The sequence below is a fragment of the Colius striatus genome, chromosome Z (assembly GCF_028858725.1).
Source record: "Colius striatus isolate bColStr4 chromosome Z, bColStr4.1.hap1, whole genome shotgun sequence".
NCBI lineage: Eukaryota > Metazoa > Chordata > Aves > Coliiformes > Coliidae > Colius > Colius striatus.
Window position 1 is genome coordinate 29623592 of NC_084790.1, and position 288358 is coordinate 29911949.

The 288358-nt window shown below is 38.0% G+C and overlaps 2 protein-coding genes across 15 annotated transcripts; one reads left to right on the top strand and one right to left on the bottom strand.

The window, feature by feature from the left end:
• Nucleotides 1-10655: 10655 nt before the first annotated feature.
• On the top strand, nucleotides 10656-47595 carry PJA2 (praja ring finger ubiquitin ligase 2). Of its 5 annotated transcripts, none has more exons than XM_062019275.1 (9): nucleotides 10656-10742; nucleotides 24530-24730; nucleotides 26609-27644; nucleotides 31726-31911; nucleotides 37004-37186; nucleotides 38682-38790; nucleotides 45170-45284; nucleotides 45594-45709; nucleotides 46901-47595. In XM_062019275.1, exons 2-9 carry the CDS (start codon nucleotides 24532-24534, stop codon nucleotides 47027-47029), a joined length of 2073 nt encoding a protein of 690 aa, XP_061875259.1. In that variant the 5' UTR covers nucleotides 10656-10742; nucleotides 24530-24531; the 3' UTR covers nucleotides 47030-47595. The 5 variants fall into 5 exon arrangements, with proteins under 5 accessions (XP_061875259.1, XP_061875262.1, XP_061875261.1 ...); XM_062019274.1 differs by having other exon boundaries at nucleotides 10679-11383; XM_062019276.1 differs by lacking the exon at nucleotides 10656-10742 and adding an exon at nucleotides 19556-19805.
• Nucleotides 47596-82600: 35005 nt separating this feature from the next.
• On the bottom strand, nucleotides 82601-238668 carry FER (FER tyrosine kinase). 10 transcript variants are annotated; one of them, XM_062019472.1, is made up of 21 exons: nucleotides 238590-238638; nucleotides 233230-233358; nucleotides 230661-230764; nucleotides 226021-226168; nucleotides 221785-221958; nucleotides 219132-219231; nucleotides 207106-207289; nucleotides 204561-204698; nucleotides 203562-203681; nucleotides 194580-194702; nucleotides 191699-191888; nucleotides 168975-169067; nucleotides 162990-163193; nucleotides 159234-159356; nucleotides 139684-139740; nucleotides 136188-136303; nucleotides 134587-134681; nucleotides 120434-120557; nucleotides 89295-89449; nucleotides 85947-86069; nucleotides 82601-84548 (listed from the first exon to the last, which is right to left on the bottom strand). In XM_062019472.1, the coding sequence occupies exons 4-21, from the start codon at nucleotides 226114-226116 to the stop codon at nucleotides 84406-84408; spliced, it is 2358 nt and encodes a 785-aa protein (XP_061875456.1). In that variant the 5' UTR covers nucleotides 226117-226168; nucleotides 230661-230764; nucleotides 233230-233358; nucleotides 238590-238638; the 3' UTR covers nucleotides 82601-84405. The 10 variants fall into 10 exon arrangements, with proteins under 10 accessions (XP_061875456.1, XP_061875454.1, XP_061875455.1 ...); XM_062019470.1 differs by having other exon boundaries at nucleotides 225910-226168; XM_062019471.1 differs by lacking the exon at nucleotides 233230-233358 and having other exon boundaries at nucleotides 225910-226168; nucleotides 238590-238668.
• Between the last annotated feature and the right edge of the window lie 49690 nt (nucleotides 238669-288358).

Sequence of the window (288358 nt, forward strand, 5' to 3'; positions counted from 1 at the left end):
TTACCTTTTCTTCAGCAAACAGTAATTTAGATTTAGACACTTTCAACCCTTGTAAACTCAGGAAATTAAGCAATTTAATACTTTCCTAACAGCTTCTTCATCTCTCCCTGCTAATAACAAATCATCCACATATTGAACTAAAATAGCTTATTTGCCTAACTCATAATTTCTCAATATCTGTTCTAGTGCTTGTCCAAAAATATTGGGGGACTCTGTAAACCCCTGTGGTAATACAGTCCATCTCAACTGTTGTTTTCTATGGATGTCAGGATCTTCACATTAAAAAGTAAAATAATCCCTGCACTCCTCTTTCAGGGAACATGCCCAAAATGCATCCTTAAGGTCTATCACACTATACCACTGGTACTCTGGACTCAATTGACTCAATAAGGTGTGCGGGTTAGCTACCACAGGGAACCTAGTAATAGTTCTCTTGTTTATCTCCCGGAGGACATGTACTAATCTTTAAGTCCCATCAGATTTCTTTACTGGCAATATGGGAATATTGTAAGGGGACATACAGGGCTCAAGTAGTCCCTTAGATATTAATCTTTCTATTTCTGGTTTTAATCCTTGTCTACCTTCTTGTGACAAGGGGTACTGCTTTACCCTTACTGGCAGCCCAGGGTTTTTCCTAAGTCTATAATTAAGTCTCTTCCTAATAAATTATGATCAGCCTCCAGAACTAACAAAAACGATCCTACAGCATATTTTTGCTGCTTCAGATTCTATCAGTACCTCCTTCACAAGAGGTACTTTAAATGGTTCCCCTTTTGCCCCTACTACTTGTATTTTCTCTGAAGATATCTTACACCCCTGGGGCAATCACTGGATTGTAGATCTCTCAGCCCCAGAGTCCACTAAAAATTCTACTTCCTGAAGCTGAGGACCTAACTTCAGTTTTATCAAGGGCTCAGATACTCTTGTAGTCCTCAGCAAATACAGCCCCTGACTCCCCCTATTCTTCCTTAAACATCTGTTCATCCTGGAATCTCCTTCTACCATTCCTTTTTAGGTGTCCCTTCTGTTTACAATAAAAACATTCCATCGTCCTTTGATTCCTTTTTTTTTCCTGATGAATGCACCTGTCTCCCATGCTTTTATTTCCCTTTCTAGCCCTTTTTCTTGACAATCTTCTAATTTTTCTAGTTTCTTTCGGATATCTACCCATGATTTTGCCACAAACCGGGTCTTTAATAATGCCTGTCCCACTGGAGCTGCTGGATCTACTCCAGAGTACAGTTGGAGGCTTTTACATAATCTCTCAAGCCAATCAGTTGGGGTTTCATCTTTTCTCTGTCTCTCATTGAATGCTTTGTTAATATTCTGTCCTCAGGGAACAGACTCTCTGATTCCCTGGACAATGATGGCTCGGAGGTCTGCCATATGGGCTCTGTGCTCCGCCATCTGATTATTCCAATTGGGCCTTTGCAAGGGCCATTTCACATCTGCATCTGGTCCTGCCTGGTGCTGTTGATCCCAGATTCTCATTCCTGCTCTTCGAATCATTTCCCTTTCCTCCATTGTGAATAATATAGTTCATTCCAGGTATAGAGATTCGGCCCTAAGAACTGATCTAATCTCTCAGACACACCCAGAGGATCCTCTACCAAATCTCTTCGGGTGGGCTCTTAGCTTTCTTTTCCTTAAGAGCAAACAAGGATACCTTATCAGAAGGTTGGGGTATCCAGAGACTCACATATTCAATTTCCTCTTGGGTAACGGTCTTCTTATCATTTACCCACAAACTGAGGACTGCGCATAACCAGTCCTCAAAAGACCCAAATATGGGCCAAATAATATGGGGATTTCCTATTGACTCTTCACCCCCCAAACTTCCATACAGTAATGTACCATCTTTTCCTACTCTTTTGTCTTCTATGGGGAGAATCATTCCAAAACTTTATCATCATTCCCAGAGGACTTTCTGGGGAAATATCTGGCAGCCTATCCTTATGCCACCCATGGGATCAGAGGGCTTGCTCTTCCTCTGTCCCATCTTCTAGAGTGCCCTTGACTCGTTCTCACAATCGTTCCCCTCGGTCGTGACACATGCCCTCATGGGCAATGGGAAATGCACTACTGGAGGGTCTGCACTCGCTTGGTCTCCTTGAGACCTCTCAGTCACTCGCACTCTAAGATATCCACCCCGACCGAACGGAACCACGCAAATACAGACCTAATCCAGAGTCTTTGTTCGGATCTTCGTGCACAAAAATTATGGGGTACTGGAGGTTTATTTGCTTATTTGCCAAATTTGGAAGGGGTTCAGAATACAGAGTTTGGCAAGGGAATTTCCCACACCAGGGCCATCCGCAGATGAGGCAACCCCCTAGTCCGGGAATCCAATACCAAATTTACCTGTATCCGAGTCACGGCACCAAATTGTTATAAGTTGCTGTGAAAAAGTTCACAAGCCAATTTAAGTGACTCATAGATCAAATTTATTAAGCAAGCGGCAAATAAGCAAAACAGTGCTGGGTGGCTTAAAGTTTTACAAGACTTTTACAATGACTTTAAACGGTTCCTTGTACAACTGTTCTTTCATGATTTGATTAACAAACATGATCTTTTCCATTACAATATCTCCTCTCAGCCTCCTCTTATTTAGGTTAAACATCCCGAGCTCCCTCAGTTGCTTCTCATAAGACTTGTTTTCCAGACCCTTCACCACCTTTGCTGCCCCTCTGTGTCCCTCTTGTAGTGAGGGGTCCAGAACTGGACACAGGATTCAAAGTGTGGCCTCACCAGTGCCGAATACAAGGCGATAATCACCTTTTTGGTCCTGCTGGCCAAATTATTTCTGATACAAGCTAGGATGCCATTGGCCTTCTTGGTCACTTGGGCACACTGCTGGCTCATGTTCAGATGCCAGTTGATTGACAGCCTCAGGTCTTTTTCAGCAAGACAGCTCTCAAGCCACTCGGTCCCAAGCCTGCTGCCTGGGGTTGTTGTGGCCCAAGCGCAGGACACAGTCCTTGGCCTTGCTGTATCTCATTTAATTGGCCTTGGCCCATCTATCCAGCCTGTTCAAGTTCCTCTGAAAGGCCTTCCTGTCCCCAAGCAGGTCTACACACCTGCCCAGCTTGGAGTCATCTGTGCATTTACTGCAGGTGCACTCAATCCTGTCATCCAGATCATTGATAAAGGCCCCAGTACTTAGCCCTGGGGAACACTACTGTTGACAATCTGCCAACTGAATTTAACTCCATTCACTATGACTCTCTGGGCTCTGCCATCCAGCTAGTTTTCTGCCCATTGCTGAGAAGGTCCGTTCAAGCCATGGGCAGCCAGTTTCTCCAGGAGGATGCTGTGAGAGACTGTGTAAAAGGCCATACTAAAGTCCAGGAAGACCACATCCACAGCGTTTCCCTCATCCAGTAAGTGGATTATCCTGTCATTGAAGTTGGCTGGGCCTGAACCCTTGTTTATCCTGTATATGCCTCAGAATAGTGCTCAGGATAATCTGTTCCATAACTCTCCTGTGTGTTTGAGTAAGCCCCTGTGCTGCCTCTACACCAATGCACTGGAGATGTGGGTGTGGATGTGGGGCTACAACCTCATTGCGGTCACAGAGACATGGTGGGACAGTTGCCATGACTGGAGCACAGCCATGGACGACTATGTGTTGTTCAGGAAAGACAAACTGACAAGGCATGGAGGTGGAGTTGCTCACTATGTGAGGGAGCACCAAACTGTGCCTGGATGGGGATGAGAAGCAAGTAGAGTGCTTATGGGTAAAAATTAATGGGCAGGGCAAGGCAGGTGATATTGTTGTAGGAGTTTGCTACAGGCCACCTGATCAGGAGGAGGAAGGGGATGAAGGGCCTTCTATGAACAGCAGAGAGCTGCCTCACGATCATAGTCCTTGGTCCTCATGGGGGACTTCAAACTCCCTGATATTTGCAGGGATGGCCACACAGCCAAACACACGCAGCCCAGGAGGTTCCTACAGATTGTTGATGACAACTTCCTGTCGCAGATGATCGAGGAACCAACAAGGCGGGGTGTGCTGCTGGACCTGGTACTGATGAATAAGGAGGGCCTGGCTGGGGATCTGAAGGTTGGAGGCAACTTCAGTTGCAGTGACCATGAGATGGTAGAGTTCAAGATCCTGTGTGGAAGAGGCAGGACACAAAGCAGGACCATGACCCTGGATTTCAGGCGAGCTGACTTTGACTTCTTCAAAGATCTACTTGGAAAGATCTCATGGGATAAGATTCTAGAAGCCAGAAGTGCCCATGAGAGCTAGTCAATCTTCAAGCACCACTTCCTTCAAGTCCAGAATCAGTGTGTCCCAATGCACAAGAAAGGAGGAAAAAGGAGGTAGGAGGCCTCCATGGATGAACAAGGATCTGCTGGGACAACTCAGGCAGAAAGCAGCCATCTATGAGAGGTGGAAACAGGGGCTAGCTTCTTGGGAAGAGTATAGGAACATTGCCAGGGCATGTAGGGGTGCAACTGGGAAGGCTAGAGCCCTTCTAGAATTAAATTTAGCCAGGGATGTTAAGGACAGTAATAAGGCATTTTTCAAGTACATCAGCAGCAGAAGGATGGCGAGGCAGGGTGTGGGCCTGCTGCTAAACTGTGAGGGTGCCCTGGTGTCTGAGGAGGCAGAGAAGGCTGAAGTACTGAATGCCTTCTTTGCTTCAGTTTTTACAGCCAAGGCTGACCCTCGGTAAGCCCAGTCCAGCAAGGATAATAGGATGGCCAGGACAGCAGAGGACTCACCCTGGGTGGAAGAGGTTAAAGACTTTTTGGCCAAGCTTAAGGCTCATAAGCCAATGGGTCCTGATGGGATGCAGCCTAGACTGCTAAGGGAGTTGGCTGATGTAATTTCTAAGCCTCTCTCCATCATTTTTGAACAATCATGGAGGACAGGTGAAGTGCCTGAGGACTGGAGAAAGGCCAATATCATGCCAGTCTTCAAAAAGGGCAAGAAGGATGACCCAGGAAACTACAGGCCAGTCAGCCTCACCTCAACCCTGGAAAAGTGACGGAACAGTTCATCCTCGATGTCATCACTAAACATCTGAAGGGAAAGGCGGTTATTGGGAGAGTCAACATGGATTCAGCAAGGGGAAATCCTGTTCGACCAACCTGATAGCCTTCTGTGAGGGCAAAATTGGCTGGCTAGATGAGGGAAGAGCAGCAGATGTCATCTACCTTACCTTCAGCAAGGCTTTTGACACTGTCTGCCATAACATCGTCGTCAGAAAGCTCAAGTGGTGTGGCTTGGATGAGTGGACAGTGAGGTGGATGGAGAGCTGGCTGAATGACAGAGCCCAGAGGGTGGTGATCAATGGCACAGAATCGAGTTGGAGGCCTGTGGCCAGTGGAGTTCCAGAGGGATGGGTTCTGGGGCCAGTCTTGTTCAACATGTTCATCAACGACCTGGATGAGGGAACAGAGTGTATCCTCAGCAAGTTAGCTGATGACATCAAACTGGGATGACTGGCTGATTCCCCAGAAGGCTGTGCTGCCATTCAGCGGGATCTTGACCAGCTTGAGAGTTGGGCAGAGAGGCATACAATGAGGTTCAACAAGGACAAGTGCAGAGTACTGCATCTGTGAAGGAACAATCCCATGCACCAGTACAAGCTGGGGATTGACCTGCTGGAGAGCAGCTCTTTGGAGAGAGACCTGGGAGTCCTGATTGATAATAAACTGAACATGAGCCAGCAATGTGCCTTTATGGCCAAGAAGGCCAATGGCATTCTGGGATGCATCAAGAAGAGTGTGGCCAGCAGGTCAAGGGAGGTTCTCCCCCTCTACTCTGCCCTGGTGAGGCCTCATCTGGAGTCCTATGTCCAGTTCTGGGCTCCCCAGCTCAAGAGGGACAGAAAACATCTGGAGAGAGTCCAGTGCAGGGATACCATGATCAGGGGACTGGATCATGTTTCATATGAGGAAAGGCTGTGGGAACTGGGGCTGTTTAGTCTGGAGGAGATTGAGAGGAGATCTTAGTAACATTTATAAATATTTAAAGGGTGGGTGTCAGGAGGTTGGGACATCCTTGTTTTTTACATAGTAGCTAGCAACGGGACAAGGGGTAGTGGGATGAAGCTGGAACACAAAAAGTTCCACTTAAACATAAGAAAATACTATTTCACTGTGAGGATGACAGAGCAGTGGCACAGGCTGCCCAGGGGGGTTGTGGAGTCTCCTTCCTTGGAGGTCTTCAAGATCCGCCTGGACATGTTCCTATGCGATGTAATCTAGGTGACCCTGCTTGTGCAGGGTGTTTGGACTAGATGATCTCTGAAGGTCCCTTCCAACCCCTACCATTCTATGATTCTATGATTCTATGATTCTATGAAACGTTTTGTTACGTAGAAATTGCCATACTGAGTCAAGACAAAGCTTAAATCTGTTTGAATCTTGTCTGCAAGTGACGGCAAGCAGAGGACCTTGGGGAAGCACTGTGAATTAACAGGGTAAGGAATAATCCAGTCATGCTGAAATCATCTTCTTAATTAAAAATACTTTACAGTCTCAAATTCTGAACACAGATATTTAATCACTCTTACCATAATTGTTGGTATGCACTTATTACTTACACTATTGTAAACCTAGATGTAGACATAATCTAAATAAACTGCGAAGTATTTCTTATATCCTGCTAAACACTTGTTCTTAATGATAGCTACAAATAATACTACTTATAAGTAATGCTGCTTTGCAGAAAAACCCTTAGGTCATTTTACAATGTGTCAGCAAAATTATTTTAACTGATTTAAATTTTTCTGCCTTCATTTTGTTAAAGTGAATGTTTTCATGTTCTTGAGTGGCAAGTGAACTTTATGTACAATGGAATTAAATTAACATCATCTGTGTTTTAAATTGGGACATACCATGCTTTCCTGGATTTATGGCCATCTGATTTTTTGTGAAAGGAGCTATAATTTGTAGTTCTGTGTTGCGAGTGATGTTTTTATATCTGGTTGTGTTTTAATTTTTGAGTTGTGAGGATGCATCTGAATAACTATAGTTGAACAAATCATTGGTAGAGTATATATACGATAATTCTTGTGCTGCTAAGAAAGTTTTGCTCTACTGTGAAATACACATAATAGATTATTTGCTCATAAAAATCCAGAAACAACTAAATGTACAACATTCCTAACATAGAACCCTAACTCAAGTTGAAGTTACCATTCATGCACAATGTTGGACTACCAGATATCTGAGAAAAAAAGAAAATTCTTGAAATCTCCTGGACAAAATGCCTGGATAGAAAATGGGATGTAGACAAAAACACATTCAGGCATGACAGTTTATGGTTTGCAGTAGAATTTTGTTACAGGAATGATCATATTGTTTTTCATGTCTGCCTTTCAGTATTCTGTCATAATTTTCTTTGAATATCTCTATGTAAGAGAATCAACTTTATAATCAAAAAAGTCTTCTCTTGTTATAAAACCTAATAATCTAGAATTGTAGAAAGGGGTAGCACTCCTCAACAATGTTATTCTGTATATCCTTACTGAGAGCATCATCAGTATCTGCAGCTGCAGTTTACTTCCTGACAAAAAATTTGGTCTGAATACTATGAATATTTCAAATGTTACAAAATTTTAACTGCTCAGATGTAGCTCTCACACACACAAGTCTATTTATCTGTTTATTTAGTCTTTTGAATACAATATAAATGATAGCACAAATGCATCAGTGACATGGAGGTGTCTTATGCAACCACTAGAATTCATTAGAAAGAAAGTGCTAGACTTCATGGACTTTTTGATTATATCTTTACTGGAGTATAATCATCAATCAGCAATGCAAGTCTTCAGGAAGAACTCACTTTTGCTTCCCAGATGAGAATATACATTATAATATACATAATAATAATACACAGTATTATTATTATTCTTCTTTTATTTAGACTGACATTTTCTGCCAAAACTTTTGTGTTTCCATGGAGCTATGGGTTGATGCACCACAAAAAGAATTCACAGGAGCAAACTTTAACTTTTGGTGCCTAAGCTCTCCTGTTCTCTTCTATGCCAATCCATAGGTGTCTAGAGTGGATTCCTTACAAGCATGATTTTCAGTATGAGCCTAACTCTAAGAGCTATATTTCCTGCTGCTGAGCTCTACTGATTGTAGAGGTAATCTATACTATCCTATCTTGATCTTTCTGAATTACTCACATCATGTTCCTATGCAACCTGATCTAGGTTGACCTGCTTTTGCAGGGGTGGTGGACTAGATGATCTCTAAAGGTCCCTTCCAACCCTACTATTCTATGATTGCCTCAAAGTATCTGAGTTTGGCTTGTCTGCCCATCAGTCTGTCTGCATACATGTCTATCAGTATTCCCTCCTGGTGTTTTTGAATAATTAGCTATACTTAGCACAAAATTGACAGAAGAAAGGAACTTCCATGGAATGGAATGGAATGGAATGGAATGGAATGGAATGGAATGGAATAGAATAGAATAGAATAGAATAGAATAGAATAGAATAGAATAGAATAGAATAGAATAGAATATTTCATTTGGAAGGGATCTCTACAATGACCATTAAGTCCAACTGCCTGGCTACTTTGAGACTGATCAAAAGTTAAAGTATTCTATGAAGGGCAATGTCCAAATGCCTCCTAAGCATTGTCAGGCTTGGGGCATCACCTGCCTCTCTAGGAAGCCTGCTCCTGTGTTTCACCACCCTCTCGGTAAAGAAATGTTCCCTAGTGTCTGGTCTGAATGTCCCCAGGACAACTTTGAGCCATTCCCATGTGTCCTGTCACTGGATATAAGGGAGATGACCTGTCACTGGATACTAGGGAGAAGAGATAGAACTACAGAATGGCTTGGGTTGGAAGTAACTTCAAAGATCACCTAGTTCCAACCCCCTTAACATGGGCAGGGACACCTTCCATGATCAGCATGCAGTCATGGTCCTCTGACTTAGAGAACTGGGCAGTCAAAGGTCTGTCAGTTTTATTAAAGAGTGAGTCAAAAAAGCATTGAATACCTTCACTTTTCTTCATCTGTATTAGTGAAGTGACCATCTTCAATATGCCTAGATTTATGTAAGCTCTGCAAAATTTATCAGCTATGTTGAGGAGAAAGCAAACAAAATCAGTACTTTACTGAGCATGAACTCTACAGTCAGCCATGTACATTTTTCCTGGCTAGCCGTCAGCATGCACATATTGCCTAAACTACTGACACATAGAAAGATACTAACCAGCCATAGTATGCCCTGTTGTTTGTCTGGATTGAAATGGAGGCACATGACAAATAATTACAGGAAACATAGAAGGGCAAATGTCCAAAGAGCAAGAACTGAACTTATGATGAGGAGGAGTTTTAAGAAAATGGATGACACGGGATTCTTGTTGCTAAGTGGTAGCAGCAGCAATGTGGGACACATTCATAGAAATCATGTTTCATTAGGTCCTATGTTCACTTTTTTTCTTATTTGAGGATTAATTTTATTCTCAATTGTCATGTTTCAACAAGTAGATATTAGTGTCCATAAGTGATTAATTCCTAACTTTAGAGTGTACCCCACAAAGTAATGCTGGATGACTTGAAAACTTGTGTTGCAGATGGAAGCAGGCTATGATACCATAATTTATTTTTTTCCCCTGCAAGGATTGAGGCTTTTTATTACTTGAATAGTGTGTAGGGATACATTGACAAGAGTGTTGAGACATGTAAATGCATGCTAGTTGAAATACTCTACATGAGGCTGTTCATGAGAGTTCTCTGAAGATAATCAACATTCAAGCTTTATAAAAACAGCAGTTGAAAACAGAGTGAAGCTTCATCACCATAGACAATGTGCAGTGTCTTCTCTTGCCTTGTTTTTGTATGGCATAGTCTGTGCTGTTGTTATCCCAAATGCTCCATGCTTCTCTTGCTTTCTGCATGCACAGAACATAGCATAGCTCATCTCATATGAAGCCATCATTTTTCTTTTCCTTTGCTCTGCCCATCTGTGAAACAGATGTCTTTTTCCTTATCTCCCTCTTTAGTACAATGTGTATCACCCTATGTTGAGCATCAATCTTTGTCCAGCCCTGCGCCACTCTCTCCCACCTCTACACAGCTGAATGTTAAACTGTTCTCTGCGTGCCTCCAAATAGCAAAATATTTAAGATAAAAGTGACCAGCTCAGAGGTGATCTCACTCTGAACGACTCAGAGGACAGGTTAAAAGGCTAACAGTAATTTGCAGTAACGGACAGCAAACAAGAAATACAAGTAGGAACACTTCTCAAGGGGAGCAACTCAGGGGCGGCTGGTGGTGATGCGACCTGCTGGCCGCCCTGGTGTCCCAGGCTGGCTGCCTCTAAGCCAGCCAGACCCTGACTCCTCCGTGGCGTCCACCCTCCCCGCAGGGCGCCCACGTCAGCAGCCCTCTTGCAGCGACAGCTTATGTCTATGGCCACGGCCATGGCCACGCTGTAGCTACACAAGCCCCACCCGCAGCAGGGCAGGTCCCGCCCTCCGAGGGCTATACAAAGGACCGCACCGCGCGCCATACCCCACCTGGCTCCACTCCCAGTCGTACAGGGGCACGCACCCCGCCCTCGTCCCGCCCCTCCATAGGCGGCAGGGGTGAGCCCGCTGACTCTGTTCGTGCTCCCCGATCGCGATTGGTCGCTGCTCTGTCGCCCGAGGGAACCATTGGCCACCGGTGGCGGGTCTCGAGTGATAAGATTGGCTGTAGTGACGGTCGCCGGCAGGCAGGGGATTGCGTCAGGAAGGCGGATGAGAGGGGCTCGGGAGGGGTGAGTGCGAGCGTCGGCGCCGCAGAGGCTGGCTAGGCACGGTCCGGCGACTGCGAGTTGAGCCCGGGACAGCGTCGACTCAAGGCCTGGGAGCTGCGTGCGGCTTCCGGCTGGGGAGGGAGAGAGGGAGGGTGGAAGCAGAGCCAGGCGAGGCCCGCGTCGCTCCCGTCTTCAGCCTTCGGGGCGGACTCTTGCGCCGGAGAACTGCGGCCTCCTCTCAGGGACAGGCTCTTGGGGCGCGCGGCTCGGCCCCGCGGGGTGGCGGTCCCTGTGGTGCAGTGGGCCAAGGGAGAGCGTGGCCGCTTCCGTCCAGCGCTGCGGACTGTGGTGGCCCGACATTGGTTTGTGCCTGCTCATGAGAGGCCGTGGTTGGACGCGGGGAAGTTGGTGGGCACGCTGCTGCAGGGCAGGCACTGGCAGGCCTTCCGTTCAGAGCTTTCTGGTTGTTTTGGTTTTATTTTCCTCACAACAACATGACGGTGACTCAGTGTCTTGAGGAGGAAGGGAGAGCCTGCAGCGCAGTGCTGAGGCCGGCGATAGCGAGCGTGGGCTCTCCGTCCTGCGCAACAAGCCTCCGAGAGCAGCCCTGCTAGCTGGGCGAGCTGGGTTCTCACCACCCTACCTCAGATGAAATAAAATGGGTATGAACAGGCTTATTCATAAAGTAAGCCCCTTAACACAGCTGAAACTCAGTTGTGAACCACTTGCACTACCTGTTTTCTGTAGGAAAGATGGTCTGAGCCAACATGTTCAGGGACAGGAGGAATGTGTCTTGGGCCCAGAATCCAGAGGAGGTTTGTTAAGGTGTATCAATAGAAAACATGCATTTTCTTGCACACGAGCTGAAATGTGTTTACCTTCAGTTAACACTGTGCAGCATGGGGTTTGTACCTAGATGAAAGCCGCCTTGAGGTTTTTTTATGTGCTTGCTTTGATGTCGCCCCTTCAGTAGGCTCACCTGAACTACTTGTCTTCAGATGTGCTGACTCTGGTGGAACTGAATTTTCTGAGTATTGTGCACTGCAGATATGCTTGTCTGGATATTGCTAGTGAATTAACACTTTATGAAGTACTGTCAGTTACATGGCACGTGAATCAGCATCATGCATAATGATGCAATACTAGCTTTTTATACTTCTTTGTGACGATTCCGTATATGTTATAGGATGCATTTGAAAGCCTAGTGATTGGCTTTTTTCTGTACTCTGACATATTCAGACACTTCTTTCTTTCAGTGTGGTTCTTGATTTGCATTTGTTTGTGTACACAGTTAAGTGATTAGAGGAATTTTTTGAGGGATTTTTGATGAAAATTCTGTTACACTATATCTAGAAGAAATAAATCATGTTCTGTAGCAATAAAGAGTGCTGTCAGACAGTTACTGTTCTTTTAATGCACAAATAATGAAGAATACATACTTTTAAAGATGTAAATTTCATTTAGAATACACATGCATATTTCAACTTCTGTAAGTAAATATATGTAATAAAAAAAGTTTGTTTGCAGTTGAGTCAAATTTGCACAGAATTGATTTCCAGCTTTCTTCCTCATTTAAGAAAGGAAAGTGTCAGAAAGAAACTTCAGAAAACAAATTATTTTGAAGTTATATTAAAATACAGGATCAAAAAACTTCTGTGAAATATTTTTTAATTTCCGTTGCCAACTGAGTGAATTGCAATGTAGTGTACATAGTGTGCTAAAGTTCTTGACAAATCAAAGCCTCATTGAAATAATGCATATTTACGAATTTTCACCTTGTTAAGCTAGCTGTTCCCGTGAAGATATTTACTTCTGCAAAAGGAGTTTAGCATAGCAAATGAAAAATACTAGTATGATATGTTGGATTAACTCAGGAAATACTGTTGTGGGTATTTGTAGTTAAGCTGGCATTGTTACCATGTTTACACAGTAATCTCCCTTGTGGTCTATAGTACTTGTGTGTGGTGCTTGTGGTTTTTTTGTTTCTTTGGGTTTTTTTTGGTCCCATGGGAAGGCTCAAATAAAACAAAATGTATTACTGTGCTTCACAGCAGTAGAGGTCAGAATCCTGTTGTACTGAGAGGAATACATTCCTAAGGCAGACAGTCCCTGGCTTGTAGTTTGCAGCCAGTAGTATTTTTGACATCCGAAGTAATTTGAGTTGAAGACATAAATGAAGTCGCAAGCATAAAGTTTCAGTTCAGTAAAGGTTTATCATAGTGTTTCTGAATAATAATTTGAATAAACAAGGTATGGGGAACAAATTTCTTCTAATTCATCTATGTTAGTGTTGTTCCTGCACTTTTAGGCATAGGGCTGTAAGTCTGACAGAGTCAACTGCAGAGTTGCAATGATGCTTCAACAGTCTATTATCTGTATGTTTATTAGTGTGTTTGGACAGGTCCAGAAGGTCTACTTTACGTTCATTTTGATGGGTAAATGTGTTTAAAAGCTTCAGTTAATGCCTCAAGACAACATTTGAGTTACAGAAACAACTTTGAATGTGGGATAGATATGGGTAAATCCAATCCACTGGAGAAAGGGAATGGTAGCTACCCTTGCTCTGTTCAGAGTGAGAAGTGATACTTTAAATTTCCTTAAGAGACATGCTAACCTGAGCATAGGATTGTACTTTCCATCAGTGTTTGGAACTGTAGCTTCTGTGTTCATGATAGCCTGAGCTTGAACAAAACACTGTTCATGATTTTTCACAAGAGTATCTTGAAATGCTTAGTGTAATGCTGGACATAAATCATACTGGGACATCTAGCAGAAAACTGAATATGAGCCAACAGTGTGCAGTTGCAGCCCAGAAGGCTGATCACATCCTGGGCTGCATCACAAGAAAGGTGGCCAGCAGGCCAAGGGAGGGTATTCTCCCCCTCTACTACATTCTTGTGATAGCCTGTATGCGGTGTTGCATTCAGCTCCAGGGCCCCCAACACAAGAAGAGCATGGACTTGTTGGAGCAAGTTTAGGGGAGGGCCACAAAGATGTTTAGAGGGCTGGAGCACCTCTCCTGTGGGGACAAGCTGAGAGAGTGGAGTTGTTGAGCATGGAGAAAGAGAAGGCTCTGGGGAGACCTCACAGGAGCTTTTCCGTACTTGAAAAGGACCTACAGGAAGGATGTGGAAGGAAAGATGTTGGACTAGATATCTTTAGAGGTCGCTACCAACCCTTACCATTCTATGACTCTCTGAGACTTGGGGAGATGCTGTGGCTCGATGACTGTACCACGGAGTGTAGTGATAGGACCAAGGGTAATGGCTGCAAACCAAATGAGGGTAGGTTTAGAAAAAATACTAGGAAGAAGCTGGTTACTGTGAGGATGGTGAGGCACTGGAACAGGATGCCCGGAGACATCGTGGATGCCTTATCCCTGGAAGGCCAGGTTGGATGGGGCTTTGAGCAATCTGATCTAGTGGAAGTTGCACTAACCCCTGGCAGAGGGTTTGAAGCTGGGTGATCTTTGAATTGCTTTCCAACCCAAACAGTTCTGTGGTTCTGATATGTGTCCTTTCGTATGTGCTTACAGTTATTACAACATGATCTGAAAAGTGTGTGGTTGTTGCTCAAATCTCCTGTAGTTTTTATGTGTTGCTGTAACATTGACAGTATCTCTCTGCTAGGTATTAAGCAGGGTAAAGAAAACCCAGGGGGATAACTGCTTTGAATATGAAATGATGCAACTAGTTGATACTATAGAAAAGTAGAACATAGAGGAATGATTGTGAATGTTCTGAGGGTGAGTTGTGAATGATTGCTCAAGAGATTAGTGATAATCAATTAACACTGAAAGTCCTACTCAATCAGCTTAGTATCAAAGGTGAAATTTCTGAAAGACTCGAGAGAAGTTTCCATAATTCAAATTATTTTAAAATGATAGCAAACCCAGCCTTCTGTTTCAATGTCTCTGTAGTTGACTTCATATTTTAAATAGGTGTTTCTTCATCACATTTTTGTTGAACAAGAGGTAGGCAAGATCTTAAAAAACGAATGTGGTGTAAGATTTTGAGGAGTTCTCAGTCAGGAATCTGCAGTAATATTTTTGAGGCCTGAAAATTGGAAGTGTTACTGATGCAATATGTAGTAGCCAAGATGGTTATAAGACGCTTTAAGTAAAGAATGGTTGTTTCTAAAAAACTTTTTAAAAACAATTAAGTATTTGTACCACACCCAGTAAAACTGGTGCAAATGTATACAGCATATCAATTATATAATTTTTCAGAATTTTTAAAGAGGAAAATGTGGAAGAAGTTGATCAGTAGAGAAATTGTGATTTGTCTGAGTTCTGTGAAAGCAGGTATGAATCGGAAGTTACATCGTAGGTCATATCTTATTCCACACACCGGTGGTTTGGAAAAAAAAAGCATACAGATTTTCCTTCTACCATAATGTAGCTGTGCATGGTTGTGACTTGAGCTGCAGGAGTAGAATAAGTATTTGAAATTCTGGAGGACTAGTTTAGGGAAATGATCATGGAGCTGTTACCCTATCAGGCTTTTCTTCTCTTCCATGCTTTCTCACACTGATTCTTCACTAGATGTTTGTTTGATGTTAGATGTTTCTCTGGGCTGTGTTGTTGATCGGTACTCCTCATTCTCTCTAGGAAATCTTGAATGATGTGGTATCTTAATATCTTCTTGATAGAAACATTTCACTGATGTTGTTTCCAGGTGTCCAAGAAATCTTCCTTGCTGCCATTTGAGTGATGTGTTTTTTCTTTTAAGTGTGGTACTTAAAACTACATGCAGAGTGCTAAATTTATTTTTAACAGCATTGGTCAGGATGGAAGATGTCTTGTAGCCTTCACTCTAATACAGTTCTATATGTTGCGATTTGGTGAAACAGAGGGAGGTATTAACTTGTGTGTAACTTGTGGTCCTCCCCTAATCTTCTTGTCCCCTTTTTCATAGGTGGGCATTGCCCACTATTCTCCCTTTAGAAATTTGCTGAGTTGTTTATTCTTACCTGACAATACTGTGTTTTGCTTTCTGAGAAAGATTATACTTCCTTCACAGATACAGTAAACTCACTTCATGTTCTGCTTCTAAAATGTGAAGGTCTTGAAGGCCTACCTGACTTGAGGTGTCTCCTGTCTGTTGGTTGGATCAGAGACTTTTGTTACCCTTGTCTCCAAGATACAGAGTTCTTCTTATGAGAAGAAAAGATAATTTAAAGCTTCTGCTGTTTTTGCTGTTTGTTTATGTAAAAAACCAAAAAAACTTTCAAAAAGTAGTTGACTCCTGATAGTCGATAAGGATTCATTGTGTGTTTTGGGTTAGCTTGTCTTTCAGCTTACATACCTGTCTTAGTAAAGCAAACAATGCTAAAATACTTTTTTTTGGGCCTGATAATTTGCAGAATTGTACATCTCTGTCATGTAAGAGCTTCAAGTACCTGAACTTCCACCTTGGTATTATTTTGTCATCTCTTGTTTGCTGTATTTATCAGGGAGGAAGGAAGTGACTGTTCTTAAAGTATCTTGAGGTCATCTGCACTGACAAAAGTAAAGGTGAATCTTGTCTGCTTTAACTGTTGAAAAGTTCTGGTATCTTGTTTAGTACTGGCTTCTTTTTGCTGTCTTTCAGTGCTAGAAAGATGCTTTCTCCTCTAAGAGGTTTCTAACTGGGACTGAAAAGCAAAATGGGAAAGTCATAGGCAAAGGAAAAAGCAAGGAGAGATACAGGGGGTTTTGGTGCTTTTTTTTTCTTAGTGGATAAGTAATTTTAATGAGAAGGCTCAGAAGAGACAGACAAGTAGTACACCTTCTATTAAAGATGGGGACTGAATTTCTACATATCTTCTGAAAAGCAGTATGTAGAAATTACTGCTTCCATGGCCTTAGTTATATACATTTAGAGTACAAAAACTGTTTATGTTGGGGAAGGAGAGAAACATGAAGGTTGAGCTGATGATTACCAGCCTGTAATAATGTTCTGTACCAACACATCACAACAGGGGCTACTGCAAAGTTAGACTTTCTATTCTTAAAGTTGCAATGCTGACTTTCTAAGGGAGGATGGGACTTGTGCTTAATTGGCTAGTACATGACACGTACACAGTCCTTATCTTTGAAAGCTTTTAGTGCTTCAGTTAATCTTCCCTCTCTTGAGTTGAGATTTAATGTGGAATTTCTGCTGAAGCAATCCATTAGGATAAAAACTGGAAAAGCAATTATTGTGGTAAGCCAGAGCTGGCAGTTGGTAGGACATATTTGCATGTCCTACCAAAACCAGGGTTGAGTCAGAGTCAAGGAAGAAAAAAGTGATGCATTCAAACTCTTTACAGGTTCCTTGTTAGATAGTAAAGAGCTGGGCTAAAAATGGAGCAAGTCAGTGCAAATAAACTGGAAATCATGCAGAAATTGAGTATAATGTTGGAACAGCCAGATAGTCAGAGGACAGCAAAAAACCAGCAGTGTAATAGTTATATGTCAGTGGCCAGCGCAGAGTAGGTAAGTGGCCCAGGGATGTAGGGACTTTAGCAGCTGTATTTGTGTAGGAATTCTTGCCTCAAGCTGCTTGTGTCTGGCTCAATTCTGCTGCCTCCACTGTTCTAATGAAATTATCTGCTGAGCTTAAAGAAAAACAAAGACAGAATTAGATAATCAAAGAAGGGGATTTGGTAAAGCTGAGTGAGTTCACGTAGTCCCATGGCATGACAGTCAGCTGTTGTAACCACAGCTGAAGCTGTATCGGAGCAAGCCCTGGCTCCTTAGCTGAAGTGAGCAGATGCCAGACATCTGTGTACTGGGATACTGTTGATTGGAACCATGCAGGATCCTTAACTCTAGGAGCATGTCTAAAGATAGAAAGGAAGTCTATGAAGACGATGGCTTGTAGCAACTCACCTCTACGTGGGAGGTGGTGAATGGGCTACACCTGTAAAAGGAGTTCTAGATTTAACAAATGTTGTGTCTCTTTTTCTTCATGACTAATGCTTTGATAGTTTAAGAAATTTTAACTACTTATATTTATATGCCTTAGTGGACTGTAATATTTCAGAACCTTAGTTTTGTATTTAGGACATAAAATATATACAGAAGTGCAATCTTTTGGGGAAATGCAAGATGGAAACTATTTGGTATTGAAGTGGAAGGAACCTGCTATCAGCTTGCTGGTGTCCGTCCCCTCTCTTTTTGTTTTTGGGAAGAAACATCTAGTAGTGTTTTGTTTATATATATTTGTGTATTACTTTTTGGGGGCAATTCTGTGATGTGTCTTACATTAACGTAGTCTAACACTGAAGCATTTGTATGCCATTGACTTCAGACAAATCAGGAAGTGTAGGAGAAAAGAGATGTGAAGCCTATTTCAAATTTATCTTCATATCTCTTCTGTGGAAATAGAAAGTTATTTTCTGAAGCTGCATTTTATGAGGTTTCTGTCCTCTAAATTATCAATTAATAACCATTTACATTTTAAGCACAAATAATATGCTTCTTACAGTAACACCAAGCAGCCTCCATTAATATACTACAAAATAACTGTTCCTTGGCTTTCTCAAGGAACAGTCTCTTCCTACCTTTTGATCTGACTTGTTCCTTGGAGAGTGGGGATTTGGCCTGTAATAAAAATTGCAGCAGCAGGGTGCTCTTAGAACTAAATCCCTCTTTGCTTTTCAGTCCAAGGAGGGCTGCACAGGAGAGAGTGCACAGCCTTCCTGTTCTCACTTGTTTCCAGAGGGCTGGCTGTGATTGACACTGTGATTGCTAGCTATGCTGCTGGAGCTGAAATCCTGTGAGGATAGCCTTGTCTAGGGATAGGGCTGCAGGTCATGAAGTATGAGTGAGGACAGTACAGAGCAGAGGAGTGAACTCTTACAGAGTGTCAGTACCTGATTTTGGTACTATATATGTTTAAAATCTCAAGACTGCCCTGTATCACTGTATTGTCACTAGCATTGATTCTGATTGTAACAAAATTGATAGGGTCAGGCTAGCAGTATAAAGATGAATAATGCTGACACCAACTGTGTGTGCACACTGTTAAGTTATTGGCTTAGTTTGAGGTGACTTAACAAGTGTAAGGAGCCCAGCAGTGTTTTTCAAATATCACAAAAGATAAATTTACTGTGATTATTATTTTCATTAGGTGTCTAAATAGCATCAGATGCAGCATTATTTTTGCCATTAAAGCAGGGAAGATGATGATGAGCATTTCTTCAGAAAGGTATTCGGATATCCTTAATTGGTTGCGCTACCTTTCCTGAGTTAGGCCCACAATGGAAAAAGCACCTGATTCATGTTTGCCAAAAGGGTACTTTATACTATTTGAGATTAGAGGTCTAAACTGGTCAGATAGAAGGTGCAGACAGCTGCTGTTGTAGTCATTAGCAAAATAATCAGTTTCTGTAATCTGAAAGGTAAGAAGAAAAGTGTTTCTATTATTTAAAGCGAATTCAGTAGTAGATTGGCCTGTTACCTTATTGAACTTGAACTGCAGGCCACTTTCAGCTTCAGGCAAAGAGAAGGATGTAGACAAAAAATCTATGTAAAAATGTAGATTTAGTGGAATCGGTAGCTCAGAGTGCAAAATGACCTGGAAGGTTATTGAGAAGATGATTAATGCCTGAAAAAAAATTCATTTTTCAGTGTATGTGTAGCTGTGCTATGGAAATAATCACTACTGTGTTCTCAAATATCCTAGTGTCAGCCTAAAGTCACTGTTAAACCAGAGACTTGGAAGAAGGAACATGTGGATTAATAAATTCGATCCTTTAGAAAGTGTTTTGGCCCAGGTAAAGTTAACTTTATAGGAATTTGGAAGAGGCTATGTTTGGGGGGATTTTTTTTGGTTTTTTTGTTTTTTTTTTTACTGGAAAGAGTTGATAACACAGGGATGTTTTGGTTCTTGCTGAGCAGTGCTTGCACAGAATCCAGACCTTGGCTTCTCATCCCACCAGTGAGCAGGCTGGGGCTGCACAAGCAGCTGGGAGGGGACACAGCCAGGACAGCTGATCCCAATTGACCAAGTTGTTCCAGGCCACTGTGATGTCACACTCAGTATATAAAGCTGGTACAGGGAAAGTTTGCCCAGACTACTGCTCCTGTGGAAACATCTGGACAATAGTGGGTTGCTGGTGAGCAGTTAGGGGTTTTTTTAATCATTGTTTTTCCTTGATTTTGTTTCTTTTCCTCTTTATTCTTTTTGTCCTTTCTCCATCATCCTGTGCAGTCCTTAGCTGCCTTCCAGGTTAGACTGACATGTGGCTTTTTGATGTTTAGATAAATTTATGATAGTCACTATAAGTTTTAACTGAATAGTCATTGAGTGTTTTTGTTTGCGAGTGTATGTATTATGAAACTCATGGGCATGATAAAATGTTTAAATAAATCCAGTGTTAATCTGCCCATACTGGCATGAGAGGGAGGTTGTGACAGTAATATGTTGATTTAAATTATTGAAGTATTTATCTTTTTTTGGGGATTACTTGATGCCTTTCTGCTATTAACTGAAAAGGAGTAATCTCTCTGTCCTAATCAATGATGCTTAGGAAACTGAAAATTCTCCATTCTAATTCAAATTTCTTTTGTCTCATCTTGGAAGCTTTCAGTACCTACAGGAAAGAAATAGATGTAGAACATGCGTTACAGATAAAGATATTGTTTGATAATACATTTTAAAAGATGAAGTGGATATTTTAATCTGCAACTCCTTTCTCAGTTGGCCACCTTTTATTATGATTCAGAATTAGTCAGGTAAGGGGAAATATGTCCAACCTGAGTTGTTTTTAAGTTTCACTTATTTTGCAGCCAAATGTATTCATATACTTCTGTGAGTAAATATAGAGTTGTTTTTTAAGATGGTAACCTACAAAAACGGTAGTTGTATCAGTACTGCATACATTCCTTTTCCAAACCTTGAGTTGTGAGATCATTTTCTTGCCTTGTGGAAGAAAATGGTTCCTATAATTCGTGAATGTAAAAGAAAGAGATCAGCTGACTATCAGGATAAAGAACAATTGTTTTTTCTTCTTTGTCAAGTGTTGTTGTTCTTCTCTTTGGGTAGAAAAGCACTTGAGACAGCTTCCCCTCCTTGCTCACTCTAATCCATCCTTCTCCTCATGCCACACAGTCCTCATTTTGTTTTCCCTCTGTGAGGCATCTAATAGGCCTAGGAGGTGACTGTGGGGGAAAGAGTGAGATCAAGCAAGTGAAACTGGACATAATAGGGTAAAAACAAGATCCAGGTAAATCTGATGGAATATTTAACTGAACTATCCTTGTGAACTTTCTAGGATTATGGCATGCATTTTGGAATGAAAGTTATGAAATTCAGTTTTCTTTCCCTTAAACTACAAAAGGTGCTATGTATGTACGTTTTCAGTATTTCAGCTCTTAAAAGTAAGGCAAGATTCTATTCAAGTCTTCAGAACTGTTTTTGATAAACTCTTATGTGTTTTCCTACTGCTTCTAGGGACTAGACCATGCTCCAACAAAATGTGCTGTTCAGATAGTCGCAGCAGTTCTGGGAGTTGCAAAGACCAGCCTTCCTGCCTCCCTCTGTAGTAGTCAACAGCATCTCATTCAGGAGTCAAGCTTGTGCCACAATAGGTCTTACATCTGCACTGATAGTAGTGATTTGTTTGAGTAGTGTTGTAGATCAGGTCATAGACTCCTTGATCCCAGAAAGCTGTGTGTGTTGCTTCTAGTGTGCAGGAAATGAGTGAAATTGAGAGGATAAAGGAGAACAAAAGATATTGAAGAAGAGAGGTGTCTATTTTTCAGTGAATAGGGACTGAGGCGTATAATTAAGCAGGAAACTCCAGTGGTCCTAAATCTCTCTAAATTAGAATGGTTTGAGATACATATGTAGGATTGTGGTCAAGGGGATGAGTCATTTCTGAAAGCTCAAGTTACAGTGCTATATTGTGAACACCTGTGTGCAATGCATCTCCAGTTAACCTTGAATGTTGTGTTACTTGTGGAAAAAGTGATGGTTTTGCAGAAGAGGACAGGGTGGTTACGTGAATCAGATAGATTGGGTCTAGGTTCTGACGCTTTCTGTGTTACAGCTTGTAGTTTGCTGTCTCTCGAGAGTGGAGCCCTTAGTGCAGTACTTGTGGAAGAGGAAGTGTGCCACTCTGTGTCAGTGATTAAGGCAGTGTGTGGGAAAGTCTGGACCTGTTAATGCACTGTACATTTTAGGAGACAGTCTCTTCCATTGTTTCTTGTTTTGGATTTAAATCTATTCTGGTAATCTAGAAAGCTTTTCAACTTTCTAATAGCTGCTGATGATCCTTTGAGGAATTCAGGTGACTATAGTACCTTTTTGAAAAGATGAAAGTACGTGCATAAACATCTTTAGCCTGAGAAGTGAATACCCACTCTGTTTACTCTACCTCCCTTAGTCACTGTGGAGTGTTTCATCTTTTAAGATAGTTTTGCAAAACTATCTTGTCAGCAGATATTGGATGTATTTTGAACAGGCCTACTAAACTGAATGTCTGAAAGAAGACAGGTTGAGTTAGCCTGGAAAAAAGACCTGAGAGAAGAGGGTATTGTGTGTTTCAGCAACTTGATTGCCTGAAGTATTTCTTAGTCATCTGAATCCAGAGATGAATTTATAAGTGACATCCCTAGAGATATTCAAAAGATGCACAGATCATGTACTGGGGGATATGGTTTAGCAATAAGCCTGGCAGTGTGAGGTGACTGGTTGGACTCGGTGATGTTAAAGGTCTTTTCCAATCATAACGGTTCTAGGATTGTTTTGCAGGTAGGCGAACAAGCGCATGATGACTTCTCTTATTTTGAGAGGTTTGGATTTATGAGTGTTGGTGTAACTGCGCTGTGGCTGGAGAGATTTCTTGGATGGGAAGAAGAGTAGAAAGAAGACATGGCTAGGATAGAAGTTTTAAGGGAGATTTAGAGCCATAGATATAGCGTGGTGAGTTATAGCACAACATTTTTTGTAGCCAGTGGCTTCTTAGAATTGGCTAAAGGTAATAAAAAGTGAAGCTGGCAGCATTAGATAAGAGATTCTTCATGTGATTTGGTTAAGTGTTGCAGTTTTAAGCAATTGGATTGTAAATAGTTGCCTTTGAATTTTAAGCACTTGCAAGTATCTTCACTATTGCTGTCAATTCACCTCTGAATGAAACAATAATATTTTAGACTCTTGTTGCAGGTGTTTTATTGTTAGTGTAACTTTCTTTGGTTTACTCCAACCTTACTTTTTCTGTGTCAGGCAGAAAGAGGTGATTATTTTTCTTTTCCTGAAACTTGCATTTTTTCTGAGGCCTAAGTTTTTCACCATCATTATATTATGTATTTGGTGGGGTTTTTTTGTTTTGTTTTTCAGTGGGGAACATGGGGCAGAAAGTGTTTGGATTTTTTCCACAAGTTTGACTGAAGTGTAGGTTGATAGGAAATGTTTTCAGAATTGCCATGCTTGCAATTGTGGACCAAATTCTTGCAAACTGTTATCTCTAAACCTTTCAAGACTAACTTCTCCTAGAAGTTATACCTTACAATGGATAGCCTTCTTCTGTTTGCATCTTTGTTGAAGCTTTTAAGGGATTATGTGACCTCTGAGAGTGTGTCCCAAGAAAAAGATTTCATTTTTTTCCTTGCAATTTTTTTTTATTATTTGTGTAGCAGCAGGCATAGTTTCTTGTGTAACAGTCCTAGCAAAATGACAGCTTAAAGTGATAGTAGTTTAAAAAATGAAAGGGAAAAAAAACCTGCTTGGACTCTTTGATAGTTGGTACATGTGTGCAGTTATGTCTTTCAGATAGTCCACATACTGAAACTACTAGTCTTCCTAGTGGCTGTTGTACTGAAGTTGCATAAAGTAACTGTTAATAAACATATAGATATTCTCTTTAAGGGTAGTGAAGCGGTTAGTTTCACAGACAGGAAAGTTCAGAAGTTCAAAACACTGTGTTAATGGTTACAAACTTTTACCTTCGTGGGTTTTAATGTCTCCTTTTCAGTTTGGTGAGTTTCAATAGCAGAAGTGGTACTTTGTTAGTTCTGTATATAGTAAAAATAGAAGGTGACTTAGACACAAAAAAGGCACTGAAAGTCTAGTGGCATTGGTATAAGCAACAGTCTTTGGACATGAATGCTTTTCATAGGTAATTTGTAGCTGATACTACTGCTGTATTAAAATCTCACTTTTGCCCCACTATCTTTCACATTTCCTTGTATTACTTATCCCATATTTTCTTGGTAATAGCATTCAGATCCATTAATATGGACTGCTGCTTTAAAAGTAGGAGCAATATGTGTGCAATTGCCTTGTATGGCCATGCCTCAACATACTATCTAGTGTAAAGAATAAAACCTTAATGGGACTCGAGACTTCTGTTTTTAAAGGTGTGATTTGATTAATTTTATTTATCCCATCATAGACATAAGCTAGCTAGAGCTGGCTGAATTATGCTGCATTACCTGAAGACTTTTCCATTATAGAGCTTAAAAACATTTTCTTGGAAGCTGACATATATTGTCAGAGGTGTGTGCAGAAGTGTATTACGTTTCAAAAAGTTGTGTGACATCTGGCCTTGTTATTAATTTTTTTTATAGAGTTCTGTTTCTTACTACACAAGGTAGAGGCAAGATCAGTGTCTATCACTGTTGTTTACGTGAAAATTCTGTTATGTACTTTCATAGCATGTGCCAAGAACTCTTCTGTTTCTTAATGATCGTACTGTTAATAAAGCTCAAGACTTCAGAGAAATGGGAAATTCCTTGCTAAAAAAATATATCAAGACGTTGGAGAAGAGGAAAATTACAGAGACGCATTGTTGTTTAATGAGTCTCTCTGTCTTTTTCTTTGCTCTATGATCTCATGTAGCAATGGGGCAAGAAGCTGGAAAACCTCCTTGGCCTAAACCAGCAGGAGGATTTCAGACTGTTAGAAGTAAAAGATACGGAAGAAGACATGCCTATGTCAGTTTCAGACCACCTTTGAACAGCCAAGACAGAGATGAACATCAACACAATGAAGTCTGCAAACAATTAGAGTTGGAGAATGTTCAGAAAGAGAATTCTTTATGTATGTGCATATCTTTGTGTATGAGCCATTTAATTGCAAACTGGGATGCTTGGTGATGAAGGAGGAGGGCACACAGAAGTGTGAAGGGAAGAAAGTAGACACTTAAATAACATATGTAGAGTACATATCATATAGCTTTATAGAATGAAACTTTGCATGAAGGCAAATCAAAGTGTAGTCTAACTTAGGCTATTTGGGGTTTTTTTTCATGATAACCATAATGTTGTACAATTACAGTTATTTAGTCTTCAAATTATAAGTTACATTTGGAAGGGAATACCTATTGTGGTTTTAGGCCCAGCTGGGCACAAGGACACACTCACTCTTCCCTCTGCCCCTCCACCTGCCCCGCCATGGCAGGATGAGAAGAGAGAAAGTTTTGAGGGTCTCATGGAAATCCACAAGGACAGAGAGAGTTTGATCACTGGTGGGGGTCCCAGGCAAAACAGACAACACTAGTCAACTTGGAAAGCAAAATTAATTTAGTCCACCACCAACCAAAAGCATAGTAAACAAAAAACATGACAGTGAAATGATAATGAAGAGTATGACCAGCCTTTTAAGACTACCGTCTCCCTTTTTTCTTCATGGGCTTGGATACCTGCTCTCTGCTTCCTCTCCCCTCAGCGGTGCAGGTGGACAAGGAATAGGATATATGGTCAGTCCTTTACCAATGGTTCCTGCCACTCATTTCTCCTCATGGGAGGAGCACTCCTTGCCATTCATCACTGCTCTAACATGGAGACCCTCATGGATTTTTCCAGACACGGATGTGTCCTGAGGGCTGTAGCTCCTCACTGACTGCTCCTGTGTGGGTCTCCTCTGCAGCTGGCAGTCATCCCAGCACAGACTCCTCCATGGCTGCCTCCCCAGAGGGTCATGTCCTCCATGCAGTCAGGTGTGGACTCCTTGTGGAGGTGCGGCACCTGTGTCACACAGACCCCATGTAACACCAGAGGCTTGGGGAACAGGGACTAGAAAGCTGCCTGGTAGAAGAGGACCTGGAGGTGTTGGTCAACAGCCAAATGAATATGAGTGATCAGTGCTAGGGAATCTCTTTAACCATGTGTGTCTCTTTGGTAGTTAAACTTCCAAATCTCTTGATGTCAGCTTAAAAATTTTAAGTACCTCTCAAGTTAAGTTAAGCAAGCCATTGTGTGCTCAAAAATAGTTTGGACTGTTGCTTTGGCTAGGAGTTTACAAATTACTTGAAATAAGTTTACAAAATAGTTGAAATAGTAGCAGAAGTGTACATGTTTTTACCTCTTTTAACTTGTGCTGCTGGGTTTGATATTTATTGTCTCTTATGCAATAACCAAACGAAATTTGTGATGATGGTAAGTGCTAATGGTAATTTCACATTCATTCTTGCTATTATTTTTTTCTTATGAGGAGTTGTACACACAGCTGCATGTACAAAATAGAGAGCTATTACTATGTAATTTATAGTAGCAATAAATGACTTTATCTGAGTGTGGCAGGAGGCACAATTTAGCCAGTTAATGAACGGTCTGATTTTTAACTTACAGAAAAAATGTTGCAGCTTTTTTAATATTCTGGTGTTCTTTTCATATTTCCTATTCTCATCTTAGAAATCCTTTTTACGTAACAATTGTTGCTTATGAACATGTTCCTTTAATACTTTTTTTTTCTGTAACAGGCTGTGCTAAAATTGTATCATTTATTTCAATAGGCTTAGTTTATATAAATGAGAATGTAAATATATTAATGAAGAATGACTGCATCTCTAGTAAATGTTTCTATCAAATTCTACTGCAGTCGTAATGAACTATCCTTTTTTTAATGAGCAATTGTAGGTGAGAATATTTCTGGTTTTGATCATGCCCAATGCATTCTTCCTCCTAACTTTCTGTAAAGGTTCCAGTCCGTTGGTTCAAGCTGCTTCTGGTTTATTCAGTGAGTCTTTAGAAAATACTGGAGTTGGAGAACCCATTTGCCGAAGTGTAACAAGCCAAGCTTTTGATATGAACACGTCACCATTGTCTCAGTTCTCGTGTGAACTGGAAGACAGCCGAATCTCAGGGAACTTTATGAATCCTCACGGAAATTCTGAGGACCTTGCAGAATACTCATCTGGAGGGCAGAGTGATTTGAATGGTCAGAATGGAATGGCTTTTGTAGACATTGACTCTTACGAGCCAGATAGCAGTGATGGAGAGGAAGATGATGCTCAAGATGAGTTCTCTTTGGCAAGAGAAGAGGCAGGTATGTTCCAGGAAACACTAGATAATGTACTTTCTGAGTTAGACAAAGGCATAGAGTCTTTTACTGATGTGCAGTCTAGACTGTCAGGTCTCAACTACAGCGTTTCCAGAGAGTGCTGTGAAGAAGTAGGACCAATGCCTTCAAAGAGCTGTTTTGGCATAGACTCAGAGTTGGCATGTCCAAACAGCAGAAGATTTAAATCTTCTGCTGCATATCAAACTGTACCAAAAAGCAGCCCAGCTGGTATCAATTATGAAAGTGAGAGTGTTGGAATGGGAACCCCTGTAGCAATTGCTAGCGAATTAGATGATGATTGGAAGACTGACGAAGGAATTCCACCTGAGCTAGTAGTGAGGCCCAAAATAAGAAAACAAAATACTTCCAACCAGTTCAATGAAGAGAAGTTTCTCCCTAATGATAATGAAGAAAGTAGTTCCTGGAGGAGAACTGGAATTGCTGAAGTCCAGCAAGGCTGTGCTGAGTATGCCATGAGAAACAGTAAAGAAGAGATGAGCTCTAGCATATTCTTTGACTCAAGAGAGTATGAAGTTCACCGACAAAACACAGAAATACATCTAAGTAAAACTGCAGCAGCTCAAGAAGAAGATATTCCAGATGATTGTACTTTTTGGGGTGATTTTGAAGACTGCAAGAGGCTCTTTGCAGTGTGCCGCCAAAATGAAAACAGGTAAAATTTCACTTCCCTACTTGTATTAGTGTTGAATCTTTTGTGTGTCTAATGTGTAAATCTGAACAATGGGACATGAAAACTGAAGTAATTTCAGAATATCATCCAATGACAAGATACTAGCTGTTAGTTTTGGTTCTCCTTTACCCTTCCTCAAATCTGTCTAAAGAAATGGTAGTATGCATTCCTCTGTTAATGTAAAAAGCCTTTCCTTATGCTTAGGGTCAAATGTCTTACTGCTAAGGAAGATTACTTATGTCTTTTACTTATTACTTATGCATACGGTGTAGAGGAAGAGAACCTTCTTCAATGTAGTTTTTGATAAATTACAGATTTTTGAAGGTTTCCTTCAATCTTGTGGTTTTCAGGGTTTGTACTTTTTTCTATAACATCTCGTGACAGCCTGTGTATGTTCTTGTCTCCAGCCTTTAATAGATTTCTTGTTCTCTTAACAGTAACTTGATAGGGTTGCTTATAATTCCTTTTCAAATGACAGGTCTTTATAGCCTAGTAGATGTTTCCAAAGTAACTGTTAAGGAATCCACAAATGGCACCATCGTGGACAACAGGAGCAGTATTCAGGCTTCTCCTGTTTTGTGTTCCTCACCTAGAAGACAGATAAATTTGGATGACCTTGTGTTGAAGACCTTTTAATTGTATAATGCTGGTTAAGAACTTTTCACTGTGAATTCGAGTTCTGCAGCTGAACTGTGTGAGGGCATAAAATCCTAACCTGCTCATTTGTGGTAAATGCTGTGGTGTAAGTGGTGGCTTTTGTTTGATTCCCCTGCCCCACTACCCCCTATTTTTCCTCTGGCTTGTGTTCATCTTGTTGTTTTTCTTCCCACTGTATTGTTTGTAAGACACATCTTCTTGATATTGATGTGACTTTTCTGCATGTGTACTTGCCATTAGGCTTCATAAGCTAAGCTGCTTGGTGGATCATTTCCACTGCTTTTGTGGAGAAAACAGCATGAGAACAGTTGATGAGACTCTTCTGTGTGTGTACTTGCCATTAGGCTTCATAAGTTAACCTGTTTGGTGGATTGTTTCCACTGCTTTTGAAGAGAGAACAGCATGAAAAATAATGTGCCCTAACTCTTGTCCTTCATATATTGCAGAGTCCCAATTAGAAGAGAAAAAAATCCTTAAGGCATTGTGAAATGGGATGGTAGACTTAATTTTGTTTTTCTCTATTAAAAGATAAAAGTGGGCCTGCAAATTAATCCTTTCTCTCCTTGTAAGGCTTACTTTTCAAAAATTTGTTTCTGTGTAATGTTTTCTACTTTCAAAGTGCTGCTCCTAGAAGATTGAAGTGCAACGGGGGCAGTGAACTGCATGTTATGACAATACCATTGGCTACCATGATGCTAAGTGATGGAAATACAGATTGCTTATCTGAAAGTGACTATGCTCATCATGATGGCAGTAACTGAACCACTAAAGGAAGCTTTTGTGTTAACTTTAAAAAAAACTGTAATTTGTTATCTATGAAGTAAATTGCCAATGGTTACTCTGTACAAAGGAGAAACAATTTTTTCCACTCTAAAAAGGTGAAGTCCTATGTTTAAATTAAGTCTTGTGTTAGATATTACATGTTTATATAACATACAGCTGCATGAAGAGGAGAATTGATATGTGTCAGACTGCATCTTGCAACTCAACTTTTACTTATTTCTCAGGGAGAAAATTAGTTTTGTTGCTTGCTGCAGTCTTGAGCCTTCATCTCACATTTTTTGCTTCAAGAGAAACACCCAGCTATTATGGTATTAGCTTACAGAAGCTGCGTGGGAAGGAGAAGTGATGTTTGTTAGAATTACTAAGTTGGAAGGGTCATTGTAGATACACAGAGGGTAAGGGTGTTAGAATGAGGATCATATCCATTACCTTGCTCCATTTAGTTTTGGATCTCATGGCAAGTACAAGCCAGTTCAGCCAGAGGAGAGGTTATTCTCAGAAAGTCCATGTTCAGATGCTAAGTTAATATGTTATGCTCTTTATAAATATCGAGTCTATAACTCTCTTAACCCTTAAGTGGTGTTTTGAATCTCTGCAGAATTGGACACCGTTAAAATCTAAGTTTTGAAATCTACACGTTAAATATTCTTCCTTTGTTCAGTGGTATATCCTCTTTTCAGGACTGAATTGATGCCTGTGTATAAATTCTAAAGAGAAAAAAATTGGTTACCATCACAACACTATTATTCTAAACTGTTGGAAATCATTCCTAGGTTGTAAAATAGAGAAAACTAGACTTAGGTATTTGAATATTTGAGCTAGTCTTACAGTATACTTAGATAACCTTTTACAAAAAACCAACATGAAACCAACCAAACAAAAAAAACCCGAACTCGAAAATCAAACAAACAAAACAAAATACTCTAAAACATTAGTAGTTAATTTTAGTTAGGGTGGCTTAGGTTTACTACTACTTAAGGTAGAGTCCAGCTGTAACCTGTCACTACCACATCCACCACTAAACAGTGTTTGAGGCCATTTAATCTCATCCTTCACTTCTTACTTAGAAGTGACCAATGCCCACCTCACTACAACCACAACTCTCAGCATTCTCTTCCCCAGACTAAACAACCCCAGTTCCTTCAGCTGCTTTTCAGACTTGTGCTCTAGACCCTTTCCCAGCTTAGTCACTGTTCTCTGGACATGTTCCAGCACCTCAGTGTCCCTCTTGTAGTGAGAGGCCCAAAACTGAACAAAGTTTGTGGAATATAAGATGCATTGGACTAGATGATCTTTCAAGGTCCTTTCCAACACTTAAGATTCTATGTGATTACACTGTGTATCGGAATTTCTTAATAGATAAGATTTCTGTTGTAAAATAGTCCTTTAAAATAGCTGAAGTTAAGGAGTATTCACATTTCCATCACTTTCTCTAGTCATCAACATTGTGACAGAAAAATAAATTGCTGTTTCAAATGAAAATGCTTCCATAGAATTTCTATCTTGATCTCCTTTATTCTTATAAATTGCCTCAGCTACAGAGGTAGGTCTGACTTAGAACCAGGGAAAGTTTTGAGCAACTAAGGAGCTGCCATTACAGCCCCTTCTCCCTTAGCAGAAATGTGTCCATGCAAACCCATGATGAACTGCAGTGTGGAATCTGCAGTTTTTGAAAAGTACTTGTAATTCATTAAGTAGCAAGTTTTATTGGTATTTACTTGTAATATTAGGGAGTTTCCTTAAAGGAGCTTTTTGGTGGGCAGATAGCATTGATACATGTGAAGATACTGGGTATAGTAAACTGAAAACAGCTGCAGGTGTTGTGAATTGCTGTGTAAGATGTGTTCCCTTAAGCATACTTCCTGTTAATGTATTAGTTTTCTGTAACTTTGAGTTGACATAGCTAGTTGACTATAGTTTGAATTTTTGTGAGCATCAACTGTTACTGTTAGTACTGATTGAACCTTTTAAGTGGCATTACCAAAGGTATCAGTAGGTAATTTCATCTTTCTTGAAATTCTAACATCACTGTTTTGTTTAAGCTGCCAACTACTTGTTGATTGCTGCTCTTTTCTTTACAGAGCAAATTCTGTTTCAAAAGCTCCATGTCATTCATCTGTTCAGGCTAGTGAATTGTGTAATTTGCAGTAGGTCATCCATTGTATCTTTATATGATTTCTAAGGACCATTTTATCTGGCTTGAAGGTTATGAGACCTTATGCTTTAAGTTTTGTTTGTCTGAGGGAGTAAGGCTCACATTACTTGTTGTTTGTTAAGTGAGCACTGGTGTTATCAGTCACAACTGCCATTCTCTCATTGTGAGTCTGGGTTTATGGGTTGTTTCACGTACTCAGCAAATGTGGAGGGGGAAGAACAAAACATTTTTGAGGAAAAAACGGGATGGGCAGAGTTGTTTCTTAGGAACTGGGTTTTTAATCAGCTCTTTATGTGTACTTGCCTTGTAATACATCTGTAAATACTACAAGATTACATTTATCCTAAAAAAAATATATAGTCCAAGCAGTGTTCATAGAAAAATAGGAAATCATAGAATAATAGTTTTATTTTCTTTCCCCTAAAGCAGTATTTAAATTCACACTTACTTGCTTTGTTAAAATTGCAGCTCAGAATGCAGTGATGGAGAATGGTCTACAGCTGTGCCTACCTATTTTACTGCTACAGAAAAAGACCAGTCCTCAAGTGATGAGAGCTGGGAGACTGTCTCAGGCAGGGAGGAACATGAACCTGAAGTGCAGAGCCGCAGCATTGATGATGAAGAGGAGAGCACAGACTTCTGTTTGCAAGGAGGGTATGGTTTTCTCTTATTAGCTAGTTTCCTCCCTTTCAGCTTCACTTCTTCTATGAAGACAGGCTGAGGGAGTGAGGGCTGTTCAGCCTGAAGAAGAGGAAGCTCCAGGGAGACCTTATAGCAGGCTTCCAGTACCTAAAGAGAGTGTACACAAAAACTGGAGAGGGGCTTTTTACAAGAAAAAGTAGTCAGAGGACAAGAGGAAATGGCTTTAAACTAAGAGAAGGTAGATCAGGATTAGGTATTAGTTATTCACTATGAGGATGGTGAGGCACTGGAACATCTTGCCCAGAGAGGTGGTGGATACCCCATCCCTGGAAGTGTTCAAGGGCAGGTTGGATGGGGCTTGGAGCAACCTGTTTTAGCAGAAGATGCATCTGCCAGTTAGTTGTAAAGACATATGTTACATACACATCACCTCATACTGCTTAGTACTCCTTGCAGAGTGGTTGTGTATCTCTTTGCTGTATTCCTCATATTAGCTGCAGCATCAGGTAAAAGAGCTGTAAGGAACCATTAGTATTAGAAGTATTAGAGGAGCAGAGCTAGAGATTGGCAGATAGTTCCAAAAACAGGCACCAGCCTCCACTGAACATGAAATGCCTTGGACCCTAGTGACACAAAAATGCAGGGCTCTGACTTGCAACCCTTCCTCCAGTGTTCCAGTCAAAAATACATTTGAAGCATTGTCAATGGAGGACATGGATGAGCAAGGCTTAGGTGGGGAAATCTTAAGGACCAATCCACCCGTTATCCACTCCACCAGCAACAGGCAATAGGCACCGTAAAAAAGGGACGGGTGCCTGTTGTGGGTAACTCACTGTTAAAGGGCTCCAAGAGCTACAATCTGTGACATAGCTGAGAGAGTGCCACGCCTTGACAAGGGACGTGGGCTACTATCCCTTATGCCTCTTTCACATGGGTATGAATGATGTAATGAGACATGACATTACCAAAATCAAGGATGATTGTGAAACCTTGGGGAAGCAAGTAAGGAGTAAGATGGGCTCAGGTTATCTTTTTGTCCCTCCTGCCTACAGAGGAAAGGGAACAGTCAATAATCAAAAGTTGTACAAGTTAATTCCTGGCTTACAGGTTGGTGCCAATGAGGTTTTGTTTTTTATGACATGACTTTCTTCAGTGATTGTAATTTGATAGGGCAGGATGGATTATGTCTGTCTCACAAGGGCACTAGAATCTTTGGGAATAGGCTGGCCAAACTGATTAAACTGAAGGACTTGGGGGGTGGGGTGTGAAATGGCAATGTGCTATCCTATCCTGAGGGAAACAGCTCAGGGCAGGAAATGCAATGATGAGTGCTCCTCAGCACTGCACCAAGATGAGAAGCAGAAGGCTGACTTCCCTGAAGGAATGTCAAATGAGAGACGATCCTCTTGCACCCATCCAGGAAAACCTGTCTGCTCAAGTAAACCCTTGAAGTACACAACACAGTCTGGGGAATAAGCAGGAGGAACTGGAAATATGGGGGAGGATGCAGGGCTGTGGCCTCATTGCAATTACAGAGACATAGTGGACAGCTCAGGTGACTGGAGCATGGCCATGCATGGCTGTTGTTAGGAAATATAGGCAAATGAGGCGAGGAGGTGGAGTTGCTCTCCATGTGAGAGAAACTAAAGTGTGTTGAACTCTGCCTAGGTGGGGATGAGGGGGAGATTAAATGATCGTGGGTGAGAGTTAAGGGCAGGGTAGTGTAGGTGATGCTCTTGTGGAAGTTTACTACAAGCCACCTGATAAGGAGGAGGAAGTGGATGAGGCTTTCTACAAACAGTTTAGAGCTGCCTCACAGTCACAATCCCTGGTCCTCATGGGGGACTTCAACCACCCTGATATTTCCTGGCAAAGCCACACAGCCAAATACACACAGTCCAGGAGGTTCCTGCAGAACATGGATGACAACTTCCTGTCACAGGTGGTTGAAGAGGCAACAAATAAGTGTGCTGCTGGTCCTTGTGCTAGCAAGTTAAAAAGATCTGATTGGGGATGTGAAAGTCAGGAGGCAACCTTGGCTGCAGTGACCATGACATGATAAGAATTTAAGATCCTGTGTGGAAAAAGCAGGACACTAAGCTGGGTTGTGACCCTGGCTTTCAAGAAGGGTAACTTTTCAAAGGCCTGCCAGGAAGAATCTCATGAGACAGGATCCTCGATGATAGGTGTGCCCAGGAAAGCTGATGGATCTTAAAGTGCCACTTCCTCCAAGCCTAAGATTGATTTGTCCGCACAAGTACAAAATCAGGAAAAGGAGCCAGAATGCCTGTATGGATGAAAAAAAAAATACTGGAACTACTCAGGGAGAAGAAAGAACTTTATGTAAAGTGGAAAAAGAGCTTGAGTTCTTGGGAAGAGTATATGAACATCGCCACAGGAGGATATTGAGAAGGTGGAGCTACTGCATGCCTTCTTTGCCTCAGACTTTACTGCCAAGGCTGTCCCTCAGGAAGTCCAGTCCCTGGAGGATAGTCAGATAATCTGGGAGCTCAAAGTCCTTCCCTTGGTGAATGAGAATGGGATTGGAGACCTCTTGGGCAAGTTTAACACCTGTAATCCATGGGACCTGATGGGCTGCATCCGAAAGTGCTGGTTGATGTGATTGCTGTGGCACTCTTCATCATGTTTCAGTGATTGTGGAAGACAGGTGAGGTGCCTGAGGACTGTTGGAAGGCCAATGTCACTCTTAAAGGGCAAGAAGGATGACCCAGGAAACTACAGGCCAGTCAGCCTCACCTCCATCCGTAGAAAGGTGATGGAACAGTTCATCCTCGATGTCATCACTAAACATCTGAAGGGAAAGGCGGTTATTGGGAGAGTCAACATGGATTCAGCAAGGGGAAATCCTGTTTGACCAACCTGATATCCTTCTGTGAGGGCATAACTGACTGGCTAGATGCAGGGAGAGCAGCAGATGTCATCTACTTTGACTTCAGCAAGGCTTTAGACACTGTCTCCTATAATATCCTCATCAGAAAGCTCAAGCGGTGTGGCTTGGAAGAGTGGACAGTGAGGTGGATGGAGAGCTGGCTGAATGACAGAACCCAGAGGGTGATGATCAATGGCACAGAATCGAGTTGGAGGCCTGTGGCCAGTGGAGTTCCAGAGGGATGGGTTCTGGGGCCAGTCTTGTTCAACATGTTCATCAACGACCTGGATGAGGGAACAGAGTGTACCCTCAGCAAGTTTGCTGATGACACCAAACTGGGAGACAGACTGATTCCCCAGAAGGCTGTGCTGCCATTCAGCGGGATCTTGATTGGCTTGAGAGTTGGGTAGAGAGGAACGTCAGAGGTTCAACAAGGACAAGTGCAGATTCCTGCATCTATGGAGGAATAATCTCATGCACCAGTACAGGCTGGGGATTGAACTGGTGAAGAGCAGCTCTTTGGAGAGAGACCTGGGAGTCCTGATTGATAATAAACTGAACATGATCCAGCAATGTGCCTTCATGGCCAAGAAGGACAATGGCATCATGGGATGCATCAAGAAGAGTGTGGCCAGCAGGTGGAGGGACTTTTTGTTCCCTCTCTCCTCTGCCCTGGTGAGGCTTCATCTGGAGTCCTATGTCCAGTTCTGGGCTCACCAGCTCAAGAGGGACAGAGAACATCTGGAGACGGTCCAGCACAGGGCCACCAAGATGATCAGGGGACTGGATCATCTTTCTTATAAGGAAAGGCTGTGGTAACTGGGGCTGTTTAGTCTAGAGAAGAGGAGTCTCTGGGGGGACCTCATTAATATTTACAAACATTTGAAAGATGTATGTCAAGGGAATGGGGCACTGCTTTTTTCTGTAGTGTCTAGTGCTAGGACCAGGGGTGACGGATGAAAGATGGAACACAAAGTTCCACTTAAGGAAAAATTTCTTTACTGTGAAGGCAAGGGGTCCCTGGCAGAGGCTACCTAGGAAGGGTGTGGAGTGTCTTCTGGAGGTTTCCAAACCCTTCTGGATGTGTTCCAATGTTACCTGATTTAGGTGGGCCTAATTTAGCAGGGAGGATGTGCTAGATGACCTCTAGAGGTCCCTTCCAGCCCTTGCTATTCTGTGATATTCCAGTGCTGCTTTGTATTTCTGCATTCCTATCAGTGTTTAAAGTAAACTTCAACTACTTGTTTGCTCAGAACTTTACTTATTTTTCTTTTTTTACCTTGTAAATTATATCTGTCTTTGTTGCAAAATTGTAGTTACAAAAATAACCAAGGCTATTTCTAAACACCTAATATTGACTTTACAGTCTTAGTTTGGTTCTTTATAAAGCAAAAAGCCCTGCCTAGGTGTTCTTTCAGCTTCTTTCACTTCTAGGTAGACAACACCTCTTACCAGACAATCCAGAGTTGTTACCTGTTTTTTTTTTTTTTAGCATTCCTGTTCCTTGAGGTTTGTAGAGTTAGTGTGGCTTTATGAAAACTAGGCTGTTTCAGAATAGCAACAATAGAGCTGTGTACTCCATCTTTCTTTGATGTAAACTGCCTGGAAATGTACACGTTCCTGACATGATTACTGTTTATTTGCCCTTTTGCTCTTTTATAAGACAAGGGGAACTCAGAGGCCTGTGGCTCTAAACATCAAGGTGACTTGTCCTCTATAAAATCAAGGAAATAGAGGAGTCATTCTTCTTATGCAAATAGTTTCTCTTGCAAATAGGATCTCTTGACATTCAAGCCAAACTTCCCCATGAAGGCTTTTCCAAGGTGTTGAGAGAGCCTTTCTCTTTAGTGGCTTTAGGAACTTGTTGATAAATAAAGAATCTCTAGTACCAAATTCAGTAGTTGTATCAGGGATAATGCCTGTGCTAGGGAAAATGCAAAGCAGCCTATTTACCGACCTGCTGGCCTTAAGCATTAGATAATAATTTTGTCGTAGAATCGTTAGTGTTACTAGATTCAAATTCTGGATCTGATACAACTGGGAATTTCTTGTTTTGGGGTTTTTTTTGCTGCAAATACTAAGTTTCTGGTTTATGATTGCAGACTGGGAGACATACATCTTTATCTCTTCTAGTATGTGTAGCTTTTGTTGCTTACATGTGTTTGTGAATTCTCCTAGCTTTTGAGTTATAACTTGACATGTATTTGTTTTAAGGGAACAGACATTGGAGGAAGGAGAAGTTCCTTGGTTACAGTATCGGGAAGAAGGAGCAAGTAGCAGTGATGAGGAAAATGATCTGACTAGTGATTTTGTGCATCCTGGTTTCTTCTTGTTGGATGGAAATAACAATCCTGAGGATGACTCCAGTGTGAGCGAAGACTTGGATGTGGAGTGGAGGTATGCCTTTAATAGTTTTCTGCATTCACTATAATAATAAAAATACTATAAATTATAGCATAGATATATCAAAAACACTGATATTTTCTCCTTGTGAAGTTACATTGTGAAAAAGCACAAAAAGGGACTAGTGAGGTACATGGTCTTACAGTGTCAAGCAGCAAGCTTCCAAAGGAATTGTATGATGTGACAAAAACCTGATTTTTAAGTGTTGGAGTTTAGCCTTGGTAAGCTTCCTAATTACCTAAAATAGGAAGGAACCAAAATAGTCTTAAGTGTCGGCTGTTGAATATACAGAGATCTGTACATGATTTTGCTTGTGTCTTTTTTAAGATTTCATGTTTGAATGTTGAAAACAGAACTTGAAACAGCTTCCAAGCTATGAACCATGACATGGTATAATCAAAATCTGAATGTCAGTTGTAAAATTACCTTAGTGGCCTACATATGAAATGTATTAGCTGAACTGTATGGCCTTTTACTCTGCAGCAGTCAACACTAAAAATTCCTGTTATATAATTCTGAAGTCTATATTGTCTTGAGTGTACTGGCAGGAGAGGCTGCAGGGCAACCTCTGTGAGGAGAGGCTGAGGCTACCCCATGTGGGCAACAGCTGGTTCCGTCTGGCTCCAGTGGATGACTGCAAGGTGGTGCCTCTGCAGAAGTTGTCAAGGGAGAGTAAAAAAATACTGCACAACAGTGTGATAGAGAACAGTGTGGAGAAACAAACCTGGAGACAGCGACATGAGAGAAGGAGGTGAAGGAGGTGCTTTGGGTGCTGGAGGAGAAGTTCCCCTGCAGCCCATGGAAGATACTATGGTGGGAACAAGTAGGTTTTTGCTAAAGGAACTGAGCCTGTGAAGCCTATGTACCACAGCAGTTGGTGAGGGAACCCACACTGGAGTTAGGCACCAGTGTAAGGAGAATGGAGTGTCAGAAAGGTACTGCCATGGACTGGGCACAAGCCCCATTCCCTCTCTCTGCACTGCTTGCAGTAGGAGGACATAGAGGTGTCAGGAATGAATGAGTGAAGTTGAACCTGGGAAGAGAGAGGCCTAAAGGGAAGATGTTTCAGTTTTTGTCTTTTTTCCTCACCATCTGAATCCATTTTTATTGGCAATAAACTCATAGAATCATAGAACAGCCTAGGTTGGAAGAGACCTCAAAAAAAATCATCTGGTTCAACATTTTGGTTAAGGTTCCCCCTCAAATTGAGTCAGCTTTGCCTGTGGTGATAATTGATGAGTTATCTCTCTGTCTATATCTCAACCCATGATGTCTTGTTTGCATGAATGTCCACTTGACGCAGTGGAGTGAAAGAGAAGTTGGGTTGGTATCTGACAGCCAGCCAAGGTCAACTCAACACAACCATCTCTTGACAGTATATGCACACAGATGTTAACAGGTGATATGAAGTAATTTTATGTACCCAGCCTTTGTGTTGTTACGATTTACTTTGAAATGAAGATAGTATTTCCTAACTTGTGTTTTTCAGACTACTTGATGAGTTTGATGACCTAGAACTGGCTCAAGCCATTCCTTATGTGAATCCTCAGTTTCTCTCATTTATGGCACTAGAGAGAAGCTTACAAGAAGCTGTGGAGGTATTAAAATATTCTTGATTATATTATATCTGTGATGTTGTGACATGTTTTTATTATTGAATCCTACTTCAGTATAATCTGACAATTGGAAGAATCCAGGAAAAAAGTTTTTTCAGTTTTAACTTGAACTTTCAAGTTTGAAAGCTTGAAAATGAGTGTTGGAAACTTATATGATTTAGTATAAGGAATTATTGACCAGTGATACTTCTTTTAGTAATTGTATATATTTCTTCTGAAAGGGAAAAGAAATTATACCAATTTATACCAGTATAAAGATATGCCGTTTTAATTGTTCTAAACAGTTTTGCCAAATTTGCTATATAACAATGCTTTTTTTTTTTTTTTGCAAACATACAATTGGGTGTCTTACTTTTATTCTTCAGTAGACCTTTCTGTGCTTGACTGTCCTGACTTCCTATGTGTTAAATTAACTAAAAAATAAAACCCAAACCAAAAAATGAACCACCCAAAAGCAAAGAAACTTTTTATCTTTACCCTATTCTGATCTTATTTAATCTGTGTAATTTTGGATAAATCATAACATCTGTTATCAAGAATCAGCACAGTTACGGTCTTTTGTCTTTTCTGTTACATGACATTGCTCACTGTCTGAGTGAACATGCAGCTATCTGATACTCAATTTGATGCAGTGCGACAATTCTTGTGTTGCCAGAAACATCCCCTGCAGGGTATTTGTCAAAATAACAGTTAAATGATGTGTAGATGTATAAAGTGATATTACAAAAATTAAACAGAATATTTTGTGTATGACATATGTCCGGGGCAGCTAAGGACAATTTGACTGCTAGCTCTGAGGTGAAAGCAGTGAACAAGGCAGTCTGTATGTCATAGTGTACTTGCAGACAGAATACCAAGGATACTTTAAAATGCTTTCTAAAGCTGACAGTCAGTGGGACAATAATAGGGGTTTTTTTCCGTTGATATGTGCAAAATCAGTGACTTTGTGAAAAAACTTCATGGGGATTTTCCAAGAGGGTAGAAGGGTTGTTCCCTAAAATTATCAGTCATTCAATTTCCAGGTATTGTGCATCTGCCAAGGTATGTGGGAAGTCAGCCGTATTCATAATCAAGTACTGTAGAGTCTTTTCCAGCTGTGTAGGTTCTTATAGCAGCACTTTTCAGGAGACACTTCAGAACCGCTTATTAATGTGTAGGAGATGTGTTGATGTTTTTACTATAAAAAGAGTGTTTTGAAGTTGTGTGGAGAATATTCCTTATGTCTTTTGTAGCTGCCAGTTCTCACTACATAAAAAAGAACAGAACTACAGAAGCAATTGACCTCATTTGCACCAAAGCAGGAGGAACTGTGTAGAAAGGGGGAACTAATCCAATTTTTTCTTTAATCTGTGTTAACACTTGAAGGGGCGACTGAGGCTATTGTTGCTGTGTAACAACATTTTCCTAGTTTTGTTGTCAGAAGAAACACATGCAGTCATGTCAGGTTGACCTATAAAAGCAATCCTAGCTGACTATGTGCCTGGCTGGCCGAGAAGATGCTGTAATTTTGTTGTCACCAGAAACAGCGTATTATTGAACACACTTGGCAAACAGGTAGATAACTACAAAGGTAGTTATTCTTTGGTACCTGTGGTGCAGGTCACTGTAGGTGTTGGACAAGAGGGAAAGACAATTCTCTTAAATAGTGTTTGTGCTTGAAATCAGCACTTAGCTGTCTGAATCTTTACCATGGTCATAGAGGTCTGGCATAATTGCAGTTACTCACCAGAAGATGGTAACTGTGTAGTAGGAACAGCTGAATTGACTGTGACAAAGCAGGTTTTGAGTAAGAATTCTAAATGTTTCCTCCAAATTTCAAGTATAATATATAGAGTACTTCTCTTTCCATTATGAAGATGGTTACTCAAATTGTTCAGAAAATAAGAGCAAGGATTCAACAGGCAGACCTGCTTCTGCAGGGGAGTTGGACTAGATAATCTCTAAAGGTCCCTTGCAACTCTACCATTCTTTGATTCTGTGATTCTGTGTCTCTTGGGCAATATTGCAAGTATTTCTGGAAGTTGAGAGAAAATGAGCAAGAAAAGGCTGTGTAATGTCTATCCAGAATTAATTTTAATTGTTTACTGAGTTCCTATCTTTTAATAACCACCATAAGATGTAGATCAGATCAGGATGTAACGTATTCTGCTTTCTAGAAAATGGCTGGTCCAGTTTAATCTCTTAATAAAATTATATGACTCTATCTCTGACTGAGTAGTGTAGACTGGGAACTTGTGTTCCTGGAAGGAAACTCAGAACAGCCTTTAAACACAGCTTTTCTCAGTGTCATACAATTCTAGATGAAGATCTAGAAGTGTGTTCCAGAAATGTAAAAATGTAAAATCTTTAATTGAAATGGTAAATATCTCTTCTTTGGTACTGTAGTCCTAGTGCTTGCTCAGACACATGAACCACAGCCTGCAGCATTTTCATGGAAGATTAAAGTATTTTCTAAAAATTGTTTTCTTTTGTGATACAAGGACCAAAGTGAACTGATTTTTCAAGTTTGAGTCATTGATGGAAATGTCTGCTGTCTACTAGAAAATGCAATTTCTGATTTTTTTTTTCTGTCTATAGAGTGTATAGAAAATGTTTCTAGTATGACAATTTTTTTTCTGTGCTTTGTTACAACTGTGTACCAAGGAACAGTTAGAGGTCACTGTGAGGGGTATCCTAGTCACTAATGTCAAAGTGATCAGTCTTGAGAGGTCTTTGAAGGAAGTGAGAATCAAAACTATTTGTCTTTCTTCCTCATGATTGGTATTTTATGCTCCTCATCTCTCTCCCAAAGAGTAAAAGGAAGGATTTCATCTGTTCTTGATGTAGTTCATCATATTATAGGGATCAGAACTTGTTATACTAGGCATTTTTCTGCAGGGTGATTAGATTTCTATTTCACCAATTACCTTTCCTGCTTATTCTACAAATTCTGTTCTCACGTTCCAGATCTTAGAGGTTTTTTGTGTGTTTTCCTTCTCTGTTTGAACAGCTATATGCCACACTGGCTTGCCACTTTGCAGTTACATATCCTATATATTTATATTCAGCTTTATAAAAGGCTACTTGTTGCTGTTTTTGCTATTTTAGTATCATTTAGATCTGACCTTATCCTATATATTTATACTCAGCTTTATAAAAGGCTACTTGTTGCTGGTTTTGCTATTTTAGTATCATTTAGATCTGACCTTAGGGAAAACAGCTATTACTTAAATCCTGCTTAGTCTGATTATACCTTATGGATACATCATACCTCTGCTTCTGCTTCAAATTTAAAAAGTAACCCATCTGATTTCTGTTAGTAAGTATATTTGCATCAGAGGCTTTGTGAAAGCCTGAGCTTTGGCTAGCTTAAGTATTTAATCTGGTTTGATGGACAGATTGAGTTGTTTCATTAAAGCATCATTAATAATCTATGTAATGACTGTAAGTCTATTCAACCTGTTACTAATTTATTTAATCAACCGCAAGTTTCCCAAAATTCTCTCATCTGAAGTAGTAGATTAAGCTGATCTTTTTCATCTATAACAATATGACTTATTACAAGAATCTTATTATAGCTTAGAAAATTATCCATCTAGCAAACTCTCCTACTGTAGCTTGAAAGGGATGTGACATCATACATCTAAAATTCAAGTGTATCTTAATTTCTTTAACTAGGGGGCTGTCATGGTTTTGTGTTGAGCTATTTCTAGTAAGGGGGAAGGGGCTGTAAAGATGGTTTCTGTAAGAAGTTACTCGTAACTCTCCCCAGCTCTGAGCCAGACCCACTTCTGGGGCTGAGCCAATTGGGCACGTCCACAATCAGTTTTTAGGAAGAAGAAGCTGGAAGAGGAGAGTGCTTCCTTTTCCTTCTTGTCGTGTCCCTCTTTCTTTTATGGCTGGTGGTGGTGCAAGGAGCTGGGAGAGAGAAAAGTGAACATGCAAACTCCAAGGTCAGCAAAGGAACAGAGGAGGAGATGTGCTAGAGCAGAGACTCCCTTGCATCCTATGGAGAAGACTGGTGAAGCAGAGATTTGTTTGCACTTGGTAAAAGACCCCGTGCCAGGGGCAGTGACTATGCCCAGAAGAGGCCCTGTCCGTTGTGAGGGGCCCTGTATTTACAGAATCTGCAGCTGTTGGGAAGAACCCACGCCAGAGAAGTTTAAGGACTGTATTCTGTGTAAGGGATCCCATGCTGGAGCAGAAGCATGCAAGGAGTCGTCCTCCTCTGAGCTCTTGTCTCAGTCCACAACATCCTTACTGGTCTTTTTTCCCTCCTATCTTGCTGGGGCCTCCACTGTCCTGAAGAAGTGGCTGTGGGGCAGTGAGCAAGAGGCTTTTATGGTGCTTCATTGCTGGCTGAGCAAAACCATGACAGGAGCTGGCAGAGATCTGTCTCAGTTATGACATTTGTACTTGACAAGTAGTGATTTTTTATTATTATTACTATTTTTTTAAAAAGCTGTGTTCTATAAGACTCTAGGATCCTAAAATGTAGCAACATGTATCTGATTCTTTTTCAATTTAGTTTTAAAAAGCTGCTTAGCAGGAGTGTTTGATTTGCTTCATTGACAATGTAGAACAGACTGAGTGTCTCTGCATCATCAGTGACTTCATGTATTAGTATTTCCTATACCAATTCACACATGTGAGGACCTCAAACCTTGGTAGTGTTCCTGTTTTTCAGTATGTGGAGCAGTAGTAACATAAGTAGTAACGTAATTAAGAGAAAGGAAATAAAGATACCTTTATAACAACTTCAAAGATATCTTATATAGAAGTTGTTAAATGGATGCTTTGTTGCTCTGCTTTTGTGGCTTTAAGTATAAAGAGTCAATGAGACATTCTTTTGTGTAACTTTCAAAAGCAAATGATACAATGCTAGGGGAAACTCTTTTCTTTGAGAGTACTAATACCAGATACAGAGGGTTTTGACACGGGTCCTTTTGTCTGCTTGGGATCTTAACTGTAGTACTTAATCTAATTGAGCTGTGTTATTTGTACCAAAAAAGTATTCTCAGACCATTGTAGCTGTAGCAAAATGCTGTTACAAATACTAAAATTATGTTAATATCAGTAAGACAGTATTGTCTGCTTTAGCAGAATCAAATGTTTTTAAGCTGTTAAATTGGAGTGTACCTGTTTTGTGGATGGACTTGCATACTTTTCTTAGGGATATTCCCTTAAATTAGTGGATTTCTAGTTGAGAAATAGTGTGGCAGTAGGAACTGTTAATATTCTGTTAACTTCTCTGCTGCCACAAGTATTTTATTGTTGGTGTAAACCTGATAGTTGGGGTCTTTGGTGGGGATTGTTGCCTGAGCTACAGTGCCAGTGGGGTTAAAGTGCAGGCATGTTTTTAGGCTGCAGCTCTAGTAACTTTTCTCCAAATTTCAAGAGGAAAGAATGCTGAAGATGCTTGTGTATAATCCACTGTTTCTCTAGTATATTGTGGGTTTTTTACTTAAGTGTACTCCCAGTATTACAAAGAATGTCAAGTTACCGTAAACTTCTAACCAAGGGAATTTTACAGCCAGTAGAATAAATGTTTTTTGTGTTGATTAGAGCAGTAAGTAGTTATACTTGAGGGGTGTGACTAATTCATTCAGGATATGAATGCAGTGCTTTTGGGTTCTTGGCTCTGCAGATTCAATTTGTTCTACTGTTCAAACAGATATTTCTAGTACATTTTGCAGCAAATACAGCCAATCTGAGTTGTGTGTTGACTTTTGTGGGTTTTTTCTCCTGGAGGTCCTTTCAGTGCCTTGCAGAGTTGAACGTATGATGTAGACATCAACTCTGCCTGGTGTAGCACTGGAGTCTTGCAAATTTTTTATGGTGAAAAAAATCAAACAAAATAGCTTCAGAGCACTGTCTTAAATCATTACACAGATGAGAAACTGTGTGTTCTGGGTACTGCGTCTTTCTGAAAACTTGCATTGGTAGTGGAGTCAAGGTACTTAATATTTTACAAATTAGAAAATTTGTACCTGAGTAATTCAGTAGGTGAAGCTGGGGAACACATTAATGAGGCTTTTATTTTCAGATAACAAAATAATGAGTTTTGTATTGTCAAGCTTTATTACTTCTTAATTTGTCAAAAGATTGTCTTTTCTGAATCTTTTGTAAAATGAAGAAATCTTCAATAGAGATTAAGCTGTGACTCTGTCCTGTACTTTAAGAAGGCTTAAAAACCAAGCTGTAAATGTCTTGACTTTCAGTTTCATCTCATTCATTACAACAGTAAGTGATGTTAGTCTGACAGATATAACTTACATTTAAGGATGTCATGCTATTAGAATTTGATTACTCGCTTTTTTCGTTTTGTATGGAATGTTATGCTTCTCAGTAAGAGAACTTGGTCTCTGTTCACCCTTTTCAGACTGCTCTGGTACAGATGGAGTCTCTTGGATTTGATTTTGAAGAGGCTCATCCACCAGCTACTAAAGAAACCATAGATAGTCTGCCACAGATTATCGTCACAGATAACCACCATGGTATGGAAAAACAATTTAGAAAATTATTTCCACAGGGTTTATAAGAACAAATTCAGCTTTTGTAATACCAGAGGCAGTATTTAGACCTTCTTACTATGCAGCTGTCAATGCTGTTCTAAGAGCTTTCAAATCTTGACTCAGACAGCTTGAGTAACTTGAGTCAGCTTGAAAAACTAATCGTTACGGGAGTAAGGGTGATTGTATTTTGTAGTCAGTGGCAATAATGTTGGTAATATATGCACTTTTAATTCTAGCTCATCTTAGATGCAGAAGAAGTTAATAATAATGTGTTTTCTTCATCGTGTGCAGGACAAGAGCTGTGTTGTGCTATCTGTTGCAGTGAATATGTGAAAGATGAAGTAATAACAGAGCTACCCTGTCACCATTTGTTTCACAAACCTTGTGTAACACTCTGGTTACAGAAAGTAAGTACTAGAGGACTGGTGGGAGTTTTGTGGGGTTTTGACAGTATTTGCATTCTGGGTAGTAAAGTTTGTAACTTTTTTAATATGTGGGATGACATAGCTGGCTGTTAATTTTATGCATTGTGGTAATGAATTCTAGTGTATGTGTGGAAAGTAATTTTTCCCTGTACTCACCTGAAGGGCAATGTCTTGAATAGAGGGGTTATATTTATGAGAAAAAAATATGGTATGCTTTAAATAAGAATGGAAGAGGTGAATGAGCTATGAGTTGATTTGGTATATAAAAAGTTTTCTTTACTGTACTCGCACCTTGAGGTAAAAGAAGATGGCTTAGTTTTCACTGAGAAGAGCTAAGGGTCTTATCTGTCTTGCCAGAGAGTGTCAGACTCGTTTATGGAGACAGCTGAGGTTGGTGGGCCAATACTTGAATGCTTGTAGATGAATAAAAAAAAATTACTTTTGATAAATCTGTGTTGTATTAGATTTTCTTTTCATAATCAGTACTTATGTGTTCTCCCAAGTGTCTTAAAAAGGTTACATCACACTGAGACTAGGCTAAAAGACCTGTAACTAGTGAACTGAGGTTTTTTTTCCCTTGCACATGCACTCTCCTTTATGCACAGTGTGAGCCTGGATTCACTAGTTCTCAGTGAGTCCACAGGGTAACACATTTCCTCAATAGGTGGAAGAGGAAGATTAAGTGATTCAGACTAGGGAGGTAGATTAGAACACTTATAGTGCGAGTTGTTGTTGGGGATATAATTTTACCTTGATAGTGTTGATTTCCATATTGATACTGCTTTTATGATGTCTGTCCTTTTCCTGTTTTCATAATTATGCTTGCTGAAAGCTAGGACAAAATACTTTCCTATTAGACGTGTGCTATACTTAGTTTCTTTTTAATCCTGTCACAAAAAAAACCCTTCACCTGTAAAATTAATACTTTGAAGAAGAGCTTGCAGAAAGCTTGATGTGTATACTGTGTCACTAGTGTAAAAGCAAAACAAAGCTTTCTTCTGAGGCTATGTTAGCTGTCTCTTAGCTCCAAGTAGCTGTCCAGTCAAATTTGACTTTGAGAGAGTGCTGTTGTCAAGACATTAAGTACTTGATAAATAATAATCCTTTGCTTTTCAGTAGAATTGAATACAGATTGTGCAAGTGACCTGAGTGTTTCTTTCTTTCTTTTTGTAGTCAGGAACATGCCCAATTTGTCGTCATGTGCTTGGACCTGTGCTTCCTGAAGCAACTGACACTATTTCCATACTATCCGATTGTGATTCGGTATCTTCCATTCAAACTAGTGCAGGAGGTTCAGACTAGGTTCTGAAATTAAAACTTTGCTACCAAAATAAAAGTGTACATTTACCTGTTTGTTTAAAATGTCAAAACAGTTATGTATAAACTGTTCTGTGTAAAATACTATCTATGTTGTATATTTTTGTTTAGAAAGAGGGTGCAGAACTTTCTAAACTCTTTAGGTTTACATAATGGTTTAAATTTCTGAACAGTAAGGTAGAAGAATGTGAAGCCTTTTTATTAGCAGAATGTTGTTGGTAAGTGTAATGCTTAAACCTTGTATTACAATTTTTTTAAAATACAATTACTGTGGCACTTTCTTCAAGTCTTTGCAGCTGCAGTGCAGTTGCAGCCTGTTAAAACTTGTGGTTATATATCTTATTTTACACAGTATAGTTGAACAATGCCTTTTTTTGTGTGCCACAGAGTGACATTTCTAGTTGATCTGTCATATTTTGTCAAATGCAACAGTGTTCTATGATGTTAGCAGAGGTAGAACTTCATTTCACTGGAAACAAATTGCATAATGGAAAAACTTTTTGTAACTAACTCTTCCATAATAAATTTCATTCTTTATGTCAGAAGCACTATTCAATATGTGGTTTTTGTGGGTTTTTTTAATACAAATGGTAGGCACCACTTTTAAGCCTGTGTCCTGATTAAGCATATGAACTATGGAGCTTCAACTCTTGAAGATACAAGCTTTGAAGGAGTTGCATCTCTAAGAGCTGAGCAGCTGATTTCTTCAGTTTGTGTTTCAATTCTGTTCTACTAATTGAGTCTCCTGCCCTGTCTGCTGCATGCATGCATGATCTCTCTTGTTAGATATTTTTATATATCAGGGCTGAGGTTGCTTTCTAATGCAGATGTAGTTAGAATGTGTTTGTTACTTGGAGGTTTAAGTTTGAGAGGTAGTTGAAACTTCACACACTTTATTGAAAAATACATATGAAACCTTGTCTATTACAGTAATTGTTTTGAAGTTATTTCAAAAATTTAAAAAATAGTAACATTTCTGATATTTACAGTGTTTGCAGTGGGTTATGCTTAATATTTTAAAGGAGAAAAGACTGCCCTCTAAAATGCAATTGTATAACTAATACTCCAGTATATGTAAAAACTTTAAGGGATGTGTAGTTAGGAATCATTACAGGACAGAAAGATGATACTGGGATGTATGTGGGTATATTAATGGCTGCAGAAAAACTTTTCTGTAGCTGTTACATATACATGTAATCCCTAAAATGGTGGTGCATGGAGATAGCATAGAGGCCCAGTCAGACCCTCTTAAAACAGTTACGGGTTTTTCCAGTAACTTTGAAATTAAATTGAATTAAGTTCTTAGAAAAGTGATAGATTAAAAATTAACAATAATAGTAATAGCCTGCTGTTATGATTATGGCTGCCATCATAGTATCTTAATTATAGAGTATATTAATACTTTACAAGTATATTAATACTTTACAATATATTAATACTTTACAAGTATTAATATATTAATTTACAAGTGTTAATAAATATTATTAAATATATTATTTACCAGTATTAATATAGTCCTTTATTAGAATATAGTAATATTCATGGTAGAGGGACATACTAAGTTGTGTGACTTACTTTACAGTGTAACTTCTGGACTGCAGCAGAACAAAGAATTGGTGGCAGTTGCCATGAGTTTACTCCTGAAGTTCTCAATTATGTAATTCCAAAACTTAAAGTGTAAGGAAGCCAAAACAATCAGATACTGGTAAAATGTGACAGATATAGCTCCTTGATGGCTTAATATTTGCTGTTCAGGTGCTCCGTGACCCCAACAGTAAAGCAGTTCTTTCTTTAAGTGGAACTTTTTGTGTTCCAGCTTCATCCCGTTACCCCTTGTCCTATTGCTAGATACAATAGAAAAAAGTGATGCCTCAGCCTCCTGACGTCCACTGTTTAGATATTTGTAAATTATTAATGAGATCTCCCCTCAGTTTCCTCTTCTCTAGACTAAGCAGCCCCTGATTGGCCTCCTACAGTGTGGGAAATAATGTGTTTCATATCTGGTGAGACTCAACCATTAAAAACAAGAACCCTAAACCTCTAAACAGCCAAAACAAAGACCCTCTCAACCTAATAGCTGCAGCATGAAGAAAGCTAACTATCTGTCTCCATTTTGAACACAAACTGTTTCTACTCTGAGCGTATCTAAAATATTTAGTGTGGCTTTTATCCTGATTGTAACTGATATGTGACTAATGAAGCTTGGTAGGTAATAAAGCTTGTAGGAACAGCCTTTAGGATGAAATCTTAAATATGTAACTATTTCTAAGATAATGTCTTTTTTGTTGCATTTTTAAAGATGTTTGCATAAAGAATTGCAAAGTTGTGCAAAAATTGGGTGTTGCAATGGCAGAATTCTTCTGAACATGAAGATACAATATGTTCTAGATATTGAAGTCATTTTCCTGCAGAGATAGTTTCAGTTTTAAATTGGAATAATGAAATACTATGTCGTGGGCACAGGGCACCACTTGTTGACATGCTTATATGATTCGATACAAATGCTCTGTTTTGCAAAGCATGGGCTTTACTTTTTTGGTGGAGTTTGGTGTGGGCTTTTTCAATATCACTGGGTTTTTTTGACAGGCTTACCCTTGTTGAGAAATAGTGCTTTAAATTTGAAGCCTTAAAACTGTGTTAATACTTTAATGGTACTGCTTGTTTTTCTGTGTAAATACTTTGTGTTGCTTACAAATTTCAATTTGTTCTTGAACAGATTATGGATACACAGTGGGGCATGCTGGGGCTGGCATTTGTCCAATACATGGCTTCTTTAAAGTTCATAGGCATTTTTGATGTCATGGCAAAATTTGGGTTAAGGGAGGAAAAAGGTAGTACTCTTGAGGCATGAGCAGATGTGTGAGATGAGAAGCAGAGCAGGAATTTGAGAATTCCGCTAGTGAAGGTGAGGATATAGGTGTCATTCACATGTCTTCTCCTACTGTGAACCTCTTCTACCAGCTTCCAGTCTCACTCCAGGATCAGCAAGTGCCCTTTCCTTCCTTGGTACAATGGCATCCCATGAGTTCATCCCATCTTCTTCATGATCCTCAGCAGTGACCGTACTTTCCTTCCTTTGGCCAGTCGGATGCTAGAAACGAGTGATAGAACGAGAGGAAATGGGCTCAGGTTGCACCAGAGGGGTTTAGATTGGACATTAGGAAGAACATTTTCACTGAGAGGGCTATTAAGCATTGGAGTGGGCTGCTTAGGAAGATGGTGGAGATGCATAGATGAGGTGCTGAGGGACATGGTTTAGTGATGGGCTTGACAGTGTGAGGTGGCTGGTTGGGCTTAATGATATTAAAGGTCTTTTCCAGATGTTACAGTTCTAATAGGGAAAAGAGGTAAAGGCTGTGGGTGCTGGTGGAGGTGAGTGGACAGGGAAAAGCTCCAGAACTCATCCTGTGTTGCTGGAGGCAGGAGCAACAAGTGGTGCTTGGAGCAGTGGATTACTGCCATACTTTCTCCATCCACACTTTTCTGTAGGGAGGCACTGAGGAGGTTGCTTCAGCTATACTCTGACTGCCCTGAACATAAACAGAGTAGGTGAACTGCCTGTTTTTGCCTATGTCTGAGCTAGCTGTAGCAGAGTAATCACAAAACCAATTCTGGCAAAGATTTTATTCCAGACCTGTGAGAAATGTTGATGTTGCTTTTGCAGAATCCGAAAGAATTAAGGAATTTTGATGGCTGTCTGCATCTGTGTAATATAAATCAGTGGACTAACCATGACTGTTATCTGCCTCTGTAGTGTAAATCAGTGGACTAACCATGAGACTGTTATCTGTTTGTTTGTAATTAGAGTTTAAATCTTAGGATTGTGGGGGAATCCACGATAAGATACAAAAAACAGACATCCTCTGAGAAGGATTTTAGGCGCCTCGAAGTTGTAAATCTTGGAGTAACTTATCAATGGGGAAACAAGGGAGGGACCTTGTGGCCGGGATAGGGAATAAAAAGCCAAATGTTATATCCATCGGGTGTGCCTACTAGCTAGGACACTCGCTCTTGCAAGAACGCTTAATAAAAGTACTTCACTGCAGAGTCTGACCTGAGTCTTTCACGAGAAAGCTTGTTTTGCTTCTCACAGACCTTCAGTGACACATAACAGTAATGGCTTGCTCACTTAATAGAAGACTCGTTAGATTTGGGGGGGGAATGTGTGTGTCACGGTTTAAATAAAAAGGGAATTAAAATATTACATTTAATACATATACATTGCTAGAAACAGTTTAGCATCTTATAGATGGAATTACACTTTGTAGGTTTTTAGTTGTTTCCTCTTTCTTGTTCAGGTCAATTTAATGACTGAGAGTAAAACACTGAGAGTATATAAAGAGCCTTCTTTAAACTGCAGGTTGATTCATTATGAAATGAAGTTCAGTTAGTGAACTGCAGGACAGCTGGTAAATAATAGGGAGTAAGGCTCCTTGTCTGCTTATACAGCAGATAAATGGGCTGATAACTCATCTCTGTATAGCCTTTTGATGTATGAACCTGATATCAATGGTTAAACCTGTGTTGAAGAGTCCTGAACTGCCCTTGACTGCTGCTACCTCACCACTTGAAACTTGTCCAAGGTGACCAGAACAACATTTGGTACTTACCAGAACCAAAGGTGCATAAGGCTTCAACATGAGCTTGTCACATTCCTCACATAAGGTGTAATAAAATAATTTTTTTACAATTCCCTTCCCTGGTTTTGAAAGCAAAATCTGTCAGATGACTTTAGGTGAAGAAAGAGGAGGATATTTTGCTGAGAAAATTATGTATTTGTTATGGATGTAATTTCAATATATGCTCCCAGAATGTATTCCCAGATGCAATATGTTTTGCTTTGAATCAAAGAAACTCACAGAATCTCAAGGGCTGGAAAGGACCTCGAAAGATCTTCTAGTCCAACCTCCCTGCAGGGCCACCTGGGAGTAGGTCACCCAGGAACTTGTCCAGGTAGGTTTTGAATGTCTCTAGAGAAGGAGACTCAACAACCCAATGAATTTACAATGGACTCAATCCTAAAAAGACCCACTGTGTTTTAATGAATTTAAGACTATCACCATGATGCACTTGGAAGCAACATCAGGGTAACATTCTTTCTTAAAACAAATGTCTGTAGCTGTAGGAATCCTGTTCCACATTCTCCTTTTAGTAGAGCAGTCTCTTCATAGCCGTGGAATAACTTTGTGTGCACATCTGCATCAGTACTGTGAATTTAGCACCAGTTGCTGTAGGTATCTGTCATGGTTTAGCAAGGAGCAGCTTTCGCTTGGTAACAGGGGCAGCAGGTTGCAGTGAAGACTCAGTAAACAGTTTTTGGACTCTCCCCCCGGCTCTTGGGTTCAGACCTACCTTCAGCCCAGCTGGGCCAATCTGGCACCTCTCTAATGACTATTTAGGGACAGGAATTTGAAGTGCAGGAGGTTTAAGAGTGATACAAGATGGAGGTGACCACATGGACTCTCACAGTCAGAGCAGGAGGAAGGAAGGAGGAGCACTAGACCAGAGACCCCTCTGCAAGCCATGGTGAGAATGCAGGCTGTACCCCTGCAACCCATGCAGGGCCATGGCAGGACTGAGAGCCACCAGCAGTTCTGAGTGCACCTGGACTGGTGAGAGACTGTGTGAGGAGACAGCCATGGCGAAGGCCATGCTGGAGGGCCTGCAGGCCACAGAACAGCCCCACACGAGAGGCAGAGAGGAGCTGCAGCCTTTGGAATAAATGCACATCGGAGCATCTCGTGCAGGGCTGCCGTGTGTGTGAGTTACCCCACGGACATGCAGGGAGGACTGGTGTGGAGCCCACCTGCCCTGAGGAGGGACAAACGGCAGAAGCTATCAGGAATAGACTGACTGAAACCCCCATTCCCTGTCCCCCTGGGTCATTCAGGGAGAAGGTAAAAACAGCGGGATCAGGACTCTGAACCCAGGAGGAGGGGAGAGGTGGGGAGAAGGTAGTCTTAAAGGGTTGATCAGATTCTTCATCATTGTACCACTCTGTGTTGTGTTACGTTTGTTATGTTTTGGGGTTCTAGGTTACGCTTTAGTTGATGTTGCATTAAATTATTTCCTGTTTTCTTCCCCAAGCTGAGTAGCCTGGTCTGTTTTGTCCTGAACCTTAAGTGGCAATTAAGCTCTCCCTGCCCTTTGGCAATTCTCAGGTCTTTGGTACTTGAGGCTAATCATGGTCTTTGTCCCCTGATGGGCCTAAACCAGTACAGTATCCTGCCCTGAAAAACATCAAAGACGAGAAAAGCACCCACACTTCATTCACTCGAACTTTCTTTTGTTCACATCTTTTTGAAATCCATGCTCTTTCCCCTGTGTTTTGTGTTGCTGAGTCCTTTAGGATATTCACAATGGAAAAAAGGTAGGAGAAAGTGTTGGTTATGTGCAATCAGACAACTTAAGATGAAAGTTATTGAGGCGAGACAACAATTATCACTATGCGGAGAGTAAGCTTTTATTCTTTATAGGCTAATAAGCAAAACCTCCATTTGCAGATATTTGTTGTACTAAAATTCTGTACAGTTGTGATTTTTTTCCAGTGTTAATCATCTCTTTAGATGGACAATTACCTTGTTCTGAGCCATATATCACAAATTATGATAGATAAAACAACTAGTGATGATTATTAATGGATTAAGTGTAAGGATTTAATGATATCTTGAGGCCAAAATGTGAAGAACATGATTCTCATCTACAGCATTGCTTTGTCCTGCTGAGGTATATGAAAAGGCTTTGAAGAAAAAGTAACAGGAGAATTAGGTAACAAAAAGGAAGGAGAGTGTAAACAGGATTATAGCCTAATGTTTCTTTGGCAAACTTTAAACCACGGTTAAAACAAGCCCTTTTTTTCAGTTTTGAAGCAGAATTGTCTTCAGCTTGTCAGACAGGAGCCTTTGAAAAGACTTCAGAGAAGTAAATTAAAATTAATATGGTGGTGTGAATTTTATTTTCCAAGTCACATTTCGTATTTTATGTCAGATTTTCTAATTGAAGAGAAAGAAGGGCTACAGTTTTAGTGTTGTAACAATGTCAGTACTGATTAATAATAGCTAAGACCTGGTGATTCCTTGATAGCTTTTTGATAAGAAAACCTGCTGAAATAAAAATCACAAGTCAAAGTATTTCTTTATTGCATATTGAGTACTGTGACCTGCTAACGTGTAAGATCATCCCTGTCAATGGGAAGAAGTACATCCCTGTGTGTAAGTGAAATTCCCTCTACTTATTAAAACCATAAATGGAAAAAACCCCTTTTCTAATGCTGCAATAGGAAGATGTCAGTTGCAGTAACACTGCCACAGATTTGAAAATGCTATTTGCATATTCCAGCCAGTTTGGTAGTCACTGAATCCTGTTTTTGAGGTGATAAATTTTGACTTGCTCTCAAGGAAGATCTTCTTGTTAGCAATACCATAAACTGTCTCCTCTCAAGCTGTTGTAGTGAAATGCATTGGAGTCTTCATGGAACCAGTTTTGTACATTCCTGAGTGCGTAGCAAGCCTTCAAAACTGAGATCACCCTTGTGCATAACCCAGTGGAATTTGTGGTTTGTGTTAAAGCCTAGGAGGTGAGTTAGAACTACTTTAAAGATTTTCATTGTCTAAATGGAAATACATCAAACTAATGAACTTCTTGAAACACTCTGATCTCTCATTGCATCATGTTAACAAAAAAATCCACTTTAAATATATATCAGCTACATGCAACTTTTGACCATCATCCTGTTTATAAATACTGTTTATAACATAGAATCATTTTGGTTGGAAAAGACCTTTAAAGACATCCAGTCCAACCACTAACCTAACACTGCCAAGCCCACTACTGAATCATGTCTCTAAATCATATTAAATTATATCTTCCTTTATCACACAAATTAAGCTTACAAGAAGACCTAATTCTTCAAAATTCGTTACACTCCTTCCAGGCATATAATTCAAATATATTTGCTGTCCACAGGCACGGAAGGTCATTGCTGTTATGTGACACACATCCTCATTCAGAGGAATTTTTTTTTTTTCTGAGATTGAGGAGTGAGAGCGCTAAAAAGTTGCTGATCCTTTGTTTCCTTAAAGGAGTGAGTCTTTTGTCCTCTGTATGAATGACAAATTGATGAATGAGGTGATGACTAATTTTGCAAAACATCAGAGTGTGACACAGAATGGCATAACTTGCTGAAAGATGTTGTGAGATTTCAGTTTGAAATCCTAAAATCCATATTCTTTGCAAAGATGCTTATATGCCTGCAAATGCTTTTGCATTCTTTTCTCTGCTACTTAAAAAAAAAAAAATGGAGCATAGAGTTAGATGCTCAAGTGTCAGCCTTTCAGCCTTTAAGTGTCTTCATCATGGATTTATTACGTTTTATTAACCATGACTAGCATTATTAGCTTTTTTTTTTTCTTCTGAGAATCTCGCTCATAGAACTGTATAGTTATTTGTAGTTGAAAGAGGGGAAGCAGGAGGAAATTAAAAAATGTCCCTCAGCATCAAAATACAGACTGCGGTGTGGAAGGGAAAAGGAAAAGCATGGTAATTTTCCAAAAATTAAAATAATGTCACCACCCTTTTTGTGGTCCCCTTTTGGCCAATACTCCCACTGAAGTCAGTGAACTGAAGTAATATTAAATGTATTTAATTTTTTTTTCACAGCACTATTATTCAATGCAGAAGCATATCAGTTCTAAAAGCATTATTTGACACTAACTGAAGGTATATGCTACTGATTTTCTTTAGCTGCTCATAAAATTTTATACTGTGGCATTTATAATTTTGATCTGGTAAATTCTACAACACTCGATAAAGCATTAGAGATCATTGTAAACAGTACTTTCAGGAAATAAAAATACTTCTCCTAAATGTTTGTGTAAACTAGTGTAAGATTACACAAAACCACACAAGAACGGTGCAGCAAGAGTGGATGGACTATGGGAGGCTGAAATGTCTGCAAAATAAACATGTTTTACATAGAAACAGGCAGTGTTTTCTTGCCAACTGTCTCGGTGTTATCAGATCAAAGACAAGGAGAGTCATCTCAGCAGTTTTCAGAAAGGATGTGAAGGGGTACAAGGCAGAGGCTTTATGGTCTTTCGCAAGTAGCATTGCAGAGGCACTGTTATACCAGACGACACCTTGATGCTGGAGACAGCAGCATCTCTGGTACTGCACACTAGTACACATATTTGCTGCTGCATTTTGTATTGACAAATACTTGATGTCAAAAATCACATTGTTTCAAATCTTAAGTCTGTTCTGGTTTAAGCCTGGTTTAAGTAATAGTTTTAAGGAGAACTGGCTGAATTGGAACTTCTGGAATAGCCCTCCTAGCACACCTCTTTTCTTAGGTATCTGGCAGCAGATGGTTTTTCATGAAGACCGTCAAAGATGGATTGCCACCGTGTGCGTCATTGTGGGATAATGTGCTCCAATGGGTAATCACAATATACTGCTTTTATACTGTCCAAACCATGCCCTGAACGTGTTTGAGAATCACAGAGTTATCACTTATTGGAGGAAACAAGGGAGAAATTATGGAGCACAGCGTGGGAGATCATATACCTACGGGTGCGGACATATGATCACATGCCATGAGGAGCACATTCACCATGGACTTTGCAGCCCTACTGCCCCTCTGCCAAGGGCCACCTGTGCAACGACACTCTAGAGGTTTGTTTGGAGATGTGTGGCCAACAAAGCCTTAGTTTGCCTTACACCTGAAGGGATGGAAGGAAGGAGAAGACTTTGCTCCCTGATGCTCAAAAAGGGATTTAAGCTGACAGTCATTTTTGGGATTTCCAGTCAAAAACATTTGTGCCCTTCAAGGAATATTAAAAGCAAAAAAAAATTGCTATTGTCTCAGTGCTATGTTGCAATATTTAGAAGGATGCTTGAATGCAATTGTCTTGGAAGTCATTAAGTAGGTGAATTAGTGTTCAGATTGTGTATTTAGAAACAAGTGCAGTTCTGTGATGGCTGTGTGGACAAGGCAATTTCAGAATAACTAAGTGCAATATGTTAATGTTTTTACAGGTGCAAGTCACAGCATCTGCTTGCACTATTACTAATGTACGATGTGTATCTGTGCATGTGTGTACACAGGAGAGAAAAGTAAAATGTAGTTACTGAGAGAGCAATGGAAACAAATGTCACATTCCCTTAAATACATACTCTTCTCAACACTTGTAGAATATTCCCCTAATAAACTTTTGTTATGTATGTGTATGTATGTGTGTATGAGAGTGCTTAGAATATATGCATTTTTTGTAATTTACTGTAGTCCTATATTTTTCACCAGTGCATATATTAAATTTTACATTTTTTAATGAAAAATTAGTGCAGTACAATTTCAGGCGGCAAATATCTTATTTGTACTAAAATCTCAAGATACAGTAGACTATGTTCTTGTTTAAACTTTTATGGCTAGAGTGAACACCTAAGTATCAGTCTACATTAATGTGCTTGTTACCAGTATATGTTAATACCTAATTGACAGTTATAACATACTTTGGGTAACTTCATCCTGCTAGATTTTTTCATTTTTTTTACATATATGTTTATTCTGCTATGCCATCACTTCCACAGTTATCACAAGGGGCTGTATTCGTTTGAGTAGCAGCAAGATCCCAAAAGCTCGGTTTATGGCACAGGGGGCAAAATCAGGTTTTTGTTTTCCTTAATTATTGGATATTTTTTTCCTGTGTATTTTCCTTAATGCTAAGTAATAGGCAACTAGTAATAGGCAACAATTACATAGGTTGTCAGAGAAACCTGCTTCTGCCTGCTCATTCTGCCTCTGAATTATGGATTCTTGTAATGCCAGCTGAATGTGTCTCAAGACTGTATTAGTCATAGAGAATTTGGAGATTTCCTCTAGGGGAAGTGACTTTGCCAATAATCTTTAAAGTATTTTAATTTCTATGATTTACCAACTCATCTAAATTAAGTAGGGAAATCAATTTCCAATGTTCATTAATCTCTGAAAAAATTGCCTCCTGCGATTTGCAGTTCTGTCAGCCAAAGACAACCACATAACAGAAAACACACAGCTATGGATAGCACAGGTAAAACTTGGTCTTCAAGAGGTAGTTCCACAGCATGCTTGTGAAGCCAGTGAACAAAACCCACTGCTGCACTGAGTTAAACAGGCACCAGAAATTAGTGCTGAATCCCCACCTGGAAAATATGCAGTGCTATGGGCTGCATTGTCACAATTCATAAACATTTATGAAAGCACAGCACCATTAGGAATAGAAAGAAACAGAGAAAAACACTTCAAAATTGTTTTGAGTATGGAAATCAGCATTTTAAACACAATGGTGTAATGTGAAAACACTTGGCAGCAGCTGCATTTTCCATCTCTCAAACTTTGAAGTTTCTGTTTTACTGCCAGAGCAACAGAGTAAGTTACTACAGCAGACCCAAAAAGGCCCTTACTGATGCTGTGGCAGTGGAAAATCCTGATCTTTTGCATGCTTTGACTGAGAAGCATGTAGTTCATAATAAATGTGTGATAAAGCATAAATTTCTGGAAGCAAGATTATAGTTGTATTTGAATGTAGGAAAATACAAGCTTGAATTTGTTACATGTAGTTCTGGCATGTTGATTACAGTATTAAGAATGGAAATATCAGAGACCTGCTCGGTAACGAGGTTTGTTGCATAGTACAGAACAGTAGTGTTTGGTGTTGATTTTAACTCATGCCACCAAAGAGTGTCCTTGCAGAAGCAGTCCATGGAGTCGGTATGTGGTCTGGTCCTCCTGCTTGCCGGTGGTCATGCCACAGTTTATGCCTCAGCTACATTCCTGTTTGACCTGGTGCATCTCCCTTCTACCCACAGTATCATTCTTGCTTGGAAGAACTAGCAAGTCCCTGTTAGCCCTCCCTTGCATTACGATTGCTTACAACAATAGGATTTTTCCATCTCTACTCTTGTATAGTTCAGCTCTTTTGTAACTCAGTTTGGACTAAATTAATTTCCTGTTAACTTTGAATTCATAGACTTTACAGCAGGGTTCACCCTAGGCTAGTGTTTGTAAATTGGATCTGCATAGACATTGGTTCTTTTCTATTTTTTTGCTTTTGTCCAGCTAAACAGCTTGATCCAGTTTCATACTGCTCTAGCTTATGTACTCCAGGCCAAGAGCTTGTGGCAGTGGACAGCTGTTGTCTGGCAGTTTGATCCTTTTACAATGTGATCCTGTTACAATGTAGGGAGATTTAAATTGATGGTGTACTTTTGTTTCCTTTTTTATTCTTTTGCACCATGGGCAATGTCATGTGCATTAACACCTTGTACAAGAGTGATGTGTTGCCAGTAAAAGAAGCTTTCTAAATGGCATGGTTTCAGTTGTCAGTGCATGAACCATTTTTGTCTACCACTTTCCATAGTTGTTTTAGAGACACTAGAATGGAAATATTTTAAGGAATTTTGACATTAGAAAATCTGCAGATATGCGGCAATTACTTTGCAAATCCACATGCAATCAAATATTCACTGCTTTGTTAGGTCAGGGGTATAAAACAAGTTGCTTGCTTTAAGCTCCTATCTTCATGCTCTAGGTCAGGGAGAGCACACAGCCCTTTCCCTCTCTTCCTGTCATGTGGGATGTAATGTTTCGTCCTCTGTTTTGTTCTCATTTGTATCACTCAAATACTGGCTATTTAACTGGTTCTGCATTTATGGAAATATTATACTGCAAGTAACATATTCTAAGAGTGACAAAACAGAAGAAAATGCAATTCTTTCTTTCCTGTTGGAAATCAATCACATTCATTATTGCTTCAAAGTAGTCTGAAGAGCAGGGATGCTGCAATGCTGCATAGCAAATGAAGTCTTTGAAACACCTTTAGCTCAAAATTACTTGAAACTAAGTTTTCCTGGGCAAATCTCATAATCTTTTGTTTTCACAACCATAAAATGAAACTAATGAGGCTTACTTTAGCATGTACAGCTCAGTGTTGGTCCTATAGGAGTTATAGTAGACTATACCAACATTTCTACAATAAATGACCAGCCATATTCATCCAGAGATTCACACAATCAAAAATACCTCTTTGTACAGGTGTATGACATTCTGTTGAAGTCTTATGAGACTTGTGCCTAGCATCATGCCACTTCTTCGGAAAGCCATTTCTAAATTAGTATCATTCCAATGTGTGTGGACACTCATTGGCCCAGTACTGCCGTAAACACAGAGAGGAAAGCATTACTTTAATCTGTTGTTTTGGTCCCAGCTGCACTACCTATTTATTATTGGATTTTTCTCCAGTGAAGTACTGATTTCTTCCTCCACTCTTTCTGTGTGGTGTCCAGTCACAAGATTTTTTGGGGCACCTCATATTTTCTTAGCTTTTCCTCCACTATTCCACTGTCTCTTTTTCTTTCCCAAACAGCTGAAACATTTCTCTCCAGGCAACCTGCAGAAAAGCTGACTCTTTAGTGTGTTCCCGGGGGAGGCAGAGAGCAGGTGGTCAGGTGTAGCTGCCCAGGACATGCTGCAGCTTCCCATGTCCATCTGACTCCTTTGCTTCTGCTCCCAGACAGAAGGCTGCTCACAGAAGGGCCTATGCCAATTGGTGAGTACAAAGAAGCTTTTCACAGTTGCCCTCAAGGACACTGGGTTGGAAGGGACCTTTAGAGATCATCTAGTCCAGCCCCCCTGCCAAAGCAGGTCTGCCTAGATCAAGTGGCATAGGAACATATCCAGTTTTGAAAACCTCCAGAGAAGGAGACTCCACACCCTCCCTGCCAAAGCATAGCCAATGCCACCAGCACCAAGAGCAGCTCAAGGACTTTTACCTGAACAGAGGTGTCTGCAGGCCTTGTTAAGTTTCTGAGAATGAGTTGGTTGGACAGACAACTCTTTAAATTTTCCAGAGTCTGAAAATAATGAAAATAATGTTGTAACACTGATGTTTCAGTGGGGGTAGTAAATCAATTTGCACTAAGAGATTTTTGCATTCAGATGTCAATACACAGGCTCAATACACTGAGTTTCAGTCAGCAGAGTTTTTTTGTGAAAAAAATGCAGTTAAGATTGCTCTTCCCATGAAAACTCCAAGCTGGGATGTGGGCAAGGAGCCCAGACCCCTTTGGCTTAGAAAAAGTCTGACTGCTATGGGGCTGCAGGACCAATGATGGCCCAAGCCAGTTGCAATGATAAACCATGAGCCACTTCCCATAGCCTTAGAGCCAGTGAGCAGCGAGTGATGCCCACAAAAATTCACCTTCAAAGCTAACAAAAGGAGGCGATTCCTTGTGACACAAGTATCAGCTCCATCCTTTTCAGCCAACCTGGTGGCTACATGCACCTGCAGCGTGTGGCCTAGCTTATGCCTACCATTAATCAGCTTGGTGTTTCCTTGCCTCATCAGAAGCTTTTCACAGTTGCCCTCAAGGACACTGGGTTGGAAGGGACCTTTAGAGATCATCTAGTCCAGCCCCTGTGCCAAAGTAAGTCCACCTAGATCAGATGGCATAGAATCATAGAACGGTAGGTGTTGGAAGGGACCTTTAGAGATCACCTAGTCCAACCCCCCTGCAGAAGCAGATTCACCTAGATCAGGTCGCATAGGAACATGTCGAGGCAGGTATTGAAGACCTCCAAGGAAGGAGACTCCACAACCCCTCTGGGCAGCCTGTGCCACTGCTCTGTCACCCTCACAGTGAAATAGTTTTTCTTATATTTAAGTGGAACTTTTTGTGTTCCAGCTTCATCCCATTACCCCTTGTCCTGTTGCTAGCTACTATAGAAAAGAGGGATGTCTCAACCTCCTGACATCCACCCTTGAGATATTTATAAATGTTAATAAGATCACCCCTCAATCTCCTGTTCTCTAGACTTAATAGTCCCAGTTCCCACAGCCTTTCCTCGTATGAAAGATGTTCTATAACCTTGATCATCTTGGTGGCCCTGCACTGGACTCTCTCCAGCACTTCCCTGTCCCTCTTGAGCTGGGGAGCCCAGAACTGTACACAGTACTCCAGATGAGGCCTCACCAGGGCACAGTAGAGGGGGAGGAGAACCTCCCTTGACCTGCTGGCCACACTCTTCTTGATGCATCCCAGGATGCCATTGGCCTTCCTGGACACAAGGACACATTACTGGCTCTTGGTTACTTTATTGTCAACCAGCACTCCCAGGTCTCTCTCTGCAGAGCTGCTCTCCAGCAGTTCAGCCCCCAGCCTGTACTGGTGCATGGGGTTGTTCCTTCCCAGATGCAGGACTCTGTACTTGTCCTTGTTGAACCTCATGAGGTTCTTCTCTGCCCAATTCTCAAGCTGGTCATAGGAACATATCCAGTTTTGAAAACCTCCAGAGAAGGAGACTCCACACTCTCCCTGGGCAGCCTGTGCCAGGTCTCCCTCAGCCTCACAGTGATGTAGTTTTTCCTATGTTTAAATGGAAAGGTGTTAATTAAAAGGTGTTTCAGCTTCTTCCCGTTACCCTTTGTCATGTCACTAGATGTAACAGAAAAAGGGATGTCCTAACTTCCTGACATGCGCTATTTAGATATTTGTAAATATTAATGAGATTCCCCCACAGTCTCCTCTTCTCTAGACTAAATATGGAGGGTATGGATCTTCTCATATAAGCTCTGCAATATCCTTACCATGAACAACCTGTGGTATAAGCCATCTGCCACAGTGACAGCATAACTGTCACTGTTTTTTAGTAGTCATGCTGGCAATGTTGCAGCTATTTGACAAGGAAAAATGTGGAGGTTTATTACTTTTTATTTGGTTTTCTATGAAGAATATGAATACAAGCTGGTCCTTCCACACATAACAAGCATTATTGAGTCCTACCATGCAATGAACAATCCCGCTGCCTTTGTCTAACTACTTCTCCCCTCTACCCCAAGCAAAGCCTTCATCAAAGTGGCTCGAAGGCCTTGGTGACAAAAGTTATTGTGCTCTAATTTGTACATCTTACAATGCAGTCGAAGCTTTTCCTTTTCATTTATTTGTCCCCACAATAAGTGTGTAGTTTTAAGTCCTGGAATATGCATACAGAGGTTATTTTCCACTAGAAAACAATAAATTCCTCATACAGTGGAATTTTTGTTTTCTGCAGTATTCCCGTCATCATCAAAATTTTATTGAAAAGTTAATTGATTGGAGTTAAACTGCATCCTAGCAGCTCTGAAGCTGTCAGTCATTGCAGGCTGACTAGAGGGGACGTTTAGCACAGAAGCCCTTCTGTGCAGCCTCTCTTTGCAGTGATGCCCAGCAGACTCGCTCTGACTAATGATGGAAGAGCCTTCACTTAAGGATAAATTGACAAAAACAATTTTTAAAGGCAAGAAAATGAGCAATTGAATTATTTATTTCCACAAGTACCTAAACTGATGTGGCAAACCCTAGGCTGCAAATAGTACCTGAACTCCTAATTCAGCATTTCAGGCTTGTCATTGAATGAGGTAAAGGCAGCAAAGAGGTTGTTTTACGGTTCCTTTGCAGTCTAGGATCAATAGAAAACAAAAGCAGAGGACAGCTGTGACAGAGAAAGCAGTAATACTTTATGAGGGAAAACTGTGTAAGAATATTTCTGTAAACATCCTGTACAGTACAGCTCTCATGTAACTGGATCATGCAATGGTATAAAGTGACAATGTGGAAGAACATCTGTATCTACTAACTTGATCTTGGGTGCTTAAGCAAATCTCCTATCTTAGCCATACCTCTTCAATATGAACTACAGCTTTTAAAACATCTGTCCTTGCAAGATACAGCTCTACTTAAAGAGGTACTATGGACATTGAAAAAGTAGTATCACCATACTAAGCACAGGTAATATTTACTGTCAGAGAGACACTGTTTCTAGACATTCAGTAACCTTCCCTGGCTCCTCTTGGATCAGTGCTTTGCCACACCCAAAACAGAAACCCTTTTCTTCCAAGGTGAGCTAGTGCAATACTATGATTTTCAATCTTCCTTCTTATTTTGCACTTTGAAATCTTATTCCTAAATCCTCTGTAGGATTTCTCATTGAGTTGCAGAACTAAAATTTGAGCTGATTATACATACAGTTGGAATGCCTCCTCTTACACAGAAGATAATCATCAGGAAAAGTTGTTTTCAGACGTAACTTGTACTGCAGCTGGGAGAATGTGTGCCCCTTGATTAATTTTGTAAGACAAGCAATGGTTTTGACAAGAGTGTCTCTGGGGAAGAATTGATACACTTGTCTGCAGAGTACAGGAGCTATGTCCAGAGTAAAGGATGCTTCAGGTTTCAGGGAGACATGAAAGTTGGTTTCCTAACACTGTTTTGGTTACAAGAAATGGGACCTCTGTTTGTTTTGTTTTGTTTTTATGCAAGCAGCATTTTACTTGAAACTTTTTTTTTCCTCTACCTATCTGTCTTGTTCCTGTTGGAAGATGGAAATGTGGAAATGCATGGTCAGAAAAGAAAACATGGAGGATAACTGGCAAGCAGCTTTGTCAATCAGAATGCAAATAACTTTCATTGCTAATTTGCAAGAGTGAGGAGGTTAAAACTGAAATATTTTAGATAGCCAGAGTTGCTGTCTCCTGAGGATGCTACAGGAGCAGGGAGTGGTGAAGCATGGTCTGAGAAACATATAATGGGCTATGGAGAAGTGCTGGAACAATTCAACAACAGTAGGGAATGTTTTTCCTTTGTTCAAATACAAAATAAAAACCCAAAAACCACAAACCCAAATCTTAATCAATTGCTTTGTTCCTTCTTCACATAAAATAGACCTTTAGAAGGTCAGTTATGTTATACTTACTGTAAGACCAATTTTAAGACTGCTTCCTCGAAGTGTCTACTCTCATCCTAAAGGACTAACCAAGATTGCCCAAAATTTATTTCATCCTACTTCTGATATGAATTTGGCTTTTTTTTTTTTCCTATATGCAGCTTTCCTTATTTCTTTTCATGTGTGAAATATTATTTTCTTTATATTTCAATACTTAGCACTAATGTCCTACTATTCAGGATGTTTTATGTAAACATGCAAGTGGAACCTTCTCAGTGAGAAAGAACGTGGGCAGTGGTGGAGCAAGAAAACTGTTGAGGGTCCCAGGGAGAACACTAAAGTGAGAGAAATTGATGTAAAAACAGTGTAAGAGCATGTAAGTTGCAAGTTTTTTTCTATAATGAGGACAAGCCTACCAATCACTTTTATGTGCATTATTGCTATATATCAGGGTGGAGAATAAGAGCCTTTTTATGCCATATCTGAAAATGAATTTCAGCTGATCGAGTGTGTTTTGTTCTGATGTTTTGGGGTTTTTTTCTTGTCAGTTTCATGTACAACTCCACAGGACCTGTTGGTCTCTCTCTGTGGTTACTCAAACTTTTCTCAAAGATGTAGTGACTTGAAATATTCTCTGTATTCTCATTGCCTGGAAGTGTGTCACAATCTTTCCTGGAAACCTGTATCAATAAAGCTGTTTTGTTCAATGGTTCTTGATGGAGCCTTTGGGCCCCTGTCTCAGGCACTCGTCACCTTTGTCTTTCAGTGGGAATGTTCAGTTCAGCAGTGTCTAACTTTGCCCCATAGCTGGAGTGCAAGTTTTACCCGTGTCAATCAGCTAACGTAATGCTAGATCGGTTATAACTGCATAAACAGTGACAATAGTGCAGTATTTTGCTCTCTTCTCCCACTTGAATTTTGGCAGAGTTTTACCCTTCTTTTTATTTTTCTCCCTTTTTGAACTTTCATTTTAATTCCACCCTCCTCATTTTACTTACTCTGCCTTCCACCTCCCCCTTGCCTTCTCCTTGACCAGACTCAATCATCTAATTTTTCTTTCCAGAGAAAGCAGGCAAGATTTGATACAGTTGAAAGGGTGTTGTACACTGGTTTTCATCTGCTGCCTGCTTCTGTGTATGCAGTGTTCTGCTTTTCCCAACAGCAGCAGGAGACCCAGAGTTCTGGTAGCTCCCTCTCACCAATGTTATGTGGGCAAAGCAGGGCTGATATGGGAATCTGTCTCAAATTGCACAGGAACACTTTTTTCACCATGCCCAGAACAAGGCTATAAGAACAGGAATGTGGCTTACGCTGGAGAGGCAACTGACAGATCCCTTAAGGTGGGGTCTTGTTTGGTCTCTGTTTTCTTTTCCCTCCCAATGGAAATACAGACATTCCAGCCCTTTTAACCCCAAGCATAAAAAAACAATTAAAAGATGTGAATCGAATTATTTTCTTGAATTAGTGTGAGTTTCTACAGGGGAAGAAACTAACCTGGAAGGAATTGGAATAAGATGATTTACATAGGACAAAACCATTGGTGCTTTGAATTTTGGAAAAGGTGACAATGTGACTTTCTAGAGTATGTGTACTTCTGCAATTTTGCATTTTGATCTTTCAGATGAATCCACAGTGTCTTGTGTTACTTTGCACCTTGAAAGATGGCATTTTATGATAGAACACTTGAATACATCTTGATTTTTCTGAGTCACTTGTCTAATTGCAGCTCAAATTATAGATTTAGTAGAAGCTGGGTGTACAGAATCATTTCCTACATTGCAGACAATTTATATTTTACATTGCAAGAAACTAGAATTTCCCATGTTCTTTTCCCTCTCTTTCTTGCTCATTTTGTCTGTTATATTGCCTCTTGCATGCTACAGCAAAAGAAGGCCAAGAAAAACTAGTGCTTCACATTTGTTAGTCAGAGTCCTTGGCAGTTCAACAGTCTGTAGGTGTTGCTGCTACAGGCCATGCCTCAGAAAGGGCTTTAGGGATGTCTGGGAAATATGATTGTGCTGGAGTTCAGAGGGCATTTCATTTGTCTCAGTGGAAAGTGGTTTCATCTGTCTTTTGAAAGTGCTGTGTACATTTATAGCAAACCTTGAAGCTTTTGCATGTTTCAACATTTTCTTCTTTTTAAAACTGGATAGTTTTTGTTACCAAGTATGCATATTGCTGTAATGCTACATCCTAAATTACTGTTCCATTTTGCTGCATGTTCTGTGTAATGGGGAAGGAGAATCAGAATCACAGAATCTTAAGGGTTGGAAGGTACCTCGAAGATCACTTAGTCCAACCCCCCCTGCTAGAGCAGGACCACCTAGAGTAGGTCACACAGGAACTTGTCTAGGTGGGTTTTGAAGACTAGTTGTTAAGAAAGAAACACAGCAGACAAAAGATTTACAACGCATTGCTCCAATTTTCTCACTGGGCAACAATTACTCTTGGAAAGTAGCAGAGGTCTTGCCTTGAATCTTCAAGAATTGCATTTCAATGGGTCTGAAAAGGTTTTTTTTGCCTATATGTTTCAATCTGTTGTTATGTGAGATGTCAGAAGTCACATAAAATAATTCTGCTTTCAAAAAAAAAAAAAAAAGCAAGGTGAAAGGAAGACATTTAGCTGCTGAAGTGCACAGGAATTAAGCAAAACTGCTGACCTGCAGCTTTCACCAGCTTGTTTTTTTGTGACCATTTACCTTTTAGAACGGGGAGTGGTTGGACAGCTGTGCTCACAGGAGGAAACACCTCCACCTCACTGTGCAGGATAGAAGCAAAGGGCCTGCCCTCCATCATGTCCATAGCTGTAGCTAGAGGCTTGGCATAGCTTTCAGGGAGCAGATGTTCATGATACTGAAAGCCATTAATTCCTACAGCCTGTGCAATGTGTATATTGCAGAAATGTATTACCTATGTGGGAGCTTTAACTATAGTTCTGTGCTCTTCTTGATTGGTGGTTTAATTATGCTGGATCAAACCCTGATGAAGGAAATTGGTGAGAGTTGAAGGAGAGGAACTCTTTCAGATGAAAGGCAATACTAACACAAAAGGATGAATTGGAGAATAGCTAGGAAGCACCTTCTAAGGGAAGGGAAGGGAAGGGAAGGGAAGGGAAGGGAAGGGAAGGGAAGGGAAGGGAAGGGAAGGGAAGGGAAGGGAAGGGAAGGGAAGGGAAGCTAATGGATATAGCACCTCTGTCTGCCTGTTTTTTCTCAGCTGTGCTTGCCTACAGGATGCTCACAGAAGAAAAATGCTGGATTGAATGATGTTTGCACAGAAACCAAGTGTAAGTCACTTGGATGTGGTTGGTCAAGTGTGTCTCTTGTGATTGTAGTTCTAAGGAGAGCTCTGCTCATGTGTTTGTACTCCCCTTCTATTTGAAGACTGACTGTAAGGATTGCACTGAATTGTGGAATACTCTTTGCGAAGGCAAAAGTAACACATGCTGACTTAACTTGTCAGTTGGTCCTATTTCTTAACCAAAAACATTTATGTTTTTATTAGAAAAAATAAATACACTGTTAGTAAAGACTAAGACTCTATGCAGGGTTTCACCATCATTTCAGCGCTTTATTTCTTCTCTGAATCGTGTTTGCTTGGTGATTGACTTTAAAAAAAATAATTTTAAAATGTGTGTGGGTGGTGTCCCACCAGAAAGCTCTCAGTAGCACAGAAGATTAATTGCTACTTGCAACTAGTTACATCTCTTGCTGATTAGGGAAGAAAGGATTTGGTGGTTTCATTTACTTGTAAAAAATAAAGGTATGTTTTAAAAATATCTAAAATTTGAGAGCTGGTGGCTCCTTTTGGACATATGGGTAAATAAACAACTGTAGGCATGCAGTCATGTGTGTGAGAGTAGTTGCATTTACACAGCTAGAAAACTACATGAGGGAATGCCTACAAGCTCTTCTGTTCATGACTGCAACTGCTGTCAGAACGATGAAAGAGCAGCTGTTTTCACATTTTACTTGTAAGGTGAGGCTGGAGTTACTTTTCAGTTCCTACATAACTTGCATAGCTATACCAGTTTGCTCCACAAATAAGCATTCAGGACTAGTGCTGGCTACTCAACCTCCTTATTATAGACAGGAATAAAAAACACACAGGAAACCATTCTGATCAGGATGACTATCCAGGCATTTGTCCCCTGGTATCCCTAGCGACTGCGTAATTCTGTCTTTTTCTCTGAGGACTTGATCTCTTCAGCTTGGTAAGGTTCTGGCTTTGCTAGTGAGCCATTGCATTTGGCAGTGCTGCCACAGTCAAGGTGCTGTGACACAGCCTGATATGAATGGCACAAAATGTTGGGTTCCTGTAATTTTTCCACTTGACATGCTGCAGTGTACTGTTTATTCCTGGAAACAACAGCAGAAGAATAAGTCTTGGAAATGTGTTTTCTGAAATACAAATTGGTCTCCCTTAGGAAAACAACCTTGCTTTCAAAAGGGAGGATGCAAATAGCTGTCCGCTTGTTGAGTATGGAGTGCCACTGCCACGTAAGTACCGTAATGCCCTCCTTGATCCCAGATGATGGAGCATTTCTCCAGAGGCCTAGCAGAAAACACAGCAAGAATGGGCTCTCTCCTAGTGAGGCTGTGGTATTATTTTTGAAGGAAAAAAGGCTTCTCACATGGCTAGTACTGACCCCTGAGGGACTCCACTAGATACAGGCCTCCAACTAGACCCTACTCCATTGATGATAACTCTGTCTTCTTTTCTTCAACCAGTTAACAATTCATCTCACTACCTGATCATCCAGCCCACACTTTCTCAGTTGTGCTGTGAGGATGCTGTGGGAGATGTCAGATGCTTTACTAAAACCAAGATAAATCATGTGCACTGCACTACCACCATCTATTCACCTGGTTACGGCTTCATCAAAGGCTATCAGGTTGGTCAAACATGACTTCCCTTTGGTAAAATTACTTTGACTGCTCCTAACAACCCTCTTGTCCCTTAAATGCCTGGAGACAGCACCCAGTATAAATCGTTCCATCACCTTTCCAGGGATGGAGGTGAGGCTGACCAGTCTGTAGTTACCCAAGTCCGCCTTCTTGCCCTTTGTGAAGACTGGAGTGACGTTTGCTTTCCTCCAGTCCTCAGGCACCTCTCCTGTTCTCCATGACTTACTGAAGATGATGGAGAGTGGTTTAGCAATGACTTCCACCAGTTCCCTCAGCACTCGCAGATGCACCCCATTGGGGCCCATGGATTTATGTACATCCAGATTGCTCAACTGATCCTTAACCCCGTCCTCATCAACCAAACAAAACTTCTCCTTTCACCTGGCTTCTTCTGGAGTCTGGGTCTCCTGAGAACAGCCTTCAGCAGTATACACAGAGGCAAAGAAGGCTTTCAGTAACTGCCTTCTCTGTATCCTCTGTCAGCAGGGCACCCAACAACAACAGGGGGCCTACTTTGCCTCTAGTGTTAGTTTTATCTGTAATTTGAAGAAGCCCTTTTTGTTGTCCTTGACCTCCCTTGCCAGGTTCAACTCCAATGAGGCTTTAGCTTTCCTAGTTGCCTCCCTACATCCTGCCTGGAAATGGCAGTGTTATTCCACATGGTGTTGCCATCTATCACCTTCGTGTTGGAGGCAGTACTAGGAGCCAAGATCTGTATGTGGTCTGCTTTGGCTTATTTGTATTCAGATGTTATGCTCCAGTTCTTCTCTGGCTTTATCATATCCCATGCAAAGAGAGAATCACAGTATCAAAAGTAGTAGATTAGGACTGTTGAGTGCTGCATTTAATTTTGCATCTCACTAGCATCACAAGCTTGCAGTGCCCAAAAAATTGGTTATATGTTAAAACTTTTGCAGAGCAGATTACTGGTGTTTTGCTCAACTTGTTAAGAAGTGCAAGGACACAGCAGGCCTACAGCAAAGTCACAAGACTGGGGCTGTGTGCTGTATTCCTGTGAGCCTCATGGAGCAGGAAGCCTAGCAGTATTTTTTGTATGCACCCACAGATGCACTTTTTCTCTTAGTTTAGGTTGTTGCTGAACATAGTCTGCACAGCCTCCATCACTCTTGTCACAGCTCTCTCCAAAATGAAGCCTAAGTTGTCAGTGCAAAACAAATCCCACAGATATCTTTGTGTCAGCTCTGGGCAATGATGCTACTCTCATTCCCTTCCTGCCGTCTTCCAGACACATCTGGTAATATGAAATTGCAACGTAAATGCCTGTGAAATCTGATCAGGCGCAGCTAGCTTCCTGGCATTTGGTGAGGGAAGGTCATTTCCTAGGGGAAGGAGGAGGGCTGAAGTAAGATTTATCCAGAGACCAGAAGGAAAGGTACATCTAAGTGTGTGTGCTCCTGCAAAGAGGGTGGGTGTTTGGTCTCACAGTTTTCATGTTTCCTTCCTTTCCTTTCTGCTTGCTTTCTCTGCCTTTTGAGGAACCAAGAAATGTTGGTATGACATGCCTGCCCATTTGAAGCATTACAGTAGCCTATTTGACCTCAAAACACCTGTCACAACACAGCTTTCACTGGAGGCTATATAATGGATGAGTTATTCTCAATGGAGTATGAGAGTCACAAATCATTTCCACACAGAGAGATCATATTATAGACTGAAAGGCCAATGGAAAGTCAACAAAATGCCCTTGGGCCTGAGCAAACTTTTGTCCTGGAGAGATCACTAAGTTTGAGAGAAATAGACATGACATCGGAATTTGCTTTTCTGCTCCTGTGGTGAAATACTTTTGTTCAATATAAAAATAAATATTTGTCATTTTGCTGAGATTATCAGTTTGTTGGGCTAGTAATGGATAAAGCTCAAGGTTTTGTGCCTATCACCACAGGAGACTCTTCAGGGTCTGGGCAGGCTGCTATTCACAAGCTCCTTCTGACTGGGGCACCCAGCCATGGCTTGTGTCTGGGAGACACGTCCCAGACGTGCTATGCCATACGTCTCTGATGGTCCTCAGGCATAGGCACTGTGCGTAAAGGTTGGGTAATATGAGCAACAACCTGGCGTTAGTTTTAGTCTTTTAACATGTGAAAGAAAAGACACTTAATCTAACTAGTTTCTAAGAGCAATGTACATCTTCTTCTTAATGCAGAGTATATGCAATTAATGATTCATTTTAGTGAAATGCAGAGTGCCTTCACCTTGCTGTGCAGGCCAGCTGCTCATTTATAAAACTGATTACGCATTCTCTAAAGCCGTCTCTAGGGAGCAGCTAAATTGCATCCATCCCCACTAAAGACTTTGATATCTCTGTGGTTGAAGAATACAAATAATAACCAAGAATAAAAGACAGGTAGGCTATGTTCTCATTTTGATGCTTGTCACTGTTTTTCTTGCCTCAGAAAGTTTTAGGGAAATGTGTTTCTGGCATGTAAGCTGTCATTAACCCCACAGCAGGAGCAATGCAAGATGTCTTGGAAAGTCAAGGCTACTTTTGTTGTGAAAGAAGGTAATGATTACCCTGCTCAGTACTTCTTTTTGCCATAATAGTCAGGTCCTTGGTTCAAGTAATACAATATTGGCTCTTCTATTATGTTGCTTCATTCTGTCATTACCATCAGCTCCACGAAGTGTAAAATGGAGATGGAAAGGAAAGGAAGGAACATTCACCTTGCTCTGCATAACACACTTCATTTCAGGTGTGAAGTCCCTTGGGTAGGAGGGATGCTGCAGGCAGGGTCAAAGATGGTGCACAGCACCTGACCTCGAGCTACTTTGGAAGCCACTGAGCTTTGAAGCTGCATGAGCACATCACTTTTCTCTCACAAAAAGAGGCTGGAAGGAAGATGGGAGGAGAAGGGCTCCTGCCCACCTGGCAGTGCACAGAGTATTGCTGATGTAGACCAGGCTCTCAGTGCTTCTTCCAGTCAATGATAGGACTGAGTGTCAGGCTTTCAGAGGTGGATGCTGAATTTGCAGATAACCATCAGGGCTTAAAGTGCCTTATGAATTGGTGGTGATAACACTGTATGAAAGGAAAGCTCCATTAGTCACTAGCATTTTCTCTATAGTTTTGAACAGCAGGGCATAAAACTGCCTGAACTTTGGCTTTTCTGAAATTTTTGGGCACAATTTTTTTCTGTGTACAACATCCTTAATGAACTGTTCTCCACCTGCTCAGCGAAAGCTTATATATATATCATATTTAAAGAGCTGCTTTAAAAATGTGCTGGCTTCTGAAATGAACACACTGAAAATACTCCTCACCTCCTGTCCTAAGCTTTGTACCAGCTTGACGTTAAGCCCTGTGAATACTCTTTGTGAAACAGGCTGTGTTTTTTGAGTCTTGGAGACTTTGTTCTCAAATACCTTCATCTGGGGAGAGATCCTGGTGGCCTCATGGTGTGGGACATCCAGCCCTTATCCTAAAATCAAGGTGGGTTTCACAAGGGAAAGTCCAGGAGCCAACCAGTGGGTGACATGGGACCATGTATGTGGCAGCAGGAAAGAGAGAAGTCATATCTCTGGCTATGTTTGGATGACGCTTACTTAGGAGGTGTGCTCTAAGGACATCTTTGGGGTTAGTCCTGAAGGCGAGAGAGATGAGGACATGTCTCAGCTCAGAAACACTGTGAGGGCCTGAAAAATGACAACCAGTGGAAAACCTGCATGAAGTAGACCGAGTAGAGTCAGATGCAACGACTAAGTCTGCAAATTTGGATTTCTATAAAAAGCCATCTCAGCTCTGCTTTAAACACAAAATCAACCAATGAAGCTTCTAAGTGAGGGAGTAGTTTGATTTCAGTCTTCACGTCAAGTAAGATTCAGTCTTTGCATGTAGTTTAGCCTATAACCAAACTGTATATGGGTACAAACTTGGAATTGCCCCATTTATAACACTTGTTGATTGACTTTTTTTCACCTGCATTTCTATAGCTCTATTTTTGTGCTATGCAGCTGACTGAGAGACTGACTTTCCCCAGACATCAGGTGGAGTTGGCCACCCTACATCAGATCAACCTGAAATCTGGGGAGAGACAGAAAGTCAAGATATCTCTCAATAAATAACTACATAGCACAAAAATAACCCTGAGATAGGCCCAGGTGTTAAAGAACTGAAACTCTGGGACCTTAACTATGAGTGAAATGTTAACTACTTTTCTAGCTCCATCACATTAGAAGGTGCTCTAGTTATATCGCTATAGATCTAGGTCATTGCATTTTTTTTTAATTTCAAACTCTAACCCTGGACTGGTTTATTGGACAGGATTACTTGAACCCTTGGGGCTGTATGTTTAGATGAGCAAGGGTCTTTAGGAGTCAAAATTCTTATGTATGGGCTTAGTATGTCTTGGTCTAACTTCACAGCAGCTGTGACTTCTACGAGTTAGTGTTACTGGGACAGGCTTTCATAGCTGCTGATTGCACAGACCAAATTTTAGCAATTGGATTATCCTACTTAGTCTTCTCTGTGCCTTCTCTTTAGTGAATTACATTTAGCAGCGCAAGCTTTTAAGAGAGGAAGTAGAAAAATAGTTTAATATACTCCAGCTGTTGCTAATGCAATCTCATTTTGCCTTCAGCTGTCAGAGGACTAATTCATCGTGAATCAAAATATGTGTCAACAATGCATGCTTCTTTCCATTACAGCATGTTTAAATGCCAGTCTGCTCTTTTGAGGATTCAAAGCTAGCTAGCAGTTTGATTTTACTCTTCCTTGATTCCTGTTTGCAGAATTTCAGGTCGTTGAAAGCTGTGGGAGCTCAGTCATTAAAAAATTAGTGCAGTGTCTCACTATTCTGTATTTGTAACACAGCTGCAATTCAGACCATATCACTGACATTGCTGCATTATTGCATTTCTTACAACTAGAACATGGCTTGAAAGAAGGCTCAAACCTAGCTGCAGAGTAGCCTCAGTTAATGTGTGACGGAGACCACACAGTCCATGCCACTTTCCTGTCAGAAACTTGTAATTCTGGCACTGCTGGAATTTCATACTCAGTGATCTGTGATGGTCCTCATGCTCCACACTGAGCAATTGTGACTTACTGCATGTTTTCCCAGACCTATTAGGTTTTAGGAGGTTGACCCACGAAACACCTTAAATATGAGAATATTTGGCTTTTGAGCCCTCTGTGGTCCTTGGCCCAAGTCTCTGAGAACGTGAAGCTGCTGGAGACTTAGGAACCCAGAAGCAACATTCATGGAACTCAGCAGACCCATTGTGCCATTGATTATGCTGGAAAGGAAAAACAATCCATTCCCCCAAAGAACTGTCCTCCACCCTGCTCTTCCCCTGTCTCCCCAAATTCCTTATAACAGGCTGAAGGTAGGCACATATGTTTGCTTGGAGTCCTCAGCTGTGAGCCAATTTTGAGTCTCTGAGGAAATCAATGTCTCTACCTCATTTAACAAAACAAGTATTTCTGCCAGACTTCAAACCTGAGGATCTGTGCTTGGATCTAAAATGGAGGGAGGTATGTCTGCCACTTGAAGAGAAAAAAGAACTGATGTAGCTTTGACATGCAAAATCTGGGTGATTAGCACTGCTATCCAGTATGAACATTTCTGTGCCCAAAATGTCTTCTTCGGGAATTCTGCCATTGGTACAAGACCTGCAAGACTAGAGTTCACAAGTCAGCTAGTCAGGAAAAGTCCCAAGTGGAAAACTTAAATTGAAATATGAAATGAGGTGTTATGATCTTGTTGGAATTGGGGCTTATGTTCTCCTGCATGGGACTATTTTGCTACTGCTCACTGTTAGCTTTGTTATGGAAGACGTGTCTTTGTGGTTAAATCTGATGTTTCAAGAATATGGAAATGCTCTGATCTGTCATTTAAAGTGGTCCTTAGATGCCTAATGTCCTTTGGGATCTTCTGAGAAGTATTATCAGCTTAATCTTTTAAACTCCAAGTCCTTTAAATCTACTTCTAAACTGTGAGAGATGTATGAATCACATTGAAGGCTCCTCTCTTTAGTCTCATTCCTAATTAAGTGCTGTGGCACTTCAAATCAGGAAATTTGATGATCCTGTGCCGCTCAATGTTTGGCAGGAGCAGGTTTTCAGACAACATGTTTTTATTATTTGGAGGCCAGGCGTCACTGAGTGTAGCAGATTTAGTTGCAGTAACCTTTTCTAAAATTATCTTGCTAATAAATTAGTCTCTCAGCAGAATTATAGCAGAGCTATGTGCAATCCCATGCTGTGCTGTCTTCTGTTTCAACACACAGGTAAATTCAGGGGATGAGCTTTTGATTTACATCTCTCCCATTCTTGATTACTGAGAGATGGTAGGGAAAACTCAAAGTTTGTGAGAGGGAACATTAGCATTATATTTATGAAAAAAAAAAAAAAGACCCCAAATCTAGGTAACTTAGTCATGCTTATGAAGTAGTGCCATAAATTTGCCTCTTTGCTACCTCCACTTTCAGTCAGGCACCAAATCTTGTGAATTGCAGTGCTATGCCAGCACGCAGTATGCTTAATAACAGCGTGTAAGGCTGCAGGTACACAAAAACCTCTCTTCCTACCCATTGTTGTGTGTGTGCATCTGCAGGGCAGCAGAAGATATTACAATGGGGTACTAAATCTTCACATTTGCCATACGACCTCAAAAGATTGATTTAAAATTTGTTCAGGCACAGTAATTCTGCTTTTTTTTACCGTAGTCATAATTTTGGTATTGCAGTTTTTATATAAAGAAGAGATTATAGAAATCAAAGAAATTGCACCAAAGTGCAGTGAAAATGGGAATTATTACAGAGCTGGGTTTCCAAAGCTCAAAGAAGCTTTAAACAATCAGCTTTAAGACGTAACTTGTATTTAGGATGTGAGTAATGTGGATGTGGTGGGGTTTTTTTTAATATAAAGGGAATAGAGCACTAGATCATGTTAAAAAAAGAAATAAGCTTGCATATGCCTCTAGATTGCTACACTGCTCCACAGCAAATGCTTGTAAATTTTGTTTCATAATATATGTTTGTCTTCAGTGCTGAGCTTGTTAACACGACTCTGGCTTGAAGGGAAATGCGTGGTGTAAGAGCCTCAAAACTGCAGAGCATCAGCCTCCAAGTTCTCTGTCTGTTTCCGTTTGCCCCTTCCCTTCTGACCATTCCTTCTTTTAGTAACTTCTGATAGACAAAAGATAACTGAAAGTGACATACAAACGGTGACTCAGGATCACACAGACATCAACTCCAGAAATTGCAAAAAAAATTAATAAAACTGTTTTCTTTTTCTTTGTGAAAGTATTTTGAATGTAGCTGTTTCCAAAAGCGACATTACTAGAGTTGATCTTCCACCTGATTACAGAAGCAAGTGAATAAATACAACCTTTAAATAGCAAAAAAAGTGAGACAACTTGATACAAATATTTTACATTTATTGTAAGAGTACAGTAAAAAGGGGACTGCAGGCTAATTAGTGGTAACTAGTCCATAGGAAAATACAAAGGACTATTCAAAAAAGGTCTGCAGTTTACAGCAATAACAAAATTCTGTTTTGTAATGGCCTAAGAAAACAAAAAGTTAGCTTGAGTTCAAAAGTGTAACTGTCAAAGTGTATAAAAAAACTGGTAAATAAATAAAGTTAAAATGCAGATCTATTTAAAAATTATAAAGGACAGGCAACTAGCAACCGTCTTACCTAGTTGTCATTTTCAGACTTGATTAAAAGTCAGGTAAATTCATAAATGTTGTTTCCTTTTCTTTGTTTTTAAAATGTGTACTTTTGGGAAGAAGCACCCATTTCCAGTGTTATGTCTTACTGATCTGTTTCACAAATGTATTATTTTAAAACAATCGTAGAATCATAGAATGGTAGGGGTTAGAAGGGACCTTCACAGGTCATTTAGTCCAACCCCCTGCAGAAGCAGGTTCACCTAGATCAGGTTGCACAGCAATGTGTCCAGTCGGGTCTTCCAGACCTCCAAGGAAGGAGACTCCTCACCCTCCCTGGGCAGCCTGTGCCACTGGTCCCTCATTCTCATAGTGAAACAGTTTTTTCTTATGTTGAAATGGAACTTTTTGTGTTCCAGCTTCATCCCATTACCCCTTGTCCTGTTGCTAGATACCATTGAAAAAAGTGATCCCCCAACCTCCTGACATCCATCATTTAGATATTTGTAAATATTAATAAGATCCCCAAACAATGAAGAGCATAAAAGGTGCTTTACCTGATATTAAACTTGCTGGTGCATACTTTGGCACAAAACTAAACAGAAACCCAGACACATTTGCAAATGGTATCTGTGCCCGACTCAAGGTTATTGGTGTCAAAAACCCTATGTGTGCCAGCAGGTCGGTGAACCGACCCTCCCTCCTTCCCCAACACCTCTCCTCCAACCTCAGCTGCCTATGATTTCACAAAGGAAAAGTAACACACGCAACAGAAAAAATAGCAGTCCTACCAAGTTTCATCTCAGTCCAAGTTTCATCTCTGGAAGTCATTTGAACATGCATACATATACATAGTCCATTAAAAGAAGGGACAAGACAGCTGTTTATTGTTGGCTTTCTGTCCTCAAGCTTTCTCTGCAGGAGTCTGCTTGCCTTTTGTGTCCTGTGTGATGAGCCTATTTCACAAAATTTTCCTATTACATGTTAGCATTTCGGGAAGCTTGGTGAAAAAAAAAAAAAAAGTTGACTTGTCAGCTACAGGCAACAATACAATTTACAGCGGAAACAGGTATCATTCTGCGGGTTGTTTCACCTATTGAAGACTTTGAATCTGTGACATGACCAAGCAGGAAGTGTAAGGAAAGAAAATAACGCAGAGACTTTCATTGTATATCGCATTTCCACTTTTCATGACAAAGAAAAACCTGTGATTATTTCTCCTTCAGCACAACATCTTCTGGTGAGGTGATTTAAGGAATTAGCCACACTCAGAGATACAGCAAACTTACAGTCTCCAGTGGATTTATTAGTGACTCATAGAGTGCAGGTGAATTATAAAGAGAGGTCGTGCAGACTGCAAGACCTTCTCTATGGCATTCTGCCGCATCCACGCTATGTTATTAGAGTTGCTGACAGCACTTGAATTGGCTACTTGAACTAAGCAGTTCAGTTCCCTTCCCTGATAAAACTCGAGAGGAAGGCAGGTACAGATATCTTGACCAAGGAATTCTGTTGTCCAAACCATATAACAGGAATTTACTGAAACAATTACTTCAGTTATATTTAAAATGCATTACGCCATATCAACTCAGACACCCAGTAAAAGATCAGTTCTCTGTAGACTTTTACTGACTTCAAAATGCTTACCTTCTGAAGTTGCCAAGTCTCAACCTTTCATGGGTGGGGAGGAGGGTATAACCACCAGTATATGTATCAGAGAATCACAGAATATATTATACAATATATAGAAGTCAAACTTTTTCAAGGAACATATTTAGCTTTGTATGTTCCCTAGTGGTAGCAGGATGCTCTGCATTGTACATAAGGCATGTTGCATTTTTGACGTCTTCTACAGTTTGGTCAATTCACTATATATTTAGCGTTTGCAACTTGATTAAATGTGCTTCACCTTGGTTCACAATCATGCCAATTTTCATAGAAACACATTGCCACAGGTATCAAGGTGTAACATCCGGGCCAAACAAAAGCACTGATGTATTTCAACTTTTCTGTCACAAGGGTAGCTTCTTTTAAAGTAAGTGAAAGGGCATCAGAATTATCAAATGTCTGGCCAGACAACAGGCCAGTGTATTACAGCAGAGCTCAGCTGGAACTGTAAGCTCACTGCAGTCCTTTTTAAAGAGCAAAAAGAGTCTTTAAGAACTGAAGTAAAAGATCAAAGTGAAATAGTTTATGTATCAGTACTCCAAGAATTTTGCATTATTACTGCATTTAACAATTATAGAATTCTTTATTTCTTGAGAAGAATTGGGCTGACTGTACTGCGGATTTTCAGCGGTGGAAACTTCTGACATACTTTCAATGGGTAATCTAGAAAGAATACCTGATCAGTCTGACTTTTCTTTTAAAAAGCATAATTGTCTTAGATTGATGAATGATTTCAGTGAAGAAGCATGCAGTCTATCCTACTGTACCCATAAAACTCACGTACTTATCTATAGGCATCTGTAGTTCTAAAATGAGATGACAGTTCCAAATAGTGGCAATTTGTGAGTAAAATTTTTCAAGCCTTCTTTGCTAGTGGGAATGTGAGTCCTAGGTTACGTAATCGTTCATAGGTCATATCTATCTATAAACACAAAGCCAGTAATTGCAAGTGTTATTAACAAAGCATTATATTCTGGGAGGATAGAAGAAGAAAGAATGTAGTTCATGGCACTTCTATGTTTTCACTTTATGACCTCAGTGGACTATATTTGTGGGCTTTATTTACCCATTTTTTGGTAAGTATGGCTAACAGTTTTTGACTTGGAGAAGGCATACATAATCTGAGATCTTTAAATGATCTACTCATAGCCATAATTTGAAACAGCTGCAAAATAACAATGCACTTTGCTGGCAATCTAATTAGTCCTTTATCTCATCAAACAAACCCTCAAACCATCTGAAAATTCTAATTCAAGTCTTGCCTTGATGATGTCTGAGAATATGGTGTTCTATAACAGCCGATAATATATAACTTCCTGAAAATGGAAGAATTCAGAATTAACATACAAATTCTGTAGCTCTACATACATTCCAGTCAGAATTTTATGTAAAGAGACCAAGGGACATAAGGGTAACTTATTACTGGTGGAGATAGCATTCCCTTGGAGAGAACAGCAAATATATCTCTGAATCTTCCCATTTTATAGATTGGTACTATGGCTGAAATACAGAACTTGCTCTTGCTTATTTGACAGAGAACCAAAACCAAGTCAGATTCTGGAGTTCAAACTGAAATTTTGGATGCCCTGCTGATTTAAAGACAATGTGTATCTTCCAGCTCCTTTTCAATGTGGTGGTTATTATAATGAATACAATGACTCTGATAATCCATTGTGGAAGTTAAGGAAAATGTGGGAGCTAACAGGCAGAATTGTCTGTTTTGTTTCATTAGGAAGTCCTTCCTTCTTTGGTCTGAATAAAACAGTTTGGTGTTAATCATGCATTAATATGCAATACTGAAAAGTATGTAAGAGATGGAAATCATAGGTGCCTTCTCAGTTATTAGGAAAGAAACTGTCACAATACTTTAAAGACTGTTCAGAATGTGACAAATCACAAAGATTCTTCTATTTCAACTTGGACATGTCAGCTTTTTAAGACTTTTTTTTTTTTTTAAAGAAAGGAAGGCTACTCTGGGAGAATTCTTGTAAAAGATTACAAAAAAATATTCTTTACTGAAGTTAACAAGCTTGATAGGTTTCTAAGGTTGATGCATTTTTCTTCTAAGTTGTTAATGATAACTGTTTAAGGATTGCTTTTTTTTTTCTTCAGTAAATTTGCAGAATGAAACTAGAAGAAAGCACTTTTAATATTTTAAAATTTACCAGATCACTCTTAAAAACTCATTTTTGTTTATAACTTCAGGAATACTGGACTTGCTCTGTAGTTTCTGAATACTAAATAAAGCTCTATGTTCCTGAAAGTGAAGGACTGCACGAGTATGATTCTGAGAGGAAAAAAAAATGTACCTACATTGATATACTGACTTGCCTAGCAAGAATGCTTCCAACATCATCATGTCCTTTTGTGCTTTAGGGAAAAAAAAAAAAAAAAGGTGAACTCTCTTTGGATAGCAAACTATTTTATGCTTAGTGATAGAAATGTTATCCAAGGGCATTGGCTTAAGAAACATTTCTATTGCCTACAAACAGGACAGCTGTTACAGAAAGAGGATTCTCTCAATTAGCCGCTTTCTTTTTATTCCATCTTTATAATGAGTTATCGTTATTTGTGATAACCAGTCATTTTCAGAATTGCTGCTCTTGAATATGCTTGATGACACTATTTACACACTAACTCACCTCTTCAAATATGGCACTGCTCAAGTTCTTCAGTGGCACTGCCATTTAGAAGGTATGATGGCAAGAACAATGGAAACAGGGCTAGTAGTTAATCACTATTGTTCGTATTGCAGCAGAATGTCTGGCAAAATTTGAGGGTGGGAGTTTATAAATAATTCTGAGAATTTGTTACTCTGTAACCTCAGGAAAGAGTGTTTCTTTCCTTCAGTATCTTTATAATGGGTACAAAAGAGATAAAAAAATAGTTGTAAGAGAGAATTTCTCAGTTAGTTTTAGTGATGTGCCCCTAGGATTTCCATAAGCATAACAGATGGTCAAAGAGTTCTTTTTTTAACTGAACTGATGCCTATTTCAAGAATAATAAAAAATTTTCTTGCTGCTGTAAACATCCCATGTATTAAAAGTTCTTTAAACAGTAGTGTGATATTAATTACAAAGGTTAACTGCTTCAGAATAAGATGAATACAATTTTTATCTTGAGTCAATATAGTGACTTGTTAATTTAAGACAAATAAATCAGTATTTTATTTTACAAAAATAAAACAGAATTACTTTGCTATCAAGAGGGCAGATAGCAGAGAAAGAATTAATCTCTTTCATGGAAGAAGAACATTAACTCTTCAGAGAAGCTATGAATGCTGAAAGAGGAGACACTGTTAACCTTACTTGCAGACTTCAGCGATACATACAAAATGACCTGCAGTGGAATTAATCTTTCCAAATGATTCCTTAAATCTCAGTACACTTGCATTTGCATTAGCATACTAGCAGATTAAGGCACAAACTTTGTATACCACTACTTAAAAGCATACAAACTAACAAGAATGTTTTCCATTGCTCTTGAAAAATATCTTTGGGCTAAATATATTCGGTATGCCTATAAGGAAGTTTAATGCTTCATGGGTATGCATATGGTTCCTTAGCTCCAAGAAAAAAAAATCACTTAAGAAATGCAAGAAGCACTCACCATTCCTTATACTTTGATGCTGACAGTTCCATCTTAAATGCACATAATGTGCTCTAGCATGACCATTCACTGTTTTATTTGGACACCAACTCCAATGTCAAAAGATAAACGCTTCTAGACTACACATAATTTTGGTCACACATAGTCTTTCAACATTACCACTCAGTACTACTAGAAATACACTTTAGAGAGAAAAAATGTTGTGGATGATAGAAAAGTCACCTTAACAGAAATAAAAATGTCATGTAGCCACTGACTTCACTACATCTAAATACTACTATAACAACAAAACATAGAGCTAATTATTATTCCAGATGCTGTTACTTATAGTCCCTGTTTCTTAACTGCATTGGCATTGGCAGCAACTGGCATCCCTTGATCTGAAAAGTTTTAGTTAATTCTTCATAAAATTTTCAGCACCTTAGCTCTGGAACTCAGATCAGGATACCCTAACTTGTTCCTATGTTAATGTAGTTCCCTAGAAAATAATTCCATCTGCAAAGAAAACCCAGGGCCAGAGTAACAAACTATACATTTCCTCCCTCTCCCGTCTAGTAAGTTTTTATTCTTTTGTTAGATTTTGAGGGGTTTTTTTTCAATATATGCAAAGCTTTTATTCCTGCTGGTATCTAAAACTTAACTATCCCCAGTCTTTTGAAATTTAATTGCAATGATTTTAAAAGTTAGGTTAGTATTATTACTCTGCCTTGCTCAGCCTGTCAGACAGAGGCTTTAAACATATTCTGTTATTTTGCTCCTTTGAACAATTTCCTATGCCGTAAGTAGTATTTTCCTTTGGACACTATGCATGGAATGTACTTTTGCCTAGCATACTCTTTTGTAGGCTCCAGCTGCATTCTGAGTATTATTACCAATATAAGGAAAAAAATTAAGATCAAAGCAAATCTAGTGATTCACTTACTTTACCTCCTCTAAGATCAGTATTTGTTATCTGTTGCAACCATTATTAAGCCTCTTACTGTTGGCTTACTGTTTTTTCCTATTTTGTGGAAGACAAATGATTTTCAGTATTTCTTAACATGTGAAGACTTAATATTGGATTTTCTCTTTTGTAAGTAAACATAGGTGATTGTAAGGGAGATATATTACTGAATTCTGATGGCTTTGTAGGAAGAAAAGGCATGGCTTAGGTAAACCACCTCAAAAGTCAAAAGTATTTACTACAGTATAGTAAGAAACACACAAATAACTCAATTGTCTACAAAAGAAAATTCTGGATTTCACTGTTCAGAAAGCACATTTGCATCCAGAATCTAACTGACCTTCAAACTTAAAACAAAGTATTATTTAAAAATATCTGTTGCAGAAAAAATTTAAAAAATACTAAAGTTTCTAGTTGAAATACTTGTCAAAACCATCTTCAGTTTTAAGGCCAACATGTATGTCAGTCACCACATGCTGGTGCTGCTGGTGTTGACATATGGGACAGGGATAGCAGAGTGAGAACACAGCTTAAAATAGAAAACCGCTGAAAAATGTCACTAGCAGTTACTTGCGGTAAAACAGATAGAAGCCATAGTCCCTTAAATCTATATTATGTGCTTTTCTATTTACATGTAATCTAAATGACAGTATTACTGTGGCTGAATATATAGTATTTCGCAGTATATGTCTTTAATGGAGGTGTAGACATCATTCAAGATGGTACACATGTATATAAACCCTCAGTTAATTTCAAAGTAATCCTAGAAGAATATTGCAAATAATGTTGTATAAACGCTGTAGTGTCTGAGGGGAAAAATTACTTCACTGGAAAATAAAGTCCCACACATTGATTTTGGCACTTATCACTATGTCACTTTCTTTTTGATTGAAGACAGCTCTTTTTGAATCTCACTGAATTTTGGCCGGTTTTCTGGTTTGTAGTCCCAGCACCTCTGCATTACTTTATATATTTCCTCTGGACATTTTTGTGGTGCTGACATTCGGTAGCCTGGCACACAAATAAAAGGGGAGAACATTTACATTGGAAACTGATGTATCTTGACAAATCTAACAAGAAATGATCTAATTTCAAGGTCATTGGATTACAAGAGATCTTTAGGGTAATATGAGGAAACAAGAAACATAATTATTAACTAATCAAACCTCAGGTACCAATGACATTTAAGTTGAGCTTGGTAAATTGTCAGTATCCCCAAGGGCAGCACAGATTTGTTTCCTATATCTTAGGAAGTAGCTACCCTATACATTTTAATTATCACAGAATCAGCAACTTCTTTTTGTCTTTAAAGTGAAGTGATTCTATACAGTTCTTTAGATTTGAAATTATCCTGGTTTAAAACAAGGACTCAAGTGACTAAATTCAGTGAAGGCTCTTAACTGATTTAGTAATTGAGATAGACAAGAGAATTTGGAGTGTCTTAGCCGACTCTCCTAACAGAACAGTTATTATACCAAAAATCAAGAAAACAGGCCAATAAATTAAAATTCCATGGAAAAAATATAAGGAAAAAAGATTTGCTGATGGGCCAACAGGACTACCTTGTCCACAGTGTAAATATTATGCTGAAAAAGCTTAAATGTACTTTTAAATATTTGAACTTTATCCATTTCAAGAGATTACAATTCTCAATAGATTAAAAGATAATCTCAGTACTTAGGCAGTAAGCGTTCTCTGATTTTTTGATTTGGCCTTTTAAGGAGAAACTTTGAGGGTCATCTGCAGTGCTTGTGATAAACACTAGAAATCTGTATAAATCAACAAACTACGTTTTGGGTTTTTTGCTGTTTTTTTTTTTAAAATAATTTAGCAGTTTTACTAGCTTAGAACCTGCAGTATTATGGAGAGCAGCTGTTCTGAAACATCACTAAAGATGATGAAAATAAATAAAAGTCTCAAAATCCTGTTCACAGCTAATTGCTACTTTAAATAAAAGCTTTTTTTATTATTTTGTAAAAGAGAATTGTGGCTTTCAGTGCTCAACTGATTTACTGTTCTCCACCATCAACTTTTCAGAGAAGATGGAATGATGCAGATTTTTTCTTCAGGAAGTTTAGAATATTTATGCCTCCATTAGCATAATCTTAAATAATTTATCCTGGTCAAGCCTCAGCTTTGCAGAGTAGCAAATCCCTTCTCTCCATTTCACCTTCTATTCTGCAACAATGCAAGTCAGCATGCTGTTGTCATGAGTTCTTTAAGGCATCGGTCAGTATATTACTTTTTTTCAAGAAGATTGTGTTTCATACCACTCTTCCCAGAAAACTAGATTCAGCAATTTTTAAAAAATCTCCTATTTTTGCTAAAGTTGCTGCATAACTCTTGTGTTATTTCTTTGCTCCTTTATGCTGCATGTGCTACATCCTTTTACGCCTTGCAAGTAAGTACCTTTTTCGACTTGCTCTCGTGCTTGTTGGTTGGTCATTCCAGGGTACGGACAAACTCCTAAACTGAAGGTCTCCCACAAAAGGATTCCAAAGCTCCATACATCACTCTCAGATGTGTATCTCCCTAAGAAATGGACAGAAAACACTCAGCTTAATGTACAGAGAAATTAACATTTGAGGTAATTATGGCCTGAAATTTTCTGTTAAGTGTTGTATTGTCAAGCTTTAAGAAGAGCAAAACTGTAGCTACTAATAATACATTCTGCAGATACCATAGTCTGCTGCACTTCATATAATAATCAATTATCTTAAAGTCAATATCTAGGAACAAAATAAGCTAACTTGAAGTTCTACAATTCATCAGATCTTACCATATCAGTTATTTTTCATGCAAGTTAAGAATTTCTTTTCTTCTTAATGTATTTTTAATATTCTTTTTAATATAAAAGGACAGAAAAATGTCAGCTTCTCCTTCCCCCTTTGTTCATAATAACTTTCAATTCCAAACATACTTTTAAAAAAATTACCTTTCTCAGTTCCCTAATATAGCATGGCCATGAGTATTCTGTAAGCAGTTACGACCAACATAGTTTGTAACTGTGAAGAAGAGAGCCTTGTTCTCACACTTTGAGAAATGAAAGTTGCTTCAACTGGTTTAATTTGACCTTGAAGAATGGATGTGTCCAAACAGTTACAGAATAAATAAAAATATCTGGCCTGCTGGTTCCATTATCTTCAACCATGCTTCAGAGATAGCAAAATAGATAACTGATAGGTAATTGAATTCTAAATCTCTTTGTGTAATGAAAGCTTTATATTATGGAAGAAAGGGAGATCTTGGAGCAAATATTTCGATTGTCCCTGATGGATTCACATTAAGAAGGCTGGATTCTCCTCAGGAAGTTAAGGCTCCTAGCCTTTTTCAGCAGATCTGTGAAAATGTTACCTTAAAAAATTTTTTTCATCATTACTTTCAACATTTTTCATGACTGCTTTCATCTTTTCTATAATACTACATTGTACGTATATGTCTTCATTCTTAAAAATATGCACATGCTTGTGAATATATTGTTTGTTCATCTGTAATCATCAAACAAACGAAACTAAGCCAGTTCTTACTAGAAAAAGGGAAAATACATGTAAATTATAGTGATGATGATATGACAACTGTTCTGACATCAGAAAGCTTGGTTTATTGTAAACTAAGTATCACTTCCAGCTATGCTACATTAGCTTGTGTGCCTCATGCATGGCAATTATGGACATTCATGTATGCTGTTTATAGTAAGATTAGTTTTCTTCTCTATGTATCAGCTGTTTGCAGAGTTTGGCATCCAGTAGTTTAACACTTTTCATTGAAATCTTCAGTAGATACAAGGTAGATGAATATTTTTTTAAAAAAGAAAGTACAAGTTATGCACAGTTAAATATCTTTTTTTTCATGATGACATTTGCTGGACAAAAAAGGCCTGTTCAGAAGAAAACCCTTCACACAGTAATTTATTAACATGACAAACAACTCAAAATTTTGTATGGAAAAGATATACGTATTAAATATTTAATTCTGAGGGAACAAGGAGCAAAAATATCCTACACTTGGCCTAAATATGTAATTTTATGAGGAGCTTTTCAAACCTTTTTTTTGCACTTGCTGGAATTGGTGAAAATCATACAGTTCCAAGCAAAAATAACAGTACAGAATGGCACTAAACAGCAGACACTGAATCAAAGGTTCAATCTCCCACAAACTCCAGTACCATCAGTACTTCGTTTGTCACTTCAGACACCACTCCCTAACCACTCTATTTGCTCCAATCTGCTTTCTAGCCTTCAAAATTTGTCAGGTTGTTTCATTTAAAATATTTTTGTGACTGCTATTAATTTGTCATATACAACAAATCCAAATTTGACTAAAAATGAACTATTACGTAGTTTGTTAAGCATTGTATCATTCATATACTGGCCAAATGACTCTATCCTTCCCTATCTTCCAACCCTCAAACCTTGCCTTTAAGAACTGACATAGGCAGTGATTGCCAACTAATGTTAAAATATTGCAGATTTAGTTCTATTTCACTCTGATATGCCTAAATACCTTCAGCCTTACCTACACAAATAATGCAATACTTATGACCAAATTATTTGTAAACCACAAACTCATTGTTTTTGCTCATAACTTTCAAGAGAGTGGGAAAAAATGATCCTTCAAAACCACACAGAAACCTCCTGTGACAGTTTGAAAGTTTGACATTAGAATAATGAACACATTAAAAAATATTTTAGAGAGCTTATTTTCCAAATATTACAGAAAATCATTTAAAGCTGCTTGATTACATATGCATTTTAGGAAACATCAAATAAGGAGATGCTAATCACATATCCTCTTCTCTCCCATACTATGTAGGAAAATACAGAAAAATACAAAGTGAAGGTGGTGTCACAAGAACCAGTTTCCTGCTTAATGTACTGGACTGCATGCTGCTATGGTGGCATATCTCCTTCAAAAGTGCTAATGAGAGGAAGCCTTTTGCTACCAATCATAAGTCACAAAGTTATGATTTCCAGTGCATGATTTAAAAAAAAAAAGCTTTTAGACAGGTCATATGAATAACTTAAACCAAATTTTCCCTAGGTACCCAACTAAAGAAGTGGTTGAGAGAACTACATCCAAAACACAGTATCACTTATTTCACTGCTTCTTCATAGCCTTCTTTAATTAGAAGAATGTATTTTTCTAGTTTCATATCACCTACTAACACAGAAGCTTCTGTTTTTGTTCTGGAACTACTACCTATGTAGTGTAGACCACTTCCCAAAATCAGAAACAATGTTTGTTTGTTTTTTTCCTCTAGGATAAAAACCTAGCAATATACAAAAATGCTGGTAAAGAAAGGCTGTGGTTAAAAAAACAGTAAATCGGTAACTCCAATGCAATGATTTATCTAAGTGTTCCTCTATGTTAGCACTTACTACCATTTTCAAAGATGTGCTAGAACAATCACTGCCATAAATATGCAGAACTTGCCACTCATTTTGCTAACAATTATGATTTAGATGACTGACTAGATTAGTCTACTGGAATAAGTCAGCAACATAACCAAAGTACTATTTTATTGCTGCATAACAGTAATTTTGATGTTGCTGCCTTATTCTTTTAGAAGGCAAATGAGTATTTTATACAGATCTTAAATAAGACTGAAATATTAAAATTACTGTAAACATTATGGATTTGGACTGGACATTAGGAACACATATACAGTCAAACACTGCTCGTGGTGTAGTCCTGGTGCTCCTTACATTACTTTTTCTTTACTGTGTTTTTTGCAAGAAGATACAGGTATGTTCTTACCATAGTTGAGAGCTTCTGGAGCAGTCCACTTGATAGGAATCTGCTTTAGGCCCGATGATGAGTACACACCATCATCCTCTTGCCGGGACATTCCAAAATCACTTATTTTCAAGATGTTGCTTTCACCTACCAAGCAGTTCCTTGCAGCCAGGTCTCTGTGTTAGAAGAAGAAATAAAACCCCGTATTTTTACACATTTGAAAGAACTTGAAGCCCTTTAAAATGGCCAGTCCCCTCAGCCAAGAAGGTGCTCTTGGAAAATACATTTAAGAAAGAGTAAAAAAATTCTGCACAGCAGTTGTGGAAAAGACAAGTGATGGAGGGGTAGAAAAAGTAAGAGAAATAATCCTGTGAACACCAAGGTCGGTGGAGAAGGCAGGGTAGGAAATGCTGGGGATGGTGGAGGTGCCAGAGCAGAGATTCCTCTGCAGCCCTTGGAAGGACCCATGCTGGAGCAGATTATGAAACATTGTATCCCCAGGGAAAACCCATGTTGGCACAGGGAAACAGCGTGAGGAGGAAGGAGCAGTAGCAAGGAGCTGTTATGGATTGACCACAACCCCTGTTCCCCATCCCCCTGCAGTAGGGTGGGAAGTGGATGAGTTGAGAATGAAGGAGTGAATGGAAGACGTGAGGGCTGGGAGAAAGATACTCAAATTTTCACCTTTACTTCCCACCATCTGACTTTATTTTAATTGGCAATAAGTTAACGTTCCTCAAGTCTGTTTTACTGTAATGGCAATTGATGAGTGATCTCCTTGACTTTATCTAGACCTACAAGTTTTTCTGTTGTACTTTCTCCTTGTCCTGTTGAGGGGAGGGAGTGAGAGAGTGGGTGGGTGGGTGTCTGATAGCAGCCAAAGTCTGCCTATCACAACTGCCTTCAGAGGTCACAGAAATAAATCCACAGATTAACTAAAGATTTTACGCAAAATGAAACGCAATTTGAAGAAGCATCCTGAAACGTGTTCCCATAATTATGACAGACAGTGTGAAACCAGAGAACTGGCTTCATCCTCCCTTTGGCCATCTTATCCTGGCATTAGAATTTCCATCAAAAATAAAGAGCTGCTCAGTTTTACAAGAATATTAATTATGGCTCAGTGATGGATGAGAAGCTCAGAAAATCAACAGCCTTCCTTTCTCTCTCCATCTCAAACATGCTTTTCTTAGATTAGGAGACAGTCTACAGTAATACCTGCTTAAAAGACCTAGTGTGGCTTCTCTGCAGTATAAATCTAGAATAATAATGCAAGTTAACAATGTATTATTAACATACAATATGTATATTACACTTCATTGTTTCACAATGTATTGAAATACAATGTAATAAAATATATATTATTATTCCCATCTTAAAGTAATAACATACAGGAAAGTTTTGAAAGGGGAAAAATGTTAAGCAACAGCATTAAATCTATAAGATTAGGAACATCTTGGGCAAAGTATTTTTAAACTAAATTTACAATGTTTGTTTTCTGCTTAAACAGCTAATATGTTCACAAATGGCTTATGTGAATATTCCAGAATAAATACATTACCTTCAATGTTTTGGATTGAAGTTGTAGCATAGTTTTAAAGTGAAACCCCAAGGCACTTAATGCACATTCATAGGCTTATAAGAAAGATTTTGCTGCGTATAAACTAAATTAGTCTTGAAGAAATTAACCTAGAGCTCTTCCCATGGTGTACATAGATTTGTTTCCACTGCTAATGCAGAAATAAATGTCTGAACCAATGACAAACAGCTTCAGATGTTATACATGGTGTGGACATCAATGACACAGGACTGAACTATACTTAGTCTAAAAGTAAAAAGTCTAGAATCATGTATAAGGATGTTAAAGTACATGTATGTACAACTATTTTGGTCAGCTGATTCATTCTGATATTGCACTACGTTATTTGATATGTACACAAACCTGTGTTTGAGCATAAACACAGTAACTTAAGAATTTTAACATATTTGACTCACATAAGCTTTATGCCACTAAGTTTCATGGTACAGTGATATAAATGCAGTTATTCTTGCAGTTAGAGAGGTCTAAAGTCAGCCTCCAGTTAAAGATATCAAGAAATGTATAAAACAGGTCAATACACAAAATTATGTTACCCAGTTTGATGTTAGCATGTGGTATTGTTTGGTGAAAGTAAGAGTTGCAAAACAAGATGAAATTTGTATTGCTTATACTCCAGTCCCTAAAAATTGGAACCACGAAACTTCAAGAATTTATGGCTTAGGTCCCAGTCATAATTTAGTGGGTTTTTTTAGTTGCTTTAGTCAGTATAGTCTACGTTTTGTGACATAAGGATGTACATAAGGAGTGGAAAATGTAATGAGGTCATATCTCAAAGAAAATTTAGAGTTAATTAAAATCATGGACATCTTCCTGTCTGGGCCTGACCTAGCATTTAAACAAGTTCTGAGTCTGATTAAGAAATATCTATGTACCAAGTTGTCTTAGGTTTATTCCTCATATATAATTCTTGTTGTTATGGAAATTAAATCATAAATAGTGCACACTATGATGCTTGTAAACAAAGATTACACTCAGTTGTCTGTTTTGTATGTGACAGTTTTTCTTTCAGAGACATCGAGGGGAAGTGTTTTCCATCACTACAAAAAATTCACAAAAAACACTTCCATGAAAACCAAACTGGTATTTGAGAAATTTGGCAAAGACTGTGATACTATGTTCAGGATATATATAAATTAACACTAGATCTTCTGAAAGACCACAGACAAAGACACACAAAGTCTTTGCTCCAGGAAGCAGTTGTTTTCAAGCTGCCTGTTAGCTGGCAGTGGGTCACAGAATGATACTACTCAAGCTGCAGTGGAAACAATGTTGATAATACAGCCATGTTCTTGTTATGGCTGAGATGTGCTTGCACAGCATCAGTGCCTTTTCTTCTCCCAATGCCCTGCCAGCAGTAGGCCAGGGAGGCACAAGAAGCTGAGAGGGCACATAGCCAGGACAGCTGACCTGAACTCACCCAAGCGCTATTCCACACCATAGAGCATGTCATTCCCAGTACATGAACTAGGGGGAGCTAGCATGGAGGGGCAGATTGCTGCCCAGGCAATCACTGGTTGGTGAGCAACAACATTGGGGAGCACTTGGCTTTTCTTTATATTATTATTATTTACAATTCTTCTTATTATTTTCTATTGCTATTAGTAGTAGTATATTTTTCTTCTTACTGTTATTATTTTACACTATCTATTATATTGTTCTTATCTTAAACCACGAGTTTTGATTTCTTTTCTGATTCTTCTCCCAGTCCTATGCGGGGTGAGGAGAGGGTCAGGGAACGAGTGAGCTGCTGCATGGTGCTTAGTTGTCAACAAGGCTTAAACTGTGACACTCAGTTTTTGTCAAATAGGGAAGCATATTCATTGCCATCTCCCACAGAGTATCAAAAAAATGTTATGAAATGGTGAGTGCCAAGCTATTGACAATGAGATAGAAGAAGATGCATTATGATAAAACTTAACTTACTAATAAAGCTCCAAATATCAAAGTAAAAGTAGTAGTACTCATTGTAAGTCTCACAGTACTAATACCTTTTTCTGCTTTTAGCTAAATCTAACATTTTCAAAGCCATAATGCTATGTATTACTTTTAATACATCACTTGTGTTAATAAAGCCTTTTGAGCACTATGTATACTTTACTTTTATACTTGAGCACTATGTATAACTTACTTTTTTCCTTTCTCCTATGTGAGGGAGGCTCCTTCACTTACTTAGAATATACTTTAGATGACAACTTTTCTTTCCCTTTTTCTTTCACTTCATTCATAGTCTTTTTAAAAGACTTTTAAAATCCTCTCCCAGGCATTTAGTTTTCTTTTCATAATTCTTAATAGGAGTTTGTTCTTTGAGTACATGGAAATCAACGATGTTCGGCAGATCCAGTAATATTTAAAAATACACCAAATGCTGCCAAAAGTTCTGTTACTTTGCACTTTTAACAACTTGCCAGTCAGTGGAGTAAAATAGCATGAGTACAATTTCATTCTCAGTGCCCCATCACCAGCCACTTCAGATTCTGCAGCTACATCCATTGTAGATGAATTTTCAAGAACTCTTTTTTCCTCTGTTTTCTCATTTGAAATTTCTTTCTGATGCCTGTTTGACAAACATTTGCAATTTAATTCCTCAGGCTTATAAATGTCCTCAAATTTAAGAGTATCTTGTTAGTATTTCTGCTGTCATTTTACGTTTCACATCCTCACTTATTTGTTGCCAAATTTTCCACATTTCCTTACATCTATTTATATTCTTAAGAGCATTTTTAAAAACTGTCACACTGAAAGCTATAGTTACATCAAGCTTTTGTTATTTTAATTCTGTGAGTTTTCAATATTTTTCAAAGATTTTCTTCACTGCTTCTTCATGTTTGATAGCCTGCTTTAAAAGAATGTTCATGTTTTTCAGGCTAGATACAAGAGGAAGATACCAAAAAGGCTTATTGGTCACTGTGATTTATTAGAGAATTTATAGTCAGAATCTGAAAAAGGGCATAAAAATGTATTCTTTTCATTGCTTTAGATTAATAACTAACAGACTTAATTTTCTTCCAGTCTCCAGGATTCAAATTCATTTCAATTTGTTACAGATAAAGTGAGAGAGCTGTATTCTAATTGTATTGAGTGGCTTATGAAAACCCTTTACATTTTAGCTTTCCATATGAAATACATGCAACAGACTTTCATTCAAGTACACATGATAGATGACACAAGATGAAACAAGGAAATGTAAATCTATACAGCTGATCACTGAAAACTTGTAGTAAGTAATCAAAATTTGTAGATGGTCTTTTTAAAAAAAAACCAAACAAATCAACTTGTCTTCTTTTCCCTAAACCCAAGTATGTTCTATTTGTTTTGTCTTCCTTCTCCTTAATGTTTCATAAAGCCAAAATCCTGAAGAAATACAGTTACATTTGTATGGAATTAGGTATCTCTCTGTTTGGGATATTGGGGTTTTTTTGGTTTTGAGGTTTTTTTCCGCCTCACACAGCATTTGCTACTTGCTGCAGGAATTCCACAAAATCAGTACTTATATTTAACACAGAAACCAAGAAAATATTATTTATGTCACATTGTGAAAACTGTATAAATTGGACACAAATTACATTGAGCTGCCACAGAACAAGTTCATTAGTTAAAAAAAAAGCTGACTCTCACTACTTAATACCAAGCACATGCAAGTTTCAAGTGCTGTTAGAAAGAAAGTGGCTTCTCCCTCAGTTCTAAGGAATAAAAATTAATACCTAAACTGGAAATTTAATATTTATGCCCTGCTGCATAGTCCCTAAAAACACAAACAGGACATACGAGGAATTACTAATGTGGGTGAATATGCTGAAACTGCAAGGGGTAACTCATAAGACTTTTGCTAAAAATTCAGCAGCCAGTTAAAGGGGAAGTACATGTATTTTCTCTGTGCTGGGAGTTACTACCTGGACTCATGTCTGTCAGTAATGACATAAACGTCATAAACTTTTCTCTCAGGACACTCTTATACCCACTCCATGCTTCTTCCCACCACTCCGAAAGAACTACATAGCAAGTAATACCTCGTATTTCAATGGAATTCTGTCAATTAAAGAAAATCAAGACAGTGAGCTCCTCATTACTAACCCAGCAGGACAGACTGTCTCACTGAACTCATTAGCCATTTTATATCCCCTGTCTGGATCATGGAGTTAAAACACTCTTAGGCAATAAAGGCAAGTAATTAATTAGTGAACAAGATCAGTTTATCTCCTCTGCACATTTAATTCAATGCAAATAGTCTATTACCTGATCAAAAAAGAAGGGGCAGCAAGTCTACAAGGGAAACTGTTGTTTTTTTCATGTACTGTAAGACACTCCCCGTTCTTCAAACATCTGAGGTAATTTTCAGTGGTAAAAAAACACACCTACCACAGAACTTTGTTGATATGCATGTGCCGCTACTTTTGCTGTATGTGGAGAACGCAGCAAATAATATGTGCCTAATGACAGAATCCCAAGGGCTAGAAGGGACCTCGAAAGGTCATTTAGTCCAATCCTCCTGCCAGAGCAGGACCACCTAGAGTAGGTCACACAGGAATTTGTCCAGGTGGGTTTTGAATGTCCCCAGAGAAAGAGACTCAGCAACCCATCTGGGCAGTCCCTTTCAGTGCTCTGTCACCCTCACGGTTAATAAATTTTTACTCTTTTTCTTTGGAATGTCTTATGTTCCAGCTTGTACCTATTGCCCCTTCTTCTATCATTGGTCATCATTGAGAAGAGCCTGGCTCCATCCTCCTGATATCCATCCTTTACATATTTGAATAGACAGGGAAAATATCAAGAAGGTGAGTGAGAAGCACATCATTCCATGTATTCTATGTTGCCTTCCCCTTTTACACTTTGCTTTACTTATGACTTCACATGACTTTTAGCTATCACATTCCAAATATTAATGCTAATAATTTCTCTCAGTTCTTCATATAACACAAATTCATCTTCATCTTCACAGATAAACAATGCTAGGCAACCTGAGGAAGGCCAAGATAGATACAGTACTGATCTAACAATAATGTCAGTTGTTCTGCTTGCTACACATAATTTTAGTATCACTCAACCATAAAATGAATAAATTTTCCCAACTCGCAGCATCACTGACATGCAGCTACTCCCTCTAAAGCACTTTGCAGTTTTCAGGTGGACTTACAAGCAACTCAAAAAGAAAATGATTTACAAAACAAACCCCAAATAATTGTATTCAGTAGCTGAATACAAGAACAAAACCTAGTTTTTATTTTAAAAAGCACTTTTTCTACAGAACTTTTATTTCTTCCACGTGTAAAATATATTCTACATTCCAGAAACAGTCTACATTGCACTGCTCTCTCTCTTTGCTATGAGAGTAAGACGTATCACATAAAATGTTTTACAGCAACTTGGTGACCATATTTCTATGAACTAAGGTTAGAAAGTTCACATTAATCAAAACGCAAACTCTCAGTAATAAAGTATAAAAAAAGCATAATACAATATAAAACTCAATGAAGCTTAAGCATCTAATTAACTTTTAATATGCTACAACATAGTCCAACTAAAAATTGGTTGGTATAAACAAAGAATCTATTCACAAATGTCAGATTTCTCAAAAAAAACAAAACTATGTTCAGATACAAAATATGTCCCTTAGATACTGGTAGATGTTTTAAAAAATGTTGTAAGGATAAACACACTGTTGAGTATCACAGTGTTCCCAATTCAGAATTCCGAACATCTATGTATTACTATTGCCATCCACACCCTCAAAATCGTACTTGTTATGTTCCTGATTTTCTCAAAGTGCTTTGCTCAATATAAGATTCACTGTCGCATGGGTCACAGTAGTAGATGATAAAAAGCAACAGCATACCATTCAGAATTGCAGTGGGATGCATTTGGTTTATGAGGACAAAGCATATTGATTTATCTGTTGAGGATTGCACAGCTCAGTAAGGAAACCTTCACTTGCAGTGAACTTAACCCTCAGTCCCACCCCACAAACATTATGTTATTTACATTCTGACAGCTACTTTTTTTTGACAAGTGACAGCTGTCCTGGACTGTGTAAACACAGTAAGAAGCAGCTTCCTAATGAACTGCTGGACAGAAAAAATAGTAGTTCACATTTTCTCAACCATCGCTTATTGCTGCAAATGCTTTCACATACACATGCTTGAAAATAAATTTAATATGTAAAGTAAGATAAAAAGTTACTTATTGTACAGTCATTTCTGATGAACAAGCATAGTATGTGAATCAGTGTATTATATTCATTGTTGTAGTCTGCAAAATGCTCAGTCACTAATGGACTAGCACACAACCACAGTAAGGTACACCTTGAGGCAGGTACAAATATCAGGTACAGTACATTAGACACATTATTTAACTATTTTTCTAGAGGAGTAGCTGTACTGTCTTCAGCACTTCAAAAAAATACTTTCCCCAATATGTTTATGTTTCAGAGTCAAACTTTGTTTTACTTCTTGACCATGACAGAGATCATGCATACCTCAAAGGGCACGAAGTCTCCCTTTGGAGGCACGAAAATGAAGCATAAATGCTATATAATGTTATTATGCCCACAGTTTTAGTTTTGGTCTGCTAATACAGTGTTTGACATCAAGAAATCTGGTTCTTTGAGTTGAAAAACCAAGTATGACTCTATACATTTTCATTAAAAAAGACATCATTTAAGACGGATGAATGTGAAGAAGAAACTGGATTTGAGGTTAGAGATAAAAGAGGAATAAAAAGAAACCCAAGCTTCCAGTTTTCTGAATATTTTTAATTATTTAATTATTATTTTAATAATTTTTAAGTTATGCAATATTTCTTTTTAAAAAAACCCCAAGATTGGTAACTCTATATGGAAGAAAGTTGAGCTCATGGAGGCTCCTGAAGAGCAACAAAGTCATTCCTGCATCTTGGAGCCTTCTCATCTACCTGGTCTGGGTACATTTTTACTAGGAACAAACCCAGGTTGATGTCACAAACTATATGGCACTTCTCACCTACAGAGGTAATAACAGAGGAAAAATAAGCAATTACAAAGTTATTGTTTTCTGATCAGAGATGGCTGGAGATCTACTGATATAACTTTTTTCTTCTTAGAGTTTTATTAATGGAAGTTAGTATGAATCCACATTTTCCTGATAGGGAAGGTTTCTGTACCAGTTATTTGAAAAGAGATAAAGATGGGAATGGTAGACAATCATTTCCTCAGACTATGAAGACAGAAATGAAGCAACAAATCAATACATTGTCTATTCATCCTGTTGTGGTTTTTTTATTTTTTTTTCCCCTTCTTCTGAGGTTGTCTTCACAAAGTCTCCTTCTGGGGCAAAAATATTCATATAAGCAGCACCCAAATTTTTCTCATCTGCATTGTTTCTCAACATTTTTAGAACTGAGTAGTTATTGTCTGTATTTTTATGAACAATTACTTTGATGAACACTGCATCATAGCCATTTTAGTCTGTAATAGTCTTCTTTGCATTTATATCGCTCTAGATTTTTATACCCCACTTTTCCTGCGGACTGCTGAATACATGTAATAGGCTGAGAAAAATGTGAGACTTATTAATGTCTACGTTGTTTTCCCTAGTACTTCATTTATATCTTGAAACAAAGGTTTGCAATTAAATCTCTTTTGTGTGCTGATTGATCTCATTTGTTTGGAAGAAAAACTTACCTTATCTTTGTCAAATGTGAATAACATAAACAGAGTATATTATTACTTCCTGTAATTTCATAGTAATTCTCAGCCTTCTATAGGTAGCTGTTCCTTCCTTTATAAATTTATAGGAATCAAGGATTTATACACCATACATTTTAGAGCCATGAGAAAGCCCTTTACAAATTAAGTTTGTAGAACTGAACAGTAACCTATCAGCCTCCTTGGTTCTCAGAAAGTAATAGTTTAGACCATGACAGTAAAAAGAATAGAAAACAAATTTACAGAAAATAATCCTAGTAATAGTCTTAATGAAAACCATAGGTCTGGACAGTCATAGAACTGGATAAGTAATTTCATGGAAACTACAATATTAGGGCAACTCGAAAGCAGAAAATGCATTCCAGAAATCCTCAACGGCATGACAGATAGAGGAATTACATCACTGCTGGCTCCCATGCAATGACTTCTGTGCTCTTGGAGCACAAATATGGATGCATTTATGATACACATGAAATTTTAAATATTCCTTTAAAATCTCTTTGACACTAACAGAATTACAGGGGAAATGGAGTGTCGAAAAAATAATTATCCAAGATAAATCAGAACTTAAATTTTCATTCTGTGCTCAGGAAAATGTTAATGGTGTTAATTAATTTTCTCATTTCTCAAATCAGTCACACAAGTCACCTGGACTTGTCATAGCAAGGAAAACATAATTTTCAAGCAAAAATTTCTGCAAGTATGGTATCATTCACAGAAGCAACTAGAACAAAACACAACAGAACATACAATTATACTAACATATGATCTTGTGTGATAATTTAATGGCATTACTCAATCTATGAGATGACACAAAATTTCCTATGTCATCCTTGCCTCTTTAAACATATAATAAACATAAATTAAACATAATCACCTTATTAAATATAGCTATTTTCCAGTGCTAGTACTGTATTGTGCATGTGTGTTTTACTAATAGCGTACGTAAGTCCAAAAAAGAGCTGAAGATCAATAACGGAAAGCAGAGCAGCAGAAAACAAAAAAAACACCCCTAGTGCCCAAGCAACCAAGAAATTCATGCATATAATTACAACACCGGGTAGTCTTCTCCACTTTTTTTATTAGAATAAAACAAACTAGCACAACAGCATAGTACTTGCATGGCTTTTCAGGTCTCAATGAAAAAGGAAATATTGAAAAATCTTTCTGTTTCTTCTCAAATTAGAATTGAGTACCTATTGCTGGTGGATATCAAAGTTCAGCTGAGACAGACAACAGGTTTAGGCACTACTGATTTTTCAATAGCTAACACCAAGAATGCTGTATTCTCGTAACAGTTTAGCTCTAAACACATTCCTATCACATAAATCGAATTTTTCCTCCTACCAGCAGACAGGTATGGATGAAGATTTCAAAAGTAACAGAAAAAACCAGACTGAAGTCTATGGCTTTTTATTATATAAAGTATTATATAGGCATCAGATCCCAATGCACTTCATTTAATGAAGTTAAAATGAGAAGCTAATAATCAAGGTACAAGTAAATGAAGCATGCAGCCTAATTAAGATACAAGAAACTATATATTCACAATATTAATACAGAAGGTATAAAGAAAAACCAAAGAAATCAAGTCTGATTGGAATTGAGGAAGAAAAGATAGAGCAAAGAAGTAGAAAAAAAAAACAAAGAGGGGGAGAGACAAATCAATTGAATTTAAATAAATTATTACACTGTAGGTTTCTTATTTAACAAAGGAAAAAATTAACTGCATGGGACAGGTAGCACATGGCAGCTAAGAATTCTTAGCAGTGCAAACCAATTTTAAAAAGATATATAATAATAGTTCGCTGATTCATAATTTTCTAATCAAAGAAAATTTTGTAATTTGTACCTTATAATATCTGTCTATTTTTAATACAATACTGTCAACAAATGATTACTGTTATGTTAAGATATTTTAGTGTTCTAAAAATAGTCTGTTTTGCGACCGTCACAAAAGAATCTAAAGTAAATGGAATGAAAATTATGGTGAGAAATAATTTACTAATTGCCCATGCCCGCTAATTAAGATTTGCAGTTAGTTTACAGAAATATGTAAGAAACTTCATGCGGCTAATACATTAGAGAATATTATATATAGAAATTTAAAGGAATGACATAACTTATTAATTTTTTGTAAATTAATGAGTTAGGAAATACACTGAACCTCTCTCACACTCTTTGTTGCTGTAACTTAAAATCTACACAAAATCTAAAACCATACATAAAGGTAGAATAAATAACCTTGCATTTATTTGGTAACAAGAGGAAGAAAAAATCAATGTGGAAGAAACACATGAGATGACAGTGTGCTGATTAAGGATCATGACTATATCTCACATAGCAGGAAATTAGATAGGTCTGACATACCTTTAAGAAATGGAAGAACTATACACGTGTGTTCATTATGGCAATATTTTATAGCTGGGTAGAATGAAGGAATATATGTTATCAAGCCCAGGGGCTCTAAGTTTATCACCTACTGGACACTTTTTTCTTCTATTAAAACTCCATGCTATCTCACGTAGTCATCTGTTACAAGATTGTCTTTTCCCTGGAAAATCCAAACTTTTATATTTAGAAGATGCCACCCTGCCTCCAGCTGTTACCTCTCTCTATACTAAAGCATGCTCAATCACAAATAGTGTTAATTGCCTATAGATCTGGAGTGATTCTGTGTCCTCTGCGGACAAAGCAGGTTTGTTGGAGGTGCCAGAAACATTCTCCTGTGCTTAAACTCAAGACAGAAATAAAATGAACTATTAGAAGACTACTTCAAAGCCATGGATTTACTATACCTGGCTACTACTTGAAAATATTTCCACACAAAAAACCATTCGAGAACTACACTGTAGATCACAGAATCGCTTCAGTCAGAAACGATCTTTAGAATCATCAAGTCCAACCACTAACCTCACACAGACCCTTCACCAGCTTCTTTGCCTCTCTCTGCACACACTCCAGCACCTCAGTGTCCTTCTTGTAGTGAGAGGTCCAGAACTGAACACAGTGTTTTAGGTGCAGCCTCACTAGCCCTGAGTACAAAGGGTCAGTTACTTCCTTGGTCCTGCTGTCCACACTATTTCTAATACAGCCAGGATGCCACTGGCCTTCTTGGCCACCTGGGCAGACTGCTGGCTCATGTTCAGCGGGCTGATGACCAACAACTCCAGGCCATTTTCCATCAGAGCTCTTCAGCCACTCTGCCCCGAGCCTGTAGCACTGCATGGGGTTGTTACAGCCCAAGTGCAAGACTCAGCTCTTGGCTTTGTTAAACCTCATGTGATTGGTCTCAGGTCGTCTATCCAGCCTGCCCAAGTCCCCCTGAAAAAACTTCCTGCCCTCAAGCAGTTCAACGCTTCAGCCATCAGTCATCAGCAAACTGACTGAGGGTACACTCAGTCCCCTCATCCAGATCACTGATAGAGATATGAAGCAGAACAGGCGCCAAACACTGAGCCCTGGGGAACGTCACTGGAGACTGGCAACAAGATTTAACTCCATTCACCACCACTCTCAGGGTCCAGCCATTCAGTCAATGAGGCACAGAGTGAAATCTTGGTTCCACAAAGTTAAATAACTTAATGGAATTAGGATTTCAACTATTTTTTTTTAGATCTGAATTCATTAAAACATTTTGACTGTGTCACAGAATCAAATAATCATTACAGTTGGAAAAGACCTGTAAGATTAGTGACTCCAACCATTAACCTCACACTGCCAAGCCCATCACTAAACTAAATCAAACCATATTTCTCAGCACCTCATCTGTGTCTCTTTTGAATATCTCTAGGGATTGTGACTCCATCACCTCCCTGGGAAGCCCATTCCAGTGCTTAATAACCCTCTTGGTGAAAAAGTTCTTCCTAATGTCCAGTCGAAACCTCCCCTGGCACAATTTGAGCTCATTTTCTCGTGTCCTATCACTCATTACTGGGAAGAAGAGATTGACCTCCATTTCAATAAAGCTACCCTTCAGGTAGTTGTAGAGACTGATTATATCTCCTGCCAGCATCTTTCTCTAGGCTAAACATCCCCAGCACCCTCAGCCTCATTTTGTAAGACTTACTCTCCAAACCTTTTAACAGCTTCACTGCATATCTTCAGACACGCTTCAGCACCTCCATGTCTTTCTTGCAGTGAGTTTCTCTAGTGAGAGATCCAGAATTGGATGCAGTATTTTAGGAGCAGCCTTGCCAGTGCTGAGTACAAGGGGAAAATTGTAAACAAACACTGAAGATCAGCGTAGGAAAATATTAGCTCCCCAAATAAATTCAAGTCTGCTTTCTGAACTGTCTCTGAATTTAGGCTCTTGCACTGATCTTAGTTCAGTCTTTTTGCTAGAAACACACGTTTCAAACACAAGTGAGTGACAGAATAACAAGTCAACTGTCAATGTGATCATTTTTCAATACAAGATACCCAACAAAAATTTCTTCACTACCTCTTGTCACCATGAGTTCTCGTGAACTGTCAACTAGAAGCCATATACATGTAACCATATACTAGGGTGTACCTACTCTGAGTAGCTAAACACAATCAGAAAACTTGTACTTAGTAATTGAAATATCTCCCTCCCCACCCTGCCCAGTTTGAAATCCATGGTCTCCATTTCCAAAGCAGTAACAAAAAAAGAAAAAACCAAAACAAATCCCAACAGACAAACAAAAAACCAAAAAGTCACAACTACCCATCAGTTTCTACTCCCTCAACTGCCCCTTCTACCATTGCTTTTTCTAGTTTGTGTTGCTACAGATTTTTTATCTAGTTAACTCACATGGCATCATACATCTTATTTGATCCTTACTGAGGAAGAAGAGTTTAGCAGATAATAATATAGCAGACTTCCAAAAGAACCAAGTAACATCGTACTTCTTTTAATAGGGCTGCCAAGATGACCTTTGCTTAAGGCAATCCTAGAACCCTGGAAAACATATACTTTGAAAGAGAGAGATATTTGAAGTTTCTCTTAACAGGAACATTTTCTGGAGTCCCCTGCACTCCTCTTTATCAAACCTGTATTCAGCAAGGGGTTTATTCATTAAAGAAAAAAAAGAAACAAACCAAACTCCAAGTGAAATAAAACCACTTATTACTTCAGGTTCTTTGAAATTATGCCTTTGCAGTCTTTAACCTCCTGAGACTGATTTAGAAACATATTTACTATGCTGGTCCACAGAAGGACAGAACACAGCTTTATATCTTGGCACAAAACCAAGTAGTTACAACAAACCCACTGTGGACTGTACTTTTTTCCAACTTTGTTTAGTTTTTCTAAAAGCAGATACAGTGTCTTGAGAGAAATTCTCCAAAACTATTCCGCACATGAATTAATACAGGGGAGTGACAGGTAGAAAAGGGGAATCACAGAATTCTCCTGTTGATAGGGCAAAGTAAATACCCCTTTTCCATAAAGAATAAAAATATCAGCTTCCTTTAGATGAACATAGTTAGTGTTTGTCACTTGCAACCATCGCAACTATGGCAACTAGCATTGTAATAAGAGAAACATGCTCTTCAAATTTGAATGTTAGGTTTCTCTGTCTTGGGTCATGTTTACTTGATGCACTCCCCTCCATGTATACACAAAGACTTGAGTGAAAGAATCTTCAGCTTCAGTTTTCAAAATATTTTTATTCTATCAATCAATAATCAAGTCTATTTTACGTTTCTTATATTTACTTACAATGCAATTCATTACCTGTACTGGACAATTTAAATCACTAAAATATGAGTGTTCAGATCTGCAGGTAGCATTCCATTTAATGTATCTCTCTGCTATTCACAGCAAGAAATTTTAAAACCTCCTCATTTAAGCATCTGTAAACTTTCTCATCATATTGATCTCAAAAATCATGCCCAGAAATTAGTTCAATAGCAAGAAGTCTTTCAAAACAAGTATTTTTAACCTATTCTGCCAACATAACTCCAACATAGTTTTTAAAAACACGAACTTAGCCCTTATTTCACTGATCTGTTTTTATTTCCCAGAACTCCTTAGACTTGATGAAGTATCTGACATCCAGCTTTGGCAGGATTTTTTCTGCTCAGGCTTGAGTGACTCAGCTTAATTCTATGAATAACAAAATACTGTAACATTGATTCACCATCTCTTTCAGCTCCATGTACCTTGATGATCTCCTTCAGTCTTCCAAATCAGTTAACATGTCGATAAGGCTTTCTTCACTGCCTACTGCCTTGTATAAGGGATTTTGAAATAGCCTTTGACAAAGAATAAGTCCCTATTTCAATCAATACTCACAGTGACATAAAAATGTTTCATAAAAGTGTATTCCTGCAATGCAATTTTGCCAAATGAGGCAGAAAGAGGCAGACAACTATAAAGCAATGACAAAAAGCGAGATAACATAACATGCACTTAGCTTACTGTATGTTTTATTTTACTCGTTTTCAGCAATTGTGATGCCTTCAAGATGCATTACATTTGTACAAAATCTTTTCTCTAAGAAGTACTTACTGGAACTGAATTTACCTTTGAAATGATTTGCAAAATGTCTTGATTCTTATCAATAATAAGCTGGGAAACAGCATCTTCATTATTTCACAGATGTAGAACTATATGCCATCCATGCTTATGAAGAAGTAATATATTCTCTAAAACAACATTTTCCAGTAGCATTAACATTAAAAGTAACTTCTTTCATTAAGGGACAATTAAACTCCTTTTACGTTCTCCCTTCATTTGTTTTCAATATGTACACAGTCATATACCTATGCTGAAGGTAATAAATACTTCAGTGATAAAACTATAGCAATATAAAGCTTGGAGACACTTCTGAAAAAACCTCCAGAGGCACTGTGAAGAACTACATTAGGTGAGTTGCCTGAGGACTGTAGAAAGGCCAATGTCACTCCAGTTTTCAAAAAGGCCAGGAAGGATGACCCAGGAAACTACAGGCTAGTCAGCCTCACCTCCATCCCTGGAAAGGTGATGGAACAACTCATCCTGAATGTTATTGCTGAACATAAGAAAAAAACTATTTCACTGTGAGGGTGATGGAGCAGTGGAACAGGCTGCCCAGAGGGGTTGTAGAGTCTCCTTCCTTGAAGGTCTTCAAGACCCACCTGGACATGTGACCTGATCTAGGTGAACCTGCTTCTGCAGGGGAAGTGGACTAGATGATCTCTAAAGGTCCCTTCCAACCCCCACCATTCTATCATTCTATGATTACAGTAAGGTATATCATCACTACTACTACTATCTGAAAAAACATAGTCAATAAACATTCCATCAAATTCACAAAACAGGTGTAATCTGTGTATATATATATATGTGTGTGTGTGTGTGTGTACAAAAATTAGAAAAGCTAAATATGTGTATTTTCCTCAGAAAAGCAAATATATTACAGAATATATTATTCATTACCACTGATGTACCATCTACAAACTTTTTATTAAAATTAAAGTAGTTTCTGTTTGAGACAAATGGAGTATATTTCCCTTTGGAATGTCAAGAATCAGTATCAAAAAGCCAACAAAATATTAAACAATACCTTATATCTTAGTGCATTATACATTTTCCTTTTCTAGAAATACTAATGCTGCAAGAAATAAACCAGAAAACTTCTGCACTCCGAAGAAAACAGAACAGTGTACATGAAAGCATTCTTTGGCTTTACTAAATAAACACTGACGCACATGCTTACCCACTGGTCAATGATCTATGCTCAAAGAGCCCCACACTTCATTTCTGGGGTGAAAGGCATTCAGTTGACTGCATATCTCCTTTCCTCTTCAATCCATCTTCTGCATTTTTCTTATCCTATCATCTAATTCATTATCATCTACCACTAATGCCTCATGTACACACCATAAAGATCAAATCCTGCAGTCTGTCTTTCCTTTCAATTCAGATTATTAAAAAAATAATTGAAATAATTAATTGAAATAATTCTGTGGAAACACCAGTAGTGGTACCGTCAGCTACAGGCATGGTTTTAATCTCCTGGTTGTTAAGTATTTGGTATCTGATGGACAAGGGAGGGTCTGAACTTTATGAGCAGATTTAATATGAACTTCAAAATACAGTAAATGGAAAATTACTGCTGTAGCTTCAAAGCAATGTGTACAATAACTTGTTAAATAACATGTACTGAAGTAGAGCAAAACCAGTCATTATCATCTAAGGCCCTATCTTTTCCCATTGAATTCAATAACAGTATTAGTTCATTTGTCACTACAATTTCATAGTAAAATTCTTACTCCAAAGATGGCAAGCAAACCACTGTTTTATGATAAACACACAGACAGTGGTAACAGCAGATTAATTTACTTGTAATTAATGGAATAAAAGTTCCTCTGGCTATAAAAAGCTTCAGCTTTTAATTTACAAATGAATTTCAGTGGGAAGTTAAAATCTTTGGCTGAATATGGTTTCCCTTCGTAAGTCGTGATTATTTCAGATTCACATTTTTCATTCCCTCTTAATTACTACTAATTAAGTTACAATGTTCTCCAAACTTCACTTCTAAACCCTTTTAAAAGCCCTGTTTAAGGAATAGATAGATACTTCAAGAAAGTGTGTAACAAGCTGTCTGTGAAAGGGTATGTAAATGTTGTACATGTAAAACACTAGGTTGCATTTTTCCTCTCTGGAAGAGACTAGGGAACGTCAAAGTTACTTGCAAATTAGGTCTTTTCCTACTCAAAGAAAAGAGTGTAGTTTACACAAACACAAAACCTGGAGAAATACATCTGATGGCATACTGGAACTTCTTGTTCTATCTTAAAAGTAAGTTAAAGAAATTGAAATTCTTGTTGAGAATAATAGCAGCTAAAAGCATGTGAAATTGTTAAAAATGAATCCAATGGAACTAAAATGAAGACAAGAAGTAGAATTATCTAGATGTTGTAAAAAATAGCAACCTAGTCAGTGGTGCACACATTTCAAAAGTATAATATTCTCTTTTCTGTACTTGTTTCTGCATAATGTATACAGGTATATGTTTTGACCATAATTCCAGGTTATGTGCTTTGACTGACTTTGTACAATGCAAGACAGAATTTCACAGACTGCTAACTGAAGGATTGTTACTTCTCTAAACAGTAGATGTTGAGAAAATTTTTACATTTATCCATCACAGTAATTACATTTCAGTCAAGATTCTCCATTGCAACAGGACTATGAAAGAAGACAAAATATGATATGTGCTACATAGGAAAGCTATATGACCTTTTGTTCACCACAATAGGTTTTACAAACACTAGCTATATGTTATTTTTATCTTAGTTTCAATATCCTGTACTCTCATTTTTTACTTTTCACTTCTGAATTAGAGAGAATCTGTTGCTTTCATGCAGTGAGTAGATTTGTTCTTCTAAAAAGATGTTATTCAAAAGATTTGTAAATTTGCAATACTTATCAATAAAAAAGTGGTATTGCAGTTAAATAAAACCAACCCTAATAAAATACCATAGCACTCAAAATGCTACAACGTGTTGAATAGAATGAGTTTAAGAAAATTTGTTTATATTTCTTTCACGTCCATTTGATTTATTTCTAGCAAAGCTTATTCTTTTTAGAAGAAGGAATTTTCTGTATCAAGAACATCTCGTGAGAAAAAGATGCAGTGACTCAAATCCACAAAGGCAAAAACCCCAAAGCTTTTCAAAACAAGCATCTTCTGTAACAGTAAAAACAAAATCTAGATTTCCTCTGAAATTTCTTTGAAATTCTTTATAACCGAAGAATTTATCCTGATTTTTTACAATAAATATGAATCTTTCCTATAGTTAGCTTTTGATGCTTTATTTTTCTCCTCACTGTCTATTAAACCAAGATTCCTAATGTAATAAGTTTATTTTGGTTTTATGCACAAGGACAGCTGTCTTACAAGAATAAAATAGATATACTTCTAGATGACCTGGTAACATATTATTTTCCTATAGTATTTGCCTCTGGAAGGTTATTCATTTCAATGCAAACCAGCTAAGAAAGAGGCAAAAGAGTGATCCCAGTCAAGTGGAATATGGTAACTTTCATCCAGTATAAATCCACTTAGTGTCATTTCCCCCTTTCCACATGGCAAACAATTATGCTTCTTTAATGAAAAGACAAAGCAGAGAAGTCAAGAAACTCTACTGGCCACTGATCTCCTGATATCTATGGAAATCTTTGACAGGACAGGACAATATAACAGTTGGATTGGACTGGCAGGAACAGTGTCATCCTCAGTCCAAGGATTTAATTCACCGGGGCTGCTTTATTAGTTTCATTCAGAAACACAAAATCTGAAAGTGTTAAGCTGAGGCCTCGGGTCACATACGAATTATACATAAATATATAATCACTCATGGTTCCTTAAAAATACAATACAGTCAACTGATTGGAATGAAGAAGCTATCTTCTAATAGCAGATCTCACCTCTAATTGCTAACTGAAAGGTGACATGTACCAAAACAGAGAGTGAAAATTAAACCTGTTATAAATATTTAGCTACAAAAATGAGGTAGACAAAGATTTTCAGCTTCCCCTGTATTACCAGTTATTAGTGAATTCTATTACCACATATATTTTTACTACAGTAGTGTATTGTCAATATGGACATTGCATTTTTTAAGAACAACTAGATCTACAAAACAGTTCTGCAGTAACATGTCACACAATTTATCTATTACTATAGGTATTTAAACTCTACATAATATTTTAAATCATCACTCACGGGAAAGTGACATACTGAAAACTCAGAGGTCTGAAATAATTGGATATTTTCCCTAGTTTATGAGGAACATATAAAAGATGATATTCATGCACAAGCTGAATAGGGAGCACTAGGGAAAGTTTACCATAAAATGAAAATATCAACCTCATTGAAACCTTTAACAGACACTTGAAAACATTAATATTATTGACTAACTTTGGCTGATCAGACTGGATTACCCATGATGTCATTCAGTTGGTAAGTAGACCACGTATCAGTTAGATATAAAATGAAAAATATAGAAAATGTCAATTAAGATTAATTATTGTAACTGCCTTGTCAAATGGAAAATCAATGATGGGAAAAGAAAGTTAATTTTTCTGAATTTATTTCATATAAAGATATTTCTATTTGCCACTCTAAACTGAGAATCAGCAAAACCTGATATCCTATACTAAACCATCCTCTGGGAAATATTAATTATTAATATTAGCCTTAGAATGGCCACAGTCAAACAACAACTATGTTTTGCATTTTGTTAACTTATATGTTAATACTTCTTAACTTATAATACTTATAATTTATAATACTTTAATACTTATTAACTTATATTTTAATTATATTTTAATACTTTATAATTTAATATTCATCAAGAGTAGCAAATAGGAGAGATAATAGGTGCTGGAAATTCCGAGTGGTAAATAAAATCCACCCTAACAGAAGCTGAATAAAGTAATGTGTTACTCTTAACAAAAAAACAAAGGCATCACAACTTCCAGTTCTATCATTCATGTGTCAATCATTAATACAATCATATATGTAGTCTATTACAACAGAGTAACATTCAAAAAGCCACAACTCAAATATATACTTCCTGCATACTGTAACCACTGACTCCTCTGTTAAGAGGACTGCAATGAGCGTAATTCGGGAATATATGAAATATGGCATGGTCTTACTGAGATAGAATGGTATTTTGAGTTTTACAGTTGTAGTGGTTTTGCCTGGGCCAAGTTTTTGGTACGCGGAGCTACAGGGGTGGCTTCTTTAAACAAAGACCTACAAGAAGCTTCCCATGTAGCTCAGAGGGTTCGGGCCAGTCAATTCTAAGATGGACCCACAGATAATCCAGGCCTGGCCAATTAGTGACACCTCTGTGAATGATGTATTGGAGAAGGAGAAAAAGTTGCTGTGCAATTGTAATCTGCAGCAGCAAGAGGGAGTGAGAATGTGAAAAGATCTCTGCAGACACCAAGGTCAGTGGAGAAGCAGAGGGAGGAGGTGCTCAGGCCCTCAAAGAAAGACTCTTCTATGACCTGTGGTGAAGACCACGGTGAGGCAGCTGTGTCCCTGCAGTCCACGGAAGCCACTAGGGAGCAGAGACCCACTCACAGCCCATGGAGGACCCCACACCAGAGCGGGTGGATGCCTGAAGGGCGCTGTGACTCTGTGGGAAATCCACGTTGGAGCAAGTTCCTGGCAGGACCTGGGAGCCTGTGGGGAGAGAGGAGCCCACGCCAGAGGTTTGCTGTCAGGACTTGTGATCCTGTGAGGGACTCAGGCTGGAGCAGTTGGTACCTGAAGGACTGTTCTCCCGGTGGATGACACACACTTGGGCAGGGTGAGTAGCTGCCCCAGTGGGAGGCCTCATCCCAGAGCAGTCCATGAGGAGCTGCAGCCCATGGGAAGGACGCATGCTGGAGAAGTTTGTGAGAGACTGTCTCCTGTGGGAGGGACCCCACAGTGTAGCAGTGTGAAGTGTGAGGAGGCCTCCCCCTGAGAAGAAACAGCGGCAAAGTCCATCTGTAATGAACTGACCATAACCTCCATCCCCTGCGCTGCAGGGCAGGGAGAAGGGAGAGTCCTGGGAAGTGGGAGGGGTGGGGGAGGTATTTTAGGAATCAGTTTTATTTCTCATCTCCCTGTTCATATTGTTCCTTTAATAAATCAAACCTTTACTCCCTAAGTTGAGTCTGTTTTGCCCGTGATGCTAATTGCTGAGTGATCTCTCTGTCCTTACCTTGACTCACAAACCGCTTGTTATGTTTCTCTCTCCTGTCCAGCTTAGGACGGGTATAGTGATTTTACGACTTGGTGGACACTGGGCTAAACCACCACAACAGTAAGCAAAAATGTAGTCAGACATTTCCTATATCATATTCTGATCATCCAAATCCACGCGTCTTTTACTCTAACTACAAGCCTTATGCAGCTGTGGCAAAGCTAAGTGAGATAGCTAATTTGCTTTTAATAGTGTTTGGTGTGAATTTCAAATAAAGCACACATGGGGTGTCAACCTCTACAACAAATACACAGATGCCACACAGAAAAATTGTACTCTTCTCCCTTTTAATATCTTTTGTTATTCAGCCATGCCAGAATTCAATAGCCTAGGGAAACAGATAATAAATTAGAAGGAAGCTCACCTTTTATTCAGAAGTAGCTCTTCACCGTAGCTCACATCCACTTATGCTACAGCATACTTAGAATTCAATAATCTCTCTAATTTATTATGCTGAGTTTAAAGTATACAATATTAATAATATTTAAGGTGTTTAGATACTCCTTAATAGTTTCAGATCAGAATAATATAACCTCAATAATGAATAAAATAATCACACTGCTCAAATAAGACTTCAGACAATCTGAAATACCAATTCAGAACTGATTCAACTGGAATTGTAAATGCATTCCTCTAGGATCAAACCATACTTATCAATGTAATGGTGGAAATGACTGTAACCTGCAAGAAAACAAAATATCTTGAAAAGCCTTGGAAATCTGTTTTTAAGAGCTGAAACATGGTATCTAATAATGTAATCTATTGCTATATGGCAAGGAGAGGGGAAATCTAGCATTGCCCACCTGTTTTTCCTAGATGGCAAAAGTTGAAGAACAACTGAAGTTGTGATTTGAAATACCACATTTTGAAGAAACATTAGTGTGAAAATTCTGAAAAAATAATTTACTGGAGCATTTGAGACTATTGACACATTAGCGTTGCTGAATGCTATGATCCAGAACGCAGCTTTAATAGCTGCTGCTGAAAAAAGGATCTCGTGCAGACTGATTACCCTAACAGCAGTTACCCTAACAGCAGCACACCCCTGGAGTGCAGAGATAGACTGAAGACTCCAAGACTTGGTACAGCATTAGCAGTCTGTCAGCAAACACTGCAGCCTTTAAGACAGATGGAGCATTCCTTTTCTACGAGGAGTAGAGTGCCAAGCACTCCTGAGGCAGCAGCAGTGCCATCCTTTAGGCAACAGTCAAGGCTTATCAACAACCAGGACTCACAACAGCTGCTCTTTCCATGTATGTTTTGTTGGAAACACTTACTGGACAGATCCTCAGCTACCTGCAACAGAGAAGGGAGGAGGCGGGCTTCTGCAACCTTCCTGCACACTTGCAATCTGGATCATCTATCCAAATAAACACTATGCATTTGCTTATGCATTGTTTATGCAACACTATGCAATGGTTCTACCATAAGTAACTCTTATGACCAATTGACTAAATAAAAAATAACCAATGGCCTGTGTAAAACCTGCAATGCTATAATTGCATAGTATATTTATAGTCTAATAATACCGTTTCTAGTGGAAAAAAGCTTACTAGCTAAAGGCCAACTCAGAAGGTTGCAGACAGCATGTCCATGTTATGAAATAAAAGCCCAATACATGGTACTGTAATGTGTCAATCAAATTCAAAGTTTGACAAAAAATTATTTTATAGATATGACAGAAGAAACTTTGGTGGCTTTTCTTTTTTAACATTAACAACGTATCTGTATAATGTGGTCTACAGAAAGTAACAGTTCTTCATCAAAGTTTTGATTTCTGGTTTTAACTTTAAACAGAATGGAAACTTTTCTAATATTCATGCAAAAAAAATGTTTTGAAACACTATTTTGTATAAAGCAGAGATATGCTTTCATAAATAAGGCTTGAAATGATCATTCATTAGATTTATGTAGTGTTTCAACTGTACTACTGGCAATTCTCTGAGAGACTTATTTATTGAACTATGATCAACTACTGTTATTACACAACAGTACAGTTTTTTTGATTCAGTAATAAATGATCAACTATTTTCTGTGAAAGAAAGCTATCTCGTATCTTTAATTTTATACACACAGTTCTGAATGAATCACAAAAAACCTAATAATGGCAAATTAATGCTTGTACAGTAAAACTTGAAGAGTCCCTCTAGTTAGCCAAACGTAGCCTTTCTTTATAAGTCATCAATAGCACAGAAAACTACAGAAACATAAATATCTTGGGTATTGCACTTGCCTAGGCAGAAATGCAGTAATCAGAGAAACACGTTGTGCTCAAGAATAAGCAACCTCAGAACAGAACCAAAGCAGCCAGTTCATTGAGCATTGAATTGCTTGGAGTCAGTCAAAAAGAGGCACACAGAAGTATTTAGCTCCTGTCTTCGACTAGATTTAGGCAGAAAAATCAAGCAGCCAGGTTCTTCTCTCTCTTTAGGAAGGAGAGCTGCTCAGTTTTAGAGCTAAACCATCACTTCCCTGTTCTCAGGAGACCTGAGTCACTACGGATACACTAAACTGAACAGTATCTAAGCTAAATTGAATAGGATTGCTTTTCATATTTTTTGCAGTAGCTGAACTATTGTCCTAGGAGGAAATGGAAGATTCACAAGAAAGGAAAGATTGACTTAACTATTTAGTATGGTTGTGAAGGCATTCATAATTATGAAAGACTTTTGACATCTCTTTCCAAAATTCTTTACACTAGGAGACTGAAAGGGAAATGAAGTTCTGAGAACAGAGGAGAACAGGTAAACTAGCTTAGTAAGAAGGAAACAAGTACTTCCTAGTAATTTATATCTAATTAAAAGAAATGGCCTAATGAAAGCTATTCTGAATTAACATCCAGAGAGTCAGCATTTCACAGCATGAAGCTAAAACAACCACTTTTAATGTGGTGTTTGTAACGGCTAGAAAACTAAAGCAAAACTAAAGTAATAATATGACTAAAAATAGAAGAACTGGACCACAGGTCATCTTGCTACGCAATATATCTTGTTATTTGACAACACAGGAGACTTCCAGAATAAAAATGCACTGATTGAAAGGAAAACTTGACTAAGGAGTACACCTTGAACGCAGTTAGTCTATCTCTTTTCACACACACAGTGCACATATAGAAAATAAGTAATGTGAACCAAATATCAACTTTATGCTACATCTACCAGACACATAGTTGAAGTATACTGCTGCTAACTTCTGTGGAAAACTGACATTGGCAATATTGATTGATCACTTTTAAGATCCCAACTAAAACTACAGCTCTCTCCTAATAACGCATCTTCAAATTTGTTTAATGACAGAAATTAAAGACTGTAAGGAACCTGGAAGAAATTCAGGGGGATAACTGATTGCTAAGCTGCTCAACGTAATTTTTGAAGATTCATGGAGCATAGGCAAGGTGCCTGAGGACTGGAGAAAGGCCCATGTCACTCCAGTCTTCAAAAAGGACAAGAATGACAACCTGGGAAACTACAGGTGGGTAAGCCTCACCTTCATCCCTGGAAAGGAATAACTCATCCTCAAGATGGCTACCAGGGAGAGTCAACATAGAATCACCAAGGGGAAATCCCGTTTGACCAACCTGATAGCCTTCTACAAGGATATAATTGGCTGGTTAGATGAGGAGAGAGCAGTGGATGTCATCTACCTTGACTTCAGCAAGGCTTTTGACAATGTCTCCCATAACATCCTCATCAGAAAGCTTAGTTAGTGTGGCTTGGATGAGTGGACAGTAGGTGAATCAAGAGCTGGCTGAATGACAGAGCCCAGAGAGTGGTGATCAATGGTGGCCTGCGACCAGTCAGAGTATACACTCAGCAAGTTCCCTGATGGCACCAAAGTGGGAGGACTGGTAGATTCCCCAGAAGGCTGTGTGCCCATTCAGTAGGATCTGCACCAGCTTGAGAATGGGCAGAGAGGAGTCTCATGAGGTTCAACAAGGACAAGTGCAGAGTCCTGCATCTGGGAAGGAACAACCCCATGTACCAGTACAGGCTGGGGATTGACCTGGTGGAGAGTAGCTCTGCAGAGAGAGACCTGGGAGTGCTGGTTGACAATAAAGTAACCAAGAGCCAGTAATGTGTCCTTGTGTCCAGGAAGGCCAATGGCATCCTGGGATGCATCAAGAAGAGTGTGGCCAGCAGGCTGAGGGAGGTTTTTTTTGTCTGTCTTTCTTGTAAGTCCCCTTCATATAGTGATAGACTACAATGAGGTCTTTCCAGAGTGTTCTTTTCTCCAGACTAGATAACCTCAACACTCTCAATCTTTCTTCATAGCAGAGGTGTTTCACTCCTCTCATAATTTTTTTATCCCTTCGGTAAACCAAATCCAACAGGTCTTTGTCTTTCTTGTACTGGGGACTCAAAGCCAAACAAAGCACTCCAAATTGTGTCCCACAGTAGCAGAGTAAAGGGGAACAATCACCTCCCTCAACCTGCTGGATACCCTTATTTTTATTTGTATAAAAATTTTTGTTTTTATACAACTGGCTTTCTTGGCTTTGAGCACATGTTGCAAAACTCATGTCCTTTTTTCTATCTACCAGGACTCCCAAGCTCTTCTCTACTGGGCTGCTCTCAATTTATTCAACACCCAGGTTCTTCTCCCTGGTGAGGCCTCATCCGGAGTACTGTGTCCAGTTCTGGGCTCCTCAGCTCTAGTAGGACAGGGAACTTCTGGAGAGAGTCCAGCTCAGGGCCACCAAGATGATCAGGGGTCTGAAGCTTTTTCCTTACAAGGAAAGGCTGTGGGAACTGGGACTGTTTAGTCTAGAGAAGAGGATACTGAGGGGAGATCTCATTAACAAATATTTAAATGGTGAGTGTCAGGAGGTTGAGGCATTCATTTTTTCTATAGTATCTAGCAACAGGACAAGGGGTAATGGGATGAAGCTGGAACACAAAAAGTTCCACTTAAACATAAGAAAAATCTATTTTACTGTGAGAGTGAGGGAGCCCTGGCACAGGCTGCCCAGAGGGGTTGTGGAGTCTCCTTCCTTGGAGGTCTTCAAGACCTGCCTGGACGTGTTCCTGTGCAACCTGATCTAGGTGGGCCTGTTTCTGCAGGGGGGTTGGACTAGATGATCTCTAAAGGTCCCTTCCAATCCCTACCATTCTATGATTCTGTGATCTGAGACAGGTACAGGACCTTAGACTTGGCCTTGTTGAAATTCATGAGCTTCACATGAAATTATTTTAAAAATTAAACTGGCTGTTAAAAAAAAGCTGTTAAATAAGGTAAAAAAATCCATATACCTCTTCAGTAAAATAGTGACCCTGTGTGCAGAACGCTATCAAGGAGCACAGTAGCTAACTCAAAACAAGAAAAATATTGCTGCTAGGTTAAATTAGAACTATATATGTAATACTTGCAGATAAAGCTACAACACTGTTTTCCACATAGAAGTACTTTCAAGACCTAACCATTCCAACCCCTACTATTCTATGATTCTATAATATGTCTGATTTTGAAGGATTCAAAACTGCCTTTCAAATGATAAAAACAAAGCAAGTCCTACACATAATTGCCTCTCTCAACATTAAAATATTTTTTCCTACTGAGTTATACTATAACTTGAATTATTTTCATTACAAAATATTGGCGGTAAATAGAGGGGAAAATAGACAATAGGTATTCCAAATTCTCTGAATCAGGTAGTTGCAGTTTCTCTCCTATACTCTGACACAATTGGTTTAGAAACTAAACATAAATTATGGGCAAATACATTCATCAAATACTGGAAAACAAGACTAGTCATAAATCTTATCGAACTAACTGAAATTATCACATCTCCATCCTTATCTTCTGTTTCTAATTAACAACAAAAAAAAATGAACTATCCAAACAATAGCATCTGGTAAAAATGAAAAGCAAGAAACAATTCTTCAGCCTCCTGTTAATTAAATGGAGATGAAATGACAACATTCTTCTGCATATGTTTTATTTCCTGTAGTAACATCTTTTTATGCAGGTTTTTATTGTTGGTTTGGGGTTTTTTTGTCTTTTAAGCTCTTTAAACACAGCAACAAAGAGAGAACAAAGAATAAGTGATGCTAGAGGAGATGAAAATCAAATAGATAGAATAGGTAGATCAAATAACCACTCACATGCATTAAGCATTCTGACAAGTTTCAACTTTATATTTGCACTTACTGAAATACCACAGCACACAACAAAAGAAAAAAAAAAAAGCAAAGCAGATGAGTTGTTGCGCAGACCTCACAACAAAAAAGCTAAGTCAAAATATGACTCAGATAGCAATTTCAGAATACCAGTACAGATTTAGATAGAACTTTAAAATATAAAGGCCAAGTACAGCAACTGCTGCTACAACTACAAACTGTCATTAAAATAAACTGCTGAGAAGCCTTTAGTTTCAGATTAACAGCAAGTCCATTGTACATGGCACTAAATTATGGTCACTTAAAGCTCTGAAAAAACAAGTATGTTTTCTGATCAAATCTTTAAAACAAAAAACGGAATACTGTAGATAAACAACAGCATGTACCAAACCAATTTTGTTTTTCTGCAACCTACATAGCAGAAATGATTTCTAATTATATATTACTAATCTGTCTTAATAGTTATCAAAGCCTATGGACCTAATAAAGTAAAAAACATTCTGTCACTTAGTCTATTTTCCTTCTAGTTACTTTTCTTACCTTTTTTTAACCTGAGAACCACTTTCATAGAATCACAGAAACTCAAGGGCTTGAAGGGACCTCGAAAGACCATCTAGCCCACCCCCATTGCCAAAGCAGGATCTCCTGAAGCAGGTCACACAGGAACTCATCCAGGTGGGTTTTAAATGTCCCCAGAGAAGGAGACTCCACAACCCATTCACCTGTTCCAGTACTCCGTTACCCTCACAGTAAAGAAGTTTTTCCTTGTGTTTCTTTGGAACTGCTTCTGTTCCAGCTTGTACCCATTACTCCTTGTCCTGTCACTCAACATCACTGAGAACAGCCTGACTCCATCCTCCTGACACCCATTTGTTATGTATTTGTATCTGGTTCTACTTTAAAACTGCTGCTTTCTTCAGGATAAGTTTACGAAAAATTTTGTTTCTTCCATTAAGGAAAGCGGTAGCTCTCCCTGATAACCTCCTGTGACAATCTGTGATCACAAGAAGACAAATTTTGTGAAGATTTTGAAAGCTAAAAGGTAAACAAGCGACAAATTTTTTCCCTTACTTGTACCATGTATCCCCTGACTGTGTGCCATGGCAAGCCTACAGCACTAACAAAGCAGGATAGATTACGGCTTTGTTTTTCCTGACACATTTGTGTTCAGCTTTCTAACTGAAAACAATGAAATTTCGTGTTGTAAGATGTTGTTACATGTACCTTCTCTCTGAAATATACTCTGTGACTCACTATTAGCTTTGTAAACACAACCTTAACAACTGCTAACCTCCAGTACATCTTTCAGAGATATGCTGAAAGCCCCATTGTCACCTATGGTAGTACTGCTCCACGTGGATGAGCAGGGATGCCCTTTTTCCAGAGTTTAAAAAATAAAATAAAATAGGGGGAAGCGGGGATAGCACATCTTCACAAACAACTGTGTCAAAAACTATTTTAGATACATAAAATATTATATTTTGTAGGTGTCAAGCTATCATGCAATGAATAAACATCATAGTCTTCTTCAGTAAATGCAATTACCAACTAAGATATTACACAATATAATTCTAATAAATGATAGTTATGCAGCTATTACTTTTATCTTTCATTTTATAAGAACAAAGGAGTTTTTAAACAGGCAATTCTGATTTAACATTAATCTTATAGTTACAGAAATTATTCAGCACTGGAGTATTTATAAGGCTATTGTAAACCTAATGGTCTGATTTTTATGGCATAATTTTTTTGTCAAACAGAGCCAGGCTGAAACACACTGTACCATGACGGTAGGCTGGGATCTTAATCCTAGATTTCTCCATGCTGCTTACAATATTTTTCTGGGATTTCCTAAAAGGAATATTCCATAGTTTTGCATAGTGAGTTTTCTTTTTCTTTCAGTGTTTCTTATATATCATGACCTTGTAGAAGTGTTTCAATTAACTATTGTTTCAGGATAATTATCCAAACCTTGGAAACAGTGTAAGATTACTATTCTATTCAAGCTTCGTTAAACCAAGCCAAATACCAAAAAAAGAGAAAAAAAATGACATTTACCATAATAGTATAAGATTTTATAAACAGGTTTTCACCTTAGTCTTATAAGAAGAATGTTTTTAAAGAAAAATCTACTTCATGATAGCACCTGAACAATTCTCTGTTGATAAAAACCTTGGAGAAATGCCACTCAGGTCACAGATAATAGCATTTATGAGAATGGTGTTAAACATGAACCAGGTTGATTATGTTATGTGATGCAGCACATATTTCACCTAAAAAAAATGTTCTACAATGCAAAGCAGAAGTCATCAATATTACAAAATTCATTTCTCATAATTTCATTGTAAAGAGTATTATCATCAAGTTTATGTCTCCTATTTCTGCCACATCATTGTAGCAGGGTATATACTGAGATGTTTTGAGAGAAAAATGGATGGAAATGAAGTACATTCCTTTTGATACAAACTGAGTGCATTTAACTCTATGACAGTCAAATTGGAGAGGCAGCAACAAAAAGGAATAGAAGGAACAGAAATGAGGTACTCCAAGAGTATAATGTCTGATAATCTGCATTTTAGACAAAGCAGTCCAAGCAATTAATATTACATGGAACTCAAGTTTTTCTCCCTTTATTATCTGAGAATCAAGGGGATTTTTCTGAAACATACTTCAAATCTAACTCAACCTCTTCATTGTCCATGCAAGTAACTGTAAATTTCAGACAGGATATAAGCTTCATGAACAGCTTTTGCCATGACTCATTGTTGCCCTATGCTCCTTGTAATGCAAATCATATGGTGAAAAAAATCATGAGGAACTCCTATTAATAGCAACAAACTATGCAGATCAAATAGTGTTGTAATTATTTTTACTAAAATGAACACATCAGTTTTGAATTAGACATGCTATTAATGACCTCCCATTTCAGAAAAAGTGTAGGGTTTTTTCAAACTGTAGGCACCACTCTTGTTTATACTAAGTACCATATACATTGCAACAGCTACACTTCAGAGTCACAATGGTGAGAAAAATATATCTTCCTTACCTATGTATACAATTTTTAGATTCGAGATATGCCATACCAGAAGCAGCATCTAATGAAAATTTCACCAATTGTTTGGTCTTTAGCTCATCCTTCTTTTTTCTTAAAAATGACAGGAAATCACCTCCTAGAAAAACAGACAGATGAACAGTGAGACACAACAGGTAAGATACTTACATTTATCTCTCACTAGGGATGTGAGATCAAACAAAACGCAGCTACTAGTCTTTCTCCTTGACCACTCAGTCTGAAGTTAGCCTAAAAAAAAGGAACTCACCTTTCAAAATGAAGTTTCTCTAACTTGTCTTTACATTCTTGATATACCCAAACTCTTCACTGCTGTACATTACAGATTCACATGAAAATTATTGACAAAAACAATTGATAAATTTGTGATAAATATAATTCTCTAATAACAGAATGATTGTTGTAGGAGTTTGTAAAAATTGTGAAAAAAAAGGTAAGGTCCCATTAGTTACATGCCAGTAATTAATTTTTAATTGATCATTTGTTGTAGTGTTTCTCAAATTCTATATTGATGTGTTTGAAAGAGTAACAGAGTGCTTTACTTCTTGGGCAATATAATGTTATATTTGACATTGGCAATTGATGGCAAACAGCTATTACTTTGACTTCATAGTCTTCTGATGTAGAGGACCAAAGCTGCTGACTTTAGGTCTGCGGTAGGTAAAAGGTCAGAATGGAGGATTTCAAAAAGGGAATTTGGCTTTGCAAAAAACACTTCTGAAAAACTGACTTGAGGCAAAGACAAGCATGAGAGACACTCTACAGACCCCGCAATGTCACATTCTTATTGATATCTAAAATAATTTTTTTTTTGTTCCAGGAAAAGACAAAAAATCTTAGTGATGCTTTTCAGAACACACTATTTATTTGCTAGTGTGTAGCCAGTCATTGTTCCAGTTTTTGTTTCTTGCACTTGGCACTGAATTGACTATACTGACTCTCTCTTGCAAGTAATACACTGTTACACAATTTTATACACCGCTTTTCTTAGCAATGTGAAAAGACACTATTTATTAAAAGTTTCACTTGAAATTTTCTTAGGAGCCCATTTCTATTCATATTTCAAACAGAAATGAAATAAGAAAATAATAAAGAAAAAAGTCTGCTGTTTCGAAGTTTAACTGTACTGCTCATCAAATATGAATTTGGAGCAATTGTGAAATGGATTAATGCCTTAAATGCCAACACCCAAGTGCTGTCCAATGTCATCACTCCCCATTTGATGACCAATGCTCAAGCAGAAATCTGCTGCTCCCCATCAACTCCCCCAAGTTCATGTACTGGGTATGACAGTGCTCTGTGGTATGGCACAACCCTTGGGCTAGTTCAGGACAGCTGCGCTGGCCATGCCCCTCCAGCCTACTGATGGCAGGGCAGAGGGAGAAGCAAAGACCTTGAGGCTGTGCCAGCCCTGCTCTGCAATAACAAAAACATCCCTGTGTTATCAACATTCTTTTAAGCAAACCCAAAACATAGCCATGAAGCAGCTGAAACACAACAGAAATTACAGAAAAAAACTACGCAACCATCCAAAAACCCACTCTACCTTCAGTCAATAAATGTTCCAATATTGAAGACTGAGAATTTCGACAACTTACTTCAGGAAGAACTGAAAAGATAGATTAGATCAGTTTTTTATATATTTAAAATAAGACCCTTCTCACATGGCCACGCTAAAAATGGAGGAATGAGTCCTAAGAATGAAAGTTCTATTGAGACTCAATGTGAGTCTAAATTCATACTCCTCACAATTCACATAAACTCTTTGTACTCGTAAGTTACTCTCTCCACAATCAACAGTAAAAAAATATATTCTCAAATATCAAGCTATTATACGGTATCAAAAGAAAAGCTAACCATATCAGTTAAAAATTTTAGAAAGAATACATGTTATAGATTTGTTTCTAATATGCTCAGGAAATCAGGTTAAGATCCTAATTTTCATCAGTTCATTTCTAAACAGGATTAAAAAGTGTTCATTCAGTTTCTTACATCAGAATATGTCAACAGCATGAGCCTGTAACTTCCCAATGCACAAATAACATCAGGAAGCAATTTAGACTTCCTGATTTTCAGTGTTTGCCATGTAATGTATGAACTTGTAGAGTTTTGAGCAAAACCAGCACAGTATACCTTGAGCTGTATACAATGTATTTATTTCATCAAAGCATATTATTAATAAAACTATCTCAATCCATCACACAGCATCAATAGTGAAAAAGTCAGTGGTTTTTTTTTGCTAGCAGTTCTGGGTTTTTTGTATCTCTCCCAACATAGATATGAGCAAAATCTCTTTTAAATACTCTGGTCAATATTGACTTGGAAACACTGTTACTTGCAGATAAAAGAGCAAAGTGCTATACATTGCATTCTGTGTAAAAGATGTCATTTTAGGTCAAATCTGATTGCCCTACCCATTGTGATACCAACACAGACTTAAGATCTGTCATTTAACTGACAGAGTTACTAGTAAATTTTGACTTCTAGTGTACAATGTGGCTTGTATTCCATCTATTCGTATTCACAGAAAAGCACTCACCTGAATAACTTCAAATTTGAGTTAAGAGGATGTCTCTACAAACCCTTCAGTGTAGAACTGTGGCTGCATAATATCTTTATGTGCTCCTGAAAGCAAGTTTAAATATAGCCCTAGTTATAGTTTATAGTTTAAATAAAGCCCTAATTCACTATTTGCAGCACATAGTGCAGAGCATTATCTCCAATATAATAGTTGCTGAGAAAAATGAAATAAACAGACCAATTAGAATGTGGAAAAAAAAGAAGAGACTAGATAACTATATAATTTAAGTAATGTTTTCTCTTATATGCTGAATTTGCACTGTATTCTAGATGGCTACCTGTTATTTCAGTTAATGGCACACAACACTACCTGGGCCATTCTAGGCCCTGCAGAAATAATTAGACCATTATAGGATTATCACCAAGCAGAAATCAACTGCCTGTTTTGGGTATACAGGAGGATAAATAACAGTATTGTAGTGTCTGCCTAGTACAATAGAATTATTTTACTAAGAAGATAACAAAATGTAGTACTTAGGCAGAAGCTCCATCAGAGCAGCCTACTGTAATTGGATTCCTGAAAATAGCCCTTCACGTATTTCACTGTGAACTATTTCTCATTATATGCAGAAATTTGAAGAGAGTGAAAATACCACATTTCAGTACCTCCTATTGTTGGTCGTGTATCATAGCATAAACTTTACACTGTACATTAAATACTATTTTATGGCAATCTAACAGTTCACTTAACGGCTGAGGGTTGGACTAGATGATCTCTAAAGGTCCCTTCCAACCCCTACCATTCTATGTTAGCAAGCTAACGTATTGCAAGAGAAAAAAACCCCAAACCTGTGACCTACAAGAAGAAATCAAATTATGAGAAACAGTAATGAAATGTTCAATCAGTTTTACAAAACATTTAATTGTGGCCACTGCTGACTTTAACGGCAGCTATAACCAACTATGAGTACCTATATCAGTGGTCTCCTAAGCTGGTATTCAAAATGGTACCTATCCACTTGTTCCAGGCACTCTTGTCATTATTGTGATAACTGGTATTGATGCTGGACATAATTAAAAATACAGTTCTGAAATTATGGTAGGATGTCTTCCACTTATTGATATCTATATATACAGAGATACATTGTATATCTATGATATGAAACCATATCTCTATGTAGTTTCACACCATTTAAATAATGTTATAAATAATAATTATACAAATAAATGTATCAGCCTAATAGCAATTATTAAGAATTGTATGGAATTACATATATTATTATTTACATATAGGTTTTAACAAACTGGGATAATTTCCTTTATTAAACAGCTTTGCTAAGTAGCAGTTTGTTCAAATAATCCCCTTAATTCCTCTTACATGCAGCATGCTTCTGGCCATACCACTTAACAGTCATCTAACACAGACGAGGTCCATGATTCAAAATTTGTAACTGTTTTATAAGCTATGATAATATTACTAAAATTACCTTTATCTGCACCTAGGAACATTTATGTTTTGAATATTTATGAATTTGAGGATGCATATGGTCAGTCTTTTAACTAACAAAGACATTTGGAGTTTCTTCATTGCCCAGTATCTTATTCCCATATCAACAAAACAAACTCTAACAGAGCTACCCAAAATTATCAGTTCAAAATCATAAACATGCATCTGTAGCAATTCCAGAAAACAGTTTTTAAGAAAGTAAGCAGCTATTTGACAAACTATTAAAACTGTAATGGTTTAGAAATGCTGAAGTACTTATTTTCCTTAAAATAATCTTCCTTCACTTTTCAACTAATGGATCATTTCTGTTTAAATTTTTTTCAGGAGAAAGAAGTCAGGTTGTTCTCAGTGATGTCCAATGATAGGACAAGGGGCAACGGGTACAAACTGGAACATAAGAGGTTCCAAAGAAACATAAGGAAAAACTTCTTCACTGTGAGGGTGACGGAGCACTGGCACAGGCTGCCCAGATGGGTTGTGGAGCCTCCTTCTCTGAGGACATTCAAAACCCATCTGGATGAGTTCCTGTGTGACCTACTCTAGATGGTCCTGCCCTGGCAGGGGGGTTGGACTAGGTGCTTTTGAAGTCCGTTCCAACCCTTAGGATTCTGTGATTCTGTAATTTTACCTAAGTAGTAACAGAAGCTGTAAACCCAAGGTTTTTCAAATGGCTACAGAGAAGTATTGTGAAATTCACTTAAAATATCCTTTTTTTCTGTTAAGTAAAGCAAATAGAAGTTGCTAAACTCATGCAAAGTTTTGCCATAGAAATATTAACAATGGTAGTAATGAGGTATGAGTGGAAATGCATTTATGTGCAAACAAAAAATGAAAGAAAAAAACCAAGAGTTAAAAGAATGGTGTGTATTGAAAGCCAGGGACCTGACTAGCAGCATCAAACAGGTAAACACAGAGATGATGTTGCTTGTACCAGGACTGATGTATACATATGATGTATTACCAGAAGATCTGTGATGAGTCTGCAGTGGAGATGACTCACTAGCATAAAATAACCACACTACAACAAAATGAATATGAGATGAAGGTTACAACACATTACATGTTCTATACAACACATTACACGTGCTATTTCACTTCCTTGTAATGGTATGACAGACTACAGACATATAGTATTTGAAATGAGGAAAATACTGACAATGGTCAACAACCTTGCCTTAAATCTATGGTGGATAGAATAAGCTAAAGTGTGAAGCCAATGATCCTACCAGAGTAACTACTTATTCCCAAAAGGCATAAAAGCCTGTCCAACAACAAATCAGTCATCATCTACCAAGAATAAACTAGAAATCATAGGGTGACATCCCTTGTCCGGTAATAACCAGTGTCCCTTATCTGTGCTGTACTATACCACTTTGCCCATACCACTTGGACTACTCCATGTTCTGGTATTATGGCTACGTGGATATAGGACTATGAATGGGTAGATACAATCTGCTTCAGAAATCAACTAAAAAGAAAAATCACCTTCTCCCACGAAGTCTTCTCTTCAGTTTTATTTCACTAATTCCTACAACTGGACTATCTTTAAAAAACAGTTGTCACTAGTCTTGAAAAGGATTCCAGATTAGAAAGTTGTGATAGTCCATGGGATACAGAACAGACATGAGGAACAGGGGCTTTTTTAATCTAAAAAAGTAATTTACATATTTTAAAATGCAGACGTATTAATTAATACACATTTTTAATTAAAAGTTGTTCTATGAAAAGCAAAAAAATAATGTGAAAGAGTAACAAAAAATAAGAGTAACAAAAACTAAAAAGTAAGATGCATAGAGAAGTTATCGCAGCCACTAAAACCCTTTGCTTATTTTTTTATGTTTTTATCCAGTTTTCAAACAGATTTTCTAGTTTCATCTACTTGCTGATATATTTTTGTACAATCTTAATAGAAAATATTGTATCATCCAAGCCTAAAACATTTGGAAAGATAAAAATCAAACTCTAGTCCCAAATGTCACAGTAAAAGAAGATTGTACATTGGGACTTTGGTTTATTTTATCAAACAGAAAATCTCTTGAGCTGAAAGGAATTTTTAATCACTACTAACTACACTTCAAAATAGGAATCTGACTGTTGCCTCTCTTAGTATCCTCACATAAAATCATGGAAATCATGAACAAACAGGAAGGCAGAGGCACATGTGAATACACAAGACTAAGAAGAAGGGAATGGGTCTCATCCACAGGATCCTCAGTCCTTCAGGAACAGACTGCTCCAGCGTGGGCCCCCCACGGGGGTCACAATTCTCGACAGCAAAGCTGAGGGCCCCCCTCTCCATGGGCTCCCAGGTCTCGCCAAGATGGGCTTCCCAACGGGTCACAGCCTGCTCCAGTGTAGGGTCTTGCTGAGATGCATCTCTGCTCCACTGTGGCCTGGCTCACCATGAGTTGCACCAGAGTTCACAGGAAAACCTCTCTTCCAGTGCCTGGGCATCTCCTCTTTCTCCGCTGACCTTGATGTCTCTGGAGATGTTGTTCTTGTATTATGACTCCCTTTTTCTGCTGCAGTTTTTGCATCTGCTCAGCAACTTCTGCTTCACAGAGGTGTTACCTCAGTCAGTAACTGTCTCAGCCTTGGTGAGTGGTGGGTCTATCTTAGAGGCAACTGGTTCTGCCAGATAAGGGGAAGCTTCTAGCAGCTCTTTTCTAAAAGAAGTTAACCCTGTAGATTCCTACTACCAAAACCTCGCCAGCAAGTTCACTACATGAGGATGTACAATACAAATCAATGGGGCAGATAATGCCAAACTTTACAGAGTTTTAAGGAATCCCTAAAGAGAAGCAACTAGAAAAAAAAACCCTGAACAATCTAGATGGAGATTTCACTGCCTCCAGTAGGAGGAACTACAAAAAAACCCACCATACAAATTAGAACACAGCAATTGAATCGCATAATGTGAAACTAGAAGTTAAGTTTTTTTCAGCATTTATCAGCATTCCAGTCCTTGGTATGAACTCTGCTGCATCTCAGAGACAGCAGAGCTAACTGTAGACTTAGATAAGCTATAGTAAGCACAAATACATGGAGCTGGCTGTGATTTGGTGCTATATGCACCAAATGTGCACATGACTACCTAAAGAAAATAAGAGCAATTCCACAAAAGTAAATTTGGATTTAGTAGGCTGTACCAGCTGTACATCCACAACTGCAATAACAGACTTTATGCCATGCAGCCCTCTTTTCCAAGAAAAGCTGAAAGAAAGGACCTGGTATATGCCAGTCAGAATATTGGGCTTTATTTGCACATGCTTCTGAGCTAACAAGCTCTGTGGAAGTAAAAAGTACTGTAACATACAGAAAGTAGCAGTAGAGACACCGTAATTTCATAAGAGATAAAGCGAGCAAGCCAAGCTGGACCAAAGCCAGGTGCAGGCAGGATAGCATGAAGAGGGCACAAAGGTAACCGCAGAGCTTCAGTTAAGAATGGCTTATCAGATCTTGCCACAGGCACTACAGAAATGGTTATGCTCTTTCTGAATGTGCTTGGGAGCCAATGTAGCTGAAATCAAGCAGTGCTGCACCTGAGTTAATAAAACCTATCACCTCAGAATTGTTTCTGCATCAATGGCACAGGCAATTTCCATCCCAAATGATTCAGTACAAATCTGAACAAGTTACCTTATCCAGTTGCAAAAAATAGATGTTATGACCTTGCTGAAGTCCACCTTGAAAACTAGTTACATAGGTCTAGAAATAAGCTGAATATACATACTTGAAACCTAATTCAGACAACCATCTATTAGATTACTGGATGTTTTCTGTGTTCTTTATACATACAAGTATAGCTCAATCTGTTTCCAGCTGCAAGTGTTCAGTAAATCTCTAATGTATGTCACCTTGAGCCTAACTAAAACAAGGAACATAAAGTCTATGTCCAGTTAAGTAGGTGGTTGCTTTGTTTTGCAGCTACTTATCTATTATCAAATAGAAATCCTGTGGTTGTATCTGAAAAGTGCACTAGTATTCCAATAAATGTCTACAATGCATTTAGTATTAGGTTGAAAAATTCCCAGAAATGCCCACTGGTAAGGGGCTGTGGGAATCACACCCAGAGCAGAGTGCTGACAGAATAGACTAAATAAGGCCTATGGACACAGAATAGATAAGGACATGACAAATAACTCCTGGAAAATTGTTCCGAACTGTATGAGGTAAGGATCTGGTATAGAAAGGGAGTCTAGTTTTCATAACACTGTAATAGATACTACACTCACAACATATTATATTATCATAATATATATGCTAGAGGAAGCTAAATTAATATGCAATAGACAAGTCAAATTCTTGAATTGCCTATTTCTGAATGAATGACTTAGCAAAAATAAAGTATTTTGAAATATTTCTGGGGAGGTAATTTTAACTATGTTGAATATAAAAATGTTTAAGCATCTAGAAATCTAAATAAGAAAATAGGCTATCAGCTTGTGACTAAACAGTCCATCAGATAAAAGGAGTAAGTTACATAAAAAATGTGATTACAACCTTACTTTTACTACCTCAAAACAACCACTGGAGCATACATGGATGTTTGCATCTACTGTCAGTTCAACAAATCCTTCTATCACAGTCATGATGATAGTGCTTATCTGGAGAACATATGCAGACTTTTCTTGCTGGAGGGACAGAAGTATCTTTGAAAATAAATGAAAAACTGCCAAAATAGTTGCACAAAGCGGTAAACTGCACCACAGGATTGCACATCACAGAATGGTATGAGTTGGAAGAGATCACCTAGTCCAATGCCCCAGCTAAGGCAGGTCCACCTAGATCAGGTCACCAGGAACACATCCAGCCTGGGTTTTGAAAACCTCCAGAGAAGGAGATTCCACACTTTCCCTGGGCAGCCTGTGCCAGGGCTCCATCACCTTCACAGTAAAATAGTTTTCCTTAAGTTCAAATGGAAGTTTCTTTGTTCTAGATTTTGTCCGTTACCCCCTGTCCTGTCACTGGACACTACAGAAAAAAGTGTTGTCCTGTTCCCTTGACATACATCTTTTATATACTTTTAAGTATTAATGAGATCCTCCTGCAGTCTCCTCTTCTCTAGACCAAACAGCCCCAGTTCCTGCAAATTTTGTCAAACCCTTCACCATTTTCCTGACAATCTTCACTAAACTCCATCAAAATACAGCATTAATTTGTTTGAGGTTATCAGTGTGGGCTCTAGCCATCAAGCTAGTAATATTCCATGCAGTCTCTTTGATCACCCTCTATAGTCACTAAAAATGAGCTGTTATAAAAACTCCTTATGCCCTGTATGGCCTTAAGAAACACTGGCAAATTGTTATTTTCCTGTTCTGAATAACAAAGCAGCTCCTCATAATTACATCTCTTTCTTAAAGTCAACAACGTGTCATACAGTAGAAAAATCCCACTGGGAAAACAGGCAGAGAGTAAAGAAAAAAGAAATTAACCTGGAATATATGTGTAAAATGCTCAATTATTTATATTTATGTGGCATCACAGAACAGTTACATGCTTTCTTACACAGTGCTATAATCCATACTTTCTGTTGTTTCTCATTTTAGAAATCACTGCGACAAAGGTTTATCTACATTAAAAAATTCCTATGGTGAATGTGACTGCATTCAGTTTTAAATGTGCAGCAACCTTCACTGAACAATGCTATGACTAGTATCCCACCTTCACTATATTACTTTTCAGTCACATTAGTCAAGTCCAGATGACAATACAAATTCATGGTTCTATACCAACATCAACCATTTGGCACGTCTCAATATAGAGGGTTTTTTTTTTCCCCAACATTTTTCAGCAATTCTCACTTTAATGTCTGTCTTTGTTAGGATAAACTGAGTACTTTAAATGTATAACAACAGATTATTAAACACTCTAGTAAGTTACGAAAATAATGCAGTTTTCATATCTGTAAAAAAGATAGCATAAAAAAAAATCTATCAAATACTCCCTTTGCATTAGACCTTATCAAATCACCTTTGCTGATATAACATTACAAAGCAGTAAGAAAAAAGGAAAAATATTACAAAGAAAATTACTTACAGCAATCTATAAAATTATCAGAGATCTCTGCAATAGTAACAAGTTCCAGTAGCCTAATTTTTCTAAGTAGAACTTTTGAAAGGCATGAAAATCTTGGGCAGCACACATTAACTTGGGAGTTGTACTCTGCTTTTGGTGGAGCTGCTCTGAATCATTTCTACTCCTGCAATGCAGGATTTAAAATTCACTGCATGATATAGTGATTACAGTAAGATTTGTTTCACTGTCTTGTAAAATAAGGCATGTCTTTTTGACATTGAGTTCTCATTAGCTGTGTGCTAAGACAGCATCTGAAATTTGCTCTTGGGAACTGGAGACAGACGGAACTAGCAGTCAAATACTGTTTTTTCTCTATTCTGCAGACTCGTTGGAGTCAGAAACAGCAGGAAGATTTTACCCACTGTAGTCTCTTCAGGCATTGCTGCAAGGTAAACTTGGGGTCATAAACCAAATTTACAGGCTCCTTATCTGAAAAACAGCTTACTATTAAAACACACTCCTACACTTGATGCATTCCATTTACTCGGCATATGCTATGCAGACGATCAGGAAATGCTGAACAAATAAGATGGTGTGGCTTACTGTGCAGAGAACTCTACAGGATTCTGGATCTCATAACATGTGCTTTCTGGCCCAAGGTGCCACACCAGGTGCCCAGGCTTCTGAGATGATTTAAGTCGCTGCATCTAGAAAATGGCACATTCGACTTAACGCATGAGGGCAGAAGGCATGAGCATATAAGTTGTTCAGGCCCATCCTAAATTAAGAATCCTGATAGAATGTAAAGAAAAGAAGTTGGCAATATGATATGAGAAAATATGAGCAAAGGTAAGCCTACAGCAAAGAGAAACAATAGTCCAACTTCTGTTAGGAACACAAAATCAGAATATAGATGCATGGGTGTTGTGCTCCTCATTTTTTCTTTATTTAGACCTTCAAACTTGTAACTACAGTTGTCATAAAGTCATAACTACCAAACAAAAAGAGGAAATCTCCTTCACAAGCTCTGCATTAACAAAATGCTGTAATACAAAGATGGTTTCTAAACAAGAGTTTTTTTCTCAGTTCTTAGTCTAGTAAAAAATGTACAGACAAAGTCTATGCCACTGTAAGGGTCCTCGTAAGGATCCGGGAAGTACTTCTTTTTAGTTAGCATTTCAATGTCATTTAGGTAAAAAAGGAATAAGATTTTAATTATTTGCAAGAGTATTTTAAAGGTTATTATACATTTATTCATTATGCAGTCACAAATAATTTTTAAAACATCTGCTTTGCAAAATTGCTTTTTCACAGCAGCTAGTTAGCAGAACTTAAGCCTGCAAATAAGATTTTTCTATAGATATCTGTTAACTTAGAAATATATAAAATGTTTACAGGAAAAAATACTGAAGACTCAGTGTCTCAACTTCAATGGCTATCTTGGCAATTTTAGGAAGGTGAAGGGAAGACAGCAAAAATAATTTGCTTGGGATTTTAAAAATCATTAATTTTATTTTTCAGTCACTCTTTCTGTAAATTCCTGAATGGCAGTTTTACATCATATCTCTTCCATTCTGGTGAATGCATATATGAAGGATGTTGTCACTGCCACATGCATTTTAGCTTCTGTTTATATATGACAGGAAATATTTTAATTAGTTTTTTTCTTATCAATGAGAAGAATAGCTTTTGGAAAGCATCAATAAATTTAAATTATACAATTAAAAAATACTATCCTAGAAAAAACAGAACCACATACCTCCGAAATAGTACTGTTTAGAATACTGATTGGGGTTTTATTATTATTAGGTAGCCACCACAACTTACTGAGATTTTTATTTGTAGTATGCATGTCATAAAGAACAAAAGATGCCAGAATATGCTCTTCTGTATTCAGAGAAACTATTTCTTATACTTGTTTCGCAATAGTACTAGTTCCTTACAAGGGAAATAGGAGAACTCAGCTTTACTAGCATGATTTTTACTTTAGGACACATGTCATTGGCTATGTTAACACACACATATCAAATAAAGAGATCTGCTTACAAAGGATAGTTGGCTTTGACAACAAGCTTCATTCCTCTGATATATGTTGGCAACATCTGAATTATTTTTTCATGTAACAATGGGTGCATAGATGCTTAAATATGCATCTGCCACCTTCTCTATTGTTTTCACTGATGACTTTATACAGATGCGTAGTTGGACTAGATGATCTCTAAAAGTCCCTTCCAATCCCTACCATTCTATGATTCTATGATATACACTTGCAACATAGGAAAAAGATTTCTCTACAGAGACAGTTTATGACAGAATCATTAACAGAGTAACATAAATTCAAAATACCTTTTTAAAACCTGAACAAATTAAGAATCCAGATTGAAATTGGAATTTGGAATGAAAAGTAGAATTAGCCACTCCCGAGCCACATCCATAGCAGTCTCAAAAAACATAGTAACTGTAAAGCTTACATATATTTGTAAGAACAGTAGAAAAAGTGCCAACATGAAACAGAATTCTGAAAACAAGATAAATTCCACATTTTGTGAAGATATCTAATTTTTTCCTTGTTGAAAAAAATCTTGTCAGTTTTATTAACTATATGTCATTTCCATCATACATTTACAGAATTAAATTTCAAGCTAAACTATGTGATTTTTAGGCATCAGTCAGAATTAAACTGCTCAAACACCTTCAAGTGTAAACACATTTAAGACATACACAGACAAAGCAGTTACTGAGAAAGTTCTGTTGAGTGCAACATGCCTACCACCAGTCTGTTCTTCAAAAGGCAGCAACGAATACCAAATCATAGCCCTCACTATTATTATTTTTGGTAATCTCATCCAAAGTTGGCATTAGAAAACAGAAAACCAGTAACATCAAAATCAGTGGTTCTCTGAACTGATCTAAAGAAATGTAAAAGTGCGATAGCTTGAATGTAGTACTACATTTATGAAGGCAGGCAAGCTAAAAGCTAGCCAGAGGACTTAGACATCAGAAAAATGGAATTAAGAAGTTCTTGCAAATTCAAAGCCAGAAGACAGAATCATTATTTTCATAGACTTGGACTGCAAAATAGGCATGAGAATCAAAGAAATGTTCTCACTAATTCCTCTTTGAACTGGATTAGTATTTTTCAACAACTTTAGGCTCTGAAAACGCTGAATCAGAATGATAAAGGTTTTAAAAGATGAGGATTTATTTTCATCTTCAGTGACATCTGGAGAAGCTGATTATGCCTTAAAATCTAGGATGATGCTTTTAGTCTCCGTTTTAATAAAGTTAATCATACATAGAAATGTAATAATCTAATCCAATATAATTGAATAAAGGCAGAAAATTCCAGTAGGTCAAAGATTTCACCAGTACTAAAGACAGCAGTTAAAAATTAGAAACAATAAAATTCTTCATGAATGAAAGGGTTCTTAAAAGAGCTTGTTGTATCATTTTGATGACAAATCAAGTGATACACAACTACAGTGCTGCTTATTAAGCAATACCAGAGGCTACCAAACCCACATATCTTCCAGGCGCTGAGAAAATCAACAAAGAGGTAAAATTACCCAAATGCTGTTATCATCCCAAAGAATTACATTTTTTTCCAACCAGTGCTGAATAACTTGAACTCAAGATTCCTAAAATAAATCAATAGCAATCCAGAAACCAAAAAACCCCATTTTGTTAAAGAAAAAAATCTTTCATATTACCAGATGATCCAAATCTGAATTAGTGAAAACACTACTCAGCCATGAAGATACTTTTGGTACAAGCATCTTAAGATACACTACATAACTCTGTTGCTAAAGGAAGCAGCATGTAATATTTTTTTAGGAAGAAAAAGTAGAGCTGAGATAGCCTTCAGCAAATTCTGTTGTCTTGAATGGCTGTAGAAGAATTTATATCAGATCTGTGGAGCTCACTCCATGCCAAAGCTAGTAAAAACTAATATTTTCAAATATTTTTAACAAAGGTGACTTTTCAGCTCAGTCACAAGAATACTGATAAAGACAAGGAGACATACCATACCATACCATAGCTACAAAAACATGCTGGAAGAATAGAAAGAAAAAAAAAATATTACCTGGAACAAGCTCCATAACAATATAAATAGGCTGTCGTTGCGTGCAAACTCCTATAAGTTTTACAATATTAGGATGATCATACTGTTTGAGTATTCTGCAAAACACAGAGTAAGTTTATTATATTAACAAACTTCATCACACAAACTGATTATATACGATAGGAAAATATCTTATACCCTTAATATTATTTTAATAGGTCATGTCATTACTTCTATCATACAGAAAAAAAAAATGAAATAGAGAAAACATCATTCTGTTTGAAATGGAGGGCATATTGATTCACTAATAAATCCAGATTGGACACTATCATTCTTATTGTAATTTTACAATTTGTCTATATAGTATATGTGCATATAATTGAAACATGGCTTGACATATTTGCAGTTTCTCAAGACCACTTGTAATTAAATAGCATCTCAGTAGCAGAACAGAAGCAGTGTTATATCAAAAAAGCATGCACAACATGCTTCTGCACTCCCCTGCTCCACTTTTCAAGACCACATTCATTCCACATTTACTTCAAGAGATTAATATACTAAGTTTTAGAAGAATATGATGACAGCAATTTTAATTTTGGGAATTAAACAAAACCATTTACATCTTCTAACACAATACTTCAAGAAGAACATTTGCAGTCTAAACCAGCATGCTCTGCTTTATCTGTGATTTCAAAGGCAAGAAAGAATTCTACAGAGACCCTGCAACTTAAATGTTTGTTCTACTACTTGCTAACTTAAATCACTTTCTTTTTTTATTTTTTTCTAGGATCATAAGTAAAACACTAATCTACTTGGTACATACATATTTAGGGAGAAATGACCTATTTTGGGTTTTTTTCAGACTAATATTGCTGCATTAGTGACAGGGTGTTTAACAAACGAAACATCTCTGCAGTTGCCAAGTTACAAGCTGTTTAAAATTATTCAGTCTTTAAATGTAGATACTGTACTTTACCATATTGATCATACTAGTTTGGGAGTAAAAATTAAGACACTTGAAGTCTCATAGCAAGATGGAACAAGTTAATTTAAACAACTGTGAAACTATCTCAATACGCTCCTCTACTCTGAGGTCTCAGAATCTACCTATCTCCATCAACCTATATTTAGAATATTACACAGCATCAAATATCTTTACTGGAGCTAACTTTTCTTACGAGAAAATTACTAAATGGGGTCTATATCGGAACCTGGCCACATTTGATCAGTTTTGTTAGTCATGCATGTAAGGTAGGATGTAAAACTGCTATAATCACATTTAAATTAACAGCATCTTCCAGTCCTCTTTATTGCAATCCTTATGGCTTATCTCAGAAGAATGACTTAAAACAACAAAAATGTGTTTTATAGGCATAGCTTGGTTTGCCTAAGAGATAGTTTCAACAAGTGCAGATGCTACATGTTAAAAATGTTCATGTTTAGCTACCAGGGCAACGGCCGTGGAATGTACTGAGGGAGAAAAAAATGAAAAACAAAGTTTGACTACTGATTCTTTGAATTTTCCTGAAGGCCATATTTTGTAAATCCATCTAGTAACAAAACTTGAAAAAACACCCCAAATCACAACAAGAATACATTTAAATTAAATTTAGAGATCCTACCTGGCTTCTGACAGAAATTTTATTTTCAGTTCCTGAGGAAGGTCTTCTTTACAAGTTTTTACAGCAACAGGAGTTTTATCCTTTAATGTTCCCTTATATACCTCACCAAAATTACCCTGAAATCGAGGGGGAAAAAAAAATTATTTTAAGTAAATGGAATCTTTACAAATCTCCAGAAAAATAATGCAGACAGCTACTGCAACTGCTGTGGAATTTTGAAACATGTTTATGAAGTCAAATGAGGTTTTCTTCCAGTATCTGCTCCAAACAAAACAGTGCACACAGACATAGTACAACTATTTTATGGATACAGCATATGAATTCTAGATTAATCTTGCTAGAAAGAGAAAAAAATATGTGTAATTATGATTCTCATAAAACCTTTTAGCAACTTCTAAAGTTGATAGGTACTGATAGTAGTACTGTTTTTTTTCTTATTCTTACTTCTGTACTCTTTCACTACAGTATTTTATGAATAGTTTTTAACTTGCAGTCTTGTACGAGACCAAAAGACGATCTGTGAAGCTAGGACAAAACACATCACAGAGATATAAACACTGACTTATACAAGAAATAAAAAAATTAAATAGATAAAAACCCCTACTAAATAATAATTTTGATCATAAATTAAAACAACTAGAGAAAAAATTTTTTGTTCCATCTGCCCTGAAAGATTTATGTGATCCACATTTTTGTTAAAAGCTAAGCTCAGGCCTGCTTTATAATTTGCCTTCTAAAATAGCACTTCTACAGGCCAGGACATTACTTTTGATATCCAAAATGGGATGAGGTGCCTGAAAGTAAGGAACTGAGTGGCTCCCACCACACTTTTCATTTAGCCTTCTCGTCAGAAGTATTCAATAGTGAAAGCTGAAACCACCTTAAGGACTACTCTATGCCTTTTAAATTTTCTTTAAAATACTTTATTATTATTGCATACATTTTTTTAATTTAACATGTTCCTTTCATGTAACTTGCACTTTGTGGTATAGAGAATTAATATTGAATAAATAAACAGACTATTCACTCCTGAGGTGAAGGAAAATATTCATCTTTTCTGAGATGTGTATTCTCTATGCAGTAAGATGTCATGATTTTCTCCCTCATCTTTTCCAGGCCACTCAAAATTTTATAGACTTTCAAACTTCTCACTTCCATAGTGAGTGGCTGTGATGAGCAAACGCAGACATACAGAAGGGAAAGGCCTACGAAAGTTAGAAAGACACGATTCACTGTAAACTAACACCATGATAAGAAACCTCAGCTCACTGGAATTGGAACCGCTTTTTAGTAAAGGCCGTGAAGACCCTGAAAGCTGATAACTAAGAAGCTGGTGTGCAGATAGCTGCAGATAAGAAGGACCTGGAATGTGGAAAACAGAATTGTTTGCATCCTGCTCCATGGCATGGAAATCTACCAGTGACACTGAACAAGTGTAAGCTCCAAGAGGACTTATTACAATATGAAGCGGGGATAGGTCATGAATATGTAATAGGCGCTTATGCATATCCCTACCTGTACCCTGTAAGTAGCCCTTTGTTAGACAATAGCGTGTGCAATCTTGGCAGAATTATCTCCCTTGCACCTGCCAGCGCAATAGATACCTGCTTTATAACCCTTAACCGTGTTATAGAGTTTGTTCTGCATGTCAGCTGTAATTAATATTTAACATTTTACCATACAGATGCTGATGGTCCTGCCATTTTTAACGTTTCTAGTCTGACTACATCTTTCTAGGGGTGGATATGTTAACAGATTTATACTATGTTTGAGGAAAATTTTGATCCCCTTGTGTATTTTTTAAAGAACATATCCTTCTATAATCACTTTTAAGCACTGTGTTGTCTCTATTACAGAATCACAGAATGTTAAGGGCTGGAAGACACCTCTAGAGATCATACAGTTCACCCATCTGCTCAAGCAGGTCCAGCTAGATCAGGGGGCACAGGAACGAAGAGAGAAGGACATTCCACAACCTGTCTGGTGAAGTGGTTTTGCCTGAGCCAGCCCCATCCCAGAGCAGTTCGTGAGGAGCTGCAGCCCATGGGAAGGACCCATGTAGAGAAGTTCATGAGGGACTGACTCCTGTGGGAGGGACCCCACAGTTTAGCAGTGGGAAGTGTGAGAAGGCCTCCCCCTGAGAAGCAGCAGCAGCAAAGTCCATCTGAAATGAACTGACCACAACCCCCATCCCCCATCCCCTGTGCCACTGGTGGGGGAAGGACAGAGAGTCTGGGAAGAGGCAGGGGTGGGTGGAGGTATTTTAAGAATCAGTTTTATTTCTCACCTCCCTGTTCGTATTGTTCCTTTAATAAATCAAACCATTTTCTCCCTAAGTTGAGTCTGTTTCGCCCGTGATGCTAATTGCTGAGTGATCTCTCTTTCCCTACCTCGACTCCCAAACTGCTCGTTACACTTCTCTCTACCTGTCTTGTTTAGGAAGCGGAGTGATGTTATGACTTGGTGAGCACCTGGCACCCAGCCAGGGCTAAACCACCACACCTGGGCAGCCTGTGCCAGGGCTCCCTCACTCTCACTGTAAAGTAGTTTTATGGAACATAAAAAATGCTTTGACTCAAAAACATGTAATGTATATATACATTCAATTTACTAAATTAATCAATTTTTAAGATATTTCATTTTTAGCAAGATAAAGCTTTTCTATCGCCTGATTATTTTTTCCTTGCTCCTATTCTTTTTAAGAATGTGAAGCTGTCACATTACCTGTATTTTATGCAGACTCAGCTCTATCTACTGGCAGATAATACTTTTTCTCATCTTACTATGCAAAAGAGAGTTTATCCTGGGTAATGTAACTTTCAGATAGTATTCAGTTCCCCTCTTTCTTGAACAGTTTATCAATTCTTTTAGTGTGTACCATAGTAAGAAGGCAATTATTGCTTTCATTTGTTTCCTCTTAATTTAAGCCTGTTTTTCAGTTTCTGAAAAATCTTTTTGAACATTGAGTCCAGAAAGCCCTTCACAACTGTCTTTTTACATGCAGAGGTGCCTAAAAATGTAATTGAGATACAGGGCTTACCTAATTTTAAAGACTGCTCCTAAGCAGAATTTGAGATATAAACTACACTATAGAAGAATTAATTTAATAGATATGATAGTGAAGTTACCCAACATTCAATAAATCACACAAAAACAACAAACATTTGTTGGATTTCATAATCTTATTATATCAAATTGTGCACATATTGTTATTTGTAGATTTTAATTTATATTTTTGCATCCATTTTGTAAGACTATGTGAATTAAACCAGCTACATCATACTTTATAGAAATCTAGTTAGCTTAAACACCTTCCAAAAGAGAAAAATATGTTTGCTAATTAAACACTTTCAGCACATATTGTCTTGTGTATTGAAGTAGAAGAATTGATATAAAAATTATACACCACAGCAATTTAAAAGACAAGGCAAACAAGGAATATACAGGTTTAATGATTAATATACACTCATGTTACTTAGCTCACTTGATTACTTACTTTGCCCAGCAATTCTCCCAGCGTGACATCTTCGTGATTGAGAACCCACTTCTTATCCTATGCAAGGAAAAGGAACAAAGAATTTTCAGTCTGTGTAAATATGTAAGACACAGTTTCTATGAGACACATTTCAGTAGAAATGGAGTTAAAGAAGTACTACATTCAAGCCACTCAATGAAAAGTATGTCAGGAAGTTTTAAATCTAAGTGTTTAAAAAAAACTATATCATAAAATTCTGAAATATACCATATGGCAAGTTTCCATCAGATTAAAACCCACAATATGACAGTATATATGTGGTTAGAGCACTATGCAAATCATACAAGCTCTGTAGATGCTATCTAGCATCCTGTTTTTAGCAATTACCCAAGTCAGAATCAGGCAAGATAATGTCATTTAACAAACAAAAAACCTTATTGCCAGATAAAACCACAATTTTTCTCTTCAGTGTACATGAAAAAGAACTGACTGTTCTACTTATTAACAAGACACAGATTTGCATCTCTAATGTGTTCCGAGGCAGTTTGAAATACTACAGGCAACTTCTAGTGAAGACAACATAACATGCCCATTAAAATATTTTTTCAGTGTTGACGGCGAACACTGCAAAAACTCTGCAACAGCCTACAGACATATAAAAAACAATTCTAAAGTTTTGCTACACAGACATCATTAATAAATACTTAGCTAACATGTCACAGCAGAGTATTTTAAGTCCAACTCATATTTACTATTTTTTTCCTTTTATTTCTCTGTTAGTGCTTCATCTACTTATCATTTCACAGAAACTACTGCTGTTCCTCATGTTAGTGGCAAGGTCCTAGGCACTCTTTATTACTAAGGAAAAGGACAAATATATAAACAAACGTATGTCGACTCATTAAATAATTTCCAATTAAAGCTCATAGAAAACTAAGCCTAACATGCTGGCTTTGGAGTACCCCTAATATCTCAGATTACCAAGTTTTCTGGACCATGGATGATCTGCAGTGACCCTGACTGGAAGACTGTCATACATCAAAGTGCCAGTCATCTGCATCACAGTTAAAAGAATTGTACCCAGGCCTGTGCTGTGCTGCACAACTCCCTTGGCCACAGGATGAATTCAACACACAGACCCACATGTGGCCAGTAGAAATAATGAAGAGAGTTATTTTCTTGTTAGAGTCCCATTATAGCTCGAGTTACCAAAATGTGAGAATCTCTGCCACAGGCAGTGACTGTCTAGCAAGCTGTATGTGGAACAGCAGCCCATTCAATGGTACACCACCTGGGGCCCCCACTGTCTGAAGTGGTGAAAGAATGTCCATACTATTCTTTCCTTATAATGTTAGCTTTAATAGTGTTATGGTTTGGCCCAGCTAGCACAGAAGAACTGCAACAGTCTCTTACTCAGTGCCCCCATTCACCCCCACCCTTGTTAGGATGATGGAGGCTCCAGCGAAGTGGTAGGAAAAAGATAAGCAAGTTTATTGTGGATTGAGACAAGGGCAGGGAGAGGTCACTACCAATTACGGTTCGAGGCAAAACAGACTCCAGTACTCAACTTAGAGAGGAAAGTAGGAAAGTTTGTATAGGTCCAAAAAGTCACAAAGGCTCCTGTAAGCAAATCTTAGTGCATATTCTAGAGACTCTCTGAATGCCTCTATTCACCCAAACTTCCAGTGCACAACCTGGGGCAGCCTCATCATATGATGGAAATCATGCTTTGCCATTGCTCTTCTCTGAGTGGGGCATTGAGAGACTTGCAAGGAAATTATCACTAACCATTGACTGACTTTTCAGACAAGACTCTGATTAAAGCTACTGTCTAGCTGATCAGACATCATAAGTAACGTACTTCCTCCTTCTCCTCCTTTTGATTTTGCTAAAATCACAAATGTTCTGTTCAGTGACAATTTTCTTGATATTTTTTGCTGATTGGATTCCTCATTCAGAAGGTGTTACATGACAAAACAGACATGAAGTGCCATCAAACTGCACACTTAACCAGTCAAACACAAGTTTAAGAAAACAATTTGCAAAGGAAGCTGTAAAGAGAAAAAACCCCACAAAAATATCTACTCGGAAGTGTTAGAATAATGGTTTTTAACACGGAAATAAGTAATGTAAAAGCCAAAAAGTTACAGAATTAAAGTTTAATGGATTTTCTACTGCTTAACTCTAAAGATTTTGTACTTCAGTGAATGACTTTTCGAAAATATTGACAACGTGGCATTTCAAAAGCTTGTTTAGAAGAAAAAACCTCATGTATAATCCTTAAGAGGACTAATTAAAGAAAATGGCACCATAAAGTGGAATCAAATGAATTGAAATTGAAGGATTTGTTATGACTGTATCAGTACATTAATCACTGCCTGTACTTTTCATGCAAACTTTCAGTCATTTGGTATACCAGTGTAACCCATTCATTACGTTATCATGGCTCTGACAAGATTTTTTACAGCCAAAAGACTACTCAAAATTTGGTCTGCTTTGTTACTTAAGTTATTTTTGTTGTTGGCTTAGAAAACAGATCTCTCTTGATAAGCATTCGTAAATCATGCTGCCCTGCTAGTATCAGTTTCACAGGGTATCAATAAATGATATTCATTTCAATAGTACATAAATCAAGAGTTTGCTGCTTATGAGAGCGTTCTGTGAATGGAATTATTTTTGTAGGTATACAAACTATGTCTCAAATTTAGGACACTTATCACACATGTCATGCCCATGGCTAGGTGGCTAAGCCAGCAGTCTGAAAAGGTAGCAGGTGCTGCCTCAATGATCTTTTCTGCTTCTAGCTTGAATCTCTTCAGAACTGTTCGTTCACTATCCATCAGGCACCACCTGCAGAGACCTCAAAAGCAGGCAGCTATCTTTCTGATCACATTTCTCATAATTCATTTAGTATTTTAACTTGTCTATTTACAACAGAACCTGACGCCAGGAATATTTGCCAGATGATCCAAATGTGATTAGCAAAAGACATATATGGGAATGCAATTAACAGAACAGAAACTGTTAACTCTGAATTTCTATATATCTAATTTCTTTCCTCTCACTCTCATTCTCCTCCCTCCAGGTTTCTCTCTCAGGTTTAGTGAAAGCCTGAAAAGACCATAGAAAGGGCTATGAAAACAGTATTTTTTTCCCACTAGGAAGTATCAAAATACAACTCTCTTCCTTTCCTTCCCCTGCCTCTTATATAGCCTTCACTTTGTGAGTGTTGTCATGGAGCTTCTGGATAAATACTACATCCCATTTCTCTATTTGAAAAGTAAATTAATTCACTAGAGATGGCTTTTTGAAAGGGAAGAAAAATTTCAGGTACTTCAGCACACATTTTACACCACAAACCCCATGCAGACAGAAATATCTATGCCCTACCAGTACTTAAGCCTGTAATTTTCTCCTAAGATTGCAACTTCTTCTGAAGGTGTATGACTCTGCATGTAGAGAAGAGAAGCTGGAAATCTAACTCGGGGCTTTGCATTCTGTGATAGTAGTGAAGCACTTCCAGCTATGGTCTGTAAGTCCACCTGTGAATTCAACTCTGAAGCTGCAGCTGGGTCCCTCTGCACTAGTGATGTTGAATAAAGCATTTCAAGTAGAAATATTGAGTGAAAAAATGCTTAAGCTTCACATACATTGCAGTTTTATCTAGTATCTTAAGGCACTTGTGGAATGACACAACTGTTAAATTGCACAAAAGCAGTTTCTTCAGCATATAGTAAGAAAGGATCTAAGAAGAGAGATGCTGTGATCTACATCATACACACACTTAAAACTTGGGCACTGAAATTGAATCAAACCAGATTTTCTAGACTGCAATATGTTAGATATCCTTTTAAATACTGTTTCAAAACAAAGTGTCATTGGTTCAGATACTTACCTTTAAATAATAAACTAGAAAATGAACAACACTACAAGATGCAAAAACAAGACTGCTTCAAGTATGTTATCTTGCGAATTCTGTTCAACTTGCACTGAGCTGAATATGTCATCATTCAAAAAATTTGGATAATTGCCAATAATGAAATAAATCCATTAAGGACACAAAGGAATTGATGCATATTAGCATGTAATAAAAAAAAGTTAGAAACAAAGTGATGTCTTCTTCCTGTTTGATCACAAACTTCATGATCTTCTGTGTTTAATTTTGATCGTGAAGAAAATGCAAGTATTTCTCCAGTTGTTAAATGCTATTACTCTACAGAGTAATCATGCATGCAAAAGGTGCTGAAAGTGACAAAAGAAATGTGACAGCAAAATGAGAAATAAAAAATAATGTTTAGTGTAGGTATAAACACTGTAATGCCCATCAGTCCAAGTGACAGTAATTTTAATTTCAATAGAATTGCTTCTAAATCAAATGGAGCAAGTCCACCCTATTTCCATACCTAATCATAAACTCGTCTGAATGAGAGGGGAGGGGACAACTCTTGAGAATATTAAGGCCATCACTGTTACCCCCAGAAGGAACTCACTTATGATCTAGCTCTCTTCTTGCAACAGCACATGGAATCTCTCTCTATGCTTGTTCAGATTTTTCCGTTGTTAATCTTGGACCAAGGAACACAAAAGCACTTTAGGCAAGTCTAGATAAAGAAATTAGCACTTGAGCACACCTGGTAGTTATGTTAATGATATACCTTATTTCCATCTGGAATTAAGAAATACAGAAACTTTAACACATTCTGCTTCATTCATGTTTACTGGTTTCTCCCAGGAGGGGAAAGTGATTTACAGGAATGACGTGCACAGTAACTGACTTGGCTCAGCCCAAATAAAACTTCAGTGGGAAACAATCCTTTATCTGACATGAAGAGCTACTTGGCAGAGGTATGCAGTTGAGAGTCACCAAAAGGGTTATCAAGCATTGGAACAGGCTGCCCAGGAAAGTTGATGAGCCACTAACTCTGGAGAAAGTTAAAAGGCATGTAGATGTGGCACTGAGGGATGTGGCAATGCCACATTAAGGGTTGGACTCAAAGATCTTCTTAAAGGTCTTCTCCATCCTGATTGATTCTATGATTCTGAAGAAGACCCCGCATCGGCGGTAGAGACTCATTTTGATAATGACCCCATATCAGGGGCAGAGACTCATTTTGCTAAAGCTGGCCCCAGACCAGGGGCAGCGATTCACTTCATTAAAGGCCCCGAGCCAGGGACAGTGACTATGGCTGGAAGAGGCCGTGTTCCGTGGGGGGGACCCAACCACTTCACTGCAGATCCCGAGCCAGGGGCAGTTGATCTTCTTTAAAACTATGGCCCGAAAAGGCTGTGTCCTGAAGGAGGGACCCTTTATCACTATGGCCGGAGCAGGCTGTGTCCCAAGGAAGTGACACAATATCCACAGCTGTAACTGTAGGAAGGAACCCACAACAAAGCAGCTCATTAAACTTATGCCCAGAAGAGGCCTTGTCCCGAGAGAGAGACCCTGTAACTGCAGAAACTGCAACCGTGGCAAAGAATCGACACCAGAGATATTCACCAAGGACTGCATCCTGTGTGAGGGACCCTGTATCAGCAGAAGCCGCAGCTGATGGGAACAATCCACACCAGAGAAGTTTGTTAAGGACTGTGTCCTGGGGGAGGAACCCTGTATTGGAGCAGGGGAAGAATGCCAGGAGTCATCCTCATCTGAGAAGACAGAAGCGGCAGAGGCCATCTGTGAGAGACTGACCACATCCCCCATTCCCTGCTCCCCTGAGCTGTTGATGGGGGAGAAGGTAGAGATATTGGGAGCAGTGAGCTGGGCCCAGGAAGAAAGGAGGGATGGGGGAGGGAGATCGTAAAGTGCTGGTTGTCATTTTCTCATCATCCTACTCCCTTTTTGCTTTTATTCCATTCTGTTTCTTGTAGAATAAACTTTCCTACTTTCTTCTACCCAGTCGAGTACTGGAGTCTGTTTTGGCCAGAACTGTAATTGGCAGCAAGTCCTCCCTGGCCTTGTCTTAATCCACAACAACCTTGCTTATCTTTTTACTCCCATTTTGCTGGGGCCTCTGCCATCCTAATGAGGGTGGGGGTGAATGAGGGCACTGAGCAAGAGACTGTCGTGGTGCTGCTGTGCTAGGTGGGCCAAACCACGACACAGGGTAAGACACAGCTCCCTGACTAATGGGCTGGTTCAGTGACAGGGCAGTGCCAGGGTCAGTCCAGAAGACAGCTGGGGCTCAGGGTCCAAGACCAGACAGATGGGGTGTGTGACCAGGCACACAGAGGGCTGCAAGCCAGCAGGAGCCAGGGCTCAGCCTGGGGCTGAGTAGCAGAGCCTCAGCTAAAAGCTGCTGCCATGGGATAGGGTTTGGCCCTGCCTTCACTCCCACCCTGAGGTGAAGCTTCCAGCTGAGGGCTGGAAGGCGCAGCCTGCAGCTGCATTATCATGTGTTAGTCCTGTACCCCCAGGAGTAGAGATGCTCTCAAGGCCCTTACTGAGCTAGCTGTTGACTAATAAAATATTTGGAGTCCTATCACTGTATCTAACCTTTGGAGACACGTTGGAGATAAAACAGATCTAACAGATCTGTTGGCCAAACATTTAGAAACAAGTTTTCAACTAGGCACCTCACACCATGAAGGACTTGGTTATGGCTACCCTTCCCCCATGATCAGGTACTAGCTAACAGTCATCATACTGAATATTCATAAAAATAACAGTTTGGTAGTGAGTACCTTTCCAGAATCTCTGAGGCTACCCAGCACACTTTTAGCCAAAATATGGGTCTCTTCAAAGGTGAGAGTTACTTCAAGAGTTAACTGTAACTCACAAACTTCCTACCAAATAAACCAGTTATTAAAGAAATAAAACCTTCAACTGCAAAAAAGAATGCTTCAAAAATAACCAGAATTTTATATTTTTATTTGTAAAAATAAGGTATTCTGGATATGAGACGATGTCAGTAAGCTTCATGACTTCCTGGACCACCCTAAGTTTCAAGCCTTGAGCATCAGCAGGGAATCAATTGTGCATTAGTCTTTTCTTCAGTGGAGATGCAGATACCGGAGCTGTGTGCAAGACCACTGAGCCCATGGTATAAACAGCAAATGGTGGCTGTACAAGATGCAATTTACTTTTCTTTTCTGAGATATGAGACTGAAATGTTGATATTATTACTCATCATTTCTTCCAAACATGCTCAAGTCTAAAGTGCACTATTCTTCCTGCCTATCTGCTTGCTCTTATTCACGTGCAGAAATCACATCAAAGAAATCACAGATTATTAAGCCAGGAAGAAGGTTTACAAACTAGTTGCAGTAAATTATAACAGCTTTCAAAAAAATTAGAAAAAGTAACCCAGAAGGAATACTTAGCATTCAAATTCCCCTGACATTATTTTTCAGTAACCATATCATGAAAAACTCTAAAATGGCCCTGTTTCGAATTATCAAACAGCAGTAAGACAATTAAATACTAAACATTTTTAAAACAGATATTCTGGGAATTAGATACAAAGTTCCATGCCTTGGCTTAAATATTTGTGTTTTAAAATCTTTCAACTTCTAAGATGAGAGAGGAAATGGGATAAAATGCTACCTGTGTTTGTGTTCACCTTCAGAGTACCATCAAACAAAACCAAGATTCTTAACCAGTCTCCAAAGTAAGATTTAAAAAAGAGGAAGAGTGAGCAAATCCTTATCAGGTTCCATCACAGTATGAATAAACAATAATTCTATGTTATCATCACTGTTATTTGCTTATCTCAAACATGCAGATAGTTATTCATCACATGTGTATTCAAATATCACTTATTAGAACTTGACAAACCTGGGAAAAAACAGTGAGTAACAGTTGTGTATGTGTATCAATGTGGAAATGAGAAATGATCTTAAGGAAGCACTATTTTTTATACCAACTATGCCAGTAGATCTAACGTGCATATCAATTTAATGAATCATATCAAGTCCTTCAGATTAATTACAGAAATAAAGGTAGGTAGTGGAAAAGATTTTTCATAATAACAAGTGAGTTTTACAAGAGAGGTTTTGAAAAACCATACTGACAAATTCTTTGGAGCTATTTCAGAATAAAGATTCATGAGCTGTTAAAACTGTTACTGAAGCAGTTTTGCATTATTACCAGCACTGTATTAAGCCACACTGATGAAACTCAATGTGAGTTGTAAAACAGAATAATAGTGCAGATAGGTATATCTCCTTGGAAGAAAGTACTATTTAATCTGATTTGCCATTGTTCCACAAAATATGCTTGTGAAGTTCAACCTTTCTGCTAAATGTATTCTAAATGGCCATAAACCAAGGAAGCAGAGTTGAAATTTGAAAAAGCTACTACAAGGTGTGTAAATTGCAGAAATGACCTCACATGAACTGCATAGATTCTCTTTGAGCATTCTGTATTGAAGATCAATAGACAAAATTACTGTGTAAGTCAACATACACAAACAGCTTTCTTCACTTATTTTGAAAGACGTGCAGTATTTCCGTAAATTTATAGTCTCATATTCATCAAAAGACTAAAAGATGCTGTGGATCTTTCAGGAGAAATAAAGGAAAGAAAGAAAAATTTTAAAAATGAGTAAAAAATACCTCCAATACCAAAACTGAAAGGAATGAAACTGAATATCTCCAACACCAAAACTGAAAGGACTGTGAAATCCCTAAGCTGAGCAATTGTAAAGTCAAGTTTATGTCAAAACCGTTAGATTTCAAACACATTAGGGAAACTTACAGCATTCCTCTCTATTTAACATAGTAAATTCAGCTCCTAAACCAAAGCACTTTGAATGACCTGTTAACCAAATATATATAAAGAGGAATTATCTAGCCTTTATCAGGTATGTCTTTCCAAACAGTGACAGACTTCTGTACACTTAAAGGTAAACAAAACTGTGTGATAACCTAGCTTTTCATTTAAACATTCTGTATGATTTGAAAAGAGAGGAATGCAAAAGCACAGTCATATTGTGTATGTATAAATAAATAAATACAATCAAATGAATAAAACAGGCTAACATATCTTCACAGATGTACAAACACGTTTTTACCTCCACCCATGTGCATGAAAAGCTACATGCAGCTGGGGTTGGGGGGGCTATATATGTATATAAAAATGTCCAAGACAGTATCCTTGGACTATGTAACATATTTAGCCATGTAATAGCTCCATCCTTTTCTAACTTCAAAACATCCATTTCCAGTTATATGGTTTCTTTTCCCCAAGAGATGGCATTTAACTCATCTTTTTGGCAAGGCTCACACACTAAGGTATACTCTCTGCAAAAAATGTTCATTTATGTATCCAACAGTCCTTCCAAAATAATTCCTAAATTACAGCAGTTAGTATGCAATACCTTTCACAGACCTCCAGTTACACATTAGGGCTTCCACCAAATTACTATTTTCATAGATTCATAGAATGGTAGTGTGGGAAGGGACCTTTAGAGTTCACATAGTCCAACCTCCCTGCAGAAGCAAAACAACTTAGATCAGGTAGCAGAGGAACATGTCCAGGACGTTCTTGAAGACCTCCAAGCAAGAAGACTCCACAAACCCTCTGGGCAGCCTGTTCTAGTGCTCTGTCACCCTCACAGTAAAATAGGTTTTTTTCATATTTAAGTGGAACTTTCTGTGTTCCAGCTTCACCCCAATACCCCTTGTCCTGTTGCTACATACAACAGAAAAAAAGGGATGTCCCAACCTCCTGACACCCACCATTTAGATATTTGTAAATATTAATATTTTGTTCAAAACAAAAGCCTAAGATCCTTCATCCTATCCCTTCTTAGCTGCTCATCATCTTGCATTTGCTTTCATAATATTCAGATAACATGTTAAAACCACTGAAATGGAATAGAGTTAACCTGGCAACATTTCAAATACGGTGTTACATTAGCTTAATTTGTGACTGGGAAAGAGCAGGGAAAAGGCAAAGCCACACTGAAAGGAAAAGAGCACAAGAACACTCACCCCTGCCACACAGGCCCACCTCTGTGGCATCAGCAGCCTGTTCATTTAACTTAGCTATAACATGAAACTGCAGCCTTAATTTACAAGAGATTTTTCAGTATGAACATCAGTAATCTCTGCCTGAGTTTCAAACGAGACAGATGATGGCTTTGAATCAGATGTCATACAACATTACAGAAATGTCAATAGTTTAAATGAAGCATGCTGCATTAAGCTTTTTTACATCAGATACATATTGCTCTTTAACAAGATATTGCTAGCTTCTCACATACCCCTACCTCATCATTCTCAGTGCAAAAGCACTGGCAAAACTAGTGGCAGAAAAAAAGCCAATCAATGAAGGATACACAAAGGGAAGTGGCACAGAGGGACCAAGTGGCTATGCTAAATATCAGTAACTCCTGTTCCTACACATGTACTCTTCCAAACATGACATCCAGCATTTTAGGGCTTTTTTTCTCCTGTATAAATGACTTTAGCTTGATAAAATTTTCCTATGTGGACTATGATGATCTAGACTTTGTTGCACTTTACTGTATCTTTTATATATTTTTCTAGAACTCCAAAGTCTAAGAACTAATTAAGCAGCATCCTCCTCAACGTATCAGAACTCCTCTTTAACAAGCAGGCCTATAATTAATGTCTAGCCCTTAACTCCTTCACCTTGCTATTTTTACCTGAAAAGCACTGTGAGTGTATAAGCTTTTCTGTTGCTCATTCAGTAAAACATTCTTAGAAAAGAATCATTCCTTTTCACCTTGCTCATTTTCAGAAGATAAACCCATTAAAAGCAGTATTTGAATTTTCACAAGCTCCTCAACCTCAGACATCTAGTCCTTTAACGTGCCTCCACTGAACAAGGACTGCAAGTGCCTCTGAAGGTCATTTGGTCCAATCCCTTCCCTGCCCTCCTCTCGACCCACAAGGCCCTTGTTGATCTCCTCTCCTCCCATCTCACTGGAACCTCTGCCATGCTAAGCAAGGTGGGGGTGTGCTAGGGGTTAAGCAAGAAGCTGCATCATGCTTCATTGCCAGCTCAGCTTAAACCATGACACCCTTCTCTGAAGTCTTCCACATAATACTGTCCTTTTCCCTCCTAACAACATACTTTCAAACTTTTTTTATTAAGAATGGCTTACTTCCATCTCCTGCTTCAAAAATTGTAGTTCTTTTTCGTACATCCTACTGTTTCAGATGTATTTGAGAGAATGCCTTGCACCTCACATCGTTTTTTTTATATGAATGTACAGGAACCAAATATGTTCATGCAGCTCAGATGCCCATTTCCTATTTTGAGGATAAAGTTTTCTTCTTTAAGAGATTTCTCAAAAATGACACTTTCTTTGCTAATATGCAATTTATATACTTGATAAAATGCTTTTATTTTTCCTAGGTTTGGGCAAAAGATAACTCTTGAAGAGAGTTATCTTCCAATTTTAGTCTAAACATGGTCAGGGAGGAAACACCATGAAGACAAAACTCACTTAGAAAATTCATTAGAGCAGATTTTTAATGCCATAGCTTTTAGAAAAAAAATTACTGAATACTTTAATCACTGGATATAAAACAATCTTTATTACTCTTTTAAGTTGTCTTATGTGCCTCCATTATTACAACACATTTTAAGAGATTTTTTGAGGAAAAAAACAGTAAATTTAAAAACTAGTCATGATACTTGAAATTATACATAAGTTTGGTTTTGGACTTCATTATCATGAAATGAAAATTACTCTCCTTTTTTCCCCTTCTCATTAGGATGGAAGACGTATCCTTTTGTTACCTGATAGAAACATGGCAACCTTCTCTGCTAAAAAACCTTAAAAGCAAATCACATAATACCTCTAAATTCTGAGGAAATAGGAACATAACTGAAATGCATCTCTAGTACTAAGAAACCCTGCTTTCAATGTCAATAGCTGCAAGCTTTTCTTCAGATTCCAGAATTAAACTGAATAATGTACTGAAAATCTGTCTAAATTCACCTAAAAAAATACTGCCAATTTCTCTGACACACGAATCACAGGCCTTCTACAAGACCATAATAATACTGAATGGCAAATAAGCAGTAAAAGATTAATTTCATGCTTATGCAATAAATACAGTAATTTTCTATAAGTAGATCTTTATAAATCCTCACTTCTCACTGTGGACTTCATTTCCTAAAGAAAACAAACAAGATATCTTTCAACATTTAAAAATGCGTGTATCAGACTTTAATCATGCTCATGAGAATCACAGGGTCAAAAATGAAGACAAAGAGATCATGACAATCAGGTACTTCTCAGCATTCCTACAAGCCTGACCAGATACCCAACCTGGGTACCACAAAGGTAATTCACAGTGGAATTCTCTTTGGAGCTACAAAGCTAGCCTAGATAAAACTGAGATAACTGAGTCGATCACTGTTGTAGCTTGCTTCTTCCTTTCGGCTGAGACTTCTGCTCCTAAATCAGTACCTTCTGCCTTGTCATAGGATGAGAATCTCTAATTGAGTGACAAGACTACCTTCTGGTAAACCTGGCAGTCTCCTTGCTAAGACTCCCCAACTTCTCTCAGCAGGCCTAAGAAGGTTTGGCTGGAAGTGAGGCTATTTAGCAACATCCTTTGATTTCTGTCTCAGTCTTGTTGGCCTGAGAAAAACATCACCTGATCCAAGAGTACACTTCAGGTCATACTTGCAAAACAAAGCAAAATCAAACAAAACACCTGCAAAGCCAGCCAATGCTAAGGGTAGCCAAAAATCATGAAAACAACTATTGGCCAGCTTTGCATGGATAAGTCTATGTCAACTTATTGCTAAAAGAGATAGTATGAGTTCTGTGATACTACTAAGGAGCTCAAACGTGGAGCAGATTGTTATCGCTTTTCATCTTCTAAATACAAACTACAGCTTAAATTGTTTCACTGCTAGAAAAATAGGCATTGTGTGAGATTTTGATGAGTGCATTTTCATTAAAAACTCCCTCTATCTTTATCTTCTCTCTTAAATATATATGTAAGACTTTAAATATATATATTTTAGACTTTCCATGTCTAACTCATAACCTTAATATATTCATATCTTGCATGACAGCATCAGATTCATGTAGAACTCTCAAGTTATTTGCAAACTTATTCATCAACATTAGAACACTACTACAAAACACATTTCCTCTTTTAATGCTTTTAATTAATTTCATTCAACATTACTTATGGTTAGTAATTTTCCCATGTACAGAAAATGTTTAAGCCCATATCACAGGCATCTTTATTATGGAATCATAGAATCATAAAATGGTAGGGGTTGGAAGCAACCTTTAGAGGTCATCTAGTCCAACCCCCCTGCAGAAGCAGGTTCACCTAGATCAGGTCGCGTAGGAACATGTCCAGGTCTTGAAGACCTCCAAGGAAAGAGACTCCAAAACCCCTCTGGGTAGCCTGTGCCAGGGCTCCCTCACCCTCACAGTGAAATGGTTTTTTCTTATATTTAAGTGGAACTTTTTGTGTTCCAGCTTCATCCCATTACCCCTTGTCCTGTTGCTAGCTACTATAGGAAAAAGGGATATCCCAACCTCCTGACACCCACACTTTAGATATTTATAAATGTTAATAAGATCTCCCCTCAATCTCCTCCAGACTAAACCGCCCCAGTTCCCGCAGCCTTTCCTCATATGAAAGGTGTTCCAATCCCCTGATCGTCTTGGTGGCCCTGTGCTGGACTCTATCCAGAAGTTCTCTGTCCCTCTTGAGCTAAGGAGCCCAGAACTGGACACAGGACTCCAGATGAGGCCTAACAAGGGCAGAGTAGAGGGGGAGAAGAACCTCCCTTGACCTGCTAGCTACACTCTTCTTGATGCATCCCAGGATGCCATCGGCCTTCTTGGCCATGAGGGCACATTGCTGGCGCATGTTTAGCTTATTATCAACCAGCACTCCCAGGTCTCTCTCTGTAGAGCTGCTATTCAGTAGTTCGACCCCCAGCCTGTACTGGTGCATAGGATTGTTCCTCTCCAGATGCAGGACTCTGCATTTGTCCTTGTTGAACCTCATGACGTTCCTCTCTGCCCAACTTTCAAACCAGTTGAGATCCTGCTGAATAGCAGCACAGTCTCCAAGTTTGGGGTCATCAGCGAACTTGCTGAGGGTACACTGTCCTGTCATCCAGGTCGTTGATGGAAATGTTGAACAAGACTGGCCCCAGAACCCATCTCTGTGGAACTCCACTGGCCACAGGCCTCCAACTCAAATCTGTGCCATTGATCACCACCCTCTGGGTTCTGTCATTCAGCCAGCTCTCGATCCACCTCACTGTCCACTCATCCAAGCCACACTGAACTTTCTGATGAAGATGTTATGGGAGTGTCTAAAGCCTTGTAGACGTCAAGGTAGATGACATCTGCTGCTCTCCCCTCATCTAGCCAGCCAGTTATGCACTCATAGAAGGCTATCAGGTTGGTCAAATGGGATTTCGCCTTGGTGAAGCCAGTTGATTCCCCCTGATAACCATCTTATCCTTCATATGTTCAGTGATAACATTCAGGATGAGTTGTTCCACCACTTTTCCACGGATGGAGGCGAGGCTGACAGGCCTGTAGTTTCCTGGGTCGTCCTTCTTGCCCTTTTTGAAGACTAGAGTGACATTGGCCTTTCTCCAGTCCTCAGGCACCTCACCTGTCCCCCATGATTGTTCAGAAAAGATGGAGAGAGGATAACAATCACATCCGCCAGCTCCCTCAACATTCTAGGATGCATCCAATCAGGACCCATTGACTTATGAGCCTTAAGCTTGGCCAACAAGTCTTTAACCTCTTCCTCTTCCAATAGATCAGAGACTCCCTCTGCAAGCCGTGGTGAGAATGCAAGCTGTACCCCTGCAACCTATGGAGACCCATGTCAGGACTGAGAGTTAGCAGGAGCTCCATGTGAGTGAGCCTGGACAGGTGAGGGACTGTGTGGGGAGATAGCCATGGCGCAGGCCGTGCTGGAGAGCTTGCGCACCACAGAGCAGCCCCACACGAGAGGCAGAGAGGAGCTGCAGCCTTTGGAATAAATGGGCATTGCAGCAGCCCGTGCAGGGCTGCCATGTGTGTGAGGTACGCCATGGACTTGCAGGGAGGATAGGTGTGGAGCCCACCTGTCCTGAGGAGGGGCAAATGGCAAAAGCTATTGGGAATACACTGACTGAAACCCCCACTCCCTGCCCCCTTCCCCTGTGCCGTTCAGGGGAGGAGGAGGTAAAAACATCAGGATCAGGGCTCTGAGCCTGGGAAGAGGGGAGGTGTGGCAAGAAGGTGTTCTTAAAAAGGCTGGTCAGACTCTTTATTGTTGTATTATTCTGTGTTGTTTTATTTTGCTTATGTTTTGGGGTTTTAAAGTTATGTTTTAGTTGATGTTGCGTTAAATTATTTTCTGTTTTCTTCCCCAAGTCGAGTAGCCTGTGTGTTTTGTCCTGGACCTTAAGTGGCAATTAAGCTCTGCCTGCCCTTTGGCAATTCTCCGCCTCTTGAGGCTAATCGTGGTCTTTTGTTCCCTGATGGGCCTAAACCAGGACACCAGGGCAAGTCCTCTACTGTTCTGGCCATCCTGTTATCCTTGCCGGACTGGGCTTCCCGAGTGCCAGCCTTGGCCATAAAGACTGAAGCAAAGAAGATATTCAGTACTTCAGCCTTCTCTGCATCCTCAGACACCAGGGCACCCTCAGCATTTAGCAGCAGGGCCACATTACCCCTCGCCATCCTTCTGCTGCTGATGTACTTGAAAAATGCCTTATTACCGTCCTTAACTTCCCTGGCTAAATTTAATTCTAGAAGCCTTCCTAGTTGCACTCCTGTATGCCCTGGCAATGTTCCTATACTCTTCCCAAGAAGCCAGCCCCTGTTTCCACCTCTCATAGATGGCTGCTTTCTGCCTGAGTTGTCCCAGCAGATCCTTGCTCATCCATGGAGGCCTCCTATCTCCTTTTCCTCCTTTCTTGCACATTGGGACACACTGATCCTGGAGGAAGTGGTGCTTGAAGACTGACCAGCTCTCATGGGGACTTCTGTCTTCTAGAATCATATCCCACGAGATCTGTCCAAGTAGATGTTTGAAGAGGCCAAAGGCGGCCCGTCTGAAATCCAGGGTCACGGTCCTGCTTTGTGTTCTGCCTCTTTCACACAGGATCTTGAACTCTACCATCTCATGGTCACTGCAACCGAGGTTGCCTCCAACCTTCACATCCCCAACCAGTCCCTCCTATTTTATCACATCAAAACAGATGTATATTTTTTACATGAAGGTTATTTGCAACACACAGGTAGCCTAACTCAACTGACAAAGCAGCAGTTACATTTTTTTCATGAGCTCATAATTTGATTTTACTACAGAGGATTCAAAGACTGTGACTATGTTAGTAGTGGTGATATAGCAGCAAATCTCCAGACTGAAACAGTTGGTGTTGAGGACCTGAAATATATATCTAGGGTGAAACACGTTATTTCTGACTAGAGCTCTCCTAGTTCTGAAGACTGCACTGTCTCCCATTAGAAGTTGTTCAGCTTCCTATTTTGCTTCACCTGAAAGGAGTAAAGCCTAAGTATCACTGAGCGAATTTGCTTCAAAGGTATATTTCTGATCCAATCAGAAATATTAATGCAGGTACATTAAAAAAAGAGTATTTCTTATTTTCTTGATGATTCTATTTTCCAGTAAAATGTATATTTCAGTGAGTTAAAAAATCTCCACAATATGAGGTTAGTTTGTTGGAAAGTTTAAATACATTTAATATGTTCGAAATAGCACTTTTACTAATAAAATCCTTGCCTGTGCACTGAGGTTACTTAGAGGCTTTACATACCAGTCATTCTCTCAATAATAAATTGAAGAACACAACATGCATTTTTTACGAAAGATTATAAATAAATATGAGAGATTTTTCCATTAAAGAAATCACTTGCAGATATCTTTTTAATGCCTTCAGTTTTTCTAATTTAAATTCTTTTACTACAATATCATTAAAATTCCAAGCAGACAGATTTGGTCTACATGAAATGGGATGTGGGACAGGCCTTTTGTGTCACAATTAAGACTGTTCCCTTCAAGGGTAACGTCACAGAAGGTGAATGCTAATTTTATTAATATGGTAAAGGAGGATAAATGATTGTGGGAAGGAAGGAAAGTAAAACCAAACAACTTAGGTTTTGTTTCTTTCTGTGAAGTTCTCTGTCATATTTAACTCTCACTTTCTAAATATGTTATTACAGGTCCAGTAATTTGCATAAAAAGATTAAAGATTGTGTGAAACGAAAAAGACTGCTTTACAGCTGTAACATGAACAAAGAAAACACAGTCTTTGCAGATGTCAAATGAATGTTAAGAAAATGATTAAAGTTATTCTGATAATAGTCCATGATGCATAAAATACCCTAAACACTAGATGTTAGAGTGCATATGCTATTTCTGAAATGAACTTAAAATGTCTTCCCTTCCCCCTATGAAAGCCAGACCTTCACGTAAGTTAAAAAGAAAAGCTCACACCACTCTCTTAGTTCTGAAATACCTGTTTGTAACAACTAGTTTTTATCCGATGGGAGAAGTAAAATTGTCATCTAGGTGAACCTGCTGATCTAGGTTAACCTGCTTCTGCAGGGGGGTTGGACTAGATGATCTCTAAAGGTCCCTTCCAATCCCTACCATTCTACGATTCTATGATTATAAAATCGTAGCAAAACAAAACATTACAAAGTAAAACAATATAAATAGTTTTTTTAAAAAGCTGCTCTAAAGTAATTTAAACCCTGTAGCTAACACCTTTTTCAACACTGTCTTACTTGGTTGAAATCGCTGGTTGTGAAGCACTAAGTATACTATACACTAGTTTTAGTTTACACAAAGTGTAAGTAGCTAACAGACACTGAGACTGTAATTCATAAATTCTTTAAAGCCTGTTACATACAATATATGCAATACATACTTTTTTTTAAAGTATACAGTAAATTTTCCAGACATCCAATATTCTTCGTAACCCCAAAAGTCAATATTACTATGGGCATCCATTTTATTACTTCACATATCCTATCAGAATGAAAGAATTTCCTAAAGGAAATATTGAGTATTAAGACTGATGCACAACAGCACAAAGTCATATGACATAATAGATGGAGCCTGTGTGGCTGGATTTTATGGACTGATGCTGATTACTTGCAACACTTTGAGAAACTTGAGTATTCAAATTACTTCTGCACTGCAGCTCTAATCAGCCACCAACTGGTCATAAAAACAGAATGATCCTAGGTGAAATACTAGGATTTCCACTAATTTGATTTAATACTAAGATTAACTTAAGTCAACAAGTCCAGAGAGGAGTGGGACCACTTGAAAATAAAAACAAAAACCTGACTTTGCACCTAGTGGCTGTAGGAAAGCTAAAACCTGTCTTAAAAATTGTCCTCCAGCACTCTGTAAGGATGTTATGATACATCTGAACGTAGCAGCAGTGGTAAGGACTCAAGTCCTGGAAAGACTCATCACACAGTCTGCATGGTCACCATCAAGGAATTTAGACTATCTGCATTTACATCTAAAGCTATGAGACCACAGAATCCTAGAAAGGTAAGGGTTGGAAGGGAACTCTAAAGATCATCTGGTCCAATCCCCGTGCTCAAATCAAGTCCACCTAGATCAGGTCACACAGGAACGTGTACAGGTGGGTTTTGAAAATCTCCAGAGAAGGAGACTCCACAACCTCCCTGGGTAGCCTGTGCCAGGGCTCCCTCACCTGAACAGTAAAGAAGTTTTTCAAGTAGAGTAATGATCAGTAGAGTCATTTGGGATTATGTTTCTTTCATAGTAATCAGTGGGAAAAAAAATTGTCAAGATACAGCTACACAAAACTATGCATAAACCAAAACTTAACAAAAAATAAAGATAGCAAAATTAAATTCTCTTCAAAGCAAACAACAGTGAATGAAGAGACTATATTTTCCAGATGATGTTGTTCTGTTTAGCCATAACAGAATATCTGAGAAAAAGTTCTGTTGTAGATAGTAAGTAGTTCTGTAGTAGATACTAAATATACAAAACAAACCAAGAAGACTCTTAGGTCTTCTGAAGAGCGATACAGTGTAATATTTCCACCTCTCTTTATCTTAAACATTTTCTGCAATAGCTTACTGAGTTAAAAAAATGACTTTTAATTTTGATGCTGGCATGAGAGGATTTTTCTATGTCTGTATAACATATTTCTGAGATATAGAATAGAGAAAAGATAGAGTTGTCATAACTCTTCCAAATTTCATTAGAAATTTGTCACTTAAACAAGACTATTTTATAAATAAACCTTCTTAATCACAACTTTATGGGCAATGAACTACTACTTTCAATTGTTTAGTAGTGAAATCCAAATGGGAAACCAAGAAGAAAAGCAGGAGGATATCTAGTGAGGTACTTAATGACATTCAAGATAGTAAAGATGCATTATAAGAATCAGGATGGAACGTTATATTAAAGCTATATCTATCACAAAGAGCAGAAAATTTTGAAAAACATCAGTAAAAGTGTCACAAAACTAACAAGAATGAAAAATCTTCTGAGAAGTTGCATAGGAACATATTTTAAATAACAACACAACCCCCTCCAAACTGTTTTCAGTTGAATGAGAGTTCTTGAGATGTATGCATTACCTTAACAACAGGATTCAGCAGAACAACACCTGATTTCTTTGTAATAACTTGCTTTGTTGTGTAATGATGTTCTATGAGCTGAGGAATAGTTTGAAACCCGGTTCCTTCAAAACGATACTGATTCTGTATGGAGGTAAAAAGAAGTAATTGTTTCTCTACAAGCAGTATTTTGAACAAGAAAGTGTAAAAGCATGTGTCCAAGCATCTCTCACTACTAACAAAACAAATGTTCACGTTTATAGAATTTGATTTCTTTCCTGACCTATTTAATATTTCTACTGACTTAAACAGAATGATAGTTAGGAAGGCAATTTAAGGCAATATGATAAAATAATTATTTAAACTATTAATTTAAAGAAATAGGACAATTAAACTAAAATCTGAGTGAAATAAATATTCTAAACCAAAAAAAACCACTTTCTTATTACTTAAAGTTCTAGGAAGTATGGGAAAAAAATGAAAAAAAAATCTTAAAAAAAAGGAAACAGAAGTAACATTATCTTTCTCAGATCTTACTGCATTTACAATGTTTGATAAAATTAATACACTCCCAGCACAGTGCGTAAGTTCCATGATTGGTCTTTAATAAGGAATATATATTGGAAGAGTCTTCAGCAACTAAAAACAAAGGCAGGTCATGCATATAATTCACAGAGAAGCTGGGCAAGACAACACTCTATCCTTCCCCTTCATGAATTTACTTCTTTTTATATACATAATTGAATGGAAACAATTAAATGTCTTAATATTTTTTTTCAGGAGCATGTAACATTTTCTTAGCAATGACCACTATGACTTAACTTTCTTTCAGGTGTTAAGGGGAAAAAATGTACATTCATTGCTACTCTTTGCCCATATCCTTGATGGTAAAAAATAGTCAAGAAGTGTTTATTTCACCCTCCTGAATGTCTTAAATTATATCTTGCAAGTAACTCGGGAACATGATAAAGTCTTGTGTCTACACAACACGCAGCAACTAAAGTTGAAGAACTTTCCGCATGAGAGGGGAACTGCCATAAGGCATCCTGACAATGGCAATGATAAACATGTACAAAGCAATGATGTGATTTCAGCTAATTTACACAACTGGACAATGAAAACTTCTACCACTGGCATGCAGATTTTTTCCTTCTAGCTCCCAAGGTTAAAGTTCTTAGACAATGCACTGTAAGTTTCTCTTCCTTAGATGTTAACGCATTAACTTCCTGAAACATGCTATCACTGTTAGTAAAGACAGTTTGGTTATATCACATATTTTTAACATTCCTGGTTCTGTATCATAAAATCATTTTCATAGCCTGAGTACTTTTTTCTGGTTATTTTGTTGTTTACCTTCACTTATTAAATAGTGGCTTTGACCGATGTGTAACACTAGTTCACATTCCCTTCAAATAAGTTGCTTCGTATTTCTGTGCTGATGATCGAAAAACATTGATGTCTTAAGACCCTTCCTAGCATAACAAACAGTACTGTCTACTATTTTCTCATCCCAGACACAACCACATGCCCATCTGCTGCTACCTATGTAAGACCTTCAAGGCAGTATTCTTTGATTCTGTGTTTACTGATGGTTGTTAAGACACTAACAAATCACAATTTGAAATCAGCATATTCTCAAATAAGCAGCAGTGAAAAGCAACAGCAGCCTTGAATGACAATGGTGAATAATTAACTTATTTATCATACAAAGGGTTTAATTAAGATTAGACTTCAAAACATTGATAAAACCAGAAAGAGGATACGTAAAACAGGTATTAGCCATTCAGTATTTTATTTAGAAGAAAATTTATATGTGGGGACAGACCTGTTAGTATTCCAAGAGTGTGACAGAGATCTCCAGTATCAGAGATCTCGTTCCACATGGTTTCTACCAAAATAAACAAACAAATGCCTTGCACTATACTCTCCTCTAACTTCCCTACCAAAACGTTTATGAATACAATCCCTCTTGTTATATAATCATAACATTCCCAACATGTATTAACTCATTTTTAGAGGTGAAAAAGCTTTTTCTCTTTTTATGGTTAATGTTTTCTTTCACAATAAATGCTGAAAGTTCAGTCTGTATGAGTGCACAAGGAGTCCTGCATTTCTTTTTTTTAAAAAAAGTTTTAACTTCCATAATTGTCAAGAAAATCTGCCACAAATTAATCCCAAGAGCACAGGCAGACAGATGCAGTGATCTTATGATGTCTGACTTATTTAAGCTATGTAATATTAAACAATACCAATAATTACTAAGAAAAAGTAATGAAATTATGTAACTAAAGATGGCTTTTTGTTCGAGGAGTTTTTCTTTTGGAAAAGAAAAATATAAAAAAGAGGTTACAGGTGGGCCTCAAAGTAATACTTATTTTTAAAATGCTCCATTTTAACTGTCTTGAAAACCTAATCTTTTTTTGAAGACCTACTTACAATATACATTGATTTACACAAAATTATTCAAACCACACCACATATACAATGCAGATTTATTTTTGCTGTGTTGGGATCAGAGAACTCCACGCATTCTGTAAGACTCTGCAAGTCTAGGTAAGGATAATATTATTTCTCTTACTTTCTCATTCAGCATTCTGACATGTCAAAATACCTACAAGTCATAAAATAAAAATAAAACACCGCTTATAGGTTCACTTAGACTTTCAGTTAACCTTTAAGTGAGGCTTTAGGAAAACTTTAGGTGAAAATTAACGAAAACTCCAGCTGGACAATTGTTCATAATCATTGACCCCAGAGAAGCCTTTCAACTTCTATGAAGCCTGAAAAAATATTACTGTCTTTCACTACAAAGAAATAAACCAAGTATACAATATTTACTTCCCCTAGGCATTCGGTATCAGCTTAGGATTTAGACAAGGAAAATCCCTCCATGTAAACAGTATTACGTGATTAAATTCATGCATTTTCAAGTACGTGGGGGATCTTATTATACGAGCATATGTTTCAGCAGCACTACTGAATAAAAATTGTGAATGATTTGCTGCCATGTCATACTTCAAGAAGAATTTCTAGCAATATTAGAAGAACTGTCACATTTTGAATCAATTTGAAATTCTGAAAGATAAAAAGAAAAAAATCTCAAATAATGCACTGAGAAAAATAAAAAGAAATATATTGGACAATTAAATAAAAAACAACATATTGTTTAAAATTACCAATTTTTCCTAACTAAGAGCAACAAGGGGATCAATTCTAGTCCTAGGAGCATATATGCTGTGCAACATCCACAAGCCAGTGGATATACTGAACAAAACAATATCCATATGGAAAAATGCACAAAAGCAGCTCCAGTGCAATAGGGACTTCAATTCCCAACTATATAAAAATAAACTTAGATTATTTTCTTCTCCATGTGTGTTTCCATTTTTGAGAAAGATTTAATGGAATCTTTGCAATCTGAATTAAAAGTAGCCTAATAAGCACCAAATATGAATACAGGTTAAAAAACAATTGTACATGCATACATTAGTAGTAGCATGTTCTGGATTTCAGAACATTTACAGAAATATGGTGACTTTTCAATAAAAGATAAAATATGTTGAATATCCTCATATTTTGTATTTTTGCTTTGTTTCCCCAAATGACCTTTTCCCCTGATGTCAGCACTGATTTGAACACTTCCAACAACTTTCATATTTTCATACAGAGGCTAAAGTCATTTGACATAGTAAATTCTGGAGATCCTGAATTGTTTAGCTAAAGTTAAAGTTACAAACTTCCTAACATCGAATATTTGGTACTATATCAGAGACGTACATCAGCATATTGTATGATAAAGTGTCTCCGTTGTCCATCTGAAAACACAGAAAGGACATATTCACCAGGTTTCCCGTGGCTCTCTCGCACCAAGAAGTCTCCTTGCTGTTTTAACAGCTCCTGGGCTTCTATTCTTGGAATTGCACCATGATACCAGTCTTGCTCAGCCAATGGTTTCTCAGTGGTTGAAATTACATCAAAGAACTTGGGAAAAATATTGAAGAAAAATGTCACTATAACAGTACATTTTTAGAGGTTATTGTTATATGAAAAGCATGATGAACAACAATGCTTCCTACATCTGTATCTAAATTATGCTTCTATTAACAAACAAAATCAAGGCTTTTACATTTATATAGAAGACATACTTATCACTTTATTTTCTATTACATAAAATATTAATATCTAAAATGCAGAAGTTTATAGAAATGTCTGTAAAACCATGTTACATTTTTCATGTGGCCTGTTGTCCTTCCTAAGCTATACCAACCAACTCTTTATCACACATTCTGTGCTATTAATTCAAAATGAACCATTTTCTCAGAAATAACAACATAACAAATTGATTTACAGAATGCATTTGAATTGGATAAATTGTTTTCACAGAATACAGCAATTGCATCTTAAATCAATTAGTAGCTCTATGAGACAGCTTGTCCTAGCATTTATAATATAGCACTAAATATACACCTAGGTATAAAGTATGAACTTTAACATAGTGTTTCTGAAGGCGCAAAGATTTTAAGTACTTTTTACTGGCTATAAATGGGAAAAAAAAGTTTTAACTACCATTTCACAAATTAGTTTTTAAAAGTTTACATTGTTCAGGAAAACACTGAAAATCTCTGTATCCTCTTCAATGACCACTTCAATCTTATTTGTTACGGGTAGACAGACAAGTCCTTACTTAACCTGCATGTCATTCAAAATCTTCTGTTCCAGAGCTCACAGAAATTTTCACTGCGAGACTGGTAAAGCTCTGGACAAAATAACTACATCATGAATCGAACAGATAGGTGAATGTTTCCCAGGCAAGCCTGCTAAAATGCATTTTAGATAACAGCACACAGACCTACATCTTAATTAAGCATGATTGAACAAAGCATATGATTCTGAATTAACCTCCCCTACTGCTCTGCCATGATAAAAAACAGGGGTTTTTTTAATATCACCAAGAATGATATTTCCCCCATGGGGATGGGGAAAGACAAAAGAAACACTCCGTTGGTGCATGCAAGGAAAAATTTGACATGGTGCAGCTACAGGCATGGTGGAGGCTATGTGCACATTTAACGTCTTCTTGAGGAGATACTTAAGATTTACTCAGTCAAAATCATGAGGAATAATCTGAGATTCTCAGAGTATGAATGAGTAGACCCAAGAAGTGGAATCTACTCAGAACGTCTTGTTTCCAAAAATTTTTTTAGCATTTCCATTGTAAAACTCCTGGCATAAAAAATGCTTCAGAAGGTCTAGTTTGGTCCAGGATCCTGATGGAAAACTGGAGAACATATTTAAGAGCCTTGATGGAGACTGATATTCTCAGGCATTGACTCTAAAACTTAAGGCCCTGGACCCATATTGAGGATAATTTCATACATAAGATTTGAGACCAGAACTGTAATCAGCTTTACTACAGAGTTTGCTCTATTACAGACTCAGAGCTCGGAAGAACTATGTAAGAAATAACAAGAGCTTGAACATAGGGTGGACAGAGTTTTTAGGAGCAAAAGCCATACTCCAGGGTATTGTATTTATCAGCATAGTGAACTCCTAAAGCTCAAGGCATTGTTCAGCCAAGAAGGCAGTTATTCATTTCAAGTTCATCAACAGTTAAATACATCTCAGATCAGAGCTGTGTACCACTTTTAAATAACACTAAGTTGTTCTCTTTCAGAAATTCCTAAAAGAAAAAAACCAAACTATCAAAGTGTAAGACATTGTTATTTACTTGAATGTTTATTGTTTAAAGATGCTGATTTTGATCCAGCAGAAAACCCAGACCTATGCTATGCTACGAAGAAAATGATAAGCAGTGCAGAGTAGAAGAGCCTTTGCCACAGAAATACATTTGTACTTGAAATGAAATGTATCTAAGGCTAAAAAGACAGTTCAATGTCTTTACAAAAGAAGCCATCACACCTGCTTATGTTTGAACTAGATGAAGTTTGAGTCATTGTTCAATCACAACCATATCCCAGAACAAAACAACTTAAAAGTCTTTATGACAGAGAAAGAGCTTATGGAAGAAGAGCAGAGCGCTTTACGAATTGCTAAGTATGACATTGTTTATGACACTAACATCAGTCATCCTGATTGGGTTTTTTAATTTGGTTAAACTAGTACTTATTACATTACATAGTAATAATGAAAATTCCCCGAAGTACTGTCTGCTGATTGTCTCTGACTTTACATTACCTTTCCTTTTGTCGTATACTACAGGACAATCATAATCAAGGTGGTTTCTCTAATGAAACAAGTGATCATTATTCATATTTTGGGTGTTACTAAAACTGCATTATTTTTACAAACAATTCCTCAGACTCCACATATTTTCTGTATGACATTCAGCCTTACTGGCTATGAAAAAATCCCAGGGCTGAAAGCCCAGAAATAATAGTACAAATATATATATGATTTCAACTCAATTTGCACCACTTAATGCTAATGTTTCTACTAATGTTTCTACATTTTCTAGTAAGACTTAAATGACAAGAAATGTTAGTAGTTAAGGAAGATAGAGGAAAACACTTAACACTCAAAATTAAATTCCTATCTCTTTTCTTTAAACTCAGTACTGAGAATCAGTAAGAAACTTAATATGAGTGAAAGAACAAGCTTGCATTCTAGGCCTCAAGGTTTTACAATTACACTTGCTCATTTGTATGCACACACAAAATGACTTACTGATTCAGTAGCTTAAATGAAGAATTTTTGTTTTAAGATATTTTTGTTAATTTGGCCAGAATCTAAAAATAAAAAAATAACAAAATCATAGAGAAGGAAAGGAACTAGCACTGTTAATTTCTACTCTCTCTCTCTCCCCTTATTTGTTATTTCTTTTTCCTTCAACATTTCCATTTATTTTTGTATTTCACGCACAGGTTATTTGGTAGGAGTGGGGCTGTATGCCATTATATACTTCACCACACCATTTCTTTTTGAGAGGAAGGGAACACCATCATGCTTCTCATGGATCTAGTACTTTATCCTCTTTACTTATTCTGAGCCCCTTTCTCCCTCCCTATTTAACAATCAATTGAAACAGTTTTTCTCCAACAGTAAAATAGAATGGTCCCCAGCTGCTGCCTTTATTCAAGAGAAAAACTGAGCAAAGAGCAGTTTATTATTTATAACTTCTTTATTCCCCATCTTTAAGCAAATAAAACACTTTGTCAAGGCACTTTTTCTTTGCCAGTGTAAAACAAAAGCACAGACATAGATGAGAAAGTAAAGCAGTAAGTTTAGGTTGAAAATTTGAGACGATTCCCTAGAGAATATCCTGCCTTTAGCCTCAGTATACCTGACTCATTCTCACGTGTTGATATACCATATGAAACCAAAATTAATTCCACCTATTATACTATCCCATAAACAACAACTGATGTTTGTGCCAAGCTCAAATATCTCAGGGGCAAAAAATATACACAAAAGGGCAGAAGCTGGCTTTCAAGATGCAATTCATTCAGGGTCCTCATTTAGTTCACTCATAACACTGCATTACAGGTACACAAAAGCTGCCCATTTTCTTGTGTTTTCCCTCCTCACTTGATTAAACTTATGACACTTGCTACTATACAAAATATTAAATTGCCTTTTGTCCAAAAGAAGACACCTGAATGCCTAACCTTGCTGTTTTAACTGTACCTTTACCTATATTACCTTTTACCTTCTCATTCTGAGGACACATAAATCACTTAAGTGCCAACACACAGGAATGGTTAAGCTGACTGTTTTTGGAAGTACATGGTTGCTCTAGATCTTTCTTGGGGTGCCACGAAAAAAATTCGTTTTCTCTGATTATACAGAAAAAACAACTTTTCTCAACAAATTTAAGATGTTGTTTTTAGAATAGCACATTTAAACAAGAAATGGCTCCACTTTTGAAGTAGCAATATACTTAAAACATGTAACACAAAACCAGACACTTAACGTGACTTTTTTAGACTATCTTCTATGAGAGGCTGAGTATTCATCCTTTTCCTGTTCTGCTTTGAGGGGTTTTTTTTAATAGTCTGTTTTAAAAAATAAAAAGTTATTTAATATGTATTATTGCTATTTTATAATATGCCTTCAATGATCACTGTGTAGACTTTGATGACGGGTAATTAGTTTTAGGTATCAGTTTATACATTTATCAATATGCATGGTTATGTATTTTTCAGCCAAACAGTTCCCACATTATGAGCTGAGTACTGATTTGTGAAGCAAATTTTTGCTGTGTATGCATGGTTATGTTTTCTAACACAGAAGAAAACTCTAAATCAAAACACAGAGCAAAATGAAAATAGACTCTGAAGGTCATTTAAGTGATAAGTAATCAAGAGTAGAACCGCTGCTACTCAGATCAGACCCAGTTCTGATCTTATGTCTCCCAAACATATTCCAAGGCTTCATCAATCCTACTATATATATACTCAGAGGCTTACATCAATTTCCATGGAATTAATAGTGATATAGACTGGAATTAATATCAAAAAGAGGCATATAGTTTATTTCAAATGACAGTCTAATTAAAGCCAATGAAAATTTGGACATTAACTTCCCCTGAGTTAATCTTAAAAGTTTTATCTTGATCGTATCTTTGAAATTTTTTCTCTTCCAATTTTTCTCTGAAGCATTTTTAGTTGTTTGCTTTTTTCAAAAACTGTTACAAGTCATATAATCCGTACAATTAGACAAAGTTGAAGGCCACGTTTCATCCACAAAAAGAACAGAGGCCAGAGTAACATACATTTTAATATGATTTTGTTACAAAACCATAATCAATTAGAAGTTTTATAAACCAAAGATCAGGATAACGTGAAGATTTTTTTTTCCCTATGATTATTTTAATATTTTAGCAGGGTTTTTCCCATTACTTTTCAAATATGTCCTGCAAATTTCACATACTTCACAGAAAATGTCTTACTCTCTTAATTTTATCTGTAATTTTTTATTCCATTCCTTCACCATTATATACGATTTTCTATGATTCAAGTACATATATGCATATATGTACATATATATGCAATTGTAATCTCTTGTATGCACTCGGAGTATAGCTTGGCTTAAATGTTTACTGGGTCCTTTAATGGGTCCTTTGATACAATCCTGCAGCATGCCTATTCATTCCCAAGTTTCCACACAAATGACATTTTGAGCTAATGTTTAAGGTGACAAGAGGATGAAAAGCAGTTTCAGAAATTCTGCCCAACATTTTGTTGGTTATTATTTCTTTGTTCTTTTGGTTTGGATTTTCATTTGAGGTTTTTTGTTTGTTTTGGTTTTTATGTGAGAGTTTTTTGCTGTTGTTGGGAGTGTTGGGATTATCACATGTTCTATTTCAGGAACACACAGGAGTAAGGTTTTCAAGTAAAATTCGATACCTCCCTAAGTAGTTGCTAAAGTACTCTACCATCGTACCTACTATAGAATGTCATAATACACTGCCAGTCCAGTAACTCAAGACTCATTGGGAAGAATGGTCTTAAAAATGTAGCACTAGTCGGAGAGCTGCAAAAACATAAAAATTCTCTTTTTTTCCTAAAGCACAAGTTGTTCTGATATGATGTTATGCCACAATATTATCTTGTCTGCTGATCAATTAGAAGAGTATTTTAATAACACTATCATATGCTATATGTTATTCAATAATGTATTTTAATGTAACTTTTGTCCATGTAGATGCAAGCATGGTGGCTCAGGAAAAAAAACAAAAAAGCCACTTCCACACACTAAAAATAACAGAATGTAGTACAACACTACATTATTGATACTACTTACCGATGATGAGCCCAACATAGATTTTGGAGACCTTATTATTCCAGCTATGGAATGACGTATAGTATCAAATCTTGAGACTTTATCCTTCTTGTCCTAGGAAAAAACCAATATCTTGAGTCAAAGCAAGCAAATCAATGTGATAACTGAACTGGAGAACATGGAATGTACACTCCTGGATTTTATTTAAATAAAAGGTAGAGGCTGAGCCTCTACTGACACAAACCACTGTCTACATCAATGGTATTAACTAACTCATATCAATTTAACCACTGACAAAGTGATTTAGTCCAAATATTGTGTATTTCTTAATCATAAAATCACAGAATAGTAGGGGTTGGAAGTGACTTCTAGAGATCATCTAGTCCAATCCATCTGCTAAAGCAGGTTCACCATAATCAATATCAAAGGATCTTTCAAAAAATCCAAAAACGTGTTTTTACCACTAACAAACTGAATCTATTGCTAGTGAACCACCCTCGGAAATGACTAGTCAAGATGTTTTAATGAGTATTTGCAAATAATTAAACCTGAAGCAGAGATCACACACTAACAACTTCATACTAATTATCTATAGGTTACCTACACTGTAAGAAACTGATAATGCAGACAAACTACAACTGTTTGCTAGTATTAGAAAGAAAAATTGCTTCCGAATTCTGGATGTACAGCCTTGAATGAAGAAATCAAAAATCTGATAATGTTATAAAAGCACCTTCCATTTACTCCAAGACTTCCAACTAAGCAATAAAAATACACCAGTGTTTGAAAATTCCTTCCAAACACAATTTAGTTTACAAGCTAAAGGGTATAGATTTGTCTTCATAAAATGAACTTCTTTATTTGGCAGGAAAATTCTGCAATGTGCCTTTATAGGTCTGTTGTGAAAAAAGAGTGCAAAAACCAGTTAAATAGTCAAAATACTAATAAGGAGTTTATTAGTCACTGAAACACTTCTTAACTCTGTGCCCATAATACCATCAACAACACTTTCATTCTTCTTATCAGACTCAAGTAATATTGTACATAGACTAATTTTCTTTCAAGAAACAACCTATGTGGTGAGTCCTGATTTTTATCTTTTGAAATATTGATGAACTAAACTCACTACGCAACGCCCCTCCCCCAAAAAAAAACAACAACAAAAATATTAACAATAGGGCGACATAGAGTAAGTTTTGCTTGATGTGGAGTGTAGAATGAACCACTCATTTCACATATCTCTTCAGAAGTGAATTGGGAGACTTAACTGTATTTAAATGCATACCTCCTATAGACAGGAAAAAAAAAAATCATTATCAAAAGACACTACACTTTCCCTAAATAAACTTGAGACTTTTCTATTTCACACCAATAGCATGCTTAGCTAATGACATCAAACTACAACGCTCTTCGTTCACCAGTTTCTCCTCATCAAAAAAGGTTTTTAACATGAGAGGTTTTGGGTTTTTCTAAATTCAAAATACTAGAAAGACTCATGGACCAGGCTTCCACAGGACTTGGAGAAGTAACACCAGATGACATAGAGAGGCTAAGAGATGCATGAAATAGAACTAGCATTACAATGCAGACTTACAGGATAAACTTTGGCTTTGTTTAAAATGAAGTGCGTATCCTGTTGAAACTTCAATACACATATAAACAATGTTCAGCATTTTCATAGCACCTTGTCTTTGACATACTGAAACTACTCCACATCTTATAGCACTGAAGACTCATAATTTGTCTGCACAGCAGGCATCACCTAACACATGAGAAATACAACCATAGCCCATACTGAGTTTGCTTATGCTCATTAAGTACTTTTAGGGCAACCTGAAAAAAAGGTGAAGAGAAGCAACATAGGCCTTTGGGTTTTTTTGCCATTGCCCATCTGCATGCTATCTTAGAAGCATCTATTAGTTTTCGCTGAGAACAGTGTATTCACCAGTGTGAAGAGATTTTTTCTAATGCATTTAGATACAGGTTTTTTTCTTTAACCTAGTGAAAGACAATGTGTACAGTAGTATTAGTTAAGTCAGGGTGTTATTTTGAATCTGCTTTACAAAAGAAACAAACAATAGAACTGTCTTTCAGTTATCTTCACCCTAGCCACATTAAATTTTTAATCTCTCAGCCAAGGCCTTCACAATTTAGCAAAGGACTCAGGATATTAGGCTATTTTAAATTTTTGAAGGAAGGCAACCAAATGCAAAGACTCTCCTGTCCTCAGGAAGACAAGTTCATTACAATTCTACACAGTACTCGTTCCAGCAAACATCAGACATCTGAGAAAGAATTAGGAGTTCTGCATCAGGGTGCTGTAGAGAGCATTATGGAGTAGCATGTTTGCTAGTATGCAAGATGCAACTACTAAAACGTTATTAGCTGATTCACTTTCACTTTGGTTAAAATGAATTACTTTCAGTTATATTAGTCAAATGGTAGCATGATCTTTGACTTCCTCTATTTTATGCTACACCAATTTCATTAAAAAGAAAACCAACCTGTGGGCCAAAATATTTTATGCAATGACTGAATTACTTCAGACTAAACTGCAGTTTACCATTAAGAAGCTAGATATGCATGAAAACAAATATTTTCACAAAAGAATATTTTTAATCTGTTTTTTTTTATTGTGTTTAAATGTATCCGTGGCATGAGAGCACATCACACAAGGAATTCTAAAAAATTCATTGATGTATATTCTCTTTTAGGACTAGCTGTATTTCTCCACTCTCCAGAATGAATTAAAATGAATCTCCAGCAGACTTGAAACTGGTACTTATTCAAAGTTACAAATTTTCTACCCGCTTGTCATGGTTTGACAGAATTGGCAGTGAGCCCTCCCTGCCCTTGTCTTAATCTACAACAACCTTGCTTATCTTTTACTCCCATTTTGCTGGGTACTCCACCATCCTAACGAGGGTGGGGGTGAATGAGGGCACCAAGCGAGAGACTGTCGTGGTGCTGCTGTGCTAGCTGGGCCAAACCATGACATTATTGGCACTCAACATGGGGCCCCAAGTATGCAGGGCTCGGAGAATTACAGATTAAATTTGAGACAAGGATACTAATTGGGAGTGGTAACGGGCAAAATATGAACTGTACTGCTGACTAACGAGGTTTTTAGTGGTTGTACCTCTGGTGACCCTGAGCCTGGGGCAGTGATTTTCTTCTTTAAAACTATGCCCGGAAGAGGCCGTGTCCTGAAGAAGGGACCCAATATCCACAGCTGTAACTGTGGGGAGGAACCCACAACAAAGCAGCTCATTAAACTTATGCCCAGAAGAGGCCTTGTCCTGAGAGAGGGACCCTGTAACTGCAGAAACTGCAACCGCGGTGAAGAATCCAAGCCAAAGATATTCACCAAGGACTGCATCCCGTGTGAGGGACCCTGTATCAGAAGAAGCCACAGCTGCTAGGAACAATCCACACCACAGAAGTTCATTAAAGACTGTGTCCTGGGAGAGGAACCCTGTGTTGGAGCAGGGGAAGAATGCCAGGAGTTGTCCTCATCTGAGAAGACAGAAGCGGCAGAGCCCATCTGTGAGAGACTGACCACATTCCCCATTCCCTGCCCCTCTGAGCTGTTGATGGGGCAGAAGGTAGAGATATCAAGAGCAGTGAGCTGGGCCCAGGAAGAAAGGAGGGATGGGGGAGGGAGATCTTAAAGTGCTGGTTCTAATTTTCTCATCATCCCACTCCCTTTGGGCTTTTATTCCATTCTGTTTCTTGTAGAATAAACTTTCCTACTTTCCTCTCTAAGTCGAGTACTTGAGTCCATTTTGCCTGAAATTGTATTTGGCAGCGAGCCCTCCCTGCCCTTGTCTTAATCCACAACAACCTTGCTTATCTTTTACTCCCATTTCTCTGGGTCCTCCACCATCGTAACAAGGGTGGGAATGAATGGGGGCACCGAACGAGAGACTGTCGTGGTGCTGCTGTTCTAGCTGGGCCCAACCATGACACTGCTGGATAAATACACCTAGCAATACACCTAGAAAATCCACCTCCTTACCCTGGAATGATGTAAGACTGATGAACTCCTACATGGTATACAAATAGCTATTCTATGGGTGGGAGTTCTTGTCATTACCCTTTTGGTATATAGTGCAAGGTACTACTGCTTTCATTTCCAAATTATATAGAAAGGATTTACTAAGTAACTCTTATTGAGAAACTGACTGATAGAAAATATTGTAATTATCAGAGTGCTCTGTCATATTCTACATTAAACATATTCTGACATAAAACAAGGAATGTTGAAACTCTCTTTGCAATTGTACACACCTCAGCCAGTCTTTTCTTTCTAGTTCTCTTTTTCAGTCTTATTAGTCAAAACATTTTCTGCAGGTTTTTTACTGCTGTCACAGTAGAAGACAGCTATTCTGGTGCTCTTAATTCTACTTTTCATTTTATCTTCTGACAAGATGAAGAGAGGAAAAATAACACAGAAGAACCCAAAAAGAGATGCAGGATTAAGGTCAGTTAAAAAATGCCAGTTAAGCACTCTTTGTTTCACTTGAGGATTTCCTCAGGTGTCTCTATTATTATATATGACATACAGAAATCTCAGCTTCTGTGTTTTCTATGTTTACTTTGGAGGATCTTGTTCAATATGAAGTCCTACCCATTTTAATGGATTTTCCACTAGAATTTGTCTTCTGTGGTCATGCCCTACACTGCTATGGTCCCATGGACAAAAATCTCCATTTTGTCAAACACACAGTTCTGTCAACGGTCAAAATCACTACAGAACCCAGAATCAACTAAAAAGAATATAATACATCTAGAAGCATGAAACAATGAAAATGACGGGTATAAGAATCGTATTCACCATGATATTTGCAATGAATATGAGCAAGACAAAGCAACATGGGAAAAGATTTTGCTTGAATTGAACTACGTAACATAAAAGCCCAAAAGAGCTTTTAACTTGATAAACCCATAAAAACAGATGTATTTAATGTTATTACAAAAGAAAACCAACTTACACTGTTTTTATAAAAGCAAGGAAGTAAGAAGCTGGAGAGAGAGCTAAGATGAAGATAAAACAGAATTAACGCTTCTGAGAGACAGGAAATAGTAACACTATTGAAAGGCAGATTAGTGGTAAGAGGGTCAATAGACAAAATATATTGAATATTGCTAGACATACACATATAGGTGATATAATAGACCAAAAAAAAGTATTATTTCATTCAACTAAAAACCACCTAATGAATCAGACACAAAGCACCAGAATGGACACAGAAGTTGTATCTGGGTTTGCAAATTAAATTAGAGACAACCCATACGAAATATAAGAGGAAATACAATGAGGGCACTCCAACTGAAGGACAAAACACTCTCAGAAGAAAATATTTCAATTATAAGAACATAATCAGTGATATCTAAAAGATGAGCATAATAGTACTGTTTCTGAGATTTAGGTAGGGAACTGGTCTTCAGAGATTTTGATGAAAACTATTTTTGTTCTATACAAGAGCTCTAAGATAAAATGAGAAGGGAAGAATTCCTGGTAGTAACTGCAAATGATATGTTCAATGCACTTACAGATAAAAAAGACACACTAGACTGTCTCTGCCAGAGCAATTAAAATGCTCTCCTTTTTTGTAAAGTGAATGATAGCTTCATTTCTGGTTTCAAGATATGAGTTTGCTGGTGAAAAATCTGCCAGAACAACATTCATCTTAAAGCTTCAAATTTAGATAATGGGAAGAATAAGGAAAATTTCTGCCTTCAGAAGGCTATAGATATCTGTCATGAGAATGGATCTTTGTGATTTATAGGTAAGAATTCTTTGAAGAAGCTTTAGAGAAAACAATTTTCTGAAAACGATACTCTGTATTAGTCACTTAAGCAATGGAGGTAGAAGTTTTTTACGTGAGGCCCAAAAAACATGTTATAGACAGTGACAGTAACTCTGGCTTGCCTATTGATGAATGGATATCCTGACCCCAAAAACTTTGTGTGTCTGTATGAGCACATATTAAAGGAGATGTAAATGCTGGTATATATTAAATGTACTGAACATACAGCAGAACATGTCTCTAAAACCCATGGCTTCATTTCAGAAATAAGACTCATCTCATACCACAAAAGGCTTTTTTTTTCCCCTCATCCATGACAGAACTAGGTATCTCAGAATGACTGTGTTAAAAACCAGATACAGAATCATGCTATCTTTACCAAAAAAAGCAGGGTATTTTAAATTATTAACATGGCACTCACAGACAAAATTATTTTCTGGCTGAGTATGAGCTGATTACTTGAGCTAAGCAGATTATTTATCTTCAAAGCGCCTTCCAGGAATCACAATGACACTTTCTTAGTTTGATGTTGTAGATATCTGTCATTGGGAGCTGCATTGTGCAGAGCCATGAAGGTGTAACATATGAGTTATCAAAAACGAAAACATTCAAAGCTGATTAAAAATATCTCAAGTACACAGTGAAACCAATTAAATAACATAACTATTCAAAAGTCACTTTTTTGATACGGTAACATTTTCTAGTTTAAACACAAGTAACTTCCAAAGCAGCAGAAATTACTCATGACTGACATACAATCATTGTGAAACGTTGCACCAGATGTAAATTAATGTTCCACCTTCTGAATTGCAGGGGTTGCCTGAAAAACAAGACTTTATGGTCTGAAATTTAAATTGTATTTTCTCTGACCAACAATAAACCCCAAGCCATGGCAGTAGTGGAATGGCCTGTAAGAAAAGGAAAATAACTCTTCAGTGGGTAACTTTCTCCTCTGAAGAACTGTAGTATTAGATCTGCTTTAGAAGACTAAGATGTGATGTTTCTACCTGTAAGAGTCATGGAAGGATTTTCCTTCTATAAATTTTTCCCCTGCTTTCTGAGTCTCTATAAACTATTACAATCCACTGCTGCAGAAATCAGTTGCCCAACTTAATTCTGTATTTTTGAAGACAATGTTTGTCTGCTTGCTTTGAATCATCTGCCTACTGTGGTTATTTGATGGCATCTACTTCTTGCTTCTGAAGAGACAGTGAACAATGGTTATTCCCGATTCACTTTCTTCACATCATCCAACACCCAACGCATTGCATACATCTTTTATCACATTCCCCTTCAGTCTGCTTTTTCAAGTCGGAAAGCCCAATCTACTTATTCACCAATTCTACATAAGCTCCTCCACACATGTGAGCATTGTTTTGCCTTTACGAATTCCTCTACATCAATGTTCTAAGTAAGGGAGCTGAAAATAAGAGGTTACATGGGCCCAGACTCTTCTAGGTGCTATAAAGCAAAAGGACAAGCTGTAACAATGGCCATCAAAGAAAACTTCAGTTAGGTACTGAAAAAAAAAAGAAAATCACAGTGAGGATGGTGATGAGATACTGAAACAAGTCACACAGAGAGATTTCTGTCACTGGAGTTGCTAGAACGTCAACTGAAACAAGGCATTGTGTAGCCAGATATAACATCAAAGATGACCCTGCTCTGAGGAAGAAGTGGGATTAGATAGCCTCCCTGAGATCTCATTCCATTTCAATTATTCTACAGCTCTACAGTGTTTGGAAAGCAGTTGCACACCAGTTCAAACAGCGATGTAATGTTTTCTTCTCTGTCCTCTGTTCCTTTCCTGAAAATTTCTAGCTTACTTTTTGTTTGCTTTGATCACTAAGTAAGTAGTGACTTGATGTCTTCAAGCACATTTAGAGTAGTAACTCAGATTTCATTAGTGGTATATGTGAAATCAAGCACTGTTACTACAGTCTGGTCTTCAGGACTATAACTAAACTCTATATCTATATATCTATACCTATATCAATATTGAGACTATTAGAAATAATATGCATAATTTATAACAAATAAAGGAATCCACTCAACTTGATGTCAAAAACTATTTTACTTATCTCCAAATAAAGTCTTCTGCTCTTTTGATTATTTATATGCATATGATTATGTACATAACAGAATCATAAAGGCACAAAACAGGTCACGAAGTATTTTCTTTTGTTCAAGGAAACAGTGATAAGAGTGAGCATTAAACAAGAGACAGGTGAGCTTATTGGTAGACAAAAGCCTGAAAGCCTTTGGCAGATTTTTACTTAGGAAAGACTCAGATGTCAGCAAATACTCTCTGTAAATAAATTATTCTTAAAAAAGAAACATGAATACTACGATTGATCCTTTGCTTTCTTTTTCAATCAAAACAGAATGTACAGTTGTCTGTACTGTTTTCTCCCACTATATTTTAATTAAAATTTCAGAGAACCAATTTTTCAAGCTGCATATGAAATGTCAGGGAAATGTCACCTCTATCTTTGAAATGGTAAATATTCCAAACACACAAACATGTATTAGAGGTCATTAAGGATGCAGAGTGCCTCTTAATGGGGGCTATCAATAATGTTTCCAGAGACTGGTATATTTTAATTACTACACAACAAACAGTCTTTTATTATAGGATTTCGTTTCACATAATTATCATCAAGAATGTCCACTGTGCTCTCTAGATGACTAAATGTACTGTACCTAAGCTGAGGCACAGAAATCCTGTCCAACAGCTATTTCTGTGGAAGGAAAAAGTACCCACAAGCTTCTGCAAGGCAGAAAGAGAGGTTTCTGAAACTGAGTACAACTTCCTACTTTGCTTATCTGTACCACTAAATCTTGATATACCTCCATCCACTGATCACAAAATGATGATTAAAAAAAAGGAGAATTGACTTCAACAAAGGCAGCTTATCAAACTAGTTCAGACTTCTGAAGGCTTAGAGTAAAATTCAAAATGAATACATATTTTTGAAAAATTCTTTTAAAATGCCATTTCCTTATGTAACTGGGGAAACATGTAATAGGTTTCCATCCTACAAAAACTGTACAAATTGTTTCACTGTGTTCAAGAGCACTGTTATCAATCAAAAATGCTACTAGCAACCGAACATACAAATATTTGATTAATTCTTACACTATCACTTTACTATGAAAAATATATCATTTATTGGCTAGAAATTTTTGATAAGGTAATGCAAGCAATGGACTACTTTTAAGTATATACATGTGTTACGCTGCATTTATTATTATTTTGCAAACTTTACCTTTATTTGACTAAGCTGGGATAAAACACTAACTTAACAGGTTTCCTCCACCGAAAATGAAAATAAGTTCTATGTCCTGAAGTTCTCATACATTCATTTCTCCACAAAAACTATAAAGGAAGTGTTTTTAGCACTTGTTCACAAATGGTTACATTCTGTTAACAGCATGCATTAGATTCATGTGGTGGGGTTTTCGGTAGCACGAGATGGGCTACAGGGGTGGCTCTTATGAAAAGCTGCTCAAAGCTTCCCCAGATTAAGTTATCAAAAAAGATATCCAAATACAGTATTTATAAGCACGAACTGAATACAGCATGCTGTTCATGCTGCACTTAGTATACTAGTCAATTACTTTGATTAGAATGCGTTACTCACTAACAGAAGGAACAACATAGTCTTTACAGACCTCATTAAATATATATTCAAAAAGCTGTAGTTTGTTTTTAGTTGTTTTTTAGACATAGATACACACAGTAATGCCTGTTAAAGAAATAAGTGTCATGGTTTGACATGAAAGCCTTTTTTGGTAGGGGGGAAGGGGCTGTAAAGATGGCTCCTGTAAGTAGTTGCTCTAAACTCTCCCCAGCTCTGAGCCAGACCCACTTCTGGGGCTGAGCCAATTAGATGCCTTCACTATCACTTTTTAGGAAGAAGCCAGAAGAGGAGGTTTCTTCCTCCTTCTTCGTTCTGTTTCTTCCCTTTCTTCTACCCCTTTTTCTTCTTCTGGCTGGTGGTGGTGTAAGGAGTAGGAACAGTGAGAGAAACAACCACACAGACGCTAAGGTCAGTGATGAAAGAGAGGAGGAGGTGTGCTGGAGCAGAGATTCCCCTGCATTCTACAGAGAGGACTGGTGAAGCTGAGATTTATTTTCATTTCTTCAAAGACTCCACATCAGCAGTAGAGACTCATTTTGCTAAAGATGACCCTGGACCAGGGGCAGTAATTCACTTCATTAAAGGCCCCGAGCCAGGGACAGTGACTATGGCTGGAAGAGGCCGTGTCCCATGGAGGGACCCAACCACTTCACTGCAGACCCTGAGCCCAGGGCAGTGATTTTCTTCTTTAAAACTATGCCCTAAGAGGCCGTGTCCCGAGGAAGGGACCGAATATCCACAGCTGTAACTGTAGGGAGGAACCCACGACAAAGCAGCTCATTAAACTTATGCCCAGAACAGGCCTTGTCCCGAGAGAGGGACCCTGCAAATGCAGAAACTGCAACCCACGCCAGAGATATTCACCAAGGACTGTGTCCCGTGTGAGGGACCCTGTATCGGCAGAAGCCGCAGCTGCTGGGAACAATCCACATTGGAGAATTTCATTAAGGACTGTGTCCCAGGAGAGGAACCCTATGTTGCAGCAGGGGAAGAATGCCAGGAGTTGTCCTCATCTGAGAAGACAGAAGCGGCAGAACCCATCTGTGAGAGACTGATCACATCCCTCATTCCCTGCCCCCTTGAGCTGTTGATGGGGCAGAAGGTAGGGATATCAGGAGCAGTGTGCTGGGCCTGGGAAGAAAGGAGGGATGGGGGAGGGAGATTTTAAAGTGCTGGTTCTAATTTTCTCATCACCCTACTCCCGTTTTGCTTTTATTCCATTCTGTTTCTTGTAGAATAAACTTTCCTACTTTCCTCTCTAAGTCGAGTACTGGAGTCTGTTTTGCCTGGAACTGTAATTGGCAGCAAGTCCTCCCTGGCCTTGTTTTAATCCACAACAACCTTGCTTATCTTTTTACTCCCATTTCGCTGGGGCTTCTGCCATCCTAATGAGGGTGGGGGTGAATGGGGGCACCGAGTGAGAGACTGTCATAATGCTGCTGTGCTAGCTGGGCCAAACTACGACAATAAGTCTGACAAATCTAGTGGTGGAGTCCAGATTTTAGACGTTTAAGCCCAAGAAAGTCAGGTCCTTAGAAAGAATTAGAGGCATTGAACAGCTATCCTAAAGTGCCAAGTGCCAAGTGTCCAAAAGTCACCATGAAAGGACAGAACAGAAAACAAGAACATCCTCTCTGGATTGTACAACCTTGAAATCCACAAGTAACTGTAAGTCCTTCCAGGTTTCACAAGATACCAAGATCCAAATATACAGTAACTTCAGATTCCCAGACTGTGGGCAGGGACTTGCAACGCAGCTTTCATAGAGGTCCATGTCCACCTACTGAAGACAGTACTCCATTGGAGTGAAGGAAACCTCATGTTTTCCCCAACCTCAAAAGAAGTTTCTAGAGACCTATGAAGAACTCTGTCTCCCCAGCCAGCTACTACATGAAATCACCAGGGATATTCTGTGTATAAGGTGTTTTTATATTGTTCTGAGCAGTTTAAGGTAATATTTGCTCCTCTCCACATTGGCGCCTACCAACGGGCACTCACCAATGAAAAATCCTCTAATGGCTGACCTCAATTGATTCACTGATGGGCTTCAATGAAGCCACCGTGGAAAATGCTACACATTAAGAAATCTGACAGGATGTAAAGCCTTTTTTTCCCCCCACAGTAAAAATTATGGAATATGGATTATCAATTGCATCCTGTTTTGAAAATCATACTGTGAGAGGATATATTTGTTTTATCATACAAATCTTAATGGTGTTAACCTTGAACAGCTTCAGTCAGATAGGATATAACAGATTCTTAGCCAGAGTCACATTTACATGAGCTGTATTAAAGAATAAAACTGATCCTTTCATAACCAGAAAAATTTAGTAGTATGACTAGTTTCAAATTTCATCAGGTATTTCTGTGTGACATCTAGCACAGTCAGAATGTGATGTTTTTGTTTTTCACAGATTTCTGCATCAGTTTATTAACAAAACAGTCTGCATATTAATAGATAAAATCATAGAGCTACTTTCTGACAGCTGCAACATAACTTTACCAGCGTATCTGGTGTAGGCTTAATGAATAGTCTTTGCAGGTTGAATACAAAATTAAGCTTTTATTTCCATAAATACACACTGGCATAACTACTGTAAGTACACAAGTATTTCCGTTCAAAACAGAGATGCGTAATACAAAAGTAACCACTCCTTTTTCAAATAAAGAAAACAGCAAATCAACATAGTGTTAGATGTTTTTGCACATTAAGCAAACAATATCATAAAAATCTGCCAATTTAACAATGAGAAGGAAAAAAAAAGCAAACTCAATGAACAGGCAATATTCAAATTTTACTATGAGTAAAGCCTACAATCCACTGAACTTATGTCACCTCTCAGATCACAGCTGTACAAATCACAAACATGAGTAAGACTATTCTGAAAATACAGACATCAAGGAGGAAAGACTCAACATGCAAACCTCAGCAATGGTACCAGAAAATAATGATTTCAATCCTATCCAAGGTGAAGTTAACAACTTGTATCTTGCACAATTTCAATTACAAGATTAAATTACAGATACAATGATCCATACAAACAGCGTTAATTTACAAATTATGCCTATATCTTATAAAGAGATATATAAGTCACACAGGTCTGACAGATCAACCACACAGAAGTAGCAAGCACGTGATATGGACCAAAAACCTCTATTACATAGCCACAGCTTTGGATGTTACCACACTGGCTCTAAGTAGAGCTCTCCCAACAACCACTTTAGTGACCTTAAAGAGGATGTATCCCTAACAAGAACAGCCTGAGAAAAAAAAGAGTATTCTTTGATTCAGCACCCTGTGCATCACCTTGGCAACATGTATTGATAAAGGCAAAGCCACCTTGTTATGGAAGTATCCTCTCTCATGGAATTATACTAACAGTGACAACCTGTAGAAGAGTACATGTAGCTCAAAGCTGTCAACTTGCCTCTTATCCTCTCATTCAGCTAATATACACAATAAGGAATTAAAGCAGTTCTTCATCAAATAATTAAGAATCTATCAGACTATTAATATCACAGTCCTGAGGGCACTGATAGGCTTCAGTGGCCCTGACTACCCTCACCTTCAGATTCACACCACTCCTGCCTATATGCCCAGCAACTCCAGCCTAGTTCAGCCCCACGCACCAAGTCCTGGCCTAAGCTGTACCATAGGTATCCATCTCCAGCCTTGTTTCTGACCTGCCTCCTGGATGGATCTTTCATGTTCTAGCTTTTTCCAGTACTGTGTTTGGACCTGTATGCTAGACACAGTTTGGACCCACACTGAATCCTTGTCTTCAGTCCTGCTTGATACCCTTTTTCCTTTTATTCCTGACTGCACTCCTATTTGGACTCTGGAGCTGCTCATGGACCTTGTTAACACTCACCTCTGTCACTGTGCTCAGACTCTGTGGGATGGCACTCAGTCAGTGAGGGTACTACCCAGCCTGGGCTGACTCTCATCATGTTCATCACCTCTCCTCTTCAAGGAGTTGGCTGTTGATGCACCCAACCAACCATGTAGGACTTATTTCCTACTTGTCTCTGCAGAACAAACTCTTTTGCTTTCTCTCCAGCCAAGAGAAACATGGAATCATGTGGAGGAGTGGTTAAGGGAGAATGGACATGGATCCCAGGGTATAATGTTAGGCCTGATGGGGCAAGGCAATCTGAGTTCTAGTTATATGAATTCAATGCACAATCAAGACCAGAGTCAGAGCCATGGTTAAAGCAGTTGCTGTCATGTAGACAGCAGGCCGCTTTCTCTTCCTTCAAGGTCGGGCTGTTTTCAGCTAACGAGCTAACAGCTCAAGGTGGAAAACAACTTCGGAGAAAAACAAGATGGGAAAATGTGAGGGAGCTTGCTTATCACAGAAACCGCAAGTAGGATGAACATAAGAATGTAAGCTATTAGCTGCTGTTGCTGAGCTAGCTTTGAAGCTGCTGTGTATATAAGTTAGAGCCTGCTCTCAATAAAGGAGAAGATTTCTGCTATCACTCACATTGAGTTGGACTGATTTCTTCCCACCCAGCTGAGAATCAGACCCTGGGTTGATCGCCGCATGAAGTACGCTTGGAGCTGGTTTTTCAGGCTTTGAGCCTGGGTGTTTCAGGCTTTGAGCCTGGGTGTTTCAGACTTAGAGTCTGGTTTCAGACTTAAGAGTCTGGTTTCAGGCTTCAAGCCTGGGTTTTTCAGGCTTTGAGCCTGGGTTTTTCAGGCTTCGAGCCTGGTTTCAGGCTTCGAGCCTGGGTTTTTCAGGCTTCGAGCCTGGTTTGCAGACTTCGAGTCTGGTTTTTCAGGCCAAGAGCCGAAAACTTCGCGGCAGAATCATAGAATCACAGAATGGTAGGTGTCTGAAGGGACCTTTAGAGATCATCTAGTCCAACATCCCTGTCAAAGCAAGTCCACCTAGATCAGGTCACACAGGAACGTGTCCAGGCGGATTCTGAAAACCTCCAGTACTCCAGATGAGGCCTCACGAAGGCAGAGTAGAGGGGGAGAAGAATCTCCCTTGACCTGCTGGACACACTCTTCTTGATGGATCCCAGAATGCCATTGGCCTTCTTGCCCACAAGGGAATTTTGCCTGCTCATGTTTAGTCTGTTATCAACCAGGACTCTCAGGTCTCTCTCTGCAGAGCTGCTTTCCAGCAGGTCAATCTCCAGTCTGTCCCGGTGCATGGGGTTGTTCCTCCCCAGGTGCAGGAATCTGCACTTGTCCTTCTTGAACCTCATGAGATTCATAATATATTCTGCAATAATCTTCTTTTTTATCTCTTTTTCTTTTTTGACAAATGTCTTTTATTAAAGACAACGGAGTGAGACTAAAGTCATTGTTAGCAACTCTATCCTTAATTTCAGGGGTTTTTTTTCTTTTTTTTTGAGTTGTAAAGATCTTTTATCTAGTTTCCAGACAATAAATTCTTGCTTTCTGCACTTTAGAAGCTCAGGGGAAAAAGGAAAAAAAAACAACAAACAGAAAACTTTGCAGTAATAAAAATTCTGGAGTAACTTTCAGAAACCACGCTTTTGACTTAAAGATCAGAAATGTTAACTAAAAACAGAAATAATTAATCAGAGTTCAATAGTCTTCAATCATTTTTCAAGAATGACACATTTCCATGTATCTTGGCTGTGATACTCCAAGCTTTCTTTCTTCTTAGGACAAGGACATTAGTTTCAGAAGCTCCTGGATATCTGCTATTATCTTCATTCAGACATCATTGCCTTTCTCACACTACCCTAACAAAACAGTTGAATAAAGCTAAGTTCCTCGTGATCTGGTTTTGTAGCTTCCTAAAAAGAAGCTGGGATAAGTAATTCTGGAATTTTTTAACTGGATTACGGTGACTATCACATCCCACAGAAGATTTTCACTTTGCCTACCATTAAAGACTTTTTTGAGCCACGAACTTCAAGGTATTTGTTGGACAGCGGGCTTCACCTGTTTGAGTATCAATATCTAGTATTCTTTATGGCTTAGGTTATCCAAGACATTCACATGGGACTGGCAGCCATGAATCACAGTTTGATATCAGGCAGGATAGCTTAAGCAATCTAAAACTAGCATTAATGTTGATTCAGGCACCTGAATCCCAAGTTGACCAAAACCATTTGCATTTATCTTACTGCAGGATGACCCAAAGAAAAAAAATCATGCCATTTAATTTATCCCACCATTAAAGATTACCAAGAGTAAAAAAATAAAAAGGAGAACAAAAAATGACCTGATCTATATCTTAAGATCTGATAAAAAATGGGTTACACTGCCATTCTGGTTTCTGCAACAGTCAGAACACAGCTTTCCCACATGGTAGAAAAGAGCTGAAGCCACAAAGGAAACTGTAACATCATACACTTCACATCTGGCCATAAACTACCAGTGGCACTAGATAACAGCCTCCCATTCTAATTCCAAGAAATATTTTACAGTATATTTAAAGACTTTTAGAAGCACAGTAATTGCTTTTGAGAACAAAGGTATTTTTAACCAGCCACTTAAAAAAAAAAAAAAAAAAGAGATGATTTAGAGTAGTCAAATTATATCAGATAATTTCTGTGTGTTGCCTAGAGCCTATAAGAAGTTCATAATCACGTTAATTCAAGTCCATCACTATTAAAAAGATGCAAAAAGAAAATGGTGATAGTTATGGCAGAGAGTTACTTCTTTCCTCCCAGTACAGAGAATCATTCCAATACAGACTGAAATACACTCTAGATAAATGCGACTTCTATTCATGGGAAACTTTTGCCTGAAGCTTTCATAATTCATAGAAATTACTCTGACTCAAATAACAAATTCTCAATGGGTATGCAATGCTGCAACACTACTAGGATGAAGCCTTCCTCCTCAAGGAAAATTGAAAGCTCTTGAAATATTTTTGGTAGTTGAAGTATATGTACTTATCTCAAGTACATACACTCTCCTTCAAATGAAGAGGGTAAATTAAATTTGTAGTTAAAATATTCTGAGTTTTGTTTACTCTGAATAAGGTACCTCCCCAGGTTTGCTCACATTTCTAATCTTGCCTTTCCCCAATATTATTTTATTGCTCAACACTTATAGATAGATGATATGCTAACCTTAAGAAATACATAATTTTTGAGCCTTAGTCTATGAAAATATTATTCTAAAATTAATCTTTTACTTTAGAAGTTTCTAGGCATGTTCACTGGAAAGAGGCTTGGTGGATCCACTGTCCTCCCATCTTGCAAATCTGATCAGTCAGTAATACTCATATGGGACAAAATGTGACTTAAGTTTATCTATTATCTTAATATCTCCTTTTGAATTGTTCTTCCTCTGTGTATTTTTGTCAGGCAAGTAAGATTCAAAAAGAGGAGAAGCTGAAGCTAAAACATACTAATTCCAAAAGCAAGAGGATCAGAGGTCATCATCCAGACTTCCTAGAAACTTCTGACATTTGGAGCATCTTTTACTCCATGTTAAGTACTGGCTGTAAGCCAGAAACACGGGTCCCTGACAGCAAACTTGGAAAGTGGCCCAAAGCAAAGATCACTTGGTTGAACTTCAGCTGTCCAGGCATCCAACAAATATAACTGTTTATTTCCAAGTCTTTTATGAAGTAATAGGAACAATTTCTGTAACATGACTGCAATGGCAGTGTTTCCTCTGCTGAGACATAAAAATAAGAGAAGGACATCAATGCAGCACAGATTTATTCTGGCCCTTTTTGTATTGGCAAGAATCTGAAAATCTTGGAATAGCACAGTGGAAGTCTACAAGGTTTATAAATACATAAATCAAATAACTGTGAAGGGCCATCCCAATACATGTCTTCATATAATCTCTAGTTTTATAAATGATTTGAGCCACAAATTAGTAGAAAATAATTTACATGGACAGATAAACAAAGGAGCTGTTTGGTGATGCATTACAAAGCATAGGAATGTCTCAGTTCTTCTGAGTCAGTAGAAAAAATCCACAATTATATATCTGCCATCACGCTTCCTGCTACAAATGGCTTCCCGTCTACAAATGGCTGTCACAGAAGCAAAATATTTCCCTGCATCTTTTTGAAAATTAAGATCCTATACAGCACAAAACAGTATAGGAAAAGGAGATCCCCTAGAGAGTAGGTACATCTCAGCAAATTATCTTTCAAGGCCTTATGGTACATTACTTAAAACACATCTAATTAAGCATCTTTTCCTGTAAATGATTTTTCATATCTGTGTAACTGACTCTAAAAAATTTAAAATCTACAGATTGGGTCAATTTGTTATTCTTTTAGGAAGAATCCTGAAAACATTTATCTCAAACCCAAACCTACAGAGGAAGACACTGAGGCTATTGGCTTGTTGATCACACAATTAGAGGGGGCACTGAGTAATGAATTCTAGAACGCAGGGAGAGAAATTTAGAGCATTTCAATTAAGAAAAATATTGTAGAATCATAAAATAGTAGGGTTGGAAGGGACCTTTAGAGATCATCTAGTCCAACCGCCCTGCAGAAGCAGGTTCACCTAGATCAGGTCACATAGGAACATGTCCAGGTGAGTCTTGAAGACCTCAAGAGAAGGAGACTCCACAACCTCTCTGGGCAGCCTGTGCCAGGGCTCTGTCACCCTCATAGTGAAATAGTTTTTCTTATATTTAAGTGGAACTTTTTATGTTCCAGCTTCATCTCATTACTCCTTCTCCTGTTGCTAGATACAATAGAAAAACGGGATGCTCCAACCTCCCGACACCCATCATTGAGATATTTGTAAATGTTAATGAGATCTCCCCTCAGTCTCCTCTTCTCTAGGCTAAACAGCCCCAGTTCCCGCAGCCTTTCCTCATGTGAAAGATGTTCCAATCCCTTGATCATCTTGGCAGCCCTGTGCTGGACTCCAGAAATTCACTGTCCCTCTTAAGCTGAGGAGCCCAGAACTAGACACAGGACTCCAGATGAGGCCTCACCAGGGCAGAGAAGAGGGAGAGAAGAACCTCCTCAACCTGCTGGCCACACTCTTCTTGATGCATCCCAGGATGCCATTGGCCTTTTTGGCCATGAGTGCACATTGCTGGCTCATGGTTAGCTTATAATCAATCAGGACTCCCAGGTCTTTCTCTGCAGAGCTGCTCTTCAGCAGCTCAACCCCCAGTCTGCACTGGTGCATGGGGTTGTTCCTTTCCAGATGCAGAACTCTGCACTTGTTCTTGTCAAACTATTTTTTTCCTCCACAACCACGGAGAACTTATTTTTTATTTAACACAATCTCCACCATAAGCTGGCTTACTTTTAAAGCAATCCCTGAGAACAGGATCTCTGATGTCTTTTAAAAAGAAATGTCAAATAGTTAAATAAAATAGAAAATCAGTAAACTTTTATAATTTTTTCTTCTGCTACAAGAGATTAAATCAGAATTTAAAAATGAAAAATCTCTTACTAATAGCCATTTTCTGTTAACCTACTATTAACAGTTCTACGCAGGGCACTCTCCTGCAATGGTTAGATTCATCCCAATGGCTGTATCACGGTATCATAATGTTTCCATTTCATTGTTACCAAGGACATGATGGGCTTCTTTCTGACTCATCTACCCTCCAGAGCCCTCCACTCTGACAAATAATCTGGACTGGAAGCCTTTAAAGGGTATATGGAGAAACAGTGACTTCGTACTGTTGATCCATGGGCAATAGAGCTGCACAGCTCTTTCAGTTGGCTTACGTGGTGTTGAAAACCAGGCATTAAGGTTTTTCTACATTGCAGTTGCATTTTATTGTTTAAAAAAAAAAAAAAAAAGAAAAATAATCAGGACAAATAAAAAACAAACCACCAACTCACGTTTGTTTTCTCCACATTTCTGTGTCTCATATGTCTTTTGAAATATATGTAATGATGAAAAATGTTGATTATTCAGTCATAACTAGTCTTCTGGCACTGAGCTCCACCTGCTGACAAGTCTTTCAAGCACTGCAGAGCCTGCATACTAAGTTTCAGTTTTATCAGTGGTTCCAGAAAAATGCTACACCATGCAAAATGAATCTTTGTGAAACACTTCTATAGTGAGAAAACTACAGTTTAAATATATATTGTTAAAAATATTGAGTTTGCATCTTTATAATTTTTTAACATGTAAGGAAAATGAGAAAACATATTGAAGTGTCATACAGACTTCATTTTACTATTGTAAAACACAATTAATTACTATTTTTCATTAATGAAGTCTGTTATGGTGCTTAAGCACTCTTCAGAGATTTTCATTTTGTGATGAATTCCAAGCCAATATTGATGCTATAATTTTAAAGTCTTAGTATGAAATGCAAGCCACCATCATTGGTACCTAATTATCTGAGTAAATGTTTAACTCACACTGCAATATTCTAAAAACGTCTGATGGTTTTATTTCTAATAAGATCATTAGAGATAGAAAAGTGTTCTTTTCTTTGTTTTAATTATGGTGGACTACTTACATGCTCTGTTGATCATAGTAATAGCAAGTATAGTGTAGGTACCTTAGAACAATTGACAAGCCATACATCCTCTGACTGAACACTGTTCTTAAAAGTTAGTCGAAGCTTCCAGTTACTGGTTAATTTTTTGTAAAGTGACATAATACATAACAGATAGGATACTACAACACCTCAGAAAAAACCCAGGTGTTTAGAAGGTATAGCCAGCTTTTTCTTGGTATGTATCTCTTTAATACAAGTATAGAAAAAAGAGTTAAGTATGATATCCCAATGATCACATAACTCTAAGGGGCTCAAAGACATTATTTTAAACTTGTAGCACACACAGGATTAAAATTATCTCTGTATTCCATGGTTAACTCAGTATAAAGATATAAATGAATGACAGGAAAATATTATTAATTTTTCCTCATATGATGCCAAAATTGTTAAAATGCAATATTCAGGAATGGTAAAATTAGTTTTTAACTCCTTGCTATGCTAGCATGATTGAAAAAAAAAAACAGAATCATCCAATAATTCCCTTTTTTCTTAAAAATACATATGTGAATGCCAATATACAGCTAATACGCTACAAATAAGTCATATTGAAGATACTAAGAAAATATTAAACTTCCTACAGTTACCAAGAAGAAAAAAAAAAGATAAAGGAAACAAAGGAAGATATAATACATACATAACATGACACTGTATATAAAAACACATCAAACAGCATTTCAGAATTTTATTCCATGCTCGTATTTCTTTACCTAATATAAGATACGGAAACCAAAAACATTTGTAAACTATTCTACTATGAAATTGACTGTACTTATATGATACCATGTAAATACTTAGAGACATCAAATTTTATTAAGTTCTTTTGTATATCCTATTTTTAATTTCAAATTCTAAAAAAAGGGCCATTTGTGATTGAACATATGAAAATTTACCCCATTCCTGTGCTCACAACATAAGCCAATTACGATTTCGTCATTCGTAGGAAAAGAATTTGTAAAAGAAATGTTAAAAATGAATTTCTGAAAATGAACAAATAACCACGATCAAATGCAGTATAGTACCAGATAACATTTAGATGGACTGCTTCTGGAAGAACAGGAGAAACCTATACAGATTTATAGCTGAAGAAACAACGATTCTCTTAAATCAGAATTGTAACAGGGTAAGCAACCAGCAGCAAGGATATTTCATTTCTGATCATTTGGCAGATGTAATTTAAAGGGGTTTAAAAAAAAAATCTCATCAGAAAATTCATTAGGATGCTTTTTTATATAAACAATCCATCAGTGCATTATTCTTTCATCTTGAGACACAATCATGACTACCCTCTCAAGCTACAGCAATGTGAAAAATGGTTTCATTTAGACTGCAGTTTTATCTACTGCTCTTTAGTCAATTTTTCTATAACATGATATCAACTTATTAGTTAAACAAAACCTAAGTAGCATTTGCCTGTCTTAAATAACTTGCTCAAGGGAAATTATCCAGCATTTAAATCATATTCCATTATTTTTCATACAATGGCTAAATTCTCTGAAGTCAAAATTCTTTGGAATTAAATGTGCCTTATTCTGCACATTTAATACTTGAAAAGCGTATTTCTTGCATCCTTCTAGAAATCTTAGTATGTACCTTCCCCAGAAAAAAAAAAAAAAAGCTAAATTACCGTAAATAACTTTTATTCCAAAGAAATTATGAAGGCAGAATTATTCATTGTGTATTATAGACACATGCAAGGATTTTCTCCCATCTATTGGAACAGAGACTGGGACAGTAGAAAACAGACTCTAGTGATCATGAACTGAAGCAGAATAATACCATTCTCTTGATTAGACTCATCAACTCAACTAACCCTTTCCGACAATATTCACTAGCACTACTAGATGATATTACACGAACTGACAAGATAGCCTATCCCAAGAAGATTCCAAGTCGCCTACTCATTCACAATCACAATCCTGATTCCTCCTTTCTCCATCTATTTGTGCTTTATTAGCTCCTCCAAAACCATACTGACAAGAATTACTGTAGAATGAGAATGGAAGAAAAAATATATTTGACTCAACCAATACATGGAGCAAACAAAAGCATTCCTCTAAGAAATGGTGATTTCATTATTATTTAACTGAGCCACTGCTCAGTTGGCCAAAAGAAATGGCAGATTAAACCTCTAAAGAAAACAAGTAACAAACATGTTGTGTATGTCAAATACAACTCATACAAGCAAATATTAGTGCTTATCCTTTTAGTAAACTGGTATTGTTTGCTTTTTTATGTGGCCTACTATCTCTTCTCATAGTTGCATATAATTAGGAAAAGAAAGTCACCCAAAATACGAAAAAGTTAAATATTGATTTAAATCACATGTAGTCTTAACCATAGCACAAAGTTATTTTTGATTGTTAAGTGAAAGTAAATACAAGTTTCAAAGAAACCAGTGTTTCTGTTTAAAGAAAAATTACAGTATATAAAATTAATTTCTCAATGACACGTCTGCAGTGACCCCAATAGCTTTTACTGTTAATTTTTTGTGTACAACTGTGAATGTATTTCTTCAACACAGTCAAATAAATTATCAACAGTTATGCTTACTCATCTATTTAAGGATTTACACTTTTGATTATAAAACAGTCTAATGAGAACCTAAGCATCAAGTGCACAGAAGGCCAAATCAAGCCCACAGACATACAGAGGGAGTTACAACTATTTTAACTTTTCTTAAAAAAATCATACAACTGAACTTTTTTTCTAAACAAGTCTCCATACATGCAGAGTCAAGTTTAATCATTTCAGTCCTCCCTGTGAATATCTTGGACTTTGATCACACGACTAAAGCACAACAGCAGAGCTGCACCATTCGGTAAAACATAGAAAACTTACCATAGAAGTCACTGATCTCGCATCTTCTTCATAATTCACTACAGGTGGTGGCTCTTTACCATCATTCTCTTGAACCTTTTGTTCTAGTAGTTCCTTCTGGGCTGTAAACTTTGCCTCTGAGCATCTTAACTGCTGAACTGTTTGCTTAAGTTCTTCCAGTGCTTGTTTTTGGCTCAGCAAAAGTACAATACTGCAGAGAAAAATAACAAACAATTTAGAAGTATCCATGAGTTACAATAGACACTTACTTTCATGAAAGACAAAAAAAAGAGGCATGAAAATTCTTCAACAAAAGGATTTGTTCAAAGGCATAAACACAGGGAGTAATTCTAGAAAATTTTCAAAGCTACAAGACAGTGCAAGCAAACAGCTACTTTGCCATTCTCTGTTCTTAACCATGAGACAACCATCATGTTATCATAAATAAAGATCATACTACTGGTTTTGTCCGCTTTTGACCAAAGTCATAAATACTAGAGTTTCCAATCTTTACAGAATAAATGAATTTTAGATTACCATTTCCAGTAATGAGAAATCCACTGGAATCTACAGAGTTGTTGCAAAAATAATTTGCACTCTTAAACTCACTTTACATACAGTAAAAATTCATCTAGCATCAACTTAGAAATATCTGTTGTCTCTTCTGAACAGAAAGATCCTCTATTTTGTAAGCACCTCTGGACTGCAGCCTAACATTCTTCTTGTGAAGTTAAATATATTTAACTCCATCAGAAGCTAAAAGAGTTTTTTCTTGTCTTCTGCATGTTTTCATGGCTCTTCTCTAAATACTACTCATGCCCCTGAACACTCAAAAAAAGGACATAATTCAATCATCATTGAAGGGCAAGAGAACCATTCAGAACATCTACAGGTGCACAGGTGATTCTGTTATCCCAAGAAATGCCAAAACCAAAGCTTCTTAAAACACAGAACCATTCACAATGCAATACAGACACCCTTAAAAACATTCAGCCTGAGTCCAGTGATATGTGGTCTACAAAGAGATGGAGAGTTCTCACAGTCTTCAAGAACAGATGTAAGAGGTAGAGGGACCAGAACTAAGAAGAATGAGAAAAGTATAAACAAATATTATAATATTCTGTCACTCTGTATCTTCAAGATAATCCCTGGAAAACAGACTCTCCTGCAAGCCTTACTCTTGGAGAAAAAAAAATGAAATTTAAAAGTTGGTGATACTGAAATTGTTCTTTCACAAACTGATGTTGAATAAACTGACTATTCAGTTTCCCAAGAGATAAGGGAATCATCTGTCATAAATTATCAGGAAAAGACTAAAATCATATCCCAGATAAGCATTGTATCAAGTGTGTTTAATCAGCAGAATTATGATTCACATAAAAAGTATAAGTGCAATGTACGAAGAGGACCTGAAATGTTAGAGGACCTGAAACTGAGCTTTGGCGTATGACTGCACACATTTAAACACATCATACAAAGAAATTAACAATTATCCTAGCATTACCTTCAGGACAATGTTCTTTTATCTGGTCCTCATTATGAGAGAAAAAAAGAGATTACTGTGAAAATGATGCTCTGCAGCTAAAAGGTGAAAACAGGTTGGAGGATGGCATACCAATGGCAAATCAGAATCAGGGTGATTTCAGGGAAACTTTCATCTTATAACTAAATCTAAAACAGATTTAATGTATTTTAATAATACCTACAGGTATTGCTGCAGTCTGAACTGAAATCATCTCCTCAACACTATAAATATCTGACACAGGATCAGTCAAAGAAGCCTACCGACAACAAGAAATGCTGAGATAGTCTAAACTATTTTCAGGGAGAGAGAACTGATAACAAAACAAAACACAGCTGGGAGGAAAACAAACAAATAGACAAAAACCACCAAATGAATCTAGTTCAAACATAGTTTATCCTTTGAGTAACGTACAGCAAGGAAGGTACAAAAAACTGGAAAAATATACTGTGGATACATATGAAATTCACCGAAGCAAGAACAGGAGAAGTATCTAATCAAAACTCTGATATTATATACACATCTAAAGTTTTGGATATTAATTAAATACTGTGCAATGTATCAAGTGATAAGATGCCTTCAACAAAGATATTCCAGATTTAAGTCAATAAAGTTTGGATTACCTGAAGAACTGCATTCCAGTTCACTGGTATTGTCAGCTAGTATTTATCATCAAGTTAATAAGGTTATGATTGATTGCAACAAGAACCAGAAAAATACCACGACAGACAAAGGTTTCCTCATCGGTTGTATTAACTTCAGTTTAGACTGGGATGTGAATATTTTTGCTAATCAGAGGCAGAAAAAAACCCTAAAGATCTTGCCCAAGAACAATTCTTCACAATAATGTTTTATTTATGGCACTGTATTACACAGCTCCATTATTTACTATGTAGTATTACAGGATATCAGATCTATATTTAGTTTTGTAAAGAAAACGCAAAGAAGAATTAATGTGATGAGTTCCAAACATACTGTGTAGGAAAGAGTACACGTCTCGCACATGACTCTAAAATAATCTATCACTAACTTACATCTACAGAATGAACTGTCAAACATAGAGGCAATCTTAACTGACTCATTCCATCAAGATGAAGTTACACTACTAACCAAAGGTGCATCCCAACCCCATGACAATTATATTAAATTAATGGAGCTGCTAAATTCTCCAATGAGTAAGGATCTACCTGCATATAGTAAATGCTAAGCCATCACAAGTGAGTAAGGGTTATTTTAGTGAAGGTAAACTAACTTGGTGTTGTTTTCCACTTCTCATAAAAACAAAACAAAGATTAGTAAAGTTTACTTCTTATTTAAGTCTTAGGAATTGCTTTATAGATGCTTTTCCTCAAATTAATTTGAAATTTCAGTTTCACTTACTCAGACTGCTTTTCACAGGTCTTAGAAGACTCTTCTATTTTTTTCTCCAGTTCCAACACAAGTTCCTCTTTGCTCAAAAGAGTTTGCTGTGTCTGCATCAGGTCTTCTATTACTGTTTTTAACCTGTAAGACATAGATTTTAGAAACCTGCACTATAAATACATAAACAGTATATACTTGGGAATGTTGGTGGGTTTTTTTTCCTTGATGATAAAAAGAAGCATTAATCTTTAAATTATCTATCTCAGTGCTTGGTATGTGATGAGTTCTGTCAATTAATGCCTTCCTGATATATTGGTAATTTATGTCATGCTTTACTAAAGATTAAAGTCTTCCACTTCCCAAAGTACAAGTTAAATAAATACATAGAACCAGTAACTGGGCTATACTAATCTCCAGAAATTAAAATCTATTTATCTTTAACTCACTCAGCTTCCCTTGTATTTTCAAATGCAATTTCAATAAAGAAGTTATGGAAGTAAAGACTGGAACAAAGGCAAAATACACATAGTACTTACTACCACACAGATCTATTGTACAAAACTATGACAGATTAAGAAGTGGTACAGAAGGTTGACTGAGTGTGTAATTTACATGGACTCTAGATATCAAGGAGCCACGATCCCTGTTGATATGTATCAGACTGAATGATTTGACTCTAAATGTTGAATTAGTTCTCTCTCTTCCCAATATATTTTATACAATGTTGGTTAAATATTTATGTAGACAGTCCTGAATCTCACCTTGGAAAAATTAAATTCTTATTAAAAGCCATGAAGCGAACATTACAAGTTTTTTTCCCAAACGAAAAAGTAGTTGTATGTATTTATTGAGACAGGGACAAGATTTAAAATGTATCTCTCAAAGTAATATGCCCACAGCTCTCTTTTTAATAAACATTTTTCTTGTTTTTAAGTTAATATAATCTATATGCAGATCTTTTCAGAAATGACAGATTTTTTTACATTTAATATCCAATTTAATATCAACTAACTTTTTTCTTTTAATACTTTGCTAAAACGTAATTAATGATTTTGTAACTGCAAATATTACTTTTTTATCTGCTTTCTAGTAAAAAATTTAATCAATATTGTATTGGCTTAACAATTGTTTTACAGGAAGCAGATGTTACATCTAATGTTCAAGGACCAATAATCAAGAAATTAAAACCAACTTAACAAAACTGTTGATCACTGGAATTTATAAATGTATACATGCAGAAATAAGAGACTGAATTATTTTACCATTTCAAAAATATCAGATTTTATATTGCAGCATCAGATTGAATTAGAAAGCTAATGCTATTCTCTCTAAAACATCTGAAGATACTTTAGGATGTTTGTATTTATCTTTGAGAAAAAACAAAAATGAAGTCTTGGCTGATAATAAACTAACCAAGAGCCAACAATGTGCCCTCGCGGCCAAGAGGCCAATGGCACCTTGGGATGCACCAAGAACAGTGTGGCCAGCAGGTCAATGGAGGTTCTGCTTGCCCTCTACTCTGCCCTGGTGAAGCCCCATCTGGAGTCCCGTGTCCAGTTCTTGGCTCTCCAGCTCAAGAGGGACAGAGAACTTCTGGAGAGAGTCCAGCTCAGGGCCACCAAGATAATCAGGGGTCTGAAGCACCTTTCTTATGAGGAAAGGCGGCAGAATCTGTGACTGTTCTGCCTGGAGAGGAGGTGACTGAGGGGGCACATGATATGTGAACTGGGCAGATCAAGTATGGGTAGAGAGGTTGGACTAGATGATCTTTGGAGGTCACTTCCAACCCCTACAATTCTATAATTCTATGATTTAACCTATTTTTTGTTTTAAACAATAGTTTTCATCCCAAGTGGCTAGAACTAGCATCTCTGGATCTGCTCAATATCATCTTAGCTGTAGTTTGAAGAAGTTGTGGCCTCATTTGCCCTCTGGAGAAAATCGATTTATGAAAGGGTTTTTGTTACTAACCAGTTATAATGCTTACCAGTTTTAACAGCTACACAATCCCATACTGTCAGGTTTCAATGGCATAAGAATAGTAAAAACGAGACCAAAATAAATCTACAAAGCAGACATAGTCATAGAATGGTAGTCAAGCAAGTTAAGCTAAGTTCTGGCTACCTGCAAAGCTCTCTTTCTTATTTCTTTAGTTATTAGCACTATTCTGCCTCAAATATCAATAAAAATAAATGCATCTACTTACAGAATTTACATTTTAGAATATTTAAAAAATTCATTTGTAGATTAACTCATGTAGAGTCATTGGTTGGAAAAGATCTTTAAGATTATCAAGTCCAACACCTCACCTCACACTGCCAAACGTATCACTGAACCACATCCCTCAGCACCTTGTCTATGCATCTTTTGAATATCTCCATAACCTCCCAGCACTACTGGCCTTATTGAACCTCATATGATTGGCCTCAGTCCATCACTCCAGCCTATCCAGGTCCCTCTGAAGAGCCTTGCTGCCCTCAAGCAAGTCTATGCTTCTGCCCAGCTTGGTGTCATCAGCAAACTTACTGTGGGTACATTCAATCTCCTCATCCAGGTCACTGATAAAGACGTTAAACAAAACAGTCTCCAGCACTGAGCCCTGGGGAACATCACTGGTAACTGACTACTAGCAACTGCATTTAATTCCATTCACTGATCCACAATTCATTCTGAGAGGTCACCTCCTCTCAGTTTTTAAAGCATGTATCTTTGAAGCATAAACTTTTATTCTGTTACACTTTTCAGAATATTTCAATAGTAAGTTACCAGTGATAGTCATCATTTATCAGGACACACCACATGTCTGTCATTACTTAGAAAGTAGTCAACACTGGTTTTAACTACTTCCCTTTGTCAAAATGTATTCATTTCTATAAACTTACCTAAAAATGTATGTAAGACAGTTTTCTCATTTTGTTTCCTTAGAATATATTTTATGAAAATCTTTAAACAGTAATATATGTAAAGCTGTCATTTTTCCCTCATACACTCAATAAAACAACTGATTCAACCACAAATTACTGATTATGAATCAATATATACCTTTTAATCTATTAAAAGGCTGAAATAATCCGCTATGCATACTGGATTTATATGTGGTAGACACTGAAGGTAGTTTTCCTCTGCAAAAACACAATGATGTAGTATTTTGAAGACCTAAGGCCCTGATATCAATACTAAAGATCAAAAATCAAACTTCTATTATTGCAGCATATTCAGAATGGACTTTTTAAAAGTCATCAATTATAGGTAAAAGATATAATACACCTACTTGACTTGAGAATTCCTAGTTATATACACTAACTAGATGCAAAATGGGGGGGGTTTGTCTGTAGCATATTTTATAGAAAATCTAAGATGCAGTAAAGGTATTTGAGGAAAGGCAGTTATAGGGAACTAAGCATTTGCAACAGGAAGGATTCTCACCTGAACTAAAAAGCAATTAAAGAACAAAAAGGATAACAATAAATAATTTTTACAGTGCCCGGAGCTAATGAAGCTTCACAAAAATCTGCACTGCTTAGTATGTTTGTAATAACCCACACAAAAAGACACTGTCAAGAGTGACACAGAATGCTGACCATACAATGTTATTTTAGATAGAGGGAAGGGGTTAAACATGAAGAATACAAAAGGATTATTCTGGATTGTATGACTCTCAGTAACTGGGTTGTCATTTAGAAGATTATTTTCAATGTACACTGAAATACACAAAGATGTAGGGAGAAAACCAAAAACTTTATTTATGTACTGAATGGCTCTAAACTGACTATTACCACTTGAGATGGTAACAAGATGTTGGAATTATAGCAGATGATTCCATGGAAACACTGACTTGACACATTGCAGTGGTTCAAAAATCAAACAGAATTATTCTCTAGGATTTAATAAAAACAAAGCAGAACAAGAATATAGGAAACCTCGGTATGCCTCTCTCTAAACTATGAATCTGAATTATCTGCACAATTCTCATCATTCGTCTCAAACCAATACAGTAACCTTGAAATCATTCAAGTAAAGATGACAAGCTTGATAAAGGATATGACTAAGTTTTATGAAAGGAATGACTAAAGATAAAGATGGCTCTGAAAAAGAAATCACAGAGTAGGAATATGACAGTTTTATTATATTGTAGGCAGAAAGGAATAGACTGTTCACATAATATTAAGTTAATCTCAAATATTTAAATATTATAACTTTTATGTACTGACACTGGCTCCACCAATTCAGGAAATAAAAATACCTTTAAGGCTATTATGAACTACATCTAAGGCTATTATAAACAATATCACGTCTCTTTCAAATTATTTCTGTACTGAAAATTATGGGAGGCTGAGAGATCATTCTGAGGAAGCAGAACTGCATGACCATCCTGTTCTGGTTCTCCTCCCTAGACTTTTCTCTGTTGGCTAATGTATGAGAAATGAAAGTCGGTCAGGTCAGTCTTTTTTCTGACCTAATACAATTACAAACTTTTAGCTCAGAGTCCTAAATCTGAACTAGAAAGTGAAAACCTTGAAGATAGAACACTTCAAAGAGCTATTTGTTTCCTGTTCCACGAATAGTATCACACCATAACATTTACCTTTAAATTAAAAAAAAAAAAGTAGGTGAATATACGATATGTAACAGGACACGTGAAAAATTCTGTTGAAAATGTATGTAAGTAGGCAAATATGTAGACACGCATTTTTAACACAAATAACAATTTCATCAGGATCGCTGACTAGAAACATACTTGATTTTTTTCACTTAGACATGTTGATGACTTATGTCTAAAAAATGGTATGTAGAAGAGAAGTTGAACAAGAACTTACTTTTCTTTTTGATCGAAGGACGGCATAATTTTTAAAAAGCTATAATACTTCATTGAAAAGAGATAAAAGAGATATATGTTTACTCTGTTACTGTGCTGAAACAGAATCCTAGAATCACACAGTCACAGACTGGTGGGGGTTGGAAGGGATCTTTAGAGATAATCTCGTCCAACCCCCCTGCAGAAGCAGGTCAACCTAGATCAAGATCACATGGGAATGCATCCAGGCAGGTTTTGACGACCTCAAGAGAAGGAGACTCCACAACCTTCCTGGGCAGTCTATGCCAGGGCTCATCACCCTCACAGTGAAATAGTTTTTCCTTATGTTTAAATGGAACTTTTTATGTTCCAGCTTCTTCCCACTGCCCCTTGTCCTGTCAGTGGATACAATAGAAAAAAAGTGATGCCTCAACTTCCTGCCATCCACCATTTAGGTATTTGTGAATAGTAATATTTACACTATTATTGTTATTGTTATTACAATATTAAAATTAGCAACATTATTACATTACAATATTTATAGTATTAATATTTAATAATGAGATACCCCCTCAGTTTCCTTTTCTCTAGACTACAGCCCCAGTTCCCACAGCCTTTCCTCATAAGGAAGATGCTCCAGTCGCCTGATCATCTTGGTGGCTCTGAGCAGGACTCTCTCCAGAAGTTCCCTGTCCCTCTTGAGCTGGGGAGCCCAGAACTGGACACAGTACTCTAGATGAAGTCTCATCAGGGTAGAGTAGAGGGGGAGATGAACCTCTTCGACCTGCTGGCCACACTCTTCTTGATGCATCCCAGGATGCCATTGGCCTTCTTGGTCATGAGGGAACATTGCTGGCTCTTGGTTACTTTATTATCAACCAGAACCACCAGATCTCTCTCCAAAGCGCTGCTCTCCAGCAGGTCAATCCTCAGCCTGTACTGGTGCCTGGGGTTGTTCCTCCCCAGGTGCAGGACTCTGCACTTGTCCTTGTTGAACCTCATGAGGTTCCTCTCTTCCCAACTCTCAAGCTGGTGCAGATCTCGCTAAATGACAGCACAGTCTTCAAGTAATCACAGAATCTCAAGACCTGGAAGGGAACTCAAAAGATCATCTAGTTCAACCTCTGTGCTAGAGCAGGACCACCAGGAGTGGGTTACACAGGAACTCATCCAGGTGGGTTTTGAATGTCCCCAGAGAAGAAGACTCGGCAACCCATCTGGGCAGCCTGTTCCAGCACCCCGTTACCCTCACAGTGAAGAAGTTTTTCCTTATGTTTCTTAAAACTTTTTCTGGTTGGTCAAGGCTCATATTCCCTTATACGCTCACTACATCTAGTTCATATAATCACAGAAGCTTAAGGGCTGGAAGAGACCTCAAAAGATCATGCAGTCCAATTCCCCCCGCAGGACCACCTGAAGCAGGTCACACAGGAACTCATCCAGGTGAGTTTTGAATGTCCCCAGAGAAGGAGGCTCAACAACACATCTGGGCAGCCTGTTCCAGTGCTGTGTCACCTTCTCAGTGAAGAAATTTTTCCTTACAATTCTTTGAAACATCTTATGTTCCAGCTTGTACCCGTTGTCCCTTCTCCTATCACTGGACATCGAGAACAGTCAGGCTCCATCCTCCTGACACCTACTCTTTACATATTTGTAAACATTAATGAGGTCACCCCTCAGTCTCCCCTTCCCCAAGCTAAAGAGCCCCAGCTCCCTCAGCCTTTCATCATAAGGGAGATGCTCCACTCCCTTCATCATCTTGATGGCCCTGAGCTGAACCCTCTCCAGTAGCTCCATGTCCTTGAACCGAGAGGCCCAGAACTGGACAAAATATTCCAGATGTGGTCTCACAAGGGCAGAGCAGAGTGGGGGGAGAACCAATCTTGACCTACTCACTACATCCCTTCTAATACAGCCCAGGATGCCATTGGCCTTCTTTGCCATGAGGGCATATTGCTGGCTCAGGCTCATCCTGCTGTCCACCAGAACCTCCAGGTCCCTTTCCCCTACAGTATTCTTTAACAGTTCATTCCCCAATTTGTACTGGCACATTTGGTTATTCTTTCCCAGATGCAAGACTCCACACTTGATCTTGTTGAATTTCATTAAATTTCTCCCCGCCCAACCCTCCAGGCTCTCCAGGTCTCGTTGAATGGCAGCACAGCCTTCTGCTGTGTCACTCCCCCAAGTATAGTATCATACAGTTACAGCTCTCCTGCCACGGTCAGGGACACTTTCCACTAGACTCAGTTTCTCAAAGCTCCATCCGACTTCACCTTGAACACTTCCAGGGATGAGGCATCTACAGCCTCACTGGTCAATGTATTCCAGTGCTTCACCACACTCACAACAGAGGCATCTACAGCCTCTCTGGTCAATGTATTCCAGTGCTTCACCACACTCACAACAAAGAACTTCCTAATATCGAATCCTGATCTAACCTCTTTCAGTTTGAAACCACTACCCCTTGTTCTGTCACTACATGCCTTCGTAAAAAGTCCCTCTCCAACTTTCTGCTTGACCTTTTTACATACTGGAATGTGCTATAATGTCTGCCCAGAACCTTCTTCAGGCTAATCGACTCCAGCTCCTTCAGCCTGTTTTCACAGGAGAGGTGCTCCAGCCCCCACATCATCTTCATGGCCCTCTTCTGGACTCAATCCAACAGAAAACAGAAAACTACATAGTTTATTAATTTCATAATAATGTAGAATATATTATAAACAGAAACATGTTTAAAAAGAAAGCAGGGGCTGTTAATTATCAAAGCATCCTTTCATAAGAAGGACGAAGCTGCTAAGGAGGTGTCTGGCACAGGAGGCTGTAATTAAAAAAGTTATTTCAAAATCTATCAAGGCATCAATTTAGGAAAAGTAATGAGACTGCATAGGAAAAAGGAGAGGATGATTAACAACTTTGAAAAGAAATTAAAATCTAGAGAGTCTATCATGTAAAGAAAACACTGAGATTAGAATAAACTGCAGAAGACACTACAATATGTTTACATTTGAAATTCCTCCCTGCCATTAGTAATCACTGTGATTCTGTATTTCAGGAAAACCTTCAAGAAGATCATAGTTTGATTAAGCAAATTATTTTTTTTTAAACTTAAAAAAAACCCCACAACACACCCTTCATATCTTACTTGGATCAATTATGCTTTCCAAAAGAAAAAAGACTTCAAATAAGTCAAACACAGACGAAATACAGTACAGAACATCACTAACCAATGAAATTATGAATATTTCACTTAAAGTTGCTATGATCCATATAAAAAAAAATAAATGTACAATTAATAGCTGCAATCTCAAAAGTTACTGCATTGAATTGCACTTATGTAAAAAGTTGAGGCTGATAATATAAAAGAACATAATTACCTCAGCAAGTAAATTTTTTCCTAATAAGGTGATCCAAGGTGAAGTTGGTAAAAGTAATAAATACATTTAACTAGACAATATATTAACAAAATACATACATGGTTTATCACCCTGATTACCTAAAAGCTCCATGAAATGCAATAAAACAGCTACATCTGTGTAAGTTAACATAATTTAAAGGTTATAAAAATGAATAAGAATTTCCATTGGATAATGATAACAAACACTTCAAAAACCAGGGAAATATTTATGAAAAAATTTCTGCATAGCAATTTAAATCAGTGACAATATCACTGTACCTAGCACTTTCATGAAAATATTTCAGTATTTTTCCTCGAGTACTGAATGTGGAAAAACTTTTGGGAAGATGAATCAGTATATGCCCAAGGAGGATTCATGACGGATTTGGGGTACTGTATAAATTAACTGGCAAGAAGAGGAACATATTGAAAGTGCTGGCAAGTTTTGGGGGTGACTGAGAAGTATTTCATGCAAAGGTAAAAGAAATCCAGCATGGAAAGAGTTTATAGTGTGAAAATATTATTTTTAGAAACAAGACCTTAAAAACAAGGACACAGAATCATAGAATTACAGAATGGTAGGGGTTGGTAGGGACCTTTAGAGATCATCTAGTCCAACCCCCTGGCAGAAGCAGGTTCACCTAGATCAGGTCACATAGGAACATGTCCAGGCGGGTCTTGAAGACCTCCAGGAAAGAAGACTCTACAACCCCTCTGGGCAGCCTGTTCCACTGCTCCATCTGAAGGAGCCTAAATATAATGTATAGTAGCATTCCAACGTATGAAAGGTTTGTAAAGAGAGACTTACGTGTCTTGTAAACTTTCTGCTGTTAGATTATTCCACATGATCTCATTAGCTTGAAGGTTTTCATTTTCTTCTAGTAAAGACGTATCAAATTCTATTTCTTGTTCAACAACTTCTGATGACCTAATTTAGAAAAAAAAATCTTATGTTTTCAAAATTAACACATATCTTGGAGTAGACGATAAGGAAATTACCATAGTTTTAATTATTTTAGTAACTAGAATATAATTAAAATTACACATAATTTATTTTTCTTAAGCAGCAATTGGATACATATCATTCCTCCTTTGAAAATTCCCAGCATGACCAAGGTTCTCAATGGGTATCAATGTGAATGAGTCCACTCTTAGCTGATCTTGCTATAAACCTGCACATGACAATTATCAATTCACACATAACAACAAAACAGATAATGCAAGAAATCTTAGGACTATTCCTGCATGTACTAATAAAGTAATAGTTCAATAAATGCTAAATACAGTTTATTCTTGAAGTAAAAAACTTTCTTGCATTTACAGCATACTCTGTAGTCTCAGGCACTGCTCAACCTGCCGTAGCTGCAGAACATACAGAAATATCTAGAGCTCCCTTTAACCTAGAATTTGGAGAAAAAAAAGAGAAATAAAGCAGCGAAACTTAGCTTAACTCAGAATGCAAACTGTACCAAATAAACAGTATATTATCTCATTTTGAATCTGGATTACCCTGTGCATTCTGCTGTCAGTACCAAATTTATGGTCTTTCACATGTACCAATGGTAACAGGAATTTTGTTTTTCTAGAGCCAGACAAAGAGATGGACAGTTAAAGAAACAGTCAGGTCAAAAGCAATTATTTTGTATATACAACAATTTTCAAACTGGGACAAAGTTTTACGAGCAATAAAACAAAATTAACCACAGAAAATCACATTAAAGTGTGATAATGTTATTAGTGTTGCAGTGTAATGCAGTGTTTTGTCAAGAAGAAACATGAACATGCACACCAAGATGAAAATGTATACCTGTGAGTATCTATGAAGTCATTATACTCAGAGTTAGGGTCTATCTGTTCAACCGAGGTCTGGATCTCTTTATGGACATTCACAATCTCTTCTGTTACAAGACTGGTGATCTGGCTATACTCATCCAAGATTCCTTTTCTAGAGAGAAAAAAAAAAATCTAGTGTACAACATGGCACTGAAGGCATAGATGGCATTGAAGGTGCTTCAAACATTCAATTTGCTGTTTCTACAAACTTCTGTTGCAACTGGCTAAAAAGGGAAAAATAAGACAATGAAATAAGAAAGAAAGAAGAGATCAACTGTGGCCTTTTCTTTACAGATCAGTTGTGAGTGTGAAGACTCTTAAGACTATGCTAGTTGTATACATTTCAGTTTCATCCACATATGTGGTTGCTAAACTAAAAACTCTAGAGATTACAAGGACAAGGAATGCATACAGCTAATTGACGGCCCTCTTCTTCAGAAAAAACTTACCACATCTGTTATAACCTAAAGCTTTTCATGTTTTGACTGACAAAATAATTTTATTCTGCCATAAGGCTAAATGAGTCACTAACTGGTGTGTATTTCCTTTAAAAATTGTTTTATTGTTTTAACTACAGTTTTTAATATTTTATGATTTTTTTGCATTCAACAATAAGCTTAAATCAGAGTTAACATATATTTATTAGAAGAAAAAAAACCAAACAAGCAGTTCCTGTATGACAGTACAAGACACCCAGTCGTGTCTTTACCTGCTTCTTGGGGTAGGACAAATCAAGTGATTATGAAATGGTAAAAGAATAGGTGATATTGTGTCACTAATCTTAATAGCATCCAGTGATGCATCCTCAGAATATCCTCTTATCCGCTTTCATTTTTAGCTTTCAGTAAAGTAAACATATTAATTTTCTACTTCATTTTCATCTTTGACAAACTTGCTAGCTTGGCAGACTCTGAAACATGGTAAGTTATCTTCAAATACTGGAAAATTTTGGCCAGCCCAGAGGAAGACAGAGGGAAAAAAGTTATCAAAATATTTTTCCTGGATAAGATCTCAGGTTAAATTTACTCTGTCCAAAACATTATGTGATTGAACTTTTTCAGTGTTTTTCCTGAGGAGAAAACAGACAAGGGAAGGTATTAAATTTTGCCTTGCCTGTGAACATATCTGAAAAAGTCCCAGATAATAGTTCAATGAACATGATGAAAAGATAGGTAAATGTCAACTACAGCAACACCATATCAAAGAGGGAGCGAATCTTGCCAATTGCCAAAACCAAAGAAATTAATTAGCAACGTTAATCTAGAATTCTTGAGTTTTGATGAAGTAATTCATTTGCAAAATCAGGTTTATTAAGGAAGTATGTTTCACACAGACAGCCACACCAAGCTCTATGCCTGAAATCACCACCACATCTTTTTGTAACACCAAAGATACTAAAAAGGAATTATTTTAAAAATACACTGAGATCCCACAAAAAATGTCAATGTAGTGACCAAAAAAAAAATTTTACAGGTTTTTAGTCCAGATATAGCAAAAGTAAGTTCAACAGGTTCTTGTTCTGTAATAAAATTCTTCAGTGAATTATCATGTCTCAGAATTCTGAAAAATTACCTTAGTTACAGCATATAAAATTAACTGTAGCCTTTTACTGTGATTTTACATGCAATATTAAGATTAAAAGGACTTTACAGAGACTACTATAAAGATGTACTTCAGTTCAGTACCTGCTCTAGAATCAAAGGAATAAACAAGATACTGCAGCTAGTAGTGTCAGCATCATGTAAATATGTAAAATATCAAGTCATCAACTCTTCCTCACAGCCTGGATGCTCACGTCAAGATGAACACAGACTTCGGAATGAATGATACCTACAAAAAAGTATCTGCCCTCTCTTTTAGGTTAAGTGATTTAAAAAAGACACCAGAAAAAGACCTACAGAGGCATCAGACAAAGAGACATCATGGTAGCTAGAAACCAGAAGAGAGGGCTTAAAGTTCTCATTGTTTGTTCTCTGAGATCACTAGTTTGCACATTTTTTGTAATGATGCATGAAGAAAAAAAAAGGTAATTGAGTTTTTAAGGCTGACTTCCTTCCAGTGAGGTCAGCTTTATATAATCCTGTTACTTCTCCCACGCATAGGATTAACCGTACATTTGCCTGTTCCTCCTCTACAATGACTTTCAAGACAGTGGCCAGTTTATACCAAATTTGTTGCTGGTGGAATTTCATAAAAATAAGGAAACAAACATGTTGTAGTACAACAACTGAAAGAGTTCAGCTATAAACACTGTTGTTAATCTTTAAGATTCTAAAGTTTTACAAGAAGACAATCTCATCAGAATGATTAAGTAATCACTCAAAACCATAGCCTGCATTATTCAAATACACCTTTGTATGTACAATTATTGTCAAATGAAAGACAAAAATATTTGTTTTTTGTTATCCCCTGTTATATAATTAATTAGTCACAGTTTGGTATTTTCAAATAATCTTCAAAATTAATCAGAATACTACACATGAAATTCCACAAGTAAAAATTACATAGGATACACCTACAGGGCTTTAATCATTTCTTCTTGCATCTTCTGTAGTGAATCCAGTAACAGAGGAAGCGTAGTATCATAATACTGGTGTTGATGTAACTGTGCTCCTTTCAGTGCCAACACATACTGATTATGCAGCGTATGAAGCTTCATAGTGGCTTTATCATACCGATCTTTGGCTTTCTCAGTCTCCTTTCCTAAGAGAAAATAACAACAATAACAGAAAAGGGAGAAAAAAACCACATAAACCTAGAAGATTTATTTTAAGTTTGCACCTTCTTCTACAGTAGTCTTTTCGATATACTTCTCAGAAGAAGGTAAAATGACTGGTTTGAGTTCATGATTAAGATCAAATGTTTTCATTGTCTAATTAAAAGACTCAGTAGGAAAAAAATGCTATATTTTTTTTGAACAGGGATGTGACAATATTTTACCTAAAAGCATATGAAAAACACTATCTACACAAGTATAAGAAAATCTAACTATGAAGAATAAAGAACAAAACTCAGGCACATGACTATCATGAAGCTAATCTATTGTTTGTCTCAGAGTAAATAAATATTTCTCAATGAAGAAAGTAAGAGACATCCTAATGGGCCAGATCCATGATTCATTCCAAACCTGTCCTTTACGGTCAGCAAAAATTCTACTGTTACATATAACTGCAATTAAGCAAGGGCACAGTCCGCGTATGAGCAGCTGAACTCTCACACTATTACTCTGTCCAAAATGGGCAGCTTCTCTAGTACAACTTAACATTTAAGTATTTCTGTCAGTAGGAGGAGTTTGGCTCTGCCATCTCAGCTCTGCATTACTAGAGACTAGAACTTCTGAGGTTCATGCTGACAAGACCAGCTCAGTGCTGAACCTGAGAGCTATAAGGTACTTCCAGAGATTACCTACTCTATTCTTTGCCACAGCAGTTGCACAACTATGTGGCAAATATTTTCCTGATTTACCTAAAATCCCCAGTGGCAGATAATGTTGTCGGTTCCTAGTAACATTAAGGTCTAATGCCATGCTAGCTGAAAGCATTCCCCGCCTCACCAGTCCTTCATTCTCCAACATAAATCTTTATTGCTTTAATTTAAGCCCTCACATACTTATTATTTCCCATGGGTATGAAAAATATTCTACCATGCTCTGCAATCCATCTTTTATATATTAGATTAAATACTCTCCTCTTCTGTCCAATCTTCTGAACTTTATAATAATGGATCTACAGAGGTGTTCCTTTATTAAGTCCTGCTCTCTTTGTGCAGTTGGCTGGTTCACAACCTTACTCAGTGTAACTTCAGCAAAGGTTTAAAGCCAAGGAATAATTTTATATCCTAGATACTTTTAGATCATTCAAACAAACAAACAAACAAAACACTCCAAAATAAAGTATCTTTTTTAGATACCAAACACAGCACCATTGATTACTTTTGCTTTGGTATCTGATCCTGTCAAGTAATAGCATTTTTTTGAGACTCATCTCTCAGTTTATCAAATTATTTTTAACTCTACAGCTGCCCTCTAGTGCACTTTTAATCCCTGCAAGGCAAGTGATGCCTGGGAATTTAATAAATTCTGCAAAGTAATAAAACACTGAAAGATCACCAAAACCTAATCTCAACATGCATTCTGCAGTGTCCCATAGGATACATTAATCTGACAAGACCTCATTAACAACTATTCTCCAACAAGCTTTATGCAAACAGTTTTGTGTCTTTACATTTTCAATTTATCATGCATTGCTGTTGTCATAAAAGGATATGACATTATTTTGACATGATTCCTTACTGAGACACATAACCTCTTAATGATATCTTGTTATCTTCTCGGTATTTTTGAATTGTCTCATTACTTTTTCAGGAACTAAAGGCATTTTAAATTAATCCTGTATCTGCAGTTAGCAAGTGCAGATTCACAATTAACTGCACAGAAAAACATACACTAACTATTCGAATCTAATTCTGATCACTACCTTTCTTGTAATCTTAAAAAAAATGTATGCAATAAAAAAGATCATATTCTAACACTTCTGCCACCTGTTACAATGTAGTTGAGAAAAGGCTTATGAAGAAAGGCTGTGGGATCTGGGACTGTTCAGCCTGGAGGAGACTGAAGGAGGACCTCATCAATACTTACAAGCATTTGAAAGGTGGATGTCAAGAGGATGGGGCAACACTTTTTTCTGTAGTGTCCACTGATGGGACATGGGGTAATGGGCAAAAGCTGGAACATAGAAAAGTTCCACTTAAGGAAAAACTTCTTCACTGTCAGGGTGAGGGAACCCTGTCACAGGCTGCTGAGGGAGGGTGTGGAGTCTTCTTCTCTGAAGGCTTCCAAAAGCTTCCCGGATGCATTCCCCTGTGTGACCTGATCTAGGCAGACCTACTTTAGCAGGGAGGTTGGATGAGATTATCTTTAGAGGTCCCCTCCAATCCCTACCATTCCATGATTCTATTAAAAAAGTAAAAGGAAGCATTCAGAGCTAAGTGGCAGAGGCTTGAGAGGAGGCCTTGAAGTGCTGAAATTGTGTCATGTGGGGAATACACAAAAGACTGCGAACTCTGATAAAATAAATATAGAAACATGTTAAGGCATATTAAAAAAAAAAGCTGAGGGAAAAACTTTCAGAATATTAACACGTTCTCTTTCATATTGGAGTCAGCACATTTGTCAGAAGATGTAAAGAACAATCACTATATAAAAGGAGCTGGTAGGAAAAAAATGTTGTGGGGTTTTGTTTGGGGTTTGTTTTGGGTTGGTTTTTTTTTTGCATTTTTGTTGACTGTGAAAGACCTTCAGAGATTTCCAGGCTGAAATGTCTCTTTATGAATGAATGAGTCAATGAATTTCTCTCTTCTGAGGCACCAGAAAAAGATGTTAGAGAATAAATTAAATGAGAGGAAATCCTGATGACTGAATGCTGTTAAGCTTTGGAACTTTAGAGGAACTTGAAAATTTTTGAATGGAAATATTATGATTACTTTCTACAGGAGCAAGTAGGCACTCAATGAAGTGCACCAGGAATGTCAGTTGGATCCTTAGGAGATAACGATGATGATGAAGATGCTGTCTTTAAGAAGCAAATAGGAGAATCAAATGTGAAGAAGTGTGAAAAGAACTGAAGATTAACTGATTAGATTACAAAATGGTAAATAACAGTATTAATATCTGCAGAGATGCATATTCAAGCTTAGTAATCTGTGTTTTAAGTTTACTTATATTTAAGTCAAGAATAAGGTTATACTGGGGTTAAGTACAGGAAGACAGATGGAAATGTTAACTCAGAGTTTGGCAATCATTGGACCTGATGTTACATAGCAAAGGAGTACACTGTGTTATGTTGATTAAATCCACATAAACTAGTATGCTGTTCTCTCACCTCAAGGTGGATAAAATAAATACATAAATTAAAAACATTTAGAGAGGGATATCAAGCAGCAGAAATGTAGCAACAAAGGGAAACCAGAAGGAATGCCTAAAACGAGCAGTCTCCTGAAGCACCAGGAGAACGAGTAGCAACATGTGAGAGGGAACAAACAGCTAACAGACCTTCCCAACCTTTTTCAACACAAGAACTGTAAGGCTTTATATGGAAATAGTATGTACTTTACTCAAAACAATAAACCATAAAAACATTGCACCATTTAGTTCTAATTAAATCTAGACTATTTGGAGGCAAAAAAAAAATCCAACACATCATGCCCAGAATAACGTCATAGAAGCTAGGTACCACCAAATGTGCACATCCGACATCAGTGCATCTGTATATTGAGGTGATATACAATCCCATTTTCACATCTGCCTTGAGGACTAAATTCCTCCTCTATATGCATTACTCCTCAGCAGAATATCTCAACTAAATTCAGAATAAATCATAGCATCATACAGCCCCAGTTTCTAAATACAGTCAATCTGGTCATCTGCAGGGTCAAGACACTCTTAAGATCTTTCTGGAGAATGAGAGGCATGCGAACTTGAGGATATAACAGAAAGTGACTGAAGAGGGTTTGGAAGGCTTTGAAAAAGTCAAGTGATAATTACATATATGGAATGGATGAAAGAGGAGAGGACAAGCTGGAAGTACCAAGTTTCGCTCACCCTGGCCCACTCCCTTAGGAGATACACTGGTCAGGGAAAGCAGGAACAGGGAGAGATGGTGGTAGCAGAGAGAGAAATGCTGGATTATATCTGGTGTTTACTGTTTAGCAACTTCTGAGCTTGCCTTAAATTACATAACCAAAAACTATCTGTGTCCTAGTTTAGGGGTTTAAAATCTATAACTTGTCCATGCACATCTTTAAAATACATTACCAAAAATCAGCATATGTCAATTTATATCAGGTACCATCAGTACAGGCTTCTGACCTATGAAGTACAACAAGCAGCCTTCAACAGCTAAACTAAACGGAAAATTTACACTATAAATTATCACAACCACAGAACTAGACATTTAAAAATATGTCATGGTTTGACATGACAGACTTTTCTGGTAAGGGGGAAGGGGCTGTAAAGATGGCTCCTGTAAGAAGTTGCTCGCAACTCTCCCCAGCTTTGAGCCAGACCCACTTCTCAGGCTGAGCCAATTAGATGCCTCCACAATCACTTTTTAAGAAGAAGCCAGAAGAGGAGGCTTCTTCCTCCATCTTCCTCCATCTTTTTCCTTCTTCTTCTGCCCCTTCTTTTTCTGGCTGGTGGTGGTGAAAGGAGTAGGAACAGTGAGAGAAACGACCATGTGGACTCCAAGGTCAGTGATAAAAGAGAGGAGGAAGTGTGCTGGAGCAGAGACTCCCCTGCATTCTATGGAGAGAACTGGTGAAGCTGAGATTTACTTTCATTTCTTTAAAGACCCCGCATCAGCGGTAGAGACTCATTTTGCTAAAGCTGGCCCCAGACCAGGGGCAGCGTTTCACTTCATTAAAGGCCCCGAGCCAGGGACAGTGACTATGGCCAGAAGAGGCCGTGTCCCATGGGGGGGACCCAACCACTTCACTGCAGACCCTGAGCCCGGGGCAGTGATTTTCTTCTTTAAAACTATGGCAGGAAGAGGCCATGTCCCAAAGGAGGGACCCTTTATCACTATGGCTGGAGCAGGCCCTGTCCCAAGGAAGGGACCCAATATCCACAGCTGTAACTGTGGGGAGGAACCCACAACAAAGCACTTCAACTTATGCCCAGAAGAGGCCTTGTCCTGAGAGAGGGACCCTGTAACTGCAGTAACTGCAACCGTGGCAAAGAATCCACACTAGAGATATTCACCAAGGACTGCATCCCATGTGAGGGACCCTGTATCGGCAGAAGCCGCAGCTGCTGGTGAACAATCCACACCAGAGAAGTTCGTTAAGGACTGTGTCCCAGGAGAGGAACTCCGTGTTGGAGCAGGGGAAGAATGCCAGGAGTCGTCCTCATCTGAGAAGACGGAAGCGGCAGAGCCCATCTGTGAGAGACTGACCACATCCCTCATTCCCTGCCCCCCTGAGCCATTGAGGGGGGAGGAGGTAGAGATACCGGGAGCAGTGTGCTGGGCCTGGGAAGAAAGGAGGGATGGGGGAGGGAGATCGTAAAGTGCTGGTTGTAATTTTCTGATCATCCCACTCCCTTTTTGCTTTTATTCCGTTCTGTTTCTTGTAGAATAAACTTTCCTACTTTCCTCTCTAAGTCGAGTACTGGAGTCTGTTTTGCCTGGAACTGTAATTGGCAGCGAGCTCTCCCTGGCCTTGTTTTAATCCACAACAACCTTACTTATCTTTTTACTCCCATTTTGCTGGGGCCTCCATCATCCTAACGAGGTTGGGGGTGAATGGGGACACAGTGCGAGAGACTGTCGTGGTGCTGCTGTGCTAAACCACGACACAATACTACTTCCCTTTCAGAAATCTCATTAATGGCTAACACATCTCATTCTTGTATCTGCTTTGAAGACTAAATTCCTTTGCTATACATTATTCCTGAGCAGAGAACATCAACTAATTGCAAAATAAATCAAAGTATCATATACACCTGACTTTTAAATACAGCCTTTGAACCCATAATTAATAGAAGAAACACAGCTACAGTACTATTTCCATATTATAATTTGTTTTTTAAAGCAGCAAAATGCAGTGAGACAGAGTACACAGTTGTTCTACATGTCAGTTAGCACCGAGGAAAACATCCAATTTTCTTTATCCGTATAATGAATTTTTCAAATAGATCTAATTATAACTTGACTGCCATCAGTTGTTGACAAAACTCTTTAATGTTTATTGAAACTATGTATACAATATGCCGTGCAATAATCAATATTATGAAGCTTGCAAATTTGTTTATGAAAGATTGATCTTTGCAAAGAAAAGCATTCTAGAGAGTTGAGTATTTCAATTTCTAATACAAACTCCTTTAAAATTTTCCTATATACAAAAAACAAACAAAAAAATCAGTTTAGAGTATTTTCTGTTAAAAAGGCAGATTTGTTATTCCAATGCTCTTATAATTCTGCTAATCTCTTCTAGCCCACTACCTCCTTAGAATGGAAGAACAGAAATTGGACAGAACACGACCAAGTGAGAAAAATTTTAGTTTATAATCTTCATCTTTTTTTTTTTAAATAAGCATCAATGTACAGTGCAAATGGCCCAAACAATCCAACGTTCAGAAAACAAATACTGCAAAGAAGGATTAATTTTGGTTTTTACCCCCTTAAAACTTTTTCTGGTTGGTCAAGGCTCATATTCCCTTATGCACTCACTACATCTAGTTCAAATAATCACAGAAGCTTAAGGGCTGGAAGAGACCTCAAAAGATCATGCAGTCCAATCCCCCCCGCAGGACCACCTGAAGCAGGTCACACAGGAACTCATCCGGGTGAGTTTTGAATGTCCCCAGAGAAGGAGACTCAACAACACATCTGGGCAGCCTGTTCCAGTGCTCTGTCACCTTCTCAGTGAAGAAATTTTTCCTTACAATTCTTTGGAACATCTTGTGTTCCAGCTTGTACCCGTTGTCCCTTCTCCTATCACTGGACATTGAGAACAGTCAGGTTCCATCCTCCTGACACCTACTCTTTACGTATTTGTAAACATTAATGAGGTCACCCCCTCAGTCTCCCCTTCCCCAAGCTAAAGAGCCCCAGCGCCCTCAGCCTTTCATCATAAGAGAGATTCCCCACTCCCTTCATCATCATGGTGGCCCTGCGCTGAACCCTCTCCAGCAGCTCCCTGTCCTTGAACTGAGGGGCGCAGAACTGGACACAGTATTCCAGATGTGGTCTCACGAGGGCAGAGCAGAGTGGGAGGAGAACCTCTCTTGACCTACTAACCACACCTCTTCTAACAGTTATCACTAATCTTAATAAAATTAAACACTTATGAGGTCTTCAAATTTGCATTATAGATTTTGATGTTTTATTCCAACAGTAAAATTCTGACTCTGTAGAATACAGCATAAAGCACCCACTAAATCACAGAAGACAAGGATTCACGTCCTGAAGGTTACTGTAAGTGTGATATTTAAGACTCAAGTCAAGACTTGGTACAATCTTAGCTGAAAACAATATATTTTTTCTTTTCAATGTTGTTTGCAATAATGACAAGAAAAAACATTGAGAAGATCTCCTGGGAGTTTCACTTATTAAGCTATTTGTTCTTAAGTTTGTTTTGTTTTTATTTTATTTGTTTCTTGGGATGTTTGAGGACTGGAAGGAAAAAAAAACCAAACTTGAGATAATACAGAAAGCTAAAAATTTGCCAACAACTAAGCATGGATGACTCAACTTTTGGCATTTTGAAGTGTTTGCTCTTAAAAAACAAATATCATAATTGCTTTTGAGGCGGAATAATTGAAATATAAATAGATTGTGAAAACAATTACATCAGGCTCATTTTGTAATGTCTACAATTAGCAGTAATTTCTTGGCCATTTTTCATAAAAACCAGAAAATGCCGTCCGTAGTCCAATATTATGTTATTTCAAGGACTGCCACTTGTCTCTTGCTCTTGGCAACATGAGTGACAGTGATAGGTATGACCTTCATCATTCAGAGTGATGACAAAGTGTTCATAAGAGGCAATACAGATCATTGCAAAGGCTTAGCTTACAACAGATGAATTAATGTTCTGAATTGTTAGCTCCTGGCATTGAAACATGACCTTTGGCTTCAGTGCACAGTGAATGCTCTTCCATGAAGAAATGCTAATGAAGCCAACGTCCATATGACAAAGGAGAACATAATTTTATTACCAAAGTCTATTTTTTGACAGTGAATTTAATTTAGTTTCACAGGCAGAGACACACCTGACATGACAATAGAGGACTATATAACCCCATCAGAAGCACAGTGAGAAACCTTAAACATGCCAGAACGGTGGAAACAGAAAAGCAGAAGAATTACATAACAAATGAAATGAAAATTAGAAGGGCAATCTGAAGATGAACACAAGTAATAGGGGAGAAGAAAACATTTATACATAAATAAAACTATGACTAACAATCCCAGAAAAACTCAAGAAGATAAAAACATCCATGAATAATTTGCATATATAATTCTAGCTAAGGAAGTGCAAAAAGTAAACCCATACAAACTTCAGAGTATGGGTAAATATAGAGAAAAATGGCAGAGGCAATGTTATAATACTACTAATGGTATAGGTGGGTGAAACCTTGATGGTATCAGAACTAACTACAAGGCTCTGGGGGCAGCCGTCAAGGACATGCAAGCCCAGGCAGTCTCCTCAGTCCTGACAGTGATATGAAAGGGTGTGAGGAGAGCAGTGACAATATAGATCAATTAGTAGCTGCAGAGCTGGTGTTGGTGACAGTGTTTGGGGCTGTACAACCACGGAACTCTGTTTGCACACCAGCGTCTGCTTGGTCAAACTATTTTTGCCAATAAGATGGCTGACCTCATGAGGAAGGCTTTAAACTAGGAATGAGATGGGAGGGAGAGGTGACCCATAGTCCTGAGGGGGCAATGGATGAAACTGCTGAGCAGAGGGCATAGCATTGTGGGACAAATAGAGGTCACAAAATGAATAAAGTGGTGCTTGGGTAGGATCACCTCACTACCTGCATGTGGGCAAAAGGTTCCTACCACTGTGGAAAAACCTCCACAAATCCTCTCCAGGACATCAACATGCCTGGATAACATGATTAAGTGCCTGTATACCACATGTAGAATGGTGAATAAACATGATGAGTTAGAAATCTCTCTGCAATTGCAGAACTATGATCTCGTCAAGGTCATGAAGGCGTGGTTGGGATGGCTCCCATAACTGAGCGTTGCAATGGAGAGATACAGGCTCTTGGGAAAAATAGGACAGGAAGACAAGGAGAAGACTTGTTTTTTATGTGAATGAGCAGTTGGAGAATGTAGAGTTGTGCCAGGGGATAGGTGAGGAGCTGACAGAGCTTATTGGTTAGGATTAAAGAGAGGATAGGCACAGGCCCAGGAAAAGCCAATAAACTTGGCTTCAGAGTTGCAATTTTCAGTACTATAACCTCACTAGATTATCACAACATTTGACTTGAGAAAATTTTAAAATGGAAAAAAAGAAATGAGTATCCAGACTTCTGTGAGTTTTTTTCCTTTTCTTTTTTTTCTGGAATGAAGAATCAATTTTCTAAGAAAATCTTCAGTATAAAGTTTTGGACAGGAAAACACAATTCTTCTTTGGTTTGCTTTAGAATCTTTTTGGAAATATCAGCACTGAAGTATAAAGCTGTATATACTAATCTATCAGACATTTTCCAATATTTATGACAGCAATTTTTCAAATAATTTCCCAGAATCGTGTTTATTTTTTAATCTACATTTTTTTCAGCATCTTCAGTAAGAGGTAATTTCTGAATATTTTGCTGTCTCCACACTTGCTTATCAATAACAAATTTCCTATATATTCACTTCCTTATTTATTTCAACACTGGAGATACACATTTCACAGAGTATGATTTCATTGTACCTGGAATAGAATATTCCTTTGTGTTATTTGTTTGCATTATGCTACTGAACACATTTTTTATACTCAGGAATGAGATGACCAAGGCTTTCAAATAGCTCTTCCTCTGACAACATTTTTCTAAAGTAATAAAATATTTTTACGATAAAGAATCCTGAAGCTTTACTTAAATCTGCCTCCACGGACTGATAAGTGAAGGATACCAGTGGGACCCCAGCATAACTTTTTTCTTAAGTGAGTTTTTGTAAGAACTAAGCACTTCTTAAATTAAAGCAAATCATTTTAAAACCTAGTTATAACAGAAAAAAAAAGACTACCCTTAGAACGATATACCAAGCCAGTGTAAGTATGTATATTCAGGGTATTTTATGTGTAACACTGAATAAATTGTCACACAATTTACAGTGAATTCTTGAGCAAAATTTGTTGAACCCTGATTTGGAGGCAACCCTCCAATTTCTCATTTCTTCTATTCAGCATTTCCTCATAGTTTGTTCAATTTATTAAGTCTTCATCACTGAAAAGGAAAGACACATTTAACCGATTTTGGGACCTTCTTGACCCAACTTATCTGCTTCAACTCAGTATTTCATATAATGAAATCTAAATAGTGTTTATGAACATTATTTCCTCAAACAATAGTTCTTATTGATCCCAGGGAAACCTAGTAACATAGCTTTTAAAGCATTCTATCTCCCATGCTGAGCCTGGCTTCACTTCCCTAAGACAAGGCTAGACTAGATTACAATACTTCAGCTGGAAGGAACCTGCAATGATAATCTAGTCCAAATACTTGATCACTTCAGGGGTGACCAAAAGTTAAAGCACATTACAAAGGGCACTGTCCAAATGCCTCTTAAACACTGCCCCACCAAAGACTACTGTGGGACCCTGCCCGAGACCACTGAAGACCTCTGAAGAGAAGATATCCTCAGAGACCACTGGAGCCTCCTGGACTCCTCTGGAGCACCACTGAGGTTATTGGAACCTGATTTTGCTTTTCAGTCTGAGGGTTAGAAAGTCAGGGGAGGTGGCTGTCCTCAGCCAGCTCTCACCTCATCTACCAATGAGGGCAATAAAACCCAACAAAAACCTCTGTAAAACCCAATTTGAAAACAAAAAAACTGTGCTCCTCTCTTTTTCAGCACTTTTGAGACTGCATGAGGATTCCTGTAGAATATAAACATCAGTAAAAGAAAAAAAAAAAGCTGAAGCCAAACAGTGCCGAGTATAACTTCTCCTATCCCGTGCTGTTTTGTCATTATGTGAACATAACAACTACCACTCCAGATTTCAGACATATTTGGAAAGACAGAATCTTTCGGCACCGAAAGCTACTACATTGCACTGTGAATTACAGTAGAAGAGAACTAATGGTAATAACTGTCATTTTAGTCAGTAGTACAAAACCTTGAAAGTGGATCTTGGAATTATATAGTGTCACACAATTAATTTTCTCTAAGGAAAGGAAAAAAAAAATCTTAGAAATGCCCATATGAACAATTATTCACAAGATATTTCAATATATCAAAGAACATAGGCTTTCGTTTATCTAATATATAATTGTGCTAATGCACAATTCAACAGGATATAGAATCCATGCAATTGTGACACATCAGTCACAAAAAATCTTTAAATACCTCAGTGTTCAAACAGATTATTTTCCTCTTTTGCTAAATGTTGACAGAAGTCAGATCTATTATACTAATTGCCACGAACTGATGGTGATGCCACTGCAGCAACCATGATAGGCCACAGGGTGCAAGTAGGTAACTTCTACAATGTGAGATGGACCTGCAACCTACTTACACTATTAACAGTTCATTTGAATAATTCTACATTTCATATACATTCATTGAAGGAATAATAGAAGAATTTAAAAGAAGTATCATTTATATTCAAAGAAGGGCTATCATTTATTTTATGATTTTTAAAAAGGGTATCAAGTCCATATGATAACAATTAGCTTGTCTTACTTAAGATACTAAATGAGCTTCTATATTGCAATCAGGTTGCTCAAAACAAAACACATTACCCTGTTTCACTATAAGAGTTTTAAGGGGTTTTAAAAAGGCACTAATAAATAGATGAAATTAATAGATGTCAGTCATACCTTTAGCCACAGCTTCTTTGTACTTTTCTTTGGCAGAATTTACTTCTTTTATTAGTTGTCTATAGCTAGATTTTAGTTTCTCTAGTTCTGTTTTTGTGACCTTTAAGAAAAGAGAAATATAAAGAGTATTAAAAATACTTATCCTCAACATATAAAATATAACATTAGTGAAAGAGAATTTAAAGGATTTATTTCTCAGAATTAGGATGTTAACACCTTCCATTGGCTTGAGTTAATCTTAATAGCATATTGTATGGAGATACAAAATCTAAATCAATAAATGCATGGAATGCAATAAGAGGCCTGAAAGAGAGATCCCCATTCGTATCGGTGTAATGAAAAATATTTCTAGGAAATCCAGCTAAACACCATTCTATTTCAATGACATGGGAAAAAAGCACCAAAAAGATAAATCATGCTAGATGAAAAAGTTCCATGTATAGCAAGGAAATCCTTTAGCATCTAAAAAAAAAGGCAAGACATAAAAAGTTTTGGATATTATAGTTCATACAAACGCTTTAAAACAACTGTCCATGGATGAATATATCTGTTGTTAAGACTTAAATCCCTAAAAAGGAGAAGAAAAGAAATCAAACCAAACAAAATAATCCAAACTACTGTGGGACACAGTGTTGAATAATCTTTTGTTGCTGTATGACAAAATTAGTGCACTGTTCAGAAATAACTACAAATCGTGAGCTTGCAAACAGCAGCTAATAACAAACCAGCCACTAAAACACCAAAACTATGGCATATATAGTAAAGAGAAGTACTAGCTCTGACCAAAAGGAAAATACGCTCACAATGGGAAATTGTGGAAAAGGAATTTAATTTCATGGAAGAGCACCCCAAATGTGCAGAAAAGGAATTCCATTCTAGAGAAAATCTGTTCCTCTTGCAGCTGGCACGAAGAAGGCTGGAGTTCACAATTCTCCCTTTTCTTTTTTCATGAGGCAAGGCCCTGATATGACTGCTTACATCCTTAGGAACAAGACCTGGAATTCTTTGACAAGCCAACATGGTTCTGATTACAGTTTCTGTTTCTGGGCCAACTGTGCAAAGTTTTAATTTAAAGACAGAAACTTTTCTCCATGACAATCCCATATTCTCATCTCATATTTCTATACATTGTAAATTACACTCACAACTGTTGTCACTATAATACTAATAGAGGTGATGCAGGAAATACAACTACTACTTTATGATACACTTGTATTATAACACAAGGAAAGGAGAAAAAAGCCAAACTTTGGAAGTAGTGTACACAATTAAGACATAAATATCAAGGAATTGTTTCTCTTACAGAGAATTGGAAAATAAAAGCCATGTCACTACTAAGAAACCTTTGTGTCCATTGCAAAATACATTGCACTGATTCTTAAACTATGTTCCTCCAACAGACTTCTATCCCCCTGAAGGATTACCTTAAACCCAGTTTTTATATCAAGAAGTCTTGCTCACCTAACTAGAACAGTACTTTAATTTTTTTCCTCAATTTTCATAAAGAAAGAAAAAATATTCAACATCTTAATGGGAACTGGAATAAATCTACAACATACAAGTTTTACCACATTTATGTAAAAGATGTCGTAATTCGCTTTCCTTACGAATTTCATCAAAAAGCTGCCTCATTGTAGAGTTGTCTAGAGTAAGAAAGAACAATATATACACATTCTTCCTAAAGGAAAACACATTTTTTTTGCCAGCATATCCTAAAAATACAAACTGTACTGACACTGATCTTCACAAGGTTGGGATAATGTCCTGGGAAGTGGTGTGTGTGCGTAACAAAAGCAGAAATAGTACCACAGAACATGCTAAGCATTTGCATTTCTGGAAACCATTCAGTAAGTGCTCCTGTGACACAAAAGCTTTGAACAAACAATGTCAGTTAACAATGAAAGGACATATCATATCTAAACAGAATGCTATTCAAATGCTTCTTGGGAAAATTAGGAAGGGAAAAAAAGAACCAATAAACAACAATGACACAATTCATGAAGATGTAAAAATATTTGCATTGCCATGCAGCCCATATTTAATTAAAATTAGTGTGGTTTATAATCAATCATTTGGAGAGTGCTCAACAAGCACAATTTTTTTTTTTAAGACTTCTTTTAAAAGACAGTTTTATTAGAGATTTTATTAAGAGTTAACTTACTAACAGAAAAAATAAACTTTACACAGTCTCTTTTAAAAGTATAACTGAACTTTTAGCAGTCGTGTTTCATACAGACACTCTTTATTATGTTTCTTTCTTTATTTCTCCAAATATCTATGTATTAATCTCTATTATTTCTAATGCATGCTATCAGCTTTTCCTCCTCTTCCATCCTGACTATTTTCAGATGTACCAATATGTAAGTGGCTGTGAGTGACTATTTGGCTTGGAAATTTTATCAGACAACACAGCTGACTGACCATGCATCAAAAAGGATGTAGTCCCCATCCTTTCTCCCCGTGAGTGGGAGAATCCTGTTCCCACTCAAAACAGTTTGGACTGTCAAGAGCATTTATTTACAAAAGTTTTCAGTGCTCTGGTCCCAAGAACGTTAGGAGTGAAATGAGAACAGGAAGAGAGGTGGAACAGAGAAGTATCACACCGAACATACAAAACTAAAATAAATTTATAAAGCACAATTGAATAAAGTACCTTGTACATCTCTGCTTCTATTTGTTGATGAACACCTATGTAACTCTTCTTAACTTGCTGCTTATCTTTGATCATCATTGTAAGCCTGTGTAAAGGCCCAGAATTAAGATCCTCTGCATGTGTCTTCATTATTTTGCTCAGCTGCTCCGTTTGCTGTACCACAAGCAACCAAGACTACAAAAAAAAAGTCAGAACAGAAAACCATTTACTCTGACTTAAACATAACCAACACAAGACAATATGAACTGTGAGAGAAGACACATTACTGTTTAAAATAATTCAGTAAAAACATAATTTTTGAACTTATCCAAATGAACCTGAGATCTTCTAAAACAAAGTTCTTCCTGCTACAGCATCTACTCATAAAATCACAGAAATCCATGAGGGACAAAAATAAAAAATCATACGTTCACCCTTCAGCACTGCACTGGTACTTCTGAACATCAATGGAAGCTTTACAGTCCTTTTTGAAATAAATTCCCAACACCTCTGACAAGTATGTTTCCATATTCTTTGTTCTCCTATTTCCCTGCCACAGTTTCTCTGTTCAAGCTGACTTCTCTGTCCTTGTCGAAACACCTCACAATAATATGCATTTGAGTGGTTATTGTTTAAGGCGATATCATTGGTCAAGTGCTTCACACAACTGTCAGCATCAGACAGGCCACTAGTGATCAAAGTTACTCATCTGTCACAGTAACTCAACACCTTTCTGTACTCTTATTTCAGTAACTTCCTCGGTCATTCAGACAGTTTTCAGAATAACTTCTGTTGCTTTGAATTTTGATTAAGAACTCTAAGGTGAACAGAAGGACTTCCAGTGCACCATATGATGTGAATAAATTAAAGTTCAGTTCAAACAAAAGCATTTGTTACCCTAAAGACCCCTGCCACACTTTGCTGATGGTTAGAGAAAACTCCCTGACATTTAATGCTATGCTCTATCTGAAACTTCATAATGGCTATGTACCGTACAATTATCAGATTTTGAAGGCAGCTAGTATGCTAGCTTTACTAGCACTTACCTTACTAAAGACAGGAATCCACCTTAGATCATCACAACATAGAAAATTAATTTCTTTGGTAGCTTTGGGGCTACTTTACATCCCATATATAAATATACATACATATTTACATGACAATGCTGCAACGCAAATCGGACTCTATAGATGCAGTAAAAGACATTTAATTCCTGTTTCCATGAAAGTGGCTTTAACATTTTTTTAGCTTCTTCTAAACATCCCAGACTGCCAAAGATCTACCTCAGATTGTTTAAAGTGTGGTGGTGTAAAAAGACATGGTCTAAAGCCTTGAGACTAAGATTGAAAACTGTTTCACCTCTCTCACACATGACATCAGAAGCTACATTGCAAAGCTGCATAGGATAAAAACATCATTAAACATCTGTCTGAGAGGAGTCAGTCTTGTGGTTAAGAGCACTCTCACAGAGGTGAAAATGCAGTCAGAGTTCTGTATTTTCTTTAAGGCTGATTTATTGCCGATGAAGCAAGTACTGTTTCAATCAACACTAAAAATCACAGCAAAAGCATTTCTCAACAAGTATACTTAGTTTACAATTCACCAAGGGAACCTTAGTAAGTAAAAAACTGAAAATTGACCATTTAAAAAACATCATTTCTACATTTTCCTGTTCTTTATATCCTTCTTCCATAGTGAGGAAAAAACACGGTTAAACACTATTTAAGTGTTTTGTGTGATTATATTGTATTATTTTAAAATATGAAAAGCTAGAGTGCAAAACTATACTTGAGGAAAGGCTTCAAAAATTGGATGTCTATAGGACAGAAAAGTAGCTGGTGGGGAGAGCAGAAAAGAAAGGCAAAGCATTTCTTTTCACAGAAAATAACCATAATCCATCAAAAGCAATAACATACAATTTGTTTGGTTTAACAGTATTTTTTAGATATATAAGAACACAAAAGAGTTGTTGGGAATCTCTTAAAAATAACTGCTTTTCTAGCATCAGTGCGTGCTGTCATTATGACGTCCAGAAAGTTTGCTATCTCTGAATGAAAAAAAGCATAGCACAGATTTTCCCAAACACTATTTGCCTCCAAGTGCCTACTCATGCAGAAAGAAATATTAATTTTTTTTCACCTTTATGTTTGGGTTTTATGCCATATAGTGCCAAAAATTTACTATACAGTTATTTTTCATCTTAGGAGATGTAATATACTAATTTATGTCCCATAACATTTGGATTACACTTTGATTCTGCAAAATGATAGAGGTGAAGAAGTATCAAGAAATAGAAAAGTAGATAAGAATGGAGTAAAATAATTAATAGATCAAATATTTTAATTGTCAAATCAGTAAAACAATGAGTCATTACAAAACTTTAAAATCCAAGGTGATAATGAAATTTCAATGCAAGCTCATACAAAAGATCTGTCAGTAGTGAAAAAGTATTTTTTAAGATGTGGAGATCATGGATGGGATTTGACAGAAAAAATGGCATATCCTTAGGAGAAAAAAAAAAAACAAAACAAATACAAAAGGACAAAAAATTATCCCTGAAAAACCTTCATTTCAGTGCCTTTTTCCAAAACAAGAGTTTCAAATGTGATACGTCTGCCTCTCTTCAACCCAAAAAGAACATGGCTTAAGTCAGATCTTCAGTTTTTCAGAATTTGCTCATAGGAAGTACCCATGTCACTCACATGTACCATCCTAGATAGAGCCAGCTATATGAAGGTGAAGTATTGCTTACACCTTACAATGCTATATATTCTGATGCCAGTTCTCCTTTACCATCCTAGGCTTAGTCTGCTCTGTTTCACTGCCTAATGAAGACAGTTTAGCTGGCACATAATAGTAATTTTAGTTGGGCAGCATTAGCAAGAATTATTATCGTATCACCAAAAATCCTACACAAAACTCTGGGATCCAACAGCAGAAAGCTTCAAGAAAATACCTGACTTCTGCCACTCTTAGACTAATGACAATGGTTTAATAATTTTTTTACCAGAATCTTCAGGATTTAATTACCAAAACTTGTAACTGTGTATAAGAAACTTAATTGGGTGGTGCATTTAAAGTGCATTTCACCAAAACACACTGATGACAAAAAAGAAGGTAGGACATCAATTTACAAGACAAGAACTAGTGTGGGGGACAGAAGCAAGAACGGAATTAGTTGTAGATAAAAATTACAAAGTGCTGTTTTTGAGACAGTTGAAGCATGCTAGCTACATCAGCATAGCTTTTAAGTCACACACTCCATCATTTAATCCAGTATAAATCTAGACTGCTGCACCCTGAGCAATTACGTTCCTAACGTCAAGCCACAGTTAGTATTCAAGAAGCCACTACATAAAATTTGCTTTGTCTAAAACTTAATTTGACCCAAAAAGGTTGTTCTTCTGCAGAGAGGAGATCAGGATTCATGCCAGATTTAAAGGACTGTGAAACCACTGTTGTAGTAGATGGGAAAAGAATTGGGTAAGCCATTAAAAAACAATCATTTTCTCTAATCAGGAAGGAATCCAGTTCGTGAGTGAAGCTTATAAACAGGTGATTAGGAATGTTTGCTTCATCAGTATCTTTACTGCACTTGCTCGAAATCTGAAAATTGACAATTTGGAGGAAGGATAGCCTTATCTTTATAAAAAAACAACACAGATATTTTAACTTGGACATAAAATAACTTCACAGTTACAAGAAATTCACTGAATTAATGTTTTGTTTTTACAATACATGCTACAATGTTAACAGCTGGAATTCCACACTTTCCCTCAGTTTCCTGTCATTTTTCTATTTCTGTCACAAATCGCATAGAACATAAACAATAGTTCCTATTTAACCATCTTAAAAGTAAAGCTTACTCTAACACACTCTCTTTTCAAAGCACTAAACAAAGTAGTAGGCTCAGCTGAGGAACGTAAAACATCGAATTTCAGAATTCAGCATTGATGCTACTTCAATTATTATCTTCAAAGCAAGCCTGGAGGTGAACTTCTGAATATTCCACTACGGAACTAAAAGAAGTCTATTTTAAATACTTCAGCAACATTAACTCTCAATAAGCTGAATGAACAGAAATCCAGATACATTCAGCACTGTTATTTCCAAGGATGTTCCAAATTAAAAATATTTTAGTCTTACCTTGGACACATTGCTGATATAATCCAATTGACAAGTGCTCTCTTTATCTACTTGATTACAAAGATTCTGTAAAGTGGAGGCATACTCTTTATCACTTTTTACTCGCATTACCATAAATTTCTTCACCGTTTCCAGCAGTCGCAGTTCCCAATCTTGCAGTTTTAATAAAGCATCATGAGAATACTTCAGATCACCGCCAAACCCCATTTTTTAAGGCACTAAATACCACTCAGGGGAAAATACAGGCTCTTCACCACATCTGAAAGCAGAACAAGATTCATGAGATGTACCAAAAGAAAAACTTCCAGTGTGACAAAAACCAATTATTAATATATAAAGTCTGAAATAACTTTACTGTAATATTAAGCACATACATGTACCTCATCTAAAGGTGCGTCAGAGCACTGTTTTGAACACCTGTCTATAGGTGGGAAAAGACCTCAGGCCAAGGATTGTCATCCATTTTCTATCTGTAAAAATGTATCTCTAACTTAAAATTAATTAAAATTACGGGAACACATAGAAGCTTTTAAGACACATACTAAAGATCAATACATATATTTAATCAAATAAACATAGCTGACGGTATCTCCAGACAAGACTTTCAACTACATTGTCACACTCCTGGCAACAAGAAACATTTGGGTTTGAGTTTCCTGTTTTAAGAACACAGAAAACCTCAAATAGAGCACCAGCCCTCAGGCACTGTGTCTGTGGGAAATGAGTAACTAGTTACAAGCTGCTTTGCGCCTAGACATGGTGTTAGTGGGCCATTAAACCTGCAGATTCAAGTTTCAAAAAACTACGAAAAATGCCAAACCAGGGTCCCCATGCAACTCTATCAATTTCTACAGAGGCTTTAAATTGCAACTTAAATTATCAGTGTGTTTTACAAACATTAACAGATTTATCTTTCTAACAGTCCATGGAGTGAAGTAGTATTAATCATCTTATCTTACACTGAAAACTAACACATATAAACCAATGTCAACATAGATCTGTACACATAAGACTTAAAGGCAGACTTTTCTGAATGTCTAGTACTTTTTAATATTATAATTATTCAGAAAAGAAATTGGGGAAAAAAAAAAAAAGACGATGAGAGGCTTCAGCTACCACACAAAATACCAGAAGATTTTGCAAATCAGAATAGAGAGTGATCTCCAAGGTAGTATGACTCCCAGGAATGCTCCACTCTTCTTGCAGCTATCTCCATTAGCTCTTACAGTAAGATATGGAAATAAGCCTCATCCACTAACTGTTTATTTGCAGAACACAAACCATGCTATGTAATGAAAGAAACAAAGAGCCTATAAAGAAAACAAGAATAGTGCTGTGCCACTATGCATCTACACAAAAGAGACAAGTCAAAGTTGTATGGGCAAACTTTATTGCAAGCTTCATATATGCTCTTTAATTTGAAGCTGGGTATTTTACTCAGAATTTTTGTGGATGGCTAGGGGGTCAGACATGAAACGCAACAGTAAACAATTAACACTGTCTGTGTTTATGAAGGACAGACTATGTCATTAATAGTTATATTACCAATCATATTTTCACAGATAAAATTTAAGAACAGTCTTGAAAAAAAACACTGATATTTTAGTAAGACAAGCAAAACAAAAAATCCTAAAGGACCTCCTTATCAACATGACTGGAGCTGCACTTTCGATTTTTCAACTCCCTATAGATCTATGTCCAAGCTTGTTTTTCTCCTAGCACATTTTAGCACACTAGGTGAATATCCTAGCACATTAGCTATAAGAAAAGATCTTTATTTTCTCGCATTCCCAATTCAAAAGAGATGGGAACTGAATCTCAAGATGAAGTCTGGCCTTGTGCTACGAGTAAAGTGCTGGCCTGATTCCTTGTATTTTAACCTCTGTCTTTTACTGAGACAGGAAGGCAAGGGAGGGAGAAAATATTCTCAGTATACAGTATTTCAGTCTGCTTCTACTGACTCACTATGGAGCCATGAGATTATAAAAACCAATAGAACAGAAGAGCCAGCATCTCACTCCAGCCCACTAAGCCTCCCTTCACTAACTAGTAATTAGATTTTTTTCTGATTACACTATTAGATGCTAGGGTATATAGAAAAAAATCATACACATACTGGACTCTGGTCTGTGTTTCACATTATTCCATTCACTGAGATGGAAGCCACACCAAAAAAAAATAGTTTTGCAAAAGTGATACAATTCTGATTTCATAAACACAAAGTCTCAGAGCCAATAATTCCCAACTAAACCAGCCTCCATATGCCTTCCTTGTAAATGAAGAATCAATTAAGACATTCAGTAAAACTGAAATGCTCTGATTTTGTGGAGGTAAAGATGTGGTGAACAAATATCAAACAAATTCACAACTACATTAACTGTCAATAGGCTAAAAAAAATTCTTTTAACTAAATCCACTTTTAATTTTTTTAACACTTTGAACACTTCGAAATGCTTTTACACAACTGAACGTAGTGCAAATCACATCGACACATTCTTGAAGTCAAAACAAGCACATTTCCAAAGGCCAATGTTCAAAGCAACAATACCAGGCATGAATAGGGACAGGTATTTTTCCAACTTTGTTATCTCTGTGCTTAGCGTGCAGGGATGAGTTGACAGTTGCTCTGCAGGGTCAGATCAAAAAAGTAAAATATTTAGTTGGACAAGACCTATAACTATCATCTGGGCACAGTAATCCATTTGGATCGGCACTCTGTCTCCATCCAGAGCATCAGGAAATGCTGCTTAAGAACAGCAAACAAGTCGGGGTGCTATCTGTGGTGTGATCCTCCTTGTGCTTCCCCATGTTGACAGCTACGTGTGATTTTCCACATGGATTGTGGAAAAAATACTAACAGTGTCCTTTTTTGCTTTACCATACAACGTTACAATGCACTGAACATGTTAGGCATAGACACATTCCCATTCATATTTTGCAACTACAAAATCAGACCACTGGCAAAATTGAGAAATGGAACAAAATCTGAACCCAGAAAAGATTTACTGCAGAACCAGTAGGAGGTATGAGGAGTCTGAAGCACAACACACTTACTACTTTAATATTGAAAAAATGATAAGATAGTGTGAAAGATATTCTGGAGCAAAAAAAAAAGGAAAAAAAAATCCTTCTAAAATTAGAAACATAAGAGAATATTTAACTTTTAAGGAAAAAAAAAAGAGATGGCATTATGTTTTAAAGTAGTTGGATGGAGAACTGATGACAATGAACTCATGATGTGCTGAATTAATACAGAATAAAAACTTCAGAAATTGCTCAATCTTACCATGGAGGCCTTTCCTACTTCTGGTAGTCACCCAGAAGGTTTATTTCTTTTCCATATATGAACAATGGGTGCATAATTTCACATCCCAGTGATGTCTCAAACTGAATTATAGCATGTTTTATAGAAGTAACGAAATCCCACTGGCATCAAACAGGACAAATGAGTTTCAGCAAATTTTTTTTTTCATTTTCAAATAGAATCAAAGAGTCACAGAGTGGGATGGATTGGAAGGGACCTTTAGAGATAATCTAGTCCAACTTCTTGCTAAAGCAGGTCCACCTAGATCAGGATGCACAGGAATGCATCCAGGAATGTTCTGAAAATCCCCAGAGAAGAAGACTCCACAATATCCCTGGGCAGCCTGTGTCAGTGCTCCCTTACTCTTACAGTAAAGAAGTTTTTCCTTGTGTTTAAGTGGAATTTTTCGTGTTCCAGCTTGTGCCCATTACCCCTTGTCCTGTCACTGAAGACAACAGAAAAAAGTGCTGCCTCATACTCCTGATATACATCTTTTAAATACTTAATAAGTGTTAATTAGATTCTCCCTCAGTTTTCTCCAGGCTGAACCGCCCCAAGTCCTGCAGCATTTCCTCATAGGAGAGATGCTCCAGTCCCCTGATGATCTTGACTCTCTCTAGAAGTTCCTTGTCCCTCTTCAGCTGGGGAGCCCAGAACTGGACACAGGACTGCAAATGAGGAGTGCTTTCTCAAGCACCACCACCACAGCAATGGAGTCAAATTCCAAACAAAGCAATATGAAATTTTGTCAATGTCACAGTGAGAAAATTGCAGTAACAGTCATACAGTTCTTCAATACTCTAACACTCCCCTCACTAAATAAAGCAAATATTCCAGCATTATTAGTCTTCCTGGATTCCAGCAAAAACTCTGAAGAAAGCAGTTGTCGTAGACAATCTACACTTAAAAGACTGCAACCTGGCCTTGGCACATACCAGTGGCTGTAACATGTCAGATCAAAGGCCCTGTGTGTCTGACAACAATTGAAGTCAAATGAACACAGAAAGATAGAACACATATATAGCAATATTTTCTCAGGAAGCTCTCCTACCCTTTTAATCACTGGTGCCTTCTGTTACATATTGCCATGAAATATATCCAATATTGTGTTTGCCAGTCTTAAAATCACGGTGGATTCACATGCATCTGCTGGAATCTGTGGTTTCATGACATCAATGACAAGGTAGGCAAATGACTACTAACTACAAGCACATATGGCCCTCAGTTAACTTCAGAACAGAAAAGTCTAGCATGCATCTGGCCCCTCTAGAAGGAGAACATGAACATGACCTAGCTGAATTAGTGCCTCCATAGAGGTACTGCCATCAATAAGCACCCAAAAAAGCTAGCCTGATCATTTCAAAACAGGCCTGACATACTAATCAGCTCAAGGCAAAACAGGTATCTTATTTGCTGGAAGGCTTTCTGCAAAACATAGTTCACATACCTTAAAAAAATTTTTCTCAATAAATAGTCCTTAGTACACTTCTCTTTATGTCAGCAGCTACTTCTTGTGATTTTGGGTTTCTGATATTTTATTTCCTTTGGACCCTACAAAACAAAACAACAACAAAAAAAAATTAAGCTGCACATGTAACTGAAGAATTCTTTATTTTAAAGTTCTTGGAATTCACTGTATCATAAACAGAAAATTAGTTTCATTTCTTTCTGAATTTTGCCCTTGATGAAACAAAAAAGAAGTCCCTTAGTAAGGAAAATGAAAGCATGGAAGACCAAAATTCATTATAGCAAAGACAAACTTAGTGGCAATATTTTCACTAGAGTGTAAGAAAAAGAGCCACAACATGAGAAAGAAACCAATTAAGACACAAATTTCTTATATAACTCTAATTACTCTAATATCTGGAATACTATGAGGTCAGAAAGTTAAGATGACTGCAGTACTAAAGTGTCAAGCTGTAACTCTGGACTGCAATGTAGGTGAAGCAAACTGCAACAGAAGGTTACAACTTTGAGGTTTTATATTAAGAAAAAAGTATATAAAATATAAAACATTGTAATAAACATTCTTTGTACATGGCTTACAAGTGTAAACTTATACTGTATAAGCTACCTCCGGACCAAAGTTAATTGTTCACTCACAATCTCATTCCAGAATGTCTCATCTAAAGTTACATCTCTAGATAAGACATTCAATATTAGTATAGTAATGCCTTTGTAAGAAAAGATACAATAAGCAAAAGTGAAAGACAGCGTAAGGGTAAATAAAAGAGAATTATTTTCTAAAGCACTAATCAGATACATTTATGAAATCTTATGAAGGGATAGTTTTAGTTCATATTAAAGCAAACGTATTTAATATTCCTTTCTGGTTACTTAGTGACATTCTCTAGAAACTGTCTAATATAAATACAAAACTTCCATTCTCCATGGCCAAAAATAGAAAAGACTGTAAGTGATGCTTACATTCAGTCACTGTAAAGAAACAGCAGCTATGTAAGCAGCTATGAAATGATACAAAAAATGCAGCAGGACAGAAGCATTACAAAATTCATCACATTTTTAATAACTAATAGAAAAATACTTGTTGCAAAGCCCAAGACAAAGTCTTCACCAGCAAAACATCACAAGCAAAACTTTAAAGTAAAACCTTTATAAAGCCAAACTAGTAAATTTGGCTCCATTCCTCTCATCATCATAAACACAAACCAGATAAAAAGACTGTATTATCACTGGACAGGAACAGGCCTTTCCTAGTTCAAATGGGACTCATTAAAGTGAACAAATGCTACCACCAGCCCTGGGCACATTCAGATGTCAAGCAGATGTTAAAAGAGTTGCATGTGCTAAAATGAACCCCTTCTGAAAATTCCATTTATTAAATGAAACAACAGATTGGAGACACTTAAAACATAGCTCAGCTGTATCTTCTCTGCACAACGACAAAAGGCACACCTTTTCTTAAAGTTCTACAGCATATGTTAGAATGGAGAATTTTCACAGAATCATAGGGATCTTTAGAGATCATCTAGTCCAATCCCCCTACAGAAGCAGGTTCACCTAGATCATGTCACACAGGAACATGTCCAGGTGGGTCTTGAAGACCTCCAAGGAAGGAGACTCCACAACCCCTTTGGGCTGTCCATGTCACTGCTCTGTCACCCTCACAGTGAAACAGTTTTTTCTTATATTTAAGTGGAACTTTTTGTGTTCCGGCTTCATCCCATTACCCCTTGTCCTGTTGCTAGCTACTACATAAAAAGCGATTTTGTTATCAATATAAAAATAAAATGCAAACCCAACTTTTCTTCAGAATTCCAGTTACTACATTTCATCCATGTGCACATTTTAATTTGCATACATGACATTATCAGAATTTAAAACTGGTAATACAAGTCCAATACTGGTCTATTTGACAGGTGTGTGCTAGCTAGCACACAGAAGTGTAATAAAAGCTTGCCAGTGAATTATACAAGCATCTGTAAGATATCAATAAAATGTTACAAAATTCCCATTGCTATTTCTGAGTTCAAACATAGCAGAATTTGACAGCTGCAGACTGCTTGCTACCTCAATACAATAAACCACTAGGTACTGAAGATATAAAAGAAAGAATTAAAAGATATGTATAAAACAAAAACCCTAGATGATCTGAACGCAGTCAAAGACAATGTCACACCAGATCCTCAGGTGACTGAACTACGTGTTTGCACCTTCTTAAACACCTGAAATGCCTAACAAATTTTAATACATAACATATACCAGGGCTAAATTTGCAAGACACATGAAGGAATCTACCCTTCCTTTTTAGACCCAGTCAGTTTTGTCTGTGTATCATCAACCCTCCCAGTTAAACACTTCCTCTCTGTATCTCCACTACGCTCCTGAAGTCTAGTTGGGGGAAATTTCACGATAAACTACTGAAGCACAAGAGATCGCTGTGTCATATACTATCAGATGGATGTTTTATCAGCATGATACACACGGTATGCACTGGATGCTTAGTGGAAACATGAAGCCTTAGGTCTGAGAACACACAGCATTCAACAAGATACCTCCAGAAGATCATTCTACATAGGACACAAATCTGTTGCAGTACGCATCCCAAGTGTGGCTGCAGCAGACTCTGGAGAAAACAATCCTATCAGCTGTGAGCAGGTTTCCTTCCAGAGGGCACCAGCTGGCTGCAGAAAAGTAGAGTTAGAAAGCATTCTGCATGGAAAAATAAGAGGCCATGGGAGGAAGAAAAGGGGTAAATCAAACCAAGATTTTGACCTCAATAAGGATGTGTGTAATTACCGCCTCATATTAAAAAAAAAATCATTTTTCTAAATTACATAGTCTACATGCCAATTAAATTTCTTAAAACAGTAGCTTCAGATGTACTTAATACAGTCACTGATGAGAAATTTCCCATTTAAAATTTCAACATTCACCTAATCCAAATGGTAGAACTGGGTATTAAAAGGCCTTTTACCAGCTTTGTTATAGACCTTTAACTCTTCACAATTCTTTGCTTTTTCGGCTAAGCACTGAAACTGCATTTTGCTATGTTCTGCAGGTCAGGCATTTCCTTTTAACTGGTGGATTTCAGTTATCACATCTGCTGAACTGGTAAATAATAATATTATGGAAATTACAGAAAACAAGTTCTCCTTGGTAGAAAACACCACTCACAGTCTCAACATACAACAAATACATTCATACCAACAATAAAAAAGTGTGTGTTTTTCTGACTCCATGCTTTATGTCTCTTAATCAGTAAAAACATGCTCCAAAGTTGTATGATTTTGTTTGAAAACAGTAACAAAAGCAATTCTAACATTTTTATGAAATGTTAGAACAATTGTTATAAAATACTATGATTTATATTGCTTAAGCTGTCATATGTTGGAAACCTAGCTACTTCACTTGACTGCACATCTTATATGGAACTCCTGAAATTCACTTGGGATACAAATAGTATGGCATACTGTTTTACGTTCATGAACATTTCAAATCAGAAGCTACTACTAGGAAGTCAGATGCCATCTGAAAGAAACCCAACACATTTAAATAAAGCTTTAGCATAATTCGCAAAAGCTGTATTTTAACAGACACAGTAGCAATACATTACACAAAACAGACTTTAACAAACTTACACAATTTAACAGCAGATAGGACAAGCTTTAGGTATTCAAATATTAAGGGCTAACCTAAGAACATACACTTACTTGTTTACAGGTTCACCAAGGGTGAATTTAATGATTTAGCCCAGTACCTAACAACCTCCACCAGCTGAGGTATTCTTAATATGTTATCTGCCTGAGCATTACAGTACCAAATAGCCAATGAAAGTATTCTTGTCTTCTTAAATAACCATTAATTATGCTCTTACCCATTCCTGTCAGTTTTGTACTCAAAAGAAACCCCCACCTTTTATTACTGCCATTCTCTGTTCACACAGCAAATATGACAAATGTGATGATGAATCATGTAAGTTACAATGCCAATGCAGAGAATAAGGTTTTCCAATTTCTCTGAAGAAAGCTAGGCATAAATAGAGCTGAAGAAAACCAGCAAAGATTCACAAATTGAGCTGCCCTCTCTAGAATATGTATTATGTGATCATGTAATTACTTCCACAGTGCTTTTCTCCATAAATGTCTGACTCATTTATTACAGAAGATGGAGTGCCCTGGAGATGATTCAGCATTCTGTCAGAGGGGCTCATCTGCATGACTCTGTCATGCTCATTGCTGTCTCCCAGTTTCTAAACAGGCAATTTCAAGGAAAGAAAGGGTTCATGATTAACAAACTTTAACACTACTCTGGATTCTATTTCTGCTTCTAGCAAAGAGTGCTTACATAACATGAAACATTTCATAAACTTTTCACAGGTTGCCCCTACTTAAAAGGTAATTGATTTTTCTGAACTATGGTAATTTACTTTGATCTTTAAGCTTAATTTCTTAATGTCTCAGTTCCACACATTAAAAAAAAAATTACTTCCAAAACTATAAGAGCTTGAGAAAACATAATCTTCAGATTTGAATACCATATAAAAACAAACACATGATAATCTAATAAGACAGGATTCCAAATGGACTATGGTACTGTGCAAGCAATATTGTAAAGCATACCTAAAGGACAGGTTAATAGCATACATCCATGGCTTTCATTTCCCCCTTAACAGATGAAAGCTTCATGTGATCATTGTAATACAGAGAAACATCACAGAAACATCCCAAAGTATGCAACTCCTCCTGCTACTCTGCGTTCACCCTGTCAACAACATGAGGTCAAGATTTGCCCTCAGTATTAATTCTCCTCTCAGCAGAAAATAAGGGTAAAAATATTAGAAAGCCCAACTAAAACCTCTCATTGTTCAAGGTGCAAGTTCACAACATAAGCAGGGTTAAGCAGCCAGAACTGTGTCCTAACAAGCCAACTAAAACATTTCAAATATTTGGAATTTTGACAAACCTGTACAACTGGACAGAAAACATGTCTTAATTTATTGGGAATTTATTTTTATCATCACCAGGAAAACATCTAGGAGTGAAAAGATCCCTACTACTTCAGACTCAAAAACCAATCTGAACTCTGCCTTTAAACTTGCAGGAGACATTAGAAAATATTATAGTCATGCACTCAAATACAGTTTCATCCTATGAAATGACAGCAATCAAAATCCTCCATCCTGTAAAGTTATTCTAAAAGAAATTTTAAAACACAAGAAAAGTCGTTTCGAAAGCACTCTTGTAGCTTTTCAAGAAACCTTCCAAAACTTCCCATGCACTGTACATGACCCCATACATGGCTCTTAAAACAAAAGATAACTACCTTCTCTCAGACTTTATAAACAAAGCTATGAATTCCACTGATTTACTAAAAAAGTTTCCAAAATAAATCTTTCCACAGAGATTCTAGTTACCTAATGCAAATGTTATACCAGTAGAAATTCACCACATATTTACATGCATGGTATTTTAAATCCTTCAGATCTCTAAGGAAATTATGGATTCTTTAATGATGAACAATCCCAGGACCATCTCTACTGTATCATAAACCTCCACCACCTATTTTTTAAAAGGCAAATACATCAACACTGTAATTAAGACATTACTTAGCGGACATTTGATCTCTAGATAGGAGCATACATGCAGTTTACTTCCTGCTGGAATGAAACTGGGCTTTCCTCTCTTCTCTTGCTGTTTCTCCCCACCCCTCTGCACCCACAGCAAAAGAATCCCCTTTCCTTTTTCTAGACCCACTTCCCACACAGTGCAAAAAAAACTCCACCCTGCACAGAGATGACCTCATACTGCTAGCCCATCTCCTTGTATGGAGCAACTCTGGGCTTGCTGCCAGCTTTCTCTGCCTTCAGGCTGACAAGGCAACATACCTTCCTTTGCCCAGCTGCTTCACAGCTGGAAGACCATGGAGGCAAGGCCCGGCAGGCAGGGGCAAGCCAGGCAGGAAGAGACAGGTCTCTGCAGAGACAAGAAATAGACCAACAGATGCCTAGCGTAAACCTACTTCCTATTGACAAGGCACTTCTCCATGTCATGAAGAACTGAACTGGGGACACTCTTTAAGTATGGAAAAACATCTCTTGTCACCCAACCACAGTGTAACTGCACTTAGCTGAATCCTACTCCCCTGTGTTCAATCTCTCTATTCCAGTGAGGCAAGTGTTTCCTCCTTCTCTCTCTTAATGAAGACCCCTCTTCTCTTCCTTTGTACCACTCTACTTTAAAATCCTTTCCTTCTTTCTTTGCTCTACCTCTACTTTCAAGTGTCTCTTCAGAATGATTTCTACATGATCTATTTATACATTAGAAATCCAAATACTAAGAGAAGAAAAAACTTCCTTTGAAACACCTAGTTGTGACATGAAGCTATAGCTGTACAAAAGTAGAAAAGAATCTTAGCAATTGTCACTGCAGCTTTTGCTGTGTTAAAAAGTAACCTTGTACATACAAGACTTTATCTCCTCCTTCAAATAAGATCCCCAAAGCTCAATGTTTCACATATGTCTTTTAAGGTTGTTAACAGTACTGATTATTTTCTTCACCACGTTAAAAAGGAATTTATAAAAGGAGACAACATACATATAAAAGGAGACATATAAAGGGAGAGGACATCAACAACAATCATTGTCGTAATTCAACTTATGCTATGTCTATCAATTGCAATTTTCTTTGACTGTGAGTGGATTAGAAGTATGAACATGCCACCTCCTTGGGCCTTCCAGGGACTAGCACACACATGGAGTGAACCGTGTCAATCACCTCTTTCTTATATATAGTATTTCAAATATACAATTAAGTGAATATAATACCCAGTAAATTCTTTTGGTCAGAAAGTCTCAGATGTCAACAAGACTTTTCTTACATTGCAGACCGATAGAAGCTGCACTAAAATAGAGCAGAACATCAAAATCACTTGTCCAGGTTTGTTACACAGTGGGGAAAAGTTATGTCAACTACTTGGAAAGCACTGGTGCTTTCTGGCAAACAGAAGATGAGCTGGCTTGTTTAAAAGTATGACAAAATCCTAGATGTCCACATAGGACGCATCCCTTCCATGGGTGAATGCTCACGTAAATTCAAACATGAATAGAAACATACTCCTATATGAAAATGGATGTTTAATGTCGTTCTGTATGTTTTGCTCTCCAATACCAACTATGTGAACATTTAGGACCCTGCAGATGCCTAACACACAAAGCATAAAAAGCACACAGTAGCACTAGAAAGGCCTCGTCCATGCAGGCTCTGTAAATTTCATGTGAAAACTCAGAATGTCGCTGCACAGGTGCGGGCAAAGCAGGGCCACTGAATTTATACAGGAAACGTGAGGCCCCACACATGACAAAGCTTCAGGCGGAGGCCGGCGCATCGTTCCGCTGTTTGCGGCAGTCGCGGCCAGGCCGACGTGCCGTGGCGCAGCCGGAGTGCCAGAGGGGAACAGACACGCCGGGGACCCGCGGGGGCGGCAGGAATAGGGACAAGCCCGCCCTTCTTCTCCCGGCCTGGCACCCATGCGGGGCGCCGCGACCCCGGCCCGACGGCAGCCCTGGGGGCGAGGCTAGCACCCCGACCTGCCTCGCTGCCGGCCCCGCCGGGGCAGGCCGGGTCGGAGTAACCGCCCTGGGACAGGCGCCCCTGAAGCTCCACTGCACTACCGCCGCGGGAGGTGACCGGATGCTGCCGCCGCCGCCACCGCCCCCTCAGAGGGAAGCGCGAGTGGCGCCGGCCCCGCCCCGCCGCGCTCGCAGGTAGATCCCTGCGCGGGGCCTACCCGCCACGACCGCTTGCTGGGCGGGAGGGCGACAGGTCGCGGCAAGGGGCGTAGGCGGCCGCCCTCCGGTCCGGGCGCCGCTCCCGGGGCGCATGCACCCGCCGGGCCGCGCACGGCAGCCACTTACCTAACAGGCCGAGCCCCTCCGCCGCCGCGGGCGTCACGGCCCCGCCAGAGCCACGTGACGCGTACGGGCCAGTCATCGCCGGCCTGCCCCCTCCCTGATCGCCAATCCGAGCGCTCCCCGCCTCCTGGTGACGCATCGCGGCTCGCAGCCAATGCGCGAGGTAAGATGCGCCACGGTCGCCGTCTCCCGGCTTGGGGAGGTGGTGCGATTGGACGCGAGCCACAACGCACGGGCGGGGCGGGGCGGGGCGGGGCCACCCGCGTCGCGCGGAGCCCCCCCGTTTCCCGGCAACGGGGTCCGGGCCCGGCTCCCGTTGGGGAGGTGGCGCAGCGCGGGCGGGCAGCGGGCGCGGCGAGGCAGGGTCGAGGGCCTTTCAGCAGCCGGCAGCAGGCACGCCCTCACGCTGCTTCGGTGCAACGCACGTCTCTGGCTTTAAAGTGTCTGTGGGGTTTTTGGGTGGTTTATTGCTCAGGTGTTGGAGTAACAGAAGTGCGTGAGACGCTAAAAATGGCAAGTTCTGCCTGAGAAAGTTAACTGCTGCTCATCGTGACTTGGGGACAGGGAGCTTAATGTTTTGGTTACCTCGCCAAGTCACTGTCGGGAGCGGGTAATGAGAAGGAGAAAAAAGAAAAATAAAAAGAAAAAAAAATTGGAAGGAAAAAAAAGAAAAAAAAAGAGGGGGGGAAAGCAAGAAAAAGAGCTCTTATTGTGATGTGAACTAGATAGATTTGGATCAACTTGATGAATACTAAAGTGTTGAAAATTGTCTTTTGGAAAATATTTCACTAGAGCAAATGAAAAGTTAAATTTAATTAGTGATAACAAAGTCTGATGCCACAATGCATTTCATACATACAGGAAAACGTAAGAATCCCATAACAGGTCAGGTCGGAATTACAGGCCTGTAATTACCCTGTCTCTAGCATTTACCAGTTGCTGGTATTGAGGAAGGAGTCTGAAAAACAAGATGTGGCCAGGGAAATCATACTGCAATTAATGTCTTCTTCATAGACCAGACTGTTTAAAAAGCACTAGTAAAGATTTGCCCTGTGCAGTTTTCTACCTCTGTTTAAGGTGTTTATGTTTTTTTCTTCTAAAATAATTGGCATATTTTATCTGTTTGTCAAATGATGTTCAAATTATGGTTTTTTGTACATCCTTTTTGTTTTTAAACACACTTCGAAGCAATTTGAGATCTACGTACAGTTAGAAGCAACTTTGCGTACTCCTACTACAAAAAAGGGTGTTTTGATTGTAGCAGAAAGTTGGGGTTTAAGATGTCATTTACATCTGGATGTTGAACAATGGTACATTTGGGATAAAAATCTTAATTTAAATGCAAATACTGAATTCAGTATAAGAAATCATCAATGACAGGATTTTATGAGATATGCAGGTGCAAACAATCTGATTAAGTCTTGGTTCAGCTGTACTCAAATGTGTCCTTTTTTATTGGGCAAGTATCTTGTCAGTCAAGCAGCTCACATGCCTAAATAAGATATTTTTATGATCATGTCTACGTTTTGGTAATTTAGCTGGACTTGAAATCCTTGAACCTGGTGAAAATTGGAAGACAATAGCACAAGGATGGAAAAAATCTGTCCTCATTAGTTTTATGGTTTGAATTTTTTAAACTTTCCTTGAAGAACCTGCTTCACTTCTGAGACAGAAGTTCTTTTCTGTTCTTTTCTGTAGTAAATCACTTTTTTTTTTTTTTTATACAAAGCCTTCGGACATTTGTTAAATAAAGATGAAAAAAGAGTAGGCCTATACTGTAGTCACTATAGCATAGTGTAGATATATGCAAACTATCTTGAAAAACAAATTGTTTATTTTATGTAGAAAGTGAAATTATTAATGGAATATTAGAAGTTTGAAAGTATATTAGAACACGCAATTGAAAATCAAATAACATTTTTTCTACAAGGCTGCAAATGTTAATCCTTTTTTCTCTTCTCTATCCCAGTCTTCTGGTTCTGCTCATACTCCTCCACTCAGCCCCAGATTTTTTTTCCCCTGCTTCATTCCTACTTGGCCTGAGCCCCACTGACTCCAAAGGTGGAGAGGCTGATTCTGAAAGATATCCAAAGGAAACAAAAAGGATCAGGAAAATGAATGTTCCTTTGCTTCAGCTTTCTTCCAACCTCTCCTCTTTGCTGCCACATGTTAAATCCTACACATTAAATCTATAATTTCATGCACAGCCAAACATGATCAACATCAGTACTTTAAACCTGCTGCTCTGGACAACAGTGACAGTAAAGCATTGTTTCAGACTTTATTGCAAAATTCCCTCCTAACACCTGAACACATGCTGAGTTCTGTGCTGCAACATCTCAGCACCTACCAGACAAAGCACTTCGTGGCTCAAGTAGCTGAAACAACAGCAGCTGTCTAGTAAAAGCAACTGAAAAATTCAGTTTAGTATCCTGGATCTGTCTTCTCCTCTCACATGACTCATCTTCTGTAAATTCGTGCTTTAATTTCTACTGGCTTCCCAACTTCCAGAGAATTTTCAGTCTTTAATTTATTTACTCATCATTGTGACCCTAGAAATACTAGAGGATTTGCTCCTTAAATAGAAAAAAATCTTGTCATAATAAGCTCTAGGCTTCAAGAATCCTTTTCTTTTTATTCTTCTGTTTGCTACAACTCTTCTACTACAATGCCAGCCTATAATTCAGTCAGCACATTTTCATAATTTTGAATGGTTTTTTTCTACCTTTATCTAATTTCTTTGTTTATGGCTCATTGCCTAAAATTCCTGGATGTGACATGAAAGTTGTCTTCTTTATACAGCTCATACTAACGTTGAAAAGCCTTAGGGACAGATGCTGTAGCGCTGTATTACTTCAAGAATGATAACAACTTTAAATTACATGCCTGGAGGGGAAATATAAATGTAGGAAAGAGAGACAGGGTATATTCCTAATTATCGTTCCTTCAAAATGCTAAGTAAAATATGAGTCGTTGCAAAATCTAACATAAAAAAAAAAAATCTCATGGCTATACTAAAGAATAGTATTATACTCAAGTCAGTAATACAGAGAAGTTATTACAGAGATATACTCAGAATAAAAGATTGCAAAGAGATGTCTATGAGGGATAAAATGAGAAAAAATTTCCCACTAATCTCAGGCTTTTGATCAACAATGTGGTTCCCTGGTCCTCAACAAGGGCATATTAATTCCTTCCTTTTGAGTTAGGTTTTCTGCAGTTCCTTGATGAATTTGGCACAAATTACTACATTTTCCTAAACTATTCTACATCTTTGGGGAAAAAAAAATAAATATCATTTACACAGTCTGTCTATATTTGCTACCATTATTATAGTAAAGAAAGACAGTAAAAAGTTTAAATAACTGCACAAACCATGTATTAAATACTGTAGCTTTTGTGTCAGAAACAGAATATTGTTGCTACTACTATTAGAGAAATTACTCTGCTTTTTCTTTTGCATATCTAGATAACATCATCAAAAAACTCAGATATATTAACACAGTAACACAGAGAGCATGTACAGAGCTGAGCAAACAGCTGAACTCTCTTTTCACTTTTGCCATAGACATTCTGCCTATGCAAAGCTCTCTCTGCCTCTGTATTTCTCTCTATAAATGGCAACATCAATACTTTCCTTGAGGGATGTTAGAAGACATAGATTGTTAAAGCATTTTCAAATTGTTGCATGGAAAAGGTAAAAAAAAAAGAAGTAATAGTACGCAGAGTAAGGATAGGTTACTTATTCTATCATTTGGTATAGAAATCTAATTTTGATATTTACAGATTTTCATTATTACTTGCTATTTTTCTCTTCCCTACCCTTCTGTTTCTCTCACCCTCATTTTGAACTTCATATTTTGAATTTCAATGTCTGTTACTATGACAACGCCACTATCTGACTAGTGCTGCCTTCAGATGCTATAAAATCTACATAGTGATATTTAAAGCTACACATTTTCTGTTTAAGGTGCCTGGAGATTTCCTTAGAATAACCTGACAGTGTTTTCCCAATCATAAGCTATAGTGCAGATACTCATTCCTAAATCCTAGTACCTACCATTTCTTTTCTATCGTTGTACAGATTAATTTGAATAATTGCCTCTCTAGGGCATGGGGGCTAAACAGAAGGTGGTGGCATTAACAGAAGGAAATTTATTTGTCAGACTCTCCATAAATATAAACATACATATATACGCACACACATATATATATGTATAGAGATATATAAATAGGAGGCACATGTGCACGTGCACATACACAATTTGTTTTTCAGCTGTATGCATTCTCGGATCTGCCACAGAACTTCAAGAAGTGAAAGAAGCCAGCAAGGTCAGTTTAAAATTTTAGAATAATCAATTAAAACTCAGCAGTCATATGGAAATATTACCAATGATGTGAGGGCATTTGAGTTGTCATTTCACTCTTCAAAGGAGCTAATGCATGAATACAAAAACCAAGCATGTAATGGAGAGGCCACTCATAATCCAAAGCACATGACAAGCATTCAAATCCTGATCTCCTAAGACTCATTAAATTCCTGCTAAATATACAGACATTCTCATTAATTGGAGTCACAGGCTCCAACTTAATAGGTGGTCACAGATACACTGCTCAAGTACTGGAACAGACACCCTGTGATCTAAATACAGGACTCACTGCACCAGCTAGTGATAAAGGAGAGGACAGAAATTCCCTAGGTGAGTTACTGAACTCTTGGAGTAATTTAAAAAACAGTTACAGAGTTTATGCAAAGTCATTACAAAGACTGGGCCCCTGTTCCTAATATGATAAGCCCCAAGTTATCCTGTAGATCAGAGATACGTCTAGACAACTGAGTGATACACTATTTCCCCTACCTCTATGGAGCAAGCATTTCCAATTTGTAATACTGAGCTCCTGACTAGTAAAAAAAATAAAATGTGCAACTTGCTGTGAAATTTTTTTTCATATTAATATCTCAGTTAAATGTCTCTCCTTGAAAGTCACAGGGTTTATATCTTGCTGCTTACTTACCTGGACCAGAGAAAGGCAGGAATATTTATGATTCACATGGCACAGAAGCCACCTTAAAAGAGTTCAGTGGTGTTAAGGCAAATTAATTTTCCAACTGCAAGAAACTGTGGCAGCTATATATTGGTCTACCTAAGTAAAATCATACTGAGCTTTCTGTTGGTATTTTCTCTCAGACTGTAGATTCATGATGTGAAATCTCTGGATACAATACCTTAAGTCAATATTGCTCCCTCTGCCACTCTTCCACTATCATATATTCCTATCCTCCATCTTCAATGTGCCACTCCCTCACTTATGTCCCAAGAAGGATTGATACAGCTGTTCTGGAAAGTTCATAAGACAGATGACCAGTTTAACGAATAGTCTTGCTGCTATTTTAAATAAACATAATTTCTTTATATAAGTCACGTTATGCTTTTTTTAAACCAGATTTGTTTCCTATCTGGCTAACACCTCAGCCAGAAAACTGGTTAGGCCAGCACAACTCCACCATCCAAGGCTAAGCATGAGGAATCAGGAAAGGAGCCATCAAAATCCCCAAGTCTATTATTGCCACTCCGGAATACAATTCCTGAAGCACTAGGCTGAGTTTACTTCTTTGGTGGTATTGTTGACGGATCGGCAATCGGAAAAACTTATCTACACAGGAATGCAGATAAGCCAGGCACTTCTTTATTATGCAGCGCTGGGAAAACACGGGGGATAGCTCCTCCATACGTGCTTCATTGTTAGTTACCATTTTCAGAGTTTTTATACAGCTCAAACAAAAGAATCACATTTGCCAACACAAGCATGCATAAAATGTCCATCTATCAATTTATCCCTTCACCTTGATTGGTTCCCAACAAACACAAACTTTCCAAAATCACAGTGATTGCTCAAAAATTATATCAGTCCCTTTGTTTTAGTAACAACTAAGGTAACAACCAAGGTAACCTAACAAATACGTTTATCAGGGTCTTGTAGTTAAGGTAACAGCTAAGGTAACCTAACAAATACATTCACCAGGGTCTTGTATCAAAGGTAACAGGTCTCCATCAGGTGTGGTATGTAACTCTTGCAGTTTGATCCTTATGTGATTCAAGTGGATACTTAATCAATAGGTGTTTGAGTTATTTGCAGGTGCTTAGCTAATTGATTGAACTATTACTAGGTGATTAACAAGTGCTTAACAAGTGCTTGACTACTCATTGTGATGATAAGTTGTTAACTAAAATAATGTGTATCTGCAACAGTATCATGCATGACCCCTGAGCCTGAGATAGGAAATCCATATATTTTTCAGTGTATTTGGTTATTGTCCAGTCTACTCTGAGGAGGAGAAAGTAGTGTAATGCACATACTAAATTACTTTATACACTTAAATAAATCATAGCCTTCACCATGCATAGATTGTATGAAACAGCTGTCAGTGTATTGAAAAAAAAAACGCCTAGAGGTATTCCTATCTCTCTCCCACAGTGCACATTCCTTCTCCCATGCTTCAATACCCTATTACTCTAAGTTATGCCGACACAACTGTTGGTAGGATTACATTGTGAACAAAACCACTAAGCCTAAATAAAACCCTGCAAAGAAACAAACAAATACATCTTTAAGACAGGACTTGTTAAGCCATGATCTATAAGTTGAGCCTTTGCCTTGAGATATCAGCATGTTTTTCAGAACAGGTTGATGATTTAATCTATCTGAACAGGTTGTGATTATACCTACTACGGTGAAGGACAGTAGTCTTTCTAAAATGTAAACAGCAGCAGAGGTAAAGGTCAACATCTTTATTAACGTGAAAATCCTCAAGAAGAGAGACAGGAAACAGAAAGGAAGGTTTCAAGATTACACTCTTCTTCAGTGTTCTTCCTTTAAGGAAAATCTTCTAGGATGAGAAACTTGTGTAAATTTGTATCCACAGCACCATGGCTGGTTAAGTGACTTGATATCTTTATAGGTGAATAGTGAAGAAAGGTGTTTCTTGGTGTTAGTGTACCAACAGATGTAACGCTTTCTCTAAAACTCTCCCTAGACGTGACAAAAGAGTTGCACATACCTAGTTTGAGGAATTAAATTACTCCACATCTATTTTAATCTTCATCTGATGACAAGGGTAATTTCAGTACTAAATCCTGTATAAACCTTTTTCTCACTTTCTCATTTCCATCTATTGGAGGTTTCATTCCCAGAGGGAAAGTTACCCTCTATTTTGAAATTTTTATTTTGCCACATAAATGGAGCTCAAGGAAAGAGGTGGAACACTATTGATGCCCTAATGTCAGGAAAAAAAACCAAAACAAAACATGTCTTTTTGTAACAGAACTGTCCCGTCTGCCAATATTTTTCAGTACCTGTTAGTAAGACTACCTGGAGAAACCATGTCATTGCAAACCACAGAGCAGGAGAATTTAGACAACACTGGAGTTCCCAAGGGGAAAAAAAAAAAAAAAAGGTCAATTTGTCCTTGTTCCCTTACCTTGGATACTTTACACAACATTACTCTTCTTGAAACAGAGGATATTTCACAACTAGAATTGTCCTTTTAAGTATTACACAGCAAGGCAATGATAACTGTGTACAAAGAGCTACCTGTCACACAGTTTCTGTCTCTGAGAATCCTTCCCAAACCTCCCATTGTATGAGCTCACATCGTTGACTGGAAAGACCATCTAGTCAGGTCTGTGAACAAGCATTAACAAGTAGATTCTCAGAGGAAGTGAATTGGAGGTGGAAAGAGTAGAGAGGAAGAGAAAGAAGATCAATAACTTAATAAAATTTTAATGCAACTCATTTCTAGTACATGCTATTGGTAAAACTGTAGCAAGCTGATGAGCTCATAGCCCCAGAAATTAAGCTGGTGCTTCCTGGCACATCTAACCACTGGACATTCAATGCATGTTTAGTAGATTGTACCACATTTATACACAATCTTTTACAGATGAGTGAGTAGACACACATTTTTCAGGAGATCTTTCATTAGAGAATATCACTGAAACCAGCAGCAGGAGTTGCAAATGAGTTTTATTCAACAGCAGTCATCATTCCACATTGCTGGAGGCTTTTCCTGTAAGGCACTGATACTCTGCATATTGAGGCCAATGTGTATTGACATCGATGGAGTGGGAACACATCTAACAGCCAACACTATGAATTCCACAGCTTGCAGCAATATACATCAGATGAAAATCAGGCAGATATCCATCTTCCAGCCTTGAACACCTTCAGGTGAAGCTGTAACAAATTGATTAGTGGTTTTTACTTTTTTTGCCCTTGTCTAATCAGCTACAGTAAATCAATTGTGCCCCCTAGAATCCAAAGCAGGACAACCTCCTGACTTGATTCAGTTTCATTATTTAAATATGAAAGTCGGCAAAATATATTTTAAAGGAAAACTTTATCAAAATAGTTTTCTTTGTGTCATAAATGGTAACATCATCTCTATTTTATTCATAATGTATGTAGTTTTACATAGGGTTCTTGCAAAACACAAGATTTTTCCCTGCTCTAATAAAATACTAGGATTGTGTCAATACCATTTTAGTAGAAATGGCACAAAAATTGTTGATGTGCATGCAGAGAATAAAATATAGCTTGTCAGCACTCCTCACTGTTGAATATTGAATTACAGAAATTGCTTGGCTAGTTTATATTGAATATTTGGAACGGTGTTTGTGTTTAGCTAAAAAATAGTCTTTTGCAACTGCATGAAATATCATTTTTATCTGATTTATTATGATCTATTTATGTAATTGAGATAGCACATTTAAAGACACATTCTGTTTGTTTCATCTGAGTCTCTTTTTATACAATTTATAAATGCAGCAACATGCCTAACCTCAAAAAGGGTGACTGTAACAAGACCAATGTTGCTGCATTATGGTGAGCTTACCTATTCTGGAAGACTAAATGGATTTTATATATAATCCAAGATTTCCATTGGCACATTTTTCTAGAGATTATCTAAATAAATGCTTAAATATATATGTCTCATATTATTTTTCTGTCTCACTTTAAGCAAGACTTGTCAGAACTATTATCCTCAACGCGCTCTGCAATAATTAGGACCATGTGACAAATCTGAATGCCTTGTTCCCAGGTGCCTACCTGTAGGCATTTGAGTCAGGAGTGCAAAGAATAGTGACCTCAAAATGTAATCAAGACTAGCCAGGCATCAGAGCACAATGAGGCCTAGCTGCTTCTGAATTGCCAGTATCTCTGCAGGCCCAGGATACGAATGAAAACCCCAGGGCCAAAGGCTCTAGGCTGAGCTTAAATCGAATGCCTGTTCCTCCCATGGGGGAGGTTGACAGTCCATCACCATATGAGTTTGATAGATTAGTGCTACCAAGAAGAGATATTTGAGAGAGATAGAGACCCTCTTCTTGAAGAAGGCCTCCTTCTTGATTTGCCAACATTTCTTGTACTGGGTGTCTGAAACTGAATGCAGTAGTACTCTGTGTGTGCTCTAACAAGTGCTGCATTAGGCAGGATAATCACTTCCCTTAACTTGTGCTTGTGTAGTATAGACCAGAATGCAGTTGGCTTTTTTTGCTACAAGAGCACACAGCTGACCCATGTTCAACTTGCTGTACACCAGGACCTCCCGCTCTCTTCCAGCAGAGCTTCTCCCCAGTTTGTTGGTTGTTGCATCCGTAACATACTATATTAGGTGTAAGAACATTGCAGGAGAGGATGTTCAATGCTTTTACTTGACTTGCAATATAGTCATGAATAAAGCTGCAACCACAAAGGAAAAAACTATTTGAATAATTTAAAAGTTAAGACTAATGAACGTTGTTCATATCCCTACTTTTGTTGTGCACACTTTATGTTCTGTTTGCATGTTAGTACCAGTTCTGAGAATCACAAGCCTGATATTTTGTAGAATGGCTTGAGTTGGAAAACAACTTTAAAGATCATCTAGTTAAGCTTTCCCCGCAGTGAGTAGGGACATCTTCAACTAGACCAGGTTGTTCAGGGCACTGTCCAACCTGACCTTGAATGTTTCCAGGGATGGGGCAACTATTACTACCTCTCTAGGAAACCTGTTGCAGTGTTTCACTACCCTCATTGTAAAAAAAATTCTTCCCTATATCTAGCCTGAATCTACCCTCTTTCAGTTTAAAACCATCACCCCTTGTCCTAGCATTACAGACCTTAATAAAAAGTTTGTCCTTGTTTTTATTACAAGCGCTCTTTGGGTATTGAAAGGACACAATAAGTTCTCTCTAGAGCCTTCTATTCTCTAGGATGAACGACATCAATTCTCTCAGCTTTTCTTCAGACAGATGTTCCAGACATCTGAGATGAGAAACAAACAAGGAATTAGGAATTAGTCATAAATCTCTGGTCAGGACTGCAAAATCATGCAATGCTTTCTATGATACTTTTAAGGTTAGAATGCCTACTAATAAAATCTCCAAAATTTATGTAGCACTGATCAACCCCCGGAAACAAAAAATGCAATAAAATCTGCACACTCAGACTTCTGTTCCCGACTCACAGTAATTCGCATTGCAGTCCAGATCTGTGGGAAAGTCAGTTGTGATAAGCCATGAAGCTTGCTTCCACAGATATTATATCCTAAGGCTACTAAACTCTTTGCATATGCCTGTCCTAGTATATTCCCTCACATATTTTTGTCCTGTTTCTAGTGTTGCCCCAAATTATGCTTGAGTGTGATTTGGAAATTGGAATTTATGGGGTCCTTCTCCCCTCTCTGACAGGTAGTTTGCTTGCAGTCCCTTTTGGATACTTGCCTAGAATAACTGCAGTCATTTCATGCCAGTTGGCCTCGACTTTCAGGAACATTTCCCTGGCACTTTGAATGTACTGATGTGGATGAAGCCTCTGAGTATATTGGATATCAACGGCAGTAACCTTCAATGGTGTTTCAGGGTGCCTTCTCATCTGTAGGGCAGGAGAAAGTGAAAAAGTTTTCTCATTCACATATTTCTTCTAAGAATGGCACCCATTTGTGTGTGCTGAACTGGTGTAAAATTTACCCTTTGTCAGAAAAATTTCTGCAGAGTATTATAAAAGCACTTTCCAACTATTTCCCTAAGTATATCCCAGGCTGTGAGTCCCTTAAGACTCACCTATGTTGCCCTCTGTCATTATTTGCTGACACTGCAGCTGCTGAAGCAGAACATCACATCAGCATCACTCAGCAGAATTTATCTTGTTAAACATTAACTGCATAATCGTAAATTAAATATTACATAGAACATTTGTCATGCACAAACCCTATGATGCTCTGGATCTCAGATGTGTTACAGGCTTTCTACTATGGGAAGATAACAATAAAGTGATGATAGAGTTGGTCATAAGCTGTTTTGCTTGGCAGCATGGTTTACACTCTTATTACTTCTGGGTCAGACTCCCAGTGGACTGCTCGAGCAGCTAGCAACTGAAGTACATAAATACCCTTTTTCCATGGCCACATACTGGGACTGTTACTAAAGCTATCATAATGCTGATCAGGAAATTCAAGGTTTTTTTATACTACCAGATAAAGCCAAGGCCACCTTAACAGAGTAGCAACTGATTCCAGAAGTTTTTCTTGTGTTACACCTAAGGGAACCAGGTCTGCAGTAATGAATTATTTAGCTCATTCTTGCATATGACTCCTTTCAAACAAAATGAACATGTAGCAGTAGTGCTTCAAGAAAAGAGCTGAAGCATTTGCACAGATTTATTAAAAATTGTTAAGAGTATCTGCCTTTACCATGCATTCCAAATTGGAACTGGCTGATACAGTTTTTAATACTGGATCTCTTGAAAAAGTGCCAGGGATCCTTTCATGACAATGAGCTGTCAGGCCTAATTCTTGTGCCCCATTTAAAAAATTCTACCCTTGAACTGTATCTCCCTTTGAATTTTGCAATACAGCACATGACCAGAAATATATTAAAGACATAAATGTTACTTCCAAGATCTCTGATACCATTATTCCTCTTATCTCTGGAGATAAGAAGAACCCTTCTTGTTTCTCACATGGCCAAACCCAGCAAGTAATATCATATTCTGACACGAATTCTGATACAAAAGAAGAATATTTTAAGTGAAATTAGAAAGGAAATGAAGAGCAAAGAATTACTAAGTGTCAATGGTCAATGATATGAGTAGTTTTCTGCTGTAATTTACTTGCTGTATGGCCAGGCAGGCTAACAGCATAATATACCCAGGGCTATGCTGTTAGTTTTTGCTGATGAAGCGTTTCCAGCTGCTGACATACCAGGAAAGAATCAGTCTCTGGAAATCTTTTTTCTCCTTAGTTTTCTACTTCATTGTATTTTTTTTAACTTTTTTCTTCACTTCTTCAAAACTTAATATTTGTACTAAATTTTCACTGAATCTTTTTGCTTTTGCTCTAATGATATTGCTTATTCACTATCTTACTGTAACTCACAGTATTTTGTGGTAGCTAGAGGATTTTTAGCTTTCCTGTCACTCCTAGTCTTTTTTTTTTTTAAGAAAGAATTTTTCATCCATTCTTATCAGAATTTTTACTGATTTTCTTTCTGTCTGTCTTAAAATGTTGTATTTTAAAACAAAGAATTAATATAATAGCTCTAAATTTCACACAATCAAGCTACAGCTTACAAAGTGTTCAAATAAAATTGCAAGACATAGGCCTTTTTGCTATAGGATTTTAGGATTTTTTGAAGCTATACAATATAGTTGAGATAATTATGACCAGGGGATGATAGAAAATCTGGCCTTTATTTTTGTGGCTTTTAGTGTTTATTGCTTTATGAAGAGGGAATTCAGTCCTTGAATCCAAATTAATGAAGTCCCTCACTAATGCCAGAGATACTCTTTCAGGTATGTTCAAGGTGCCCAAAAGCATCCATGGTTACAGAATCTTTCAAAAACAAGGACAATCAAATGAAGAAAAATACCACGGAGAAAACCTAGGTATATCTGGTCTCTTTTAGACCACTAACTTACAGAAAGAGTATAGTTGTGCAAAATTACACAGCACCAATATGGAAATAGTCTTCAGAAGCGCTGGAAGGAAGGGATGAAAATAGCCACATTTTCTTTATCATTGCAGAATCTTAAGGGTTGGAAGGGACCTTGAAAGATCATCTAGTCCAATTTCCCTGCCAGAGCAGGACCACTTAGAGTAGGTCACACAGGAACTCATCCAGGTGGGACTTGAATGTCCCCAGAGGAGACTCAACAACCCACCTGGGCAGCCTATTCCAGTGCCCTGTCACCCTCACAGTGAAGAAATTCTTCCTTGCATTTTTTTGGAACCTCTTATGTTCCTGCTTATACCTGTTGCCCCTTGTCCTATGATTGGATATCACTGGAAACAGCCTGGCTCCATCCTCCTGACACTCATCCTTTACATATTTGTAAATGTTAATGAGATCAATCACAACAACTTCCTGTAAGAATTTCTTTATCTATGATGTTCTTTTTCATATAAATTAAATTATGGAATAGCAGATTTACAATTGAATTTCTTTGTATATCACCTGTGCATAAAATATTATAAAACTCTAATTACAAGGCAGTGTTTTAAAGCTGTTGTTGTTCCATTTTTATTAACATCTTTTAGGACAAAGAAAGATCTAATATAGATAATCTGGCCTTTATTTTATTTGTTGTACTATCTGAATCCTAATTTTTCTCATTTTAAAGAGAAAATGCTATGAGTTTGGAGATTGTATGCTGTAGGTAATGGGCACTATAAATGACCAAATCTTCATTTTACCTAAAAAATGTAGACTAAGCCTTAATAACACAGTTGTGTGTGATACCTTAATACTGAGGTCTTCGACACAAGATTCATGAAAAGCTTTTTTCGTAAAATATAGTAAGATTTACTTTACCACAATGTAGAGTTTGCCGGGATTAGTAATGAGATCCTGTTTTGATACTAAGATAGGAAATTTATTGCTAAAGAAACACAATCCCACATGTCTAAGAATCATTAGTCCACATTTAATTAAACACTCTCTTTGAAGCAAGAGGATGTGATCTACTGGGATGCTAAGAAAGCTGTGGAATTTGCTGATTGACCTGTGGATGCAGCTTTCAGAGAAATGAAAAAAATCATACAATCACAGAATTAGAAGGGTGACTTTCTGAGGGCAAAACCAATATGAATTTTCAATCAGATTTTTATACTTAAGTAAATACTGTAAGCAGTCTTTATTTTGTTTAACAAGCAGTGTTTAAATTGAAAAAGACACTGCTGTAGTTAGGCATAACTTAATCTCAGGTGGGACTTGAAATAATCCAGCCATCAAATTTTAGGTTTCATTCATATAACACATTAGATTGGTACAGTTAACTTTTCTTGAGGTTCTTTTAACAGTATTGGGTTTATATGTCAGTATTACAAAAAAAATCAATTGTCTCTGGCAGGGTCCTATGCATTTCAAAGAAGGTATCAAATTGTCTTGAGAGAGGCAAATCTATTGAATGAGATCAGCTGTAATATGAGACAAAACTATGGCCACTACCATATCTTAGTGGAAAGAAAGTAGGCAAATTGTTTCCATATTAAACATAAAAATTAGCTATGTGTTTATAGTCAATTACTTAACCATTGGAATTGCCAGAAATTGGATTGTCTACCTACTTCTATTTCCTCATCTTCTGGCATGCATTTTGATCCTGATTTGAATTAACTGATTACATATGGTTTGCCCTTTGTGCAGACCACAGGTCCACACTCCTCAGCTCACCCCCTGAGGAGTTTTGACTCCCGCTGTGCACAATGTATAGATAATGCTCACTGAACTATTCATAATTTTGTTTCTTTGTTATTGTTCAGTATATGATCCCATGCCACATGTTTGAGTTCTGCTTTGAGGACAGAATTTTTAATTTCCTCCTGGGCTTTTCTGTGATACTCATCACTACAGTATCTGAGTGCTTTTCAAATCTTAATGAATTTATCTGCACCGCACTTCTGTGAGCCGAAGAGGAATTATTATTCTAATTTGACAGAGAGAGAACTGAGACAGAATAAATTAGAAAATATCCACTATTTTTGACAGTCAGTTTGAGTTGCTTACGAGATGATTTTTCAGATCATTTAGTATTGCACAACACAGGATATATTCAGTGCCTGTTGCCTACATTACAGATGTAGGTACTTAATGCTTTAAAACAACATCAAGGACCTGGAGTTGCAAGAATAAGGAACACAGAGGTAGTGACTACTTGAAAAAGTTCTGGTTTAGTGATTTGTGTATGAGATCTCCATGAGAGGGAGAGAAAGTTATTTGGGGCATCACTCCATCCACCTGAATTTTCAGACCATCCTTTATTTTCAACTAGTTTCTACTACATACACAGCTGCACAACTTCAAAGTTATTTTGTATAAAAGGGATAATACAGCATTCTACCCTGTATAATTCTGATTTGTCCCCAGAGCAAGAAGACTAAGGAACAAATTTTGTGTAGAATAACTTTTCAAATTATAACACAAAGACACAAGAGGGATTTATTAAGTTTGTGTAGTAAACTTCAGCAATGCTTTAAGCTATGTTTTGCATAGATAGGTTGTCATTTTTTTACCTCGGAGGTTGGGTTTTTTTGTTTTTTTTTTTTTTTAAAGCAAAGCTATGAACTGTATGTAACTATATACTTACTCACCTGCCTCATGTTCAGTCTTTAGACAACTCAGAGTTGAGCACAGGAAATAGTCTCTTTAAACTGACTGACAGGAAAAAGAATTTGTGAAGGATTTACTGATAGCCCAGGAATGGTAAGATTTGGAAATTATAAGTTTTAATCAAATGTCCAAAGGAGATTGTGCCACTGTGAGCTCATGCTCCTTCTGCAAACTTGACTGTTTCTGGTGCTTTAGTCTGTGACTGATCCAGTTTTGTTGCTTTATTCCCATTTTGAGTCCTTTCTTCCGCTAGGGGACCCTTTCTCCCTGTTCATCAAAGTTCTTACCATGTTACTCAATCTGATCCCTCCTCTAGTGTACCTAATCAAACTTCAGGCTCCACAGAAATACCTCAGAATGAATGGCTTTTGAAATACCCTTTAATACAGTATAATCATAGTGTTACTTCTTAAATGATACCTATAGGCTCAAAAATCCATTTGTTATATGCCTATTTAATGCATTGCAATTCAAAATACTATTATTTCTATGTGATTTTAACTTAAACCTTATTCCTTCTATTGATAAAGAAGCTGAAAAAAAATATCCATAAGATTACTAACTATGTTTGGCTGTGCCATGAATTTCTTGTGTGTGCTGGATAAATCACATAATTTTACTGTCACTACCTACTCTATGGACAAAAGAGGAATAATAATATTTCCATTCTTTATTCCACAGTTTTCTTTGTCCATGTCTAACATGGACATGCTTAACATTATTGCTCTACTTAATTCCACTGTTTTCACAGGGTCAGAGGCTGAGGGTTTTTTTTTTTTCCTTGGCAATGCATTTGTAATAGGGTCTTGATCTCAATTAGGGCCTTAGAACTCTATTAGAGTTCCACCAAACAGCAGCTGAGTGGCAGCTGTTATTATACAGCACAAAAACTATACATTGTGCTGTGTGAAAAATTAACTGTAGCAAAATTGTCTTTCTATCCTGCAGTGATTCAACTCAAAGCTAGTTTGGTAAGTCACTCACAACAGAAATGGATTTTAAGAATTTATTACATTTATTTTAGAAGGAGAATATTGTCTTTATTTTAGAAGAATACATGTAATACTGACTCTTGACTATATCATAACAGTATCCACAGCAGCAGATGTGAAAAAATAGGACTGCTGAAGAACATGAAAATTAAGTTTGTTCAAATAAAGCAGTTTCGTGGGAAGTAAAAAAAGCAGGAGGAAAAAAGAGGAAAAGCAGTCTCCTGGTATAATGTAAATAACACTTTTAGTTACATGTAAAATACTAGTTCATAGTAATTTGGATACATGCATACATATATGTATGTTGTCACCATGTCTTGCAGATATTCATTACTGAGATGTTAAATAAAATTCACAGAGAAGTCCCACAGTTATCATTGTGGTACCTGTTCATTCCATGTTCAAAAAGTGAATGGATTTGAGTGTTAGTGGGCATAACAACAGCAGCACAGTGGTAAAACACTAGATAAATCACTTAAAAGAACAGCAGGACAGAAAGGCATCTCGGGGAATTAATACATGCAGTGAAATGAGGCACCTAGAAATATTTCTTTTTCAATAGTTTTTCAGATTTTGGTTTTATATTGCTGGAGGATGGGAGCTGATTACACCAACCCCTTCACAGCAAATAAGAATGTGTGGAAGAGTCTTCTTAGTAACCCTTCAGGCTACAGCAGTTATTTATTGTCATTAACTGTGTGGATATATTTTAGCTTCCAACATAAGCAGTTAAACTCAATAATCCTATTATTGTCATGAAGTAGGATGCAAGAATCCTCCAAAGCAGAAAAAAGCCAAAACTAAATTAAATACATTTCGAGACATGAAAATATCCTTTAAAAATCTGTTTTATGCAGTATGGGGATTTCTGCATAGATTTTTGTTATTAAATACTCAAGTGAATAATCATTAAATGATTTGTGGTTATTCTACCCCGAAGAACAGTTATCATGGTTTGACATGACAGCCTTTTCTGGTAAGGGGGAAGGGGCTGTAAAGATGGCTCCTGTAAGAAATTGCTCGTAACTCTCCCCAGCTCTGAGCCAGACCCACTTCTGGGGCTGAGCCAATTAGACGCCTCCACGATCACTTTTTAAGAAGAAGCCAGAAGGGGAGGTTTCTTTCCTCCATCTTCTTTCCTTCTTCTGCCCTGTCTTCCTTCTTCTGGCTGGTGGTGGTGCAAGGAGTAGGAACAGTGAGAGAAACAACCATGTGGACTCCAAGGTCAGTGATGAAAGAGAGGAGGAGGTGTGCTGGAGCAGAGACTCCCATGCATTCTATGGAGAGAACTGGTGAAGCTGAGATTTATTTTCATTTCCTTAAAGACCCTGCATTGGCGGTAGAGACTCATTTTGATAATGAGCACGCATCAGGGGCAGTGACTCATTTTGCTAAAGCTGACCCTGGACCAGGGGCAGCGTTTCACTTCATTAAAGGCCCCGAGCCAGGGACAGTGATTTTGGCCAGAGGGGGCTGTGTCCTGAAGGAGGGGCCTTTTATCACTATGGCTGGAGCAGGTCCTGTCCCGAGGAAGGGACCCAATACCCACAGCTGCAACTGTGGGGAGGAACCCACGACAAAGCAGATCATTAAACTTATGCCCAGAAGAGGCCTTGTCCTGAGAGAGGGACCCTGCAACTGCAGAAACTGCAACCGCGGTGAAGAATCCACACTAGAGATATTCACCAAGGACTGCATCCTGTGTGAGGGACCCTGTATCGGCAGAAGCCACAGCTGTTGGGAACAACCCACACCAGAGAAGTTTGTTAAGGACTGTGTCCCAGGGGAGGAACCCCGTGTTGGAGCAGGGGAAGAATGCCAGGAGTCGTCCTCATCTGAGAAGACAGAAGCGGCAGAGCCCATCTGTGAGAGACTGACCACATCCCCCATTCCCTGCTCCCCTGAGCTGTTGATGGGGGAGAAGGTAGAGATATTGGGAGCAGTGTGCTGGGCCTGGGAAGAAAGGAGGGATGGGGGAGGGAGATCGTAAAGTGCTGGTTGTCATTTTCTCATCATCCTACTCCCTTTTTGCTTTTATTCCATTCTGTTTCTTGTAGAATAAACTTTCCTACTTTCCTCTCAAAGTCGAGTACTGGAGTCTGTTTTACCCAGAACCATAATTGGCAGTGAGCCCTCCCTGCCCTTGTCTTGATCCAGAGCAACCTTGCTTATCTTTTTACTCCCATTTTGCTGGGGCCTCTGCCATCCTAATGAGAGTGGGGGTGAATGGGGGCACCGAGCGAGAGACTGTCATAATGCTGCGGTGCTAGCTGGGCCAAACCACGACAACAGTTGATGGGATTCTGTGTCATGGTTCTGCTCAGTGTAAGTATCAGGCAATTGCAATTAGGGAAATCTGTGAGGATACACAGGAAGAAACATTTTCAGGACGACAGCATGCACTCATCTTGTGTCTGTAGCTCATCATACACAGATAATATGATCAAGTGTCTCATTAAGAGCATGGTATGGTTGAGAGCAAATTGACTAAAGTTCAGTCTGGATGTTAATAATAAGATTATGATACTGGGAAAAGCAACCAGAGGATATGGAAATTATGTCAGCCCTTTTACTGAGGATCTGCATCCATCAGTTGACACTTCAGCTGACTTCTAAGCTAGATTTTCTACAGCCTTTGCATTATCATGTCGCTGCATGAATCTAGGAGTCATTTTATTTATTTTTAAACCTGGATATTACAGTAGACTTTTCCAGTGTTGGAACTGATACAGAATTTATTTGTAGAGCACAGCAACTTCATTCAGTGACCTTTCTCATGTATCTTCCTCATTTGAACAAGGTCTGTTTTGGGTTGGGGAAACAGGAACAAGACTTCAAGAGGTCAGAGAGTGTGACTCTCTTGACAGCATACAGTTTTGCTGCCTGCTGAGGGCCTGATCCAGGATGTTGGAGAAGGACTGATGAAGCTTATCCAACCCTCTAACTAGTGCCTGCTCTTATTTTTCCATATGAACAACAGTGATAAAGTCAGGGCAACCAACAAGTGGATGAGACTCCCTACAGACAGGAGAAGCAGGGTCTTGTCATCATGGGGAACTTCAAACAGCCTGGTATCTTCTGGAGAGACGATACAGCAGAACATAAACAATCTAAGAGGTTCGTGGAGTGCATCAATGACAACATCCTAACCCAAGTGACAGAGAAGCCATTGACAAAAGGTGTTCTGCCAGACCTCATAGTTGTCAGGGTGTGGTGGTTTGGCCCGATGTCCACCCACTCATAAAATCACTCCCACTCCTAAACTGGACTGTAGAGAGAGAGAAATATAACAAACGGCTTGTGAGTTGAGATAAGGACGGAGAGATCACTTGGCAATTAGCATCACAGGCAAAACAGACAACTTAGGGAGAAAAAGGTTTGATTTATTAAAGGAACAATTTGAACAGGGAGATGAGAAATAAAATTGTCTTAAAAACAACTCCTTCCACCCCTCCTCTTCCTGAGACTCCCCTTCCTTCCCCTCAGTGCTCAGGGAATGGGAGTTGTGGTCAGTTCATTACAGATGGACTTTGCCACTGCTTCTTCTCAGGAGGAGGCCTCCTCCCTCTTCCCACTGCTACACTGTGGGGTCCTTCCCATGGGAGACAGTCACTCATGAACTTCTCCAGCATGGGTCCTTCCCATGGGCTGCAGCTCCTCACAAACTGCTCCAGCATGGGGCTTCCCACAGTGGCAGCTCCTCACACTCTGCCCCAACATGGGTCATCCACCGGGAGAACAATCTTTCAGGGACAGACTGCTCCAGCCTGAGTTCCTCATGGGATCTTGAGTCCTGACAGCAAACCTGCGCTGGCGTGGGCTCCTCTCTCCCCACGAGCTCCTAGGTCCTGCCAGGAACTTGCTCCAGGATAAACTTCTTACAGAGTCACAGCCTCCTTCAGGCATCCACCTGCTCCGGCACGGGGTCCTCCATGGGCTTCAAGTGGATCTCAGCTTCCCAGTGGCCTCCATGGACTGCAGGGGGACAATCTGCTTCACCATGGTCCTCACCATGGGGAGCCTTTTCAGTGCCTAAGCACCCTCCTCCACTGACCTTGATGTCTGCGGAGATGTTTTCACATTCTCCCTCCCTGTTGCGGCTGCAGTTTTGCAACTGCACAACAACTTCTCAAATATGTTATTCACAGAGTCATTACCTTCATCACAAATTGGCCAGGCCTGGGTTAGGTGCAGGGTCCAGCTTAGAATTGACTGGCCCTAACCCTGTGAGCTACACAAGAAGCTTCTGGCAACTCTTTGTGTTTAAAGAAGCCACCACTGTAACCCTACTTCTAGCAAAAAACCTGGCTCAGGCAAAACCACTACACAGTGATAAGGGGTTCACTGGGGCTGTGAAGGCCTAAGACAGCGCTGGCTGCAGTGGACATGAAATAGCAGAATTCAGGATTATGAGAGAAGGAATGAGGACAAAAAAACAAGATCACTTCACTGGACTTCAGGAGAGCAGAATTTAACTTGGTAGAGTTCTGCAGGATAAGACCCTGAAGAGAAAAAAGCATCCAAGACACTAGTTATTGTTCAAGGATCACCTCATCTAAGCTCAAGAGAAGTCTACCCTAACAAGGAAGAAATCTGAAAAAATTGCCCAGTGAGTAGGAAATCCAACACATGCATGAATGAACATGATGCACCTGGCAGAACTCAAAAAGGAGACATACAGAACACACATAAATCTAGGGGCCCTGATATAATGCATCTACAAGTGCTTAGGGAGACAGCTAATGTCACTGCAAGGCCACTCTCAAAGGTCTTTGGCTGATCATGGTGAGTAAGGTAAGAGCCTGAGGACTTGAGTAAAGCAAATGCCAGTCCTGTCTTCAATGAGGATGACCCAGGGAACTGCAAGCTGGTCAGCCTCAGATTGTCTTCTATAATGAAATGTCTGGCTTGGTAGATTATGGGAGAGTAGTACAAATTACTAAGACACCTTGTCTTAGTAAGGTTTTTGACACTGCTTCCTGTAAGATTTTCCCAAATAAGCTGTTGAAGTACAGGCTGTATGAGCAAACTGTGAGGTGTATTGAAAACTGACTGAATGGCCAGGCCCTGAGAGTGGTGTAAGCGGCACAAAGTGTAGTCAGAGGCCTACTCAGTAATGCCTCCCAGAGGTCAATATGCACTCCAATCCTGTTTAACTTCTTTAATAATGATCTGGACAATGATAACCTTTGGTGAGTTTGCTGATGACACTCAAATAGGACGAGGGACTGATACGCCAGAGGGTCTTACTGACATCCACAGGGACCTGAAGAGGCTGGAGAAATGTTCTGACAAGAATCTCATGTAGTTCAACAAGGTGAAGTGCAAAGTCCTGCATCTGAGCAGGAATAACCTCACAGCTAGTACATGCTGGGGGCTGTCCAACTGGAAAGCAACTTTTCAGAAAAGGACTAGGGCACCCTGTTGGACACCCAAGTGTTGAAAATACACCAGCAATATGTTCTTGTAACAAAGAAAGGCAATGGTACCTGTGTTTCAGAAAGCATTAGGAGGAGTGTTACCAGCAGCTTGAGGAAGATGATCTTTCCTCTACTCAGCACTGATGAGGCACCTCGAGTGATGGGTCCACTTCTGGGATCCCCAGTACGAGACAAACCTAGACACACTGGAGAGAGTCCTGTGAAGGTCATGAAGATAATTGACTTGAGCATATCTTCTATGAGGAAAGGCTGAGACAGCTGAAGCTGTTCAACCTGGAAAAGGCTTGGGGAGATCTCAACAATGTTTACCTTCAGGGCAGGTGCCAAGGCCATTGCACCAGGCTTTTTTCAGTGGTGCCCACAGGCAACGCGTGCACACTGCGAGGGTGACTAAGTACTAGCACAGGTTGCCTAGAGAGATTGTGTTTGGGGATATTTAGAAGTCATCTGGACATAGTCCTTGGCAACTGGGTCTGGGTGGCCTTGCTTGTGCATGGAGTTGGATCAAATGACCTCCAGAATTCCTTGACAACCTCGGCCAATTTTTGTTATGACAAGGATTAAATTATGTTGTATTTTTCCGATCACTTTTTATAGCTTATATTTATTTCATAATCCATCATAGTATGTTATGTACATATAGTACTGCTATAGTCTTTTCATATGCTGACAATACAAATTTTTCTTGTCTCTTTCTTGGAGCAGAGACTAGCACTGTGGTACCGGATGTTTTAAAGTAATTTGCAGTTCTAAAAATGAATGTAACAGACAGGCAATTTAGAAAAAAGCAGTTCAGCAGCACCATCTTTCATTTTTTTGAACATTTCCCTGTGACTTATAACTGAGCTTATGCTAGGTGGATGGGACTGGTTAAACTAGATAATATGAAACTGTTCAGCTGGATGTGAGGGGAAATTGCTGTGATATGGTTATAAAGTTCAGGAAAGGAGGACTCTTCTAGGAAGTCAGGGAGGGAATGCTAGGACAGTTCAGTACAAGAGAAAAAGCACTACAGGTCAATATATTCCTCGCTAATATCACAGAGGATGAGGATGCATCTGGAGTGATTGATGAGTTAATAGCCACAGAATCACAGAATCTTAAGTGTTGGCAGGGACCTTGAAAGATCATCTAGTCCAACCCTCCTGCCACAGCAAGACCACCTAGAGTAGGTTACACAGGAACTTGTCCAGAGAAGGTGACTCCACAACCCATCTGCGAAACTTATTCCAGTGGTCCATCACCCTCACACTGAAGACATTTTTCCTTATGTTTCTTTGGAATCTCTTATGTTCCAGCTTGTACCCATTGCCCCTTGACCTACCATTGAACATCACTGAGAACAACCTAGCTCCATCCTCCTGACATCTACCCTTTATGTATTTATAAACATTAATAAGGTCACCCCTCAGTTTCCTCTTTCTCCAAGCTGAAGAGCCCCAGCTCCCTCAGCCTTTCATCACAAGGGAGATGCTCCACTTCCTTCATCATCTTTGTGGCCCTGCGCTGAACTCACTCCAGCAGCTCCCTGTCCTTCTTGAACTGAGGAGCCCAGAACTGGACACAATATTCCAGATGTGGTTTCATGAGGGCAGAGTAGAGGGGGAGGAGAATCCCTCATGATCTACTGCACACAGCACTTCTAATACACCCCAGGATGCCATTGGCCTTCATGGCCATGAGGGCACATTGCTGGCTCATGGTCATCCTGCTGCCCATCAGGACCCCCAGGTCCCTTTCCCCTGTACTACTCTCTAAGTGTTCATTCCCCAACCTGTACTGATACATGGGGTTGTTCTTTCCCAGATGTAAGACACTTACCCTTATTGAAAATCATTATATTTCTCCCTGCCCAACTCTCCAGCCTGTCCAGGTCTTTAAGATGCTGTCTTCTAGCCATTTGGCTGCCTCTCACTTCCTTGGGCTCTGTTATTGAAACAAACATGACAGACTGCTAAAAAGACAAATATAGTTAGCATATTATTGAATCTTGAAGACTTTCATATTCAAGTTTCTCTCTCTTCCGATAAGCTTTGTAGGAAAGAAGAGAGGTTGGAAGTTATTGCATGTGAATTTATTGGTATTTATTTACTGTGAGTGGAATTTTTAAAATTTCATAGTAAGAGAGCCCAAGTCTCTTTTCAAAAATATGATCTCATACTAAAATCAGATTGACAAAGCTATGTATATATATATAGCTCAGATCTAAAAGAATATTCACCCTCCCAATGTGTGTTTAATGCCTCAACTTTCAATTTGTTTAACTAGGTTGTAGGATCCTAAATATTCTATTGGTTCTTTGACTAGTTATGTAATGATAAAAATAGACATCAAGTGCTACTTTGAGAAGAATCTACACAGAGTGTACATCTATACATCTACATCTATAATTGCACATCTACTAATGAATCTGGTTGGAATGATTAATATAAGAGATGAAAACCAGTTGTCAACATCTAATTGTAAAATGTTGATGGTGAGAGAGAAATAGAATATGGCACTCTATACCAAAATTGACATTGTCTGATTCAAGTAATTTACAACATTGAATGCATATGGATTATTTTCTAATAGGTAAAGCATATGTCATTTTCTTTTTATATATCATATAAACGTCATATTTCACAAAAGTTCTGGGTGAGCAACTCATTGCACAGCAATATATAATCTGCAGGGTGAAAATGAATGCCTGAGTTACCAGTCTGAATGATATGAACCATGGAACTTGGGCCCCAAACCGTAGCCTTCTGAATTCCAGGCAGGTTGCACTCTATCACAGTGGAAATCTAAGGTCAATAAAGATCTAGTTGTAGACACCTGCATGTATTGGGTACCTAATGTTGACTTCTGAGTGTTCTTATGATGTACAATGAGCTCACTCCCTGCCAACTTCTAGAGTTGTCTCTGGAATCAGACCTCGCATAGGGGATGCTCAATCCAGTCATTTATATACCAAACACAGGCATAGAATCATAGAATTATTGTGGCTGGAAAAGACCTTTAAGATCATCTAGTCCAATCACTAAACTCACACTGCCAAGCTCATCACTAAACCATGTCCCTTAGCACCTCATCTATGAATCTTTTAAATATGTCTGGGGATGATTCTGCCCTGGGCAGCCTGTTCCAATGCTTTATAACCCTCTCAGTGAAAAAGTTTTTTCCTAATATCCAATCTAAATCTCCCCTGGCACAACTTCAGCCCATTTCCTTGTGTCCTGTCATTCATTACTGGAGACAAAAGACTGACTCCCCCTTCGTTACAGCCTCCTTTCAGGTAGTTGTAGAGAGTGATCATATCTCCTCTCAGCCTTCTCTTTTCCAGGCTAAAAATACCGAGTTCCGTCAGCTGCTCCTCATAAGACTTGTTCTCTAGACCCTTCACCAGCTTTGTTGCCCATCTCTGGACACTCACCAGCACCTCAATGTCCTTCTTGTAGTGAGGGACCCAGAACTGAATACAGTATTTGAGGTGCACCCTCACCAGTGCTGAGTACAAGGGGAGGACCCACTTTCTTGGTCCTGCTGGCAACTCTATTTCTAATACAAGCCAGGACATCATTGGCCTTGTTAAACCTCATACAATTGGCCTTGGTCCTTCGCTCCAGCCTATCCAAGTCCCTCTCAAGAGCTTTCCAGCCCTCAACCAGATCTACACACCTGCCCAGCTTGGTGTCATCAGCAAACTTACCGAGGGTGCGTTTGATCCCTTTATCCAGATCATTGGTAAAGATGTTGCCTGTTGCAACAGAACAGGCCCCAACACTGAGCCCAGAGGAATGCCACTTGTAACCAGCCACCACCTGGATTTAACTCCATTCACCACTCTCTGGGCCTGGCCATTCAGCCAGTTTTCCACCCATAGCCTAAAGAGACAGGATCTTTCAACACTGCAGAAAGAAGTCTCAAAAGCTGCTAAAATTACCTTAAGTTTGTGATAGAGTTTGATGGTGAAGGCATATGTGCTTATGAGTGAGATGCATTTCCAGACTTCCCTCAAGTAGGAGTGACAATCAGTGCTCTCCAAGATGAGGGTTTCTAGTGGGCTTTCAGAGGGAATACTCCTAAAGAGGGAAGAGTAGGATATATCTACAGGTTTTAGGTTCACCTCTTACTCACTTAGATCCATGATAAGAAGTTTACCAAAATAAATAATTAAAAATGTTTTATTGAATTGCAATTATATGACTTGCTTTCCAATTCAACTTTAAGAATTACTTGAATTAGTCTGTCTTGTATGGCACACTGACATAAAAGTTTGTAAATCTAAAAAGCACTATCCAGAAGCAACTGGCTACTATATATATTTAAAATTAAGGATCTTAAACATAAATGCCATTTGATGTCCATAATTTACGCTGTCCATCATTCTAAAATATTACAGACACAGGCATCTTGCTTGTCCAAAGCCTATAAATTATTCTCCAGGTTACTTTTATACTGGTATAACTATGAATAGGAGTTATGATACTTGAAAATTTAAAGTCTGTTTATTCAATTAAATTCTAAGGACAAAAGCTTTTCTTCTTAATTATTAAAGCACTATGAAAATATGCTGGAGATGTTGGGATTTCATTCCGCTTCTGTCAAAATTTTACCATACTGTCAAAGAGCTACATGAATTAGGAAAAGAGATGGTGAACATAATTAAAAAAAAAATAGAAAATTAAATTTAAGCAATTATAACCTCCAGGTCAAGCCTAAGCTGTCATTAACCAGATGACATTTGCCTTAGACCTGCAGTTCAATATTAACTTTTACCAAATGCTTCTTTTGTTAGTTACAGAGTCTATCAACATGTAATAATTACAAAAGAAAATAATTTTATTTTTAAAAGTCCATTTAAAATAGGTATCTTTTACAAACATACTCTCACACATCCATTAAATTACTTGGATTCCCCTTTGCCAAGCTGTTTTTAATGAGAGCAGCTTGCTACAAAATGATGACTGTCCTTTTTACCTACTTGGAAGGCTTATGTCATGGCTTAAATTTAGACCACATGCATTTCCCACAATCAGCAAATATCTTTAATGATGAAGTTAAACACAATGGATACACTAGTTGACCATTTCAGCTGCAGAATGAGTAACTTTAGTGACTGAACTGCTTTTTTTCGCTAAAATAGAGTTGAAGTACAGTTGGCTAAGTACTTGTTTAGATATAACAAGAATTACTTTCCATGAATTTTTATTCTAGGAAAATACATTTATAAATAAAAATATCACATATATGCCACTCTATCGGGAGAGCCTTTAATTGCGTGTTCTAGAGAAAGGCATACACTCCTTTCAACACATTAAAGAAAAGCTGGAGCAGGTACCCATAGATACAGAGGCTGCTTTTGAACTGATGAAGAGATCATGAAGATAGTAAATTGTATTCACATGACGCTTAGGAATGGAACCTATCTAACACCAGGCCACAAAACCAAGAACACAGGCACAATGAACAGGATGGATTTTCCTCTTTATGCTAAATTTATTCAGTTATGGGATCCAAGATAGACGGATCAGGACCCTGGATATTTGGATCCTATTTGACCGGAGATTACTTTGCTTACATTTACTGTGCAGTTTTCATTCAAAGAATGAAATGAGGGAAGAGCCTGGATACATTTTGGGGCTTCTATTAGGTTGTGTTGGAGTGATGTGCCTAGAAATTTAAAGACTTCTCAGAGAATGTTTTCATCTCTAGAAATTAGAGGTTGAATATTTTGTACATAATTCTTTAACATGGTCTTCTCATGCATGATATATGCCCATCCCCAGAAAGATTACACTGTCAACTCACTAGAACTTCACGAAAAACATTAGAACTACATCATACCAGAGAGTTTTGATGATTATTTATCATTTTGTGTAGCCAAAATGTCCTCCACAGACCATGGAAACTCTAAAAAAAATCAGTTGTGAATGCAATGGTCCTTGTATTCATTACTGTCATCACTGCTCTGCATAGTGGCTTCCACTTCAAGCCAGTTCTTCCTATCTGCTTAAAAATCTGAGATGCTTTGAACTTAAAAAGGCTTTCAGATGTGCCGTATTTGTAAATAATAGTTAGCTTGAGCTATGTTAATTTCCAGATGCCATTATTGTACTAGGGAGATGATCCAGTTGTTTCCAGAGTAGGAGTATAGTTGTGGGAACACATATGCAGCCTTTTGTATTTACATGGTTTCTGATGACAAATATTTCCAGTACTGACACAGCTATTGTGCTGTTTGATCAAATTAGCAATCATACCTTCTTGTCTTTGGCCTTTGCCAGCTGCTGCTCTTCAGTCTCAGTCATCACAGGCAAACAAGACCCCCCCATAAGCCCTGTAAAATTTCTGCCAGATATCAGCTTGCTCTTCCTGCTTCTTTTCTATCCCATTTACAGGTGAATCTGTCTGCAGTTAGATGAAGAGTACTTACTACTTCCATGGAGTAATGTGTTACAGTACAAGTCTAGAACTATTGGTTTCTTGGCAAAGATCCTTTTCCTTTTCTTTCTGATATTGAGGATAAAATACTTTGGAATAGTCAAGGAAGTTTAATGAATTTGGCAAAATAAAGCTTAAGACTGTTCTTTACTGAATGTTAACTTTTAAATATATTGCTATTCATTTGTACTTTTCACTAGTTATCTGGTTGTGTCTACTATTGCAGGTAAGATATTGAGCTAGTGGATCTTCAGCCTGATTGAGTAGACCTCTGGTGTAACTTCTATATTTACAAAGAAAATGCAAAATAATGGAATAAAACCCCACAAAACTGAAATGAGTCTACATTGGTGCAAGTGAATGTGGAATAAGAATTAATTTAGGTACAAATAAATTTGGAGCATTTTTTTTCATCTCCTCCCCCTTCTATTTCCCCTGATGTTCTGGGAAGTTGTCAGGACTACAGAAAAGTAAGTGCAAGCTAAAATCTGTGTATATTGATCAGTGGTAGATGAAAAATATGTGTCTTAGTCTTAAGTTCTGTGTTTTCATGCAGCTTATTCCTTTGTCTCCACCCTGTGTGAAGCCATTTGTTCTGTAAACACAGTTGACTCAGAAAGAGGGCAGCATATACAGACACTAATCTGAATTCTGAAAGTTCTGTTTCCCCAAGTTTTTGTTCAGATTAATTCCCTGGTTTTATCCACAGGATGTTGCCTCAAGTGATTGTGCTGGCATTATTAAGGATGGGGATGGAGGGGCACTCTGCAATGCAGGCTGAGTCAGAGTACTGGTTTTGGCTGGGATAGAGTTAAGTCGAACAGTTAGGTCAAAAGTAGACTCATGTCATGGCTGAGTTTAGATCTTTATCTTCAGGAAGGAGATATTATACTGAAATATGTTCAGCCTATAGAATTTCAACCATACTGGGGGCTCTGATGTTGAAATTGAGTTTACAGGATTTATTGACTTTTTTTCAGACATCATTCAGGATAATAAAATAATTAATGTTTTAAGACACCAGCAGTCTTCTCTCACACTAACTTAATTTAAAAGCTCTGGTCATAGGTCTGATATGATATAATATAACATCAGATCTGGCAAAAATATAAAAATGATGCCATCTGTTGTTGGCTTGGATACAGCTGTCAATTCTCTTAACTAGGCAACCAATCTATCTCTAGAAGTTCCCTGTCCCTCTTGAGCTGGAGAGCCCAGAACTGGACACAGGACTCCAGATGAGGCCTCACCAGGGCAGAGGAGAGGGGGAGCAGAACACTCTTCTTGATGCATCCCAGGATGCCATTGGCCTTTTTGGTCATAAGGGCACATTGCTGGCTCATGTGTAGTTTATTGTCAACCAGCACTCCCAAGTCTGTCTCTGCAGAGCTGCTCCCCAGCAGGTCAATCCCCAGCCTGTACTGGTGCGTGGGATTGTTCCTCCCCAGGTGCAGGACTCTGCACTTGCCCTTGTTAAATCTCATGAGGTTCCTCTCTGCTCAAAAATTGTTAAAGGTTTAACAAAAATTCTGCAAAAGCAAAGTTTAAACTCAGTAAGAAAACTCTATGTCTCTTTTATACCATACCAGCTCAAAATGAATATGAGATAACAATGCATTATATGTTAAATATTATTACAGGCAGTGTAATATCCACTGTGATATTTATTTTACATTACATTCAAATAATTTCTACATTTTTCACCCAAGCAACTAGACAAAAGCTCGGAGTATTGCCAGTTTTTCTAATTGAGAAAAATAGTGATGATGCCCTTTTAAGCAACTCCATGTATTTTATTCAAAAGTAGCCTGGAATTTTTCTTGTTTGTTTTCCTGAACACTGGAGAAGAACTGAAAAAGAAATTTATTCCATGTTCATTATCTTACACTATGTCAACTGTGCCTATGTCAAAAGCCTATTCTCTTGAACTATATTTAGAGTTAAATCCTATAAAATCTTATATAAATCTTTGGCTTTACCTGAGGCTGACAAGTTTCATACCATGAGCATAACATGCATTTGGCTTTTTATTCACAGCCCCTAACAACAGCATTAGCATCTCCTGCTTTTGCAGTGTGCTGCTGTGGCACCTCTCCCTGCACCTGGTATACCTTAAACCCCAACCAAAAATAACCCACAGTAAGCTGCTGTAGCCAACCATGAGTGTTCCAGTGAAGCCCAAGCCCAAGGAGTCCTGATACCCTGGCCCCAGAGGGCGCAGAGCACTTTTACCCATTTAGCTTACTGTTGAAATATAGGTTACAAACACTATTTGTTAGGAAGAGATGAAAAGTGTACTACATGCTGTGTCTGCTGAACTGTGAACTGTATGGGATTCTTGCATAGTGTAGAGAATATCCTGAAAAATGGTACAGCTGTGTGATCTGCACATCACGAGGATCATGCCTGATTGATCTTTTCCCTTCTAGCAGCAGAGAGAAAAAGGAATAATGGAGAAAGAGTTATAGTAGTAGAACAGAGAAAATATGCTTCCAAAAAACCTGAAATTAACCTATGCAAATAACTATGAACTGACTTTGGAATGCCTTTGCTTCTATTCGTGTCTCACATAAATGAGATTGAGTATAAGCAGCTGGTCTATGAATGGAAATAACATGTAACTCTTAATGTAAAATTTGGGGCAAAACCACTTATAAATTAGTCTTTTTTAGAATTTTCAAATTCTAAAGGAGAAAAAAACGTTTCTCTGTTGCGCATGCTATCTTGTAGAGGAGAAGGCTTCACATGCTTACTCAAAGTTATATGATTAATGTATTTGACCTCCTTGTAGCCTCCAGCCAAAATCAGTGTCTGCCAGTTTTGTGGAATGTGCTGTGGTGGGTTTCCCACTGTCTCCTGAGACTTTCTAGGTATACATGAAACACCTGAACTCAGGAGCTATTGCAGTTGGAAAAATTATATTTCTGTTAGTATTTATCTTTAGACTATATAATTTTTTATTTTTTTAAAAAGAAAAAGGTCAAACAGCTTTAGCAGGAAGGGCTTTAAAATGGTTACTTGCAACAGAGCAGCTAATTGACACAGTCCAACTAATGATTGGTGAATCAAACCTGGCCCACAAGCTGCTTGTATCCAGACTCATATCAAAGACATCTCAGTGCCTGTCTGCCCTGACACAGAAACTCCAGAAAATTCTGCAGTTTAGGCTGTTGTGACAGAGATATTTTTGTTCACCAGTCCTTCTGCCCTGCCAGAAGCAGCAGCATGAATGAGCATGGCTCTAACCTTTGAGCATGTTGACTTGAGGATTCCATTGGGGTGGATAAGGTACTTAGCAGTGTCTGTATCTCCACATCCCAACTATCTTCTCTGGAAGAAAGAAAAGTGAGTTCCAGTACTTTTCCTCAGATAATCAGTTTGTAAGTATATTCAAGTATCCCTGAAAAACCCGACTGTAGCTTATTTAAACTCTTAAATAAATATTCAAGTCAGTATTTGCCATTTGCTTTTCAATTCTGTCTGATCTCTTCTTTCAAGTAGCATACTGAAAAGGAAGGACTGCCTCCATATTTGGAGCTGAAAAGATCATCTTGCCTGTTGCAGGATGTAAGGCTGAAATACAAGGAGAATAGTCTGATTTCAATCAAATGACATTTTAATTATTTAGTCTGTTTAATCTATTATTTAAAACTTCTCATAACACAGCTGTAGAAAAACTTCCTATACTAAACTAAGGGTTTTTTCTGGCATTGTATCAGAGATTGCCAGTATTCTTAACTAATCTTAATTAGGTTATATTCCCTATAAAATTAACAATATATGGAGCTTCAATGTTTCATTGGAGCTTAATAAGAATGATCCACTAGAGCCAATGAGCTTTTCAAAATAGACTAAGCTACAAACCCCACATAATTAAAAACTGATTTATTTTTTAAATCAGACCATCATTCTTAGATTTCTTCAGCACTTTCTACAATTAGAATACTAGTGTGCATACGTAAGACTTTATTTAAAAGTTATTCCTCCTAAACACATTTATCTTGGAAAAAAACCAAAACCAAAAAAACAAACTATGAAATCTCCAAAGATTTGGAAGCCTGTAACTCAGAAAAGATTACTGGAAAGGAGGGGGATCCTTTAAATTCCTGCAAGTATATATTCTCATTCAGTCAAGGTCACTTATCAATCAAACAGATGTCATTTCATAAACACCCGTGAACAACTGTGTTCTAGTATCTAAATGGGAAGGAGAAGTGTTAATGGGTGTCTTAGGGATGAAATCAATTTAGCTTAGAGGCACTCAGCTGTTAGAACAGTTGTGAACATGTCTGGCTGCTAATATATGCTGATTAGTATTAATATCATACAATGTCTGAAATGTGGCTGACATGACATTTCTATCCAATGAATGGTGATTACAGCTCTGTTTTCTTTATTCTCTTATTTGAGTAATCACTTCTGGCTGTGTGGACTATCAGGTTTGAGGCACACGCAGTACTGAGTTTGAAGATTTGTACCCACAGGCATCTGTTCATGGTTGTGATCCTGATACTGAAGGAAAATTAAGAGCATTTGACCTTTTATTTTCTGCAGCAAATGGTTCTGCAGATCCCACTGAGGAAGTAACAAAGACCTGCACTAAAGAATTAGAAAGATAAGGATATCATAGTACGCTTCATACTTATGCTTGTGTGTGCTTGATGTGTTGATGCTGAAAAATTGGAGTTTTAAAATGCTGAATCACAGAATAAACTTGCCTTTGCAGTCCAGTACAAACAGGCTTTCTCTTTGAGATGTTTTCCTGTTATTCCCCTAACATGATACAGATACAATTGAAAAGTTTAGTGCCAAAGGGGAGACAACATAGATTAAAAATATTAACACAAAACACAAAATAAGCGTTTTGTTGTCTTTGTTGACATGTTAACTTGTTTATTGTGACATTTCAGTAAAAGAGTGCAGACAGATCAGGAAAAATCAGAGATGCTCAGACTGTACCATTTTGGTATACCTCAAATACTCCAGTCAAGGCAGCTTTGCAACTGAGATAAACTTAGGCCATCTGTCCTAGAAAAAGAGTCTCTTCCAAAAAGCCTATTGAGAAGACGAGACGACAAAATTAGATCCCAGAAAACTCTCAGCATTCACTCAAAATTACTCACTGAATTCTGAGAGAATAAGCAACAAAGAACCAGAACCAGAGCAGGGAAAACAGAGAAATATTAAGTAGTTAGCAAACCAGGCAAAGTCTTTATTAAAACCAAATAGGCATTACAAATAAAGATGTAAGTAGAAGGTAAGAGTTCAAGATCCTATGAAGAACATAGGATATTGACAGAAGATAGGTTTTGAAATGTCTTTATCCAGGCTTGATAGTGCAAGTTCTTTAGGTCTGAGTCATAGAGAAGCAAATAGATAAATTAATGAAAAATGGAAAGAAATCCATTTTTATACCCAGGATCCATGCATATGAAAATAAGTGGTCATAATTTGCCTGCAAGAGGAAACAATTTCCAAAAGCTGCTAAATCTTCATAAGAACTAGTTTCAAGTACTATATTGAATCTAAACTATGCCATGTAGCTTAATTTAAAATAAACTTGTTAAACCTCATTCTTAAAAAAAAAAAAAAAGAGCAATTAAAATAATTCACAATTTCAGTTATCTGTCATTTTCCTCACACAGTTCCAAGGTTTGTTTTGGATATTGAGTCAGCCTTGGTTAAACTGGAAAAGATCTTCAGAAACCTCGAAAATTACATTGCTAAGCATGAGTTCAAGCACAGACTAAAGCTTGTAAAGCATGTAGATTTTGTTTGTAAACAATTACAGCCACTATCTTTGCTTAAAGTAACTGAGAAGAAATTAATATTTCAAGTTAATTAAACAAAAAAAAAAAGTTAAGAGATATGGATTTAAGGCAATAATGTGGGTAAATCTGTTGCAGCTTTTATCCCAAATCATAAACATTTCATAAACATAATCATAAAATTATGATTTCTTTATTATATTTGTCTTTACAGTAACCTTGTACCCTTCTGCCTTTATGGTAAGTTTTACCAACTTCATTAAGGCATCATAAAATATTAAAATGAACATATTTCAGAGATAATTAAGTAAACAGTAAAAATTATGGAAAGGAATCTCAGTTCTTTTAGAATTAATCTACTTTCAAAATAGAATCTGGAACACAGAGAAGATCAAAATTACACTCTTAATGACATTCAATATCAATTCAAAATACAGTTCATGCTCTGCTGTTTCCATTGAGACAATATGAAGATGTTAAAAATCTCTCTTACATTTAGGGCAATTTGATTCAGGAGTACAACTGCGTAGTTGTTTTTTTTAACTACTTCAGCTATGCCCTAACTAATTTATGCATTGAAGAACAGGTAGTATTGTTCATAACTGTAGTTCTGAGCTACAAAAAAAAAAAAAAAAAAAAAAAAAGAAAAAAGGAAAAAGGATAAAAAACCCATCAAATGAGATTCCAGTTGCTAAGCTTATAAAAATTGGAAGAGGTGAATTATTTGACAAAGTAACAAGCCCAGGTAATTTTTTCCCTGGTGGTTTTGAAAGCATTATTTTGTTTAAAAAAAAATTTAATGTATTTTTGTATTCAAAGTTATAATAGAAAATGAATAAAGCCATTTTAACATGCTTAGAAGTACTATTAATTTTAAAATTATTCACCTCTTTTAAATGCTTTAACAAAAGGTTTTGAAAATATAGACCTATTCTGTTTCCAAGTCAAATAGTTTAAAAACCCTTGAGGCAGAAGAAACATACACTCTAGAAAAGACTTCAGATGATATAGTCTTGAAGAGTGTAATTATCTTGCTTTAATGTAGCATTTTTAAGAATATTTGTTTTTAAGAATACAAAGCAATGGAGGTGTCTTAGAAAGCAGTGGAGGATGACTGATAATCATCCAGAAAAGTAGGTACCTTTTAGCAAGGCAGATGCCTGAGATAAGGCAAACTTTCACTACCTGTGTTAAAAGCCCTCTGTATCTTCTCCAAGGAGACTCACACAGAAATAGAGCAGTTTCTTTGCCTCTTGAAGAAAGCTGAGGAATGTGGAAAGTATGTCTATGAGTACTATTTGAATGCAAGACAACTCTGGCATGAAATGTCTTCATCCTCATCCTGAGTCACTTACATTTTATGTTGTACCAAAGCCTTGCCTTTAAAACTTTTAATAGGTGTTCTCTGAAACAGATTCAAGATGGAAAGAGCTTATCCTGCACTGTAGTCTTCTCTGCCCTTACTATTTTAGTCTGTGACATGTCATCTCAAGGCAAATTTCCATGTTCATGAAATGGCAATGACTAAGTCCAGGCTTCTGTGCTGTTAGTAACATATATCACTTTACCTGTTCAGTGCCACAAAGCTTCATTCTTGTAATATAGGATAAGCAAGCAAAAGTATGCTTTTTCCTCAGGCATTCACAGCAATGATAGGAGGAGATGCCTTCCTTATTGAAGATCCATTATGCTTTGTCATGGTTGAGCAGGGAGCCACTTTTGCTTGGTAACAGTGGGAGGGGGTTGCAGTGAAGACCTGGTAAAGAGTTCTCTGACTTTCCCCCAGCTCTTGGATTCAGATCCACCTCCAGGCTGGCTGGGCCAATCTGGCGCCTCTGCCAGGTTGCTTGGGAGGAGGTGTAGGAGTGGTACAAGATGGAGGCGACCATGTGGACCCCACAATCAGAGAAGGAGGAAGGAAAGAGGAGCACTAGACCGGATACCCCTGGCAACCCATGATGAGAATGCAGGCTGTACCCCTGTAACCTATGGAGGGCAATGGCAGGACTGAGAGCCATCGGCAGCTCTGTGTGAGTGCACCCAGATGGGTGAGAGACTGTGTGAGGAGGCACCATGGTGCAGAGCATGGTGTAGAGCCTGCGCATCGCAGAGCAGACCCACAAGAGAGGCAGAAGGGAGCTGCAGCTTTTGGGATAAATGCACGTTGAAGCCGCCTGTGCAGGACTGCTGTGTGTGTGAGGTACCCCACAGACTTGCAGGGAGGGCTGGTGCAGAGCCTGCCTGAGGAGAGACAAACAGCAGAAGCCATCAGGCATAGTCTGACTGAAATCCCCATTCACTGTCCACCTGAACCATTCAGTGGAGGAGGAGATAAAGATCTGAGTGTGAAAAGAGGAGAGGGGTGGGGTGAAGGTGGTCTTAAAGGGCTGGTTGTAGTCTCTGTGTTGTTTTGCATTTGTTATGTTTTGGGGTTTACACTTATGCTTTCGCTGGTGGTGGATTAAATTGTTTTCTGTTTCCTTCCCCAAGCGAGTAGCCTGGTCTGTTTTGTCCTGGACCATAAGCAGCAATTAAGCCCTCCCTGCCCTTTAGGAATTCTCAAATCTTTAGTACTTCAGTCTAATCTGGGTCTTTTGTCCCTTGATAGGCCTAAACCATGACATGCTTCCACTTAGTTCTACTGAACTAAGTTTTATGTCCCTAGTATACCCCATGGCCAGTATCTTATCCTATCTTCTGTCCCATAAGAAGTCTTTCTTTGAATTAATTTGTCTTAGCCTAGTTTTTTGATAAAATTGCTGACATAAATATCTCCACAAGAAATGGAGATGACAGAGGCTGAGTTTAAAAAAAAAAGGCTTGTTCAAAGCCTTTTATCCTTTTAGCCTTTTGTCCAGTTATCTAACTGGACTAATTTCAGAGGTTACTTTCGTTACCTTGACAGAATGATACTGCACAGAACAGTTCTTCCACAAAGGTGTTACAGGTGGTACCTACTCTAAACTTCAGAATTGTTACGTGGATGTCATGGTTGAAACAGCTGAAGTGTTTGCAAACAGAATAAAGGAACAAAATCACAGAAATGAAAGCAGTGGGGTTTTTGCCTATCTGAGTATGCTGACTAGATTTGTTAATACACAGCGTAATACATAAAATGCTAACTGGACACGTGGGATGTATCAAGACACACATCCTTTATTATCCCTTTTACCTGAAATAAGAGTTGTTATAGGATCAAGAGACAATTTTAGTGTGGAACTGCATAAAAGAGGCAATAAATGCACTTATTTTTCACCTCCGTCTCCTCGCTTATTAATGCAACAAACAGCGATCATTTCACAGATAATTATTGACTTCTTTATGTAAATTTTTCACCCTTTTATGATAAAACGCTAATCTTTAGTGTGCTACAAGAAATTATCAGAACAAAATGGTTTTATAAACCAATTAATATTCTTCCCAGGTGTTAAAGCATAATTCAGTGGCAGGATGGCAATGACCAAGATGAACCATACCACTATGCAACTTTCTAAGTGCCAGTGGGTATGGACATTTGGAAGTTAGAATTTTCACAGTGCCTAAAAGTTATGACATAAAAATTGGCTCAATTTTGCCCTTAAGCAGCATGTCACTGACAAAAGTTTGTCAGTGCAGGACAGTTTCTAAATGTGCAGGAAAACGGGACAATTTAAATCTGTCACAGGTCTCAAGCCATAATCTCCCGAGGCTTCCAAGTTCGAAAGTAGCTAGGAGCAGGCCTGTTGTGCTATGCCCTAAAGCAACACAGTGGTGTTGAAACTGTGTCTAATTAACCTCCTGCTAAACCTGAAATGTCAGAAAGAATATCACTAAACCTCAAAGGCTTTTTAACTTGGTAGATATGGATAGAAATAGTTTTTCTAGAATTCGTGTCAATTGCACTAAAAACTGACTACAGTAATGCATAGCTAGTTTGCATTTAAAAGCCAGGATTTTGCCAAGAGGGAATTTTAATGTTGTCTATATTTTCAACCTAATGGGTTAGACAGATTTTAATGTGTGAACTACCTTTCTGCTCAAAACTTTTTAAAGTGAGGTTTGTTTGTAAGCAGTTGTTTTTCCCTTTGAGCTTTCTCTTCCTGTACATGTACAGAACAATTTTAATTCATGTAAATGTGGTAAAGAGAAGTGATCATATATAGAAATTTTAAACAGTTTATTTATGTGGCTTAATTCTTGATCCTTAGAAGTTATACCTTAATATTATGCAAAAACATTAACATTTTTAGGTAGCTTATTAAAATCAGATGAGAGGAAAAAAACGAAAGCTTAGAAATTAAATGCCCTCTATGTATCTCTGCCAGGCAGGGCAAATATTGGTTGTCACATATTGATCTTACATGAGTGAATCAGAAAATAGAGAATATGAATTTCAATATTTTATTTACATATGGATAAATTTACATTGCCATATGCAAGAAAATGGATTGTTTCATTATAAACCAACTTTTTTTGACTGGAGTCCAGCTACTCTATGAATAGGGAGTCATATGTATTGTTCCCAAGTTTGTCTTTTACTATTTGTAAATCATCTTGCTCATGTCAAGCAGATTTGTCATGGGAGGCTCAAGTTTAACACAAACTCAACCTCTCAGCATAGTTTTCACTATCAGGGTGAAGATTTAAGAAGAATGGTTACCCCTCCCCACCACTGGCCTTTCTTTCCCTCTCAAAAAACTCCTTAAGTGTATTTTACCAGCAGAAAACTTCATTGTCCTCCTTCTTAAAGGGTACCACCATACACATTACCTTTGGTAACTTCCCAAAGCTAACTACTGTGGAGAGGAATCACCCAGTTGTTTAGATTATGGATGAGGAGAAAGTATCTGCATGTAGGGAACGTATAGAAATATGCGTAACTCTGGAGTACTGAAGGACATGTAGAGAACCTTCTACCCACCTGTTACTACTTTGAAGCCTGAGATGTAACAGATGAGGCTATAGATGAGAGAAACCAGAGTATTTTTCCATCTCTACTGTTTATGAAAACCTAACCATTCTGGACTTTGCTTTCCCTCCCAGCTATTTTTAAAACTGTATCTAGTGCCACTGATGAAGAGAATTAAATTTAGCCCTGAATGGTGCCAGTTTGGTCTTGTAGGGCTTATTTCTCACTTTCAGTTCTGTGAGGTTTTAGTGGCTGTGGCAGTTTAACCCTGGCTTGGTGTCGGGTAGCCACCAAAGCCATTCTATCACTCTGTCCTAAACTGGACAGTGGAGAGAAAATGTAACAAAAGGTTAAACTGGTTGAGCTAAGGACAAGGAGATTAGTCAGCAATTATCGTCACCGGCAAAACAGACTCAACTTGAGGAAAATTGTTTTATTTATTAACACTGAAAATTGATTAGGGAAATGAGAAATAAAAACTGAATCTTAAAACACCTGCCACCACCCCTCCTTTCTTCCTGGTCTCTACCCCAGCAGCAGTGCCAGGGATATCCGGAATGAGTATTGTGGTCAGTTCATCATAGACAGTCTCTGCTGCTGCTCCCTTTCAGGTAGAGGCTTCCTCATGCTTCCCCTACTCCAGTGTGAGGTCTCTCCCTCAGGAAACAGTCCTCTGTGAACTGCTCCAGCATGAGTCTCATGCATGGAAGAAACAATCCTTCATGCACAGACTGCTCCAAGTAGCGTCCCAAATCCTGAGAGCAGACCTGATCTGGTGTGGGCTTCTCTTTATCCATGGGTCCACAGGTCCTGTCAGGAGCCTGCTCAAGCATGGGCTTCCTACAGGGTCACAGCCTCCTTCAAAGCATTCACCTGCTCCAGCTTGTGGTCCTCCGTGGCCTGCAGGTGGCTCTCTGCTCCAGGCCTGGGCAAATTCTCCCCTCTTTTTGCCCTGATCTTGGAGACCTGTGAAGATGTTGTTCCTGTATTCTCACTTCCTTCTGCTGCAGTTTTTGCATCTGGGCAGCAACTTCTTCCCTTCTCAAAAACATTAATCACAGAGGCATTACCTTGATTGTTAATTGGCCTGGCCTTGGTCAGCAGTGAGTCCATCTTAGAGACAACTGGCACTGGTCCTGTCAGATGCAGGCGAAGCTTCTAGTAGCTTTTCACAGAAGTCACATCTACCAAAACCTTCCCACACAAGCTCAATACAGTAGCTTTTGGCTGACAGTGCCTTCAGAGTCCTATATGATTGCTTATTAATCACATCTCTCTGTGTAATGACATTGGACGTTTGTAATCAAACCTCAGTTTGGCTGCAATGTTCCAGCATCACATCCAAGAGAAAAAGTGGTAGGAATGAGCTATCCCAATACTATAACTTCAAAATAGAGTACTAGAGTTTAACAGATATTTAAAACCTTTTGAAAACCAGAAATTCTTTGCCAGGTTTTATGGAGTTAGATTAATTTAACTAGTCTATTTCCAGTTAATCTTCCCTTGCCTCCTTGCTCCTCAAAGAAAAGTGTTTTTCATTTTGAAATCCAGATTACACTTTAGTCCTAAAGCCTGAAATTTACTGAGTTTTCCCCTTAGAAAATGCTGAATTAGAATTGAACTGGATGTGAGTAATGCAAAATACATATTTACATTTATTCTGCCATGTAATAGCAAGAACTGCTACTGCCTGAATTCAACAGGAGATTATCCTATGATTTTAGATGGCAAATAATATTTGGCAATTATGGCAATTTGTTTTGATACTCTGTATATCTTTAAAAGCTCTTGAACTTTTGCTTGAATTCTTGTATACTATTTGCTGAAAAGTTTTTTGGAGTCTCTTTAGGTACTTGCTAGAAACTTTTGTGGTGCTCTCTGGAAAAGGATTGTGCATTATCTGAGGGCACAAATTAATGCAACAATACATCTGCTGTATCTGCTTTGGGGTTCTGAAGCAACTTTACATTATCTTTTTATGACAAAGAGATCCTGAATCTTTAGTCTTTAATTCTAGCAGACTACTGTCCGCAAGCCTTTCTACTGAACGGAATAGGCATCAAACTTAACTGCCACATTATATCAGTTTATCACTTATGTAATTTTTATCTGTTTTTCTTAGGTTAAAATATACTATTAAAAGTCTAGTGATTGCTCAGGTCAAAATTATCTTGTTGATTACATAGCATTTAACAGCTTTTTGCTTTTAATTTCATATTTTTGTTTTTATTTCTAGTTATTCTTCTTGCCCTGTATAGACTATCAAATTTTTAAGACATGTAACTACTTGGTGTTTCGAGAAAACTACTGCTAGATTTTTAGTGAGGATTTTTTTCAAAGAAATTGTAATAACCTGAAGATATCTAACTGAATAATAGTTATCACTCTTGCATAACATTTAATACTCAAAAATTATGAATACTTGACTTTTTATTCCCTATCACAGAGACAATTACTTCTTGAGATGAGTTAAATTGAAAGAACATTTATAAAGTAACAATGAGCAGCTTAGAATGTAGTTCTTCTATATTTTACATTTTAATGACAGGTAGGAATCTGTTTTGCCTCCCAGAAGAGGCAAATGACTCATGCAAATGAGTTGGTAAAAAAAAAAAAATCATAACTCCTATGGGACACATTGGCCTGGCTGGCTGAGTTAGAATTGCAGTTGCTAGAGAGAGAAATAGGTCCTCTATTTAAAAAATTACTACCTTTTTGACAATATATTTCTGAAATTGGCAAATTTGTGGAGCTTCCTTCCATTTTGCAAGGTGTTTATATTCTATCTTTGAAATTTGAACTCAAGTCTTACGTTTACAAAGGCATTTGACTTTGTCCTCTAAACTGTAAAAAATAATTTTGAAAAGTGAGAGAACAAGCCGTTAGGTCTGACTGAAGGGCAAGGAAATTACCTTTCATCTATTGTAGGGCCAAGGGGACACCGCCTCTCTACCTTTCACTGCTTCCCACGGAGAATGCATTCAGAAGTAACTTCTGTGGAAAGTCACAGTTTCTTTGAAGAAAACACTGATTAAAAAGGATGTGAAAATCAGGAAGAAAATGTGAAAACCAATCAAAGAAAACTAGAACACTGGCTTTAACTTTTGGGAATTTTTGTTAAACACATAAACCAGAAAGTCTGGACAAGTAAAGAGTTCTTTAATTAGATGAAGGTGTGCTTGGAATGATAGGAACCTGCTGAGACTACCTGAACACAACCACTAGGCCTCTGGTGAAATACAAGTACAAACAGATCTGCCTCATTGTGTCAGTGAAGCTTGTGTATGCAAGTGATTCTCTGCATCTCCAGCCATCCCCTATGCATCTAATTTTCCTTTCACTTTGCTGTTGAGAGGAGAGAGACAGTGAAAACAGACATTCCCTTTACATGAGGAATATCCTCCTTTGGAAATCACAATCTGGCTCAAGTTCATTTTTTATTGTTTGCGTACTAGAGAGTGCTTCAGCAGATAAGGGAACCCAGCCAACACATTGTGTAAGTGTTGTGCCAGCCAGTCTGTTAAGCATGGGGAATGTCAGATTTTTAACAAACACTTTTTTATGGTTCATTTTCACTTTTCACCTTAAAGAAAGTAAAGTCAAACCGCAGAGGATCTATCTGTCTTTAAAAAGAATAAAGCACAACACTCTCTCCACCCAGCCCTCCAATAAACATAATTTTATTCAACACAGATTTATAATTGCATATGTGATATAATGGAAACTAACACAGCTGTGGGTGAAATCACAGAATCATGTGGCAAGACCTTGTGTGTGTACCAGAGTATCCCCTGAGTTGTATGTAAAGGCTGTAACACGTTAGCTTTCAATAGGTTTTTTGAAGAACTTGATTTTCCCCGTGTTTGATTTCTTTTTTTGATGTATGTTGCTCATGTGATCTTCCTGGAACACATCTGCATTTTAAATACTAAAGGTATATAAATATTTTTAAATAACAGTCAGTAATATTTACTTCTGAAGTTACATTCATAGCTCAAGTTTCTGAAAACCATTTCATTGTCACTACTCTTTACTTTAAAATGCCAAGTTATTAATTTTTTCTCAGTTTCTTCTTAGCGCAAGTACTTCTTTTCGATAATAAGTACTTGAGCAGTAAGGCTTATGTGTATTTTGCAAACAATAAAGCCACCAAATCAGTTTATAAACAATGTTGCTGGCCAGTGTTGGAAATGCTGAACAAATTACAACTAAGTTTAAAGACATATTTGCAGTCATTGCTGAACCATGCTGAATTAGTAATACATTGATCTTTCATTTCTGCACATGACGAAACAAGGCCAAACTGTCTTCCATCTGCACATTTGCTATTCAAGATGTTAGACCTTAAGTTCTCTGAAAACTCAAAACAGATATTAACATTCATGCTAAGTTGGAAAGAGATGTCTTACAAGGAATCATTTCTTTTAAAATATTACAATCAAGACTGAAAACCCAGGGCAGATTTATTGCAAAGAGTGAACTAAGTAATACTAAATCACATGTTTATAGTGAATATTAATGAAGTTTTTAGGTCCTTACTTAGAATTAGCTCACCCAATAAAAATGCAGGAGTCTGTGCAGCTGCTGACCCATAATGTTGGAATTTCACTTGACTGTGCATTATCTGTGTTCTGAGTGGTTCTAGGTAATCGATTGACAAAATGGCAATGTTATTACTTCCCTGGCTAAAATGAAAACATGCATCTCTCTGAACTGACTGCTACAGTCTCACCAGTTTGACTGGCTTTGAGCCATGATTTTAAAGCTCTTTGTAGAGCCATGCATTGTCTGTTCCAGCTTTGCCGAAAGTTAAAGGTAACAAACACTTGCATGAAAGTAAAGCGAAAGTTGAGAAGTTGAAAAATTGAAGTTTTGATGTGAAAAACTGAGGGAAAAGGACTAAGATTGAAAACAACTGCTTTTATTACATCCTTTCTCTCATCCAAATTCCAGCTTTAAGAGTGAGTACAGGTTTTTTCTTGTGGTGGTTTAGCCAGGTGTCCACCAAGTCATAATAGCACTTTCCCTGTTAAACTGGACAGGAGAGAGAAATATAACAAGTGGTTTGAGCGTTGAGATAAGGACAGAGAGATCGCTCAGCAATTAGCATCACAGGCAAAATAGTCTTAACTTAGGGAGAAAAAGGTTTGATTTTTTAAAGAAACAATAAGAACAGGCAGATGAGAAATAAGACTGAATCTTAAAATACCCCTCCCTCTTCCTGGGACATTCCTTCCCTTCCCCCCAGCAATGCAGGAGGTGGGGGATGGGGGTTGTGGTCAGTTCATTACAGATGGACTTTGCTGCTGTTGCTTCTCAGGGAGAGGCCTCCTCACACTTCCCACTGCTATGCTGTGGGGTCCCTCCCCACAGGAGACAGTCTGTCATGAACTTCTCCAGCGTGGGTCCTTCCCATGGGCTGCAGCTCCTCATGAACTGCTCCAGCATGAGGCCTCTTTGTTTAATGAAGCCACCCCTGTAGCTCCCCCTTCTACCAAAAAAACCTGGCCTTGGCAAAACCATTACATCTCTACAGAGTATTCTAACCACTGTGCTTTGTGTAAGTAGAATCTTAGACTCAGTTAAAAATAATAATTGTCTTTAATAAACTATCATTTAATTTTCTTCTCATATTTGATTTTGATTGTTCCCTCTTACTTGCACTGAGATGCTAATATATTATGTACTGTTTTGTTTTCAAAATAGTACATTTTGATCAATGGTGGAATAAAATCTGAAATGCATAAAATTAAGATTAATTTAATATATTCACAACAGTCTACACAGTGGTTTTAACACAGAAACTGGAACATATAAATGGGAAGCCTAGTAGAATTATAAGAAAACGGAAGATCCCTATTGGAAGAGGTGTCTGGAAGAGCAACACTTTTTTGACCTAGCAATATGAAAAAGGATAAAATTGCTCTTCTTAAATACATAGACAACATATTTGTAAAAAAATCCTATGGATATTGCTAACAGAAGATCAAATGGTTATGAAATTAACATCACTATATTCAAGTTGTAAACTAGAGGACTATTTCTGACTATTAAAAGTGTTTTGCAACAGGTTTTTCTAGGAATATTAAGGGTTTGGGTTTCCTTATGAAGGTAGCTTGTCCAAAACAGTTGAGGACTGCATATGATGAAATTACCTGAAAAACAGATATCTAAAGTTCTTAACCACTAAGAGAGTAAACTGAAAAACTTGTCTGTTTCAGGAATTTTTAAAGAATTTTATCTCATACTGACAGGAAGTTAAGTATCTCAAGGAAAAGAAAGTTAGCAAATGTTTGTCAAGAAGAAAATGCTAAACTGACTTTATATTTCTCTCCTGACCCACAGTCTCAGTGGATAGAGGCAATGCAGCATATCTGAACAAAACTCATCTAATTATACATCACAGTCAATTCAGGAGCAGTGGCAAAATACTGCCTTGTTAGCAGTATGGAATAAAGTAGTACATTGTTTTTCATATCAGGTGAACTCACAGCACTGACTGTACTGATACAAGGGCTCAATATGAAAACAAGTGTAATTCACGTATTAGCAATGACCTAGAGGGTGATGTTAATTGAACAACAATTAACTCTGGTAATGAGAGAAGGATAATTGTACAGCAAATACAAAATGTTCAATGTACTTATGGTCTGATTTTTCTCATCTTGTTCTGATCTATGTGGTAGATCAGAAAGTTAAATATAAACCATCTTGCTACGATTATAATTTTTCCTTGTAATCTATTTTTTTGTCTACAGAAAAATCAGTCAGCTATCTTAGGCATCTGATGACAGAGAAAAGGCTGCATAGGGGAAATCTCACCAGTATAATTTTTTATTCAATACTCTGAGATTAAAATACTTTAAAGTTGTTTTCTGCTTTTTTTTGACTGCACATAATTTAAGTAATTTAAATCCTAGTACAATCCACTGTCTCAAATCTGTGAATGCTTCTCTACTTATCTTTTTATCCTAGTTAAATTGAAAAAAAAAAAAGTATGACCACTTATAAAAACTGTTCTTGACAAAGAGTGCTATTGGTAAGGAATGGGAACTAGCTTTTGATCTGAATGTTTTTTAATATTTTGATTTTTTTAAAAAATGAGGAAAAGCAGCTGCATGGAATATCCATCCTTTCCGCTTGGGACAGTTGCATGCAGGAATAACTTCAGAACAAAGCTTTGAAGAGAGAGTTAAATAAATATCAGAAGAGAGAGTTAAATAAAAATCAAACAACCGTGAAAGAAAGCTTGCTGTTTTAGCTGTATTTATTAATAAAATATAGATTTCATATCTTTATTGCCTGCTGCTTGAAAGTTTGGCTTTAAGAGGGAAAACCAAAGCAATAAATATATTTGAACAGTGTTTGTGAAATCTAGATAGACAATCTTTGTGACTGAAGTTTAGTTTCACAAGAATGAAACTAAATTTTATGAAAAGAATTGAGTCAATTCTGAAATTTACTGAAGACTAAATCCACTGAAATTATTACAAGAGATGTAGGCTGGAGCCTTCTTGTTTGGTGAAGACTCTTTCAGCTCACTTGTCTAAGAGCAGGAAAGAGTCCCTTGAAAGGACACCCTGCTAGAAAAGGAATGGAGCAGTTATCAGCCTTTTTTCTCCACATAGCTCTACATATGTACCTAGCCTAACTCAACCTATCTTCAAAAAGTCATTCCTAAAATAAAAATGTAGTGTATTCAAGGTAATTTTTACTAGGGCATATCACTTACTAATGAGAAACTCCAGGTCTTCTTCACCCGGCTGAACTCAAATAAGTTTCTGAAATTGTCCTTTAATTGAATTTTATGCTGTCTTATTTTAAGACCTATTGCTGCTGTGTGTTGTGACATGGAGTAAACTCCAAATCTGGATATTATTTAAACAAGCTAAAACTCATGCATTATCAATTATTATTGTTGCCATGGCAACTTTGTTACAGAATGAAATTTAAGCAACACAACTAACATAGGAAGGACCTTCTGGATCAAGTCCAGAGAACAGCCACAAAGATAATCAGAGGGCTGGAGCATCTCTTCTGTGAGGACTGGCTGAGAGAGCTGCGGATGTTTGGCCAGGAGAAGAGAAGGCTCTGTAGAGACTTTATAGCAGCCTTCGAGTACTCAAAGGGGCCAACAACAAAGATGGAGAGGGACTTTTTACAAGGGGACTTCTTATATAGTATCTACCCTTGTAGACAAGGGTAATGGCTTTAAACTGAAAGAGGCTAGATCTGGGTTAGATATTAGGAAGGAGTTCTTTCACTGTGAGGGTGGTGAGGCACTGGAACGGGCTGCCCAGAGAGGCTACGGATGCCTTGTCCCTGGAAGTGTTCAAGGTAAGATTGGATGCGGCTTTGAGCAATCTGATCCAGTGGAAAGTGTCCCAGACCATGGCAGGGGAGCTGAAACTAGGTAGTCTTGGAGGTCTCCTGATGAAAACAGTTCTATGATTCTCTACAGTGTAAGATGAAAACTACTGGACAGAGAAAAATAATTTTTTTCACTTCTTCAAGAAAATACCCTTTAAGAGCTAGAAAAAGAGCAGACTGTAGTTCATTACTCGATTTTTAAGTCTAACGCAAAGAGAACTGAAGCTGACAAATCGGCATGCAGCCGGCATGCAGCCAGTTGTTGCAAAATAGCTTCCTGCAGCCCAGCAGTTTCTCCATTTGGAGATATTAACCACAAGAAATACTGATTTGGAAGACCAGAGGTCACTATATAACCTGCTTTTTACAAATGCAGGGTCGACTGAATAGGACAAGATGCAGTCTTAAGGAATTTTACTTTCTGGAAAAGAAACAAACTAGCATTAATTATTGAATATGTAGTAAATGAAATAGTTGAACACTTAAGAAAAAGGCCCTAATATGTAGATTTCTAGTTTTAAATTCTTTCCTCTTCCTTTCTAAATGATTTATTTGGAATCTTTCTTCTTTTCTATCCACTGCCACTTCTATCCTTCACTCCAATGCATTGATACTTCTGAAGCCAGATTCCAACTTGATATTTGGCAGACTCAATGGGTGCTTAATCTCATCTTGTTGAGTTTTGACCAGATATGTCCCCCAAAGCATAGCTTCTGAGTTTTAGGCATGTTAAATCTTAACAACACCAAGACTCTTGGTACTCCACCACACATATTCCAGTAGGGTTTAGGTACCCGATACTCCTCTGCTGTGTCTTAAGGGTAAATGTGATTATTCAGAGCATATTGAGTTCTGTGAATCTTGTTTTATAGGTTTCTAATCCCCTACATGCAATGAACAGAATAACTAAACCACTTGATTCCAGATTATCAGTTTTCATTAGAAAAAACTCTTCAGTCTTTAAATAATTTTGCACATCCATGTTTTTGTTTAGTAATTTAAACGTATTAGTACAAGAAAGAGATTTTGCCAGATTTGCAAACAACTTGTTATTAATATTATTTTGAAATATATCAAAAGCTTTATTTTAATTTCTCATGTTGTAACTTCAAACTAGCTGTAACTTTTTAATAACTATCTTCTGCTGAGTTTTATTTTTTCAGGTACCAAGCCTGGAATTAGGAATATTTCCATTTTTATCTCTTGTTTCTTAAAGAGACAGCCCATAGGACTTCCTAGCACGTTATAGATGATCCATGACCTATTGACTCTCATCCAGAAGGTATGTGCACCATCCTATGCAACTCCATATAGCAAGCAAACTACATTACTGGTTCTGCAGTCCACAGAATTGGTTTGTCATCCTTCAGCAAAAGGATATTTTTCTTCTTCTTCATCTGTTTTACACAATGCTATAGGCTACTGAACACAGGCTTTCTGGTCCTGCAGCTGATTTTTCCCTTCATCTATGTTATTTATAAAACCATCACATCTTTCAAACTTAATATTCTTCTTAATCTTTTTGTGCCCTTTTCGTACCTTCCCACAGCTACTGTCTCATGTACTTCAATGTACTGTGCTCTTCAAGAGCATAATTTCTCATATGAGAAGCATTCTGTTTTAGGTTACTATTTACATCCAGTCTCTACCTGATACCAAAGATCTGGGATCTAAAAGACAAGAAAGTAGTATCTACTGCCAACTGGCTAATGGAGAGAGTGGCCCCTTCTCAAAGGCAGGGGAAAGGGGCTGTGTAATATTATTTTTAAAATCTGTGGCATAACATGGATATTTAAAAAATATTTCCTAGGGCACTAACTAGTTAGAGCAGAGGGAATTTGCATAGCTGCAAGTACAGCAACTGCATTAATTGCTTTGCTGAAGTTAGTCATGGCAGCTGTAATGTATCTACAGTTATATGTATAACTGCATAATATGGTATCCATTAATGAGACCTTTCTGACAAAATTTCACAATCTTAGCAAAACATATATAGTCCTTACACAGTACACACAGAGAGTGTGTGATTTCTTGTCTGTTCTGTATTTTGGGAGAGCATTTAACTGGTGGTGTAGCTGCAGCAGTTATTGCTGTCAGCAGCTCTTACTGAGCTCTGCTGTCTTCTGCTGTTGTGGGGCTGTACTTCCACTTCAGAATGTCAGCATGCAGGTGAACCCTGAGAGAAGGCACATTACTTTTGTCATACCTTCTGTGCTTAATCTTAGTTACTACCATGTAAC

Bases quoted from the DNA above. Each gene is read 5' to 3' on its own strand.
- FER (XM_062019471.1), bottom strand. From the start codon at position 226,116: ATGGGGTTTGGCGGTGATCTGAAGTATTCTCATGATGCTTTATTAAAA. The intron at 191,889-194,579 runs GTAAGTGAAACT...TTTTCTCTGCAG, and splicing joins ACCTGTGAAAAGCAGTCTGA to TATTGTACTTTTGCTGAGCC. The intron at 84,549-85,946 runs GTACTTACTTGC...TTTGTGTGCCAG, and splicing joins ACGAGAGCAAGTCGAAAAAG to GCTACCGAATGTCAGCACCA.
- PJA2 (XM_062019274.1), top strand. The intron at 24,731-26,608 runs GTATGTGCATAT...CTTTCTGTAAAG, and splicing joins TCAGAAAGAGAATTCTTTAT to GTTCCAGTCCGTTGGTTCAA. The intron at 38,791-45,169 runs GTATTAAAATAT...CACCCTTTTCAG, and splicing joins GCTTACAAGAAGCTGTGGAG to ACTGCTCTGGTACAGATGGA.